The sequence below is a fragment of the Pseudophryne corroboree genome, chromosome 4 (assembly GCF_028390025.1).
Source record: "Pseudophryne corroboree isolate aPseCor3 chromosome 4, aPseCor3.hap2, whole genome shotgun sequence".
In the NCBI taxonomy this organism is placed as follows: domain Eukaryota; kingdom Metazoa; phylum Chordata; class Amphibia; order Anura; family Myobatrachidae; genus Pseudophryne; species Pseudophryne corroboree.
In genome coordinates, this window is record NC_086447.1 from 27,304,082 (window position 1) to 27,592,439 (window position 288,358).

At 51.4% G+C, this 288,358-nt stretch overlaps 1 protein-coding gene across 7 annotated transcripts; it reads right to left on the reverse strand.

The window, feature by feature from the left end:
* Nucleotides 1–47,904: 47,904 nt before the first annotated feature.
* MAPRE3 (microtubule associated protein RP/EB family member 3) lies at nucleotides 47,905–221,646 on the reverse strand. Of its 7 annotated transcripts, none has more exons than XM_063914948.1 (9): nucleotides 221,519–221,646; nucleotides 138,710–138,758; nucleotides 128,336–128,472; nucleotides 100,261–100,388; nucleotides 91,672–91,817; nucleotides 72,030–72,231; nucleotides 64,788–64,936; nucleotides 61,370–61,522; nucleotides 47,905–48,787 (listed from the first exon to the last, which is right to left on the reverse strand). In XM_063914948.1, exons 3-9 carry the CDS (start codon nucleotides 128,416–128,418, stop codon nucleotides 48,719–48,721), a joined length of 930 nt encoding a protein of 309 aa, XP_063771018.1. In that variant the 5' UTR covers nucleotides 128,419–128,472; nucleotides 138,710–138,758; nucleotides 221,519–221,646; the 3' UTR covers nucleotides 47,905–48,718. The 7 variants fall into 7 exon arrangements, with proteins under 7 accessions (XP_063771018.1, XP_063771019.1, XP_063771020.1 ...); XM_063914949.1 differs by lacking the exon at nucleotides 221,519–221,646 and adding an exon at nucleotides 204,577–204,618; XM_063914950.1 differs by lacking the exon at nucleotides 138,710–138,758.
* Between the last annotated feature and the right edge of the window lie 66,712 nt (nucleotides 221,647–288,358).

The following is a 288,358-nucleotide window of genomic DNA, read 5'->3' on the forward strand; positions in this document are numbered from 1 at the left end:
AATGTAGATGTCTGCAGAATGCTTCTGGACTTCCTGTCTCCTCAATAAACTAAAAGCATATCGTTCCTATGGGCCAAATGTAATAGAGTGAGAGTTTCCGAAAGTGAGAGATTTGGTAAGGTTTTTGAAGTTTTTTTTTTAAGTGGCAATCATTTACACCGCAATATGAACCTGGTTTTGCAGTGTAAATGATTGCCACTTTAAAAAAAAAAAGAAAAACCTTACCAAATCTCTAATTTTCTGAAACTCTCACTCTATTACATTTGGCCCTATGACATGTTACCAGGCTCGAACTGTGCTCATGGACCTTTCACCCCACCATATCCTTCCAGGATGTCATGAAGAAGTTGACACAGCGAGTGACGAATGTGGTACCCATCACTGTCTCCACATTTTGAATATATCATCCATTGAAACTAAAATAATTGTTGGTTACAATTAAATCAGTGCCATCCATGATGAGGTTTCCATATAACAAATGAACATTATCATTGGTGAGGACCAGCTTGGATAGCTGCCAAGCCATACTCGAGTTGCATGGTTATGTATAGTGAGTGGTTGTCAGGAGGAGTGACACAATTGTTATCACGCTAATCTGTGTGAGTTTGCTAAGTACATCTTTGTTGTCTTTTTTGTAGGATCTATGTTGGATCACTAGAGGTTGCAGATTTAAATCTATATACTCAGATACATTTGATGTGGCTTAATAGATGCCAGCCGCTATAGGTCTATCAGGCGGATGGACTGATCTTCCTACATACAACATAGAGACTACGGGTGAACTAATACTGATCTATTTGCTATCTGGTCTTGAATTATCCCAGGATCTGTTTAGCGGTCTCTTTGTTCAGTTATTGGTAAATCTATTTCTCAGTCACATTGATTTATTGCCGCAGCCCCCCCCCCCCCCCCATCCCATCGTATCCACAGGCTAAACAATGATGTATTATTTATCTCTGCAGCTGTAAGATTTCTCTCTGATTTAAGTTTCAGACTTTTTTCTAAAGATATTTTAAGCCATGACCAGGGTATGATAGATTTTCCTCTGACGTTGTGCTCTCTGTTTATATACAACTGCTGACACACAGCGCAGCCACTTTTGTTGTTTTTCATTGGTGGGATGGAAACAGGATTTAGCTTTCCTACATTCGACAATGGGCGTGACTCAGTGGTGGGTGCATTTGAAAACGGCAAGTGCCAGATGTTTTAAATCTAAACGTGTCTGAGATGCACTGCACGTGTCCGAAAAGCACTCACGTGTCTGAGATGCACTGCACATGTGTCTGAGATGCACTGCACGTGTCCGAAAAGCCCTCACGTGTCTGAGATGCACTGCACGTGTCCGAAAAGCACTCACGTGTCTGAGATGCACTGCACATGTCTGAAAAGCACTCACGTGTCTGAGATGCACTGCACATGTGTCTGAGATGCACTGCACATGTGTCTGAGATGCACTGCCTATGTGCCTGAGATGTACTGCACATTCGACTGAGATGCTCTGCACATGTCTGAGATGCACTGCACATTCATCTGAGATGCACTGCACATTCATCTAAGATGCACTACACATTTGTCTGAGATGCACTACGTATGTGCTTGAGACGCACTGCACATTCATCTGAGATGCACTGCACATTCGTCTGAGATGCACTGCGTATGTGCCTGAGAAGTAATGCACATGTGTCTAAGATGCACTGTATATGTGCCTGAGAAGCACTGCACATTTGTGTGAGATACACTGCACATTCTTCTGAGATGCACTGCACATATGTCTAAGATACACTGGGGGTCATTCCGAGTTGATCGCTAGCTGCCGTTGTTTGCAGCGCAGCGATCAGGCTAGAAATCAGCATTTCTGCGCATGCGTATGGGCCGCAGTGCGCACGCGCGATGTACTTTCACAAAAAACTATGCAGTTTCACACAAGGTCGACCGACTCTTTTCCGCCGCTGTGTTGATCGGTGAGTGATTGACAGGAATGGGGCGTTTCTGGGACGTAACTGACCGTTTTCCGGGAGTGTGCTAAAAAACGCAGGCGTGTCAGGTAAAAACGCAGGCGTGGCTGGGGAAACGAGGGAGTGGCTGGCCGAATGCAGGGCGTGTTTGTGACGTCAAAACAGGAACTAAACAGACTGAAGTGATCGCAATCTAGGAGTAGGTCTGAAGCTACACAGAAACTGCTTAAAAAAAATTAACCCCGTTCTGCGATCCTTTCGTTCGCACTTCTGCTAAGCTAATATACTCTCCCAGAGGGCGGCGGCTTAGCATATGAACTGCTGCTAAAAGCAGCTAGCGAGCGATCAACTCGGAATGAGGGCCACTGCACATTCATCTGAGATGCACTGAGAAACAAAGCACATTTGTTTGAGATGCACTGCGTATGTGCCTGAGAAGCAATGCATTTATCTGAGATGCACTGCACATTCATCTGAGGTGCACTGCACATAGGCCCTCATTCCGAGTTGTTCGCTCGCAAGCTGCTTTTAGCAGCATTGCACACGCTAAGCCACCGCCTACTGGGAGTGAATCTTAGCTTAGCAAAATTGTGAACGAAAGATTCTCAAAATTGCGATTAGAAATTTCTAAGCAGTTTCTGAGTAGCTCGACACTTACTCTGCCACTGCGATCAGTTCAGTCAGTTTCGTTCCTGGTTTGACGTCACAAACACACCCAGCGTTCGCCCAGGCACTCCCCCGTTTCTCCAGCCACTCCCGCGTTTTTCCCATAAACGGCAGCGTTTTTTCACACACTCCCATAAAACGGCCAGTTTCCGCCCAGAAACACCCACTTCCTGTCAATCACACTCCGATCACCAGAACGAAGAAAAAACCTCGTAATGCCGTGAGTAAAATACCTAACTGCATAGCAAATTTACTTGGCGCAGTCGCAGTGCGAACATTGCGCATGCGCAATTAGTGGAAAATCGCTGCGATGCGAAGAAAATTACCGAGCGAACAACTCGGAATGAGGGCCATACTTCCAATATGAACTGTGCATGCATCCTAATGGGAACTGCTAGGGGTTGGAAATCGGAACTGCATGGATATATATGCATTTCCAATAGGCATCTCTGAGCAGTTTCCATTAATCGGCAGGTGTGTCGACATTGGAGACTGTGTCGAGAGATGCAGATCCACTTGAACTGATGGTCATATACTGTCAGACTTTCTGATAAACCGTAGGGTTGTGTCACAAGTCACGGATGGGTAATGGATGCATACCCATACAAGGGATTGGCAAAGACCCAAAACAGAAAGCAGAGAGTCTAACATGCCAGTGGAATTCCCCAGGGACCCGAGCAAGGAGGTGTGGTGTTAGTTGCACCCGACACACAGGTGTCGGGTGCACCCTCTGCCCATGTTCCCTTGTACAGGTGCTGGCGAACTCAGGAGTGCAGCTGGAAGTACACAGACAGGCAGGGCCAGCTCGAGACATGTTCCATAGGAGCGGCCACACAGGGCGCCCGACTACTAAGGGTGGCCATCAGCCGGCCCATCAGTTATGTAAACAATGGCACCGGTTTGTCATCCAATCAGCTCTCGGACCGGCAGCGACTCCTGATTGGCTGCCGGACTGCAAGCTATGATTGGCTCATGAACTGGTGCCTTACTTGACTAACCCACCGGAGACCGGACCCTCACGGCGCACCAGGACCAGTGGAGGCAGTGGCGGCCGGGACAAGTGGAGGCAGCAGTAGTGAGTATCTGGAGCTGGGGGCATAGTAGTACATGGTGCTGGGGGCATATGTGTAACTGGCACTGCAGCTATACAGTATGTTTAACTGGCACTGGGAGTATATGTGTAACTGGCACTGGGAGTATATGTGTATCTTGCACTGGAGGCATATGTGTAACTCACACTGGAAGTATATGTGTAACTGGCACTGGGGCATATGTGTAAAGGCAACTGGAAGTATATGTGTATCTTGCACTGGAGGCATATGTGTAACTCGCACTGGGAGTATATGTGTATCTGGTACTGAGGGCATATGTGTAACTGGCACTGGGAGTATATGTTTATCTGGTACTGGGGGCATATGTGTAAATGGCACTGGGGGTATATGTGTATCTGGCACTGGAAGCATATGTGTATCTGGCGCTGGGGACATATGTGTAACTGGCACTGGGGGCATATGTGTATATGGCACTGGGAGCATGTGTATCTGGCACATATATGTATCTGGCATTGGGGGCATATGGGCATATGTGTAAATGGCACTGGGAGTATATGTGTATCTTGCACTGGGGGCATGTGTATCGCACTGGGGGCATATGTGTAACTGGCACTGGGAGTATATGTGTCTCTGGTACTGGGGGCATATGTGTAAATGGCCCTGGGGGTATATTAGTATCTAGCACTATCGTGGCATATGTATATCAGGCGCTGGAAATATATGTATATCTGGAACTGGGGGCATATGTGTAACTTGCACTGGAGCATATCTGTATCTGGTGCTTGGGACATATGTGTATCTGGCACTTGGGGCATATGTGTAACTTGCACTGGGAGCATATGTCTAACTGGCACTGGGGTATATGTGTAACTGGCACTGGGGGCATGTGTATCTGGCGCTGGGGACATATGTGTATCTGGCACTGGGGGCTTATTTGTAAATGGTACTGGGAGTATATGTGTATCTGGCACATATGTGTATCTGGCACTGGGGGCATATGTGTAAATGGCACTAGGAGTATATGTGTATCTTGCACTGGGGGCATATGTGTATCTGGCACTGGGGGCATATGTAAATCTGGCACTGAGGGCATATGTGTAACTCGCACTGGGAATATATGTGTATCTGGTACTGGGGGCATATGTGTAACTGTCACTGGCGGCATATGTGTATCTGGCGCTGGGAGCATATGTGTATCTAGCACTGGGGGCATATGTGTAACTTGCACTGGGAGCATATGTCTAACTGGCACTGGGGGTATATGTGTAACTGGCACTGGGGGCATATGTGTATCTGGTGCTGGGGGCATATGTGTATCTGGTGCTGGGGGCATATGTGTATCTGGCACTGTGGTCATATGTGTATCTGGCACTGTGGTCATATGTGTATCTAGCGCTGTTGGCATATGTGTATCTGGCACTGTGGTGGTAACTGAGACTGGGGCATGTGTATCTGATGCGGGGGCATATGTGTATCTGGCACTGGGGGCATATGTGTACCTGGCGCAGTGGGCATGTGTATTTGGTGCTGGGGCATATGTGAATCTGGTACTGGGGGTATATGTGTAACTGCCACTGGGACCATATGTTTATCTGTTGCTGGAGACATATGTGTATCTGGCACTGGTGACATATGTGTAACTGGCACTGGTGGCATGTGTAACTGGCACTGAGGGTATATGTGTAACTGGCACTGGGGTCATATGTGTATCTGGCACTGAAGGCATATATGTATCTGGCACAGTGGGGCATATGTGTATCTGGCACTGTGGAGTTTTATCTGGCACTGGGAGCATACAGTACCAGTCAAAAGTTAGGACACATTTTCTCATTCATTTGAATGAGAAAGTGTGTCCAAACTTTTGAAAAAATAAGTGAAGGCGCACAGATATATAGAATCTATATATCTGTGCACCTTCACTTATTTTTTCTTGGTTGCATTTGCATGTTGGGTGGATCTCCAGGTCCACATTGGGAAGGCAGCCGAATATAGGTTGTCCTCTCTCTTTTTATAGAGATTTAGTACATATTAATCTAGCGCCAGACACTTTGGCTTTGTTGTCCAAACTTTTGACTGGTACTGTATGTGTATCTGGCGATGGGGGCATATGTGTATCTGGCACTGGGGACATATGTGTATCTGGCACTAGAGGCATATGTGTAAATGGCACAGGGAGTATTTGTGTATCTGGCACATGTGTATCTGGCACTGTGGGCTTATGTGTAAATGGCACTGGGAGTATATGTGTATCTTGCACTGGGGGCATGTGTATCTGGCACTGGGGGCATATGTGTAACTGGCACTGGGAGTATATGTGTATCTGGTACTGGGGGCATATGTGTAACTGGCACTGGGGGTATATGTGTATCTGGCACTGAGAGCATATGTGTATCTAGCACTATCGGGGCATATGTATATCTGGTGCTGGAAATATATGTATATCTAGAACTGGGGGCATATGTGTAACTTGCACTGGGAGCATATGTGTAACTGGCACTAGGGGCATATGCGTATCTGGCACTGGGGGCATATGTGTATCTGGCACTGTGAGCATGTGTATCTTGCACTGGGGGCATGTGTATCTGGCACTGGGGGCATATGTGTAACTGGCACTGGGAGTATATGCGTATCTGGTACTGGGGGCATATGTGTAACTGGCACTGGGGGTATATGTGTATCTGGCACTGAGAGCATATGTGTATCTAGCACTATCGGGGCATATGTATATCTGGTGCTGGAAATATATGTATATCTAGAACTGGGGGCATATGTGTAACTTGCACTGGGAGCATATGTGTAACTGGCACTAGGGGCATATGCGTATCTGGCACTGGGGGCATATGTGTATCTGGCACTGCGAGCATGTGTATCTGGCACTGTTGGGGTAACAGACTGGGGGCATATGTGTATTTGGCACTGTGGGCATGTGTATCTGGCACTGTGGGGGTAACAGACTGTGGGTATATGTGTATCTGGCACTGGGGCATATGTGTAAATGGCACTGGGAGTATATGTGTATCTGGCACTGGTGGCATGTGTATCGGGTACTGGGGGCATATGTGTAACTGGCACTGGGGGCATATGCATATCTAGCACTATCGGGGCATATGTATATCTGGTGCTGGAAATATATATCTGGAACTGGGGGTATATGTGTAACTGGCACTGGGGGCATATGTGTAACTGGCACTGGGGGCATATGTGTATCTGGTGTTGGGGGCATATGTGTATCTGGCACTGTGGGCATGTGTATCTGGCACTGTGGGGGCAACAGACTGGGGGCATATGTGTATCTGGTAAAGAAAAAGAACTCCAGACCACAGTGCGCAATAAACCTAAAGAGCTGCTAGCTGATGATCATACATGTGCATCCAATTACACAATAAAAGACAATGTGACCCAGAAAAAATGTACATCAATATTAGCGCTAATTAGGAACCATGAATAGTATATGATTACATCAGTGTGTGCAGTATAGGCCGAAAGACTGATTCACCATATGCGGAGGGAGACGTCCTCAAGATTATCTCTCCTAGATCATCAGTCTTCCTCCTTCTGTGAATTCAGGAATCAGATCTATATGGCTTTAAGCCTGCAAAAAGAAGTGTCACCTCTCCCTATTTGTGTAGGAGGATAGCTCAAGGGACACTTTAGACAAAACTGATCATGCTGACGAAGGACGATCATCGTCCGAAACGCGTTAAGCGTGGCTACTACACTTGGACTTCATCTGCTACCTTGAGGGGTGTCTCTGCGGTAACGTGGTGGTTGAGCATCTGGAGCTCATACTTCCACTCAGCTATTACCATCTGACGCTTCAGGACTCCCCCATTCAAGGACTGCTACTGCTGGTGATATGCCAAAGGAAATTCTTTGTTACATGCTGTCTTTTATCTTTTTAGGTGTAAGTGCATCTTGTTAAAAATAAATTGTGTCAATTTTAAAAGATACTGCACCATGATCAGTTTTGTCTAAAGTATCCCTTGAGCTATCCTCCTACACAAATAGGGAGAGGTGACACTTCTTTTTGCAGGCTTAAAGCCATGTAGATCTGATTCCTGAATTCACAGAAGGAGAAAAACTGATGATCTAGGAGAGATAATCTTGAGGACGTCTCCCTCCGCATATGGTGAATCAGTCTTTCTGCCTATACTGCACACACTGGTGTAATCATATACTATTCATGGTTCCTAATTAGCGCTAATATTGATGTACATTTTTTCTGGGGCATATGTGTATCTGGCACTGGAGACTTATGTGTATCTGTCACTGGGGGCATATATGTAACTTGCACTGGGTGCATATGTCTAATTGGCACTGGGGGTATATGTGTAGCTGGCACTGGGGGCATATGTGTAACTGGCACTGGGGCATATTTGTATCTGGCGCTGGAGGCATATGTGTATCTGGCACCGTGGGCATGTGTATCTGGCACTGTGGGAGTAACAAACTGGGGGCATATGTGTATCTGGCACTGGGGCATATGTGTATCTGGCACTGGGGGCATATGTGTATCTGGTGCTTGGTGCACATGTGTATCTGGCACTGTGGTCATATGTGTAACTGGCGCTGGGAGTATATGTGTATCTGGTACTGGGGGCATATGTGTAACTGGCACTGGGGGTATATATGTATCTGGCACTGGGAGCATATGTGTATGTAGCACTATCGGGGCATATGTATATCTGGCACTGGATATATATGTATATCTGGAACTGGGGGCATATGTGTAACTTGCACTGCGAGCATATGTGTATCTGGCACTGGGGACATATGTGTATCTGGCACTGGGGGCATATGTGTAACTTGCACTGGGAGCATATGTTTAATTGGCACTGGGGGTATATGTGTAACTGGCACTGGGGGGCATATGTGTATCTGGCACTGGGGGCATATTAGTGATGAGCGGGTTCGGTTCGTCGGAATCCGAACCCGCCCGAACTTCACTTATTTTTTGCACGGGTACGAGCAGCTCGGATCCTCCCGCCTTGCTCGGTTAACCCGAGCGCGCCCGAACGTCATCATCCCGCGGTCGGATTCTCGCGAGATTCGGATTCTATATAAAGCCGCGCGTCGCCGCCATTTTTCACTCGTGCATTGGAGATGATTGTGAGAGGACGTGGCTGGCGTCCTCTCAGTTTCTATGTTCAGTGGGCTGCAAATATCTGTGCTCAGTGTGCTGCAAATATCTGTGCTCAGTGTGCTGCAAGTGCAAATATCTACGTTCTCTGCCTGAAAAATGCTCCATATCTGACTGTGCTCAGTGTGCTGCAAATATCTGTGCTCAGTGTGCTAATTGCTTTATTGTGGGGACTGGGGACCAGCAGTATTATATAGTAGGAGGACAGTGCAGAGTTTTGCTGACCAGTGACCATCAGTATTATACGTTCTCTGCCTGAAAAACGCTCCATATCTGTGCTCAGTGTGCTGCATATATCTGTGCTCACACTGCTTTATTGTGGGGACCACCAGTATTATATAGGAGGAGTACAGTGCAGAGTTTTGCGAACCAGTGACCACCAGTATTATACGTTCTCTGCCTGAAAAACGCTCCATATCTGTGCTCAGTGTGCTGCAAATATCTATGCTCACACTGCTTTATTGTGGGGACTGGGGAGCGCCAGTATTATATAGGAGGAGTACAGTGCAGAGTTTTGCTGACCAGTGACCACCAGTTTTACACATTCTCTGCCTGAAAAACGCTCCATATCTGTGCTGCATTGTACTATATATAGTAGGAGTACAGTGCATCATTTTGCTGACCAACAGTATATAATATATAGCAGTACGGTACAGTAGGCCACTGCTCTACCTACCTTTGTGTCGTCAAGTATATTATCCATCCATACCTGTGGTGCATTTCAGTTTTGCACAGTTTGCTGACCACCAGTATATAATATATAGCAGTACGGTACAGTAGGCCACTGCTCTACCTACCTCTGTGTCGTCAAGTATACTATCCATCCATACCTGTGGTGCATTTCAGTTTTGCACAGTTTGCTGACAAGTATATAATATATAGCAGTACAGTACAGTAGGCCACTGCTCTACCTACCTCTGTGTCGTCAAGTATACTATCCATCCATAACTGTGGTGCATTTAAGTTGTGCGCAGTATATATATATATATAGTAGTAGGACAGTGCATTGCCATTCCTAGATGGGCCAGGTGTTTGTGTCGGCCACTTGGGTCGCTTAGCTTAGTCACACAGCTACCTCATTGCACCTCTTTTTTCTTTGCATCATGTGCTGTTTGGTGACTATTTTTTAAATCTGCCATCCTGTCTGACACTGCAGTGCCACTCCTAGATGGGCCAGGTGTCTGTGTCGGCCACTTGGGTCGCTTAGCTTAGCCATCCAGCGACCTTGGTGTACCTCTTTTTTTCTTTGCATCATGTGCTGTTTGGGGACTATTTTTTAAATCTGCCATCCTGTCTGACACTGCAGTGCCACTCCTAGATGGGCCAGGTGTTTGTGTCGGCCACTTGGGTCGCTTAGCTTAGCCATCCAGCGACCTCTGTGCAAATTTTAGGACTAAAAATAATATTGTGAGGTGTGAGGTGTTCAGAATAGACTGGAAATGAGTGGAAATTATGGTTATTGAGGTTAATAATACTATGGGATCAAAATGACCCCCAAATTCTATGATTTAAGCTGTTTTTGAGGGTTTTTTGTAAAAAAACACCAGAATCCAAAACACACACGAATCCGACAAAAAATTTTCAGGGAGGTATTGCCAAAACGCGTCCGAATCCAAAACACGGCCGCGGAACCGAATCCAAAACCAAAACACAAAACCCGAAAAATTTCCGGTGCACATCACTGGTGGCATATGTGTAACTTGCACTGGAAGCATATGTGTATCTGGCACTGGGGACATATGTGTATCTGGCACTGGGGGCATATGTCTAACTTGCACCGGGGGCATATGTCTAATTGGCACTGGGGGTATATGTGTATCTGGCACTGGGGGCATATGTGTATCTGGCACTGTGGGCATGTGTATCTGGCACTGTGGGGGTAACAGACTGGGGGCATATGTGTATCTGGCACTGGGGGCATATGTGTATCTGGCACTGGGGGCATATGTGTATCTGGTGCTGGGTACATTTGTGTATCTGGCACTGTGGGCATATGTGTAACTGGCACTGGGAGTATATGTGTATCTGGTCCTGGGGGCATATGTGTAATTGGCACTGGGGGTATATGTGCATCTAGCACAGGGAGCATATGTGTATCTAGCACTATCGGAGCATATGTATATCTGGCGCTGGAAATATATGTATATCTGGAACTTGGGGCATATGTGTAACTTGCACTGTGAGCATATGTGTATCTGGCACGGGGGGCATATGTGTAACTTGCACTGGGAGCATATGTCTAATTGGCACTGGGGGTATATGTGTTACTGGCATTGGGGGCATATGTGTATCTGGTGCTGGGGGCATAGGTGTATCTGGCAGTGTGGGCATGTGTGTATCTGGCACTGTAGGGGTATATGTGTAACTGGCACTGGGGCATATGTGTATCTGGTGCTGTAGTCATATGTGTATTTGGTGCTGGGGGCATATGTGTAACTGCCACTGGGGGCATATGTGTATCTGGTGCTGGGGGCATTTGTATCTGGCGCTGGGGGCATAGGTGTAACTGGGGCTGGCGGCATATGTGTATCTGGTGCTGGGTGCATATGTGTATCTGGCACTGTGGGCATATGTGTAACTGGCGCTGGGGGCATATGTGTAACTGCCACTGGGGGCATATGTGTATCTGGTGCTGGGGGCATTTGTATCTGGCGCTGGGGGCATAGGTGTAACTGGGGCTGGCGGCATATGTGTATCTGGTGCTGGGTGCATATGTGTATCTGGTGCTGGGTACATTTGTGTATCTGGCACTGTGGGCATATGTGTAACTGGCACTGGGAGTATATGTGTATCTGGTCCTGGGGGCATATGTGTAATTGGCACTGGGGGTATATGTGCATCTAGCACAGGGAGCATATGTGTATCTAGCACTATCGGAGCATATGTATATCTGGCGCTGGAAATATATGTATATCTGGAACTTGGGGCATATGTGTAACTTGCACTGTGAGCATATGTGTATCTGGCATGGGGGGCATATGTGTAACTTGCACTGGGAGCATATGTCTAATTGGCACTGGGGGTATATGTGTTACTGGCGTTGGGGGCATATGTGTATCTGGTGCTGGGGGCATAGGTGTATCTGGCAGTGTGGGCATGTGTGTATCTGGCACTGTAGGGGTATATGTGTAACTGGCACTGGGGCATATGTGTATCTGGTGCTGTAGTCATATGTGTATTTGGTGCTGGGGGCATATGTGTAACTGCCACTGGGGGCATATGTGTATCTGGTGCTGGGGGCATTTGTATCTGGCGCTGGGGGCATAGGTGTAACTGGGGCTGGCGGCATATGTGTATCTGGTGCTGGGTGCATATGTGTATCTGGCACTGTGGGCATATGTGTAACTGGCGCTGGGGGCATATGTGTAACTGCCACTGGGGGCATATGTGTATCTGGTGCTGGGGGCATTTGTATCTGGCGCTGGGGGCATAGGTGTAACTGGGGCTGGCGGCATATGTGTATCTGGTGCTGGGTGCATATGTGTATCTGGCACTGGGGGTATATGTGTAACTGGCGCTGGGGGCATATGTGTATCTGTCGCTTGGGGCAAATGTGTATATGGTGCTGTGGGCATATATTGTATATCTGGTGCTGTGGGCATATATTGTGTACCTGGCGCTGGGAGCATGTGTATTTGGCACTGTGGAGCATATATGTATCTGGCACTGGGAACATACAGTACCAGTCAAAAGTTTGGACACACTTTCTAATTCATTTGAATGAGAAAGTGTGTCCAAACTTTTGACTGGTACTGTATGTGTATCTGGCACTGGGGGCATATGTGTATCTGGCACTGGGGACATATGTGTATCTGGCACTAGGGGCATATGTGTAAATGGCACAGGGAGTATTTGTGTATCTGGCACATGTGTATCTGGCACTGGGGGCATATGTGTAAATGGCACTGGGAGTATATGTGTATCTTGCACTGGGGGCATGTGTATCTGACACTGGGGGCATATGTGTAACTGGCACTGGGAGTATATGTGTATCTGGTACTGGGGGCATATGTGTAACTGGCACTGGGGGTATATGTGTATCTGGCACTGAGAGCATATGTGTATCTAGCACAATCGGGCACATGTATTTCTGGTGCTGGAAATATATATCTGGAACTGGTGGCATATGTGTAACTGGCACTCGGGGTATATGTGTATCTGGCACTGGGGGCATATGTGTATCTGGCACTGGGGCATATGTGTAACTGCCACTGGGAGTATATGTGTATCTGGCACTGGGGACATATGTGTATCTGGCACTGTGGGCATATGTGTAACTTGCACTGGGAGCATATGTCTAATTGGCACTGGGGGTATATGTGTAACTGGCACTGGGGGTATATGTGTAACTGGCACTGGGGGCATATGTGTATATGGCATTGGGGGCATATGTGTATCTGGCACTGTGGGCATGTGTATCTGGCACTGTGGGGGTAACAGACTGGGGGCATATGTGTATCTGGCACTGGGGGCATATGTGTATCTGGCACTGTAGGGGTATATGTGTAACTGGCACTGGGGGCATGTGTGTATCTGGCGCTGTGGTCATATGTGCATTTGGTGGTGGGGGCATATGTGTATCTGGTACTGGGTGTATATGTGTAACTGCCACTGAGAGCATATGTTTATCTGGCGCTTTGGGGTATATGTGTATCTGGCGCTGGGGGCATATGTGTATCTGGTGCTGGGTGCATATGTGTATCTGGCACTGTGGGCATATGTGTAACTGGCGCTGGGGGCATATGTGTATCTTGCACTGGGGTCATATATGTATCTGGTGCTGTGGGCATATATTGTATATGTGGCGCTGTGGGCATATGTGTACCTGGCACTGGGAGCATGTGTATCTGGCGCTCGGGCATATGTGTAACTGATGCTGGGGGCATATGTGCATCTGTCGCTGGGGGCATAAAATGCATATCTGGCGCTGTGGGCATATTGGCCGTCATTCCGAGTTGTTCGCTCGCTAGCTGATTTTAGCAGCATTGCAGACGTTAGGCCGCCGCCCTCTGGGAGTGTATCTTAGTATAGCAGAATCGCAAACGAAAGATGAGCAGAATTGCAATTAGAAATTTCTTAGCAGTTTCTGAGTAGCTCGAGACGTACTCCTACACTGTGATCAGTTCAGTCAGTTTCGTTCCTGGTTTGACGTCACAAACACACCCAGCGTTCGCCCAGCCACTCCCCCATTTCTCCAGACACTCCCGCGTTTTCCCCTGACACGCATGCGTTTTTCCGCACACTCCCAGAAAACGGTCAGTTTCCGCCCAGAAACACCCACTTCCTGTCAATCACACTACGATCAACAGAACGATGAAAAAACCTTGTTATGCCGTGAGTAAAATACCAAACTTTTGTGCAAATTTACTTGGCGCAGGCGCACTGCGAACATTGCTCATGCAGCTTGCGACTAATCGCTCCGTAGCGAAAAAAAATAACAACGAGCGAACAACTCGGAATGACCCCCATAATGTGTATCTGGGGCTGTGGGAGCATATGTGTATCTGGAGCTAAGGGGGCATATAATGTGTATATGGCGCTGTGAGGGCATATAATGTGTATCTGGCATTGCACTGTGGGGGCATATAATTTGTATCTGGCACTGTGGGGGCATGTAATGTGTATTTGGCACTGTGGGGAATATTATGTGTATCTGGCATTGCACTACTGGGGGCATATTTGTATCTGGCACTGCTTGGGGCATATTATGTGTATCTGGCATTGTACTACTGGGGGTGTCACGATCCGGGTAACTGGACGCTATTACTTACCATCCAGATGTCTCCTGAGGCTGGCTCAGCGTTCCAGGGCTGGATCTCAACGGCGTTGCTGAGATCCACACTCTACACCTTCCTCCTGTCATCCAGCAGCGCTGTCACAGCGGCCTCATGTTAACCTCAGACTGGCGTATCCAGTTCGCAGATTCTTCAGAGTAACGTCTCCTGCCTGCTGCGGCTTCTGGTGTCATTCATGTGTTTCCAGTGGGCAGGCTGTCTGTGTGGCGTCTCCTGCCCTCTGCGGCATCCGCTGCCATTATTGCTGAATTCCCACATGGTATTTCCAAACTAACTTTTCCTCCAATCACTACATGGGTGCAGCCATGTTGGTTTTAGTCACATGTCTCAGTTTACACCAATCCGCTGCTCCACTGGAACCTGCTTAATTGTTTGGCCAATGCCTGCCTCCCTGCAGGTATAAGTATCCTGTGCCTGAACAAGGAACTTGTCAGTGCTTTGGTTGTCAAACTTTGTGTTACCAGTGTAACGGACGCAGCCCCAGCTGGGTCATGAGGAGTACTTTTTGCCAGCCTGTTTCTGGATTCAGTGCATTAGTGTAAAGAGACAGGACAGAACTGTGTTATCACCTATATAGCATGCTGCCTGGATTCCCAATAGAACTGTATAACTGGACATCACATATTATTGTGAAACATTATCCCTCTGTTATATGTGTTTGTGTTTATCAGGGAATAATATCTCTAGCCTGATGTTTTGTACAGAATGCATATGACGATGTATATATATGAATGTATTGGCAGTGATCGCAAAAACGCGCTATAGCGCGTATTTTACCCGATTTTGAGTGAAGGTGACTCACTTTTCTGAAATGGGCGAGTCCCCGGTGATGCGCTCTGCTGCAGCAGCCAATCACTTCCTGTTAAGTGACTGATTGATGCCTGTGAATGTGGGGGGAGGTGAGCACCGCGGAGGCGCCAATTCATCACAGACTTGGCGCTGCTGTTGCCTGAACCCTCAGCTCCGGCGCCCGTGCTCATAGACTGAGCGCACCGCCTCTCCGCAGGTCAGTTTCCCCGCCGCTCCTGACAGCCGCTCTGAGCGCCGGCCAGTGTGTGTGTGTGTGCGGTGTACATCTCCCGCCATCCTGGTCTCCTTGCTGCTGTAAACGGACTTCTGGCTGCCGGCTCTCGCCGTGCCTGCCATATGGGCTCTGCCAGCGAGGAGGTGCTTGCACTGTTGCGGTGTGTAAGTGGAGGGGGCAAGTTAGTGTGTGTGTGCCTGGGGTACAAGGGGAGAGGGTCAATTACTGCTTGTGTGTCCGGGTTGTTTTGGGAGGGGGAACAATTACTGGGTATGTGCACAGGGTATAAGAGGGGGGGATTATGAGGTGGGCAGATGTGTGTGTGTGAGTGCCCCGGGTATGAGGTGGGCAGCTGCTGAGTGTGCCCCGGGTATGAGGTGGTCAGCTGCTGAGTGTGCCCGGGGTATGAGGTGGTCAGATGCTCTGTGTGTGCCCCGAGTATGAGGTGGTCAGATACTGTGTGTGTGTGTGCGTGCGGGGTATAAGGTGGGCAGATGCTGTGTGTGTGCGTCCGGGGTATAAGGTGGGCAGATGCTGTGTGCGTGTGTGCGTCCGGGGTATAAGGTGGGCAGATGCTGTGTGTGTGCGTCCGGGGTATAAGGTGGGCAGATGCTGTGTGTGTGTGCGTCCAGGGTATAAGGTGGGCAGATGCTGTGTGTGTGCGTCCGGGGTATAAGGTGGGCAGATGCTGTGTGTGCGTCCGCGTCCGGGGTATAAGGGGTGGGCAGATGCTGTGTGTGTGCGTCCGGGGTATAAGGTGGGCAGATGCTGTGTGTGTGCGTCCAGGGTATAAGGTGGGCAGATGCTGTGTGTGTGTGTGCATGCGTCCGGGGTGTGTGGTGGGTAGCTGCTGTGTGTGTGCCCGGGGTATGATGCAATGTGTCTCGGCACTCTACCTGGTGCAATGTGTCTCGGTGCTCCACCTGGTGCAATGTGTCTCGGTGCTCTACCTGGTGCAATGTGTTTCTGCGCTCTACCTGGCGCAATGTGTATAACGTGCTCTGCCTGGCGCATTGTGTGTAACGTGCTCTACCTGGCGCAATGTGTGTAATGTGCTCTACCTGGCGCAATGTGTGTAACGTGCTCTACCTGGCGCAATGTGTGTAATGTGCTCTGCCTGGGCGCAATGTGTGTAATGTGCTCTGCCTGCTGCAATGTGTATAACGTGCTCTACCTTGTGCAATGTTTATATTTGATTTACCTGGTGCAATGTGTCTTAAGTGTTCTACCTGGTGCAATGTTTATATGTGCTCTACCTGGTGCAATGTATATAACGTGCTCTACCGGGTGCATTGTGTATAACGAGCTCTACTGGGCGCAATATGTATAATAATGCGCTTTAACTGGCGCAATGTGTATAAAGTGCTCTACATGGCGTAATGTGTATAACGTGCTCTGCCTGGCGCAATGTGTATAAAGTGCTCTACCTGGTGCAATGTGTATAACGTGTTCTACCTGGCGCAATGTGTATAATGTGCTCTACTTGGAGCAAAGTGTATAACATGCTGTACCTGGTGCAATATGTATAATGTGCTTTTCCTGGTGCAATATGTATAACATGCTCTACCTGGCGCAGTGTGTATAGGAGGTTCTACCTGGTGCAATCTGTATAAACGGCACTACTGTGTGGTGTAATGTGAATTGGCACTATTATGTGGTCACGCCCCTTCCGCATGAAGCCACGCCCCTCAAATTTTGTGGTGCACCTTCAGTGCGCACTACCTATACCTAGTTACAGCTCTGGTGCAGTGTGTCCTGCATGCTACACAGCCCAGCAGCACTGTCACCCCATCCCCCCACCTTGCAACACTTTTGTAGTGTACAAACAAAATCAAGATTAATAAGAACCTTCATTCCAATGGGACCCAGAAAAAGACCGGTAGGACCCCAATTTTTGAAAGTGAGGGGTCCCTGGGACCAACTTTTTTTTTGGATCAGCGCGATCACTGATTGGTTATTGTGTTATAGTTTGTCAAATAATGTTCCCCCCATGTGACTGCTCAGATAACCTGTGTGTTTGCTGTTGGAGATACAGCCAGTCTCAGATGTCAGTCCATACACCCCCCACTCATTCTTCCCCACACAATGGATTCCAGGCTACACAATCAGATTAATTAAGGTTAATTTAGTTAACATCTATTGTGTGCTAGAGGACATGCCTGGACATGTGAAAGTAGGTCTATCTGAAAGTGTTCTGTAGTCAGCCCCTTTAATGTAACCAACCCAATACAGAGCCAGAAGGTGTCGCCTTATGGTAGGACAGACAAAGATTTGAGGATAACAAACAGGGGCTATTGGGACAGAGAGAGTGGAGTTTTTGACCTGAGAGGAATGAGGTGGATTGCTTCTGAAAGCTACTGGTAGGATAGCGCTTCTAGTGTGCTGAGTAAGGATTGTGTCTGGATGCATTATGGACACAGAACTACTGCTGGCATGTGACATCAGGAGACTGTAATCCTAAACTACTGTGGGGACTTAGTAAGTAAGATACCATCCTGGCTTGTAATTAATAATGTTATTGTGTACTGTGTGTGTATATTTACAATAAAGGGCAGTTGCCACTTTACTAAACTGTTTACCTGAGTGATCAGAGAATCCGTATCTTCACAATTGGTGGCAAGCAGTGGGGTCACTCAGTCCCAGTTTACCCTGGGTAAGGCTGCGAGAGGTGTCAGCGGAGCGCACCTAAGAGCCTTGTAAACAGTTTGGCACACAGTAGCCAGGTATCTTGCTGAAAAGTTGGTGGCACGTTTGGAAAGTCAGCAGCATGGAGGCAGAAACAGAGGTGTACAAAAACCTCAACAAGAGATTCCTGCATATGGTCTGTCAAGCGCGAGGTATTAAGGTGACCGCAACAGATGGAAAGGAATCCCTAATTGTGAAATTGCTGCAATGGGATCAAGAACACCCTTGTGATGAGGAGGAGGATTCTGAGGAGTCAGATGAGGAGGAACAAGTGACGGAATGGTTGAGACCTTCAGCAGGGACATTTGATGCCAGTGACCGCAGGGAGAGCGGAGGATCGGATGTGGGATCCCAATGGTTAGTACAACCCCGTCTGAAAGCCCTTGGAGAGGGGAAGGTTGGAGAAAAGTTTGATAGGACACCAGAGGTATTACAGGCCCGTCTAGAAGCGCTGGGAGATGGCGCGACACCCGAGAAGCGGATGTGGGTAATAAAGGAGATGCTGGGATTACCAGACAACAGTCCTACAGTGTCCAATACTCTACAGACTCCCCTGTCCTATCAGGATGTGCCCCAGGAAATGGGCCAGCAACGCAACCTGGTGTCTGAAGTTTTGCATGGAGATTTGCCAAGCCAGCGACTGGGTCAGAGGATGGAGAGCTCGAGCAGTCGGCTGATGGAATCCACTCTAAGGTGGCGTGAACAGACTGATATCGTTGCTGTCTAGGTAGCGCCGGTTCGGTCCTTCAATTATCATGTCACCTCTGGATATCAGGTCGTAATGTATTGCTGAGAGAACTCAATAAGACACACACAGCCGCATGTCTCATAAGTAATCTGTTTACTGTATTTTCTTCAGAGCATATATAAGGCACATTGGGGCAGATGTATTAACCTGGAGAAGGCATAAGGAAGTGATAAACCAGTGATATGTGTAAGGTGATAAAGGCACCAGCCAATCAGATCATACTGTTAATTTACATATTGGAGCTGATTGGCTGCAGCCTTTATCACCTTGCACATATCACTGGTTTATCACTTCCTTATGCCGTCTCCAGGTTAATACATCTGCCCCATTGTACACATTGGTCATGGTGGTCAGCTCACATTACTATCCCCGAAGGTGGGGGTACTTCAGAATAACATATGTTCTTTCCATCTTTGGTAATCAGCAAATGTACAGTGTACAGTTAATTTTACAGCATGGTTACATCATACACTTTTTCAGTGCAACTATTCTCAGCTCGTTCTCCCTATCAACAGTCTATATTCTTAACTTGTACTATAAGCTGCAGCTGTCCCTTAGTTCTTATAGACAAATATGGTACAGACAAGTTTGCTGACTATCTCTGAAGCTCAATACAGTTTATTAATACACTTTCATATAGTGAGGCTTGTAATATGTTCAGCCCTTATTTGGAACTCACTTCTTTATTAAACACAAAATCTCCTATATGTGTATACATCCATTTGATTATTATAACACAATATGGCAACAAAACATTAATCTATCATTTCCCTCCTTTTATAATAAATCAAACATTACAGGTTTATCTAGCACATTCCTAACAAGTTTATGCAACAACAGTCTACTCTAATGATACTGATGGCTACCTATCTGCCTACAGGTAGGAAGCTACACCCTATTTGTCACAGAATTGGTGTCTTTGTCTTTGCTTTGGTTGGTAGACCTTTGATTCATATCCATTAGGGCAGACTGTTGTTGGACCCGCTTTGCTAGACTGTTCTGTATTGACTTATATTTGGAGGTGTCCAAAGCATCCTTTACTCGTTTCTGGCAAACTGAAAAACAACAAAGCAGTATCTTAAAACACAAATATAATATAATTGCAATTCCAACTGCTTTCAACAAAAACATTAGGATTCCTGCAATCCATGCTTTAATTCCACTGAACCATGTAACTGGATTCAGCCATGACAGCCAATTCCATTCACCCTCTAGTGTATCAGGGATGTTATGTTTGTTGGCATAAGTCAGTTTTGCATCTTCTATCTCTTGTATATGTCTTTCCACTACTTCTTGAGCATTATCTGTTTCATTGGTAATAAATGTACAACACAACTTTCCTGTCTGTGTATACAATGTCATGCAATAACCCCCTGTCTGAGCTGTTAAATAATCCAACAAAAGCCTGTGTTGTAACTGTTCTTTCTTTATTTCTTGGATTTCTTTAACTACATATCTGAAGGTACTATCATACATTTCAGTAATGTCATCTAAGAGTCCTGCAAGAGATTCAACTCTGTAATATGCGTTTGACCCAAAGAGGTCCAGAAATCCCATACTCTCATGCCAGGGTGCATAGATTAGTTTCTTTGCATTTCTCCCTGCTTGCTTTACCTCTCTCCTACCTCTGTGCATAGGACTATACTTTCCCACTTGACCTTTTTGGTTTTTAATCATTTCTTTCAGTTCCTCGTGATCTATTGCTCTTGCTGATGGTACTATGCGCCCTAGGGTGCAATTCCAATAATCACCATAGTTGAGCCACTTATAGGCATATTTTCCACATAGAAAATACAAATCTCTTGGAAGCCATGGGGGTATATAGTCCCACATTCTTTTTAGGTTCTCCAGTGCTATTCTGGCATCTCCATGTACTACTAATTGAGCAGGGGTGCTTCCTGTCTCATTCATCAAGTTAGGGAAATCTGGCCCTGGCCATACTCCAATGTTTATCATTGATCTCCCTTCAAGTGGTGTCCCTCTATAGGTTGTAAGGGTTATGGAGCTTCTCCTGGCTTTGTATCCCCCTTTACACCACCCACTCTGAATGGGGCTGTAGTACAAGGGTAAAATGTCCCTAAGTAGACATTTGATGGATAATGTTGAACCTGTCTGTGGTCAATCACACTTTCCCTTTCCCTTTTTTCCAAATTCAATGCAAAAGAATACCTCTGGGGCAACTAGATGTGCCAGTAACTTAGGTGGTTTCTGGTTTAAATATCTATCTGATCTTGCCTTAAATAATGCTTCATCTGTGTAATCTTCTTGAAATTCCTCCCATTCCTCAAATGTGATGGGAAGGAATGTCCACTCTCCCCCTCCTGCTGAGGTGGGACCATGAGAGCAGACCCAACAATTTGTGGTGTCAAGGGCATTCCCTACTAACTGATGCAACTGTAACAACATGTTTTGGTCTGATCCACTAGGGGCCTTACACCATTCTGTACATGACTCCTTCGGTGGATGTCCACAGTGCTCACAAATACATTTTGGGGTGAGTGACAGATTTCTGCATTCATGGATAGGGTTTTCTACTTCCCTTTCCTGGCGTGTTACGTTCACTTCACTGCCTCCTCCTTTCTCAAAAATGTCATGTAATTCTCTTTTGTGTCGCCCTATTTCATCACTTATGTTTTTCTTGTATGTGTGATGTTGACATGTCAGTTTCTTGTTACACGGACAATCTTTTTCCCCAACTACAACGTATATGGCAAGAATAGTGCCTACTGTTACCAGTGGGGCACCCAATATTATTCCCCAAAGTGCTTTATCTGGCTTGGGGCCTAGTAATTTGTACATTTTTGTTTCTTATCCAAACTTAACTTTCAAAAGTTTGCAATGTGATACATGCACCCAAGCCTCTCTGTCTTTCAGCTTCACAGATGTCGGGGTGGTTAGTAACACCTGGAATGGGCCATCATATCTGGGCTCCAGAGATTTCCTCACGTGTCTTTTCAGGTACACCCAATCTCCTGGCTGAAGATGATGTGGATTCTGATCTGCTGTAGAGTCTGGAAGGGAAGCATGTGCTACAACATGAAGATGGGTTAGTCTCTCAGTTAGACTTTTCACATAAGCAGTTAAATCGCCATGTTTATGCTGCAATTCCTGTGGATAATAACATCCTATCTTAGGTATACTACCAAACAAGATTTCATATGGTGAATATCCTGACTTTTTGTTAGGTGCAGTTCTAAGACTAAATAGTGCCAAAGGCAAACAGTCAACCCATCCCTTCCCTGTGTCTTGCATTGCCTTCATGATCTTTGCCTTGATGCTATAGTTCGTTCTATCCACTAGTCCGCTTGCCTGCGGCTGGTAGGCTGTGTGGAAGGCCTGTTGTATGCCCAGGTCTTCCATGATATGAGTCATGACTGCTCCTGTGAAGTGACTTCCTCTATCTGATTCAATCACTTCTGGTACTCCGTGCCTGCATACTATTTCAGTCAATATTTTCTTTGCTGTGGCTTTGGCTACTGGGAAGGCCTCTACCCATTTGGAGAAGGTGTCGACACAAACCAGTACAAACTGGAACGGGCCTTGAGTTGGCATCTGAATATTTTCTATCTGTAGTCTCTGAAATGGCATATTGACTTTTGGAATGGCTCCTGCTGGAGTCTTGGTTCTACTTCCTGGATTTGAAATTCCACATATCCAACATGCTTGTGTGTGCTTCTCTGCTGCCCCTTGGAATCCTGGGGCTATCCATTTTTGGTTGACTTGTCTTGTCATTTGATCTTTTCCTGCATGGGTAATTCCATGGCTTACTTGGCACATAGCTGAATATAGTACTCTTGGCAAACATGTCTTATCTTCTGTTTTCCAGAGTCCTGTATCTTGGTCTTGTATAGCTCCCTTCTTTTGCCATGTGGCTTTTTCTAAGGGACCTGCTTGATTCTGGAAAATGATGAGTTGTTGTAGATCAGCCATGTGTGCTGGGTTCTGAGTTTCATTTTCAGCTAGCATTATTTGTACTTCTGATTTGTCAGAGCTTTTGGCTGCTCTTTTTGCTTCGGCATCCACCAAGTTATTTCCTCTTGTTTCTTTAGTTTGGTTCTTGGTGTGTGCTTGGATTTTTATGATGGCTACTTTGGTTGGCTTGTCCAAAGCTTCAAATAGTTTCTTTATCAGATCTGCATGTTGTATCTGTTTTCCTGTAACTGTATTGAAGTCTCTGCTTTTCCAAATCTGGCCATAATCTTGCGTAATTCCCCAAGCATATCTGGAGTCTGTGTATATATTAGCAGTTGTGTTTTCTGCATACTCCAGAGCTTTAGTGAGAGCTATTAGCTCTGCAGCTTGTGCTGATAGCTGTGCTGGTAAGCATACTGATTCAATGATATCAGTCTCTGTTGTAACAGCATACCCTGTATATGGGGTTCCATTATCATAATATCTTGATCCATCCACATAGAGATTGTGCTGTGCATCAGGAAGGGTTGTGTCTGTGACATGAGGTAGTGATTGAGTCTCTTGTTCCATCAGAGCCATGCAGTCATGGGAAAACATTTTATTGTGAATATTTTTATCACTTTCTGCATTCCCATAGTTCACGTGGTCCTCATCATCCTGGTTATTCTGGGTACCATTGCTAGAGATATTATATGTCTCTCTTCTCCCTCCTTTTGAATCTAGAGCTTCATACTCTGCTCCTTCTTCCTGCAATAGGGCTGGTAGTAGAGTTGCTGGGTTGAGGGTGGTGCATCTTTTGATGGTGACATTTGTGGCACTTAGTAGAGCTACTTCATACTTGGTGAGTCTTGCAGCTGATAAGTGCTTAGTTCTGGCTTGCTGTAGTATTTCAGTCACCGCATGTGGTACCTGAATGATCAGTTCATGATTGAGCACAATGTCTATGCATTTCTGTTTGAGGACTGCTGTTGCTGCAACTGCTCTGATGCAGGTGGGTGCTCCTTGGATAATGTTGTCCAGTTTGCTTGAAAGATAAGCCACTGGGCGTTGCTTGCTTCCATGCGTCTGTGTAATGACTCCAAGTTCATGGCCTCTTTCCTCATGGCAATAAAGAGTAAATGGCTTGGTGTAGTCTGGCAGACCCAATGCTGGTGGAGATGCTATGGCAGCCTTGAGGTTCTGAACTGCTTCTTCAACTTGTTCTGTGGTGTAGATTGGAGCATCTTTCTTTGTGCTGTCATACAAAACTTGCATGTAAATAGAAGCATGTGGTATCCACTCTCTGCAGTACCCAACAAGACCTAGGAATGATCTGGTCTGTTTAATAGTCTTTGGTACTTTGGTTTGTAGAATAAGCCATTTCCGTTCTTCAGTAAGGTGTCTGGCTCCTTGTGAGATACAGTGACCAAGGAAGATGACCTTCTTCTGGCATAGTTGAAGCTTTCCTTTGGAAGCTCTGCAGTTTTGTTCTTCCAGAAATTTCAACAGTGATATAGTCTCTTGTTTACATCGGTCTTCTGTGCTTGTGGATAGCAGTAGATCATCTACATACTGTATGAGCTGGGTGTTTTCTGGAAACACTGGTCTCCAAGCTTGTAAGATGAGTGACATTGCTTCAGTGTAGTCTGACGGACTGGTTGCTCCTCCTTGTGGAAGTCTGGTCCAACAGTACTGTCTTCCATCATGGGTGAAGGCTAGCATTGCCTGTGATTCCTCAGTGATCGGAACGGAAAAATATGCGTTGGCCAGATCGATTACCGTGAACCAGGACCTTGAAGGTGGGATCTGGTTTAGCAAGGTATGAGGATTTGGCACAATAGGAGAATTGATCACCAGTCTCTTGTTGACTTCTCTTAGATCATGAACAAGTCTGTATTGTACTTCTTGTGCTCCATCTTGACCTTGACCACCTCTCTTTTTCATAGGAAACAATTAAGTGTTCCGTGGGGATCTACACTGGACAATGATCCCATTTTCTTGAAAGGCTTGGATTTGATTTGTAATAGCTTCAGTTTGTACTGGGGTGAGAGGGTACTGCCTGATTGAGACAGGTATGGTTCCAGGCTTGAGCTGTAGGTGGACAGGTTGAACTCGTAGCTGTCCAGTATCCATCTTTCCTTTTGACCATAGTCTGTCAGGAACTTGTGAAGTAACCCATTCTGGGAGGGTTGGTTCTGAGCTGGACTTGGCAGTTTCTTGTAGTAGGTAAACTTCAATTGCTGCTTCAATGTCAGGCTTCATGATAGCTGGAATATTGCTGGTATACTTGATTCCTTGTGGGGTATACTGAATAGTAGCTTGCATGATGTTAAGGATATCAGCTCCCAACAAATTCACTGGGCATGTAGGTGAAGTCAGAAATTCAATGGGTACAGGTGTAAGTTTATCATTTATAAGGAGAGAAGTTGGCTTACTTCTTTGAAGAGGGAGGGGCTGTCCTCCCAGTCCTGTCCCATCAATATAGTGGTTGGTTAAAAGTTATTTTGGGACATCAGTTTTCTTAAGTACAGTGACTGCTGCCAAAGTGTCCAAAAGGCATTCCAGGGTGTTTCCTGTAGGTAGAGTAAGCATAACAGTACCTTTAATGGGGTCAGTGTAGGTGTTGCTTGAGCAGGTTGACCCCGGAGCAGGATTCTGTCATTCCTGTTGTACCGTGAAAGCTGGAACAGCATTCTTAGATTTCAGCCACGCCAGGTATTTTCTGCATTCCTTCTTCTTATGACCTGAAACCTTGCACCAAAAACATTTACCAGTCATGCCTTCACCTTGTGCATCCATTGTAGTGTAGGGCCCGGAGTTATTAACACCTCTACCTTGGTTTTGGACCTTATGGTTCTTGGTGTTCGACTGGGCAGCCTGTACCACATGTATAGTAACAGCTGGTGTTTTGGATGTTTTTCTATCCTGTTTTCCCTTTTCATTATCTTCAATTCCTTCTAGGACTTCTACTAGTGAGGTAATGTTCATCAAATTTGCTTCTGGTCTGACAGCATACAACTGCTGCCTGTATTCAGGTCTAAGTCCATTAAGGAATCTAGTCTTGAACAGTCTGGCATTATTAGGCTCTGCAATGGGAAAACCTTCATTTTCTTGTTTGACAGACAGTTTGTCATAATATTCCCGTATGCTGAGGCTTTTCTGTATCAGATCAGGCTCAGCTGGTGTAGTGTCTCTGATTTGCTTACATCTGACTTGTACTCTTTACAACAGTTGTGAGCCTGAAGCCATAGTATAGCGGTTGGCTTCAAGGGGAGCATCCTCAATTTTCCCTCTATCGCCATCTGCCTCCTGGGCAGCTATGGCAAGAAGCATATTATATTCACCTATTCCTATGGAAGCTCTAAGAATCTGTTCTAAATCAACCCAACATGGTCTATACACAAGATACACTTGTTTAATCTTTTTTTTCAAATTCTGCTGGGCTTTTTCTGATATTTGGTAACTCATTTACAATACGCATAATGTCTGAGGGGAACCACGGTATGTACTGTTCCTGTTCCACATATTCTGCAATGTAACCATCAGCACCAGGTAACCTGTCAGTTGTATGTCTGGGATTTTCATGACTACTAACTCTAATAGGCATTGCATTGTAATTTTTACGAGACATTCCTCTTGGATCTCTGTTAGGACTACTAGCAAAATTCCACAACCTCGTAAATATCCCTGGAGTTTTTGGTTTAACATTTCCCCCTTCATTAACATATTGTGATTCACATGGTCCTGAATTTGTCTCTACCCAGTTACCACAAAAGAAAAAAATTTCACTGCCCTCCGGGACACATCTCCCACAATAAAGACACTTTCTTTCAGGGTAGTGGATAACATCCCTAAGAACCAGTGTACCTTCTGGATTTTTTTCATAACTTAAAGTATTTACATAACGTTTTTCAGGTGTCATTTGTTCTGCATATGTTGCTGAAGGAGTTAAAACTCCTGCTATATCATGTGTCCTTGATTCTGCATGCACTGGTATTAGTGAGGGATATAAGCTCCTTGTAACAGCTGATGATTTTAGTTCTGCATGCATTGATACTGCTGAGGGGGCTGACCCCCCTTCCACATTCCCATCATTATAAATAGCATTACGTGTTATAGGAACATAGGGTGGTGGTGTTACATCAGACATACAATCTTCCTGTCTAATCTTTTTCTCATCTTCCAGTTCTTGTGAAACAATAAGCCATATATTTACAGTGTCCAAATAACCATTCTTTTGTAACCAGTGACCATCCGTGGCCTGAAACCTTTTCCAAGCCTGTGTATCTAAGATTCCTTCCTTAGGAAAATTAGCTCTTTTAAGAATAGCATTAATACGCTTAATTCCTCTCCTTCCTTCAAGTTCTGCTACAATGTCTATAGGTGAGCGCTCCTTTATCTTACTCCCTTTCCCTCCCATTGGGGTAATTAAGCCCTCTGGGTGTGGCCGAATCCACCTGCGGTGAAGAGGGATATGTCCTTGAGTGAGAAGTATCTGTATATCACTGGCTATAAGCTTTGTTTGGACACAAACCTTTCTCTGCCTATTTTGTTTCTACTGAAAATTAACTTAACTTGTCTGGCTTTAACCTACCACATCTACAATGCATGTAATCTAAAACACCATATTCAACCTTTACTAATGTCTGAGAACTTGCTGTGCACACTGCCAGTATGCTTCAATGATCAATAGGTCAATCATTCAACTATAAAGGATAAGATTCATTTCTATGCACTGATAACAATTGAGCATTTAAATGATATCCCACAATACTAGCAAATTCTGTTAAAACGCCTTTCCTTTTCTGAGATGGTTATGTTGCAAAAAACACTGGGTAAATCTTGCATAATAATTAACCTTGGTACGCCTTTGTACCGCACACAATTTGAAACTAGGTACGCCTTTGTACACAATTCCAATTGTTCTGTGGGCGCATGCGCTAATAGGACATAGACAAAGATTCAGTCATTCAGCCACATTGGACTTGCACAACATGTAGCAATGATTGTTATCAATGGTGCAGGCGAGGTTAGTTTTGTGTCTCATACGACCACCCAGGGGCTTCCATTGACAGGTGACAGGACAAGCCTATAATAGCACGTGCCAAGGGCCGTCTTTGATTACGTTATGGACTAACCACTTTTATACACTTTACACCGTTTCTTGTTATCTTAAAACAGAGTTTACATGACACAGACAAGACAGTAAGCTGTTCATTGTAGCGTCAACCGTGGATCGGCATACTACAAATTCCACCTAGCAATCAGGTCCCGTAAATGGCTGACCCAAACTTTCATACACATAGAACATACAAACATATAACAACAACAGCAATATGCCTTACGCCTTAGCTTTATACTGTAGCTGCAACAAGCAATGCACCTTAGCTAAGCAATACAAGCAATACACCTGTACCTGCCTTAGATTACAACAAGCAATAAACTTTAGCTGCGCAAGCAATACACCTGTATCTGCCTTAGATTATAACAAGCAATACTTTTTAGCTGCGCAATACAACATGGGCCCTCATTCCGAGTTGATCGGTCGCAATGCGAATGTAGCAGAGTTACACACGCTAAGCCGCCGCCTACTGGGAGTGTATCTTAGCTTCTTAAAAGTGCGACCGAAGTAATCGCAATATTGCGATCACAAACCTCGTAGCAGTTTTGGAGTAGCTTCAGACTTACTCTGCCTGTGCGATCAGTTCAGTGCTTGTCGTTCCTGGTTGACGTCACAAACACACCCAGCGTTCGCCCAGGCACTCCCACCGTTTCTCCGGCCACTCCTGTGTTTTTTCCGGAAACGGTAGCGTTTTCAGCCACACGCCCCTGAAACGCCGTGTTTCCGCCCAGTAACACCCATTTCCTGTCAATCACATTACGATCGCCGGAGCGATGAAAAAGTCGTGAGTAAAATTACTTTCTACATAGCAAAGTTACTTGGCGCAGTCGCAGTGCGAACATTGCGCATGCGTACTAAGCGGATTTTCATTGCGATGCGATGAAAAATACCGAGCGAACAACTCGGAATGAGGGCCATAATTCAAGTAATCTAGGCTGTGTGACAAGATAATTGGGTTTCTTTATAATGACAGTCAAGGAAGGACATAAATGCACATTGTTTCTATAATGTACTAAATTACACTCAAGGAGTCTGATTTTGAGTAAAATATGACTGCATTACAATCGTTTTACTCACCCAATGTGAAATCAGAGTCCGTGAGAACAATTCGCTTCGAACATAGAAAATATCATTAGATGCCTTTCCTTGCGTTAGTCATCCCGGACGAGCCCCCATTAATGATATCGTTGCTGTCTAGGTAGCGCCGGTTCGGTCCTTCAATTATCATGTCACCTCTGGATATCAGGTCGTAATGTATTGCTGAGACAACTCAATAAGACACACACAGCCGCATGTCTCATAAGTAATCTGTTTACTGTATTTTCTTCAGAGCATATATAAGGCACATTGTACACATTGGTCATGGTGGTCAGCTCACATTACTGTCTCCGAAGGTGGGGGTACTTCAGAATAACATATGTTCTTTCCATCTTTGGTAATCAGCAAATGTACAGTGTACAGTTAATTTTACAGCATGGTTACATCATACACTTTTTCTGTGCTACTATTCTCAGCTCGTTCTCCCTATCAACAGTCTATATTCTTAACTTGTACTATAAGCTGCAGCTGTCCCTTAGTTCTTATAGACAAATATGGTACAGACAAGTTTGCTGACTATCTCTGAAGCTCAATACAGTTTATTAATACACTTTCATATAGTGAGGCTTGTAATATGTTCAGCCCTTATTTGGAACTCACTTCTTTATTAATCACAAAATCTCCTATATGTGTAAACATCCATTTGATTATTATAACACAATATGCCAACAAAACATTAATCTATCAAGACCAGGGAGCAAGGTGTGTTGGATCTCTTCAGGAGGCAGTTATCCCCAGAAAGGCATACATGGAGTCTAGACCATACAGTGCGGGTAAGTGCAGTGAATGCTACCCTGTGCTACCCTATGTAAGGAATATATCAGGAACAGCTGAGTTGTAGCATTCCTTTACAAAGGACTAACAAGTCAGCTAAGGTGCCTGTGGTGGGAGGGCTCAATGCACCACACACAGAGGACAAGACCCAAAGTCATGATCTGCTTGATACAGCAATAGACCTGGGAGAAGTGCAGCTTCCAGGCTTTCCATTTTCAGAGATGGAAGATGAGGAACTGGTGAATGAATGCCATTTCCAAGGAGATGTTGGTGTCAAGGGTACCAAGGAGCTGATAAGGACTGAGGACTCACCGCTGCAGGTGAGGTCTAGTCAGCCAGTGGCACCTGAACCAGCTGTCCAGTTTGCTATGCTAGGGGAGGCCCAGAAACTATCTATTGAGGCCGTAGAAGACATTTCAGACCCAAGGGAGGGGGTAGAGGCTTTTGAGGGGGGAGCCCTTAGAGAAGAATTAGATACTCACTGCTCCCCTGCAGCCAAATTCAGCCCAGTGGTTAATTGCAGAAGAGCCCCAGCCACTGACTATCCCTGCCTGGTTTCCTGATGCAAGCCCGGTGATGCAGATTGTGCTACCCTGTGATACCTCAGAAGTAGAGGGAGTAATGTCACTCAAAATGGGGGAGGGGGAGGCAAGCCACTGTCCAGATGCACCAGAGGTGATGGAGGTGGAGTTCTCAGGGAATATAGTGTTGGGGAGGGAGAGGGAGGACCCCAAAGACCAGATCTTGTTGATGCAGATCACTCTCCTCTCTGATGCACCATAGATAAAGGGAGTGTTGTCACCCAAAAAGGAGAGTGGTGAGGGAAGCACCTCTGATGAGAGGGGTTACCCACCATCAATCCAGCTGTTTAAACCCAATGCCTGGGATACTGGAGGGGGTCTTAAAAACTGTGAACTGCTGAGCCCAGACCCTCCACCGCCAGATGGAAACGTAAGCCCACACTTGTTTGACCAAGGCTGTCCAGATGTTATGTCTGCCCATCCCAAATGGGTTACTCTTGTCACTGAATCGCATCGGCTGAAAAAGTAGGGGAGGTTTGTAACGGACGCAGCCCCAGCTGGCTCATGAGGAGTACTTTTTGCCAGCCTGTTTCTGGATTCAGTGCATTAGTGTAAAGAGACAGGACAGAACTGTGTTATCACCTATACAGCATGCTGCCTGGATTCCCAATAGAACTGTATAAATGGACATCACATATTATTGTGAAACATTATCCCTGTTATATGTGTTTGTGTTTATCAGGGAAGAATATCTCTAGCCTAATGTTTTGTACAGAATGCATATGAAGATGTATATCTATGAATGTATTGGTTATTGTGTTATAGTTTGTAAAATAATGTTCCCCCCATGTGACTGCTCTGATAACCTGTTTGTTTGCTGTTGGAGATACAGCCGCCCAATACAGAGCCAGAAGGTGTCGCCTTATGGTAGGACAGGCAAAGGTTTGAGGATAACAAACAGGGGCTATTGGGACAGAGAGAGTGGAGTTTTTGACCTGAGAGGAATGAGGTGGATTGCTTCTGAAAGCTACTGGTAGGATAGCGCTTCCAGTGTGCTGAGTAAGGGTTGTGTCTGGATGCATTATGGACACAGAACTACTGCTGGCATGTGACATCAGGAGACTGTAATCCTAAACTACTGTGGGGACTTAGTAAGTAAGATACCATCCTGGCTTGTAATTATTAATGTTATTGTGTACTGTGTGTGTATATTTACAATAAAGGGCAGTTGCCACTTTACTAAACTGTTAACCTGAGTGATCAGAGAATCCGTATCTTCACAACCAGTCTCTCCTTCCTGTGGTCATTTCTGCTTCAGAATACCAGCACCTGCTTCCAAACTCCACTAGAGACCCGCACCAGCCTACCATCTTGCAGTGCAGCCTGACTCCACAGTGCTCTGTGATTACATCTCACTCCTGGCTATTATTACACCAGCTTCCAGCGCTTAGCTTCCAGTGGTGTTCAGCTTCTAAGCATATCGGTGCTTCGCCACCGATTTTCTACAAACCATCGATCTCCATGTTCATCGAACTCAAGCATCATTTAAGCACAGTATTCTATGGTTCATCACCCAGCTGGTTCCGTCCAGCATACTCAGCAGTCTACCACTTTGTACAGTGTTGCCAGCTTCCAGTGAACACCTGCTGCTCTGTTCCTCATCTTTATTCTAATAATCTGCATACGGGTTTCTGGTTAAGGACATTCCAACTCCTGGTCAATTAGAACTGTACCTGATAATACCAGTACCCTGAGGCATCTGCCAACCTGCAGTTTACCAAGGAACTGTTACTGTATTACTTGCTTAATTCATTCCTGAAAAGTACTGCTGTTGTTTATAAGAACTGTGCTTAATAAAAACCATAGACTTTTATTCCAATTGTCGTGGTCACGCCTTCGGGCATTTGTACTGCATTCCACCTGCATGTCTAAGGGTCTGATCCAACCCTCTAAGTGTATCTACATCTCAGCCCCTACAACTGAGGCTTCCTCTCGTCAGCTCCAGCCCTCAGTTGTGACAGTAAGCACTTACCTAATGGATCCAGTTGGAGACCAAGTCCAAGCGAACAGGCCAATGCAAGAACTGGCAGCCCATGTTGAACATTAGGAGGCTGCACAAGGCCATGTTATTCTTTGTCTCCAGGATCTCTCCTCTTGGCTGGATGGAATCCAAACAACCCTCCGTGGTTCAGGGGCGGCCAGTCTGCCAACTGCAGTACCTACGGTGGTAATCCCACCCACCATACCCATTTCTGCTCCACGACTTCATTTGCCGACACCCGCTAAATTTGATGGGTCCCCAAAGGCCTGTAGAGGATTTCTCAATCAGTGTGAGATCCATTTCGAGTTGCAACCTGGCAGTTTTCCAACTGAACGCACCAAAATTGCCTATATCATCTACCTCCTCAGTGGCTCCATCCTTGATTGGGCATCACCCCTTTGGGAGAGATTGGATGCTCTGTTATCCTCATATATAAACTTTATGGCAACATTTAGGCGCATCTTCGATGAGCCAGGCCGTGTAATCTCGGCCTCTTCTGAAATCCTCTGGTTACGTCAAGGGACACGAACTGTCGGTCAATATTTGATACAATTCCAAATTCTGGCTTCAGAACTTTCCAGGAACGATGACGCTCTTTATGCAGCCTTTTGGCATGGCTTATCTGAATGTATTAAAGATGAGCTCGCTACTAGAGACTTACCTTCAAAGTTAAACAAGCTCATATCCCTCTGCACTAAAGTTGACCTCCGGTTCCGTGAAAGGGCAATTGAGCGAGGAAGGTCAACTTTTCCTAAGACTACCACTACTCCTCCTTCTCGTCAGCCATCTCCACCCAAAGAGGAACCTATGCAAATTGGTCATTCTCGTCTATCATGAGCAGAGCGTAGAAGACGCCTATCCGAATGTCTCTGTTTGTATTGTGCTGCACCCTCTCATGTCATCAACGCTTGTCCCAAGCGTCCGGGAAACTCCAAGTCCTAGCCTGCCAGGGAGAGGGCCAGCTAGGAGTAATGAAATCCTCGCCTTCTTCAAGTGATTGTAACCTCCCAGTCTCGCTTCTAGTGGCACAGTGCACCAGGAACCTTATTGCCCTGCTGGACTCAGCGGCAGCTGGGAACTTTATGACTGAGGAATACGTTAAGCGGTGAACCTAAGAGCCTTGTAAACAGTTTGGCACACAGTAGCCAGGTATCTTGCTGAAAAGTTGTTAGTACGTTTGGAAAGTCAGCAGCATGGAGGCAGAAACAGAAATGTACATAAACCTCAACAAGAGATTCCTGCATATGGTCTGTCGAGCGCCCGGTATTAAGGTGACTGCAACAGATGGAAAGGAATCCCTAATTGTGAAATTGCTGAAATGGGATCAAGAACACCCTTGTGATGAGGAGGAGGACTCTGAGGAGTCAGATGAGGAGGAACAAGTGACGGAATGGTTGAGATCTACAGCCGGGACATTCGATGCCAGTAACCGCAGGGAGAGCGGAGGATCGGAGGTGGGATCCCGAGGGTTAGTACAACCCCGTCTGAAAGCCCTTAGAGAGGGGAAGGCTGGAGAAAAGTTTGAAAAGACACCGGAGGTATTACAGGCCCGTCTAGAAGCACTGGGAGATGGCGCAACACCCGAGGATCGGATGCGGGTAATAAAGGAGGTGCTGGAATTACCAGACAACAGTCCTACAGTGCGGACTCTTGCACCAGCAGCCACCGTTCTACAGACTGCCCTGTCCCGTCAGGATGAGCCCCAGGGCAGGTGCCAGCGGCGCAACATGGCGTCTGACGTTTCATACAGAGGAGATTCGCAGAGCCAGCGACTGGGTCAGAGGATGGATAGCTCGAGCAGTCGGCTGATGGAATCCACACTGAGATGGCGTGAACAGACCAGGGAGCAGGTCGTGCTGGACTACCCCAGGAGACAGTGGTGTCTGGGTCATACGGAGCAGGTAAGTGCAGTGAATGCTACCCTGCACTACCCTATACCAGGAAATTACGAGGAAATTATGAGTTTTGTATCTGCTGGGCTTTTAGCTGTCCCATGTGCTATACTGGGGGAGGCTACTGAAAATGAGAAGGAAGTGGGGTCTGTCATTCAGATACCCCAGGAGGAGATGCACTGTGCCTTCCCATTTTCAGAGGTGGAAAACGAAGAAATGGTGAATGAATGCCAGTACCAAGAAGATGTTGGTGTCAAGGGTACCAAGGAGCTGATAAGGGTCGAGGACTCACTGCTGCAGGTGAGGTCTAGTCTGCCAGTGGCACCTGAACCAGCTGTCCAGTTTGCTATGCTAGGGGAGGCCCAGCAATTATCATTTGAGGGTGTAGAAGACATTTCAGCCCCAAGGGAGGGGGTAGAGGCTTTTGAGGGGGGAGCACGTGGAGAATTACAGATACTCGCTGCTCCCCTGCAGCCAAATTCATCCCAGTGGTTAAGTGCGGAAGAAGAGCCCCAGCCACTGACTATCCCTGCCAGGTTTCCTGATGCAAGGCTGGTGATGCAGATTGTGCTGCTCTGTGATACCTCAGAAGTAGAGGGAGTAACGTCACTCAAAATGGGGGAGGGGGAGGCAAACCACTGTCCAGATGCACCAGAGGTGATGGAGGTGGAGTTCCCAGGGAATATAGTGTTGGGGAGGGAGAGTGAGGACCCGAGACCAGATTTTGTTGATGCAGCTCACTCTCCTCTCTGATGCACCAAAGATAAAGGGAGTGTTGGCACCCAAAAAGGAGGGTGGTGAGGGACGCACCTCTGATGATAGGGGTTACCCACCACCAATCAGGCTGTTTAAACACAGTGCCTGGGATACTGGAGGGGGTCTTATAAACTGTGAACTGCTGAGCCCAGACCCTCCACCGCCAGATGGAAACGTAAGCCCACACTTGTTTGACCCAGGCGGTCCAGATGTGATGTCTGCCCATCCCAAATGGGTTACTCTTGTCACTGAATCGCAGCGGCTGGAAAAAGTAGGGGAGGTTTGTAACGGACGCAGCCCAGCTGGCTCTTGAGGAGTACTTTTTGCCAGCCTGTTTCTAGATTCAGTGCGTTAGGGTAAAGAGACAAGACAGAACTTGGTTATCACTTATACTGCATGCTGCCTGGATTCCCAATAGAAATGGACATCACATATTATTGGGAAACATTATCCCCCTGTTATATGTGTTTGTGTTTATCAGGGAATATTATCTCTAGCCTGATGTTTTGTACAGAATGCATATGAAGATATATATATATATATATATGATTGTATGGTGTTGTGTTATTATATTGTACAGTTATATTTTATATGTTATATTTGGACTATGCGGTTTATTTGGTTATACTGTGTTCAATGTGCGTAGTTGTTTATAGGAATAGTTATCTGCCAGAGGATTTCACAGACGAATAGCAGCTGGAATACCTTGTCTGCTATAAAGGGGATCAATCTGGTGGTGAGAGGAGGGATAACCTAATTAGCATCCATTGTTCTTTTAGTAGGCATGTATAGACATGTTACAGGACAACAGCAGGTGTTACTCTGCAATGAACCTGGCCTTTTCCCAGCCATATCCACCCCTTACTCTGCAGCTCCAATAAGCAGAGAGCACCACGTCTTGGACAGCTCTGGAAGGCAGGTCTACACCTGGAGGAATTGGTGGGATTTTTAAAAGAGAGAGTGGAGTTCTTGACCTGAGAGGAATAAGGTGTATGGCTTCTGAAAGCTACTGGTAGGATAGCACTTCCAGTGTGCTGAGGCCTAGAAGTATTGTTGTTATCCTCTCGTTTCAAAAAGGCTACTGGACGTGCACTGAGGACGAGGCTGCCAGTGTGCTGAGTGAGGATTGTGTCTGAATGCATTGTGGACACTGGATGACAAGCTTTTCCTGGGAGTGCAGACTTGTTGGCTCTACTATACAGATACTCCCTCACACATCTGTAATCCTATACTATTGTGGGAACCTAGTAGGTAAGATACCATCCTGGCATGTAATAGTTACTGTTTTAGTGTACTGTGTGTGTATATTTACAATAAAGGGCATTTGCCACTTTACTAAACTGTTTACCTGAGTGATCTGAGAATCCGTATCTTCACAGTCCCTACCCACTGAGAGACATCCATTTTCCATATCCTTGACTGCCGTGAACGGCAGTAGGATTTCCGATGCAGTCATTTCTTTCAAGACCCTGCCTATCCATCTGAAGGTAGGAGCCCTTCATTCTGAACTGATTTCCTTCCTGGTGATTCCAAAGGCCACTCATCCTGTGGTTCTAGGCCTTCCATGGCTCCGTCTTCATAACCCTCAAGTTGATTGGAGGACTACCCATATCCTAGCATGGAGTCCCTCCTGTTCAGAGACTTGTCTTTCTAAAGTATTACCAGTTTGCTCATCCTCCTCCAAATCTTCTGATGTTTCACCTTCTCCATACCGAGACTTCACAGATGTGTTCAGTAAATCCTCTGCAAATATTCTTCCCCCTCATAGGTAATGGGATTGCCCTATCGACTTCATTCCAGGGAAGATTCCACCTCGAGGTCGAATATATCCATTGTCGTTACCAGAGACTCATTCTATGGAAGAATGTATTAAAGAAAATCTAGCAAAAGGATTTATCCAGCCTTCTTCCTCTCCAGCTGGCGCAGGAGAAGGATGGGGGCCTGCGGCCATGTATAGATTACCGTGGTTTGAATGACATTACCGTGAAAAATTGGTATCATCTACCTATCACTACCGAATTATTTGACCGCGTTAGTGGAGCTACAATCTTCACAAAGTTAGACCTCAGGGGTGCCTACAACCTCATCCAGATCCAAAACGGTGATGAGTGGAAAGCCGCGTCTAACACCCGTGACGGACATTATGAGTACCTCGTCATGCCTTTCGGACTCAGTAATGCTCAAGCCGTGTTCCAACACTTTGTGAACGAGATATTCAGAGATATCCTTTATCGTCACGTTGTGGTCTACCTCGATGACATCCTCATCTTCGCTAATGACTTGGTTGAACATCGTTTCTGGGTGAAGGAGGTTCTGTCCCGTCTCCGTGCCAACCATCTTTATTTCAAGCTGGAAAAGTGTGTCTTTGAAGTAAAATCCATTCCGTTTTTGGGTTACATTGTGTCCGGTTCTGGGCTAGAGATGGACCCAGAGAAACTTCGAGCTGTTCGAGATTACCTGATACCTACAACCCTTAAGGGTATCCAAAGGTTCCTAGGATTCGCCAATTATTATAGGAAATTTATTCAAGACTTTTCCACCATTGTGATGCCTGTCACTGCCCTTACCAAAAAGGGTGCTAACCCTTCCAAGTTGTTGGAGGAAGCCACTCAAGCTTTCCATCTGTTGAAACAAAGATCCGTCTCAGCTCCAGTGTTGAAACAGCAAGACACCAGCTCGCCTTTAACTCTGGAGGTAGATGCCTCTTCTGTTGGAGTGGGCGCAGTCCTGTCTCAGAAAGCCAATGACGGTCATCTACATCCTTGTGGCTTCTTTTCACGGCGTTCTCCCCTGCTGAACGCAATGACGCCATAGGCGATCAAGAACTTTTGGCTATCAAACTCACTCTGGAGGAGTGGAGATATTTGTTAGAAGGAGCTTCACATACTATTACCATTCTGACAGACCACAAAAATCTCCTGTACTTAAAAGGCGCTCGATGTCTCAACCCTCATCAAGCAAGGTGGGCACTCTTCTTTTCAAGATTTGACTTCAAACTTCAGTTTTGTCCAGGGTCACAGAATCACAAGGCCGATGCCCCTTCCCGCTCCTGGGAGCAAGAAAATGAGTCTGAGTCTACTGACAAGCATTATATTATTGATCCAGTGGCATTCTCCACAGTGAGGTTGGACTCTATGCCCCTGCCAGGGAAAAGCTTTGTAAAACCGGCCCTCAGAAGGAAGGTCTTGCATTGGGCTCATTCCTCTCACTTCGCCGGACAAAGACCGTAAAATTTGTCTCCAGATCTTACTGGTGGCCGACCCTAAAGAAGGACATCACCAAATTTATTGCATCTTGTCCAAAATGTGCCCAACACAAAGTACCCGCCAGTCACCCGCGGGGCAACTGGTTCCTTTATCCATTCCTCATCGTCCATGGACTCATCTATCAATGGACTTTGTTACAGATCTCCCTCTGTGTAATAAGTTTAATACCATCTGGGTGGTAGTTGACCGGTTCACCAAGATGGCTCATTTCATTCCGCTCACCGGTCTTCTGTCAGCTTCCAAGTTGGCTCAAGTCTTCATTCAGGAAATCTTCAGACTACATGGTCTCCCTGAGGAGATAATTTCTGACAGAGGTGTTCAATTTGTAGTTAAGTTCTGGCGAAATTTGTGTCTGGCCCTCCAAGTCAAATTGAAATTCTCCACAGCTTATCACCCTCAAACCAAAAGGTCAAATAGAGCGGGTGAATGAAGACTTGGAGGCCTGCCTCTGTATATATGTATCTTCATCTCAAGATGACTGGGTTCAACTTCTCCCATGGGCCGAATTTTGTCACAACAACCAGTATCATTACTCATCTTCTTCCACGCCATTCTTCACCAACTACGGGTTTCACCCAAAAGTTCCTGAATTCCAACTGATTCCAGCAACATCGGTGCCTGCAGCTGATATCACCCTTCGTCAGTTTTCAAATAACTGGAAGAATGTCCGTGCAGCTCTTTTAAAAGCATCATCAAGGTACAAGAAGTTTGCGGATAAGAAATGTAGAGCAATTCCTGCCATTAAAGTGGGTGATCGTGTCTGGTTGGCCACGAAGAATTTGAGATTGAGGGTTCCAAGCATGAAATTTGCTCCTAGATATATTGGCCCTTTTCAAATTGAACAAGTCATTAACCCAGTGGCTTACAAACTTCTGCTACCTCCATTTCTGAAGATTCCCAGAACTTTTCATGTTTCACTCCTTAAACCGGTTATCTTGAACCAAATTCATTCAGCTCTCCCCTCTACACCTAGAATCCAAACTCAACAAGGTGTTGACTATGAGGTTGCCAAGATCCTGGATTCACGCTTCCAATATGGTGGTCTTCAATACCTGATCGACTGGAAAGGCTATGTTCCTGAAGAACGCTCTTGGACTAACACTTCAGCTGTTCATGCTCCTAAGTTGGTCCGAGAATTCTATACCAGATTTCCTCGGAAGCCTAAGAAGTGTCCTGGGGTCACTCCTAAAGGGGAGAGGGGGTGCTGTCACGATCCGGTTAACTGGACGCCATTACTTACCATCCAGATGTCTCCTGAAGCTGGCTCAGCGTTCCAGGGCTGGATCTCAATGGCGTTGCTGAGATCCACACTCTACATCTCCCTCCTGTCAGCTAGCAGCGCTGTCACAGCGGCATCATGTTAACCTCAGACTGGCATCCCTGGCCCGCCGCCGCTCCTATGTTTTCTGTTCGCAGATTCTTTAGAGTAACGTCTCCTGCCTGCTGCGGCTTCTGATGTCATTCATGTGTTTCCAGTGGGCAGGCTGTCAGTGTGGCGTCTCCTGCCCTCCGCGGCATCCGCTGCCATTATTGCTGAAATCCCACATGGTTTTTCTAAACTAACTTTCCCTCCAAGCACTACATGGGCGCAGCCATGTTGGTTTTAGTCACATGTCTCAGTTTACACCAATCCGCTGCTCCACTGGAACCTGCTTAATTGTTTGGCCAATGCCTGCCTCCCTGCAGGTATAAGTATCCTGTGCCTGAACCATGAAATTGTCAGTACTTTGGTTGTCAAACCTTGTGTCACCAGTCTCTCCTTCCTGTGGTCGTTTCTGCTTCAGGATTCCAGCTCCTGCTTCCAAACTCCACTAGAGACCCGCACCAGCCTACCATCTTGCGGTGCAGCCTGACTCCACAGTGCTCTGTGATTACATCTCACTCCTGGCTATTATTACACCAGCTTCCAGCGCTTAGATTCCAGTGGTGTTCAGCTTCAAAGCATATCGGTGCTTCGCCACTGATTTTCTACAAACCATCGATCTCCATATTCATCGAACTCAAGCATCATTTAAGCACAGTATTCTATGGTTTATCACCCGGCTGGTTCCGTCCAGCATACTCAGCAGTCTACCACTTTGTACAGTGTTGCCAGCTTCCAGGGAACACCTGCTGCTCTGTTCCTCATCTTTATTCTAATACTCTGCATATGGGTTTCTGGTTAAGGACATTCCAACTCCTGGTCAATTAGTACCGTACCTGATAATACCAGTACCCAGAGGCATCTGCCAACCTGCAGCTTACCAAGGAACTGTTACTGTATTACTTGCTTAATTCATTCCTGAAAAGTACTGCTGTTGTTTATAAGAACTGTGCTTAATAAAAACCATAGACTTTTATTCCAGTTGTTGTGGTCACGCCTTCGGGCATTTGTACTGCATTCCACCTGCATGTCTAAGGGTCTGATCCAACCCTCTAAGTTTAACTACATCTCAGCCCCTACAACTGAGGCTTCCTCTCGTCAGCTCCATCCCTCAATTATGACAGGGGGCATATGTGTATCTGGCACTGCTGGGGGCATATGTGTATCTGGCACTGCTGGGGGCATATGTGTATCTGCCACTGCTGGGGGCATGTGTATCTGACACTGCACTATTGGGGGCATATGTGCATCTGACACTGCTCTACTGGGGGCATATGTGTACCTGGTACTGCACTTCTGGGGGCATATGTGTATCTGGCACTATTGTGGGCATATGTGTATCTGGCACTGCACTACTGAGGGTGTATGTGTATCTGCCACTGTTGGGGGCACATGTGTATCTGGAACTACACTAGTGGAGTCATTATGTGTATCTGGCACTCTACTGGGATCATTATGTGTATCTGGCACTATACTGGGATCATTATGTGTATCTGACACTATACTGGGATCATTATGTGTATCTGGCACTATACTTTGATCATTATGTGTATCTGGCACTATACTGGGATCATTATGTGTATCTGGCACTATACTGGAGACATTATGTGTATCTGGCACTATACTGGGATCATTATGTGTATCTGACACTATACTGGGATCATTATGTGTATCTGGTACTATACTGAGATCATTATGTGTATCTGACACTATACTGAGATCATTATGTGTATCTGGCACTATACTGAGATCATTATGTGTATCTGACACAATACTGGAGACATTATGTGTATCTGACACTATACTGAGAACATTATGTGTAAGGAAAACTACTGTGGGCGTTATATGTAAGTCTACTTATTGTGTGTGTAGAAAGGGGTGTGAAAATATATTGATAGTTTGATAATAAAAAGTTGCGTGGCCACGCCCACTTTCCCAGGAGCGCATTAGGGGGTAGGGGGCGCATCAAAATTTCTCACTCAGGGTGCTAGTAGGCCTGGAGCTGGCCATGCAGACAGGCATACAAGGTGTAGTCAACAAGCCTGGTCAGAACCAAACAGACTTCGAAGTACCAGGGTGAAGGCAGAATCAGATAGCAAGGAAAAAGCCAAATTCGAGCCAGGAATCACCAACGTGGCACCAAGGAATCAGGCGGAGACGGGTTACAAGGAATAGCAGAGGTCAGGAACAGGTAGACAATAGCACAAGGTCAGGTATGCTGGAGCAAGGTATGAGCCTACGCTCTGGCACTGCATAGTGCTCAGAGATACCCATTTATAAGGGGCAACTTGAATTTGGCACCCAGTGACATCACTCCAGCGCACCTGGCCCTTTAAATTATATTTAGAGTGGTGCATGCTAACCTATGTGAGCTGCGGTCCACCCATCAGAGAAGCCAGTCAGTCACCCTGCCGTTGGTCACAGACAGATCACAATGCAATGATGGACTTCCACCCATCAGCCCATCGGTTTACGACATTATCATAAATTCGCAGTAGGGTAATGCTCGTTGTTAAGGGTAATACTCGTTGCCAAGTGGTGTATATGCCTGCCAGCACTGCTATCCTGCTCATGATGTCATGACGCAACCATGCCATTCCGCAAACTCCGCCCCCCCGAGTGGAGTACTGTGTAAGAGGAAGGAGGGGGAGCAGGATAAGGTACACAAAATGGCACGGTGGGAACCCATCGCCAGAAACGGCACTGATATAATCCAATGAGATTGGCAAAACATGTGTGACCAGATTTAAGTCCCTTCTCCAGAAGTCTTCCCTGCCGATGTTATCTTACGGGAACTGAGACTAAGGGCTAGATGAAATTCAGCTTCAAATGCAGAAGTGCTGAAATTACTATTCAGCGATTTCAGCACATCTGTGCACGCATGTGCAAGGTCTTAAACTGCGACTGCAGGATGTCGCCGTCTAAGTCCTGTTGGGGGCGGTGACGGGGTGTCGACACTGCATTTTGTGGACGTCGACACACGGTTTGGGGGGCGCGGTCTGGACAACGCAGGCGTGTCTGGTTTATTTGTGGGGCGGGCCATGAGACGTGACATGCAGCTGCTATGACCCAAAAGATGGATGCCCTCTGTGTTCCTTTGCAGCTAGGCTGCGTAGACAGGGGGAAGCCCCTCGCATGTTAGAAAAGCGAGTTGTAGTTTTGCGATTTTTCTGAAAAACTTAAACTCAAGCTGAATTAGGCCCATAATACTGTAATTAGCCCCCTTGTTTTGGAGGGATCCTCAGACCCCCATTTGTCATTCATTTTATTGGTAGTAATCAATGTTTCCTATTTGCTAGCTTGCCTGACTTCCAGCTGCAAAAGTGATATCTGTGAGATCCTGAAAACCTGCACTGTGGAGTCTTGTGTGAAAAACGTTGACGATAAAACATCGATATAATCAATTGTGAGTCACAGTTGCAACATAAATACACAGTAAGCCAATGCAGTTATATTTATTACACACCAATTTATTGGAAATGAAAGGTTAACACAGATGCAAGTAGTGTGCAGCAGCCACAGGGCGGACTGACAGATGGACTGAGGGCTCTGTGCGTAGTTTCGGGTTTGGATAGAAGGCAAGTCCCCCATTTTTCGTGCATCGTCCATGTTGCATACAAAAGTGTGCAGGAAAATGAAGGCAGTAGTGCAAACAGCGTGTTCACCTTTACCGCGTTCAGCTATTCAATTAAATTAGGAAATGACAGCAACAAAAGCATGAACAACGGAATCAGGAATCAGGGTGAGTTGAAACTTTCCAATCAATGATTCTGCAGAGTAACAACCGAGATCAATCTGTTTGTATTCTTCAATCACAAATCCGCCAGGTGAATTTACCTAGAACAGCGATCGTCTGGGAACATTTCCTACACACATTACAACATTCAATGACGCTTATAGTTTAAAAACCAAAACAAACAAAAGAAAACTTTTCCTTACCTAAAAGAAAACCTTTCCTTAGCTTTCATTTATTTACCCACACAAAAAGATAAGAATCGCACCATGTGTGGGCCCCATGAGACTTTCAGAAACGAGTAAATAAGAACTTCTATAAGGTCACAGAGGACGCCATTACGGCGTACAATCCCTTTCCACAGGACTGCACGTTGTGCCATATGGGGGTTACTCTGACACTGAGAAGTGGGTTATTTAAATAACTTTGAACAGAAAGTATTGGTCACTGGACACTGGTACTTATCTGCAAACTGTGTGGTAGGGACCATCGATGGTTTATGGTCAATTTTGAATACTTTTGACATCGATGGGGGGAACCAGATGGATTCCTGCCATTGATGGTTTGGTCCCCCCCTACAGAGTGCAGAGATACGGAGCACAGCTCAGCACCCCCAACTTCCGCAAAGTCTCGTCCCAAGTTTCTGATTGGCCCTTGGACCAGTCAGTGAAAGTACAGGGATGACCATCGGGTTGTGTAACCATCGATGGCCATCTATTGCATAGTATGCGACCATTGATGGACACATGCCGTTTCTCCATCAATGGGGACCATCGACGGTAGGCACGCCGATGGCCATCCCTACTGTGTGGTAAAGTTGAAATGCAGGCGGAATCATTTCCTGTAGCGCCCTCTAGTGGGCAAATGGCTATGGAGCACACAATTTTCAATATGTATGAACCTGCGCTTCCAAGTTGTCAGACTTGAGGGAAACTTATACGGATATCTGTAGCATGAAGGAATGGCATAACGTATAACTGAAGGGTTAACGCCATGCTGCTAACATCCAACTACTTAGGGGCAAAGTTATTCAAGTATATTTACGGCATATCCCCCCAAATACTTGTTTCTGAGCTGTATCCGCAAATAATAAGCATCGCCCGGATGTAACAAGGATGGGCCGCACCAGGTATCTCCGCTATCTGCCATGGTCCCTCCATTTCCTACAGAAGTAGCCCTCATGGGTTTTTATCGGGTTTGCCAGGCTGTCGGATTTACTAAGCCCTGGAACGAAAAACAAATGAGTCTGTTGTTGCCTATGGGCTACAGATTGCAGAATTTACCAGAAGAGGAATCCCTCCCTGCTGCCGCCCACTCGCAGATACCACCAGATGTAGATGCATGCCCACTAGCCGGCCGTAGCAGGGATTAAAGTGACAGCAGACATAGGCAAACACAGGAGGGGGGCTTCCAGTTGCCTGGAAACCCCCCTTCCCCACAGCCTGGACAGTGGCCACTACATGCAGTATTAAGAGTGGATTGGTGCTGCCTGTGGCTGTAGATTTTCCTACCAAGTCCGCTGTGTGTGTTTGTGGGTCTGAGCGTTCAGTCATTGCACCAGAGAGAGAATCCGGTAAGTGGATCACTGGGCCTGCACATGTCTGGCATTCTGTATTACATACACTGCACTGTGCTTGGGACAGACTATAGCTTGTTACATGGTAATTGTGCGTCCTTCATGGGCTGGCGACAATTGCTCTAATCTCCAACATTTGGAAACCCCCCCCCCCTCCAGAAATCCTGCGTTTGCCACTGGCAGATGCGATACGTTTACTTTAACTGAACGCCGGCTCATTAACAACACAGACAAATAAGGATTCTATATTGAAACAAACTGCGGCAATAAGGAATGCTTAATGTTAACGTCATGTGCAGACGGCAAATATTAGTAAATATGCCGCATACAGTATTACAATTCAGTGCTGTGTCACTGGGTCACTCTATTCAGTACATGCATCTCCTTCTTCTTAAAGCATTGGGGACCGCAGCGCCGCCCTCACGACTGTGTTATGGTACACAATGGATATATCTGTTTGTATCATATGTGTGTTCATAGCTCTCACAAAGACAGAGACTTAGTTCCAAAATAATGCAAAACGTTCCGTGATGTTTTTTGTTTTTCAAGATACCAAACCCTGTGGCATTCCTTAATCCACTGCTAATTCAGCATACACAGATCAAACCCAGAAAATCACTAACCCTCTGTGCCGGCACGCCATTCCGCCATCGCAAGTTGCCACGGTAGCACAAAGAATTCATTGACAAGAAATGCATCAAAATAGTCAAAAATAAATATATAAAAGTCAGCGTTAGTACTGTAGTATTCTCACGTGAGCGACGGATTACACCCCAAAGATCCCCAACCCTCTTGAACATACAAAACAAATGAAACACATCTGAGCTCTGATACTTCCTCCACTCCCCTCCTAGGCCGCCAGGTCCGAAAAGTACAGCCCAAAAATCAGCGCCAGCAAATAAATATATTACAACGAACCTGGCAGCGGGGAGATGGAGGAAACACGGAAGACAATAATGGAAGAGGACAGCACAGGAGAGTAGAATCAGCGTATTTACTCTGCATATTCCTCTACATGCTGGAGATTCATTACCGGTTGGTGAAGGCTCTAGGATTATACTCAGATGCTGGAACATCTGATTGTGTATGTAGCGTAAGAAGAGAAATGAAAGCACTGGACACCTAGAACATCGTCTTGTTCTAGCATACTGAGAGGATCTGGAGACCCCGCTTCCACGGTCTGGATTGATACCGAGGTGAAATGACGGGGGCAGCAGGTCAGACTCTTCTGAGGAGTTTGTGGTCAACAGATCTGTACAGTCTCAAAATATGGTCTTCAACATTCTGGCGTTATTCTGAAAGTCAAACTTCTCAAGCAAACATGAGACCAGTCCACATGAGACCAGTCCACATGTTTGTGTAAACTTTTGGGGAAGAGGGAGATTTTCACGTGCAAACTGAGATATGTGAAGCGCTCCACCTTGGCACAAAGAGAACATTAGGATAAAGCCCACATACGAAAGATGATGCTGCAGTCATACATTCCTCAATGGCATCTGACAAATGTAGTATAAGATTATCACACTTGTGCAAATATATAACAATCTGGAGAGCAAGTGTGCTCTTAGTTATTCTCAGCGGAGGGTTGCCTAATTTGTAACATGCTTTTAAATGTACTTTTCTTATTTATACATTTGATTTTCTATGTAGATTTTTGTGAGGCAGTCCGAGGCAGCTGTTTGTCATCTGTTCCATAATGTGTATGGCTCTGGGCTATACAGGTCCAGGACAGATTACTAGAGGGAGGAACAGGGTATAGAGCGACAAGACTGTAAGGGGTGCCTTTTACATTCCCATTACTGTACCCATATTTCTTATTTATACATTTGATTTTCTATGTAGATTTTTATGAGGCAGTCCGAGGCAGCCGTTTGTCATCTGTTCCATAATGTGTATGGCTCTGGGCTATACAGGTCCAGGACAGATTACTAGAGGGAGGACCAGGGTATAGGGCGACAAAACTGTAAGGGGTGCCTGATACGTTCCCATTACTGTATCCATATTTCTTATTTTATATGTATCTGTACGGTCACCAAGGGCCTGATTCAGACCTAATCGCACCTCTGCAAATTTGCACAGGTTTGCGATCGGATAGTCGCCGCCCAGACAGAATGAAAATCTGCCCAGGGCAAGACTGCGCACGCCGTGTGAAAAGCTTTGCAAATGCCAGTCAGCTGCAAATCTTTTGACAACTCTCTCACCATTGAATGATGTTTCTATATTGTGCAGTGTGTGCGTAGCCCAGGATTTACTCCTACAGTGCGATAGAATCGCACTGATTGGGGTCGGAGCTGACGTCACACAACTGCCCTGAAACGCTTGGGAATGCCTGCATTTGTCCTGACCTCACAGAAAATGGCCAGTTACCACCCCCAAACGTCCGCTTCCTGTCAATCAGCCTGCGTTCACCTAGCGATCAAAAAGGACGCTGGAGTTTTTCGCAGTTTGGCCTCACACCTGTGCATTATGATCTGTACGCATGCACAGTTTTTAGATAATTGTCCGGCTTGCGATTTTGCACAACGACGATCAGCCCGGGGCATTGTGCAATGATTTTGAATCATTATGGATGTCTTTCTTTTATACCTCACGTGCTGGAGGTTTTCAGTGTAGCCAACTAAACGATGCTTTATACTGCACACAGAAGCAATGTTCAAGCAACTTGCTACAGGTTTCTCAGTGCTTTCATTATCTGTATTAAAGGAGTACATAGAACATTTGTATTCTACGTCTGGCTGAGGCTCGCCAATGCGGTATTTTTACTTATAAATACATAATAGCAAGAAAATTTTAGCAGCCACCCCCCCCCCCCCCCCCCCACTTTAAATACGCAATTTCAGAAGTAGAATAATTACACCCTATCTAATTACATCCTCTCTGTACAGTATGCACAACATCACATATCTTGTCTTTCTTTACTCTCACACCTTCCTGACACTTGGCCAACATTGCGGGGTGATCATTATGAACCTAGCAGCCTGGTGGACCATTATGCAATAGGTAGCATCTATCCTTGTGTATCAATGCCTATTTCCCTATAGAGTGTAAGCTTGCGAGCAGGGCCCTCCTACCTCTATGTCTGTCTGTTTGTACCCAGTTTTGTTCTATTACTGTTGTTCTAATTGTAAAGCGCAATGGAATATGCTGCGCTATATAAGAAACTGCTAATAAATAAGTAATAAATAAAAGACACATGAAGTGATACCGTGACAGGAAGACAGGTAGAGATTAGTAGAAACATAACAAGCAGTTCTCACATGTACAACGATGTGATAAACAATCAGAGATCTTGGTAAAAAAAAAAAAAAGGATGAAGGGGAAGGAAGGCGAATGAAAGCAGCTATACATCTCCCCGCCGGAGGGTGATCACAATCTCTCGCTAAATAAATGAAGTGCTATGTTCAACAAAGCAAAGAAAAGTCCATGCTCCAAGAGACACCAATCTCACACGGCACTGCAGAATGCCCATTCCGTGGATTGGTCGCCCGTTTGAGTCACTGTGATGGATGATCCCAACCTCTGATGTTCATATTGCAAAATGGCTGATGGGTAATGGGCAACAAGGAGCATCGCTGTACGATGCAAAGGGTCCGCCGGGACAAGAAGGGGCAGAAGTGTGGTCAGTATTCATCCTGATCCTCCGGCTGAAGGTCCTCCTTCTCATCATCTTCTGGGGGTGCAAATCCGTCCTGCAGGAGAAAGAGAGCGGAGATAAATGGCCCAGGTCTCCTGATGAAGAGGGCAGTCATAAGGCTGATAATAACGGTAATTGGGCAGACCTTCATAAAATAAGATTTTACTTACCGGTAAATCTATTTCTCGTAGTCCGTAGTGGATGCTGGGGACTCCGTAAGGACCATGGGGATAGACGGGCTCCGCAGGAGACATGGGCACTTTAAGAAAGAATTTAGATTCTGGTGTGCTCTGGCTCCTCCCTCTATGTCCCTCCTCCAGACCTCAGTTAGAGAAACTGTGCCCAGAGGAGCTGACAGTACAAGGAAAGGATTTTGGTAATCCAGGGCAAGATTCCATACCAGCCACACCAATCACACCGTATAACATGTGATAACAACCAGTTAACAGTATGACAAATAACAGAGCATCAGGTCCAACCCTGATGCAACCATAACTTAACCCTTATTGAAGCAATAACTATATACAAGTATTGCAGAAGAAGTCCGCACTTGGGACGGGCGCCCAGCATCCACTACGCACTACGAGAAATACCGGTAAGTAAAATCTTGTTTTCTCTAACGTCCTAGTGGATGCTGGGGACTCCGTAAGGACCATGGAGATTATAACAAAGCTCCCAAACGGGCGGGAGAGTGCGGATGACTCTGCAGCACCGATTGAGCAAACAAGAGGTCCTCCTCAGCCAGGGTATCAAACTTGTAAAACTTTGCAAAAGTGTTTGAACCTGACCAAGTAGCCGCTCGGCAAAGTTGTAATGCAGAGACCCCTCGGGCAGCCACCCAAGAAGAGCCCACCTTCCTAGTGGAATGGGCCTTAACTGATTTTGGCAGCGGCAATCCAGCCGCAGAATGAGCCTGCTGAATCGTGTTACAGATCAAGCGAGCAATAGTTTGCTTTGAAGCAGGAGCACCAAGCTTGTTGGATGCATACAGGATAAACAACGACTGTTTTCCTGACCCTAGCCGTTCTGGCTACATAAACCTTCAAAGCCTGACCACATCAAGCAACTCATAATCCTCCAAGTCACGAGTAGCCACAGGTACCACAATAGGCTGGTTCATATGAAAAGATGAAACCACTTTCGGCAGAAATTGTGGACGGATCCGCAATTCTGCTCTATCCATATGGAAAACCAGATAGGGGCTTTTATGTGACAAAGCCGCCAACTCTGACACACGCCTAGCCGAAGCCAAGGCTAATAGCATGACCACCTTCCACGTGAGATATTTCAACTCCACCGTTTTAAGTGGTTCAAACCAGTGGGATTTCAGGAAACTTAACACCACGTTAAGATCCCAAGGTGCCACTGGAGGCACAAAAGGAGGATGAATATGCAGCACTCCCTTTACAAACGTCTGAACTTCTGGTAGAGAAGCCAACTCCTTTTGAAAGAAAATGGATAGGGCCGAAATCTGGACCTTAATGGAGCCCAATTATAGGCACAAATTCACTACGGACTGTAGGAAGTGAAGGAAACGGCCCAGCTGGAATTCCTCCGTAGGAGAATTCCTGTCTTCAAACAAAGAAACATATTTTCGCCATATACGGTGATAATGTTTAGCTGTCACGTCCTTCCTAGCCTTTATCAGCGTAGGAATGACCTCATCCGGAATGCCCTTCTCTGCTAGGATCCGGCGTTCAACCGCCACGCCGTCAAACGCAGCCGCGGTAAGTCTTGGAACAGACAGGGCCCCTGTTGCAACAGGTCCTGTCTTAGAGGAAGAGGCCACGGGTCATCTGTGAGCATTTCTTGCAGATCTGGATACCAAGTCCTTCGTGGCCAATCTGGAACAATGAGGATTGTTCTCACTCCTCTTTTTCTTATTATCCTCAGCACCTTGGGTATGAGAGGAAGAGGAGGAAATACATAGACCGACTGGAACACCCACGGTGTCACCAGGGCGTCCACAGCTACTGCCTGAGGGTCTTTTGACCTGGCGCAATATCTGCTGAGGAAGTCTGCTTCCCAGTTGTCCACTCCCGGGATGAACACTGCTGACAGTGCGCTTACGTGATTCTCCGCCCAGCGAAGAATTCTGGTGGCTTCCGCCATCGCCACTCTGCTCCTTGTGCCGCCTTGGCGGTTTACATGAGCGACTGCGGTGATGTTGTCTGACTGAATCAGAACCGGTTGGTCGCGAAGCAAGTTCTCCGCTTGACGCAGGGCGTTGTATATGGCCCTTAGTTCCAGGATGTTGATGTGAAGGCAAGTCCCTTGACTTGACCACAGACCTTGGAAATTTCTTCCCTGTGTGACTACTCCCCAACCTCGGAGGCTTGCGTCCGTGGTCACCAGGACCCAGTCCTGAATGCCGAATCTGCGGCTCTCGAGAAGGTGAGCACTCTGCAGCCACCACAGGAGCGACACCCTGGCTCTGGCGGACAGGGTGATTAACCGATGCATCTGAAGATGTGATCCGGACCACTTGTCCAGTAAGTCCCATTGAAAGGTCCTCGCATGGAACCTGCCGAAGGGAATGGCCTTGTATGATGCCACCATCTTTCCCAGGACTCGAGTGCAGTGATGCACTGACACCTGTTTGGTTTTAATAGGTTCCTGACCAGGGTCACGAGTTCCTGAGCTTTCTCTATCGAGAGATAAACCCTTTTCTGGTCTGTGTCCAGAATCATGCCCAGGAAAGGCAGACGAGTCGTAGGAACCAACTGCGACTTTGGAATATTTAGAATCCAGCCGTGTTGCCATAACACTTCCAGAGAAAGTGATACGCTGTTCAGCAACTGCTCTCCTGATCTCGCTTTTATGAGGAGATCGTCCAAGTACGGGATAATTGTGACCCCTTGCTTCCGCAGGAGCACCATCATTTCCGCCATTACCGTGGTAAATATTCTCGGTGCCGTGGAGAGACCAAACGGCAACGTCTGATATTGGTAATGACAATCCTGTACCACAAATCTGAGGTACGCCTGATGAGGTGGATAAATGGGGACATGAAGGTATGCATCCTTTATGTCCAGAGACACCATAAAATCCCCCCCTTCCAGGCTTGCGATGACCGCTCTCAGCGATTCCATCCTGAACTTGAACCTTTTCAGGTATATGTTCAGGGATTTTAAATTCAATATGGGTCTGACCGAACCGTCCGGTTTCGGGACTACAAACATGGTCGAATAATAACCCCTTCCCTGTTGAAGGAGGGGAACCTTGACCACCACCTGTTGAAGATACAATTTGTGAATTGCAGTTAACATTATTTCCCTCTCGTGGGGGGAAGCTGGTAGGGCCGATTTGAGGTATCGGTGAGGGGGCATCTCTTCGAATTCCAGCTTGTATCCCTGAGACACAATTTCTATTGCCCAGGGATCCACCTGGGAGTGAAGCCACTTGTGGCTGAAATTTCGAAGACGTGCTCCCACCGGGCCTAGCTCCGCCTGTGGAGCCCCAGCGTCATGCGGTGGATTTTGTAGAGGCTGGGGAGGACTTCTGTTCCTGGGAACTAGCTGTGTTGTGCAGCTTCTTTCCTCTGCCCCTGCCTCTGGCAAGAAAGGACGCACCTCGGACTTTCTTGTTTCTTCGTGATCGAAAGGACTGCATTTGATAATACGGTGCTCTCTTAGGCTGTGAGGGAATATAAGGCAAAAAATTTGACTTTCCAGCTGTAGCTGTGGAGACCAGGTCCGAGAGACTCTCCCCAAACAATTCCTCACCCTTGTAAGGTAAAACCTCCATATGCCTTTTTGAGTCGGCATCACCTGTCCATTGCCGAGTCCACAGGACCCTTCAGGCAGAAATCGACATTGCATTTCTCTTTGAGCATCTCTCAAATATAGGACAGCGTCTTTAATATGCCCCAGGGTCAACAATATAGTATCCTTGTCTAAGGTATCAATTTCCTCAGATAAGGTATCCGTCCATGCTGCTACAGCACTACACACCCAGGCCGACGCGATTGCCGGCCTTAGTAAGGTACCTGAATGTGTATAAATGAACTTCAGGGTAACCTCCTGTTTGCGATCCGCAGCATCTTTGAGGGTAGCCGTATCCTGTGACGGCAGGGCTACCTTCTTGGATAAGCGTGTTAAAGCTTTGTCCACCCTAGGGGAGGATTCCCAGCGTAACCTGTCCGTTGGCGGGAAAGGATACGCCATAAGAATCCTTGTGGAAATCTGCAGTTTTTTATCCGGAGATTCCCAAGCCTTTTCACATAACTCATTCAGCTCATGAGAGGGGGGAAAGGTTACCTCCGGCTTCTTTCCCTTATACATATGCACCCTCTTATCAGGGACTGGGGTTTCATGTGCAAAACATCCTTTATTGCTACAATAATATAACGGATGGATTTAGCCAATTTTGGCTGTAACTTTGCATCATCGTAATCAACACTGGAGTCAGAATCCATGTCGGTATCTGTGTCAACAATTTGGGATAGTGGGCGCTTCTGAGACCCTGACGGCCTCTGCGACATAGGATCAGGCACGGGTTGAGATCCTGACTGTCCCGAGGCTTCAGCTTTGTCTAACCTTTTATGTAAGGAATTAACATTATCATTTAAAACCTTCCACATATCCATCCAATTAGGTGTCGGCGCCGTCGGCGGAGACACCATATTCATTTGCTCCCGCTCTGCTTCCACATAGCCTTCATCAGACATGTCGACACAAGCGTACCGACACACCACACACACAGGGAATGCCCTTTCTGAAGACAGTTCCCCCACAAGTGTCACAACTGAGGGCCTGAGCTGACGGGAGGCAGCCTCAGTTGTAGGGGCTGAGATGTACCGGAACCTGGGAGGTTGTATCAGACCCCTGGACATGTAAGTAACATGAATAATAACTGCCCGAAGGCGTGACCACGACAACTTAGATAAAAGTCAATGATGTTTATTATGACAACTCCGCATCACAGCAGCAATAAAAGAAAACGTAAAAGTCAGCAAAGAATAAATACAGTTCCTGAGTACTACAGCATGGCAGGAGCCACAGGGCACTGGTAGTGTGAGATAGTTCTTATAATCTTCTAGATGGAAAGTCCTTACCAGGCCCGGCTGTAGCAATGGAGATAACCCAGGATTATACCAGCTGGTGTTCCAGGAAGAGCTGGGTTGCTGAAGGTAAAACAGCTGCTGTGGATACTGGCTGGAACCAGACTGTTGTTAGCACGGAGTGGATACTGGCTGGAACCAGTTAAATAATAAATGAACTTTGGGAGCGATGAAATGTGAACTGAAATGTAGAACTTGAGAGCGGAGAAATAATAATTCCGGTGGAGAGTGGTAAAGTGTAGAAAGGACACCGGCCCTTTAAGGGAAGCTGTACTCTGCTGGAAGCTGAGGCTGGAAGCAGGTAGTGTTGTAGCTGGAAACAGATGAATCCACAATGGATTGGAGAGTCAGGCTACACCGCAGGTGGAATGCTGGTGCGGGTCTCTATGGTGGAAGTCTTGAGACAGGAGCTGGAACCTGGAAGACAGTCATAGAAGAGAGACAAACAGGAACTAGGTTTGACAACCAAAGCACTGACGTCTTCCTTGCTCAGGTACAGCTTACTTATACCTGCAGCAAGGAAGGGGTTGGCTAGGCAATTATGCAAATCAACAACACAGACAGCAGATTGGTGGAAATGATCAGATGACAGAATCCAAGATGGCTGCGCCCATGCAGACACTTGGAGGGAAGTTTGGTTTGTAATCCATGTGGTCTGGGAAACAGTAATGGCGGCGCCGGCCACCGGAGACAGGAGACGCCAGGCTGATAGATGCACATTTAACCACGCGGGCACAGCGGAGGCCGCGGCTGATGAAAAGACCACTCTGTATGTGGAAACTCAGGAACAGCGGAATCCGGTCCTGGAACGCTGAGCCCGCCTTAGGAGGCATCTGAAGGGTAAGTAATGGCGTCCAGATACCCGGATCGTGACAGCACCCCCCCCTTTAGGAGTGGCCCCAGGACACTTCTTAGGCTTTAAAGGAAACTTTGCGTGGAAATTTCGGACCAAGGCAGGAGCATGGACGTCAGAGGCATTGGTCCAAGAGCGTTCTTCAGGACCATAGCCCTTCCAGTCAATGAGATACTGAAGTTGACCGTAACGGTGACGTGAGTCCAGGATTTTGGCCACTTCATACTCAACGCCTCGTTGAGTTTGGACTTTCGGAGTTGGTGGAAGTGAGGAATGAAACCGATTCAAGATTAGCGGTTTCAACAGGGAAACATGGAATGTCCTGGGTATTTTTAAGAAGGGAGGTAACTGGAGTCTGTAAGCAACAGGATTGATGACTTGATCAATTTTGAAAGGACCGATGTAGCGAGGTGCAAACTTCATACTGGGAACTCTTAACCTCAAATTCTTCGTGGATAACCATACCCGATCACCCACCTTGAGAGCAGGAACTGCTCGACGCTTCTTATCCGCAAACTTCTTGTACCTGAACGATGCCTTGAGCAGAGCTGATCGTACGCTCTTCCAGATATTGGCAAACTGATGCAAGGTGATATCCACTGCGGGAACAGAAGTTGCTGGAAGCGGTTGGAACTCAGGGACTTTAGGGTGGAATCCAAAGTTGGTGAAGAATGGTGTTGAAGAAGATGAAGAATGATACTGATTGTTATGACAGAACTCGGCCCAGGGAAGTAATTGAACCCAGTCATCTTGAGAGGAGGACACATAGATGCGGAGGAAGGCCTCCAAGTCCTGATTCACCCTCTCAGTTTGACCATTGGTCTGAGGATGGTAAGCCGTAGAAAACTTTAACTTGACTTGGAGGACTTGACATAAACTTCGCCAGAATTTGGCTGTGAATTGAACTCCTCGATCTGAGATAATTTCTTCTGGAAGACCGTGGAGTCGGAAGATCTCTTGTATGAATACTTGAGCCAACTTGGAAGCTGACGGAAGACCGGTGAGAGGAATGAAGTGTGCCATCTTGGTGAACCGGTCAACTACCACCCAGATGGTATTGAACTTGTTGCACATGGGCAAATCTGTAATAAAATCCATCGACAAATGGGTCCATGGTCGACGGGGAACAGATAGTGGAACCAGTTGCCCCGCAGGCGACTGGCGGGATACTTTATGTTGAGCACACTTTGGGCAAGATGCAATAAACTCCAAAACGTCCTTTTTCAGAGTTGGCCACCAATAGGACCTAGAGATAAACTCCAGGGTTTTTTGGATACCTGTATGTCCGGCAAAACGGGAAGCATGGGCCCAATGCATGAGCTTCTTCCTTAGTGTCGGCTTCACAAAACTTTTCCCTGATGGGGGCGTAGAGTCCATCCCTACCGTGGAGAATGCCAACGGATTTATAATAGGATGCTTGTCTGAAGACTCTGACTCATTTTCTTGCTCCCATGAGCGGGAAAGGGCATCGGCCTTGCGATTCTGAGAGCCCGGACAGAACTGGAGTTTAAAGTCGAACCTAGAAAAGAAAAGTGCCCATCTGGCCTGACGAGGGTTGAGACATTGTGCGCCTTTTAGATATAGAAGGTTCTTGTGGTCTGTAAGGATGGTGATTGAATGAGAAGCTCCCTCCAACAGATATCTCCACTCCTCTAGAGCGAGCTTGATGGCTAGCAACTCCTGGTCGCCAATGGCATAGTTGCGCTCCGCTGGGGAGAACTTCCGTGAGAAGAAACTGCAAGGATGTAAATGACCATCTTTAGCCCTCTGAGATAACACCGCTCCTACTCCAACGGAGGAGGCATCCACCTCTAAGATGAAAGGAGAGTCGATGTCAGGCTGTTTCAGGACAGGTGCAGAGATGAACCTCTGTTTTAAAAGATGAAAAGCTTGCATGGCTTCTTCAGACCACTTGGACGGGTTAGCACCCTTCTTGGTGAAAGCAGTAATAGGCGCCACAATGGTGGAAAAGTCTCGTATAAACTTTCGGTAATAATTGGCGAACCCTAAGAACCTCTGGACCCCTTTGAGGGTTAAGGGTACCGGCCAATTCTGGATTGCTTGTAGTTTCTCAGGATCCATCTCTAGTCCGGAACCGGACACAATGTACCCTAGAAACGGAATGGACTTGACTTCAAAGACGCATTTCTCTAATTTGCAGTAGAGATGATTGACACGGAGACGGGACAGAACCTCCTTTACCCAGAAACGATGTTCCTCTAAATCGTTGGCAAAAATGAGGATATCATCTAGATAGACCACGACATGACGGTATAGAATGTCTCTGAAGATCTCATTGACGAAATGCTGGAAGACAGCTGGAGCATTGCTCAATCCGAAGGGCATGACGAGGTACTCATAATGTCCGTCACGGGTGTTAAATGCGGTCTTCCACTCGTCACCCTCACGGATCCGGATGAGATTGTATGCACCTCTCAGGTCCAGCTTTGTAAAGATGGTAGCTCCGCTAACTCTGTCAAAGAGCTCAGTAATCAGGGGTAAAGGATAGCGGTTCTTGATGGTAATGTCGTTCAAACCTCTGTAGTCGATGCACGGCCGCAGACCACCATCTTTCTTCTTTACAAAAAAGAAGCCTGCGCCGGCTGGAGAAGAAGAAGGTCGAATGAACCCCTTTGCTAGGTTCTCTTTAATGTATTCCTCCATAGAATGTGTCTCGGGGAGAGACAACGGATAAGTTCGGCCTCGAGGTGGAACCTTCCCTGGAACGAGATCAATCGGGCAGTCCCATTCTCTATGAGGAGGAAGGATATCAGCAGAAGCTTTACTGAACACATCCGTGAAATCTTGATATGGAGGAGGTGGAACATCAGACGACCTGGGGGAGGAAGAACAGACAGGCAACACTTTAAACAAACATGTCTTAGTACAGGAGGAACCCCATGCCAGGATTTGCGTAGTCGTCCAATCAATTGTAGGATTGTGAAGACGGAGCCATGGAAGGCCCAGGACCACAGGATGTGTGGCTCTTGGAATAACTAAAAATGAAATAAGTTCGGAATGAAGAACTCCCACTCTCAGACGAACTGGTAGAGTCCTTAGAGAAATAACTGTATCAAAAATTTTACTGCCATCCACAGCAGTTAAGGAAAAGGACGAAGGAAGTCTCTCGGTGGGTAGGGACCACCGTTTAACATAGGCTTCAGTAATAAAGTTCCCAGCTGCTCCGGAATCCAGGAGGGCAATGACGTTCTGATAACGTTGAGCAACTTGAAGCGAGACTGGGAGGTTACAATCTTGAGGAGATGGAGAGGAGATCATTACTCCTAGCCGGCCCTCTCCTTGGCGAGCTAGGATTTGGAGTTTCCCGGACGTTTGGGACAGGCATTAATGGTGTGAGACGGAGCTGCACAATACAGACAGAGAAACTCGGAGAGACGTCTTCGGCGCTCAGCAGGAGTTAAACGGGAACGGCCAATTTGCATGGGTTCATCTGTAGTTGGTGACAGTTGGCGAGGAGGAGGAGTAGAAGATTTTGGAGCAGATGATCTTCCACGCTCAGTTGCTCTCTCTCTGAAACGCAAGTCAACTTTCGTACAAAGTGAGATTAGCTCATCTAACTTGGAGGGTAAGTCTCTGGTAGCTAACTCATCTTTAATACGCTCGGATAAACCATGCCAGAATGCAGCATACAGGGCCTCGTCGTTCCATGCCAGTTCGGATGCCAGGATCTGGAACTGTATAAGATATTGTCCTACAGTACGTGATTCCTGGCGTAAACGGAGAATCTCAGACGAAGCTGAAGTTACCCGGCCTGGCTCGTCGAAGATGCGCCTGAATGTTGACACAAATGCAGTGTAAGAAGATAGCAGGGTGTCGGACCTCTCCCATAACGGTGATGCCCAATCAAGGGCTGAGCCACTGAGAAGAGAAATAATGTAGGCAATTTTTGTACGGTCACTGGGAAAATTGCCAGGTTGTAGCTCAAACTGAATCTCACACTGGTTGAGAAATCCCCTGCAGAATCTTGGAGATCCGTCAAATTTTGCTGGCGTTGGAAGATGAAGACGTGGAGCAGAAATGGGTAAGGTGGGTGGGGTTATAGCTGGAGTCACTGTGGTTGACGCACCAGACGCGCCTGATCCACGGAGAGTTGTCTGAATCCCATCCAGCCGAGTAGAGAGATCCTGGAGACAGCGGATGATGTGGCCCTGTGCAGCCTCCTGATGTTCTAGTCGGGCTGCCAGTTCTTGCATCGGCCTGGCCGCTTGATCCTGGTCTCCGGCTGGATTCATTAGGTCAGTGCTTACTGTCACAACTGAGGGCCTGAGCTGACGGGAGGCAGCCTCAGTTGTAGGGGCTGAGATGTACCGGAACCTGGGAGGTTGTATCAGACCCCTGGACATGTAAGTAACATGAATAATAACTGCCCGAAGGCGTGACCACGACAACTTAGATAAAAGTCAAGGATGTTTATTATGACAACTCCGCATCACAGCAGCAATAAAAGAAAACGTAAAAGTCAGCAAAGAATAAATACAGTTCCTGAGTACTACAGCATGGCAGGAGCCACAGGGCACTGGTAGTGTGAGATAGTTCTTATAATCTTCTAGATGGAAAGTCCTTACCAGGCCCGGCTGTAGCAATGGAGATAACCCAGGATTATACCAGCTGGTGTTCCAGGAAGAGCTGGGTTGCTGAAGGTAAAACAGCTGCTGTGGATACTGGCTGGAACCAGACTGTTGTTAGCACGGAGTGGATACTGGCTGGAACCAGTTAAATAATAAATGAACTTTGGGAGCGATGAAATGTGAACTGAAATGTAGAACTTGAGAGCGGAGAAATAATAATTCCGGTGGAGAGTGGTAAAGTGTAGAAAGGACACCGGCCCTTTAAGGGAAGCTGTACTCTGCTGGAAGCTGAGGCTGGAAGCAGGTAGTGTTGTAGCTGGAAACAGATGAATCCACAATGGATTGGAGAGTCAGGCTACACCGCAGGTGGAATGCTGGTGCGGGTCTCTATGGTGGAAGTCTTGAGACAGGAGCTGGAACCTGGAAGACAGTCATAGAAGAGAGACAAACAGGAACTAGGTTTGACAACCAAAGCACTGACGTCTTCCTTGCTCAGGTACAGCTTACTTATACCTGCAGCAAGGAAGGGGTTGGCTAGGCAATTATGCAAATCAACAACACAGACAGCAGATTGGTGGAAATGATCAGATGACAGAATCCAAGATGGCTGCGCCCATGCAGACACTTGGAGGGAAGTTTGGTTTGTAATCCATGTGGTCTGGGAAACAGTAATGGCGGCGCCGGCCACCGGAGACAGGAGACGCCAGGCTGATAGATGCACATTTAACCACGCGGGCACAGCGGAGGCCGCGGCTGATGAAAAGACCACTCTGTATGTGGAAACTCAGGAACAGCGGAATCCGGTCCTGGAACGCTGAGCCCGCCTTAGGAGGCATCTGAAGGGTAAGTAATGGCGTCCAGATACCCGGATCGTGACAACAAGGCCCTTTGGAGAGACAGAGAGTATGCCAGCACACACCCCAGCGCTATAAACCCAGGAATAACACAGTAACAATGTTAACCCAGTAGCTGCTGTTATATTGTTTTTTGCGCCTAATTATGTGCCCCCCCTCTCTTTTTAACCCTCTTCTACCGTGTATCTGTACGGGAGAGCCTGTGGAGCTTCCTCTCAGCGGAGCTGTGGAGAAAAAATGGCACTGGTGAGTGCTGAGGAAGAAGCCCCGCCCCCTCGGCGGCGGGCTTCTGTCCCGCTTAAATATGCAATTCTTGGCGGGGGCTCATACATATATACAGTGCCCAGCTGTATATATGTTTAACTTTGCCAAAAGAGGTCCCAAATGCTGCCCAGGGCGCCCCCCCCCCCCCTGCGCCCTGCACCCTTACAGTGACCGAAGTATGTGCGGTGTGTGGGAGCAATGGCGCACAGCTGCAGTGCTGTGCGTTACCTCAGTGAAGATCACGGAGTCTTCTGCCGCCTGTGAAGTCTTCTTTGCTTCTCATACTCACCCGGCTTCTGTCTTCCGGCCCTGCGAGTGGGACGGCGGCACGGCTCTGGGACCGGATGGCGAGGGTGAGATCCTGCGTACCGATCCCTCTGGAGCTAATGGTGTCCAGTAGCCTAAGAAGCAGGACCTAGCTTCAGAGAGTAGGGCTGCTTCTCTCCCCTCTGTCCCACGATGCAGGGAGTCTGTTGCCAGCAGATCTCCCTGAAAATAAAAAACCTAACAAAATACTTTCTATCAGTAAACTCAGGAGAGCTCACTGAAAAGCACCCAGCTCGTCTGGGCACAGTCTCAAACTGAGGTCTGGAGGAGGGGCACAGAGGGAGGAGCCAGTGCACACCAGGAACTAAATTCTTTCTTAAAGTGCCCATGTCTCCTGCGGAGCCCGTCTATCCCCATGGTCCTTACGGAGTCCCCAGCAGCCAATAGGACGTTAGAGAAATTATTATATAGATAACAATAATGTGGTCCACCTTCAGTTCTATTTAATTGTTTGCATGTGCCACTTTACTACTACTTTATATTGTTGTCTATCTACACTATGAATAAGACTATTTTCCACCGGCATGGTCTCATACACAGTACACATCCGGTCCCTGCTGTACAAGGACTTCCCAGAAGGAGCCTTGAGCAATATAACAGGGTGGGGTAAAGGCAAATTACCCCCTTTAATGCTGAGTTATGACTGCAGTGCTATAGAGGCAGGGTTCCCCTGGGGGGCTGGACGCACCTCTGTGGCGTACAAGATGTCGATGATTTTGGAGAGGACGGCCGGGTTCTCGCTCTCGTGCTCCTGGCAGATAAGTTCAATATCTCGCAGTTTGGTGAAGTAGAAATCTCGCTCTTTCTCCAGCCCATCGACGGTCAACTTCAGCTCCATTAACTAGACATGGGGAGGGGAGACAGCGGATTAAGAATAGCGCAGCGAGAGGAGGCAGCCATTGTGTGGAATGAAAGAAGACAAGCAACTCACTAGGAATCGGAACTCCATGGATTTACATTGGAATGAACGCAAGATCTGCTCTGTAAGATGGTGTATGGGTTACGTACATTATACTCAGACATTATGCAAAACTTTAGTTATTTGAAATAGTGCACACTTCCCACAGATACTTCAGGTCACTGCTGGATCTACAAAACATGAGCCTCCTGCACTCTAAAGGTCTCACGTACATTCACATGTATATGTTGCACGTGAAAATGGCGGCATGCGTTGGCGTGAAACCTTTTTCGTGATCTGATGGGAGGGGCTGAGCAGATTAGGGAGGTCCTGAGTGCAGGATTGTGCCAGGTTATGCACCGACTCACCCAAAAAAAATGACATTTAGAGGAATTAACTAAAGTGCGGTTTCTGTGGCGTTATGACACTGCCTCACGTCCCACGCCGCTATGACCTCCACACAGCTGGCAATGTTATTTACCAGTTTGGAACGTGTGTCATTTAGGGACGGCCACAACACAGGAGGTTTCACCAAAAATGTCACAAAAGTGCCGGAAAGCTGTCTGGCCAATGAGATGACGAGGGGGGAACATCATCCCCTCAGTTATTATGTATTAGAAAATGTGGAAATAACCTTAATAATTATGTTATGGGGCAATATTATTTAATGAATAGGGAACCAGATTAATGATGAATTACTGTGGGGGACATGTTTCACGCTTTGGAGAAAGATAAAGTACCAACCAATCAGCTTTGGTGATTTTACAGGATGCGTTTGAAAAATGAAAGTCAGGAGCTGATCGGTTGGTACTTAATCTCTCTTCAAGGTTTGATACAGCTCCCCCTATAAACTTATAGAATACAGTATATTAAGCTGCCAATATTAATGTGAGGAACCATAGGGCTAAGGGGGTGATTCCGAGTTGTTCGCTCGCTAGCTGCTTTTAGCAGCCGTGCAAACGCTATGCCGCCGCCCTCTGGGAGTGTATCTTAGCTTAGCAGAAGTGCGACAGAAAGGATCGCAGAGCGACACCAAAATATTTTTGAGCAGTTTCTGAGTAGCTCCAGACCTACTCTTAGCTAGCGATCACTTCAGACTATTTAGTTCCTGTTTTGACGTCACGAACACACCCTGCGTTTGGCCAGCCACACCTGCGTTTTCCCAGGCACGCCTGCGTTTGTCCCTGACACGCCTGCGTTTTTTCAGCACACTCCCTGAAAACGGGCAGTTACCTCCCAGAAACGCCCCTTTCCTGTCAATAACTCTGCGGCCAGCAGTGCGACTGAAAAGCTTCGCTAGACCTTGTGTGAAAAAGCATCGGCTGTTGTGAAAGTACGTTGTGCATGCGCATTGCGCCGCATACGCATGCGCAGAAGTGCCGCTTTTTTTGCAGAATCGCTGCGCTGCGAATGAAAACAGCTGGCGAACAACTCGGAATGACCCCCTAAAGCAAGGATCTGTGAAGCCTCTAGCGGGAAGCTGCTCCGGCCACTCTTTTTCCGCCCATAGCCGGTAATGGCATCATTAGTGTTGGCACTTGCACCAATGTGTCTCATTATCTACATATATCACTCAGAATAGCACGGAACCCTGGCCACATGGCCACCACACTCCACACTCCCAGAAGAAACAACAGTTTTGTGCAGTCACAGTGTTGTCGCCCAGTTCCCACCTGAAATCGCCCATTTTACTGAACTACAGATCAAGTAAAGATCCGGCCAACTCAGATTCATCCGGAGAGGATGTGTAAATTGGTCTCTGCGCAGCCTGACACTCGTTGTTGTGTATGTAAAGAGAGGTGCATCCAACTCAACACCTGCCCCTATATTTGGAGCTTATGGGTGAATGGGTAATGTGTAGGGTGTAATGGGTGTTTAGGACAAGTACGGGGTGTGACTGGCTGGTGGTGATATTTGAAGAATGTTTTAGAGCGGGATTTACAGTATTCTAAGGGCATGTTCTGGATTTGAACTCATTACTGAGACAGAGAATAATGGGAGTCATTCCGACCCGATCGCACGCTGCACTTCCTCGTAGCGATGCGATTGGGTCGGAACTGTGCATGTGGGGCGTGCGCATTGCGCAGGAGCGTCGTTGCCCGGTGACCCCTGTTGCCGGGTTACGACGCTGGAAACTAAGAAAGCGGTCGCAGCGGCGAGCGTAAGAAGATTGACAGAAGGAAGGCGTTCCGGGGCGTCACGTGTCCGTTGGCGGCCGTTTTCGGGGAGTGGTAAGGAAAATGCAGGCGTGTCCAGGAGAACTGAGGGCGGATGTCTGACGTCAAAGCCGGCCCCATCATCGCTGGATCCGTTGCACAGGGTAAGTATGTCCAGGGCTGCTCTTATTTAACGTGAAACTTTTTTTAGAATAGCGGGGCTGCACAAGCGTTCGCATCCCGGCTATGCTAAAATACACTCCCCCATAGGCGGGGATTAGTTGATCGCACCAGCAGTCAAAAGTTGCTTGGTGCGATCAACTCGGAATGACCCCCAATATACAATGGGGTCAATGCAGAGCTGAACGCAAGGTGGCTGCAATTGGTCAATCATTGTGTGCACAGAACTATATGCCTGTAATCATAGGTGTGCTGAGAGGTGAGTATCTCTGCTGCGGTACGCAAATCTCTGCAAACCCCGCAGTTCCACAGACTTGATCTCACTGCAATCACACGACATGGAGGCAAGGGGGGTCATTCCGAATTGTTCGCTAGCAGATTTCAGTCGCAGTGCAGCGATCAGGCAAAAAAACGGCACTTCTGCGCATGCAGCGCAATGCGCACGAGCATCGTACTATTACAACGAACGGTGTAGTTTCACACAAGGTCTAGTGAAGCTTTTCAGTCGCACTGCTGGCCGCAGATTGATTGACATGAAGTGGGCGTTTCTGGGTGTCAACTGACCGTTTTCAGGGAGTGTTGGAAAAAACGCAGGTGTGCCAGGAAAAACGCAGGCGTGGCTGGGCGAACGCAGGGCGTGTTTGTGACGTCAAAACAGGAACTGAACAGTCTGTAGTGATCGCAAGCGCTGAGTGGGTCTGGAGCTGCTCAGAAACTGCACAAAAAACGTCGTAGCCGCTCTGCGATCCTTTCATTCGCACTTCTGCTAAGCTAAAATACAGCGTTTGCACGGCTGCTAAAATCAGCTAGCGAGTGATCAACTCGGAATGACCCCCAAGATGGGACCTGTTATCTGCATTCTCCCCACTAACCTCCTGGTTAAGCTCCATTATTTGTGTGTCCAGCTCATTGCCACCGTTCCTGGTTATGGGTGGGTTTTTTCTTACAGGCTGAGATGTGGTCTGCAGTCGTGGCAAGGGCTGCAGAGTCTTGGGACCTGTTGGAGACGTTCGTTGTGCGACTGTGGACAACAAAATTAAGACACAGTTACCTTGATGCCCAAAAAAATGCCCATGGAACACAAGAGATGGCGACGGTGGAAATCTGCATTACTACCTGCACAGGTCTCTGCCTCAATTCTAACAACTACAAGACTTCTGCTGATCCTAAAACTTGGACTTCCATGTAGACGTCATCAGTATGAAGAACATAATCAAGAGAAGTATTCCTCATGGAGAAGGGGGGCAGTCTGAGGGCTGCGCTTAATCACTAGCAAAGAGAACTAGCAGCAGGTAGTGACAGTAGGAGGGGTACACACTCCCTCTAAGTACACAAAAGGAAAAATAGAAGATGCGTCACACTGCGCTTATTCTCTTGTTAAAAATATGGAGTGATTATGTGTGTAATTAAATTAATGTATATATTTCTCACAATAAAAGTCAACAAAAAAGAAAACGATTCTCCTTGGTATAGGGGGTCATTCTGACCCGTTCGCTCACTGCTTTTTGTCGCAGGCGAGCAAACGGGTCCATATTGTGCATGCCAGACGGCCGAAAGCCGTAGCAGGGCTGCAATCGCCTCTGCCTGATTGACAGGTAGAGGCGATCGCTGGGCGGGAGGGGGCAGAATGGTGGCGTTTGGCAGCCGTTTCGTTGGAGCGGTCCGGCCAACACAGGCGTGGCCGGACCGAACGCGGGGCTGGCCGCAGCGGCTGCATGACGTCACGTGCAGCCGCTGCGGGGCGGGGAGCGATGAGTAGCTCCCGGCCAGCACGCTAAAGCTGCGCTAGCCGGGAGCTACTCTTGAAGTGCAAAGGCATCACCGCTGTGCAATGCCTTTGCACTTCTGCGGAGGGCCGGCACTGACATGCGGGGCGGGCTAGCCCTGTGCTGGGCGTCCCACCGCATGTCAGTGTGAATGATCGTAGCTGTGCTAAATTTAGCACAGCTACGATCAACTCGGAATGACCCACTTAGTTTGGCAAGCACCATTGGGCTAAATCAAACAGATGGTGAAGTCCCCAAATTGCTGTAGTGAACAAAGAGACTCCCAGTGCTTTTATGCAGACAGGCTGTCTATGCAAGTTCCTCAGGTAAAATCCAAAAGTCCCAAAGGTCTGCCGGCAGACTGGAAGAATGCTGGATCGACCGGTTTCGCCTAATAATAGGCTTCATCAGGCAAGAAGAATCGTTGACGATATTACTCCATATTGAGGGACGAGTAAACCGCCCTCCAGGTGTTTCTACCCCACAGATGTGTTTATTTGTGTTACATGTTTGTAATGTCTAGTGTTAGTGTGTGTATACCGGTATTAGGCCCTTAGCCATACAGTTTTAATACAATCTTATTAGGCTTTGGTTTTATAAAATTGTCCACCTATATATATTACTAATAAACAGTTTTTTCTTGACTTTTATTGTGAGAGAGATATATACATTAATATAATTACACACATAATCACTCCATATTTTTAACAAGAGAATAAGCGCAGTGTGACGCATCTTCTATTTATTCTTTCAGGTATTCCTCATGGACTGCTCCACCTTTTCCACACTCGCCTCAAACCACAGTATAGCGAATGTACATGGGGAGGTAAAAGGCCCAGAAACAAAGCAATACTGAGAAAGGGCCTGTTTCCTGCAGAGTTTGTCATCATTGTATAGTGACACAGATGCAGTTATCCACCTATATTCAGAGCTGGCCATGTCTGTGCGGCTCTACCGTGCCTATCTATCCCCTTGTACATACAGCCAGCATCACTGTCAGTGCACATCTGCAGCAGTACAGTCCCCGCTACAAGAGATCCATCCACATTCTGCCTGATTACTCTATATGATCGTCTCAGAGTAGCCTGCGGCTACTTGTCCAATGTGCTAATGTCTCATTTCTGGCAAGTTACACACATTTACCTCTGAAGATACAGCTCATTTCTAATTTCAGCAGTAAACACAGGAGTATACAGGTGTACTCTGATGTCATCCTCTCTCCCAAGGACTACAGGTGTACTCTGATGTCATCCTCTCTCCCAAGGACTACAGGTGTACTCTGATGTCATCCTCTCTCCCAAGGACTACAGGCGTACTCTGATGTCATCCTCTCTCCCAAGGACTACAGGTGTACTCTGATGTCATCCTCTCTCCCAAGGACTACAGGTGTACTCTGATGTCATCCTCTCTCCCAAGGACTACAGGCGTACTCTGATGTCATCCTCTCTCCAAAGGACTATAGGTGTACTCTGATGTCATCCTCTCTCCCAAAGACTACAGGTGTACTCTGATGTCATCCTCTCTCCCAAGGACTACAGGTGTACTCTGATGTCATCCTCTCTCCCAAGGACTACAGGTGTACTCTGATGTCATACTCTCTCCCAAGGACTACAGGTGTACTCTGATGTCATCCTCTCTCCCAAGGACTACAGGTATACTCTGATGTCATCCTCTCTCCCAAGGAGGACTACATGTGTACTCCGATGTCATCCTCTCTCCCAAGCACTACAGGTGTACACTGATGTCATACTCTCTCCCAAGGACTACAGGTGTACTCTGATGTCATACTCTCATCCAAGGACTACAGGTGTACACTGATGTCATACTCTCTCCCAAGGACTACAGGTGTACACTGATGTCATACTCTCTCCCAAGGACTACAGGTGAACTCTGATGTCATCCTCTCTCCCAAGGACTACAGGTGTACTCTGATGTCATCCTCTCTCCCAAGGACTACAGGTGTACTCTGATGTCATACTCTCTCCCAAGGACTACAGGTGTACTCTGATGTCATCCTCTCTCCCAAGGACTACAGGTATACTCTGATGTCATCCTCTCTCCCAAGGAGGACTACATGTGTACTCCGATGTCATCCTCTCTCCCAAGCACTACAGGTGTACACTGATGTCATACTCTCTCCCAAGGACTACAGGTGTACTCTGATGTCATACTCTCATCCAAGGACTACAGGTGTACACTGATGTCATACTCTCTCCCAAGGACTACAGGTGTACACTGATGTCATACTCTCTCCCAAGGACTACAGGTGTACTCTGATGTCATACTCTCTCCCAAGGACTACAGGTGTACACTGATGTCATACTCTCTCCCAAGGACTACAGGTGTACTCTGATGTCATCCTCTCTTCCAAGGACTACAGGTGTACTCTGATGTCATCCTCTCTTCCAAGCACTACAGGTGTACTCTGATGTCATCCTCTCTCCAAAGGACTACAGGTGTACACTGATGTCATACTCTCTCCCAAGGACTACAGGTGTACACTGATGTCATACTCTCTCCCAAGGACTACAGGTGTACTCTGATGTCATACTCTCTCCCAAGGACTACAGGTGTACTCTGATGTCATCCTCTCTTTCAAGCACTACAGGTGTACTCTGATGTCATCCTCTCTCCCAAGGACTACAGGTGTACACTGATGTCATACTCTCTCCCAACGACTACAGGTGTACACTGATGTCATACTCTCTCCCAAGGACTACAGGTGTACACTGATGTCATACTCTCTCCCAAGGACTACAGGTGTACTCTGATGTCATACTCTCTCCCAAGGACTACAGGTGTACACTGATGTCATACTCTCTCCCAAGGACTACAGGTGTACTCTGATGTCATCCTCTCTTCCAAGGACTACAGGTGTACTCTGATGTCATCCTCTACCAAGGACTACATGTGTACTCTGATGTCATCCTCTCTCCGAAGGACTACAGGTATACTCTGATGTCATCCTCTACCAAGGTCTACATGTGTACTCTGATGTCATCCTCTCTCCCAAGGACTACACGTATACTCTGATGTCATCCTCTACCAAGGTCTACATGTGTACTCTGATGTCATCCTCTCTCCCAAGGACTACAGGTATACTCTGATGTCATCCTCTACCAAGGACTACATGTGTACTCTGATGTCATCCTCTCTCCCAAGGACTACATGTGTACTCTGATGTCAGCCTCTCTCTCAAGGACTACAGGTGTACTCTGATGTCAGCCTCTCTCCCAAGGACTACAGGTGTATTCTGATGTCAGCCTCTCTCCCAAGGACTACATATGTACTATGTCAGCCTCTCTCCCAAGGACTACAGGTGTACTCTGATGTCAGCCTCCCTCCCAAGGACTACAGGTGAACTCTGATGTCAGCCTCTCTCCCAAGGACTACAGGTGTACTCTGATGTCATCCTCTCTCCCAAGTACTACAGGTGTACTCTGATGTCAGCCTCCCTCCCAAGGACTACAGGTGTACTCTGATGTCATCCTCTCTCTCAAGGACTACAGGTGTATTCTGATGTCAGCCTCTCTCCTAAGAAAGACTACATATGTACTCTGTCAACCTCTCTCCCAAGAACTACAGGTGTACTCTGATGTCATCCTCTCTCCCAAGGACTACAGGTATACTCTGATGCCATCCTCTCTCCCAAGGACTACAGGTGTACTCTGATGTCAGCCTTTCTCCTAGGGACTACAGGTGTACTCTGCTGTCAGCCTTTCTCCTAGGGACTACAGGTGTAGTCTGATGTCAGCCTCTCTCCCAAGGACTACAGGTGTACTCTGATGTCAGCCTCTTTCCCAAGGACTACAGGTGTACTCTGATGTTATCCTCTCTCCCAAGGACTACAGGTGTACTCTGATGTCAGCCTCTCTCCCTAGGACTACAGGTGTTTTCTTATGTCAGTCTCTCTCCCAAGGACTACAGGTGTATTCTGATGTCAGCCTATCTCCCAAGAACTACAGGTATACTCAGATGTCAGCCTCTCTCTCAAGGAGGATTACAGGTGTACTCTGATGTCATCGTCTCTTCCGAGGAGGACTACAGGTGTACTCTGATGTCAGCCTCTCTCCCAAGGACTACAGGTGTACTGTGATGTCAGCCTCTCTCCCAAGGACTACAGGTGTACTCTGATGTCAGCCTCTCTCCCAAGGAGGACTACAGTATGTACTCTGATATCAGCCTCTTTTTCAAGGGCTACAGGTATACTCTGCCAGACTCTCTCCCAAGGACTACAGGTATACACTGATGTCAGTGTCTCTCCGAAGGACTACAGATATACTCTGATGTCAGCCTCTCTCCCAAGGGCTACAGGTATACTCTGATGTCAGCCTCTCTCCCAAGAACTACAGGTATACTCAGATGTCAGCCTATTTCCCAAGATCTACAGGTGTACTCTGATATCAGACTCTCTCCCAAGGACTGAAGGTATACACTGATGTCAGTCTCTCTCCCAAGGAGGACTACAGGTGTACTCTGATGTCAGCTTCTCTCCCAAGGAGGACAACAGGTGTACTCTGATGTCAGCCTCTCTCCCAAGGACTAAAGGTGTACTCGGATGTCAGCCTCTCTCCCAAGGATTGCAAGTGTACTCTGATGTCAGCTTCTCTCCCAAATACTACAGGTGTACACTGTTGTCAGCCTCTCTCTCACAAGGACTACAGGTGTAATCTGATGTTAGCCCTTCTCAAAGACTACAGGTATACTCTGTCAGCCTCTTTCCCAATGTCTACTGGTATACTATGCCAGACTCTCTCCCAAGGACTATAGGTATACTCTAATGTCAGCCTTTATCCCAAGGTCTCCAGGTATACTCTGATTTAAGCCTCTATCAAAAGGTCTACAGCTATACTTTTTCAGACTCTCTCCCAAGGACTACAGATGTACTTTGATGTCAACCTCTCTCCCAAGGTTTACAGGCATACTCTGATATCAGCCTCTATCCAAAGGTCTACAGGTACACTCTGATGTCAGCTTCTATCTCCCTGGACACTCTGAAGTGATCTTGTCTTGTCCTGATGCATTCTTGGTTTTATGCTCTGAGCTGCTCAGCAAACTTTATATGCCTGCATCATTTGGAAAGCATGTTACCTGATATTTCTCTAAGGTGATGCTAACCTGAGCTCTGTGAAAGATTAGCTAAGTATCTTTCTGCATTGATATGATTTGTGCATATTGAAAAGAACTGTGTGGCAGTTCATTATAGTGAAATATATCTGGAGTATGCTGAAGATCTACTCACTACTGTAGCTTGCTGCTATGCCATACTGTATACTTTATTGGAAAGAATTGTGCGATATTTCTCTACAAGGCATTTACTAATGTATGCAGAAATCAATGCATATCTCTACTGTGAAATATAATTGTGCTATTGGAAAGAACTGTGCAACTTTTATATACAAGGCATCTACCTATATTGTACATGCAAAAATCTGTTACCTCTGATAAATCTTCTATTGTGGAAAAGACTTAGTATTTTAGGGCAAAACATTTCTCTTTTGGCAAAAAAATGCTCACCAGCACCACTTGCAGTTCACACTGCACAACTGTTAAACACATCCAGGTTCTCACAAGTGATCTCCAGTATTATAAGCAGTTAACTGCTTAGCATCAAGTGCCCACGCACTCACCACAACCCAGTCTGGCGATCCCTACTGCATTCGGTCTTCTATTCCAGGTTGAATCTCAGCAGGTTCGATTCCTCATTTACTGTACTTGCAAACTTTACTAACTTCTTTGATCACTTCACTGCCCAGACCGTCTGCATGAGGGAGTACTGTCATCCGTAAGCCTAGTTTCATTCACACCAGCAATTGTCAGTCTAGCTCAGAGATCCCAGTTCTGGCTCAATAAATTCCATAAATCTGACAGGAACCACCGGCCGTACCACCAAACTTGCCCCAGCCCCCTAGAAAGGGCAGATTTCTGTCTAAGTATGCCCTCCAAAGTAAACATTTGCAAACATGCTCATAAGTTTGACCACCATCTGTGCACTAAGCCACCTCCCAGTCCCATGTAAAGCATCAGTTTCAATGTAAATCACCATTGCTAGTCTTATGCATAAACATTGATCAGTCTTAATGCTCTTCACTTACTTTTGCAAATATTCTAACTTTTTACTAATTTTATCTAATTTATTCGAATAGACACAATTTTCTGGCATATTTAATGTAGACAAACTGGAGTATTCTAAGAGTACTTGCTCACTAGGAACGGCCGATAAAATGGTGCGCTAATGCAGGCATCACTGTGGCGCGAGATAGAGGGTCATAGGTGCAATTTTAGTAATTTCTTAGTAAGGACACATCTGTAGTTGCTTCCAGTCAGCTGAGCTGTCTTTTACATTACCTGCTGTGCCAATGGCCTTCTTGGGCTTGTAGTAGACCTGTTCTCCAGGGTTGGGAGCCGGAGCTAAGTCCTGCCCTTGTCTCGCCAGGAAGGGCTCATAGTCCTTCCCATCATAGTTTGCATCAAATAATTTCTTGAACCACTGGACGAATTCAAAGTTGTCTTGGAATCTCCCTTTCACTAGTCTTTCTACTGGGATAATCTGGAAAGAGAAGAGAAGGTGCTTTATATATATATATATATATATATATATATATATATATATATATATACATACATACATACAGTGCACCTGGAAAGTATTCACATCGCTCACTTTTTCCACATTTTGTAATGTTACAGCCTTATTCCAAACTGGAATAAATTAATTTTTCCCCCTCAAAATTCTACACACAATGGGGGTCATTCCGAGTTGTTCGCTCGTTGCCGATTTTCGCAATGCAGCGATTAGGTGGAAAATGCGCATGCGCATGGTACGCAGAGCGCATGCGCTTAGTTATTTAACTAAGAACTAGTAGATTTACACAAGCTCGAGCGAAGTTTTTTCAACGCTCGAGTGATCGTAGTGTGATTGACAGGAAGTGGGCGTTTCTGGGCGTCAACTCCGTGTTTTCACGGCGTATGCTAAAAAACGCAGGCGTGCCAAGGAAAAACGCGGGAGCGGCTGGAGAAACGGGGGAGTGGCTGGCCGAACGCAGGGCGTGTTTGTGACCTGGAACTAAACGGACTGAGCTGATCGCAATCTGTGAGTAGGTCCGGAGCTACTCAGAAACTGCAAAGAAATATGTAATAGCAAATCTGCTATCCTTTTGTTCGCTATTCTGCTAAGCTAAGATACACTCGCAGAGGGCGGCGGCCTAGCGTGTGCAATGCTGCTAAAAGCATTTAGCGAGCGAACAACTCGGAATGACCCCCAATATCCCATAATGACAACGTGAGATTTTTGCTAATTTATTAAAAATAAAAAACTAAGAAATCACATACATAAGTATTCACAGCCTTTGCTCAATAGTTTGTTGATGCACCTTTGGCAGCAATTACAGCCTCAAGTCTTTTTGAATATGATGCCACAAGCTTGGAACAACTATCTTTGGGCAGTTTCGCCCATTCCTCTTTGCAGCACCTCTCAAGCTCCATCAGGTTGGATAGGAAGCGTCGGTGCACAGCCATTTTAAGATCTCTCCAGAGATGTTCCATTGGATTCAAGTCTTGGCTCTGGCTGGGCCACTCAAGGACATTCACAGAGTTGTCCTGAAGCCACTCCTTTGATATATTGGCTGTGTGCTTAGGGTCATTGTCCTGCTGAAAGATGAACCGTCGCCCCAGTCTGAGGTCAAGAGCGATCTGGAGCAGGTTTTCATCCAGGATAGATCTGTACATTGCTGCATTCATCTTTCCCTCTAACCTAACTAGTCTCCCAGTTACTGCCGCTGAAAAACATCCCCACAGCATGATGCTGCCACCACCATGCTTCACTGTAGGGATGGTATTGGCCTGGTGATGATCGGTGCCGGGTTTCCTCCAAACATGATGCCTGGCATTCACGCCAAAGAGTTTAATGTTTGTCTCATCAGACCAGATCATTTTGTTTCTCATAGTCTGAGAGTCCTTCAGGTGCACTGTGGCAAACTCCAGGCAGGCTGCCATGAGCTTTTTACTAAGGAGTGGCTTCCGTCTGGCCATTCTACCATACAGGCCTGACTGGTGGATTGCTGTAGAGATGGTTGTCCTTTTGGAAGGATCTCCTCTCTCCACAGAGGAATGCTGTAGCTCTGACAGAGTGACTATTGGGTTCTTGGTCACCTCCATGACTAGGGCCCTTCTCCCCCCATCGCTCAGTTTAGACGGCTGGCCAGCTCTAGTAAGAGTCTTGGTGGTTCCGAAGTTCTTCCATTTACGGATGATGGAGGCCACTGTGCTCATTGGGACCTTCAAAGCAGCAGATATTTTTCTGTACCCTTCCCAAGATTTGTGCCTTGAGACAATCCTGTCTCAGAGGTCTACAGACAATTCCTTTGACTTCATGCTTGGTTTGTGCTCAGACATGCACTGTCAAGTGTGGGACCTTATATAGACAGGTGTGTGCCATTTCAAATCATGTCCAATCAACTGAATTTACCACAGGTGGACTCCAATTAAGCTGTAGGAATATCTCAAGGATGATCAGTGGAAACAGGATGCACCTGAGCTCAATTTTGAGCTTCATGGCAAAAGCTGTGAACACATATGTACATGTGATTTCTTAGTTTTTTATTTTGTAATACATTTTCAAAAATCACAAAAAAACTTTTTTCACGTTTTCATTATGGGGTATTGTGTGTAGAATTTTGAGGGAACAAATGAATTTATTCCATTTCGGAATAAGGCTGTAACATAACAAAATGTGGAAAAAGTGAAGCGCTGTGAACACTTTTCCGGATGCACTGTATGTATATATATATATATATATATATATACACACATACATACAGGTTGAGTATCCCATATCCAAATATTCCGAAATACGGAATATTCCGAAATACGGAATGTTCCGAAATACGGAATGTTTTGAGTGAGAGTGAGATAGTGAAACCTTTGTCTTCTGATGGCTCAATGTACAAACACTTTGTTTAATACACAAAGTTATAAAAAAATATTGTATTAAATGACCTTCAGGCTGTGTGTATAAGGTGTATATGAAACATAAATGCATTCTGTGCTCAGACTTAGGTCCCATCGCCATGATATCTCATTATGTATGCAATTATTCCAAAATATGGAAAAATCCGATATCCAAAATACTTCTGGTCCCAAGCATTTTGGATATCGGAGACTCAACCTGTATATATACAGAGGGGATCGAAAGTTTGGGCACCCCAGGTAAAAATTCATTTTAATGTGCAAAAAGAAGCCAAGGAAAGATGGAAAAATCTCCAAAAGGCATCAAATTACAGATTAGACATTCCTCTAACATGTCAAAAAAAGTTTGATTTTATTTCCATCATTTATACTTTCAAAAGAACAGAAAAAAAAAATGGCATCTGCAAAAGTTTGGGCACCCTGCAGAGTTAATACCTTGTACTGCACCCATTGGACAGCTGAGACCTGGCAGTGTCATGGATTGTTCTCAATCATCGTCTGGAAAGACCAGGTGATGTCAATCTCAAAGGTTTTAAAAGCCCAGACTCATCTGACCTTGCTCCAACAATCAGCACCATGGGTTCCTCTAAGCAGTTGTGTAGAACACTGAAACTGAGAATAGTTGACGCTCACAAAGCAGGAGAAGGCTATAAGAAGATAGCAAAGCGCTATCAGATGCCCATATCCTCTGCTCGGAATGTAATTAAGAAATGGTAGTATCAGGAACAGTGGAAGTTAAAGCAAGATCTGGAAGACCAAGAAAAATATCAGACAGAACAGCTCGCAGGATTGTGAGAAAAGCAAGTCAAAATCCACATTTGACTGCACGATCCCTCCAGGAAGATCTGGCAGACACTGGAGTTGTGGTACACTATTCCACTATAAAGAGATACTTGTACAAATATGGTTTTCATGGAAGAGTCATCAGAAGAAAACCTCTTCTACGTCCTCACCACAAAAATCAGCATTTGAAGTTTGCAAATGAACATATAGACAAGCCTGATGCATTTTGGAATAAAGTTCTGTGGACTGATGAGGTTAAAATCGAACTTTTTGGCCGGAATGAGCAAAAGTACCTTTGGAGAAGGAAGGGCACAGAATTTAATGAAAAGAACCTCTGTCCAACTGTTAAGCATGGGGGTGGATCAATCATGCTTTGGGGTTGTATTGCAGCCAGTGGCACAGGGAACATTTCACGAGTACAAGGAAAAATGGATTCAATAAGATTCCAGCAAATTTTGGACGTTAACTTGATGCCATCTGTGAAAAAGCTGAAGTTAAAGAGAGGCTGGCTTCTACAAATGGATAATGATCCTAAACACACCTCAAAATCCACGGTGGATTACATCAAGAGGTGTAAACTGAAGGTTCTGCCATGGCCTTCACAATCTCCTGACCTCAACATAATTGAAAATCTATGGATAGACCTTAAAAGAACAGTGCGTCACAGTCAGCCCAGGAATCTCAAAGAACGGGAAGACTTTTGTAAGGAAGAATGGGCGAAGATACCTCAAACAAGAATTGAAAGACTCTTGGCTGGCTACAAAAAGCGTTTACAAGCTGTGATACTTGCCAAAGGGGGCAGTACAAGGTATTAACTCTGCAGGGTGCCCAAACTTTTGCAGACGCCATTTTTTGTTTTCTGTTCTTTTGAAAGTGTAAATGATGGAAATAAAATCAAACTTTTTTTTGACATGTTATAAGAATGTCTAATCTGTAATTTGATGCCTTTTGGAGATTTTTCCATCTTTCCTTGGCTTCTTTTTGCACATTAAAATTAATTTTTGCCTGGGGTGCCCAAACTTTCAATCCCCACTGTATATTGTACAGGTATACATCACATCTAAGGGTCAGTGCTACTGTGCACCATATGAGGAAATACAGTAATTTGGAATATGCTCCTCACTACTGCTCATGTGAATTTGGATGTTATTGCAATTTGTGCCTTTTCTACCCTGTAAATTACATTTTTTTTCTTCAACTGATCGTGCACACAAAGCATTCTCATGCATCTTAAGCCATGCAAACTGTGACGCATTTCACGGTGTTGACAGCTTTTGTCAAGGAGGCTGGGACAGGTTAAGGTGTAAGCACGGCCAACGGGCCTGATTCACAGATGGACACAAGTGCCTTCGATTCACTGCGCAGTTTCTGTGTGAAAATGTGAAAGTGGGATTTGTACTGAGGGTGCACATTTTCACACAGACACTGGAGTAGGGGCGCCGGAATGGTTTGTGGATGGGGGGGGGCATAGTAAAAAATACATTTTGGTGCTCCCCTTGCCCTGATTCGCAAGCCTGCTCCCCCCTCCCCAATGCGGGGAGCGCTTACCTCCGGATCCCTGCGGAGACTTTCTCTTTAAAAAGGCTGCCGCTGGCGCCGCAGCATGCTGCCCCACCCTGTGTCCTGGTCGGCCCTTCACTCTTCAGGGATGCATTACTGGGAGGAGGTGTGGCCATGCTGGTACAACCCCGCCTCCTCCCAGTAGTGCATCAGTGAAGAACTGGCTAGGACAGGACAGGGGGCAGCACGCTGCTGCGCCGGCGGCAGACTTTTTAAAGTAGGAGTCTCAGCAGGGATCCGGAGCGCTCCCCCTCCCCAGCCTCTTACATGTTTTGGGAGGGGCATGCTGCAACCTTGACCCCCCCCCCATTCCGACACCTCTGCACTGGAGGCATCTCAGATCTGCCGCTTGTGTATAAAGATGCAACCATGGGACACACATCGGTCAATATTTCTGGGTAACCCTATGGCCATGCCGAATGGCCGCTGGAAGAAAGGTGCCAGAGATATTTATAATATTCGGGGTTATTCAGAGACGGACACAAATTTTGCTTCCGCTGCAAGATCTGCATCCATCTCCTCATATGCTGGGGTCCACCCATCACAGGACAAAGCCACCCAGCATGTGTGCGGCGCCGCCCCGTGATGCGTTCACAATTTAATTGCAAATGTATTGATTAGAAGACGATCGTTGACTGTGCAGCCTGGCTCTGGTAGCAGGCGGTCTGGCACCATTTTATTTCTTGGAGCAGCTGCCTGTGTGACGCCCACCAAATGCCACACCATCGCCACCCCCCCTTCCCCACGGTCGCCGGTGTCAATCACCTTGCAGTCGCATCTTTCCAGGATGCTACCGCATGGTGAAGGGTCGCACACACACACACACACACACACTATGGTCAGTGGACGTGCGCAGACCTGACGGACGTGGGCGCTGTATGCGAACGCAGTGACTGTGTCCATCTCTGAATAACCCCGTTTTGCGATCCAACCTGAATTAGGCCCATTGTTTTGAGATAGAAAGCGACTGATGTGATTATTAACTTGCACTTAATAAAAACCTTCATTTTGCCTTTGTGCCTTCTGCTCATCTGCCCCACCTGCAGCGCATCATGGTTTTGCCCAATTGCTAACTTTTTTGGTTTGCTAACACCTCTGAATAACCCCTATGGCCAAGTGAGCAAGCTAAGCAAAACCATAGCTTCTTTTCCGGAGCAAACTATGGGCTTGACAAGTAGAAGCAAATTCTGTCCGACAACAGTAGCGCCTGTGTCACCATGAGACACCTGACCGTGGGACAAATCACAGGACATGGAGGGTCATTCCGACCCATTCGCACGCTTTTTTTTGCGTTGCCGTGCAAACGGGTCCGGAATGCGCATGTGCAGCGGCCGCAATGCGCAGGCGCTGCCCGGCAACGGGGAACGCCGGGCAGCGATGGAATAAAAGAAGAAAACGATCGCTGCCGAGATCGCAACAAGATTGACAAGAGGAAGGCGTTCCGGGGTGGTAACTGACCGTTTTCTGGGAGTGGTGAGGAAAACACAGGCGTGTCCAGGCGTTTGCAGGGCGGATGTCTGAAGTCAATTCCGGGACCGGACAGGCTGAAGTGATCACAGTTGGTAAGTAAGTCCAGAGCTACTCAGAAACTGCACAAAATGTTTTTGCATAGCTCGGCTGCACAAGCGATCGCAGTCTTGCTATGCAAAAATCCACTCCCCCATAGGAGGCGTCTACCTGATCGCACGGGCAGCAAAAAGTTGCTGCGTGCGATCAGGTCAGAATGAGGGCCATGGGACAGATTCTACACTTTTTTGATATTGCTTCTTCAAAAATAATCCTGAAGAAGCAATACAGTATAAAAGTAGACATTAATCTTAATTTTGCTAATTCATTGGACTGAAGCTTTGATTTTTTTCTGTGTTCAACAGAGCTGACAATCTAATTAGTGATGCCTGGAAGAGAGGGAGACAAGGAACCAACACCGGGATTCAAACCCGGGTTTCCAGAGTGGTTCTTGATAATACTATTGTTTTCCCATACAAAACATGTCATTTGATAAATTCCATTTTTATGGTATTATCTTAAGTATTATTTTTTAATGGCCTTTGGTTATTATTATGTTGAGAAGCCTCTTGCTACCAGTGAAGGTGGTCGCAGTTTCGTTTCGCAAATGGCCGATGATTGTGGTCCGCGCATGAATCTGGCTTGTACCGTGCATGTGAAGCGATGGTCTTGCATCGGCGGTCGCAGTGTGGTTTTAGACGCAGTTTCATTGACAGACTGCAACCGTTTGGGGGAGGTGACGGAAGGTGGAGATCAATACGGAGGCATGTTGCAGCCATTTTGGAGAGGTCTTCAAGCCAGGGACTGCATCTTTGGACGCAGTTTGGCTAGCTTAGTTAAGATGGTCATTATGAGAAACTGTATGGTCAGATGGTCCCACCCATGTCCGGGCCTGATTTAGACATGTACGCAATGTCGACGTCGGACGTAGTGGAGCGATTTTTGCCAATGAGCATGTGCCAAATGCTGCACTGCATGCGCACAACGATAGTGTCTAAGCACAAGACGGCGGCTGAGTCATTCGCACATTTTCGCAAGTACATTGTGAACAAAACTGCAACTGCGTTGCCCCTCTGAGTCAGGCCCCATGCTGCGCCTTCGGATGCATGCAGCGGATCGGCGAAGGTTGCGGTCAGCATCATAATACTAAAGACGGCTCCTGCGGCATCTGGATATTTCCTTGGATTCCACTGCAACCGGAGATGCAGCGCCAGCAGTGCTGGATTTCCAACTAGGAACTAGTGGTGGCACCTGCTGTCGGCAGCACGGCAATTCCCCTCCCCCCCCCCCCCATTAGAGAAGCTGATGTTCCCTGGGCCCGGCAGTATAAATAGAAGAGCCGTCCGCCCGCCAAGCGCAGCGTCCATAAGCAGCAGCGGCGCGGGCGCTCCTCCTCACTTCTCCGTCCTCTGTCTTTGTGCGCTCTGTGCTCCGGACTGTTCGCTGGCGTCATGTCATGTGACATGACATCTGAGCGCGACCGTCACCCAGAGAGCCTGCGTGAGTCTGCATGAGGAGCCGGCCAGGAGGACACAGTACGGGAGAGGCTGTGGTCTGGGGCTGTCACTGGCTGAGGTGAGGAGGACACAAAACAGTATGCTATAACAACAACAGGAAAGGATTACATTGTGCAAGTGCAAGCCCTATTGGGGGAGGGGGTGGGTAACATTTGTGGAGTGGGTAACATTTATGGCACATGATCTATGCAAGGCCGTAACTGTTATGATTCCCGTACTCCAGACCAGAGGAGATCTTTATGGCAGAGGTCTGAGTACTGGAAAGATATGCTGGTACGGGAGCAGGAAAGCCTAGTAACCCCTGGCGCCCTAACTCCGTTGTCTCGCCCGTGTTATCAGAAATCCCCTGCGAGACTATGGTTGCTTGAGCCCATGGCAGCCGCGTTCGAAGGGCGGATTATGTCTGCCCAACCCCGATGCCCCCTCAGGTCTTAATGGGAGACAAAGGGAAATCCGAGACAGGGTGATAACAAGGGGCCCTCTGACTAAGCAACCAGGCCAGGGGTTACAAGCTATCTAACTTAAACCAAAAGTATGTGCGGACAAACCGCCAGGGAAAAGGACAACCAAAGATCCACTGATCCGTTACTCCTATCCAGCACCGCTGGATACCAGAGTGGATTTGTGGGAGCGGAATCCTCCGCAAAAGCTCCAGAACACAATAAACTAAATAATAAATAGTAAGCGGTCAAGCCGCAACACACGGCTACGCCGCGACTCACGAACACCACAGGATGTTAAAGGTGCTCGGTCGGACTCCAGGAATAGATGACAAATTCCGAGTACTGGATCACTGAGGACAGGAACAACCGGGTTGAGCAGGACTGGAAACTCTCTGTAACTGACACAGCAAACAGGAAGCTATCACCGGCGTCTGTGAGAAGTCCTGAGAGTGCTTAAATTTGGGAGCCCTCCAATCATGATCCAGACAGGGTAATCACATAATGATGCCGTGCAGCTGCATGCTGCACGGCCAGAATACACAAGCACTGATTAATTAAGACCCAGCAACGGGGAACGCGGTCTGACCGTGGCGTCCCCGTTGCTAGGGTCTGAGCGGCTCCGTGCACCCGGCGTTGCTAGGGAGCCGGCGGCTGTCTGCCTGCGGCGTCCCTAGTTGCTAGGCGCCGGGCCGCACTGACGGGCGGACCCTCGGCGCCTAACAGTACCCCCCCCTTGAGGAGGGGTCAAGGAACCCCTAAGGCCAGGTTTCTGAGGAAATTCTCGAAAAAATGCCCTTTTGAGCCTCGGGGCATGGAGATCCTCATCCAGGACCCAAGACCTTTCTTCTGGACCATAACCTCTCCAATGTACCAAAAAATAAAGCCGAACCCGGGACAACTTGGAATCGAGAACCTTCTCCACTAAGAACTCCTGCTGACCCTGTACATTTATTGGTGATTTCCCCTGAGAGATCTTGCGAGGAAATCTACTGGACGAAACATATGGTTTTAACAAGGAGCAATGGAAGGTATTTCCGATCCGTAAAGTTTTTGGTAAACGTAACCGGAAAGCCACTGGATTGACTTTTTTGATAATATGAAATGGTCCAATAAATTTAGGACCCAATCTGGCTGAGGTTTGTCGAAGTTTAATGTTGCGAGTCGACAACCATACCCTATCTCCAACTTTAAAAGTGCACGGCCGCCGGAGCCTGTCAGAAAAATTTTTCTCCCGAAATGCCGCTTTTCTGAGAGCCAGGTGCACTTTTCTCCAAATGAGTTTGAGATGAGAGGTCAAGGTCAGTGAGGAGACAGAGGAATGTTGAAAAAAGGAATTAGCTCTGGGGTGAAAACCAAAAACTGTAAAAAATGGAGATACATTGGTGGAGGAATGACAGGCATTGTTGTAAGCAAACTCGGCGAACGGAAGAAACTCAGACCAGTCATTTTGGAGTTTGGCCGAGTACAAACGCAAATATTGTTTTAATGATTGATTAACTCGCTCAGTCTGCCCGTTGGATTGGGGATGGTAGCCAGACGTTAAAGATAATTTCATCTTTAATGAGGCACAAAAAGACTTCCAAAATTGTGCAATGAATTGTGGACCCCGATCAGAAACAATATCAGTGGGTAACCCATGGAGTCTGAAAACATGGCGGAGGAACAAGACTGCCAATCCCTGGGCAGATGGCAATCGGGGAAGAGCAATGAAATGGGCCATTTTGCTAAAACGGTCCACTACCACCCATATGACTCGGCATCCGGCTGACAGAGGGAGGTCCACCACAAAATCCATGGAAATATGAGACCATGGCCTAAGAGGAACATTCAAGGGCATAAGTTGACCGATAGGCAAGGAACGGGGAACCTTATGCTGTGCACAGACCTGACAAGAAAAAACAAACTCATTAGTGTCTTTGGAAAGACCAGGCCACCATACCGAGCGGGAAACTAATTCAAAAGTTTTAGCGATCCCCGGATGCCCGGCAACCTTGCTATCATGAAACTCCGTCAAAACCGTTGCTCTCAAAAACTCGGGAACATAAAGACGACCAGCAGGAGTATTTCCAGGAGCTTGATGTTGAAGCTGCTTTAACTGGGTAAATAAATCTTGTGTGAGACCTGCCCGAATGATTGAAGACGGAAGTATGGGAGTAACAGGACTGTTGTCTTGAACTGGAAGAAAACTGCGTGACAGGGCATCTGCCTTGGTATTCTTGGAACCTGGCCTGAAGGTGATAATGAACTTGAAACGAGTAAAAAATAAAGCCCACCGAGCTTGCCGGGCATTCAGCCGTTTAGCTGATTCAATGTATTGAAGATTTTTGTGATCAGTCAAAACTGAAATGGTATGAGTGGCTCCTTCAAGCCAATGCCTCCACTCCTCGAAAGCCCATTTAATAGCCAGTAATTCCCGGTTACCAACATCGTAGTTGGATTCAGCAGATGAGAATTTCCTGGACATAAAGGCACAAGGATGTAATTCCAGGGAATCCGGATCCTTCTGAGATAGGATAGCCCCTACTCCAACCTCCGAGGCATCAACCTCAACAATGAAAGGCAATTCTGGGTTGGGATGTCTGAGGACCGGGGCTGAGACAAAGGCTTGTTTCAAGGCCTGAAAAGATAACTCCGCTTCACGTGACCAGTTGGTTGGATCCGCTCCCTTTTTAGTCAGTGCCACAATGGGAGCAACTAGGTCAGAGAAAGAGTGAATAAATCTTCTATAGTAATTCGCAAACCCTAAAAAGCGCTGAATTGCTTTTAAATTGGTGGGTTGCGCCCAACTAAGGATGGCTTGGAGCTTCTTTGGTTCCATACAGAATCCCCGAGGGGAAATAATGTACCCTAAAAAGGATACCTCCGTGACATGAAATTCACACTTCTCCAGCTTGGCATATAGGTGATTTTCACGTAATTTTTTTAGAACCTGACGCACCTGGGTAACATGTTGTTCAATAGAGTCAGAATATATCAAAATATCGTCTAAGTAGACTACAACGAATCTTCCAAGAAATTCACGGAGCACATCGTTAATGAGATCCTGGAAAACTGCCGGAGCGTTGGACAGGCCGAATGGCATAACCAGATACTCATAGTGGCCTGATTGAGTACTGAATGCCGTTTTCCACTCATCCCCTGACTTGATTCTGATGAGGTTATATGCTCCTCTCAGGTCAATCTTAGAAAAAAATCACAGCCGAACGTAGCTGATCAAAGAGGACAGAAATCAGCGGCAAAGGGTAAGTATTCTTTACTGAGATTTTATTCAAGGCTCTAAAGTCAATGCAAGGTCTGAGTGATCCATCCTTCTTCTCCACGAAGAAGAAGCCTGCACTTAAAGGGGATTTAGATGGCCTGATAAATCCTTTCCCTAGGCTTTCTTTAACATACTCATTCATGGCCACAGTTTCAGGTCCGGACAATGCATATAACCTTCCCTTAGGCAAAGTGGCACCAGGAATTAACTCGATAGCACAATCATAAGGCCTATGGGGAGGCAGAATATCCGCATTGCCCTTGGAAAATACATCAACAAAATCCTGGTATTCCACAGGAATGGGTGCGGGAATGACAGCAGCTATTCTGATGGGAAGCGTAATACATTCCTTATTACAGATGGTACCCCATTGTAAGATCTCCCCCGACTGCCAATCAATGATGGGATTATGAAAGGCCAGCCAAGGGTGACCCAGAACCACAGGAACTGCTGGGCAATGGGTAAGGAAAAACTCAATCTTTTCAGAATGCAGAGCTCCTACCGAAAGTAGAACAGGAGGTGTACAGAGAGAAATAACCCCATTGGACAAGGGACTCCCATCTAAACCATGCATGGTGATACACCTACCCAAGGCTAACTGAGGAATACCTAAGGCCTTAGCCCATGTTAAATCCATAAAGTTCCCTGCAGCTCCACTGTCCACAAAAGCCGAGACCGAGGAACAGAGGCTGCCAAAGGAAACTTTAGCTGGAACCAACAGTGAATTATTTGAGGAGATAAGCTGCAGACCAAAGTGAACCCCCTCACAACTCACTTGGTCGAGGCGTTTCCCGACTTGTTCGGACAACTACGGGCAAAATGTCCCTTACCCCCACAGTATAAACAAAGACCAGAATTTTGCCTTCTGGTTCTTTCTTCAGGAGACAGTTTGGAGAGGCCTATCTGCATGGGCTCCTCTATGTCCACAGGAATGGAAAAAACACAAGGAGAAGACCAGACAGATGCTCCCTTTTCAGCCCTCCGCTCTCTGAGACGACGATCAATCTTAATAGAGAGCTCCATGAGTTTATCGAGAGTCTCAGGAGCGGGATACTGAAGGAGACTGTCCTTTATAGACTCGGATAAGCCGAGGCGAAACTGACTGCGCAGGGCTGGGTCATTCCATCCACAGTCGTTCGACCAACGGCGAAACTCCGTACAATAAATCTCTGCGGGATTCCTACCCTGTCTGAGAGCACGCAACTGACTCTCGGCGGATGCCTCTCTATCAGGGTCGTCATACAATAGCCCTAAAGACCCCAGAAAGGCGTCTACAGACAATAAAGCCGGATCGTCTGTCTTTAAGCCAAAAGCCCAGGTCTGAGGATCCCCCTGTAGCAAAGAAATAATAATTCCTACCCGCTGAGATTCCGTACCTGAGGAGACTGGTCTTAAACGAAAATACAGTTTACAAGACTCTTTAAAATTAAAAAACTGCTTTCTATCCCCAGAAAAACGGTCAGGCAGATGCATTTTTGGTTCAGGAATGACCCTCGGGGAAGTCCGTAACAGATCTTCCTGTGACCTCACCCGAAGGGACAGATCTTGAACCATCTGAGTAAGCTCTTGAATCTGGCTAACTAAAAGCTGGCCAGGATTTGGCCCAACACCGGAGGGATTCATGAGGCTGACAAATCTCCCAACAGAATAAGGGAAAAAATTAACTCCTGTTTAATTTTAAATTTTAGTCTGGCCGGTGATAATGTTATGATTCCCGTACTCCAGACCAGAGGAGATCTTTATGGCAGAGGTCTGAGTACTGGAAAGATATGCTGGTACGGGAGCAGGAAAGCCTAGTAACCCCTGGCGCCCTAACTCCGTTGTCTCGCCCGTGTTATCAGAAATCCCCTGCGAGACTATGGTTGCTTGAGCCCATGGCAGCCGCGTTCGAAGGGCGGATTATGTCTGCCCAACCCCGATGCCCCCTCAGGTCTTAATGGGAGACAAAGGGAAATCCGAGACAGGGTGATAACAAGGGGCCCTCTGACTAAGCAACCAGGCCAGGGGTTACAAGCTATCTAACTTAAACCAAAAGTATGTGCGGACAAACCGCCAGGGAAAAGGACAACCAAAGATCCACTGATCCGTTACTCCTATCCAGCACCGCTGGATACCAGAGTGGATTTGTGGGAGCGGAATCCTCCGCAAAAGCTCCAGAACACAATAAACTAAATAATAAATAGTAAGCGGTCAAGCCGCAACACACGGCTACGCCGCGACTCACGAACACCACAGGATGTTAAAGGTGCTCGGTCGGACTCCAGGAATAGATGACAAATTCCGAGTACTGGATCACTGAGGACAGGAACAACCGGGTTGAGCAGGACTGGAAACTCTCTGTAACTGACACAGCAAACAGGAAGCTATCACCGGCGTCTGTGAGAAGTCCTGAGAGTGCTTAAATTTGGGAGCCCTCCAATCATGATCCAGACAGGGTAATCACATAATGATGCCGTGCAGCTGCATGCTGCACGGCCAGAATACACAAGCACTGATTAATTAAGACCCAGCAACGGGGAACGCGGTCTGACCGTGGCGTCCCCGTTGCTAGGGTCTGAGCGGCTCCGTGCGCCCGGCGTCTAGCGTTGCTAGGGAGCCGGCGGCTGTCTGCCTGCGGCGTCCCTAGTTGCTAGGCGCCGGGCCGCACTGACGGGCGGACCCTCGGCGCCTAACAGTAACTAGGTGTCGTAATGTGTAAAAAGGGGGGCTCTGCCTGCCGTAGTGTGTAAAAAGGGGACTCTACCTGCCGACTGTCATAGTGTGTAAAAAGGGGAACTCTGCTGCCGTAATGTGTAAAAAGGGGGACTCTGCTGCCGTAATGTGTAAAAAAGGGGAACTCTGCTGCCGTAATGTGTAAAAAGAGGAACTCTGCTGCCGTAATGTGTAAAAAAGGGGACTCTGCTGCCGTAATGTGTAAAAATGGGGACTCTGCTGCCGTAGTGTGTAAAAAGGGGACTGTACCTGCTGTAGTGTGTAAAAAGGGGGACTCTACCTGCCGTAGTGTCTAAAAAGGGGACTCTACCTGCCGTAGTGTGTACAAAGGGGACTCTACCTGCCGTAGTGTGTAAAGAGGGGACTCTACCTGCCGTAGTGTGTAAAAAGGGGGACTCTGCCTGCCGTAGTGTCTAAAAAGGGGACTCTACCTGACGTAGTTTGTAAAAAGGGTGATTCAGCCTGCCTAATGTGTAAAAAGGGGGACTCTGCCTGCCGTAGTGTGTAAAAAGTGTGACTCTGCCTGCCGTATTGTGTAAAAAGGGGACTCTACCTGACGTAGTTTGTAAAAAGGGTGATTCAGCCTGCCTAATGTGCAAAAAGGGAGACTCTGCTGCTGTAATGTGTGAAAGGGGACTCTGCCTGCCTAATGTGTGATAGGGGACTCTGCTTGCCGTACTGTGTGATAGGGACTCTACCTGCCGTAATGTGTGATAGGGGCTCTACCTGGCAAAATATGTATAAGGGACTCTTCATGGTGTGTATAAGGGGTACTACTGTGTGGTGTAATGTGACTGACGGACACTACTGTGTGGTGTAATGTGAACTGGTACTATTCTGTGGCCACGCCCCTTCCCGTGGTGCTTGGGGGGGGGCAATATCATTGTGCCTAGTGGCGGCCTGACCCCTAATCCGTCTCTGAGCGCCGGCCCTATTTGCGTTCACCTCTGAATGAGGCCCAGTATTTGCAGTTGAAGCGCTACATAGTGTATTACTGTATATACCTAATTTATGATGAACTCTAGAATTTTCATATATCTTATAATACTAATTAATGACTAATTGTATCCACTACTCATTGAATTAGCAGTGGATAGAGGTGAATACCCACTTAGGGGAATTAAGATTTGTGAGCTGCCCCAATTGATGTGTGTAGGAGCCTAACGTTGGTGGTTGGTGGGCCGACGAGCGACAAGATCACTGTACGAATTGGGCACCCACTAGACACGGCTGTCCGGCACTGGATCACTTCTGGGACGGAGTGGGTCTGCATGACCGGACAGAAGGCTGTGGCACACAGAAGCCGACACCTGTCTACTGAAAACCAGGTATATGGGCACATCTGACAACAGTTCCAGAGCTACCACTATGCGAATCGAGGCATTCACCTAGAGCAGCTGTTCTCAACCCTAGTCCCCACGTACTCCCAACAGGCCATGTTTGTGGATTTCATGAACCGTGCACAGTTGAGTTGATCAATTTTGCTGGGTCTGTAATTTTTCCAACTTGCCTCCACAGCAAGAAATCATCAATGCAAGACGTGTTGGAGGTACTTGTGGGCTGGAGATGACAACCACTGGCCTAGGTCACCAGGGTTTAGGTGTAATCTAAAACACTGTCACTATAATGATATTTATTGAGTGTTCTTATATACCCAGTGAATCTGCCGGCTGCTGACCCCGTATGATGGTAATGGGCAGGGGGTGCGACTATGGGCTACCACCTCACTCCATCTAGTTAGATGATTACAGAGCCACCAACATTTACATGTTCCTAGCGTGACTCAGTTCCTCTGTGACAGGGGTAGCGTGCTTACACTCAGTAGCGGCTCTTGCTACGGGCACGCAGGATTTTTGACCGGGGCGCCACCTTCTGGAGGGCGCCGCCGCCGTGGCAAGATCCGCTACTGGTGCCACCCGGTGCTGTGTAGATGCCCGGTGATGTGTGCGATGAAGTCATCGCGCACCGCACTGCTTTGTGGGCGCAGCACATAGACGCTAGAGGTCATAATTGACCTCTAGTGTATGTGCGGTGCTATGGGAGAGACGTCATGATGTCTCTCCCATAGATCCGAGGAGCTGGGCCGGCGGCCGGAGACAGAGGGCAGCAGCTGTCGGGAAGCAGGAGCGGGGATGGTGAGTATTAATTCATTTTTTTTTTTTTTTTTTTTGTAAGTGGCGCAACTAGGGGGCACAAGTCTACAGGGGGCACAGTACTGGGGGCAATACTACTGTGGGCATAACTCTACAGGGGACACAGTACAGGGGGCACAGCTACAGGGGGCATAACTGACCACGCCCCTTCTCCATTAAGCCACGCCCCTATTTTTCACCCTGGGCGCCACAAGGTCTAGATCTGTCCTTGCTTACACTGAATTTTATGTTCCATAACTGGGCGATTTCCTTAATATTTATTTTTTTAAGGGGGGCCCTAATTGAGAAATACAAATGTATTTTAACTGGTTAGTGAATAAAAAAACATGTTTTAACATCTGAAGATTTAGTCTGGTGTGCACCTTAATATAAGAGCTTACTTTGGGCCTGGTTCAGAGGGGTACACAGCTGTATCCGATGCCGGAGCTGCTGGTGTGATCATTTGCAAATACTAGTTTCAGCCCCTTCCCCTGGTGTACCGGTGTGCGCTGCAATGTCTGCGACACCCCTATATGCAGCAGCACCTCCAGAGGTCCTAGACAGTCCACCATTGCACTTCCACCAGCCTATGGCCTCTGAGGAAGCAGCCCGCATGCAGTGACACCCCCACGACACTCCGATCACACGCCCAGGTCGCAGATTTCTCTGTGCCACCTCTAAGACAATAAGGGTAAAACTGCAAACACCAGCTTCACCTCCAAGGCAATGGCCAGGGACACTCATGGCGCTGTCTTACCATCTCTGACGCCAACGCCTCCGTACGGAACAGCGTGTTTGTGCACACAGGGCCTGATTCAGAGAAGTGCGCTATTGCATCAGGAAGAGCGGTTTTATAAGCAACACAACTGCAGACGTAAGCAAGTGAAGCTGCCACCCAGAAATCAATAGAGACGCCCAGCGGAGCTATTCCGCAGCTGACATCAGACACACGCCCCAAAAACGGGCGCGACACGCCTGCGTTTTAACAGCCACTCCCCACTAGCCCCAAGTTAACACCCCCAAATGGTCACTTCCCGTCAATTTGCATGAGAACACTCACTGCATGTGGGTCCGCAGCGCCACCTTGCCGCACGCACATGCGAAGTCTGCCGATAATCACCGTGGAACATCGGCTTTGCGCATTTCTCTGAATCAGGCCTGCAGTCAGAGGATTCCAGAAAAATACAAGCACAGGCATTATAATTGCTGAACTGCGCAAATGTGAGCATTGCGTCCACCTCTGTTTCGGGCTCTTTGTCTGCATTCCTGTTCCCTAAAAAAGAGCGGGATGTACTAAATGACATCGCCGCCCATCGCCGCCATTCTTCACGATGCTAAGCACATATGTACTTACGTATGCGCTTAGCATTGCGAAGGACAGCTCTTCCGATCAGAGCTGTCAACCGCGACCCCCGGCGCCACCCTGACATCCGGGATTCGCCCGCCAGCGTCACTCTGTGCATGTGCAGAAAGACAGGGTCGGCTGCGGGGCATGCTGGGAGGGATCCGATCAGATCCTTCACACAACCCCCATGGGCTTCTATGGCGAACTCCTCCGCGGCGCTGTCCTGCCGGCCGGGTGTTAGTACATTAGGAAAATGCGGTAAATAGGGGGGTTTACCGCATTTTCCGTTTAGTACATCCCGCCCAAAGTAAAGCGCTAACACAGAGCACAAAGCAGCCGTCAGGGCATTAGCTTCAGGATTAAAATGACGGTGAAGGGCAATAAGATGCTCTCATTATTCTGGGACAGGTGATATAAGCAGGAGTCTGATTGGTTGATTTGGGGAACACCACCAGTACGGGAGAACCACATGCTTCCCAACCGATGACAACCAGCAAGTCCAATGCTCCACTGACTGCTGGTCCGGACTGTTACTGGTGTCTGCTGGTTACATGTCACTCATCCCAGAGACATGATCAGCAACCGTCTGGTGGGTTGGGTACAGGATACCGGCAGTCACGAAGCCGACGTTCAGAATACCGACACACCGTAATCCCAACTGCTTGGAATCCCGACAGGGACGCTGGAGGAAGGTAACCCTAATCTTCCCCCTAACCCTCCCTCCCGCAGCCTAACTCTAACTCTCCCCGTAACCCTCCCTCCCACAGCCTAACTCTAACCCTCCCCGTAACCCTCCCTCCCACAGCCTATCTCTAACCCTCCCCGTAACCCTCCCTCCCACAGCCTAACTCTAACCCTCCCTGTAACCCTCCCTCCCACAGCCTAACTCTAACCCTCCCCGTAACCCTCCCTCCCGCAGCCTAACTCTAATCCTCCCCGTAACCCTCCCTCCCACAGCCTAACTCTAACCCTCCCCGTAACCCTCCCTCCCACAGCCTAACTCTAACCCTCCCTGTAACCCTCCCTCCCACAGCCTAACTCTAACCCTCCCCGTAACCCTCCCTCCCACAGCCTATCTCTAACCCTCCCCGTAACCCTCCCTCCCACAGCCTAACTCTAACCCTCCCTGTAACCCTCCCTCCCACAGCCTAACTCTAACCCTCCCTGTAACCCTCCCTCCCACAGCCTAACTCTAACCCTCCCCGTAACCCTCCCTCCCACAGCCTATCTCTAACCCTCCCCGTAACCCTCCCTCCCACAGCCTAACTCTAACCCTCCCTGTAACCCTCCCTCCCACAGCCTAACTCTAACCCTCCCCGTAACCCTCCCTCCCGCAGCCTAACTCTAATCCTCCCCGTAACCCTCCCTCCCACAGCCTAACTCTAACCCTCCCTGTAACCCTCCCTCCCACAGCCTAACTCTAACCCTCCCTGTAACCCTCCCTCCCACAGCCTAACTCTAACCCTCCCTGTAACCCTCCCTCCCACAGCCTAACTCTAACCCTCCCCGTAACCCTCCCTCCCCGCAGCCTAACTCTAACCCTCCCCGTAACCCTCCCTCCCACAGCCTAACTCTAACCCTCCCTGACACACTTATGTTCGGAATTCTGACTGCCGGGATGCCAGGATGCCAACTACACCCCCCTTTGGCAACTTATTATGCAGGGACTGTACCCAGGAGTAAGCCAACATACAGTACAATACTCAGTGCACACAGACCAATACACACGAGTACACAGACACTTAAAACGGGAACAAAGAACCTACTTTGTCGACGCTCTTTTTCTTGAAGGCCGCCTGTAAGACCTTGAAGTTGTGGATATATTCGTGCTCCAGCTTTGCCTGGAATTTCACTCTCTTCAGCAGGATAGAGCCGGGGAAAAGCATGTCCATAAACTGGCAGTACGCTGCCCCTGCGGAGACAGAAGCTCTGTCACTCAATGGTCAGGATGTGGGGATGAGGGGAGGTGGGGATGCGGGATGTGGGGAGGTTGGGATGCGGGATGTGGGGATGCGGGATGCGGGGAGGTGGGATGTGGGGATGCGGGATGTGGGGAGGTGGGGATGCGGGATGTGGGGAGGTGGGGATACGGGAATGTGGGATGAGGGGATGTGTGATGCGGGATGAGGGGATGTGGGATGCGGGGATGAGGGATGTGGGGATGCGGGATGTGGGGATGCGGGGATATGGGGATGCGGGGAGGTGGGGATACGGGAATGTGGGATGAGGGGATGTGTGATGCGGGATGAGGGGATGTGGGATGCGGGGATGAGGGATGTGGGGATGCGGGATGTGGGGATGCGGGGATATGGGGATGCGGGGAGGTGGTGATATGGGGATGTGGGGATGCGGGGATGTGGGGAAGTGGGGATGGGGGGATGTGGGGATATGGGGATGTGGGGATGAGGGGATATGGGGATGCGGGGATGTGGGGAAGTGGGGATGTGGGGAAGTGGGGAAGTGGGGATGAGGGGATGTGGGAAAGTGGGGATGGGGGATGTGGGATGTAGGGATACGGGGATGTGGGTTGCGGGGATGTGGGGATGAGGGATGTGTGATGTAGGGATGCGGGAATGTGGGATGCGGAGATGTGGGGATGAGGGATGCGGAGATGTGGGATGCGGGGATGGGGGAATATGGGGATGTGGGATGCGGGGATGTGGAAATGGGAGATGTGGGGATGCGGAGATGTGGGGATGTGGGATGCGGAGATGCGGGGAAGTGGGATGCGGGGATGTAGGAATATGGGGATGTGGGATGCGGGGATGGGAGATGTGGGGATGCGGGGATGTAGGATGCGGGCATGTGGGGATGGGGGATGTGGGAATGGGGGATGTGGGGATCTAGGGATACGGGGATGTGGGTTGCGGGGATGTGGGGATGAGGGATGTGGGGATGCGGGGATGTGGGATGCGGAGATGTGGGGATGCAGGATACGGGATGTGGGGATGCAGAGATATGGGGATGTGGGGGTGGGGTATGTGGGGATGCGGGGAAGTGGGGATGGGGCATGTGGGGATGAGGGATGTGGGGATGCGGGAATGTGGGATGTGGAGATGTGGGGATGCGGGGATGTGGGATGCGGGGATGTGGGATGCGGGGATGGGAGATGTGGGGATGGGGGGATGTAGGGATGCGGGGATGTGGGATGCAGGGATGTGGGATGCGGGGATGTGGGGATGAGGGATGTGGGATGCGGGGATGTGGGATGCGGGGATGTGGGGATGAGGGATGCGGGGATGAGGGATGTGGGGATATGGGGATGTGGGATATAGGGATGTGGAATATGGGGATGTAGGATGCAGGCATGTGGGATGAGGGATGTGGGATGAGGGATGTGGGGATGCAGGATGTGGGGATGCGGGGATGTTGGGAAGTGGGGATGGGGTATGCGGGGATGTGGGGAAGTGGGGATGGGGTATGTGGGAATGCGGGGATGTGGGGAAGTGGGGATGGGGTATGTGGGGATGTGGTATGTGGGGATGTGGTATGTGGGGATGTGGGGAAGTGGGGATGGGGTATGTGGGGATGCGGGGAAGTGGGGTATGTGGGGATGTGGGGAAGTGGGGATGGGGTATGTGGGGATGTGGGGAAGTGGGGATGGGGTATGTGGGGATGTGGGGAAGTGGGGATGGGGTATGTGGGGATGTGGGGAAGTGGGGATGGGGTATGTGGGGATGTGGGGAAGTGGGGATGGGGTATGTGGGGAAGTAGGGATGGGGTATGTGGGGAAGTGGGGATGGGGTATGTGGGGATGTGGGGAAGTGGGGATGGGGTATGCGGGGATGTGGGGATGCGGGGAAGTGGGGATGGGGTATGTGGGGATGCGAGGAAGTGGGGATGGGGTATGTGGGGAAGTGGGGATGGGGTATGTGGGGAAGTGGGGATGGGGTATGTGGGGATGTGGGGAAGTGGGGATGGGGTATGTGGGAATGTGGGGAAGTGGGGATGGGGTATGTGGGAATGTGGGGAAGTGGGGATGGGGTATGTGGGGATGCGAGGAAGTGGGGATGGGGTATGTGGGGAAGTGGGGATGTAGGGATGGGGTATGTGGGGAAGTGGGGATGGGGTATGTGGGGATGCGGGGAAGTAGGGATGGGGTATGTGGGAAGTGGGGAAGTGGGGATGGGGTATGCAGGGATGTGGGGATGCGGGGAAGTGGGGATGTGGGATGAGGGATGCAGGGATGTGGGATGCGGGATGTGGGGATGGGGTATGTGGGGATGCGGGGATGTTGGGAAGTGGGGATGGGGTATGCGGGGATGTGGGGAAGTGGGGATGGGGTATGTGGGAATGCGGGGATGTGGGGAAGTGGGGATGGGGTATGTGGGGATGCGGGGAAGTGGGGATGGGGTATGTGGGGAAGTGGGGTATGTGGGGATGCGGGGAAGTGGGGATGGGGTATGTGGGGAAGTGGGGATGGGGTATGTGGGGAAGTGGGGATGGGGTATGTGGGGATGTGGGGAAGTGGGGATGGGGTATGCGGGGATGCGGGGAAGTGGGGATGTGGGATGAGGGATGCAGGGATGTGGGGATGCAGGGATGTGGGATGCGGGATGTGGGGATGGGGTATGTGGGGATGCGGGGATGTTGGGAAGTGGGGATGGGGTATGTGGGAATGCGGGGATGTGGGGAAGTGGGGATGGGGTATGTGGGGATGCGGGGAAGTGGGGATGGGGTATGTGGGGATGCGGGGATATGGGATGTGGGATGTAGGGATATGGGATGCGGGGATGTGGGATGCAGGGATGGGGGAAGTGGGGATGTGGGATTAAAAAAGGCACCTTGGACCATGTTACTTTTTATTTCTGTAGTCTCACCCCTTCAATACTTTACTCAAATTATAACCGCATTCAGAAAAGTTAAAATGTTACCGTGTTATCTTCCCTAACTAAAGACGGTATGCTGGGTGACAGAACTTACTGGAAAACCTCCTAGAACTTCATATAGGATTCCACCTGAAATCAGCAGCTGAAGACTCAGACATGCCTGCCATCTCTCTGTTGTGCAGCAATCACAGGAGAGAGGATGGAATGATGTCCCAGCTCTTCACTTCTCATATGCAATACATAATAACCCCGCATTATTATCTAGTCTATCCTGAAGGGGCTGCTGCCTTGTGCAGAAGCCCAGCACAGAACATTATCAATTTGCCACCTGTGAAGGAGCAGAGATGAAACTGGAAGCTCCGTACTTCTCTCTGTGCACCCAAGGTAGGTGGTGGCCAAAGAGCATTAGAGAGCACCCACCTCCTGATGGCACCATTCAGCAGGGAAAACGTGAGATTCCTAGAGGAGGGTTTCCAAATGCATGGTATCAGAGTGGGTGTGGCCAGCCTGTGGAGGGGGCATTATTAGCACATAACTAGCTATAGCCTGACTCGATTCATAGTTGTACGCTACGCCGATGTTCACGCAGCTGAGCGATTATCGTGACCTGCACATGTCTCACGAGCAGCAGTTGAATTTTGTTTCCGGTCGCTGTGAGACTTCATCCGCAAGTGATTGACGGGTAGCGGCATATCAGCCCAGACTGTGATCCTGTACGCGGGAATCACGTCTCCAGCCTCTCAGTTGTGGCGGCCATTCTGCGTGACCACCGGTGCTGCAAATGTGTACGCAGCGGCGAGGGCCCCGGTGCGCATCTCTATACAAATCCCAGCGGCTGGTACACCGGCAGATTTTCACACATCATCAAAAATTGCACTTGCAGCTGCATTTTCATACAACTATGAATCAGACCCATAGGGCAGTGTATGTAATACATCAGACATATACAGGGACGGAGACCCCAGTAACCCGTTATACAGGGTGGAATCACATTATTATCACCACCAGCTAATAGCCAGAGTAACCGCCATGTGCAGCGCGGGCAGCAGCTAGACGGGCTAAACTATCTGGTGGCCCCCAGGTACACTGTGACGGTGAGCTGCTCCACTGCAGCGTGTCGGTCGGTCGGCCCTCACACACCTTCATAGCCGACGGTCACCTCTCACATCAGTGACACGTGGTGCTCTGCAGTTTCCACGTCTGTTATTGGCAGTGGCGCCATTTGTCCAGTCACGATACACCTTCACCGCAGCAGCACGCGGACAGGTCACACACTGTGCTGTGTCAGGGGTACTGCCGCCCTTGGCCAGATAGCTGATAATCGTCAACTCGTATAAATCGCCCTTTTTACCCCTGACAGCACTGAGTGATATGTGTGGAAAGATAATGGGGGTAACCAGATTCTGGTATTGACCCCACACCTCTGGACCTGACCCCTCCCCCAGAAATGGAAATAGGAGGGTAGGTTTTGATCCTGACAGGGAGGATTCTTGATTAGTAGAATCCAAGGACTCATGTGGTGGGACAGTAGCCTGTGTTTCTGGTGGTGGGTGTGGGGTGGATGAGGGTGCGGTGGAGGAAATTATTTTATCAGATGAGGATTCTCTGGGCTCGAAGATCTTGATTCCTCTTTTGATGCTTTGGGGGATGACGTGACGGTGTAGGAAGTCAAGAATGCTATAGAGAACTTGTCTATTAAAAAAGTCTTCAGGCCCAAATGGGTTAACATCTGAGTATTTTAAAGCTTTCGTTGACATCTTGGCTCCTCATCTCTTATAGGCCCTACACACTGGCCGATTTTCTGAAAGATATGAACGATCTCGTTCATAAATGAACGAGAACTCGTTCATATCTTTCAGTGTGGAGACTCCAGCGATGAACGATGCGCGTCCCCGTGCTCGTTCAGCGCTGGTCCCCCGTCGGCTGTGCATGCAGGCCAATATGGACGATCTCGTCCATATTTGCCTGCACTTCAATGCAGCCGCGTGACGGGGGGAGTGAAGAAACTTCACTCCCCCCGTCACTGCCCCCCCGCCGCCGGGTCGCTCGTCGGCCGTATCGGCCGTCGGGCACCTCGGTGGCGCATCAGGAAATGTGTAGGGCCCCTTAGAGGTATTTAATGAAAGCCTGGATGAGGGGTCGCTTCCTCCCTCTTTAAGATCTTATATTATTGTCTAAAGGTAAGGACCCAGCCCATATTGACAACTGGTGCCCCACTGCTCTTCTCAATACAAACAGAAAGATTATGGCAACAGAAAAATTGGCTGATGGAAGTTTCCGGGCTGTTGCTTTCTTCACCTAGGAGCATTGCACAGTGAAGGGCCACTGGTGTCCGGGAGGCCATGGAACAATGTAGTGCTGGAAAGTGGGGGGACTACTTGCTGGCATTGGATCAGTACAAAGCTTTTGACCAAGTGAATCATCAGTACCTGTTGTTATAAGCCACGGAAGTGGCTCATTTCTGTTTTGCATTTTGATTATGTAATTTATGTTATACTTCTGTTTCTGTTCCCCTTGGGTGTCATGGGGTGTCAGGTGTCCACCCTTAAGGAGGGGCTACTGTTATGAACCACAAGCAGTGGTTCATTCCTGTTCTCTTTCTGTTCATGTATTTTATGTTATAGTTCTCTTGCAGGCCAGGATTTCCTTTGCTCTGGTTTAAAAGACTCTTGTTGGCCGCCGGTGGTGAGTCTGTGTAATTGCAACTTGTTTCCATGTGTTTAGCCTCACCTGTCTGTTAATTACACCTGTCTACCCTGAGTCGTGCAGCAGGGCAGCTGTACGACATCACTAATTAGGTTCTCTGTAGCCATTGAAGGGCTCCCTGTTATATTCTGTCTCAGTGCATTACACAGACGTTGGTGATAGACATTTGCAAAAGATACCTGAATGTTCCTGGTTTGTTTCATGTCCTATGTAGTATCGGTGTCCAGGCCCTGTTTCATAGTGGAATCCTGCATAATCAGTGCTGGCAGAATCTGGAGAATTACTACAGTCCACCTGCATTCCTACCCTCAGTGAGAACCTGTCAGCTTCCTGTGAGCTGTTCCTGCTCCGGATAAATTCCCTGCCCGGTGTTCTGTGGTCCAGTCAATCCTGTTCCTAGTGGTCCTCAGTCTTGGTGTTCGGAAGCCGGACGTGGGAGTCTTTCCAGCCCTCCAGTCGATTGGAACCAGTGCCTGTCATCTCGGGGTTCCCGTTCACTTCCGGTTACTCTCCCGGTGTTGTGAGTAGCGGCTTCTGCCACAGGATTCTTTGCCTTAATTTGTTGCTGGTGTTTTTGCGGAAGTTTCCGCCCTGGCTGTCTTCCCCGGTACACGACGGTGCCGTGTAGGGTGTGGACAGTATCACCTTTGTTGTCCTTTTTCATCCCGTATCCGTCTACGCCTTGTCTCATACTAAGACCTGGGGGCATCGGAGTTGGGCAGACCTAATCCGCCCTTCAAACTCGGCTGCCGTGGGCCCAAGAACACATAGTCTAGCAGGCGTAGACTGACCACGCGGGTGAAACAACGGAGTTAGGTTGCTAGAGGTTACAACTAGACTCCGTCATCATTTCAGCATCACGTTCTTGTGCTCTGGACTTGCCACGTTATTTCTTCCGTTCGGAGCACCAAGAACGTAACACCTGTGGGCTGTAGTAGGCTGTACTACAAAGGTATGGTCTTCCAGAGCGGGTGGTAGATTGGCTGCTTGTCATTTACAGTCAGTCTGAGAGCTTCCCACTGGTCAATGGCTATGGAGGCCCTGCTTTCACAGTCAACTCGGGGTGTCCATCAGGGATTTCAAGAGTAAACCAGGACAAGTGTGAAGCTTTCTGGATGGGGGAGGTAGGTGATGAGATTGGCCTTCCAGACAGCCACCCCCGGGTCAGCCAAGATATAAAAATTCTAGGCATTGTATTTGGCTGTGGTGATTATGTCACTCAAAATTGGGAGTAACACTTGGAGGATGCTACCAAGAAGGTACAATCCTGGAGAAATTGTCTATTCTCTAACAGGCAGAGGGTTGACTTGTGCAAAACTTATGTGATCCCAGTGTTTCTTTGTCAGCTATGTGTGTTTTTTTTACACAATCTTTGTGGACCAGGATGAATTCCTTATTATTATTATTATTATTGAATATAATAATTCCACTCAAAAGGAAGATCACATGCATGTCGAGTGATGGCCTTAGTATGGTGGAGTTTTTTACTATCACCTTAATAAAACCTTGGGAGTTTGTTTTCAAGAACTCCCCCTCAATTGTTAGAGAGCTTTAGGGCCTGGTTGCTGCCTTTCCTTGGGCTCTGGTTAGATGGTGGCTAAGTGAAAGCTTTCAGGTCCAGCATGGCTACCTCACGATCTATGTCATCTTGTTCTTGAGGATGACAAGGCGTTGGGGGCTGGATGTGAGTGAAGTAATAAACATCTCCAGAAGAGAATTGGAGGGAAGAAATCCGCAGACCCATTTATTTGTTCCGCTGTCGCTAAGGGACTGCACGGGCAGTGTCTCTTCAGATAGGTTGTCTGTGATTACTTCTCAGAGGATCCTAATGGAGCTTAGGGATATTGCCTGGCTCTCCTTTCGTGGAAAGCTTTACATGTGGGGTAATCTCAAGTGCCGATGATCATGGTTGTCCACTTGAGGAGTGTCTAGGGGAAGAGGAGACAATGGACCACTTCTTCCTTGAGCGACCCTTTAACCTAAAAGTTTATGAAGACGTCTCAAGGACTCACCTTTGGGGGCTTAGTTACCCTGAGTGGGCTTACAAGGAATATAATGTTTGATTTGACATCAATTTGTATAGCTGGTTTAGCATTTAGTGCATGGTGTCATGTTCCCCATAGATGTAAAGTTCTCCCTTGCGCAGTGGTGGCGGGAAATATTCTACAAGTTCGGGAGTCTAGAGGAGCTATAGAAAAATCTACCACCGGCCCAGGAAATGTATGAACACATTGGTCTCCTTACACACTGGATACTGTATGTAATACTCTGTTCATAATTAGCACTACACATAAAGGCTGTAGGAGACAGTGTCTAAAGATCTATTTTCTGTACAAAATATATTTCTTTCCTATAAATAACATAAGTGGTCATGAAAATGTAAAACAACCCCAATATAAATATCTATACAAAGAATAATCAGTAGGAGACAAAGCTGAGCTTCCTAAGCACACATTCTCCCACCTCATGGTAAGACACCTGGCTTTTCTTAATAGTAGCTGCTCTCTGGTCTCTTGTTTGGTGCGCTGATTAATTGCTCAGTCCCACACACACAGCAGACTAAGGGCAGCTGATTGGCTGGTACTTTTCCTTTCTCCGTTTTATCACTCTCCAAGCGATGATGCATCTAGCCCTTAGTAGGAGACGCTGCTGTCATTGGGCATGTGCAGAGCTCGTCTCTGTCCCTTATACTTCATATTGTGACTGAAGCTCTAGTAAATCCGCATTATATAGTACTGCAATTGTGGTCATGATTTTAGCTGCTGGCTGTGACCAATTGGGGGACTGGGAAGATGGTGGGAAATAGGGTGTTCCACTTACCTGAGCACAGCTGCTCAATTTTGGTGTAGTTAAGTTGTAAGGCGTCATTGACCCATGCCAGCATGTCGTGTCGACTCATATTTTCGATTGTCACGGATGTTGAGTAAACATTAACCGCCATCCCCCAGCTGAAACACAGAGAGGTCATCATTAATGGTGGCGCAGTCCTCTCACCAATCGCACAGCGCGGCTCAGCACTAGGACATGTCACCGGAAGTGACACCGGATCGTTACCTGTCCATAGTGACAGCTAATACACAGATCAGCAGCGGAATAACGGCGAGTAGGTGACTCCAACTCACATCCAATATAACAATGACTACTTATACTCTATGTCCTCTGACTATGTATAATATGAAATAGCGTTTCTCCATCTAATAGATCCCAGCCCAAAACTACCCAGAAGTACAGACCACATATCCAATATCTGCAACACATGACCAACCATCACACAGTACAGCACTGACCATCACTACATCATCACAGAGTACAGCACTGACCATCACTACATTATCACATAGTACAGCGCTGACCATCACTGCATTATCACACAGTACAGCACTGACCATCACTACATCACCAGCTGATATACCAGTCACCATCACACAGTACAGCACTGACCATCACTGCATCACCAGCTAATACACCAGTCACCATCACACAGTACAGCACTGACCATCACTGCATCATCACACAGTACAGCACTGACCATCACTACATCACCAGCTGATATACCAGTCACCATCACACAGTACAGCACTGACCATCACTACATCACCAGCTGATATACCAGTCACCATCACACAGTACAGCACTGACCATCACTGCATCACCAGCTGATATACCAGTCACCATCACACAGTACAGCGCTGACCATCACTGCATCACCAGCTAATACACCAGTCACCCACCATCATACAGTACAGCGCTGACCATCACTACATCACCAGCTGATATACCAGTCACCATCACACAGTACAGCACTGACCATCTCTACATCATCACACAGTACAGCACTGACCATCTCTACATCACATCCAGTACAGCACTGACCATCACTATATCATCACACAGTACAGCACTGACCATCACTACATTATCACACAGTACAGCACTGACCATCTCTACATCACCAGCTGATATACCAGTCACCGTCACACAGTACAGCACTGACCATCACTACATCACCAGCTGATATACCAGTCACCATCACACAGTACAGCACTGACCATCACTACATCACCAGCTGATATACCAGTCACCATCACACAGTACAGCACTGACCATCACTACATCACCAGCTGATATACCAGTCACCATCACACAGTACAGCACTGACCATCACTACATCACCAGCTGATATACCAGTCACCATCACACAGTACAGCACTGACCATCACTACATCACCAGCTGATATACCAGTCACCATCACACAGTACAGCACTGACCATCACTACATCACCAGCTGATATACCAGTCACCATCACACAGTACAGCACTGACCATCACTACATCACCAGCTGATATACCAGTCACCATCACACAGTACAGTACTGACCATCACTACATCACCAGCTGATATACCAGTCACCATCACACAGTACAGCACTGACCCATCACTACATCACCAGCTGATATACCAGTCACCATCACACAGTACAGCACTGACCATCACTACATCACCAGCTGATATACCAGTCACCATCACACAGTACAGCACTGACCATCACTACATCACCCGCTGATATACCAGTCACCATCACACAGTACAGCACTGACCATCACTACATCACCAGCTGATATACCAGTCACCATCACACAGTACAGCACTGACCATCACTACATCACCAGCTGATATACCAGTCACCATCACACAGTACAGCACTGACCATCACTACATCACCAGCTGATATACCAGTCACCATCACACAGTACAGCGCTGACCACACTGTCTTGTCTGTAAAAGAATAATTGAAGAAGGGGGTATCCTGGGAGATTCTCCTTGTCAGACCCAGGAGGGCATTAGGGCATTTATAGGAAACGTAGGGAATAATCTGAAATAAATGTATAGTTGAGGGAGTAGCCTGATGTTACGTGCAGCCGGCCGCCCTAGCCTGGGGACTTCATAGGATAACCAATACAATTACTGGTCAAACGGGATCCGGTCTGAAGATCGACAGTGTCTAGGTCGACAATGTTTAGGTCGACCACTATAGGTCGACAGTCACTAGGTCGACATGGATGGAAGGTCGACAGGGTTTCTAGGTCGACATGTGCTAGGTCGACAGGTCTAAAGGTCGACATGAGTTTTTCACATTTCACATATCGGGAAGTGAGAGAATTAGGGGGTCATTCCGAGTTGATCGTAGCGGTGATAAATTTAGCACAGCTACGATCATTTACACTGACATGCGGGGGACGCCCAGAACAGGGTTAGTCTGCCCCGCATGTCAGTGCCACACCCCCCCCCTTCCCCCGCAGAAGGGCAAAGGCACCGCACAGCGGCGATGCCTTTGCACTTCAAGAGTAGCTCCCAACCAGCGCAGCTTAGCGTGCTGGCTGGGAGCTACTCCTCGCTCCCCGGCCCGCAGCGGCTGCGTGTGACGTCACGCAGCCGCTGTGGCCCGCCACCCGTTTGGCCTGGCCACGCCTGCGTTGGCCGGACCGCTCCCACGAAACGGCGGCCGAACGCTGCCATTCCGTCCCCTCCAGCCCAGCGACCGCCTCTGACTGTCAATCAGGCAAGGGCGATCGCAGCCCTGCTACGGCCTTCGGCCGTCTGGCATGCACTAGCGCATGCGCAGTTGGGACCTGTTCACTCAGCTGCGACAAAAAGCAGCGAGCGAACGGGTCAGAATGACCCCCTTAGTGATGAGTGATATATAGATTGTGAGTTCACAAGACAAATGTACGGTATTGCCGGCTCAGTCACGGTACATGAGGCTGTAGTGACGGTGTACTTCCCTTGCTGAGCGTGAGGCTATAAATGCACTATTATTACTCAGCGGCTCTTACACAGGAATCAGTAATACTCTCCTACAATGAGTCTATGAGGTCTTATCCACTGCTAGATACTTAGGTGCTGCTCCCAGGGAGTATTCTGTATTCATGTGATGACAAGGTTCTTTCTGTATCTACCGATAATGTTACACTGTGTGCACACCCTCCAACATATTACACATAAAGGAGGTCATTCCGAGGTCATCGCTCGCCAGCAGCTTTTTGCAGCACAGCACTCAGGTTAAAACTCGGCAAAACTGCGCATGTTTATGCACCGCAATGCGCAGGCGCGTCGCACGGGTACAAAGCGGATCGTTGCTGAGCGATGGGTTTTACAAAGAATCCATTCACACAGCCAATACGTAAAGGATAACGCCATCCAGACGTAGGCTCCTGCCCGTCTCCTGGTGTCACACTGTAACAGATGTATGTCTGTGTCCTGGATACGTAAAGGATAACGCCATCCAGACGTAGGCTCCTGCCCGTCTCCTGGCGTCACACTGTAACAGATGTATGTCTGTGTCCTGGATACGTAAAGGATAACGCCATCCAGACGTAGGCTCCTGCCCGTCTCCTGGCGTCACACTGTAACAGATGTATGTCTGCGTCCTGGATACGTAAAGGATAACGCCATCCAGACGTAGGCTCCTGCCCGTCTCCTGGTGTCACACTGTATCAGATGTATGTCTGTGTCCTGGATACGTAAAGGATAACGCCATCCAGACGTAGGCTCCTGCCCGTCTCCTGGCGTCACACTGTAACAGATGTATGTCTGCGTCCTGGATACGTAAAGGATAACGCCATCCAGACGTAGGCTCCTGCCCGTCTCCTGGCGTCACACTGTAACAGATGTATGTCTGCGTCCTGGATACGTAAAGGATAACGCCATCCAGACGTAGGCTCCTGCCCGTCTCCTGGTGTCACACTGTAACAGATGTATGTCTGCGTCCTGGATACGTAAAGGATAACGCCATCCAGACGTAGGCTCCTGCCCGTCTCCTGGTGTCACACTGTAACAGATGTATGTCTGCGTCCTGGATACATAAAGGATAACGCCATCCAGACGTAGGCTCCTGCCCGTCTCCCGGTGTCACACTGTAACAGATGTCTGTCTGCCTCCTGGATACATAAAGGATAACGCCATCCAGACGTAGGCTCCTGCCCGTCTCCTGGCGTCACACTGTAACAGATGTATGTCTGCGTCCTGGATACGTAAAGAATAACGCCATCCAGACGTAGGCTCCTGCCCGTCTCCTGGCGCCACACTGTGACAGATGTATGTCTGCGTCCTGGATACGTAAAGGATAACGCCATCCAGACGTAGGCTCCTGCCCGTCTCCTGGCGTCACACTGTAACAGATGTATGTCTGCGTCCTGGATACGTAAAGGATAACGCCATCCAGACGTAGGCTCCTGCCCGTCTCCTGGTGTCACACTGTAACAGATGTATGTCTGCGTCCTGGATACATAAAGGATAACGCCATCCAGACGTAGGCTCCTGCCCGTCTCCCGGTGTCACACTGTAATAGATGTATGTCTGCGTCCTGGATACGTAAAGGATAACGCCATCCAGATGTAGGCTCCTGCCCGTCTCCTGGTGTCACACTGTAACAGATGTATGTCTGTGTCCTGGATACATAAAGGATAACGCCATCCAGACGTAGGCTCCTGCCCGTCTCCTGGCGTCACACTGTGACAGATGTATGTCTGCGTCCTGGATACGTAAAGGATAACGCCATCCAGACATAGGCTCCTGCCCGTCTCCTGGCGTCACACTGTGACAGATGTATGTCTGCGTCCTGGATACGTAAAGGATAACTCCATCCAGACGTAGGCTCCTGCCCGTCTCCCGGTGTCACACTGTAACAGATGTATGTCTGTGTCCTGGATACGTAAAGGATAACGCCATCCAGACGTAGGCTCCTGCCCGTCTCCTGGTGTCACACTGTAACAGATGTATGTCTGCGTCCTGGATACATTAAGGATAACGCCATCCAGACGTAGGCTCCTGCCCGTCTCCTGGTGTCACACTGTAACAGATGTATGTCTGCGTCCTGGTACGTAAATGATAACACCATCCAGACGTAGGCTCCTGCCCGTCTCCCGGTGTCACACTGTAACAGATGTATGTCTGCGTCCTGGATACGTAAAGGATAACGCCATCCAGACGTAGGCTCCTGCCCGTCTCCTGGTGTCACACTGTAACAGATGTATGTCTGCGTCCTGGTACGTAAAGGATAACACCATCCAGACGTAGGCTCCTGCCCGTCTCCTGGTGTCACACTGTAACAGATGTATGTCTGCGTCCTGGATACGTAAAGGATAACGCCATCCAGACGTAGGCTCCTGCCCGTCTCCTGACGTCACACTGTAACAGATGTATGTCTGCGTCCTGGATACGTAAAGGATAACGCCATCCAGACGTAGGCTCCTGCCCGTCTCCTGGCGTCACACTGTAACAGATGTATGTCTGCGTCCTTGATACATAAAGGAAAACGCCATCCAGACGTAGGCTCCTGCCCGTCTCCTGGCGTCACACTGTAACAGATGTATGTCTGCGTCCTGGATACGTAAAGGATAACGCCATCCAGACGTAGGCTCCTGCCCGTCTCCTGGTGTCACACTGTAACAGATGTATGTCTGCGTCCTGGATACGTAAAGGATAACGCCATCCAGACGTAGGCTCCTGCCCGTCTCCTGGTGTCACACTGTAACAGATGTATGTCTGCGTCCTGGATACGTAAAGGATAACGCCATCCAGACGTAAGCTCCTGCCCGTCTCCTGGTGTCACACTGTAACAGATGTATGTCTGCGTCCTGGATACGTAAAGGATAACGCCATCCAGACGTAGGCTCCTGCCCGTCTCCTGGTGTCACACTGTAACAGATGTATGTCTGCGTCCTGGATACGTAAAGGATAACGCCATCCAGACGTAGGCTCCTGCCCGTCTCCTGGTGTCACACTGTAACAGATGTATGTCTGCGTCCTGGATACGTAAAGGATAACGCCATCCAGACGTAAGCTCCTGCCCGTCTCCTGGTGTCACACTGTAACAGATGTATGTCTGCGTCCTGGATACGTAAAGGATAACGCCATCCAGACGTAAGCTCCTGCCCGTCTCTTGGCGTCACATGCAGGATAATTGCAGCTCGGGAAATATTTCTGCCGCTGTGTCCGTCACGTTACTGGCATCTGATGTAGGGATCTCGATGTGTCCTAGCACACAGGTCACTCGTACTGATGGGGTGTGGATCATAGGGCCGACCACTATAGGTCAACACTAACTAGGTCGACACCTGAAATAGGTCGAAACAAGCATTATGTTGACACGATCAAGGCCGACATGAAAGAGGGTCGTCATGAGTGTTAAAAAAAGTAAATAATTGGTGTAGTTTTCTCCGTACAGTGACCGGGAACCCCAGTTAGTGCACCACTTTGCTCACAGTGCTTTGGGCGAGGTGCCACGATGCTCTACCGCTGCGCTCGGCACAGGTTACCGTTGCCAATTGAAAAAGTTCAGTATGAACAAGTTCGAAAAATGAAACTCTAGTCATGCTATGTAGCTGTCTGACCCCCTCGCTCTGACTGGTTACAGGGTCCGGCAACTGAGGACTCCCCCCCCCCCCCCTCTTGCTCCCCCCTATCTCTCTCCCCCCTCTCTCTCCCCCTATCTCTCTCCCCCCTCTCTCTCTCTCCCCCCTATCTCTCCCCTATCTCTCTCTTCCCCACTCTCTATCCCCTCTCTCTCTCTCTCCTCTCTCTCCCTCCTCTCACTCCCCTATCTGTCTCTCTTCCCCCCTCTCTCTTTCTCCCCCCCTATCTGTCTCTCCCCCCCCCCCTCTCTCTCTCTCTCTCTCTCTCCCCCCCTCTTCCCCTTCTCTCTATATCTCTCTCCCCTATCTCTCTCCACCCCCCCTCCCCCCTATCTCTCTCTCACCTATATGTCTCTCTCTTCCCCCCTCTCTCTCTATCTCTCTCTCCCCCCCTCTCTCTCAATCTCTCGCTCTCCTCCCTCTCTCTCTCCCCTGTCTCTCTCTCCCCCCTCTCTCTCTATCTCTCTCTCTCCCCTATCTCTCTCTTCCCCCTCTCTCTCTTCCCCCTCTCCCCCTTTTTCCCCCCTATCTCTCTCTTCCCCCTCTCTCTCTTCCCCCTCTCCCCCTTTTCCCCCCCTATCTCTCTCTTCCCCCCTCTCTATCTCTCTCTCTCCTCCCCCCCTCCCCCCCTCTACCCCTATCTCCCTCTCCCCCTCTCTCTCCCCCATATCTCTCTCTCTTCCCCCCTCTCTCTCTATCTCTCCCCCCCTCTCTCTCTCCCCCCCTCTCTCTATATCTCTCCCCCTATCTCTCCCATCTCTCTCCACCCCCTCTCTATCCCCCCTATCTCTCTCTCCCCTATCTGTCTATCTCTTCCCCCCCCTCTCTCTCTCCCCTATCTCTCTCTCCCCCTCTCTCTCCCCCATCTTCTCTCTCTTCCCCCCTCTCTCTATATATCTCTCCCCTATCTCTCTCCACCCCCCTATCTCTCTCCCCTATCTGTCTCTCTCTTCCCCCTCTCTATCTCTCTCCCCTATCTCTCTGTCTTCCCCCCTCTCTCTCTCCCCCTCTCCCCCCTATCTCTCTCTCCCCTATCTGTCTCTCTCTTCCCCCTCTCTCTCTCCGCCCTCTCTCTCCCCCTATCTCTCTCTTCCCCCCTCTCTCTCTCCCTTATCTCTCTCTCTCCCCCCCTCTCTCTCCCCTATCTCTCTCTCTTCCCCCCTCTCTCCCCCCTATCTCTCTCTTCCCCTCTCCCCCCATCTCTCTCTCCCCCTATCTCTCTCTGTCTTCCCCCCTATGTCTCTATCTCTCTCCTCCCTCTCTCTCTCCCACCCCTCCCCCTATCTCTCACCCCCTATCTATCTCTCTCCCTCTCCCCCTATCTCTCACCCCCTATCTATCTCTCTCCCTCTCCCCCTATCTCTCCCCCCTCTCTCTCCCTCCCCCCACCCCCTATCTCTCTCCCCCCTATCTCTCTCTCTCTTCCCCTCTTCCCCTATCTCTCTTCCCCCCTCTCTCTCTCTTCCCCCCTATCTCTTTATCTCTCTCCTCCCTCTCTCCCCCCCTCCCCCTATCTCTCTCTCCCTATTTTTCTCTCCCCCCTCTCTCTCTCTCTCCCTCCCCCCTATCTCTCCCTCTCCCCCTATCTCTCCCCACCCCTCTCTCTCTCTCCCTCTCCCCCTATCTCTCCCCCTCTCTCTTTCCTCCCTCTCTCCCCCTATCTCTTTCTCTCTCCCCCCTCTCTCTACCCCCTCTCGCTCTCTCCCTTCTCTCTCCCCCTATCTCTCTCTCCTCCCTCTCTCTCTCCCACCCCTCCCCCTATCTCTCTCTCCATATCTTTCTCTCCCCCTCTCTCTCTTCCCCCTCTCTCTCTCCCCTATCTCTCTTCCCCCCTCTCTCTCTATCCCCCTATCTTTCTCTCTTCCCCCCTATGTCTCTATCTCTCTCCTCCCTCTCTCTCTCCCACCTCTCCCCTCTCTCTCTCCCCCTCTCTTTCTCTCCCCCCCCCCCTCTCTACCCCCTCTCGCTCTCTCCCCTCTCTCTCCCCCTATCTCTCTCTCCTCCCTCTCTCCCCCTCTTTCTCTCTTCCCCCCTCTCTCCCCCCTCTCTCTCTCTTCCCCCCTCTCCCCCCTCTCTCTCTCTCCCCCTCTCCCCCCTCTCTCTCTCTCCCCCCTCTATCTCTCCTCCCCCCCTCTCTCTCTCTCCCCCTATCTCCCCCCCCCCCCCTCTCTCTCTCTCTCTTTCTCTCTCCCGGTGACCATCTGTCACTCTCTGCTCCCGTTACTTAATCCAGATCACAATTCCATTTTATTTCTCTATAATCATTTCCTGAGCTGGATAAATCCCCAGAGGCGGCTGCACTGATCCCAGACCACCGGCTGCATTACTGGGAGTACAGGCGGACATGTCATATATATGTATAGCTACTAAAGGTTATTTTTTATCGATCTCAAAGAGATGAAAGTCCATCTAAATCGATGTTACGTTTTAGGGGCCAAAAACAAACAAACAAAAAAAACACATTTACTAACAGACATTTTCTTTAATTCATTTTTTAAATGTGAGTGCGTGCAGCACGTCAATAAAATCCTTCCTTTAGTAAATATACCCATAGGTGTGACAGAGGAAAGGGATAATGGTGGTCATTCCGAGTTGTTGTCTCATTGCCGATTTTTGCAACGGAGCGATTAAGGCGAGCATGCGCATGGTTCGCAGTGCGCATGCGCTAAGTATTTTTGAACAAAACTTAGTAGATTTACTCACGGCAGAATGAAGAATTTTCATCGTTGAAGTGATCGGAGTGTAATTGACAGGAAGTGGGTGTTTCTGGGCGGAAACTGACCGTTTTCTGGGAGTGTGCGGGAAAACACAGGCATGTCAGGATAAAACGCGGGAGTGTCTTGAGAAACGGGGGGAGTGGCTGGCCGAACGCTGGGCGTGTGTGTGACGTCAAACCAGGAACTAAACAGACTGAGCTGATCGCTATTTGTGAGTAGGTCTGGAGCTACTCAGAAACTGCAAAGAATTTTCTATTCGCACTTCTGCTAAGCTAAGATTCACTCCCAGAGGGCGGCGGCCTAGCGTGTGCAATGCTGCTAAAATCTGCTAGCGAGCCAACAACTCGGAATGAGGGACATTGAACACTTGGGTCAGAAGAAATTTGAAGTCTGGAATGTAGACGCACCAGAAAGACTGTTCCACTTAACCTATTAATTGTATCACTGCTGTAGCCCAGTGGAGAGTATTACATTCATCTATTTATACTCAAGGGATATGTTGTTTGGGGTTTTGCTAACACAGGAGTCACTGAGAGGAGCTGCCGGCGGTGTCCGGACCATAGATCTGCACTGAAAAGGTCTACAGGTCATCAGGCCTACCACTAATGGTCGACAGGCAATAGGGTGACAGAGTCAAAAGGCCGACATGTAAATGGTCGACACAAGGTTTTTTTTATCATTATTTTTCCAGCTTTTTCATACTCTACCATCCATGAGGACTACGATTGGGAATAGTAACCTGGGCCGAGTGCAGCGAAGGGGACGCAGTGAAGTAATGGGGCTTGTTTGTGGAAGTAAAATGACAAAAAAAAAAAAAACCCACCAAAAAATTGTGTCTTCCTTTTTTTTGTCGACCAATTCCATGTTGACCTTTTTCCGAAGTATATATACTGTATAAATATTTTGAACAAGGCATGGAAGAAGTGGTTACTGGGCGCTATGTATGCCCCAGGTTTCTGGCTCCTGTGTGGAGACCGGCAGACCTGATCGCCAGAGCACCTGTGGGGTCAGGTATGACGGGTGTGGCCTGGCCGCCTCGCCCTGTGATGACCTGGGGAACAGGTGGCAGGTTGCTGTGAGATACTGCTGTTACTGGATGTAAGTATTGTATGTTATATGCTGATGTCCTCCCTCTGTGTCTGTCTCTCATTACACCATTTTGTTTTATCACTGTTGTTTCCGATTGTCAATCACAACGTAATCTGCTGCGCTATGTAACACACATGTATAGTGACACACAACCGTCTCTGCGGGAGAAGCGCACGTGACAAGGGTCGTGGGGCAATATGACAAAAATCCTACAGCTGAGCCTAAAGGGGACAAATCCTAATTTACTTTTTATAAAAACTGTTAGTGGCACTGAGAGCACAAATCCCGGTGTAACACCGCCCGCCCGCACACGTGTGTCACCACACAGTCACCTCTCACATTGCCGCAAACACCGCACGCACACGTGTCACCATACAGTCACCTCTCACATTGCCGCAAACACCGCCCGCACACGTGTCACCACACAGTCACCTCTCACACTGCCGCAAACACCGGATGCCTGCACACGTGTCACCACACAGTCACCTCTCACATTGCCGCACACACCGCACGCACACGTGTCACCACACAGTCACCTCTCACATTGCCGCAAACACCGCCCGCACACGTGTCACCACACAGTCACCTCTCACATTGCCGCAAACACCGGCCGCCCGCACACGTGTCACCACACAGTCACCTCTCACACTGCCGCAAACACCGGATGCCTGCACACGTGTCACCACACAGTCACCTCTCACATTGCCGCAAACACCGCACGCACACGTGTCACCATACAGTCACCTCTCACATTGCCGCAAACACCGGCCGCCTGCACACGTGTGTCACCACACAGTCACCTCTCACATTGCAGCAAACACCGCACGCACACGTGTCACCATACAGTCACCTCTCACATTGCCGCAAACACCGGCCGCCTGCACACGTGTCACCACGCGGTCACCTCTCACATTGCCGCAAACACCAGCCGCCCGCACACGTGTCACCACACAGTCACCTCTCACATTGCCGCAAACACCGCCCGCACACGTGTCACCACACAGTCACCTCTCACATTGCCGCAAACACCGGCCGCCCGCACACGCGTGTCACCACACAGTCACCTCCTACATTGCCACAAACACCGGCCGCCCGCACACGTGTGCCACCACACAGTCACCTCTCACATTGCCGCAAACACCGCCCGCACACGTGTGTCACCACACAGTCACCTCTCACATTGCCGCAAACACCACCCGCACACACGTGTCACCACACAGTCACCTCTCACACTGCCGCAAACACCGGCCGCCCGCACACGTGTTACCACACAGTCACCTCTCACATTGCCGCAAACACCGCACGCACACGTGTGTCACCACACAGTTATCTCTCACACTGCCGCAAACACTGGCCGCCCGCACACGTGTGCCACCACACAGTCACCTCTCACATTGCCGCAAACACCGGCCGCCCGCACACGTGTCACCACACAGTCACCTCTCACATTGCCGCAAACACCGGCCGCCCGCACACGTGTCACCACACAGTCACCTCTCACACTGCCGCAAACACCGGATGCCCGCACACGTGTCACCACACAGTCACCTCTCACATTGCCGCAAACACCGGCCGCCCGCACACGTGTCCCCACACAGTCACCTCTCACATTGCCGCAAACACCGGCCGCCCGCACACGTGTCACCACACAGTCACCTCTCACATTGCCGCAAACACCGGCCGCCCGCACACGTGTCCCCACACAGTCACCTCTCACATTGCCGCAAACACCGGCCGCCCGCACACGTGTCACCACACAGTCACCTCTCACACTGCCGCAAACACCGGATGCCCACACACGTGTCCCCACACAGTCACCTCTCACACTGCAGTGACACGTGGTGACAACAAATTCTGTACATATCATTGCAATTGCAGAATTGTTAGCGCACAGGCCGAGCTGTGACACCGGAATCCTCTGACACACACGCTGCGCTGTAACAGGATTGGGGAAGTGGAGATAGGTGACTTGTCATTTATTTATGATCTACACACACAGCTCAGTGACACACAACTGCCGGGGAGTCTGATGTCCTGATCTAGTATCACAGGAAACAAGGAGACACCGGGGTCTAGAGATTACAGGGGCAGCATTAGGGGGTGTATACTGATCATCAGGACGCAGTACAGAGATTACAGGGGCAGTGTTAGGGGGTGTATACTGATCATCAGGACGCAGTACAGAGATTACAGGGGCAGCGTTAGGGGGTGTATACTGATCATCAGGCCACAGTACAGAGATTACAGGGGCAGCGTTAGGGGGTGTATACTGATCATCAGGACGCAGTACAGAGATTACAGGGGCAGTGTTAGGGGGTGTATACTGATCATCAGGACGCAGTACAGAGATTACAGGGGCAGCGTTAGGGGGTGTATACTGATCATCAGGCCGCAGTACAGAGATTACAGGGGCAGCGTTAGGGGGTGTATACTGATCATCAGGACGCAGTACAGAGATTACAGGGGCAGCGTTAGGGGGTGTATACTGATCATCAGGACGCAGTACAGAGATTACAGGGGCAGCATTAGGGGGTGTATACTGATCATCAGGCCGCAGTACAGAGATTACAGGGGCAGCGTTAGGGGGTGTATACTGATCACCGGGCCGCAGTACAGAGATTACAGGGGCAGCGTTAGGGGGTGTATACTGATCATCAGGACGCAGTACAGAGATTACAGGGGCAGCGTTAGGGGGTGTATACTGATCATCAGGACGCAGTACAGAGATTACAGGGGCAGCGTTAGGGGGTGTATACTGATCATCAGGCCGCAGTACAGAGATTACAGGGGCAGCATTAGGGGGTGTATACTGATCATCAGGCCGCAGTACAGAGATTACAGGGGCAGCGTTAGGGGGTGTATACTGATCACCGGGCCGCAGTACAGAGATTACAGGGGCAGCGTTAGGGGGTGTATACTGATCATCAGGACGCAGTACAGAGATTACAGGGGCAGCATTAGGGGGTGTATACTGATCATCAGGCCGCAGTACAGAGATTACAGGGGCAGTGTTAGGGGGTGTATACTGATCATCAGGCCGCAGTACAGAGATTACAGGGGCAGTGTTAGGGGGTGTATACTGATCATCAGGACGCAGTACAGAGATTACAGGGGCAGCGTTAGAGGGTGTATACTGATCATCAGGACGCAGTACAGAGATTACAGGGGCAGCGTTAGGGGGTGTATACTGATCATCAGGCCGCAGTACAGAGATTACAGGGGCAGTGTTAGGGGGTGTATACTGATCATCAGGACGCAGTACAGAGATTACAGGGGCAGCATTAGGGGGTGAATACTGATCATCAGGCCGCAGTACAGAGATTACAGGGGCAGCGTTAGGGGGTGTATACTGATCATCAGGCCGCAGTACAGAGATTACAGGGGCAGCGTTAGGGGGGTGTATACTGATCATCAGGCCGCAGTACAGAGATTACAGGGGCAGCGTTAGAGGGTGTATACTGATCATCAGGCCGCAGTACAGAGATTACAGGGGCAGCGTTAGGGGGTGTATATCATCAGGCCGCAGTACAGAGATTACAGGGGCAGCGTTAGGGGGTGTATACTGATCATCAGGACGCAGTACAGAGATTACAGGGGCAGTGTTAGGGGGTGTATACTGATCATCAGGCCGCAGTACAGAGATTACAGGGGCAGCATTAGGGGGTGTATACTGATCATCAGGACGCAGTACAGAGATTACAGGGGCAGCGTTAGGGGGTGTATACTGATCATCAGGCCGCAGTACAGAGATTACAGGGGCAGTGTTAGGGGGTGTATACTGATCATCAGGACGCAGTACAGAGATTACAGGGGCAGTGTTAGAGGGTGTATACTGATCATCAGGCCGCAGTACAGAGATTACAGGGGCAGTGTTAGGGGGTGTATACTGATCATCAGGACGCAGTACAGAGATTACAGGGGCAGCGTTAGAGGGTGTATACTGATCATCAGGACGCAGTACAGAGATTACAGGGGCAGCGTTAGGGGGTGTATACTGATCATCAGGCCGCAGTACAGAGATTACAGGGGCAGCGTTAGGGGGTGTATACTGATCATCAGGCCGCAGTACAGAGATTACAGGGGCAGTGTTAGGGGGTGTATACTGATCATCAGGACGCAGTACAGAGATTACAGGGGCAGCGTTAGGGGGTGTATACTGTTCATCAGGGCGCGGTACAGAGATTACAGGGGCAGCGTTAGGGGGTGTATACTGATCATCAGGCCGCAGTACAGAGATTACAGGGGCAGTGTTAGGGGGTGTATACTGATCATCAGGGCGCGGTACAGAGATTACAGGGGCAGCGTTAGGGGGTGTATACTGATCATCAGGGCGCGGTACAGAGATTACAGGGGCAGCGTTACGGGGTGTATACTGATCACCAGGCCGCAGTACAGAGATTACAGGGGCAGCATTAGGGGGTGTATACTGATCATCAGGCCGCAGTACAGAGATTACAGGGGCAGCATTAGGGGGTGTATACTGATCATCAGGCCGCAGTACAGAGATTACAGGGGCAGCATTAGGGGGTGTATACTGATCATCAGGCCGCAGTACAGAGATTACAGGGGCAGCGTTAGGGGGTGTATACTGATCACCGGGCCGCAGTACAGAGATTACAGGGGCAGCATTAGGGGGTGTATACTGATCATCAGGCCGCAGTACAGAGATTACAGGGGCAGCATTAGGGGGTGTATACTGATCATCAGGCCGCAGTACAGAGATTACAGGGGCAGCGTTAGGGGGTGTATACTGATCATCAGGCCGCAGTACAGAGATTACAGGGGCAGCGTTAGGGGGTGTATACTGATCATCAGGCCGCAGTACAGAGATTACAGGGGCAGCGTTAGGGGGTGTATACTGATCATCAGGCCGCAGTACAGAGATTACAGGGGCAGCGTTAGGGGGTGTATACTGATCATCAGGCCGCAGTACAGAGATTACAGGGGCAGCGTTAGGGGGTGTATACTGATCATCAGGCCGCAGTACAGAGATTACAGGGGCAGCGTTAGGGGGTGTATACTGATCATCAGGCCGCAGTACAGAGATTACAGGGGCAGTGTTAGGGGGTGTATACTGATCATCAGGCCGCAGTACAGAGATTACAGGGGCAGCGTTAGGGGGTGTATACTGATCACCGGGCCGCAGTACAGAGATTACAGGGGCAGCATTAGGGGGTGTATACTGATCATCAGGCCGCAGTACAGAGATTACAGGGGCAGTGTTAGGGGGTGTATACTGATCATCAGGCCGCAGTACAGAGATTACAGGGGCAGTGTTAGGGGGTGTATACTGATCACCAGGGCGCGGTACAGAGATTACAGGGGCAGTGTTAGGGGGTGTATACTGATCATCAGGCCGCAGTACAGAGATTACAGGGGCAGTGTTAGGGGGTGTATACTGATCACCGGGCCGCAGTACAGAGATTACAGGGGCAGCGTTAGAGGGTGTATATCATCAGGCCGCAGTACAGAGATTACAGGGGTAGTGTTAGGGGGTGTATATCATCAGGCCGCAGTACAGAGATTACAGGGGCAGTGTTAGGGGGGTGTATACTGATCATCAGGACGCAGTACAGAGATTACAGGGGCAGCGTTAGGGGGTGTATACTGATCATCAGGACGCAGTACAGAGATTACAGGGGCAGTGTTAGGGGGTGTATACTGATCATCAGGCCGCAGTACAGAGATTACAGGGGCATTGTTAAGGGGTGTATACTGATCATCAGGCCGCAGTACAGAGATTACAGGGGCAGCGTTAGGGGGTGTATACTGATCATCAGGCCGCAGTACAGAGATTACAGGGGCAGCGTTAGAGGGTGTATACTGATCATCAGGCCGCAGTACAGAGATTACAGGGGTAGTGTTAGGGGGTGTATACTGATCATCAGGCCGCAGTACAGAGATTACAGGGGCATTGTTAGGGGGTGTATACTGATCATCAGGCCGCAGTACAGAGATTACAGGGGTAGTGTTAGGGGGTGTATACTGATCATCAGGCCGCAGTACAGAGATTACAGGGGCATTGTTAGGGGGTGTATACTGATCATCAGGCCGCAGTACAGAGATTACAGGGGCAGCGTTAGAGGGTGTATATCATCAGGCCGCAGTACAGAGATTACAGGGGCAGCGTTAGAGGGTGTATACTGATAATCAGGCCGCCGTACAGAGATTACAGGGGCAGCGTTAGAGGGTGTATACTGATCATCAGGCCGCAGTACAGAGATTACAGGGGCAGCGTTAGGGGGTGTATACTGATCATCAGGCCGCAGTACAGAGATTACAGGGGCAGCGTTAGGGGGTGTATACTGATCATCAGGACGCAGTACAGAGATTACAGGGGCAGTGTTGGGGGGTGTATATCATCAGGCCGCAGTACAGAGATTACAGGGGCAGCGTTAGAGGGTGTATACTGATCATCAGGCCGCAGTACAGAGATTACAGGGGCAGCGTTAGAGTGTGTATACTGATCATCAGGACGCAGTACAGAGATTACAGGGGCAGCGTTAGGGGGTGTATACTGATCATCAGGACGCAGTACAGAGATTACAGGGGCAGCGTTAGGGGGTGTATACTGATCATCAGGACGCAGTACAGAGATTACAGGGGTAGTGTTAGGGGGTGTATACTGATCATCAGGCCGCAGTACAGAGATTACAGGGGCAGCGTTAGGGGGTGTATACTGATCATCAGGACGCAGTACAGAGATTACAGGGGCAGTGTTGGGGGGTGTATACTGATCATCAGGCCGCAGTACAGAGATTACAGGGGTAGTGTTAGGGGGTGTATATCATCAGGCCGCAGTACAGAGATTACAGGGGCAGCGTTAGAGGGTGTATACTGATCATCAGGCCGCAGTACAGAGATTACAGGGGCAGCGTTAGATGGTGTATACTGATCATCAGGCCGCAGTACAGAGATTACAGGGGCAGCGTTAGAGGGTGTATACTGATCATCAGGCCGCAGTACAGAGATTACAGGGGCAGTGTTAGGGGGTGTATACTGATCATCAGGCCGCAGTACAGAGATTACAGGGGCAGTGTTAGGGGGTGTATATCATCAGGCCGCAGTACAGAGATTACAGGGGCAGCGTTAGGGGGTGTATACTGATCATCAGGCCGCAGTACAGAGATTACAGGGGCAGCGTTAGGGGGTGTATACTGATCATCAGGCCGCAGTACAGAGATTACAGGGGCAGTGTTAGGGGGTGTATATCATCAGGCCGCAGTACAGAGATTACAGGGGCAGTGTTAGGGGGTGTATATCATCAGGCCGCAGTACAGAGATTACAGGGGCAGCATTAGGGGGTGTATACTGATCACCGGGCCGCAGTACAGAGATTACAGGGGTAGTGTTAGGGGGTGTATACTGATCACCGGGCCGCAGTACAGAGATTACAGGGGCAGCGTTAGGGGGTGTATACTGATCACCGGGCCGCAGTACAGAGATTACAGATGTGTGATGGAGAAGAGATAGGATATAAGGACGGGATGAGAAAGCTGAATCACGGGAACATCAGCAGCTGTGTATTACTCCTCTGTAATAGTAGGAGGTATAGGAATATACAGTGACAGACACAACAAGTCCACCCTGTGCACAATACGTGGAGCCCCAGCTGCCCTGCACCAGCGCTGTGTATCAGTCACCTGCAGAGTGCTGCCAGGAGGACGGGCACAGAGACAGCACCCCTGCCCGCACCCTGACATCCTACCTGTGCCATCGCTCCTCCCTGACCACGTACTTCCTGAAGGGGATGATAGGATCTGTCTCAGGGCTGCAGCGGCCGCGGGAGGACCGGAGCTGGGAGGGCATGAGGTGTGGAAGTGCCTGAGATGCAGAGGAGTAGCTGACTCAGTGCAAAGACGTCTGACAGAAGAGCCCAGAGCACGGCAGCAGGGGATTAATGATGGGAGGATCCGTGCCTCATACATACACACTATACCCAGCACATCACACAGCCCACACCGTGCCTCATACATACACACTATACCCAGCACATCACACAGCCCACACCGTGCCTCATACATACACTACCCAGCACATCACACAGCCCACACCGTGCCTCATACATACACACTATACCCAGCACATCACACAGCCCACAATGTGCCTCACACACACACACTATACCCAGCACATCACACAGCCCACACCGTGCCTCATACATACACACTATACCCAGCACATCACACAGCCCACACCGTGCCTCATACATACACACTATACCCAGCACATCACACAGCCCACAATGTGCCTCACACACACACACTATACCCAGCACATCACACAGCCCACACCGTGCCTCATACATACACACTATACCCAGCACATCACACAGCCCACACCGTGCCTCATACATACACACTATACCCAGCACATCACACAGCCCACACCGTGCCTCATACACACACACTATACCCAGCACATCACACAGCCCACACCGTGCCTCATACATACACACTATACCCAGCACATCACACAGCCCACACCGTGCCTCATACATACACACTATACCAAGCACATCACACAGCCCACACCGTGCCTCATACATACACACTATACCCAGCACATCACACAGCCCACACCGTGCCTCATACATACACACTATACCCAGCACATCACACAGCCCACACCGTGCCTCATACATACACACTATACCCAGCACATCACACAGCCCACACCGTGCCTCATACATACACACTATACCCAGCACATCACACAGCCCACACCGTGTCTCATACATACACACTATACCCAGCACATCACACAGCCCACACCGTGCCTCATACATACACACTATACCCAACACAGCCCACACCGTGCCTCATACATACACACTACACCCAGCACATCACACAGCCCACACCGTGCCTCATACATACACACTATACCCAGCACATCACACAGCCCACACCGTGCCTCATACACACACACTATACCCAGCACATCACACAGCCCACACCGTGCCTCATACATACACACTATACCCAGCACATCACACAGCCCACACCGTGCCTCATACACACACACTATACCCAGCACATCACACAGCCCACACCGTGCCTCATACACACACACTATACCCAGCACATCACACAGCCCACACCGTGCCTCATACATACACACTATACCCAACACAGCCCACACCGTGCCTCATACATACACACTACACCCAGCACATCACACAGCCCACACCGTGCCTCATACATACACACTATACCCAGCACATCACACAGCCCACACCGTGCCTCATACACACACACTATACCCAGCACATCACACAGCCCACACCGTGCCTCATACATACACACTATACCCAGCACATCACACAGCCCACACCGTGCCTCATACACACACACTATACCCAGCACATCACACAGCCCACACCGTGCCTCATACACACACACTATACCCAGCACATCACACAGCCCACACCGTGCCTCATACATACACACTATACCCAGCACATCACACAGCCCACACCGTGTCTCATACATACACACTATACCAAGCACATCACACAGCCCACACCGTGCCTCATACATACACACTATACCCAGCACATCACACAGCCCACACCGTGCCTCATACATACACACTACACCCAGCACATCACACAGCCCACACCGTGCCTCATACATACACACTACACCCAGCACATCACACAGCCCACACCGTGCCTCATACATACACACTATACCCAGCACATCACACAGCCCACATCGTGCCTCATACATACACACTATACCCAGCACATCACACAGCCCACACCGTGCCTCATACATACACACTATACCCAGTACATCACACAGCCCACACCGTACCTCATACATACACACTATACCCAGCACATCACACAGCCCACACCGTGCCTCATACATACACACTATACTCAGCACATCACACAGCCCACACCGTGCCTCATACACACACACACTATACCCAGCACATCACACAGCCCACACCGTGCCTCATACATACACACTATACCCAGCATATCACACAGCCCACACCGTGCCTCATACATACACACTATACCCAGCACATCACACAGCCCACACCGTGCCTCATACATACACACTATACCCAGCACATCTCACAGCCCACACTGTGCCTCATACACACACACTATACCCAGCACATCACACAGCCCACACCGTGCCTCATACATACACACTATACCCAGCACATCACACAGCCCACACCGTGCCTCATACATACACACTATACCCAGCACATCACACAGCCCACACCGTGCCTCATACATACACACTATACCCAGCACATCACACAGCCCACACCGTGCCTCATACATACACACTATACCCAGCACATCACACAGCCCACACCGTGCCTCATACATACACACTATAACCAGCACATCACACAGCCCGCACTCTGCCCTGACACCGTGCCTCATACATACACACTATACCCAGCACATCACACAGCCCGCACTCTGCCCTGACACCGTGCCTCATACGTACACAGTACCTATGCCCAGCACATCACACAGCCCGCACTCTACCCTGACACCGTGCCTCATACGTACACAGTACCTATACCCAGCACATCACACAGCCCGCACTCTGCCCTGACACCGTGCCTCATACACACTATACCCAGCACATCACACAGCCCGCACTCTGCCCTGACACCGTGCCTCATACACACTATACCCAGCACATCACACAGCCCGCACTCTGCCCTGACACCGTGCCTCATACATACACAGTACCTATACCCAGCACGTCACACAGCCCGCACTCTTCCCTGACACTGTGCCTCATACATACACAGTACCTATACCCAGCACATCACACAGCCTGCACTCTACCCTGACACTGTGCCTCATACTTACACACTATACCCAGCACATCACACAGCCCGCACCGTGCCTCATACATACACACTATAACCAGCACATCACACAGCCCGCACTCTGCCCTGACACCGTGCCTCATACATACACACTATACCCAGCACATCACACAGCCCACACCGTGCCTCATACACACACACTATACCCAGCACATCACACAGCCCACACCGTGCCTCATACATACACACTATACCCAGCACATCACACAGCCCGCACCGTGCCTCATACATACACACTATACCCAGCACATCACACAGCCCACACCGTGCCTCATACATACACACTATACCCAGCACATCACACAGCCCTCATTGTGCCTCATACATACACACTATACTCAGCACATCACACAGCCCACACCGTGCCTCATACATACACACTATACCCAGCACATCACACAGCCCACACTCTTCCCTGACACTGTGCCTGAGCCTCATATATGTATTTATCTGATTGACTGGGCGAGCCATGCAATTAAGTGCACGCCTTCAGCCAGTGTCTGCACAGTATTCCATGAAAATGTATCTCCCAAAATTGCAGACGCCACATAGGAGACAGTTATGAAGGATTCTAGCGGATGTGGTGGCCATTTTGGGAGGGGCATTCAGTAGAAGCAAGGCCGAGTGCTGTGAACAAAGGACCGCTGAATTGTAGGGGGGCAACCAGTAGCAACAGTAGTATGAAACCCCTGACAACGAGCAGGTAGTAGTTGGGCATTAATTATTATGTGAGGGAAAGATATATTAAGGTGGCAGGGCATGAGTGTGGGGCATAATATGATGAACGGGGAATTATTGTGTGGGGCAGAATATGCTGGAATGTTTGTTTCTCCCTGTGGCGGCCGAGGTCTGGGGGTGCAGGTCTATTCCTGCAAGGCTATGCACACGCTTGGGCGCACACGCTAATGATCACATTTTAGAATGTCTTTGTGGGGGGTGGGGGACCACCATTTTTTTACTGTTGGCACCGTGAGACAAATTGTCAAGAAACCGCCCTGGCCTAGACTGCAGACACCGTTGAATGCATGCAGAAGTGCAGTCTGTTGCCAGGCTGATACACTGTAGACACTAGGGGGCAGCACACACATAGTGACACAGAGCTGTACCACTGTAACATGGAGCAGAACAGATGAGAAGGGTGACAGGCATTGCTCTGGTAATGGGAAACTTCATTGTTTTCATCTTCCTACAGTATCATTGTAAAGAGACTCTTTTTCTGTCTGTATATCCCAGTCATATAGTAAAAAGTGTGAAATATGAAGTTACTCTGACCCTAATAAAGCATGTGCTGTATATCCACTGTACTGTCCTGGCTGTATATGTGGAGGGGGTTCCCTAAAGCACAGTACAGCAGAACAGACAAACAGATGTGAGGAATGTCCAGGTACCTAATGTGCAGGCCCCATTGTAACCTGTATTCTGCACTGGCTGATGGCCACTGATCCCGCCCCTGACCTATGGAAGATAACTGGGACACTATGACTTTGCAGTTTCTGCTTTTTGGGCCTAATTCAGATCTGATCAAAGCAGCAAAATTTTTCTCTAATGGGCATATCCATGCTGCACTACATCTCACCATCTCCTGCACCACAGCCCACTACATGCTGCACCATAGTCCACTGCACCACAGCCCACTACATGCTGCACCATAGTCCACTGCACCACAGCCCACTACATGCTGCACCATAGTCCACTGCACCACAGCCCACTACATGCTGCACCATAGTCCACTGCACCACAGCCCACTACATGCTGCACCATAGTCCACTGCACCACAGCCCACTACATGCTGCACCATAGTCCACTGCACCACAGCCCACTACATGCTGCACCATAGTCCACTGCACCACAGCCCACTACATGCTGCACCATAGTCCACTGCACCACAGCCCACTACATGCTGCACCATAGTCCACTGCACCACAGCCCACTACATGCTGCACTACAGTCCACTGCACCACAGCCCACTACATGCTGCACTACAGTTCACTACACCACAGCCCACTACATGCTGCACTACAGTCCACTGCACCACAGCCCACTACATGCTGCACTACAGTCCACTGCACCACAGCCCACTACATGCTGCACTACAGTTCACTACACCACAGCCCACTACATGCTGCACCATAGTCCACTGCACCACAGCCCACTACATGCTGCACTACAGTCCACTGCACCACAGCCCACTACATGCTGCACTACAGTTCACTACACCACAGCCCACTACATGCTGCACTACAGTCCACTGCACCACAGCCCACTACATGCTGCACTACAGTTCACTACACCACAGCCCACTACATGCTGCACCACAGTCCACTGCACCACAGCCCACTACATGCTGCACCACATCCCATTACATGCTGCACCATATCCCATTACATGCTGCACTACAGTTCACTACACCACAGCCCACTACATGCTGCACCACATCCCATTACATGCTGCACTACAGTCCACTGCACCACAGCCCACTACATGCTGCACTACAATCCACTGCACCACAGCCCACTACATGCTGCACTACAGTCCACTGCACCACAGCCCACTACATGCTGCACCATAGTCCACTGCACCACAGCCCACTACATGCTGCACCATAGTCCACTGCACCACAGCCCACTACATGCTGCACCATAGTCCACTGCACCACAGCCCACTACATGCTGCACCATAGTCCACTGCACCACAGCCCACTACATGCTGCACCATAGTCCACTGCACCACAGCCCACTACATGCTGCACCATAGTCCACTGCACCACAGCCCACTACATGCTGCACTACAGTCCACTGCACCACAGCCCACTACATGCTGCACTACAGTTCACTACACCACAGCCCACTACATGCTGCACTACAGTCCACTGCACCACAGCCCACTACATGCTGCACTACAGTCCACTGCACCACAGCCCACTACATGCTGCACTACAGTTCACTACACCACAGCCCACTACATGCTGCACCATAGTCCACTGCACCACAGCCCACTACATGCTGCACTACAGTCCACTGCACCACAGCCCACTACATGCTGCACCATAGTCCACTGCACCACAGCCCACTACATGCTGCACTACAGTTCACTACACCACAGCCCACTACATGCTGCACTACAGTCCACTGCACCACAGCCCACTACATGCTGCACCACATCCCATTACATGCTGCACTACAGTCCACTGCACCACAGCCCACTACATGCTGCACCATATCCCATTACATGCTGCACTACAGTTCACTACACCACAGCCCACTACATGCTGCACCACATCCCATTACATGCTGCACTACAGTCCACTGCACCACAGCCCACTACATGCTGCACTACAATCCACTGCACCACAGCCCACTACATGCTGCACTACAGTCCACTGCACCACAGCCCACTACATGCTGCACTACAGTTCACTACACCACAGCCCACTACATGCTGCACCACAGTCCACTGCACCATATCGCACTACATGCTGCACCACAGCCCACTACGTGCTGCACCACATCCCACTACATGCTGCACTACAGTACACTGCACCACAGCCCACTACATGCTGCACCATAGTCCACTGCACCACAGCTCACTACATGCTGCACCACATCCCATTACATGCTGCACTACAGTACACTGCACCACAGCCCACTACATGCTGCACTACAGTCCACTGCACCACAGCCCACTACATGCTGCACCACAGTCCACTGCACCATATCCCACTACATGCTGCACCACAGCCCACTACGTGCTGCACCACATCCCACTACATGCTGCACTACAGTCCACTGCACCACAGCCCACTACATGCTGCACCATAGTCCACTGCACCACAGCTCACTACATGCTGCACCACATCCCATTACATGCTGCACTACAGTCCACTGCACCACAGCCCACTACATGCTGCACCATAGTCCACTGCACCACAGCCCACTACATGCTGCACCATAGTCCACTGCACCACAGCCCACTACATGCTGCACTACAGTCCACTGCACCACAGCCCACTACATGCTGCACTACAGTTCACTACACCACAGCCCACTACATGCTGCACTACAGTCCACTGCACCACAGCCCACTACATGCTGCACTACAGTCCACTGCACCACAGCCCACTACATGCTGCACTACAGTTCACTACACCACAGCCCACTACATGCTGCACCATAGTCCACTGCACCACAGCCCACTACATGCTGCACTACAGTCCACTGCACCACAGCCCACTACATGCTGCACTACAGTTCACTACACCACAGCCCACTACATGCTGCACTACAGTCCACTGCACCACAGCCCACTACATGCTGCACCATAGTCCACTGCACCACAGCCCACTACATGCTGCACCATATCCCATTACATGCTGCACTACAGTTCACTACACCACAGCCCACTACATGCTGCACCACATCCCATTACATGCTGCACTACAGTCCACTGCACCACAGCCCACTACATGCTGCACTACAATCCACTGCACCACAGCCCACTACATGCTGCACTACAGTCCACTGCACCACAGCCCACTACATGCTGCACTACAGTTCACTACACCACAGCCCACTACATGCTGCACCACAGTCCACTGCACCATATCGCACTACATGCTGCACCACAGCCCACTACGTGCTGCACCACATCCCACTACATGCTGCACTACAGTACACTGCACCACAGCCCACTACATGCTGCACCATAGTCCACTGCACCACAGCTCACTACATGCTGCACCACATCCCATTACATGCTGCACTACAGTACACTGCACCACAGCCCACTACATGCTGCACTACAGTCCACTGCACCACAGCCCACTACATGCTGCACTACAGTCCACTGCACCACAGCCCACTACATGCTGCACTACAGTTCACTACACCACAGCCCACTACATGCTGCACCACAGTCCACTGCACCATATCCCACTACATGCTGCACCACAGCCCACTACGTGCTGCACCACATCCCACTACATGCTGCACTACAGTACACTGCACCACAGCCCACTACATGCTGCACCATAGTCCACTGCACCACAGCCCACTACATGCTGCACCATAGTCCACTGCACCACAGCCCACTACATGCTGCACCATAGTCCACTGCACCACAGCCCACTACATGCTGCACTACAGTCCACTGCACCACAGCCCACTACATGCTGCACCACATCCCATTACATGCTGCACTACAGTTCACTACACCACAGCCCACTACATGCTGCACCACATCCCATTACATGCTGCACTACAGTCCACTGCACCACAGCCCACTACATGCTGCACTACAATCCACTGCACCACAGCCCACTACATGCTGCACTACAGTCCACTGCACCACAGCCCACTACATGCTGCACTACAGTTCACTACACCACAGCCCACTACATGCTGCACCACAGTCCACTGCACCATATCGCACTACATGCTGCACCACAGCCCACTACGTGCTGCACCACATCCCACTACATGCTGCACTACAGTACACTGCACCACAGCCCACTACATGCTGCACCATAGTCCACTGCACCACAGCTCACTACATGCTGCACCACATCCCATTACATGCTGCACTACAGTACACTGCACCACAGCCCACTACATGCTGCACTACAGTCCACTGCACCACAGCCCACTACATGCTGCACTACAGTTCACTACACCACAGCCCACTACATGCTGCACCACAGTCCACTGCACCATATCCCACTACATGCTGCACCACAGCCCACTACGTGCTGCACCACATCCCACTACATGCTGCACTACAGTACACTGCACCACAGCCCACTACATGCTGCACCATAGTCCACTGCACCACAGCTCACTACATGCTGCACCACATCCCATTACATGCTGCACTACAGTCCACTGCACCACAGCCCACTACATGCTGCACCACATCCTGTGATTACAGTTTATGCAGCCTGAGTGGGCGGGCGCTGCCTTATGTGGGGCATATCTGGCAGCATGAGGGCATATCTGGCACTGTGGGGCATATCTGGCAGCATGAGGGCATATCTGGCACCGTGGGGGCATATCTGGCACTATGAGGGCTGTGTACGGCTAGAGCTGCATTTCCCACCCTAGGCTTATACTGGAGTCAATAAGTTTTCCCAGGTTTTTGTGGTAAAATTAGGTGCCTCGGCTTATATTCGGGTCGACTTATACTCGAGTATATACGGTATATATATATATATATATATATATATATATAATGTTTATTGAAATTGTCAGCAGAAAAATCTATTTCTTATGGTTTTGCAGCACCAGGGGGCGCTATATCCTAGCTATAGCCTAGCCTGTCAATAATCCCATTTCAACACAGTGTGGGCAGTCCCTCATAATCATGGCATGGCTGCAAACAGGACAATAGCTTCTTCTCAGATTTCCAGTAAATGTGCTGTCAATGTATGCCAAGCTTTACATATACAGTTGTATGTAGGGTAATATATCACCAGGCACCGACGGCACCAGTATCGGATCTACTGATCACAGTGATATACAGGCCACAGCCACGTTAGTGTAGGACTTGCTGAACACATAACTATAAGTCAGTCTGGGGTTTATCAAACACATGAATATCAGGACACAGCCCGGGCAATCCTGAAAGCGCCCAATAAGGTCAGCCCTGGTAGCATGGGTGCTGCTGACACTAGAACAACACTCTGCAATGACTGAACCAGCGAGGGTACACCCGAATACACAAAGTAAGCAGCAGGCCTAGAGAACATCAGCACGGATTACACAGGAGCTGCCCGCTGGTCGGCCTGCCCCCCAGGAGAGAGCACCTGACAGGTGGTCCAGGAGAATTCCTCCACTTGGGCACTGTGGATGCAGCTGAGAGATGGCCAGAGGAAGAATGGGAGCTCATGATGGCACGAGACTGGTGGATCCCAGGTCGCTTAATGTCACCACACAGAGGACTCTAGGGAGTTAGAACAAAAACAAAAGATGACCTGATGTACTCTGAAGATGAAGCTCCTGCAGGAAGCCCTGACCTCTCCTGCACTGTCTGGATACGGGAAGCCCTGACCTCTCCTGCACTGTCTGGATAAAGGAAGCCCTGACCTCTCCTGCACTGTCTGGATACGGGAAGCCCTGACCTCTCCTGCACTGTCTGGATACGGGAAGCCCTGACCTCTCCTGCACTGTCTGGATACGGGAAGCCCTGACCTCTCCTGCACTGTCTGGATACGGGAAGCCCTGACCTCTCCTGCACTGTCTGGATACGGGAAGCCCTGACCTCTCCTGCACTGTCTGGATACGGGAAGCTGTAACCTCTCCTGTACTGTCTGGATACGGGAAGCCCTGACCTCTCCTGTACTGTCTGGATACGGGAAGCTCTGACATCTCCTGTACTGTCTGGATATGGGAAGCCCTGACCTCTCCTGCACTGTCTGATTACGGGAAGCCCTGACCTCTCCTGCACTGTCTGGATACGGGAAGCTGTGACCTCTCCTGTACTGTCTGGATACGGGAAGCTCTGACCTCTCCTGTACTGTCTGGATATGGGAAGCACTGATCTCTCCTGCACTGTCTGGATACGGGAAGCCCTGACCTCTCCTGCACTGTCTGGGAGATAACAGCTGCTGTATACAAGGCACTGATTGCTCTATATACCATTACCATGCAGGTACTGTAATGGCGACACTTGTGCTGGACTGTCCTATCAGTAGGCGAGCTCTATAACCTGTAAGTGTAACTATATATAAGAGATATTTAGAAAGTAAATAAATGAGTGAGTAGATGAATATTAAACGTAATTGGATTATACTATGAGGAATATTCTATCAGCTGCAAGGTAAGTGCTGCAAGGTAAGTGCCTGGTGCTGTTCAATTCTATTCCATAGCAAGCCCAATATCCCACTGTAAGCCCCGCGGTTAAGGTACAGATTCCAGGATAAGGGTGGGATGTAATAAAGTGAACCTGCAATAAACCCCCCGTTTTCTGGGTTTTTACCGCATTTTCATATGTACTTCGCTCCGTCCGCCAGATCTCCGCCGTGCAGGGTAATGCCAGTTTTTTAGGACGGCTCTTATCTGGAAAGCTGTCCTGTGTGATACTAATTGCATAGGTTAGTACATATATGATTAGGGTCCTTGCGATGTGAGGCGGGGTGTACGGCAGCAGGTTGGTACATCCCAACCTAAGTGTAGTAAATCCGTGTTAAAATCCAGAGGATGCACTTAACGTGGATTTATGTTTGCACCCTCCTACTGTAAGTGCAGTTACTTGATCAGGTCTGTGCATGTAACCCAGATACTAAAAGGACACAGTAAGTCCAGCGGCCTCTATAAGTTACACAAGTCATTTATAAGTCTGAGTGTTCCACTGAGAACTGAGGTTCCACTGAATCATTGTGCACTGAGTGCACCTGGACAGTTTGGGCCTGATTCAGCGTAGGGGCTTTCTGCACATGCCCAGTAGCAGATAATCGCTGATCTGCGCAAACATTGGCGCTGCGCCCGCCTCTGACTCACTACTGCGCCGGAGCGACGAGAGCGGAGCGTAACGTCATTCCTCTATCAGCGACGGGGCTACCTTATTGGCTGATGACAAAATGTCACCCATCAATAAATCGGAAGAGATTTAGGGGTGCATTTACTACAGTGCGTGTTTTTAGAAATGGAGACGTTGCCCGTGGCGACCAATCTGATTTTACTTATCATGTATCTAGCACCTTCCAGAAGATAATAGCTAGAATATGGTTGCTATGGGTAACTAAAACCCTGCACTTTAGTAAATATAACCATATACTCTTATACTGGCTACTCGCTGAAGACTAGTCCTAGCACGTAGGTCGTACACCCCTGTCTGGGCGGAGCTTCGTAATGCTGGATCCTGGACATGAGACCCCTAGTACCACCGGGTGGCCCCCCAGGGAGAATGCAGGGCGTAGGGACAGACATTAGATAGGAGGTCGGGCTTCCGAAAATCAAATCATGTGACACGATAGTAACTAACCATCGCATTAAATCGTTAGCTGGAGGAACCATCGCGCTGATTCACATATGCGCCGGAATCGCTGCTCGTACATGTGCAACAGAGACCATTGGGCCTCATTCACACGCGGAATCGAAGGCAGCTGTGTCTATGGGCGATCACCGGCCTGCGGCTTTATGGAAATGGCGCTGCAAACTCCGTCCTTCGTGTAAGTCTGTGCGGCTAAATGTGTGAGGAGTCGACTACCGTCGGCGCCTGTGCACGCGGTAATAACGATCGGTGCATTCTTATACGCCGCCATCCACTGCAACATCAGAACGTCCACCGGCGCTATGGCAGGTACAGCGCGTCTGTCTGACCGCGGCCCCTTTTCCGCCACGTTTCTGTGTAACGCATGCGCCGTACGGAGTTCTCTCAAGCTGTCACACGTGCGCACCTGATAATCATCGCTCGGAACCAGGCCCATTGCATCCAGACCATTCCGCGGTGGAGGACACCTGAAAGCTGCCGGCGGACAGACATCCGCATTGGGAAAAACACACACTGGGCCTGATTGTGAATTGGACTCTATTCCGATATTCACACAAAATGGCCGATGTTCATTCGTCTGCACACACGCCTGAGCCGCACCGCGCATGCACCCTCATTATGGGGGTAATTCAGATCTGATCGCAGCAGCAAATTTGTTAGCAGATGGGCAAAACCATGGGGGTGATTCCGAGTTGATCGCTCGCTAGCTGCTTTTAGCAGTATTGCACACGCTAGGCCGCCGCCCTCTGGGAGTCAATCTTAGTTTAGCAGAATTGCGAATAGAAATTTCTTAGCAGTTTCTGAGTAGCTCCAGACCAACCCACAAATAGCGATCAGTTCAGTCAGTTTCGTTCCTGGTTTGACGTCACAAACACACCCAGCGTCCGGCCAGCCACTCCCCCGTTTCTCCAGACACTCCCGCGTTTTTTTCCCTGACACGCCTGCGTTTTTCCGCACACTCCCAGAAAACGGACAGTTTCCGCCCAGAAACACCCACTTCCTGTCAATCACACTACAATCAGCAGAACGATGAAAAAACTTTGTTAGGCCGTGAGTAAAATACCAAACTTTTGTGCTAATTTACTTGGCGCAGGCGCGCTGCGTACATTGCACATGCGCAGTTTGCGACTAATCGCTCCGTAGCGGAAAAAAATAACAACGAGTGAACAACTCGGAATGACCCCCCATGTGCACTGCAGGGGGGACAGATGTGACATGTGCAGAGAGAGTTAGATTTGGGTGGGGTGTGTTCAAAGTGAAATCTAAATTGCAGTGTAAAATAAAGCATCCAGTATTTACCCTGCACAGAAACAATATAACCCACCCAAATCTAACTCTCTCTGCACATGTTACATCTGCCTCCCCTGCAATGCACATGGTTTTGCCCATTAGCAAACAAATTTGCTGCTGCCATCAGGTCTGAATTAGGCCCTTAGTTACTGAGTCAGGGATTTCTTTTAGTTACTGAGGTCTGAAATCTGATCCAATACTTTCAGCCCTGAAGACACGGTTTCTTTTTCCTGCACTGTATCAGCTGCAGCTCCCGATACTATCTCAGGTGACACTTTGTTGTGTCTCCATTCAGTAGCAACAGTTTCCTCCCTAGGTTCCTCCAGAAGGTCTCTGAGCTCAATATTACTCTTGGAGGCTGCTGAATAAACAGTCCTCAGTACGTTCCTGTCGCTGCCTCTTGGTTGGAAGTCACACTCGGTTATACTGGATACTCTATCTGTTTCTTCCCCCTACTTAGTGCTGGCACTGACAGTCTGGGAGGGGCTGCCTCTGTAATTGTTACCTGTACTGCTCGCTAAGTGTTAACAAGTGCTGAGGCTGGAAATTAGTATACAGATGGAGCCCTGCTCATCTATCCCTTTATCCCCTGCTGTATTGTTCTCTCTTATTGTATTGCTGCTGAGAACAATAGATGAAAGGCTTATGCTAATACGCCTTGGTGCACCTAGGTGCAGCAGAGAAGGCTAGGTGAGTGAGGCTCCATCTGTAAGTATTGGGCTGTGCTGGGCGATTTGCTACCAACATCTCCAGTAGTCTTATAGAGGTCCGCTCAGCTGTCTGGCTGCACTGCAAAGGGCTCTCTGTCTAAGCTCGGCCCCCATCTAGCACCACCTTCACACATTCACAGGAAGCCGAGGAGACACACGAGATGTGGCCGTGATGACCAGGCTGCTGATTCACCAGGACCATGGAAAGCTGTGAGACATCTCTCTCAACTCCCTCCGTTCCAAAAACGGCTGCTACAACCACTGCCAACTGTCACACTAGCCAGCATGAGCCGCGTGTGACCTCCAACTGTCACACTAGCCAGCATGAGCCAGCCTCTTCCTGGAGCCGCATGTGACCTCCAACTGTCACACTAGCCAGCATGAGCCAGCCTCTCCCTGGAGCCGCATGTGACCTCCAACTGTCACACTACCCAGCATGAGACAGCCTCAACCTGGAGCCGTGTGTGACCTCCAACTGTCACACTAGCCAGCATGAGCCAGCCTCTCCCTGGAGCCGCATGTGACCTCCAACTGTCACACTAGCCAGCATGAGCCAGCCTCTTCCTGGAGCCGCGTGTGACCTCCAACTGTCACACTAGCCAGCATGAGCAAGCCTCTCCCTGGAGCAGCGCGTGATCTCCAACTGTCACACTAGCCAGCATGAGTCAGCCTCTCCCTGGAGCCGCATGTGACCTCCAACCGTCACACTAGCCAGCATGAGTCAGCCTCTCCCTGGATCACTTTTCCCTCTCCGAAGTTTAACCTTTCCTTTCTTACATAGAGCTGCACCAGGTCAGTCTGGTTTACTGTAAGACGCTGAATGGCGCCATTCCTTCTTCCTCGCACTTTCATTTAGCGGCCATGGCCTGACGGCATGTGACGTACTGAGAGGCTCTGCACGTCCAGTCTTTCAGGAACACCCATTTATAGTGCAGTGCCCGCCCCCCTGCGCAGCCATCTTCCACCAGCCTGTACATTATACCTGCAACTGTGCCACTTTCAGCAGGACTGTCCCGCACAGGAAAACAGTTGGTGGGAGCGCTGTCACCGCAGCTCTGCAGCAGCGTGTGAATAGATGGCATGCAATGAGCATGGCATCTAATCACAGCACAGGGAGAGCCTGGGTGCAGTCCAACATCTAGGAAAGTGATGTGCGCAACTCCGCATGTATGGATACCGGGGTGTGCTGCGAGGCCCTGACCCCTTTTCGGACGCATGGGCTGTAAGTACACTATCTTATACACAGGACTGTTGGGAGGTATGTGTACACAGAGGGAGAGCCCCCTGCAGCCATAAAGGTCTCCTCCACAGATTATGTGAAGGGAATTACAGGAGGACATCCTAGAAAGAGTGCTCAGTACTGCGCAGAGAATACTTAGTTGGGGCTGTGGAGGTGGAAGAAATGCCCTGAATTTGATTCCAGCTCCAGAAAAATACAAATGGCAGTATTACATAAATATTAGCTGATGTGAAGGTGTGCTGGGCGGAACATTTTACCCCTTTTCACCCCTTCAGGAGTGGAATTTCCAGACCATCCGGTAAGGTGCACCGGGAGAATTCACCGACTGTCACATTTTCCAGAGCACAGTGGTGATGCATTGTAAATGGCAGGCGGGCATTTCCCCGCATAACTCCGAAACTAAGCAATCAACTACCAGCAGAATTTGCCCTCTGTAGTTAATGTGCTGCAGCCACTGAGACGCGTTCCGGTGGCTTCTGCACATAATTACATCCTGCCCCATATATGATACTGTTGGTAGTGGAGCAGTATCAGACAGGTATAAGGGGGGGTCATTCTGAGTTGTTCGCTCGCTAGCAGTTTTCAGCAGCCGTGCAAACGCTATGCCGCCGCCCTCTGGGAGTGTATTTTAGCTTAGCAGAAGTGCGAACGAAAGGATCGCAGAGCGGCTACAAAATAATTTTGTGCAGTTTCAGAGTGGCTTCAAACCTACTCAGCGCTTGCGATCACTTCAGACTGTTCAGTTACGGATTTGACGTCACAAACACGCCCTGCGTTCTTCCAGCCACGCCTGCGTTTCCCCAGGCACGCCTGCGTTTTTCCGAACACACCCTGAAAACGGTCAGTTGACACCCAGAAACAACCTCTTCCTGTCAATCACTCTGCGGCTGCCTGTGCAGCTGAAATGCTTTGCTAGACCCTGTGTTAAAACGACATCATTCATTGTAATAGTATGCCGCGCGTGCGCATTGCGCCGCATACGCATGCGCAGAAGTGCCGTTTTTTTTGCCTGATCGCTGCACAGCGAACGAATGCAGCTAGCGATCAACTCTGAATGACCCCCAATGTTGGTACAGCAGGGGGGGGGAGTAGCATTACTGTGTATTAGTTACTGGAGAAGACATGACAGTGTAATTATGTAATGACTGTATTTACTTACCCTGCTGTTATACTTTAGAGCACAGGTTCTCAAACTCGGTCCTCAGGACCCCACACGGTGTTTTGCAAGTCTCCTCACAAAATCACAAGTGAAATAATTAACTCCACCTGTATACCTTTTAAAATGTGTCATTAATACACCTGTGCACCTGCTGGGTTACCTGCAAAACATGCACCGTGTGGGGTCCTGAGGACCGAGTTTGAGAACCTGTGCTTTAGAGTGATTAATGTTAATTCAGTTATTGCCCTATTTATTATTTCTGTCCCCAAACAAACAAAAAAAAAGTATGGTGAATTAATATAATATGGCATCATAATGACCCCATTGAATGATGGAATATATCTGGACAAATAGTAAATGTTTAAAGGTTTAATAATCAACAACTAATTGTAATCATACATTGTGACTAATCCAGATAAAATAGTAGACACTAAAAGCCGGTGAGCAACGTATGGAACAATGGGACAGACAAGGTCGGTGCAGACGGACAACAGTAGGGATGGGGGGGGGGGGGGGTATTGCAGGTGAGTTAGAATGGGGAGTCACTCAGGGGGTAATTCAGACCTGATTGCTAGGGCGCGTTTTGTGCAGCCCTGCGATCAGGTAGTCACCACCTACAGGGGGAGGGTATGGAGTGTGTGCAGGTGTGCATTCACAGTTGTAGCAGAGCTGCACAAATATCAGTGTGTGCAGTTGCTGATGTCAGACACCTTCCCTCCAAACGCCTGCTCCCTCCTGCGTTTTCCTGGACACTCCTTCAAAACGTCAGTTGTCACCCAGAAACGGCCTCTTCCTGTCAGTCACCTTGCGATCGCCCGTGCAATCGTTTTTCTTGCACAATCCCGTCGCTATGCACCGATGCCCGGTGCAGTCGTCCGACGCGCCGAAGCATTGTGGTGCATGCGTAGTACAGACCTTACTGCCCACTGTGCGACAATGCACCTTAGCGATCAGATGAATTACCCCCTCTGATTGATGAAGCCCCAATGTTAGCAAGTCTCAGGTACGTCCCATAGTAAATCCTCCTCCGAAATATTCCAAGTACAACTGGCTACCTGTGTGTGTCTGCTGCATCCCGCACGGACCCCTCTGCACTCTCGGTGCTCACAAATTGCCAGGTTATGCTGCCCCCCCCCCCCCCACCCTCCACACACACACAGGTATATTTGGTGAGATGTAACGTGAATGTCCCCAAGCCAAATACTAGAGTCTGAAGATGGCAAGTAATTACAAGCAATGTGCACTGCAGAGCTCTACCCAATCCCCTGCACCCACCTCCCAGCAAAACAGCTGTATGCTTATCGCCCACTGCAATTTGCAGATTAAACTACAATGAGATCTTAAACCTCCTGGGAGCAGGTGAATGACAAGTCAAAGAATGCAGTAATAAATGCAGAATGAGGTTTATTGAGTGAAAATACAATGGCAGGGGGAGTGCAGGTAAGATTGATAATGCAGGAATACTAGGAACAAAAGAAGAAAACAGCAGGAGGATATTCTGGTGAATGGCAGACGTGACAGGCACAGAACATAGGAGCAACAAGAACACAAGTCCAGTAACATTAGTGGATGGCAGAAACATTAATGACCCAGCACTGAATGCTGGGACCAGGCAGACTTAAATAGCCAAGTATCAGGTGTAATCCATGCTGATAACCGAGTCACCAATTACCTAACACCTGGCAGCAGAACAGAGTCAGAAGAGCAGCACCTCTGGTAAGGACCAGTACTGCAGCTCACATAACCAAAGGCCTGACGACCCCTAGTGACCTATCACTATGTCCTTGTTTGTATAAAATATTAATATTATAAATATAAAAAATATTATAAATAGTATTATTATAAATATAAAAAATAATACAGTATGTGGCTTACATCATAAAATAAGGTGGAGAGCTGCATTTGAGTATGTATGGTGCAGGAAACTATCCTGCCTAATTTTGGAAGTTCCCCACAATTACATCAAGAAAATGCCGGGCTTTCTGTGAAGGACGCTGAATCTAGATGTACATGTCCGATACTGAACACTGACAAATGCACCAATGCCGTATGGGTACAGACAGAACACGCAAAGAGCTGACGGGAAAGGAGATGTAACACTGGGAATAACTGGGTGAGGGGGCCTCACATAATCTCAGCGCTGTGACTGGCTCCCCAGGAACAGACGGGCTTGTCAGATGGGGTCCTGGCGGGGTTCCTCCTCCTGCATAGTTTATATTAGGGTAAACTGGGGTAATCTGAGGACAAAAATAAAACTTTGGGGTAATTTTAGATAGGTGTTTCATGGGCAATTTAAAGTGCTTTCAATTACCCCTGAGGTTCCCTGTCTCAAAATGTCCCCAGTCCCTCCTAATCCTCCAGCCTATAACACCAATGACATAAATATCATATAGGAAAACCACAGACTGTGGATATAAATTGTGTGGTCTAGATCAGTGTCAGAGTGGGGAATGAAGGGCTCACCGGGGGGGAGGGATGCTGTCAGGCTGCACAGTATGACCTCTGACATCACGTCACGCTGCTCAGTGCTAACAGCCGGAGCAGAGCAGGCGGAGCCAGGCAGCGTCTGTGCCTCCGGAGGACGCTCAACGCTGACCGGCACAATTAAGGGGCAGGCTAATCCCGAAATCCCCGGGATTGGCCACCATAGTGCCATGAACGGACTTGCAACTTATCTCTGATTCCGACGTCTGATTACCTCACTCCGCTTCCCCAGCTCAGTTACCTACAGAGACACACACACAATGGCACTCTGGGTAAACCTGCCGAAAAGCATGCCATCAGAAATATTAATGCACGGGCTCCATGTATAAGGGGAACTTAATAAAAAAGGTAGTGGCGTAACTCTCACATGATCGGTAAGAGATAAATTGAAGTAATACCCATAGGGGGTCATTCCGAGTTGTTCGCTCGCTAGCAGTTTTTAGCAGCCATGTAAACGCTATGCCGCCTCCCTCTGGGAGTGTATTTTAGCTTAGCAGAAGTGCGAACGAAAGGATCGCAGAGCGGCTACAAAGTTTTTTTGTGCAGTTTTAGAGTAGCTCAAAACCTACTCAGTGCTTGCGATCACTTCAGACCATTCAGATCCTGTTTTGACGTCACGGACACGCCCAGCCACGTCTGCATTTTTCCTGGCACGCCTGCGTCTTTCCGAACACTCCCTGAAAACGGTCAGTTGACACCCAGAAACGCCCACTTCCTGTCAATCACTCTGCGGCCAGCAGTGCGACTGAAAAGCTTCGCTAGACCCTGTGTGACACTACATCGTTCGTTGCATTAGTACGACGTGCGTGCGCATTGCGTCACATACGCATGCGCAGAAGTGCCGATTTTTTTGCCTGATCGCTACGCAGCGAACGAAAGCAGCTAGCGATCAACTCGGAATGACCCCCATACACTCTAATAGAATGGCGCCACCCAGTGACCCCTTTTGTATGAAATCTAGTAGAAGATGACAGTGGCTCCCAGACCTGGAGCAGCCGTGATGAGCCCAGGGTATATACTGTATGTCCCGGTAAGGAGTCACATATACAGCCTGTATAGCAGTCGGCATACACCTATCAGTGTGACGGTGCTCGTTACTATAGCTGGGCGTGCACTCACTATTAATCAGCAGGAATCATCCCCCACTCCCGTTCACTCTACACCGCAGCAGAGGGCGGCCATTATTCAGCGCCGTACTGTGGCAGCTGCTGGATGAGAGTGGCGGTAATACAACACTCAGTACAGAAACACAATATACACAGTACAGTGTGACCAGTGATCTGTATAACACACGCCGGCTCTTACCTTGCTGCATATAGATGTCTCCAGTCACCGGGCAGCTCAGCGGGATCTCCTGCGGGGAGAAGACAGCGGTTACAGGTCGCTCCCTCCTTCTTCATCCCACACAGGACAGTCACGGGTAACCTCACGTAATAACGATGATGCCTCGTGATGCCTCGGGATACCCGTAACTGACACGCTCTCACCTATGATCCCACTGACTGATACTGGACAAGATGTACTAACCTTGTGGTGTACATCCCGCACACATCACTACTAATTCCATGTTAGTACAGGTTGAGTATCCCATATCCAAATATTCCGAAATACGGACTTTTTTGAGTGAGAGTGAGATAGTGAAACCTTTGTTTTTTGATGGCTCAATGTACACACACTTTGTTTAAAACACAAAGTTATTAAAAATATTGTATTAAATGACCTTCAGGCTGTGTGTATAAGGTGTATATGAAACATAAATGCATTCTGTGCTTAGATTTAGGTCCCATCACCATGATATCTCATTATTCCAAAATACGGAAAAATCCCATATCCAAAACACCTCTGGTCCCAAGCATTTTGGATAAGGGATACTCAACCTGTATTGCAAAGAACAGCTCCCCCGCAGAAGGACGCGGCGGCCGCAGAGCATGCTGGGAAGGATCCGATCGGATCCTCACACTGGGGGGTCATTCCGAGTTGTTCGCTCGTTGCCGATTTTCGCAACAGAGCTATTAAGGCAAAAATGCGCATGCGCATGGTTCGCAGTGCGCATGCAGTTAGTATTTTAACACAAAACTTAGTAGATTTACTCACGGCCGAACGAAGATTTTTCATCGTTGAAGTGATCGTAGTGTGATTGACAGGAAGTGGATGTTTCTGGGCGGAAACTGGCCATTTTATGGGAGTGTGCGGAAAAACGCAGGCGTGTCAGGGAAAAACGCGGGAGTGTCTGGAGAAACAGGGGAGTGGCTGGCCGAACGCAGGGCGTGTTTGTGACGTCAAACCAGGAACGAAACGGGCTGAACTGATCGCAGTGTAGGAGTAAGTCTGGAGCTACTCAGAAACTGCTAAGAAATTTCTATTCGCAATTCTGCTAATCTTTCGTTCGCAATTCTGCTAAGCCAAGATATACTCCCAGAGGGCGGCGGCCTAGCGTGTGCAAAGCTGCTAAAATCTGTTAGCGAGCCAACAACTCGGAATGACCCCCACAGTGCAATGCGGTAAGAAGTCCATAAGCTTCTATAGGGTAACAGCAGCTAGAAGCCCCAGCGCCGGGGCTTTAGTACATTTGGAAATGCGATAAAAATCCTGAAAACTGTTTTTTTTTTTACCCCATTTCTGATTTAGAACATCAGGTCCATTGTCTTACCAATGATCCCTTCCTGTCTCACCTGTGGTTCCCATCCTGTCTCACCTGTGGTTCCCATCCTGTCTCACCTGTGGTCTCCATCCTGTCTCACCTGTGGTCTCCATTCTTTCTCACCCGTGGTCCCCATCCGGGATTCGGATTGAAAGTCGACAGTAACTAGGTCGACAATGTCTAGGTCGACCACTATTGGTCGACAGTAACTAGGTCGACAGGGTGTCTAGGTCGACAGGGTCTTTAGGTCGACATGTTCTAGGTCGACAGGTCAAAAGGTCGACATGAGTTTTTCACAATTTTTTTCTTTTTTTGAACCTTTTCATACTTTTCATACTTAACGATCCACGTGGACTACGATTGGAACGGTAACCTGTACCGAGCGAAGCGGTAGCGGAGCGAAGGCACCATGCCCGAAGCATGCCATGCGAGGGGACGCGGTGCACTAATTGGGGTTCCCGGTCACTCTACGAAGAAAACGACAGCAAAATGACATTAAAAACTCATGTCGACCTTTTGACCTGTCGACCTAGAACATGTCGACCTAGACACCAATAGTGGTCGACCTAGACATCCTGCCTCACCTGTGGTCCCCATCCTGCCTCACCTGTGGTCTCTATCCTTTCTCACCCGTGGTCCCCATCCTGTCTCACCTGTGGTCTCCATCCTTTCTCACCCGTGGTCCCCATCCTGCCTCACCTGTGGTTCCCATCCTGTCTCACCTGTGGTCCCCATCCTATCTCACCCATAGTCCCCATCCTGTCTCACACGTGGTCCCCACCCAGTCTCACCTGTGGTCCACACCCTGCCTCACACATTGTCTCATCCTGCCTCACCTGTGGACCCCATCCTGTCTCACCTGTGGTCCCCATCCTGTCTCACCCGTGGTCCCCATCCTGTCTCACCCGTGGTCCCCATCCTGTCTCACCCGTGGTCCCCATCCTGTCTCACCCGTGGTCCCCATCCTGTCTCACCCGTGGTCCCCATCCTGTCTCACCTGTGGCCCCCATCCTGTCTCACTTGTGATCCCCATCCTGTCTCACCTGTGGTCCCAATCCTGTCTCACCTGTGGTCCCCATCCTGTCTCACCCGTGGTCCCCATCCTGTCTCACCCGTGGTCCCCATCCTGTCTCACCCGTGGTCCCCATCCTGTCTCACCCGTGGTCCCCATCCTGTCTCACCCGTGGTCCCCATCCTGTCTCACCCGTGGTCCCCATCCTGTCTCACCTGTGGCCCACATCCTGTCTCACCCGTGACCCCCATCCTGTCTCACCTGTGGTCCCCATCCTGTCTCACCCGTGGTCCCCATCCTGTTTCACCATGGTCTCCATACTGTCTCACCTGTGGCCCCCATCCTGCCTCACCTGTGGCCCCCATCCTGCCTCACCTGTGGCCCCCATCCTGTCTCACCTGTGGCCCCCATCCTGTCTCACTTGTGATCCCCATCCTGTCTCACCCGTGGTCCCCATCCTGTCTCACCCGTGGTCCCCATCCTGTCTCACCCGTGGTCCCCATCCTGTCTCACCCGTGGTCCCCATCCTGTCTCACCCGTGGTCCCCATCCTGTCTCACCTGTGGCCCACATCCTGTCTCACCCGTGACCCCCATCCTGTCTCACCCATGGTCACCATCCTGTCTCACCCGTGGCCCCCATCCTGTCTCACCCGTGGCCCCCATCCTGTCTCACCTGTGACCCCCATCCTGTCTCACCTGTGACCCCCATTCTGTCTCACCTGTGGCCCCCATCCTGTCTCACCCGTGGTCCCCATCCTGTCTCACCCGTGGTCCCCATCCTGTCTCACCTGTGGCCCCCATCCTGTCTCACCTGTGGCCCCCATCCTGTCTCACCCGTGGCCCCCATCCTGTCTCACCCGTGGTCCCCATCCTGTCTCACCCGTTGTCCCCATCCTGTCTCACCTGTGGACCCCATCCTGTCTCACCCGTGGTCCCCATCCTGTCTCACCTGTGACCCCCATCCTGCCTCACCCATGGTCACCATCCTGTCTCACCCGTGGTCCCCATCCTGTCTCATATGTGGTCCCCATCCTGTCTTACCCATGGTCCCCATCCTGTCTCACCTGTGGTCACCATCCTGTCTCACCCGTGGTCCCCATCCTGTCTCATATGTGGTCCCCATCCTGTCTCACCCGTGGTCCCCATCCTGTCTCACCTGTGGTCCCCATCCTGTCTCACCCGTGGTCCCCATACTGTCTCACCTGTGGCCCCCATCCTGTCTCACCCATGGTCACCATCCTGGCTCACTTGTGATCCCCATCCTGTCTCACCTGTGGTCCCCATCCTGTCTCACCCATGGTCACCATCCTGGCTCACCTGTGGCCCCCATCCTGCATCACCTATGGCCCCCATCCTGCATCACCTATGGCCCCCATCCTGCATCACCTGTGGCCCCCATCCTGTCTTACCTGTGGTCCCCATCCTGTCTCACCTGTGGCCCCCATGCTGTCTCACCTGTGGTCACCATCCTATCTCACCTGTGGCCCCCATCCTGCATCACCTGTGGCCCCCATCCTGTCTTACCTGTGGTTCCCATCCTGTCTCACCTGTGACCCCCATCCTGTCTCACCCATGGTCACCATCCTGGCTCACCTATGGCACCCATCCTGCATCACCTGTGGCCCCCATCCTGTCTTACTTGTGGTCCCCATCCTGTCTCACCTGTGGCCCCCATCCTGTCTCACCTGTGGTCACCATCCTATCTCACCTGTGGCCCCCATCCTGCATCACCTGTGGCCCCCATCCTGTCTTACCCGTGGTTCCCATCCTGTCTCACCTGTGACCCCCATCCTGTCTCACCTGTGGTCACCATCCTGTCTCACCCATGGTACCCATCCTGTCTCACCTGTGACCCCCATCCTGTCTCACCTGTGATCCCCATCCTCTCACACCCGTGGTCCCCATTCTGTCTCACCTGTGGTCCCAAATCTGTCTCACCCGTGGTCCCCATACTGTCTCACCTGTGGCCCCCATCCTGCCTCACCTGTGGCCCCCATCCTGCCTCACCTGTGGCCCCCATCCTGCCTCACCTGTGGCCCCCATCCTGTCTCACCTGCGGTCACCATCCTGCATCACCTGTGACCCCCATCCTGTCTCACGTGTGACCCCCATCCTGTCTCACCTGTGACCCCCATCCTGTCTCACCTGTGATCCCCATCCTGTCTCACCCGTGGTCCGTCTCACCTGTGGCCCCCATCCTGTCTCACCTGTGGCCCCCATCCTATCTCACCCATGCTCGGAGTGTAGTGGGATTGTACGCCACGCTGCGGTCACATTATCTATATGACTGTGCTTTACATCAGTATGATGAGGAGGATGTGGCCTCCATGGATTTATATAAACGTTTCCCCCGCAGTGCACAGAGTGTTGGGATTACACTTGTCACATTCCACGCACCCAGACCAGACCTGACCGGCACCAGCACAGAGCACACGTCAGCCCCTCCACATAGCCGCCATATTACCCCCAGAGCCATGACGCTCTGCGATCTATCAGTCACCCTCAATGTGTTCATGTGTGTGTGTGTGTGTGTGTGTGTGTGTGTGTGTGTGTGTGTGGTGTGTTACATACATGTCCCTGTGTGTATACTGTGATACACTGTGTGTTACATACAGGTGGCTGTGCACACAGTAACACTCCCCCTGTGTGTATACACAGCACTGTATCAGACCGCAGTTACATTCCTCACTGCACAGCCCGGTCTAGCTAATAAGTTATTACTGGGAGAATGTGTAACTGCACTCAGTGCACACAGCGACCTGTCACTCTCCTCACACCCAGGGGCTTATTACTGGGAGAATGTGTAACCGCACTCACTGCACACAGCGGCCTGTCACTCTCCTCACACCCAGGGGCTTATTACTGGGAGAATATGTAACCGCACTCACTGCACACAGCGGCCTGTCACTCTCCTCACACCCAGGGGCTTATTACTGGGAGAATGTGTAACCACACTCACTGCACACAGCGGCCTGTCACTCTCCTCACACCCAGGGGCTTATTACTGGGAGAATGTGTAACCGCACTCACTGCACACAGCGGCCTGTCACTCTCCTCACACCCAGGGGCTTATTACTGGGAGAATGTGTAACCGCACTCACTGCACACAGCGGCCTGTCACTCTCCTCACACCCAGGGGCTTATTACTGGGAGAATGTGTAACCGCACTCACTGCACACAGCGGCTGTCACTCTCCTCACACCCAGGGGCTTATTACTGGGAGAATGTGTAACCGCACTCACTGCACACAGCGGCCTGTCACTCTCCTCACACCCAGGGGCTTATTACTGGGAGAATATGTAACCGCACTCACTGCACACAGCGGCCTGTCACTCTCCTCACACCCAGGGGCTTATTACTGGGAGAATGTGTAACCGCACTCACTGCACACAGCGGCCTGTCACTCTCCTCACACCCAGGGGCTTATTACTGGGAGAATGTGTAACCGCACTCACTGCACACAGCGGCCTGTCACTCTCCTCACACCCAGGGGCTTATTACTGGGAGAATGTGTAACCGCACTCACTGCACACAGCGGCCTGTCACTCTCCTCACACCCAGGGGCTTATTACTGGGAGAAAGTGTAACCGCACTCACTGCACACAGCGGCCTGTCACTCTCCTCACACCCAGGGGCTTATTACTGGGAGAATGTGTAACCGCACTCACTGCACACAGCGGCCTGTCACTCTTCTCACACCCAGGGGCTTATTACTGGGAGAATGTGTAACCGCACTCACTGCACACAGCGGCCTGTCACTCTTCTCACACCCAGGGGCTTATTACTGGGAGAATGTGTAACCGCACTCACTGCACACAGCGGCCTGTCACTCTCATCACACCCAGGGGCTTATTACTGGGAGAATGTGAAACCGCACTCACTGCACACAGCGGCTGTCACTCTCCTCACACCCAGGGGCTTATTACTGGGAGAATGTGTAACCGCACTCACTGCACACAGCGGCCTGTCACTCTACTCACACCCAGGGGCTTATTACTAGGAGAATGTGTAACCGCACTCACTGCACACAGCGGCCTGTCATTCTCCTCACACCCAGGGGCTTATTACTAGGAGAATGTGTAACCGCACTCACTGCACACAGCGGCCTGTCACTCCCCTCACACCCAGGGGCTTATTACTGGGAGAATGTGTAACCGCACTCACTGCACACAGCGGCTGTCACTCTCCTCACACCCAGGGGCTTATTACTGGGAGAATGTGTAACCGCACTCCCTGCACACAGCGGCTGTCACTCTCCTCACACCCAGGGGCTTATTACTGGGAGAATGTGTAACCGCACTTACTGCACACAGCGGCCTGTCACTCTCCTCACACCCAGGGGCTTATTACTGGGAGAATGTGTAACCGCACTCACTGCACACAGCGGCCTGTCACTCCCCTCACACCCAGGGGCTTATTACTGGGAGAATGTGTAACCGCACTCACTGCACACAGCGGCCTGTCACTCTCCTCACACCCAGGGGCTTATTACTGGGAGAATGTGTAACCGCACTCACTGCACACAGCGGCCTGTCACTCTCCTCACACCCAGGGGCTTATTACTGGGAGAATGTGTAACCGCACTCACTGCACACAGCGGCCTGTCACTCTCCTCACACCCAGGGGCTTATTACTGGGAGAACGTGTAACCGCACTCACTGCACACAGCGGCCTGTCACTCTCCTCACACCCAGGGGCTTATTACTGGGAGAACGTGTAACCGCACTCACTGCACACAGCGGCCTGTCATTCTCCTCACACCCAGGGGCTTATTACTGGGAGAATGTGTAACCGCACTCACTGCACACAGCGGCCTGTCACTCTCCTCACACCCAGGGGCTTATTACTGGGAGAATGTGTAACCGCACTCACTGCACACAGCGGCCTGTCACTCTCCTCACACCCAGGGGCTTATTACTGGGAGAATGTGTAACCGCACTCACTGCACACAGCGGCCTGTCACTCTCCTCACACCCAGGGGCTTATTACTGGGAGAATGTGTAACAGCACTCACTGCACACAGCGGCCTGTCACTCTCCTCACACCCAGGGGCTTATTACTGGGAGAATGTGTAACCGCACTCACTGCACACAGCGGCTTGTCACTCTCCTCACACCCAGGGGCTTATTACTGGGAGAATGTGTAACCGCACTCACTGCACACAGCGGCCTGTCACTCTCCTCACACCCAGGGGCTTATTACTGGGAGAATGTGTAACCGCACTCACTGCACACAGCGGCCTGTCACTCTCCTCACACCCAGGGGCTTATTACTGGGAGAATGTGTAACCGCACTCACTGCACACAGCGGCCTGTTACTCTCCTCACACCCAGGGGCTTATTACTGGGAGAATGTGTAACCGCACTCACTGCACACAGCTGCCTGTCACTCTCCTCACACCCAGGGGCTTATTACTGGGAGAACGTGTAACCGCACTCACTGCACACAGCGGCCTGTCACTCTCCTCACACCCAGGGGCTTATTACTGGGAGAACGTGTAACCGCACTCACTGCACACAGCGGCCTGTCACTCTCCTCACACCCAGGGGCTTATTACTGGGAGAATGTGTAACCGCACTCACTGCACACAGCGGCCTGTCACTCTCCTCACACCCAGGGGCTTATTACTGGGAGAATGTGTAACCGCACTCACTGCACACAGCGGCCTGTCACTCTCCTCACACCCAGGGGCTTATTACTGGGAGAATGTGTAACCGCACTCACTGCACACAGCGGCCTGTCACTCTCCTCACACCCAGGGGCTTATTACTGGGAGAACGTGTAACCGCACTCACTGCACACGGCGGCCTGTCACTCTCCTCACACCCAGGGGCTTATTACTGGGAGAATGTGAAACCGCACTCACTGCACACGGCGGCCTGTCACTCTCCTCACACCCAGGGGCTTATTACTGGGAGAACGTGTAACCGCACTCACTGCACACAGCGGCCTGTCACTCTCCTCACACCCAGGGGCTTATTACTGGGAGAATGTGTAACCACACTCACTGCACTCGGCGGCCTGTCACTCTCCTCACACCCAGGGGCTCATTACTGGGAGAATGTGTAACCGCACTCACTGCACACAGCGGCCTGTCACTCTCCTCACACCCAGGGGCTCATTACTGGGAGAATGTGTAACCGCACTCACTGCACACAGCGGCCTGTCACTCTCCTCACACCCAGGGGCTTATTATTGGGAGAACGTGTAACCGCACTCAGTGCACACAGTGGCCTGTCACTCTCCTCACACCCAGGGGCTTATTACTGGGAGAATGTGTAACCGCACTCACTGCACACAGCGGCCTGTCACTCTCCTCACAACCAGGGGCTTATTACTGGGAGAATGTGTAACCGCACTCACTGCACACAGCGGCCTGTCACTCTCCTCACACCCAGGGGCTTATTACAGGGAGAATGTGTAACCGCACTCAGTGCACACAGTGGCCTGTCACTCTCCTCACACCCAGGAGCTTATTACTGGGAGAATGTGTAACCGCACTCACTGCACACAGCGGCCTGTCACTCTCCTCACACCCAGGGGCTTATTACTGGTAGAATGTGTAACCGCACTCACTGCACACAGCGGCCTGTCACTCTCCTCACACCCAGGGGCTTATTACTGGGAGAATGTGTAACCGCACTCAGTGCACACAGCGGCCTGTCACTCTCCTCACACCCAGGGGCTTATTACTGGGAGAACGTGTAACCGCACTCACTGCACACAGCGGCCTGTCACTCTCCTCACACCCAGGGGCTTATTACTGGGAGAATGTGTACCCGCACTCACTGCACACAGCGGCCTGTTACTCTCCTCACACCCAGGGGCTTATTACTGGGAGAATGTGTAACCACACTCACTGCACTCGGCGGCCTGTCACTCTCCTCACACCCAGGGGCTCATTACTGGGAGAATGTGTAACCGCACTCACTGCACTCGGCGGCCTGTCACTCTCCTCACACCCAGGGGCTTATTACTGGGAGAATGTGTAACCGCACTCACTGCACACAGCGGCCAGTCACTCTCCTCACACCCAGGGGCTTATTACTGGGAGAATGTGTAACCGCACTCACTGCACACAGCGGCCTGTCACTCTCCTCACACCCAGGGGCTTATTACTGGGAGAATGTGAAACCGTACTCACTGCACACAGCGGCCTGTCACTCTCCTCACACCCAGGGGCTTATTACTGGGAGAATGTGTAACCGCACTCACTGCACACAGCGGCCTGTCACTCTCCTCACACCCAGGGGCTTATTACTGGGAGAATGTGTAACCGCACTCACTGCACACAGCGGCCTGTCACTCTCCTCACACCCAGGGGCTTATTACTGGGAGATTGTGTAACCGCACTCACTGCACACAGCGGCCTGTCACTCTCCTCACACCTAGGGGCTTATTACTGGGAGAACGTGTAACCGCACTCACTGCACACGGCGGCCTGTCACTCTCCTCACACCCAGGGGCTTATTACTGGGAGAATGTGAAACCGCACTCACTGCACACGGCGGCCTGTCACTCTCCTCACACCCAGGGGCTTATTACTGGGAGAACGTGTAACCGCACTCACTGCACACAGCGGCCTGTCACTCTCCTCACACCCAGGGGCTTATTACTGGGAGAATGTGTAACCACACTCACTGCACTCGGCGGCCTGTCACTCTCCTCACACCCAGGGGCTCATTACTGGGAGAATGTGTAACCGCACTCACTGCACTCGGCGGCCTGTCACTCTCCTCACACCCAGGGGCTTATTATTGGGAGAATGTGTAACCGCACTCACTGCACACAGCGGCCTGTCACTCTCCTCACACCCAGGGGCTTATTATTGGGAGAATGTGTAACCGCACTCACTGCACACAGCGGCCTGTCACTCTCCTCACACCCAGGGGCTTATTACTGGGAGAATGTGAAACCGCACTCACTGCACACAGCGGCCTGTCACTCTCCTCACACCCAGGTGCTTATTACTGGGAGAATGTGTAACCGCACTCACTGCACACAGCGGCCTGTCACTCTCCTCACACCCAGGGGCTTATTACTGGGAGAACGTGTAACCACACTCACTGCACACAGCGGCCTGTCACTCTCCTCACACCCAGGGGCTTATTACTGGGAGAATGTGTAACCGCACTCACTGCACACAGCGGCCTGTCACTCTCCTCACACCCAGGGGCTTATTACTGGGAGATTGTGTAACCGCACTCACTGCACACAGCGGCCTGTCACTCTCCTCACACCCAGGGGCTTATTACTGGGAGAATGTGTAACCGCACTCAGTGCACACAGCGGCCTGTCACTCTCCTCACACCCAGGGGCTTATTACTGGGAGATTGTGTAACCGCACTCACTGCACACAGCGGCCTGTCACTCTCCTCACACCCAGGGGCTTATTACTGGGAGAACGTGGAACCGCACTCAGTGCACACGGCGGCCTGTCACTCTCCTCACACCCAGGGGCTTATTACTGGGAGAATGTGAAACCGCACTCACTGCACACGGCGGCCTGTCACTCTCCTCACACCCAGGGGCTTATTACTGGGAGAATGTGAAACCGCACTCACTGCACACGGCGGCCTGTCACTCTCCTCACACCCAGGGGCTTATTACTGGGAGAATGTGTAACCGCACTCACTGCACACAGCGGCCTGTCACTCTCCTCACACCCAGGGGCTTATTACTGGGAGAACGTGGAACCGCACTCAGTGCACACGGCGGCCTGTCACTCTCCTCACACCCAGGGGCTTATTACTGGGAGAATGTGAAACCGCACTCACTGCACACGGCGGCCTGTCACTCTCCTCACACCCAGGGGCTTATTACTGGGAGAATGTGAAACCGCACTCACTGCACACAGCGGCCTGTCACTCTCCTCACACCCAGGGGCTTATTACTGGGAGAACATGTAACCGCACTCACTGCACACAGCGGCATGTCACTCTCCACACACCCAGGGGCTTATTACTGGGAGAATGTGAAACCGCACTCACTGCACACGGCGGCCTGTCACTCTCCTCACACCCAGGGGCTTATTACTGGGAGAATGTGTAACCGCACTCACTGCACACAGCGGCCTGTCACTCTCCTCACACCCAGGGGCTTATTACTGGGAGATTGTGTAACCGCACTCACTGCACACAGCGGCCTGTCACTCTCCTCACACCCAGGGGCTTATTACTGGGAGAATGTGTAACCGCACTCACTGCACACAGCGGCCTGTCACTCTCCTCACACCCAGGGGCTTATTACTGGGAGAATGTGTAACCGCACTCAGTGCACACAGCGGCCTGTCACTTTCCTCACACCCAGGGCCTTATTACTGGGAGAATGTGTAACCGCACTCACTGCACACAGCGGCCTGTCACTTTCCTCACACCCAGGTGCTTATTCCTGGGAGAATGTGTAACCGCACTCACTGCACACAGCGGCCTGTCACTCTCCTAACACCCAGGGCCTTATTACTGGGAGAATGTGTAACCGCACTCACTGCACACAGCGGCCTGTCACTCTCCTCACACCCAGGGGCTTATTACTGGGAGAACGTGGAACCGCACTCACTGCACACAGCGGCCTGTCACTCTCCTCACACCCAGGGGCTTATTACTGGGAGAACGTGGAACCGCACTCACTGCACACAGCGGCCTGTCCCTCTCCTCACACCCAGGTGCTTATTACTGGGAGAATGTGTAACCGCACTCACTGCACACAGCGGCCTGTCACTCTCCTCACACCCAGGGGCTTATTACTGGGAGAATGTGTAACCGCACTCACTGCACACAGCGGCCTGTCACTCTCCTCACACCCAGGGGCTCATCCTGACAGACGGGTCACTGTCCCTTCCAGGGCTCTCCCAGCAGAGACTGCGCAGCTCTCAGAGAGGACGCTACTCATTTTTTATATATATATATATATATATATATATATATATGTGTATGTATATATATATATATATATATATATATAGCCAGCAAATCCAAAGATACAAAAACAGCTACACCAATATTTCATCAATAAGATGCAGGGAGGACATATTACATTTTATTACTTATTGTGTAACACGGAGCAACATCATACGCAACATGCAGCAGCCGTTTCCGTGTCCAACACCTACTGACAGTGCATGTTTTCCATATCTCCTAGCTGGGCACAGGTGTATACATTACTGACACACTGACAGTGCATGTTTTCCATATCTCCTAGTTAGCCACAGGTGTATACATTACTGACACAGTTGGGTCGATTCAATTCGGCAACTTAAGAATAGCGCCGGGAATTAGCTCCCGACGCTATTCAATTCAGCTGCTAGTGACCCGCAATTGTCGGGAATTCTTCTCTCATCCCCGGGGGATGAGAGAAGAAACCCGACAAAAGTGCTGCCTCGCGGCCGGTGCGAGGCTGATTCTGTCGGGAATCAGCCTCGCGCCGGGGAGTTACGTTGGAGAATGCCCGTTCTCCCGACAATTCAACCTGTTTAGTCGGCGAGAATGGGACATCGCCGACTTAACTGGAGCTGAATTGAATAGCGTCGGGAGCTAATTCCCGGCGCTATTCTTAAGTTGCCGAATAGAATCGACCCCAGTAACCACTGACAGTACATGTTTTCCATATCTCATAGCTGCGCACTGACACACTGACACCATTGGCAGTGCATGTTTTCCATACCTCCTAGCTGGGCACAGGTGTATATATTACTGACACAGTGACCACTGACAGTGCATGTTTTCCATATCTCCTAGCTGCGCACAGGTGTATACATCACTGACACACTGACACCATTGGCAGTGCATGTTTTCCCTATCTCCTAGCTGGGCACATGTGTATACATTACTGACACAGTGACCACTGACAGTGCATGTTTTCCATATCTCCTAACTGCGCACAGGTGTATACATTACTGACACACTGACACCATTGACAGTGCCTGTTTTCCATATCTCCTAGCTGGGCACACGTGCATTCATTACTGACACACTGACAGTGCATGTTTTCCTTATCTCCTAGTTAGCCACAGGTGTATACAATACTGACACAGTGACCACTGACAGTGCATGTTTTCCATATCTCTTAGGTGGGCACAGGTGTATACATTACTGAGTGACACATTTTAAAACGTCCACACTGGTTATGTCATTCTACGATGAGACCTTGAAAACATGCACTGCAGGGCCTCCGTAAAACATGCCCCCTCATTCAGCACACAGGGAGCTGGGTCGCACACAAAGAAAGCAAGTGATTTGGGTGATCTCTCTCTGGCCACCCTGATAAACGGGCTCACCCACAAAGCAAGTGCGGGTGCTCCTAGCCGTGTCTGACACTACGTACATGGGAGGGGGTACAGGGGGCAGAGCTCCTGCTTTGGGGACTTAGGGCCTGATTCAGCGTGGATCGCAAAAGCAAAATCTTTCTCTAATGGGCAAAACCATGTGCACTGCAGGTGGGGCAGATGTAACATGTGCAGAGAGAGTTAGATTTGGGTGCGGTGTGTTCAAACTGAAATCTAAATTGCAGTGTAAAAATAAAGCAGCCAGTATTTACCCTGCACAGAAACAATAGAACCCACCCAAATCTTACTCTCTCTCTGCACATGTTACATCTGCCCTGCACATGGTTTTGCCCATTAGAGAAAGATATTGCTTTGCATTCCTTGACCCTTCTACCTAACGGGGCACATTTTGGGCCTGCCTCAGGGCAGTGGTGCAGGTTCATCCGCAGATGCAGTCACCTGTACACGGGAACACCAGAGGCCGCACACGCAGTGACACAAGGAGGAAGCAGGTGACAATGTGACAGCGAGAGCCCCGGTTGTCGGTGTTTGCAGGATGCCGTCCTCGGTAGCCTGGATACTGTGCACATTCCCCAGGAGAGGCGCAGACACCTCGCTCAGAGGCATTTATAGAAAGGGGAAGACCTGCCTGATAGAAACGCACCGGACCCGGGGGTAGCGAGACACCGTTATATCTGCTGGTCTGTCTGACCCAATAGCGCACGCTACGCCCACTGCACGCTGTAACACTCTCTCTACAGGTTGCTGTTTAGATTTCCTCAGCTGACAAGACGTGAGTAGCACAGTGGTACAGTGGTTAGCATCGCTGCCCTACCGCAATGAGGCCATGGTTTCAATTCTAACCAGTGTGCTCTCAGTGTGGTCTAATTCAGACCTGATCGCAGCAGCAAAATTGTTCTCTAATTGTCAAAACCATGTGCACTGCAGGTGGGGCAGATGTAACATGTGCAGAGAGAGTTAGGTTTGGGTGGGTTATATTGTTTCTGTGCAGGGTAAATACTGGCTGCTTTATTTTTACCCTACAGTTTAGATTTAAGTTTGAACACACCCCACCCAAATCTAACTCTCTCTGCACATGATATATCTGCCCCACCTGCAGTGCACATGGTTTTGCCCATTAGAGAAAGATTTTGCTGTTGCGATCAGGTCTGAATTAGGCCCTGAGTGTGGGCCGCAGCGTGAGCGATGGAGCGCCTGTGTGGGCAGTGACAGAGGTGGGCTGTGGATGCAGCAGTTACAGCAGGTGAAGGGTAGGGGGCGCTGTGACAGGACGGTCCCGTACGAAAGCACTCGCCGCTTTCGCGTCCCTTCTCCTACGCTCAGATTGGAAGGTTAGGTCACACGAGGCCTGACCACATAGGGGATTCCCGCTTACCGTCAGTAACCACCTGTTACTAACTCCACCCACTGCGCTGTGGGCGGGTTTATGCTGCCACTACCAAACTCCTAACCTGCCGTGGCGTTTGGAACCACGGTTCTGCTCTGTATGTGCCGACGCACTGCCTAACCACACCTGTGTGGTGTTGACGAATCCCCACTAGCCACTTGCTAGGCCTCTACCGATAGCTGGCGGAAGGCGGAACTTGGAGACGTTAGGTGCTTCCCTGGACAGCCGGAGGACGGGGCTATGGTTGGCATAACCCTGTAGGTCACAAGATGAAGCAGTCTTCTTGAGGCAATGATGTTTTATTTGCTCAATAGTTCTAAAGAGAACTCTTCCCTATTGCTAGGGGCAACAGCATACAGCAAGATGTTCCAGCAGAATAAGATGGTACAACTACAACTCTGGAGGCACGCAGGCCTCCTTTTTATGTCAATTTTCCACACAGTACCACAGGGGGGTAAGCCCTCCCTGTCTTCTCCAACCAATCAGGTTATTTTACAAAATACCAATAAATAAATTACATTTCAAAAGGGGATAAGTGCGATAAAACAATATCCTCCTTCCTGTCACCCAGACAACGTTTGGTATCAGATTAACATTCACTATTGATAAATTTATCACATAGCTTCAAAATTGAAATGTTTCTGTCTCATTCACATCTCCAGGCAAACCCAGTGTTTGAGATTACAACAGGAAAGGCTACAATACAAACAAACAGTCTTCCTTCCTGCATCTGCCATTCAGGGTTCGTATATCAATTAAATCAGGTACATGAAACAGGTTCCAAGTCCATAGACCCCGTGATTAGCATCTTTACACATCAAAAGGTTTTGTCATTCACACCTCTCTGCTAGGACAGGGCCATTAGCATGCCACTTCCTACAGACAGGAGATGATTATTCAGACATCTATAGTAAGTGCATTTTAAAACCAACACAGCTTACACATTCCTTCTAAGTGGCATTTGCATTAAATATAACATTGGTGAAAACACAGTAGTAAATATATTTTTAAATACCCGGTGCCTAGCATCCACACTACATTTAAAGATGGCGTTTAGCACCAGTGCACAGTTTAAAAGTGGCGCCAAGCGCCCATTGTCCTTGAATATGGCGCCGGGCACTGAGGGTTAACCCCTTCAGTGCCGCGCCGCCATTGTCCATGTGGGCTGGGGTCTCTCCGGCCACAGGCGCTATCTCCCCCGACTTTAATGAGGGCAGACAGCAAGTTCAGGAAAAGTTCAGTTTGGCCAGGAGAATGCAGAAGACACAACGTAGGCCTGATTGCTTTACCTCAGCGCTGCTCCATAGACAGGGACAGCACCGGGGACACAGTGTGGACATAGGATTGGATCCTGTCAGCGCAGACAGAACATCCCGTATCTCCCGGCCGCAGTCACTGAAGCCGCGGGCACACCTATATATTATATCGGCGTAGCGTGTATATAGCACCCAGGGGCGTTGCGCTGACGCTCAGCCGCTGCGATACAGTTGGTGAGTGTCTGGACATAGCACACGTGAGAAATGACGCGTCGCCGCACATGTCCGTCCTATTCTGATACGGACGCAGCTGGGGCGTGAAATGGAGCGTTTCAGCGCTTGAGCTGGGCGGCGTCAATGCGAGCGCACGTAGCCATCCTGACTTGTGGGCGTGTATCGAAGGGGCCATGCGTCCGGGGATGGGAAGCCTGTCTCTGGCAGATCTCCCGCGCCGAGCATGGAGCCGGTGCCAGCGGCGACACAGCAGCCGACGTATCGCCAATGGGTGGTGTGGGTTACTGCTTACACAAGCGGCCCCCCGCGTCGGCATAAGGCGGTAAATCAGGGTATCCCCGCTCCTGCATGACAGTCAATGTCAACATGATCAAAAGGTCGACAATATAAAAGGTCACATGTTCAAATGGTCGACATTTTTTTTTTTATATTTTAGGTATTTTTTTCTTCATTTTTTTAACCTTTTTCATACTGTACAAGTCACATGGACCGCGCCTGGGACCGGTAACCTCGGCCGCAGCTGCGGGGGGACGCGGTGCAGTAATCGGGAACCCCAGTACACTTAAGAGAAAAAGGACGCCAAAAAAATACTGTGTTGACCTCTTGTGTGTCAACCATTTGTCATAACGACCTTTCCAAGTGTCAACCTTTTGCGCTGTTGACCTTTCATGCGTTGACCTAATCCACATGTCGACATTTCATCCATGTCGACCTTTGCCATGTTGCTCATGTTGTTAGTGGTCAACCTAATGACTGCGGATCTACTAAGGGTCACCCCAGAGACCCATATCCCTGCCCCCAACAACAGCCACACTGTGTATGACCAGCGGGGTCTGCTCCAGTGCCCCGGGCGCCTGCGCGGCACGTGTCGGTGCCCGTCGGCAATTACCTAGCGCAGTTCCCAGTGCGTACATGATCCTTACCACACAGCTGATAGTACAACAATGAGCTTTATCGCACATCATACAGCAACACACACACACACACGTCACACACACGTCACACACATACACATCACACAAACATCACACACACACATCACACACACACACACACGTCACACACATACACATCACACAAACATCACACACACACACACATCATATACACACACACACACACACACACACATCATACACACATCACACGTCACACACACACACACATGTCACACACATACACATCACACACACACAAATGTCACACACATACACATCACACACACACATCACACACACATACACATCACACACACACATCACACACATACTCATCACACACACATCACACACACACATCACAGACACATCACACATGTCACACACATACACATCACACACACACACGTCACACACGTCTCTCACACACACACTTCACACACACACATGTCACACACACACATAGTGTTCATTCTAGGAGTGAAAAGGGGTAGGGCGCCGGACTCCGGGGGCACATGTGCGTGCGTCCGCAATGGGGGCGTGATCACGCAAATTAGGGGGCGTGACCACGCCTCCGTCATTTTAGGGGGCGGTGCGGCCCACAGACGCTACTATAGAGAGCGTCTGTGGCCGGCGACGTCACTGTTGGGGGCGTGCCCAGCACCTCCGTCTCTGCTGGGCTTCCCCCAGCCCTCTCCCAATGCGTGAATGGATGCCGCGCGCATGCGCACGGCATCTATACACGCCGGGAGGGCAGGGAGCGGGCGGCTGTTCTAGCAGGGCGCCGCAAAAGGGGCAGGGCGGGTTTTGCCTGTTAAAAAACGGGCAGGGCGCGGCGCCCTGCTAAAACAGCCTAGAGTGAACACTACACACACATCACATACACATGTCACACACACACACACACACACACACACACACATCACACATACACATGTCTCTCACACACACATCACACACACATCACACACACACACACACATCACACACACATCACACACATCACACGTCACACAGATGCAACAAACACAGCACACCCACATCACACACCATACACATTACACACGTCACACACAGATCACACACATACACATCACACACACATCGCACATGTCACACACACACACACACATCACACAGATGCATCACACACATCACACGTCACACAGGTGCATCACACACAGCACACACACATCACACACATGTCACACACATCATACACACATGTCACACACACACACACACACACACGTCTCTCACACACACACATCACACACACAGATGCATCACACACATCACACGTCACACAGATGCAACAAACACAGCACACCCACATCACACACCATACACATTACACACGTCACACACAGATCACACACATACACATCACACACACATCGCACATGTCACACACACACACACACATCACACAGATGCATCACACACATCACACGTCACACAGGTGCATCACACAGCACACACACACATCACACACATGTCACACACATCATACACACATGTCACACACACACACACATCACACAGATGCATCATACACAGCACACGTCCCACATACACAAAAAAAGTCACACAGATGCATCACACACAGCACACACCCTACACATTACACACACGTCACACACACATCACACATGACACACAGATGCACCACACAGCACACACACATCACACACGATATACATTGCACACGTCACACACATCACACATCACATATGTCACACAGATGCATCACACACAGTACACACAAAATACACACATCACACACGATACACATTGCACACGTCACACACATCACATATGTCACACAGATGCATCACACACAGTACACACAAAATACACACATCACACACGATACACATTACACATGTCACAAACATCACACAACACACACACACGTCACACAGATGCATCACACACAGCACACACAACACACACGTCACACAGATGCATCACACACAACACACACATGTCACACAGATGCATAACACACAGCACACATCACACTCCATACACATTAAACACATCACACACACATCACACACAAAACACGTCACACACACATCACACAAGTTGCACATAGCACACAACAAACACACATCACACACCACACACACACACAGCACATCACATACACATCACACAGACACAGAGAATTCTCAGGACCCATTCACCTCTCAGAAGAAGAAAAGAGTAAATAGTGTGATCACCTCTCAGCTTTATTACCTGCCGGTAATCAGCGGAGTGACGGCTGCTGCAACCGCAGTGCCCTACCGCACTCCCTCCTCTGGTGATGCAGTCGCTACAAACAAGACACTGCTCAGCACACACATTCCTATTGTACAATGGTTACCCTCCCGGCTCTTGGCTGTTACCTGTGCACACCTAGCTACACAGAGAGTGACAGGCCGAGCCTGAGACACACACATAGACCTGTGCACACCTAGCTACACAGAGAGTGACAGGCCGAGCCTGAGACACACATAGACCTGTGCACACCTAGCTACACAGAGAGTGCGACAGGCTGAGCCTGAGAGACACACATAGACCTGTGCACACCTAGCTACACAGAGAGTGCGACAGGCCGAGCCTGAGACACACATAGACCTGTGCACACCTAGCTACACAGAGAGTGACAGGCCGAGCCTGAGACACACACATAGACCTGTGCACACCTAGCTACACAGAGAGTACGACAGGCCGAGCCTGAGACACACACATAGACCTGTGCACACCTAGCTACACAGAGAGTGCGACAGGCCGAGCCTGAGACACACATAGACCTGTGCTCACCTAGCTACACAGAGAGTGCGACAGGCCGAGCCTGAGACACACATAGACCTGTGCACACCTAGCTACACAGAGAGAGCGACAGGCCGAGCCTGAGACACACATAGACCTGTGCACACCTAGCTACACAGAGAGCGCGACATGCTGAGCCTGAGACACACACATAGACCTGTGCACACCTAGCTACACAGAGAGCGCGACATGCTGAGCCTGAGAGACACACATAGACCTGTGCACACCTAGCTACACAGAGAGTGCGACAGGCCGAGCCTGAGAGACACATAGACCTGTGTACACCTAGCTACACAGAGAGTGCGACAGGCTGAGCCTGAGACACACATAGACCTGTGCACACCTAGCTACACAGAGAGCGACAGGCTGAGCCTGAGACACACATAGACCTGTGCACACCTAGCTACACAGAGAGTGACAGGCCGAGCCTGAGACACACATAGACCTGTGCACACCTAGCTACACAGAGAGCGCGACAGGCTGAGCCTGAGACACACATAGACCTGTGCACACCTAGCTACACAGAGAGTGCGACAGGCTGAGCCTGAGACACACATAGACCTGTGCACACCTAGCTACACAGAGAGCGACAGGCTGAGCCTGAGACACACATAGACCTGTGCACACCTAGCTACACAGAGAGTGCGACAGGCTGAGCCTGAGACACACATAGACCTGTGCACACCTAGCTACACAGAGAGCGACAGGCTGAGCCTGAGACACACATAGACCTGTGCACACCTAGCTACACAGAGAGTACGACAGGCCGAGCCTGAGACACACATAGACCTGTGCACACCTAGCTACACAGAGAGTACGACAGGCCGAGCCTGAGACACACATAGACCTGTGCACACCTAGCTACACAGAGAGTGACAGGCCGAGCCTGAGAGACACACATAGACCTGTGCACACCTAGCTACACAGAGAGTACGACAGGCAGAGCCTGAGACACACACATAGACCTGTGCACACCTAGCTACACAGAGAGTGACAGGCCGAGCCTGAGAGACACACATAGACCTGTGCACACCTAGCTACACAGAGAGTGTGACAGGCCGAGCCTGAGACACACATAGACCTGTGCACACCTAGCTACACAGAGAGTGACAGGACGAGCCTGAGAGACACACATAGACCTGTGCACACCTAGCTACACAGAGAGTGCGACAGGCCGAGCCTGAGACACACACATAGACCTGTGCACACCTAGCTACACAGAGAGTGACAGGCCGAGCCTGAGACACACATAGACCTGTGCACACCTAGCTACACAGAGAGCGCGACAGGACGAGCCTGAGAGACACACATAGACCTGTGCACACCTAGCTACACAGAGAGAGCGACAGGCCGAGCCTGAGACACACATAGACCTGTGCACACCTAGCTACACAGAGAGTGCGACAGGCCGAGCCTGAGACACACACATAGACCTGTGCACACCTAGCTACACAGAGAGAGTGACAGGACGAGCCTGAGACACACATAGACCTGTGCACACCTAGCAACACAGAGAGTGCGACAGGACGAGCCTGAGACACACACATAGACCTGTGCACACCTAGCTACACAGAGAGAGCGACAGGCCGAGCCTGAGACACACATAGACCTGTGCACACCTAGCTACACAGAGAGTGCGACAGGCCGAGCCTGAGACACACACATAGACCTGTGCACACCTAGCTACACAGAGAGAGTGACAGGACGAGCCTGAGACACACATAGACCTGTGCACACCTAGCTACACAGAGAGTGCGACAGGACGAGCCTGAGACACACACATAGACCTGTGCACACCTAGCTACACAGAGAGTGCGACAGGACGAGCCTGAGACACACACATAGACCTGTGCACACCTAGCTACACAGAGAGTGCGACAGGCCGAGCCTGAGACACACACATAGACCTGTGCACACCTAGCTACACAGAGAGTGCGACAGGCTGAGCCTGAGACACACATAGACCTGTGCACACCTAGCTACACAGAGAGTGCGACAGGCCGAGCCTGAGACACACACATAGACCTGTGCACACCTAGCTACACAGAGAGTGCGACAGGACGAGCCTGAGACACACACATAGACCTGTGCACACCTAGCTACACAGAGAGTGCGACAGGCCGAGCCTGAGACACACACATAGACCTGTGCACACCTAGCTACACAGAGAGTGCGACAGGCTGAGCCTGAGACACACATAGACCTGTGCACACCTAGCTACACAGAGAGTGCGACAGGCCGAGCCTGAGACACACACATAGACCTGTGCACACCTAGCTACACAGAGAGAGCGACAGGCCGAGCCTGAGACACACACATAGACCTGTGCACACCTAGCTACACAGAGAGTGCGACAGGACGAGCCTGAGACACACACATAGACCTGTGCACACCTAGCTACACAGAGAGTGCGACAGGCCGAGCCTGAGAGACACATAGACCTGTGCACACCTAGCTACACAGAGAGTGCGACAGGCTGAGCCTGAGACACACATAGACCTGTGCTCACCTAGCTACACAGAGAGTGCGACAGGCTGAGCCTGAGACACACATAGACCTGTGCACACCTAGCTACACAGAGAGAGCGACAGGCCGAGCCTGAGACACACACATAGACCTGTGCACACCTAGCTACACAGAGAGAGTGACAGGACGAGCCTGAGACACACATAGACCTGTGCACACCTAGCTACACAGAGAGCGACAGGCTGAGCCTGAGACACACATAGACAAGTGCACACCTAGCTACACAGAGAGTGACAGGCCGAGCCTGAGACACACACATAGACCTGTGCACACCTAGCTACACAGAGAGAGTGACAGGACGAGCCTGAGACACACACATAGACCTGTGCACACCTAGCTACACAGAGAGCGACAGGCTGAGCCTGAGACACACATAGACCTGTGCACACCTAGCTACACAGAGAGTGACAGGCCGAGCCTGAGACACACACATAGACCTGTGCACACCTAGCTACACAGAGAGTGCGACAGGCCGAGCCTGAGACACACACATAGACCTGTGCACACCTAGCTACACAGAGAGAGCGACAGGCCGAGCCTGAGACACACACATAGACCTGTGCACACCTAGCTACACAGAGAGTGCGACAGGCTGAGCCTGAGACACACATAGACCTGTGCACACCTAGCTACACAGAGAGAGTGACAGGACGAGCCTGAGACACACATAGACCTGTGCACACCTAGCTACACAGAGAGCGACAGGCTGAGCCTGAGACACACATAGACCTGTGCACACCTAGCTACACAGAGAGTGACAGGCCGAGCCTGAGACACACATAGACCTGTGCACACCTAGCTACACAGAGAGCGACAGGACGAGCCTGAGAGACACACATAGACCTGTGCACACCTAGCTACACAGAGAGTGCGACAGGCTGAGCCTGAGACACACATAGACCTGTTAACACCTAGCTACACAGAGAGAGTGACAGGACGAGCCTGAGACACACACATAGACCTGTGCATACCTAGCTACACAGAGAGAGTGACAGGACGAGCCTGAGAGACACACATAGACCTGTGCACACCTAGCTACACAGAGAGCGACAGGACGAGCCTGAGACACACATAGACCTGTGCACACCTAGCTACACAGAGAGTGCGACAGGCCGAGCCTGAGACACACACATAGACCTGTGCACACCTAGCTACACAGAGAGTGCGACAGGCCGAGCCTGAGACACACACATAGACCTGTGCACACCTAGCTACACAGAGAGAGCGACAGGCCGAGCCTGAGACACACACATAGACCTGTGCACACCTACCTACACAGAGAGTGCGACAGGCCGAGCCTGAGACACACACATAGACCTGTGCACACCTAGCTACACAGAGAGCGACAGGACGAGCCTGAGACACACATAGACCTGTGCACACCTAGCTACACAGAGAGTGCGACAGGCCGAGCCTGAGACACACACATAGACCTGTGCACACCTAGCTACACAGAGAGTGCGACAGGCCGAGCCTGAGACACACATATAGACCTGTGCACACCTAGCTACACAGAGAGAGCGACAGGCCGAGCCTGAGACACACACATAGACCTGTGCACACCTAGCTACACAGAGAGTGCGACATGCCGAGCCTGAGACACACATAGATCTGTGCTCACCTAGCTACACAGAGAGCGCGACAGGACGAGCCTGAGACACACACACATAGACCTGTGCACACCTAGCTACACAGAGAGCGCGACAGGCCGAGCCTGAGACACACATAGACCTGTGCACACCTAGCTACACAGAGAGCGCGACAGGCCGAGCCTGAGACACACATAGACCTGTGCACACCTAGCTACACAGAGAGCGCGACAGGCCGAGCCTGAGACACACATAGACCTGTGCACACCTAGCTACACAGAGTGTGACAGGCCGAGCCTGAGACACACACACATAGACATGTGCACACCTAGCTACACAGAGAGTGACAGGCCGAGCCGGAGACACACACATAGACCTGTGCACACCTAGCTACACAGAGAGCGCGACAGGCTGAGCCTGAGACACACACACAGACCTGTGCACACCTAGCTACACAGAGAGCGCGACAGGCTGAGCCTGAGACGCACACATAGACCTGTGCACACCTAGCTACACAGAGAGAGCGACAGGCTGAGCCTGAGAGACACACATAGACCTGTGCACACCTAGCTACACAGAGAGTGCGACAGGCTGAGCCTGAGTCACACATAGACCTGTGCACACCTAGCTACACAGAGAGTGCGACAGGCTGAGCCTGAGACACACATAGACCTGTGCACACCTAGCTACACAGAGAGCGCGACAGGCTGAGCCTGAGACACACATAGACCTGTGCACACCTAGCTACACAGAGAGTGCGACAGGCCGAGCTTGAGACACACACATAGACCTGTGCACACCTAGCTACACAGAGAGTGCGACAGGCCGAGCCTGAGACACACACACATAGACCTGTGCACACCTAGCTACACAGAGAGTGCGACAGGCCGAGCCTGAGACACACACATAGACCTGTGCACACCTAGCTACACAGAGAGTGCGACAGGTTGAGCCTGAGAGACACACATAGACCTGTGCACACCTAGCTACACAGAGAGTGCGACAGGCAGAGCCTGAGACACACACATAGACCTGTGCTCACCTAGCTACACAGAGAGTGCGACAGGCTGAGCCTGAGACACACATAGACCTGTGCTCACCTAGCTACACAGAGAGTGCGACATGCCGAGCCTGAGAGACACACATAGACCTGTGCACACCTAGCTACACAGAGAGTGCGATAGGCCGTGCCTGAGACACACACACATAGACCTGTGCACACCTAGCTACACAGAGAGAGCAACAGGACGAGCCTGAGACACACACACATAGACCTGTGCACACCTAGCTACACAGAGAGTGCGACAGGCTGAGCCTGAGACACACATAGACCTGTGCACACCTAGCTACACAGAGAGTGTGACAGGCTGAGCCTGAGACACACATAGACCTGTGCACACCTAGCTACACAGAGAGTGACAGGCCGAGCCTGAGACACACATAGACCTGTGCACACCTAGCTACACAGAGAGCGCGACAGGACGAGCCTGAGAGACACACATAGACCTGTGCACACCTAGCTACACAGAGAGAGCGACAGGCCGAGCCTGAGACACACATAGATCTGTGCACACCTAGCTACACAGAGAGTGCGACAGGCCGAGCCTGAGACACACACATAGACCTGTGCACACCTAGCTACACAGAGAGAGTGACAGGACGAGCCTGAGACACACATAGACCTGTGCACACCTAGCAACACAGAGAGTGCGACAGGACGAGCCTGAGACACACACATAGACCTGTGCACACCTAGCTACACAGAGAGAGCGACAGGCCGAGCCTGAGACACACATAGACCTGTGCACACCTAGCTACACAGAGAGTGCGACAGGCCGAGCCTGAGACACACACATAGACCTGTGCACACCTAGCTACACAGAGAGAGTGACAGGACGAGCCTGAGACACACATAGACCTGTGCACACCTAGCTACACAGAGAGTGCGACAGGACGAGCCTGAGACACACACATAGACCTGTGCACACCTAGCTACACAGAGAGTGCGACAGGACGAGCCTGAGACACACACATAGACCTGTGCACACCTAGCTACACAGAGAGTGCGACAGGCCGAGCCTGAGACACACACATAGACCTGTGCACACCTAGCTACACAGAGAGTGCGACAGGCTGAGCCTGAGACACACATAGACCTGTGCACACCTAGCTACACAGAGAGTGCGACAGGCCGAGCCTGAGACACACACATAGACCTGTGCACACCTAGCTACACAGAGAGTGCGACAGGACGAGCCTGAGACACACACATAGACCTGTGCACACCTAGCTACACAGAGAGTGCGACAGGCCGAGCCTGAGACACACACATAGACCTGTGCACACCTAGCTACACAGAGAGAGCGACAGGCCGAGCCTGAGACACACACATAGACCTGTGCACACCTAGCTACACAGAGAGTGCGACAGGACGAGCCTGAGACACACACATAGACCTGTGCACACCTAGCTACACAGAGAGTGCGACAGGCCGAGCCTGAGAGACACATAGACCTGTGCACACCTAGCTACACAGAGAGTGCGACAGGCTGAGCCTGAGACACACATAGACCTGTGCTCACCTAGCTACACAGAGAGTGCGACAGGCTGAGCCTGAGACACACATAGACCTGTGCACACCTAGCTACACAGAGAGAGCGACAGGCCGAGCCTGAGACACACACATAGACCTGTGCACACCTAGCTACACAGAGAGTGTGACAGGACGAGCCTGAGACACACATAGACCTGTGCACACCTAGCTACACAGAGAGAGTGACAGGACGAGCCTGAGACACACATAGACCTGTGCACACCTAGCTACACAGAGAGCGACAGGCTGAGCCTGAGACACACATAGACAAGTGCACACCTAGCTACACAGAGAGTGACAGGCCGAGCCTGAGACACACACATAGACCTGTGCACACCTAGCTACACAGAGAGAGTGACAGGACGAGCCTGAGACACACACATAGACCTGTGCACACCTAGCTACACAGAGAGCGACAGGCTGAGCCTGAGACACACATAGACCTGTGCACACCTAGCTACACAGAGAGTGACAGGCCGAGCCTGAGACACACACATAGACCTGTGCACACCTAGCTACACAGAGAGTGCGACAGGCCGAGCCTGAGACACACACATAGACCTGTGCACACCTAGCTACACAGAGAGTGCGACAGGCTGAGCCTGAGACACACATAGACCTGTGCACACCTAGCTACACAGAGAGAGTGACAGGACGAGCCTGAGACACACATAGACCTGTGCACACCTAGCTACACAGAGAGCGACAGGCTGAGCCTGAGACACACATAGACCTGTGCACACCTAGCTACACAGAGAGTGACAGGCCGAGCCTGAGACACACATAGACCTGTGCACACCTAGCTACACAGAGAGCGACAGGACGAGCCTGAGAGACACACATAGACCTGTGCACACCTAGCTACACAGAGAGTGCGACAGGCTGAGCCTGAGACACACATAGACCTGTTAACACCTAGCTACACAGAGAGAGTGACAGGACGAGCCTGAGACACACACATAGACCTGTGCATACCTAGCTACACAGAGAGAGTGACAGGACGAGCCTGAGAGACACACATAGACCTGTGCACACCTAGCTACACAGAGAGCGACAGGACGAGCCTGAGACACACATAGACCTGTGCACACCTAGCTACACAGAGAGTGCGACAGGCCGAGCCTGAGACACACACATAGACCTGTGCACACCTAGCTACACAGAGAGTGCGACAGGCCGAGCCTGAGACACACACATAGACCTGTGCACACCTAGCTACACAGAGAGAGCGACAGGCCGAGCCTGAGACACACACATAGACCTGTGCACACCTACCTACACAGAGAGTGCGACAGGCCGAGCCTGAGACACACACATAGACCTGTGCACACCTAGCTACACAGAGAGCGACAGGACGAGCCTGAGACACACATAGACCTGTGCACACCTAGCTACACAGAGAGTGCGACAGGCCGAGCCTGAGACACACACATAGACCTGTGCACACCTAGCTACACAGAGAGTGCGACAGGCCGAGCCTGAGACACACATATAGACCTGTGCACACCTAGCTACACAGAGAGAGCGACAGGCCGAGCCTGAGACACACACATAGACCTGTGCACACCTAGCTACACAGAGAGTGCGACATGCCGAGCCTGAGACACACATAGATCTGTGCTCACCTAGCTACACAGAGAGCGCGACAGGACGAGCCTGAGACACACACACATAGACCTGTGCACACCTAGCTACACAGAGAGCGCGACAGGCCGAGCCTGAGACACACATAGACCTGTGCACACCTAGCTACACAGAGAGCGCGACAGGCCGAGCCTGAGACACACATAGACCTGTGCACACCTAGCTACACAGAGAGCGCGACAGGCCGAGCCTGAGACACACATAGACCTGTGCACACCTAGCTACACAGAGAGAGCGACAGGCTGAGCCTGAGACACACACATAGACCTGTGCACACCTAGCTACACAGAGAGAGCGACAGGCCGAGCCTGAGACACACACACATAGACATGTGCACACCTAGCTACACAGAGAGTGACAGGCCGAGCCGGAGACACACACATAGACCTGTGCACACCTAGCTACACAGAGAGCGCGACAGGCTGAGCCTGAGACACACACACAGACCTGTGCACACCTAGCTACACAGAGAGCGCGACAGGCTGAGCCTGAGACGCACACATAGACCTGTGCACACCTAGCTACACAGAGAGAGCGACAGGCTGAGCCTGAGAGACACACATAGACCTGTGCACACCTAGCTACACAGAGAGTGCGACAGGCTGAGCCTGAGTCACACATAGACCTGTGCACACCTAGCTACACAGAGAGTGCGACAGGCTGAGCCTGAGACACACACATAGACCTGTGCACACCTAGCTACACAGAGAGCGCGACAGGCTGAGCCTGAGACACACATAGACCTGTGCACACCTAGCTACACAGAGAGTGCGACAGGCCGAGCTTGAGACACACACATAGACCTGTGCACACCTAGCTACACAGAGAGTGCGACAGGCCGAGCCTGAGACACACACACATAGACCTGTGCACACCTAGCTACACAGAGAGTGCGACAGGCCGAGCCTGAGACACACACATAGACCTGTGCACACCTAGCTACACAGAGAGTGCGACAGGTTGAGCCTGAGAGACACACATAGACCTGTGCACACCTAGCTACACAGAGAGTGCGACAGGCAGAGCCTGAGACACACACATAGACCTGTGCTCACCTAGCTACACAGAGAGTGCGACAGGCTGAGCCTGAGACACACATAGACCTGTGCTCACCTAGCTACACAGAGAGTGCGACATGCCGAGCCTGAGAGACACACATAGACCTGTGCACACCTAGCTACACAGAGAGTGCGATAGGCCGTGCCTGAGACACACACACATAGACCTGTGCACACCTAGCTACACAGAGAGAGCAACAGGACGAGCCTGAGACACACACATAGACCTGTGCACACCTAGCTACACAGAGAGTGCGACAGGCTGAGCCTGAGACACACATAGACCTGTGCACACCTAGCTACACAGAGAGTGTGACAGGCTGAGCCTGAGACACACATAGACCTGTGCACACCTAGCTACACAGAGAGAGCAACAGGACGAGCCTGAGACACACACATAGACCTGTGCACACCTAGCTACACAGAGAGTGCGACAGGCTGAGCCTGAGACACACATAGACCTGTGCACACCTAGCTACACAGAGAGTGCGACAGGCCGAGCCTGAGAGACACACATAGACCTGTGCACACCTAGCTACACAGAGAGTGCGACAGGCCGAGCCTGAGACACACACATAGACCTGTGCACACCTAGCTACACAGAGAGTGCGACAGGCCGAGCCTGAGACACACACATAGACCTGTGCACACCTAGCTACACAGAGAGTGCGACAGGCCGAGCCTGAGACACACACATAGACCTGTGCACACCTAGCTACACAGAGAGTGCGACAGGACGAGCCTGAGACACACACAGACCTGTGCACACCTAGCTACACAGAGAGTGCGACAGGCCGAGCCTGAGACACACATAGACCTGTGCACACCTAGCTACACAGAGAGCGCGACAGGCTGAGCCTGAGACACACATAGACCTGTGCACACCTAGCTACACAGAGAGCGCGACAGGCTGAGCCTGAGACACACATAGACCTGTGCACACCTAGCTACACAGAGAGCGCGACAGGCTGAGCCTGAGACATACATAGACCTGTGCACACCTAGCTACACAGAGAGAGCGACAGGCCGAGCCTGAGAGACACATAGACCTGTGCACACCTAGCTACACAGAGAGCGACAGGACGAGCCTGAGACACACATAGACCTGTGCACACCTTGCTACACAGAGAGTGCGACAGGCCGAGCCTGAGACACACACACAGACCTGTGCACACCTAGCTACACAGAGAGTGCGACAGGCCGAGCCTGAGAGACACATAGACCTGTGCACACCTAGCTACACAGAGAGAGCGACAGGCCGAGCCTGAGACACACATAGACCTGTGCACACCTTGCTACACAGAGAGTGCGACAGGCTGAGCCTGAGACACACATAGACCTGTGCACACCTAGCTACACAGAGAGTGTGACAGGACGAGCCTGAGACACACACAGACCTGTGCACACCTAGCTACACAGAGAGCGCGACAGGCCGAGCCTGAGACACACACATAGACCTGTGCACACCTAGCTACACAGAGAGTGCGACAGGCTGAGCCTGAGACACACACATAGACCTGTGCACACCTAGCTACACAGAGAGTGCGACAGGCCGAGCCTGAGACACACACATAGACCTGTGCACACCTAGCTACACAGAGAGCGCGACAGGCCGAGCCGGAGATACACATAGACCTGTGCACACCTAGCTACACAGAGAGTGCGACAGGCTGAGCCTGAGACACACATAGCTACACAGAGAGTGCGACATGCCGAGCCTGAAACACACATAGACCTGTGCACACCTAGCTACACAGAGAGTGCGACAGGCCGAGCCTGAGATACACATAAACCTGTGCACACCTAGCTACACAGAGAGTGCGACAGGCTGAGCCTGAGACACACACATAGACCTGTGCACACCTAGCTACACAGAGAGTGCGACATGCCGAGCCTGAGACACACACATAGACCTGTGCACACCTAGCTACACAGAGAGTGCGACATGCCGAGCCTGAGACACACACATAGACCTGTGTACACCTAGCTACACAGAGAGTGCGACAGGCTGAGCCTGAGACACACATAGACCTGTGCACACCTAGCTACACAGAGAGAGCGACAGGCCGAGCCTGAGACACACACACATAGACCTGTGCACACCTAGCTACACAGAGAGTGCGACAGGCTGAGCCTGAGACACACATAGACCTGTGCACACCTAGCTACACAGAGAGAGCGACAGGCCGAGCCTGAGACACACACACATAGACCTGTGCACACCTAGCTACACAGAGAGTGCGACAGGCTGAGCCTGAGACACACATAGACCTGTGCACACCTAGCTACACAGAGAGTGCGACAGGCCGAGCCTGAGACACACACACATAGACCTGTGCACACCTAGCTACACAGAGAGAGCGACAGGCCGAGCCTGAGAGTCACACATAGACCTGTGCACACCTAGCTACACAGAGAGCGACAGGCCGAGCCTGAGAGACACACATAGACCTGTGCACACCTAGCTACACAGAGAGTGCGACAGGCCGAGACTGAGACACACACATAGACCTGTGTACACCTAGCTACACAGAGAGTGACAGGCCGAGCCTGAGAGACACACATAGACCTGTGCACACCTAGCTACACAGAGAGTGCGACAAGCCGAGCCTGAGACACACACATAGACCTGCGCACACAAAGCTACACAGAGAGAGCGACAGGCCGAGCCTGAGAGACACACATAGACCTGTGCACACCTAGCTACACAGAGAGTGACAGGCCGAGCCTGAGAGACACACATAGACCTGTGCACACCTAGCTACACAGAGTGCGACAGGCTGAGCCTGAGAGACACACATAGACCTGTGCACACCTAGCTACACAGAGAGCGCGACAGGCTGAGCCTGAGAGACACACATAGACCTGTGCACACCTAGTTACACAGAGAGTGCGACAGGCTGAGCCTGAGACACACATAGACCTGTGCACACCTAGCTACACAGAGAGTGCGACAGGCTGAGCCTGAGAGACACACATAGACCTGCGCACACAAAGCTACACAGAGAGTGCGACAAGCGGAGCCTGAGAGACACACATAGACCTGTGCACACCTAGCTACACAGAGAGTGTGACAGGCCGAGCCTGAGAGACACACATAGACCTGTGCACACCTAGTTACACAGAGAGTGCGACAGGCTGAGGCTGAGACACACATAGACCTGTGCACACCTAGCTACACAGAGAGTGCGACAAGCCGAGCCTGAGACACACACATAGACCTGCGCACACAAAGCTACACAGAGAGTGCGACAAGCCGAGCCTGAGAGACACACATAGACCTGTGCACACCTAGCTACACAGAGAGAGCGACAGGCCGAGCCTGAGACACACACATAGACCTGTGTACACCTAGCTACACAGAGAGTGCGACAGGCTGAGCCTGAGACACACACATAGACCTGTGCACACCTAGCTACACAGAGAGTGTGACAGGCCGAGCCTGAGAGACACACATAGACCTGTGCACACCTAGCTACACAGAGAGTGTGACAGGCCGAGCCTGAGACACACACATAGACCTGTGCACACCTAGCTACACAGAGAGTGCGACAGGCCGAGCCTGAGACACACACATAGACCTGTGCACACCTAGCTACACAGAGAGTGCGACAGGCCGAGCCTGAGACACACATAGACCTGTGCACACCTAGCTACACAGAGAGTGCGACAGGCCGAGCCTGAGAGACACACATAGACCTGTGCACACCTAGCTACACAGAGAGAGCGACAGGCCGAGCCTGAGACACACACATAGACCTGTGCACACCTAGCTACACAGAGAGTGCGACAGGCTGAGCCTGAGACACACATAGACCTGTGCACACCTAGCTACACAGAGAGAGCGACAGGCCGAGCCTGAGACACACACATAGACCTGTGCACACCTAGCTACACAGAGAGAGTGACAGGACGAGCCTGAGACACACATAGACCTGTGCACACCTAGCTACACAGAGAGCGACAGGCTGAGCCTGAGACACACACATAGACAAGTGCACACCTAGCTACACAGAGAGTGACAGGCCGAGCCTGAGACACACACATAGACCTGTGCACACCTAGCTACACAGAGAGAGTGACAGGACGAGCCTGAGACACACACATAGACCTGTGCACACCTAGCTACACAGAGAGCGACAGGCTGAGCCTGAGACACACATAGACCTGTGCACACCTAGCTACACAGAGAGTGACAGGCCGAGCCTGAGACACACACATAGACCTGTGCACACCTAGCTACACAGAGAGAGTGACAGGACGAGCCTGAGACACACATAGACCTGTGCACACCTAGCTACACAGAGAGAGCGACAGGACGAGCCTGAGAGACACACATAGACCTGTGCACACCTAGCTACACAGAGAGTGCGACAGGCTGAGCCTGAGACACACATAGACCTGTTAACACCTAGCTACACAGAGAGAGTGACAGGACGAGCCTGAGACACACACATAGACCTGTGCATACCTAGCTACACAGAGAGAGTGACAGGACGAGCCTGAGAGACACACATAGACCTGTGCACACCTAGCTACACAGAGAGCGACAGGACGAGCCTGAGACACACATAGACCTGTGCACACCTAGCTACACAGAGAGTGCGACAGGCCGAGCCTGAGACACACACATAGACCTGTGCACACCTAGCTACACAGAGAGTGCGACAGGCCGAGCCTGAGACACACACATAGACCTGTGCACACCTAGCTACACAGAGAGAGCGACAGGCCGAGCCTGAGACACACACATAGACCTGTGCACACCTACCTACACAGAGAGTGCGACAGGCCGAGCCTGAGACACACACATAGACCTGTGCACACCTAGCTACACAGAGAGCGACAGGACGAGCCTGAGACACACATAGACCTGTGCACACCTAGCTACACAGAGAGTGCGACAGGCCGAGCCTGAGACACACACATAGACCTGTGCACACCTAGCTACACAGAGAGTGCGACAGGCCGAGCCTGAGACACACACATAGACCTGTGCACACCTAGCTACACAGAGAGAGCGACAGGCCGAGCCTGAGACACACACATAGACCTGTGCACACCTAGCTACACAGAGAGTGCGACATGCCGAGCCTGAGACACACATAGATCTGTGCTCACCTAGCTACACAGAGAGCGCGACAGGACGAGCCTGAGACACACACATAGACCGGTGTACACCTAGCTACAAAGAGAGTGCGACAGGACGAGCCTGAGACACACACATAGACCTGTGCACACCTAGCTACACAGAGAGCGCGACAGGCCGAGCCTGAGACACACATAGACCTGTGCACACCTAGCTACACAGAGAGAGCGACAGGCCGAGCCTGAGACACACACATAGACCTGTGCACACCTAGCTACACAGAGAGCGCGACAGGCCGAGCCTGAGACACACATAGACCTGTGCACACCTAGCTACACAGAGAGCGCGACAGGACGAGCCTGAGACACACACATAGACCGGTGTACACCTAGCTACAAAGAGAGTGCGACAGGACGAGCCTGAGACACACACATAGACCTGTGCACACCTAGCTACACAGAGAGCGCGACAGGCCGAGCCTGAGACACACATAGACCTGTGCACACCTAGCTACACAGAGAGCGCGACAGGCCGAGCCTGAGACACACATAGACCTGTGCACACCTAGCTACACAGAGTGTGACAGGCCGAGCCTGAGACACACACACATAGACATGTGCACACCTAGCTACACAGAGAGTGACAGGCCGAGCCTGAGACACACACATAGACCTGTGCACACCTAGCTACACAGAGAGCGCGACAGGCTGAGCCTGAGACACACACACAGACCTGTGCACACCTAGCTACACAGAGAGCGCGACAGGCTGAGCCTGAGACGCACACATAGACCTGTGCACACCTAGCTACACAGAGAGAGCGACAGGCTGAGCCTGAGAGACACACATAGACCTGTGCACACCTAGCTACACAGAGAGTGCGACAGGCTGAGCCTGAGTCACACATAGACCTGTGCACACCTAGCTACACAGAGAGTGCGACAGGCTGAGCCTGAGACACACATAGACCTGTGCACACCTAGCTACACAGAGAGCGCGACAGGCTGAGCCTGAGACACACATAGACCTGTGCACACCTAGCTACACAGAGAGTGCGACAGGCCGAGCTTGAGACACACACATAGACCTGTGCACACCTAGCTACACAGAGAGTGCGACAGGCCGAGCCTGAGACACACACACATAGACCTGTGCACACCTAGCTACACAGAGAGTGCGACAGGCCGAGCCTGAGACACACACATAGACCTGTGCACACCTAGCTACACAGAGAGTGCGACAGGTTGAGCCTGAGAGACACACATAGACCTGTGCACACCTAGCTACACAGAGAGTGCGACAGGCAGAGCCTGAGACACACACATAGACCTGTGCTCACCTAGCTACACAGAGAGTGCGACAGGTTGAGCCTGAGAGACACACATAGACCTGTGCACACCTAGCTACACAGAGAGTGCGACAGGCAGAGCCTGAGACACACACATAGACCTGTGCTCACCTAGCTACACAGAGAGTGCGACATGCCGAGCCTGAGAGACACACATAGACCTGTGCACACCTAGCTACACAGAGAGTGCGATAGGCCGTGCCTGAGACACACACACATAGACCTGTGCACACCTAGCTACACAGAGAGAGCAACAGGACGAGCCTGAGACACACACACATAGACCTGTGCACACCTAGCTACACAGAGAGTGCGACAGGCTGAGCCTGAGACACACATAGACCTGTGCACACCTAGCTACACAGAGAGTGTGACAGGCTGAGCCTGAGACACACATAGACCTGTGCACACCTAGCTACACAGAGAGAGCAACAGGACGAGCCTGAGACACACACATAGACCTGTGCACACCTAGCTACACAGAGAGTGCGACAGGCTGAGCCTGAGACACACATAGACCTGTGCACACCTAGCTACACAGAGAGTGCGACAGGCCGAGCCTGAGAGACACACATAGACCTGTGCACACCTAGCTACACAGAGAGTGCGACAGGCCGAGCCTGAGACACACACATAGACCTGTGCACACCTAGCTACACAGAGAGTGCGACAGGCCGAGCCTGAGACACACACATAGACCTGTGCACACCTAGCTACACAGAGAGTGCGACAGGACGAGCCTGAGACACACACAGACCTGTGCACACCTAGCTACACAGAGAGTGCGACAGGCCGAGCCTGAGACACACATAGACCTGTGCACACCTAGCTACACAGAGAGCGCGACAGGCTGAGCCTGAGACACACATAGACCTGTGCACACCTAGCTACACAGAGAGCGCGACAGGCTGAGCCTGAGACACACATAGACCTGTGCACACCTAGCTACACAGAGAGCGCGACAGGCTGAGCCTGAGACATACATAGACCTGTGCACACCTAGCTACACAGAGAGAGCGACAGGCCGAGCCTGAGAGACACATAGACCTGTGCACACCTAGCTACACAGAGAGCGACAGGACGAGCCTGAGACACACATAGACCTGTGCACACCTTGCTACACAGAGAGTGCGACAGGCCGAGCCTGAGACACACACACAGACCTGTGCACACCTAGCTACACAGAGAGTGCGACAGGCCGAGCCTGAGAGACACATAGACCTGTGCACACCTAGCTACACAGAGAGAGCGACAGGCCGAGCCTGAGACACACATAGACCTGTGCACACCTTGCTACACAGAGAGTGCGACAGGCTGAGCCTGAGACACACATAGACCTGTGCACACCTAGCTACACAGAGAGTGCGACAGGCTGAGCCTGAGACACACACATAGACCTGTGCACACCTAGCTACACAGAGAGTGCGACAGGCCGAGCCTGAGACACACACATAGACCTGTGCACACCTAGCTACACAGAGAGCGCGACAGGCCGAGCCGGAGATACACATAGACCTGTGCACACCTAGCTACACAGAGAGTGCGACAGGCTGAGCCTGAGACACACATAGACCTGTGCACACCTAGCTACACAGAGAGTGCGACATGCCGAGCCTGAAACACACATAGACCTGTGCACACCTAGCTACACAGAGAGTGCGACAGGCCGAGCCTGAGATACACATAAACCTGTGCACACCTAGCTACACAGAGAGTGCGACAGGCTGAGCCTGAGACACACACATAGACCTGTGCACACCTAGCTACACAGAGAGTGCGACATGCCGAGCCTGAAACACACATAGACCTGTGCACACCTAGCTACACAGAGAGTGCGACAGGCCGAGCCTGAGATACACATAAACCTGTGCACACCTAGCTACACAGAGAGAGCGACAGGCCGAGCCTGAGACACACACATAGACCTGTGCACACCTAGCTACACAGAGAGTGCGACAGGCCGAGCCTGAGAACACACATAGACCTGTGCACACCTAGCTACACAGAGAGTGCGACAGGCCGAGCCTGAGACACACACATAGACCTGTGCACACCTAGCTACACAGAGAGTGCGACAGGCCGAGCCTGAGACACACACATAGACCTGTGCACACCTAGCTACACAGAGAGTGTGACAGGACGAGCCTGAGACACACACATAGACCTGTGCACACCTAGCTACACAGAGAGTGCGACAGGCCGAGCCTGAGACACACACATAGACCTGTGCACACCTAGCTACACAGAGAGTGTGACAGGCCGAGCCTGAGACACACACATAGACCTGTGCACACCTAGCTACACAGAGAGTGCGACAGGCTGAGCCTGAGACACACATAGACCTGTGCACACCTAGCTACACAGAGAGAGCGACAGGCCGAGCCTGAGACACACATAGACCTGTGCACACCTAGCTACACAGAGAGTGCGACAGGCCGAGCCTGAGACACACATAGACCTGTGCACACCTAGCTACACAGAGAGTGCGACAGGCCGAGCCTGAGACACACATAGACCTGTGCACACCTAGCTACACAGAGAGAGCGACAGGCCGAGCCTGAGACACACACATAGACCTGTGCTCACCTAGCTACACAGAGAGCGCGACAGGCCGAGCCTGAGAGACACACATAGACCTGTGCACACCTAGTTACACAGAGAGTGCGACAGGCTGAGCCTGAGACACACATAGACCTGTGCACACCTAGCTACACAGAGAGTGCGACAGGCTGAGCCTGAGAGACACACATAGACCTGCGCACACAAAGCTACACAGAGAGTGCGAATAGCCGAGCCTGAGAGACACACATAGACCTGTGCACACCTAGCTACACAGAGAGTGTGACAGGCCGAGCCTGAGAGACACACATAGACCTGTGCACACCTAGTTACACAGAGAGTGCGACAGGCTGAGCCTGAGACACACATAGACCTGTGCACACCTAGCTACACAGAGAGTGCTACAGGCCGAGCCAGAGAGACACACATAGACCTGTGCACACCTAGCTACACAGAGAGTGCGACAGGACGAGCCTGAGAGACACATAGACCTGTGCACACCTAGCTACACAGAGAGCGCGACAGGCTGAGCCTGAGACACACATAGACCTGTGCACACCTAGCTACACAGAGAGCGCGACAGGCTGAGCCTGAGACACACACATAGACCTGTGCACACCTAGCTACACAGAGAGTGCGACAAGCCGAGCCTGAGACACACACATAGACCTGCGCACACAAAGCTACACAGAGAGAGCGACAGGACGAGCCTGAGACACACATAGACCTGTGCACACCTAGCTACACAGAGAGTGCGACAGGCCGAGCCTGAGACACACACATAGACCTGTGCACACCTACCTACACAGAGAGTGCGACATGCCGAGCCTGAGACACACATAGACCTGTGCACACCTAGCTACACAGAGAGTGACAGGCCGAGCCTGAGAGACACACATAGACCTGTGCACACCTAGCTACACAGAGTGCGACAGGCTGAGCCTGAGAGACACACATAGACCTGTGCACACCTAGCTACACAGAGAGCGCGACAGGCTGAGCCTGAGAGACACACATAGACCTGTGCACACCTAGTTACACAGAGAGTGCGACAGGCTGAGCCTGAGACACACATAGACCTGTGCACACCTAGCTACACAGAGAGTGCGACAGGCTGAGCCTGAGAGACACACATAGACCTGCGCACACAAAGCTACACAGAGAGTGCGACAAGCGGAGCCTGAGAGACACACATAGACCTGTGCACACCTAGCTACACAGAGAGTGTGACAGGCCGAGCCTGAGAGACACACATAGACCTGTGCACACCTAGTTACACAGAGAGTGCGACAGGCTGAGCCTGAGACACACATAGACCTGTGCACACCTAGCTACACAGAGAGCGCGACAGGCTGAGCCTGAGACACACACATAGACCTGTGTACACCTAGCTACACAGAGAGTGCGACAGGCTGAGCCTGAGACACACACATAGACCTGTGCACACCTAGCTACACAGAGAGTGTGACAGGCCGAGCCTGAGACACACACATAGACCTGTGCACACCTAGCTACACAGAGAGTGCGACAGGCCGAGCGTGAGAGACACACATAGACCTGTGCACACCTAGCTACACAGAGAGTGTGACAGGCCGAGCCTGAGACACACACATAGACCTGTGCACACCTAGCTACACAGAGAGTGCGACAGGCCGAGCCTGAGACACACACATAGACCTGTGCACACCTAGCTACACAGAGAGTGCGACAAGCCGAGCCTGAGACACACACATAGACCTGTGCACACCTAGCTACACAGAGAGTGCGACAGGCCGAGCCTGAGACACACATAGACCTGTGCACACCTAGCTACACAGAGAGTGCGACAGGCCGAGCCTGAGAGACACACATAGACCTGTGCACACCTAGCTACACAGAGAGTGCGACAGGCCGAGCCTGAGACACACACATAGACCTGTGCACACCTAGCTACACAGAGAGTGCGACAGGCCGAGCCTGAGAACACACATAGACCTGTGCACACCTAGCTACACAGAGAGTGCGACAGGCCGAGCCTGAGACACACACATAGACCTGTGCACACCTAGCTACACAGAGAGTGCGACAGGCCGAGCCTGAGACACACACATAGACCTGTGCACACCTAGCTACACAGAGAGTGTGACAGGACGAGCCTGAGACACACACATAGACCTGTGCACACCTAGCTACACAGAGAGTGCGACAGGCCGAGCCTGAGACACACACATAGACCTGTGCACACCTAGCTACACAGAGAGTGCGACAGGCCGAGCCTGAGAACACACATAGACCTGTGCACACCTAGCTACACAGAGAGTGCGACAGGCCGAGCCTGAGACACACACATAGACCTGTGCACACCTAGCTACACAGAGAGTGCGACAGGCCGAGCCTGAGACACACACATAGACCTGTGCACACCTAGCTACACAGAGAGTGTGACAGGACGAGCCTGAGACACACACATAGACCTGTGCACACCTAGCTACACAGAGAGTGCGACAGGCCGAGCCTGAGACACACACATAGACCTGTGCACACCTAGCTACACAGAGAGTGCGACAGGCTGAGCCTGAGACACACATAGACCTGTGCACACCTAGCTACACAGAGAGAGCGACAGGCCGAGCCTGAGACACACATAGACCTGTGCACACCTAGCTACACAGAGAGTGCGACAGGCCGAGCCTGAGACACACATAGACCTGTGCACACCTAGCTACACAGAGAGTGCGACAGGCCGAGCCTGAGACACACATAGACCTGTGCACACCTAGCTACACAGAGAGAGCGACAGGCCGAGCCTGAGACACACACATAGACCTGTGCACACCTAGCTACACAGAGAGTGCGACAGGCCGAGCCTGAGAGACACACATAGACCTGTGCACACCTAGTTACACAGAGAGTGCGACAGGCTGAGCCTGAGACACACATAGACCTGTGCACACCTAGCTACACAGAGAGTGCGACAGGCTGAGCCTGAGAGACACACATAGACCTGCGCACACAAAGCTACACAGAGAGTGCGACAAGCCGAGCCTGAGAGACACACATAGACCTGTGCACACCTAGCTACACAGAGAGTGTGACAGGCCGAGCCTGAGAGACACACATAGACCTGTGCACACCTAGTTACACAGAGAGTGCGACAGGCTGAGCCTGAGACACACATAGACCTGTGCACACCTAGCTACACAGAGAGTGCGACAAGCCGAGCCTGAGACACACACATAGACCTGCGCACACAAAGCTACACAGAGAGTGCGACAAGCCGAGCCTGAGAGACACACATAGACCTGTGCACACCTAGCTACACAGAGAGAGCGACAGGCCGAGCCTGAGACACACACATAGACCTGTGTACACCTAGCTACACAGAGTGCGACAGGCTGAGCCTGAGACACACACATAGACCTGTGCACACCTAGCTACACAGAGAGTGTGACAGGCCGAGCCTGAGAGACACACATAGACCTGTGCACACCTAGCTACACAGAGAGTGTGACAGGCCGAGCCTGAGACACACACATAGACCTGTGCACACCTAGCTACACAGAGAGTGCGACAGGCCGAGCCTGAGACACACACATAGACCTGTGCACACCTAGCTACACAGAGAGTGCGACAAGCCGAGCCTGAGACACACACATAGACCTGTGCACACCTAGCTACACAGAGAGTGCGACAGGCCGAGCCTGAGACACACATAGACCTGTGCACACCTAGCTACACAGAGAGTGCGACAGGCCGAGCCTGAGACACACATAGACCTGTGCACACCTAGCTACACAGAGAGTGCGACAGGCCGAGCCTGAGACACACATAGACCTGTGCACACCTAGCTACACAGAGAGTGCGACAGGCCGAGCCTGAGACACACATAGACCTGTGCACACCTAGCTACACAGAGAGTGCGACAAGCCGAGCCTGAGACACACACATAGACCTGTGCACACCTAGCTACACAGAGAGCGCGACAGGCTGAGCCTGAGACACACATAGACCTGTGCACACCTAGCTACACAGAGAGTGCGACAGGCCGAGCCTGAGACACACACATAGACCTGTGCACACCTAGCTACACAGAGAGTGCGACAGGCCGAGCCTGAGACACACATAGACCTGTGCACACCTAGCTACACAGAGAGCGCGACAGGCCGAGCCTGAGACACACATAGACCTGTGCACACCTAGCTACACAGAGAGTGCGACAGGCCGAGCCTGAGACACACATAGACCTGTGCACACCTAGCTACACAGAGAGCGCGACAGGCCGAGCCTGAGACACACATAGACCTGTGCACACCTAGCTACACAGAGAGCGCGACAGGCTGAGCCTGAGACACACACATAGACCTGTGCACACCTAGCTACACAGAGAGAGCGACAGGCTGAGCCTGAGACATACATAGACCTGTGCACACCTAGCTACACAGAGAGCGCGACAGGCTGAGCCTGAGACACACACATAGACCTGTTCACACCTAGCTACACAGAGAGTGCGACAGGCCGAGCCTGAGACACACACATACACCTGTGCACACATAGCTACACAGAGAGAGCGACAGGCTGAGCCTGAGACACACACATAGACCTGTGCACACCTAGCTACACAGAGAGTGCGACAGGCCGAGCCTGAGACACACACATAGACCTGTGCACAACTAGCTACACAGAGAGTACGACAGGCCGAGCCTGAGACACACATAGACCTGTGCACACCTAGCTACACAGAGAGTGCGACAGACCGAGCCTGAGACACACATAGACCTGTGCACACCTAGCTACACAGAGAGTGCGACAGGCCGAGCCTGAGACACACACATAGACCTGTGCACACCTAGCTACACAGAGAGTGCGATAGGCCGAGCCTGAGACACACACATAGACCTGTGCACACCTAGCTACAAGAGAAAGTGCGACAGGCTGAGCCTGAGACACACATAGACCTGTGCACACTTAGCTACACAGAGAGTGCGACAGGCCGAGCCTGAGACACACATAGACCTGTGCACACCTAGCTACACAGAGAGCGCGACAGGCTGAGCCTGAGACACACACATAGACCTGTGCACACCTAGCTACACAGAGAGCGCGACAGGCTGAGCCTGAGACATACATAGACCTGTGCACACCTAGCTACACAGAGAGCGCGACAGGCTGAGCCTGAGACACACACATAGACCTGTGCACACCTAGCTACACAGAGAGCGCGACAGGCTGAGCCTGAGACACACACACAGACCTGTGCACACCTAGCTACACAGAGAGTGCGACAGGCCGAGCCTGAGACACACACACATAGACCTGTGCACACCTAGCTACACAGAGAGCGCGACAGGCTGAGCCTGAGACACACACATAGACCTGTGCACACCTAGCTACACAGAGAGTGCGACAGGCCGAGCCTGAGACACACACACATAGACCTGTGCACACCTAGCTACACAGAGAGCGCGACAGGCTGAGCCTGAGACACACACATAGACCTGTGCACACTTAGCTACACAGAGAGCGCGACAGGACGAGCCTGAGACACACACATAGACCTGTGCACACCTAGCTACACAGAGAGTGCGACAGGCCGAGCCTGAGACACACATAGACCTGTGCACACCTAGCTACACAGAGAGTGCGACAGGCCGAGCCTGAGACACACACATAGACCTGTGCACACCTAGCTACACAGAGAGTGCGACAGGCCGAGCCTGAGAGACACATAGACCTGTGCACACCTAGCTACACAGAGAGTGCGACAGGCCGAGCCTGAGACACACACATAGACCTGTGCACACCTAGCTACACAGAGAGAGCGACAGGCTGAGCCTGAGACACACATATAGACCTGTGCACACCTAGCTACACAGAGAGTGCGACAGGCCGAGCCTGAGACACACACATAGACCTGTGCACATCTAGCTACACAGAGAGTACGACAGGCCGAGCCTGAGACACACATAGACCTGTGCACACCTAGCTACACAGAGAGTGTGACAGGCCGAGCCTGAGACACACATAGACCTGTGCACACCTAGCTACACAGAGAGTGCGACAAGCCGAGCCTGAGACACACACATAGACCTGTGCACACCTAGCTACACAGAGAGCGCGACAGGCTGAGCCTGAGACACACACATAGACCTGTGCACACCTAGCTACACAGAGAGTGCGACAGGCTGAGCCTGAGACACACACATAGACCTGTGCACACCTAGCTACACAGAGAGCGCGACAGGCTGAGCCTGAGACACACATAGACCCGTGCACACCTAGCTACACAGAGAGCGCGACAGGCTGAGCCTGAGACACACACATAGACCTGTGCACACCTAGCTACACAGAGAGTGCGACAGGCTGAGCCTGAGACACACACATAGACCTGTGCACACCTAGCTACACAGAGAGCGCGACAGGCTGAGCCTGAGACATACATAGACCTGTGCACACCTAGCTACACAGAGAGAGCGACAGGCCGAGCCTGAGACACACACATAGACCTGTGCACACCTAGCTACACAGAGAGCGCGACAGGCTGAGCCTGAGACACACACATAGACCTGTGCACACCTAGCTACACAGAGAGCGCGACAGGCTGAGCCTGAGACACACGCATAGACCTGTGCACACCTAGCTACACAGAGAGCGCGACAGGCTGAGCCTGAGACACACACATAGACCTGTGCACACCTAGCTACACAGAGAGTGCGACAGGCTGAGCCTGAGACACACACATAGACCTGTGCACACCTAGCTACACAGAGAGTGACAGGCCGAGCCTGAGAGACACACATAGACCTGTGCACACCTAGCTACACAGAGTGCGACAGGCTGAGCCTGAGAGACACACATAGACCTGTGCACACCTAGCTACACAGAGAGCGCGACAGGCTGAGCCTGAGAGACACACATAGACCTGTGCACACCTAGTTACACAGAGAGTGCGACAGGCTGAGCCTGAGACACACATAGACCTGTGCACACCTAGCTACACAGAGAGTGCGACAGGCTGAGCCTGAGAGACACACATAGACCTGCGCACACAAAGCTACACAGAGAGTGCGACAAGCGGAGCCTGAGAGACACACATAGACCTGTGCACACCTAGCTACACAGAGAGTGTGACAGGCCGAGCCTGAGAGACACACATAGACCTGTGCACACCTAGTTACACAGAGAGTGCGACAGGCTGAGCCTGAGACACACATAGACCTGTGCACACCTAGCTACACAGAGAGCGCGACAGGCTGAGCCTGAGACACACACATAGACCTGTGTACACCTAGCTACACAGAGAGTGCGACAGGCTGAGCCTGAGACACACACATAGACCTGTGCACACCTAGCTACACAGAGAGTGTGACAGGCCGAGCCTGAGAAACACACATAGACCTGTGCACACCTAGCTACACAGAGAGTGTGACAGGCCGAGCCTGAGACACACACATAGACCTGTGCACACCTAGCTACACAGAGAGTGCGACAGGCCGAGCCTGAGACACACACATAGACCTGTGCACACCTAGCTACACAGAGAGTGCGACAAGCCGAGCCTGAGACACACACATAGACCTGTGCACACCTAGCTACACAGAGAGTGCGACAGGCCGAGCCTGAGACACACATAGACCTGTGCACACCTAGCTACACAGAGAGTGCGACAGGCCGAGCCTGAGAGACACACATAGACCTGTGCACACCTAGCTAAACAGAGAGTGCGACAGGCCGAGCCTGAGACACACACATAGACCTGTGCACACCTAGCTACACAGAGAGTGCGACAGGCCGAGCCTGAGAACACACATAGACCTGTGCACACCTAGCTACACAGAGAGTGCGACAGGCCGAGCCTGAGACACACACATAGACCTGTGCACACCTAGCTACACAGAGAGTGCGACAGGCCGAGCCTGAGACACACACATAGACCTGTGCACACCTAGCTACACAGAGAGTGTGACAGGACGAGCCTGAGACACACACATAGACCTGTGCACACCTAGCTACACAGAGAGTGCGACAGGCCGAGCCTGAGACACACACATAGACCTGTGCAGACCTAGCTACACAGAGAGTGCGACAGGCCGAGCCTGAGAACACACATAGACCTGTGCACACCTAGCTACACAGAGAGTGCGACAGGCCGAGCCTGAGACACACACATAGACCTGTGCACACCTAGCTACACAGAGAGTGCGACAGGCCGAGCCTGAGACACACACATAGACCTGTGCACACCTAGCTACACAGAGAGTGTGACAGGACGAGCCAGAGACACACACATAGACCTGTGCACACCTAGCTACACAGAGAGTGCGACAGGCCGAGCCTGAGACACACACATAGACCTGTGCACACCTAGCTACACAGAGAGTGCGACAGGCTGAGCCTGAGACACACATAGACCTGTGCACACCTAGCTACACAGAGAGAGCGACAGGCCGAGCCTGAGACACACATAGACCTGTGCACACCTAGCTACACAGAGAGTGCGACAGGCCGAGCCTGAGACACACATAGACCTGTGCACACCTAGCTACACAGAGAGAGCGACAGGCCGAGCCTGAGACACACATAGACCTGTGCACACCTAGCTACACAGAGAGCGACAGGCCGAGCCTGAGAGACACACATAGACCTGTGCACACCTAGCTACACAGAGAGTGCGACAGGCCGAGACTGAGACACACACATAGACCTGTGTACACCTAGCTACACAGAGAGTGACAGGCCGAGCCTGAGAGACACACATAGACCTGTGCACACCTAGCTACACAGAGAGTGCGACAAGCCGAGCCTGAGACACACACATAGACCTGCGCACACAAAGCTACACAGAGAGAGCGACAGGCCGAGCCTGAGAGACACACATAGACCTGTGCACACCTAGCTACACAGAGTGCGACAGGCTGAGCCTGAGAGACACACATAGACCTGTGCACACCTAGCTACACAGAGAGAGCAACAGGCTGAGCCTGAGAGACACACATAGACCTGTGCACACCTAGTTACACAGAGAGTGCGACAGGCTGAGCCTGAGACACACATAGACCTGTGCACACCTAGCTACACAGAGAGTGCGACAGGCTGAGCCTGAGAGACACACATAGACCTGCGCACACAAAGCTACACAGAGAGTGCGACAAGCGGAGCCTGAGAGACACACATAGACCTGTGCACACCTAGCTACACAGAGAGTGTGACAGGCCGAGCCTGAGAGACACACATAGACCTGTGCACACCTAGTTACACAGAGAGTGCGACAGGCTGAGGCTGAGACACACATAGACCTGTGCACACCTAGCTACACAGAGAGTGCGACAAGCCGAGCCTGAGACACACACATAGACCTGCGCACACAAAGCTACACAGAGAGTGCGACAAGCCGAGCCTGAGACACACATAGACCTGTGCACACCTAGCTACACAGAGAGAGCGACAGGCCGAGCCTGAGACACACACATAGACCTGTGTACACCTAGCTACACAGAGAGTGCGACAGGCTGAGCCTGAGACACACACATAGACCTGTGCACACCTAGCTACACAGAGAGTGTGACAGGCCGAGCCTGAGAGACACACATAGACCTGTGCACACCTAGCTACACAGAGAGTGTGACAGGCCGAGCCTGAGACACACACATAGACCTGTGCACACCTAGCTACACAGAGAGTGCGACAGGCCGAGCCTGAGACACACACATAGACCTGTGCACACCTAGCTACACAGAGAGTGCGACAAGCCGAGCCTGAGACACACACATAGACCTGTGCACACCTAGCTACACAGAGAGTGCGACAGGCCGAGCCTGAGACACACATAGACCTGTGCACACCTAGCTACACAGAGAGTGCGACAGGCCGAGCCTGAGAGACACACATAGACCTGTGCACACCTAGCTACACAGAGAGAGCGACAGGCCGAGCCTGAGACACACACATAGACCTGTGCACACCTAGCTACACAGAGAGTGCGACAGGCCGAGCCTGAGAACACACATAGACCTGTGCACACCTAGCTACACAGAGAGTGCGACAGGCCGAGCCTGAGACACACACATAGACCTGTGCACACCTAGCTACACAGAGAGTGCGACAGGCCGAGCCTGAGACACACACATAGACCTGTGCACACCTAGCTACACAGAGAGTGTGACAGGACGAGCCTGAGACACACACATAGACCTGTGCACACCTAGCTACACAGAGAGTGCGACAGGCCGAGCCTGAGACACACACATAGACCTGTGCACACCTAGCTACACAGAGAGTGTGACAGGCCGAGCCTGAGACACACACATAGACCTGTGCACACCTAGCTACACAGAGAGTGCGACAGGCTGAGCCTGAGACACACATAGACCTGTGCACACCTAGCTACACAGAGAGAGCGACAGGCCGAGCCTGAGACACACATAGACCTGTGCACACCTAGCTACACAGAGAGTGCGACAGGCCGAGCCTGAGACACACATAGACCTGTGCACACCTAGCTACACAGAGAGTGCGACAGGCCGAGCCTGAGACACACATAGACCTGTGCACACCTAGCTACACAGAGAGAGCGACAGGCCGAGCCTGAGACACACACATAGACCTGTGCACACCTAGCTACACAGAGAGCGCGACAGGCCGAGCCTGAGAGACACACATAGACCTGTGCACACCTAGTTACACAGAGAGTGCGACAGGCTGAGCCTGAGACACACATAGACCTGTGCACACCTAGCTACACAGAGAGTGCGACAGGCTGAGCCTGAGAGACACACATAGACCTGCGCACACAAAGCTACACAGAGAGTGCGACAAGCCGAGCCTGAGAGACACACATAGACCTGTGCACACCTAGCTACACAGAGAGTGTGACAGGCCGAGCCTGAGAGACACACATAGACCTGTGCACACCTAGTTACACAGAGAGTGCGACAGGCTGAGCCTGAGACACACATAGACCTGTGCACACCTAGCTACACAGAGAGTGCTACAGGCCGAGCCAGAGAGACACACATAGACCTGTGCACACCTAGCTACACAGAGAGTGCGACAGGACGAGCCTGAGAGACACATAGACCTGTGCACACCTAGCTACACAGAGAGCGCGACAGGCTGAGCCTGAGACACACATAGACCTGTGCACACCTAGCTACACAGAGAGCGCGACAGGCTGAGCCTGAGACACACACATAGACCTGTGCACACCTAGCTACACAGAGAGTGCGACAAGCCGAGCCTGAGACACACACATAGACCTGCGCACACAAAGCTACACAGAGAGAGCGACAGGACGAGCCTGAGACACACATAGACCTGTGCACACCTAGCTACACAGAGAGTGCGACAGGCCGAGCCTGAGACACACACATAGACCTGTGCACACCTAGCTACACAGAGAGTGCGACATGCCGAGCCTGAGACACACATAGACCTGTGCACACCTAGCTACACAGAGAGTGACAGGCCGAGCCTGAGAGACACACATAGACCTGTGCACACCTAGCTACACAGAGTGCGACAGGCTGAGCCTGAGAGACACACATAGACCTGTGCACACCTAGCTACACAGAGAGCGCGACAGGCTGAGCCTGAGAGACACACATAGACCTGTGCACACCTAGTTACACAGAGAGTGCGACAGGCTGAGCCTGAGACACACATAGACCTGTGCACACCTAGCTACACAGAGAGTGCGACAGGCTGAGCCTGAGAGACACACATAGACCTGCGCACACAAAGCTACACAGAGAGTGCGACAAGCGGAGCCTGAGAGACACACATAGACCTGTGCACACCTAGCTACACAGAGAGTGTGACAGGCCGAGCCTGAGACACACACATAGACCTGTGCACACCTAGCTACACAGAGAGTGCGACAGGCCGAGCCTGAGAACACACATAGACCTGTGCACACCTAGCTACACAGAGAGTGCGACAGGCCGAGCCTGAGACACACACATAGACCTGTGCACACCTAGCTACACAGAGAGTGCGACAGGCCGAGCCTGAGACACACACATAGACCTGTGCACACCTAGCTACACAGAGAGTGTGACAGGACGAGCCTGAGACACACACATAGACCTGTGCACACCTAGCTACACAGAGAGTGCGACAGGCCGAGCCTGAGACACACACATAGACCTGTGCACACCTAGCTACACAGAGAGTGCGACAGGCTGAGCCTGAGACACACATAGACCTGTGCACACCTAGCTACACAGAGAGAGCGACAGGCCGAGCCTGAGACACACATAGACCTGTGCACACCTAGCTACACAGAGAGTGCGACAGGCCGAGCCTGAGACACACATAGACCTGTGCACACCTAGCTACACAGAGAGTGCGACAGGCCGAGCCTGAGACACACATAGACCTGTGCACACCTAGCTACACAGAGAGAGCGACAGGCCGAGCCTGAGACACACACATAGACCTGTGCACACCTAGCTACACAGAGAGTGCGACAGGCCGAGCCTGAGAGACACACATAGACCTGTGCACACCTAGTTACACAGAGAGTGCGACAGGCTGAGCCTGAGACACACATAGACCTGTGCACACCTAGCTACACAGAGAGTGCGACAGGCTGAGCCTGAGAGACACACATAGACCTGCGCACACAAAGCTACACAGAGAGTGCGACAAGCCGAGCCTGAGAGACACACATAGACCTGTGCACACCTAGCTACACAGAGAGTGTGACAGGCCGAGCCTGAGAGACACACATAGACCTGTGCACACCTAGTTACACAGAGAGTGCGACAGGCTGAGCCTGAGACACACATAGACCTGTGCACACCTAGCTACACAGAGAGTGTGACAGGCCGAGCCTGAGAGACACACATAGACCTGTGTACACCTAGCTACACAGAGTGCGACAGGCTGAGCCTGAGACACACACATAGACCTGTGCACACCTAGCTACACAGAGAGTGTGACAGGCCGAGCCTGAGAGACACACATAGACCTGTGCACACCTAGCTACACAGAGAGTGTGACAGGCCGAGCCTGAGACACACACATAGACCTGTGCACACCTAGCTACACAGAGAGTGCGACAGGCCGAGCCTGAGACACACACATAGACCTGTGCACACCTAGCTACACAGAGAGTGCGACAAGCCGAGCCTGAGACACACACATAGACCTGTGCACACCTAGCTACACAGAGAGTGCGACAGGCCGAGCCTGAGACACACATAGACCTGTGCACACCTAGCTACACAGAGAGTGCGACAGGCCGAGCCTGAGACACACATAGACCTGTGCACACCTAGCTACACAGAGAGTGCGACAGGCCGAGCCTGAGACACACATAGACCTGTGCACACCTAGCTACACAGAGAGTGCGACAGGCCGAGCCTGAGACACACATAGACCTGTGCACACCTAGCTACACAGAGAGTGCGACAAGCCGAGCCTGAGACACACACATAGACCTGTGCACACCTAGCTACACAGAGAGCGCGACAGGCTGAGCCTGAGACACACATAGACCTGTGCACACCTAGCTACACAGAGAGTGCGACAGGCCGAGCCTGAGACACACACATAGACCTGTGCACACCTAGCTACACAGAGAGTGCGACAGGCCGAGCCTGAGACACACATAGACCTGTGCACACCTAGCTACACAGAGAGCGCGACAGGCCGAGCCTGAGACACACATAGACCTGTGCACACCTAGCTACACAGAGAGTGCGACAGGCCGAGCCTGAGACACACATAGACCTGTGCACACCTAGCTACACAGAGAGCGCGACAGGCCGAGCCTGAGACACACATAGACCTGTGCACACCTAGCTACACAGAGAGCGCGACAGGCTGAGCCTGAGACACACACATAGACCTGTGCACACCTAGCTACACAGAGAGAGCGACAGGCTGAGCCTGAGACATACATAGACCTGTGCACACCTAGCTACACAGAGAGCGCGACAGGCTGAGCCTGAGACACACACATAGACCTGTTCACACCTAGCTACACAGAGAGTGCGACAGGCCGAGCCTGAGACACACACATACACCTGTGCACACATAGCTACACAGAGAGAGCGACAGGCTGAGCCTGAGACACACACATAGACCTGTGCACACCTAGCTACACAGAGAGTGCGACAGGCCGAGCCTGAGACACACACATAGACCTGTGCACACCTAGCTACACAGAGAGTGCGACAGGCCGAGCCTGAGACACACATAGACCTGTGCACACCTAGCTACACAGAGAGTGCGACAGACCGAGCCTGAGACACACATAGACCTGTGCACACCTAGCTACACAGAGAGTGCGACAGGCCGAGCCTGAGACACACACATAGACCTGTGCACACCTAGCTACACAGAGAGTGCGACAGGCCGAGCCTGAGACACACACATAGACCTGTGCACACCTAGCTACAAGAGAAAGTGCGACAGGCTGAGCCTGAGACACACATAGACCTGTGCACACTTAGCTACACAGAGAGTGCGACAGGCCGAGCCTGAGACACACATAGACCTGTGCACACCTAGCTACACAGAGAGCGCGACAGGCTGAGCCTGAGACACACACATAGACCTGTGCACACCTAGCTACACAGAGAGCGCGACAGGCTGAGCCTGAGACATACATAGACCTGTGCACACCTAGCTACACAGAGAGCGCGACAGGCTGAGCCTGAGACACACACATAGACCTGTGCACACCTAGCTACACAGAGAGCGCGACAGGCTGAGCCTGAGACACACACACAGACCTGTGCACACCTAGCTACACAGAGAGTGCGACAGGCCGAGCCTGAGACACACACACATAGACCTGTGCACACCTAGCTACACAGAGAGCGCGACAGGCTGAGCCTGAGACACACACATAGACCTGTGCACACCTAGCTACACAGAGAGTGCGACAGGCCGAGCCTGAGACACACACACATAGACCTGTGCACACCTAGCTACACAGAGAGCGCGACAGGCTGAGCCTGAGACACACACATAGACCTGTGCACACTTAGCTACACAGAGAGCGCGACAGGACGAGCCTGAGACACACACATAGACCTGTGCACACCTAGCTACACAGAGAGTGCGACAGGCCGAGCCTGAGACACACATAGACCTGTGCACACCTAGCTACACAGAGAGAGCGACAGGCTGAGCCTGAGACACACATATAGACCTGTGCACACCTAGCTACACAGAGAGTGCGACAGGCCGAGCCTGAGACACACACATAGACCTGTGCACATCTAGCTACACAGAGAGTACGACAGGCCGAGCCTGAGACACACATAGACCTGTGCACACCTAGCTACACAGAGAGTGCGACAGGCCGAGCCTGAGACACACATAGACCTGTGCACACCTAGCTACACAGAGAGCGCGACAGGCTGAGCCTGAGACACACACATAGACCTGTGCACACCTAGCTACACAGAGAGTGCGACAGGCTGAGCCTGAGACACACACATAGACCTGTGCACACCTAGCTACACAGAGAGCGCGACAGGCTGAGCCTGAGACATACATAGACCTGTGCACACCTAGCTACACAGAGAGAGCGACAGGCCGAGCCTGAGACACACACATAGACCTGTGCACACCTAGCTACACAGAGAGCGCGACAGGCTGAGCCTGAGACACACACATAGACCTGTGCACACCTAGCTACACAGAGAGCGCGACAGGCTGAGCCTGAGACACACACATAGACCTGTGCACACCTAGCTACACAGAGAGCGCGACAGGCTGAGCCTGAGACACACACATAGACCTGTGCACACCTAGCTACACAGAGAGTGCGACAGGCTGAGCCTGAGACACACACATAGACCTGTGCACACCTAGCTACACAGAGAGTGTGACAGGCCGAGCCTGAGAGACACACATAGACCTGTGCACACCTAGTTACACAGAGAGTGCGACAGGCCGAGCCTGAGAGACACACATAGACCTGTGCACACCTAGCTACACAGAGTGCGACAGGCTGAGCCTGAGAGACACACATAGACCTGTGCACACCTAGCTACACAGAGTGCGACAGGCTGAGCCTGAGAGACACACATAGACCTGTGCACACCTAGCTACACAGAGTGCGACAGGCTGAGCCTGAGAGACACACATAGACCTGTGCACACCTAGCTACACAGAGAGCGCGACAGGCTGAGCCTGAGAGACACACATAGACCTGTGCACACCTAGTTACACAGAGAGTGCGACAGGCTGAGCCTGAGACACACATAGACCTGTGCACACCTAGCTACACAGAGAGTGCGACAGGCTGAGCCTGAGAGACACACATAGACCTGTGCACACCTAGTTACACAGAGAGTGCGACAGGCTGAGCCTGAGACACACATAGACCTGTGCACACCTAGCTACACAGAGAGAGCGACAGGCCGAGCCTGAGAGACACACATAGACCTGTGCACACCTAGCTACACAGAGTGCGACAGGCTGAGCCTGAGAGACACACATAGACCTGTGCACACCTAGCTACACAGAGAGCGCGACAGGCTGAGCCTGAGAGACACACATAGACCTGTGCACACCTAGTTACACAGAGAGTGCGACAGGCTGAGCCTGAGACACACATAGACCTGTGCACACCTAGCTACACAGAGAGTGCGACAGGCTGAGCCTGAGAGACACACATAGACCTGCGCACACAAAGCTACACAGAGAGTGCGACAAGCGGAGCCTGAGAGACACACATAGACCTGTGTACACCTAGCTACACAGAGAGTGCGACAGGCCGAGCCTGAGAGACACACATAGACCTGTGCACACCTAGTTACACAGAGAGTGCGACAGGCTGAGCCTGAGACACACATAGACCTGTGCACACCTAGCTACACAGAGAGCGCGACAGGCTGAGCCTGAGACACACACATAGACCTGTGTACACCTAGCTACACAGAGAGTGCGACAGGCTGAGCCTGAGACACACACATAGACCTGTGCACACCTAGCTACACAGAGAGTGTGACAGGCCGAGCCTGAGAAACACACATAGACCTGTGCACACCTAGCTACACAGAGAGTGTGACAGGCCGAGCCTGAGACACACACATAGACCTGTGCACACCTAGCTACACAGAGAGTGCGACAGGCCGAGCCTGAGACACACACATAGACCTGTGCACACCTAGCTACACAGAGAGTGCGACAAGCCGAGCCTGAGACACACACATAGACCTGTGCACACCTAGCTACACAGAGAGTGCGACAGGCCGAGCCTGAGACACACATAGACCTGTGCACACCTAGCTACACAGAGAGTGCGACAGGCCGAGCCTGAGAGACACACATAGACCTGTGCACACCTAGCTAAACAGAGAGTGCGACAGGCCGAGCCTGAGACACACACATAGACCTGTGCACACCTAGCTACACAGAGAGTGCGACAGGCCGAGCCTGAGAACACACATAGACCTGTGCACACCTAGCTACACAGAGAGTGCGACAGGCCGAGCCTGAGACACACACATAGACCTGTGCACACCTAGCTACACAGAGAGTGCGACAGGCCGAGCCTGAGACACACACATAGACCTGTGCACACCTAGCTACACAGAGAGTGTGACAGGACGAGCCTGAGACACACACATAGACCTGTGCACACCTAGCTACACAGAGAGTGCGACAGGCCGAGCCTGAGACACACACATAGACCTGTGCACACCTAGCTACACAGAGAGTGCGACAGGCCGAGCCTGAGAACACACATAGACCTGTGCACACCTAGCTACACAGAGAGTGCGACAGGCCGAGCCTGAGACACACACATAGACCTGTGCACACCTAGCTACACAGAGAGTGCGACAGGCCGAGCCTGAGACACACACATAGACCTGTGCACACCTAGCTACACAGAGAGTGTGACAGGACGAGCCAGAGACACACACATAGACCTGTGCACACCTAGCTACACAGAGAGTGCGACAGGCCGAGCCTGAGACACACACATAGACCTGTGCACACCTAGCTACACAGAGAGTGCGACAGGCTGAGCCTGAGACACACATAGACCTGTGCACACCTAGCTACACAGAGAGAGCGACAGGCCGAGCCTGAGACACACATAGACCTGTGCACACCTAGCTACACAGAGAGTGCGACAGGCCGAGCCTGAGACACACATAGACCTGTGCACACCTAGCTACACAGAGAGAGCGACAGGCCGAGCCTGAGACACACATAGACCTGTGCACACCTAGCTACACAGAGAGAGCGACAGGCCGAGCCTGAGACACACACATAGACCTGTGCACACCTAGCTACACAGAGAGCGCGACTGGCCGAGCCTGAGAGACACACATAGACCTGTGCACACCTAGTTACACAGAGAGTGCGACAGGCTGAGCCTGAGACACACATAGACCTGTGCACACCTAGCTACACAGAGAGTGCGACAGGCTGAGCCTGAGAGACACACATAGACCTGCGCACACAAAGCTACACAGAGAGTGCGACAAGCCGAGCCTGAGAGACACACATAGACCTGTGCACACCTAGCTACACAGAGAGTGTGACAGGCCGAGCCTGAGAGACACACATAGACCTGTGCACACCTAGTTACACAGAGAGTGCGACAGGCTGAGCCTGAGACACACATAGACCTGTGCACACCTAGCTACACAGAGAGTGCGACAAGCCGAGCCTGAGACACACACATAGACCTGCGCACACAAAGCTACACAGAGAGTGCGACAAGCCGAGCCTGAGAGACACACATAGACCTGTGCACACCTAGCTACACAGAGAGAGCGACAGGCCGAGCCTGAGACACACACATAGACCTGTGTACACCTAGCTACACAGAGTGCGACAGGCTGAGCCTGAGACACACACATAGACCTGTGCACACCTAGCTACACAGAGAGTGTGACAGGCCGAGCCTGAGAGACACACATAGACCTGTGCACACCTAGCTACACAGAGAGTGTGACAGGCCGAGCCTGAGACACACACATAGACCTGTGCACACCTAGCTACACAGAGAGTGCGACAGGCCGAGCCTGAGACACACACATAGACCTGTGCACACCTAGCTACACAGAGAGTGCGACAAGCCGAGCCTGAGACACACACATAGACCTGTGCACACCTAGCTACACAGAGAGTGCGACAGGCCGAGCCTGAGACACACATAGACCTGTGCACACCTAGCTACACAGAGAGTGCGACAGGCTGAGCCTGAGACACACATAGACCTGTGCACACCTAGCTACACAGAGAGTGCGACAGGCCGAGCCTGAGACACATATAGACCTGTGCACACCTAGCTACACAGAGAGTGCGACAGGCCGAGCCTGAGACACACATAGACCTGTGCACACCTAGCTACACAGAGAGTGCGACAGGCTGAGCCTGAGACATACATAGACCTGTGCACACCTAGCTACACAGAGAGTGCGACAAGCCGAGCCTGAGACACACACATAGACCTGTGCACACCTAGCTACACAGAGAGCGCGACAGGCTGAGCCTGAGACACACATAGACCTGTGCACACCTAGCTACACAGAGAGTGCGACAGGCCGAGCCTGAGACACACACATAGACCTGTGCACACCTAGCTACACAGAGAGTGCGACAGGCCGAGCCTGAGACACACATAGACCTGTGCACACCTAGCTACACAGAGAGCGCGACAGGCCGAGCCTGAGACACACATAGACCTGTGCACACCTAGCTACACAGAGAGTGCGACAGGCCGAGCCTGAGACACACATAGACCTGTGCACACCTAGCTACACAGAGAGCGCGACAGGCCGAGCCTGAGACACACATAGACCTGTGCACACCTAGCTACACAGAGAGCGCGACAGGCTGAGCCTGAGACACACACATAGACCTGTGCACACCTAGCTACACAGAGAGAGCGACAGGCTGAGCCTGAGACATACATAGACCTGTGCACACCTAGCTACACAGAGAGCGCGACAGGCTGAGCCTGAGACACACACATAGACCTGTTCACACCTAGCTACACAGAGAGTGCGACAGGCCGAGCCTGAGACACACACATACACCTGTGTACACCTAGCTACACAGAGAGAGCGACAGGCTGAGCCTGAGACACACACATAGACCTGTGCACACCTAGCTACACAGAGAGTGCGACAGGCCGAGCCTGAGACACACACATAGACCTGTGCACACCTAGCTACAAGAGAAAGTGCGACAGGCTGAGCCTGAGACACACATAGACCTGTGCACACTTAGCTACACAGAGAGTGCGACAGGCCGAGCCTGAGACACACATAGACCTGTGCACACCTAGCTACACAGAGAGCGCGACAGGCTGAGCCTGAGACACACACATAGACCTGTGCACACCTAGCTACACAGAGAGCGCGACAGGCTGAGCCTGAGACATACATAGACCTGTGCACACCTAGCTACACAGAGAGCGCGACAGGCTGAGCCTGAGACACACACATAGACCTGTGCACACCTAGCTACACAGAGAGCGCGACAGGCTGAGCCTGAGACACACACACACAGACCTGTGCACACCTAGCTACACAGAGAGTGCGACAGGCCGAGCCTGAGACACACACACATAGACCTGTGCACACCTAGCTACACAGAGAGCGCGACAGGCTGAGCCTGAGACACACACATAGACCTGTGCACACCTAGCTACACAGAGAGTGCGACAGGCCGAGCCTGAGACACACACACATAGACCTGTGCACACCTAGCTACACAGAGAGCGCGACAGGCTGAGCCTGAGACACACACATAGACCTGTGCACACTTAGCTACACAGAGAGCGCGACAGGACGAGCCTGAGACACACACATAGACCTGTGCACACCTAGCTACACAGAGAGTGCGACAGGCCGAGCCTGAGACACACATAGACCTGTGCACACCTAGCTACACAGAGAGAGCGACAGGCTGAGACTGAGACACACACATAGACCTGTGCACACCTAGCTACACAGAGAGTGCGACAGGCCGAGCCTGAGACACACACATAGACCTGTGCACATCTAGCTACACAGAGAGTACGACAGGCCGAGCCTGAGACACACATAGACCTGTGCACACCTAGCTACACAGAGAGTGCGACAGGCCGAGCCTGAGACACACATAGACCTGTGCACACCTAGCTACACAGAGAGTGCGACAGGCCGAGCCTGAGACACACACATAGACCTGTGCACACCTAGCTACACAGAGAGTGCGACAGGCCGAGCCTGAGACACACACATATACCTGTGCACACCTAGCTATACAGAGAGTGCGACAGGCCGAGCCTGAGACACACACATAGACCTGTGCACACCTAGCTACACAGAGAGAGCGACAGGCTGAGCCTGAGACACACACATAGACCTGTGCACACCTAGCTACAAGAGAAAGTGCGACAGGCTGAGCCTGAGACACACATAGACCTGTGCACACTTAGCTACACAGAGAGTACGACAGGCCGAGCCTGAGACACACATAGACCTGTGCACACCTAGCTACACAGAGAGCGCGACAGGCTGAGCCTGAGACACACACATAGACCTGTGCACACCTAGCTACACAGAGAGTGCGACAGGCTGAGCCTGAGACACACACATAGACCTGTGCACACCTAGCTACACAGAGAGCGCGACAGGCTGAGCCTGAGACATACATAGACCTGTGCACACCTAGCTACACAGAGAGAGCGACAGGCCGAGCCTGAGACACACACATAGACCTGTGCACACCTAGCTACACAGAGAGCGCGACAGGCTGAGCCTGAGACACACACATAGACCTGTGCACACCTAGCTACACAGAGAGTGCGACAGGCTGAGCCTGAGACACACACATAGACCTGTGCACACCTAGCTACACAGAGAGCGCGACAGGCTGAGCCTGAGACATACATAGACCGGTGCACACCTAGCTACACAGAGAGTGCGACAGGCCGAGCCTGAGACACACACACATAGACCTGTGCACACCTAGCTACACAGAGAGAGCGACAGGCTGAGCCTGAGACACACATAGACCTGTGCACACCTAGCTACACAGAGAGTGAGACAGGCCGAGCCTGAGACACACACATAGACCTGTGCACACCTAGCTACACAGAGAGTGCGACAGGCCGAGCCTGAGACACACACACATAGACCTGTGCACACCTAGCTACACAGAGAGCGCGACAGGCTGAGCCTGAGACACACACATAGACCTGTGCACACCTAGCTACACAGAGAGCGCGACAGGCTGAGCCTGAGACACACACATAGACCTGTGCACACCTAGCTACACAGAGAGTGTGACAGGCCGAGCCTGAGACACACACATAGACCTGTGCACACCTAGCTACACAGAGAGTGCGACATGCCGAGCCTGAGACACACACATAGACCTGTGCACACCTAGCTACACAGAGAGAGCGACAGGCCGAGCCTGAGACACACACATAGACCTGTGCACACCTAGCTACACAGAGAGCGCGACAGGACGAGCCTGAGACACACACATAGACCTGTGCACACCTAGCTACACAGAGAGTGCGACATGCCGAGCCTGAGACACACACATAGACCTGTGCACACCTAGCTACACAGAGAGCGCGACAGGCTGAGCCTGAGACACACACATAGGCCCTCATTCCGAGTCGTTCGCTCTGTATTTTTCATCGCATCGCAGTGAAATTCCGCTTAGTGCGCATGCGCAATATTCGCACTGCGACTGCGCCAAGTATCTTTGCTATGAAGAAAGTATTTTTACTCACGCCTTTTTCTTCGCTCCGGCGATCGTAATGTGATTGACAGGAAATGGGTGTTACTGGGCGGAAACACGGCGTTCTATGGGCGTGTGGCTGAAAACGCTACCGTTTCCGGAAAAAACGCAGGAGTGGCCGGAGAAACGGAGGAGTGTCTGGGCGAACGCTGGGTGTGTTTGTGACGTCAAACCAGGAACGAAAAGCACTGAACTGATCGCAGATGCCGAGTAAGTCTGGAGCTACTCTAAAACTGCTAAGTAGTTTGTGATCGCAATATTGCGAATACATCGGTCGCAATTTTAAGATGCTAAGATACACTCCCAGTAGGCGGCGGCTCAGCGTGTGTAACTCTGCTAAATTCGCCTTGCGACCGATCAACTCGGAATGAGGGCCATAGACCTGTGCACACCTAGCTACACAGAGAGCGCGACAGGCTGAGCCTGAGACACACACATAGACCTGTGCACACTTAGCTACACAGAGAGCGCGACAGGACGAGCCTGAGACACACACATAGACCTGTGCACACCTAGCTACACAGAGAGCGCGACAGGCTGAGCCTGAGACACACACATAGACCTGTGCACACCTAGCTACACAGAGAGTGCGACAGGCCGAGCCTGAGATACACATAGACCTGTGCACACCTAGCTACACAGAGAGTGCGACAGGCTGAGCCTGAGACACACACATAGACCTGTGCACACTTAGCTACACAGAGAGCGCGACAGGACGAGCCTGAGACACACACATAGACCTGTGCACACCTAGCTACACAGAGAGTGCGACATGCCGAGCCTGAGACACACACATAGACCTGTGTACACCTAGCTACACAGAGAGAGCGACAGGCCGAGCCTGAGACACACACATAGACCTGTGCACACCTAGCTACACAGAGAGTGCGACAGGCCGAGCCTGAGACACACACATAGACCTGTGTACACCTAGCTACACAGAGAGTGCGACAGGCCGAGCCTGAGACACACATAGACCTGTGCACACCTAGCTACACAGAGAGTGCGACATGCCGAGCCTGAGACACACACATAGACCTGTGCACACCTAGCTACACAGAGAGTGTGACAGGACGAGCCTGAGACACACACATAGACCTGTGCACACCTAGCTACACAGAGAGTGCGACAGGCCGAGCAGGAGACACACACATAGACCTGTGCACACCTAGCTACACAGAGAGTGCGACATGCCGAGCCTGAGACACACACATAGACCTGTGCACACCTAGCTACACAGAGAGTGCGACAGGCCGAGCCTGAGACACACACATAGACCTGTGTACACCTAGCTACACAGAGAGTGCGACAGGCCGAGCCTGAGACACACATAGACCTGTGCACACCTAGCTACACAGAGAGTGCGACAGGCTGAGCCTGAGACACACATAGACCTGTGCACACCTAGCTACACAGAGAGTGCGACAGGCCGAGCCTGAGACACACACATAGACCTGTGCACACCTAGCTACACAGAGAGTGCGACAGGCCGAGCCTGAGACACACATAGACCTGTGCACACCTAGCTACACAGAGAGTGCGACAGGCCGAGCCTGAGACACACACATAGACCTGTGCACACCTAGCTACACAGAGAGTGTGACAGGCCGAGCCTGAGAGACACACATAGACCTGTGCACACCTAGTTACACAGAGAGTGCGACAGGCTGAGCCTGAGACACACATAGACCTGTGCACACCTAGCTACACAGAGAGTGCGACAAGCCGAGCCTGAGACACACACATAGACCTGCGCACACAAAGCTACACAGAGAGTGCGACAAGCCGAGCCTGAGAGACACACATAGACCTGTGCACACCTAGCTACACAGAGAGAGCGACAGGCCGAGCCTGAGACACACACATAGACCTGTGTACACCTAGCTACACAGAGTGCGACAGGCTGAGCCTGAGACACACACATAGACCTGTGCACACCTAGCTACACAGAGAGTGTGACAGGCCGAGCCTGAGAGACACACATAGACCTGTGCACACCTAGCTACACAGAGAGCGCGACAGGACGAGCCTGAGACACACACATAGACCTGTGCACACTTAGCTACACAGAGAGCGCGACAGGACGAGCCTGAGACACACACATAGACCTGTGCACACCTAGCTACACAGAGAGTGCGACATGCCGAGCCTGAGACACACACATAGACCTGTGTACACCTAGCTACACAGAGAGAGCAACAGGCCGAGCCTGAGACACACATAGACCTGTGCACACCTAGCTACACAGAGAGTGCGACAGGCCGAGCCTGAGACACACACATAGACCTGTGCACACCTAGCTACACAGAGAGTGCGACAGGCCGAGCCTGAGAGACACACATAGACCTGTGCACACCTAGCTACACAGAGAGTGCGACAGGCCGAGCCTGAGACACACACATAGACCTGTGCACACCTAGCTACACAGAGAGAGCGACAGGCCGAGCCTGAGACACACACATAGACCTGTGTACACCTAGCTACACAGAGAGTGCGACAGGCCGAGCCTGAGACACACATAGACCTGTGCACACCTAGCTACACAGAGTGTGCGACATGCCGAGCCTGAGACACACACATAGACCTGTGCACACCTAGCTACACAGAGAGTGTGACAGGACGAGCCTGAGACACACACATAGACCTGTGCACACCTAGCTACACAGAGAGTGCGACAGGCCGAGCCTGAGACACACACATAGACCTGTGCACACCTAGCTACACAGAGAGTGTGACATGCCGAGCCTGAGACACACACATAGACCTGTGCACACCTAGCTACACAGAGAGTGCGACAGGCCGAGCCTGAGACACACACATAGACCCGTGCACACCTAGCTACACAGAGAGTGCGACAGGCTGAGCCTGAGACACACATAGACCTGTGTACACCTAGCTACACAGAGAGTGCGACAGGCCGAGCCTGAGACACACACATAGACCTGTGCACACCTAGCTACACAGAGAGTGTGACAGGACGAGCCTGAGACACACACATAGACCTGTGCACACCTAGCTACACAGAGAGTGTGACAGGACGAGCCTGAGACACACACATAGACCTGTGCACACCTAGCTACACAGAGAGTGCGACAGGCCGAGCCTGAGACACACACACAGACCTGTGCACACCTAGCTACACAGAGAGTGCGACATGCCGAGCCTGAGACACACACATAGACCCGTGCACACCTAGCTACACAGAGAGTGCGACAGGCTGAGCCTGAGACACACATAGACCTGTGTACACCTAGCTACACAGAGAGTGCGACAGGCCGAGCCTGAGACACACACATAGACCTGTGCACACCTAGCTACACAGAGAGTGTGACAGGACGAGCCTGAGACACACACATAGACCTGTGCACACCTAGCTACACAGAGAGTGTGACAGGACGAGCCTGAGACACACACATAGACCTGTGCACACCTAGCTACACAGAGAGTGCGACAGGCCGAGCCTGAGACACACACACAGACCTGTGCACACCTAGCTACACAGAGAGTGCGACAGGCCGAGCCTGAGACACACACATAGACCTGTGTACACCTAGCTACACAGAGAGAGCGACAGGCTGAGCCTGAGACACACACACAGACCTGTGCACACCTAGCTACACAGAGAGTGCGACAGGCCGAGCCTGAGACACACACACAGACCTGTGCACACCTAGCTACACAGAGAGTGCGACAGGCCGAGCCTGAGACACACACACAGACCTGTGCACACCTAGCTACACAGAGAGTGCGACAGGCCGAGCCTGAGACACACACACAGACCTGTGCACACCTAGCTACACAGAGAGTGCGACAGGCCGAGCCTGAGACACACACACAGACCTGTGCACACCTAGCTACACAGAGAGTGCGACAGGCCGAGCCTGAGACACACACATAGACCTGTGCACACCTAGCTACACAGAGAGAGCGACAGGCTGAGCCTGAGACACACACATAGACCGGTGCACACCTAGCTACACAGAGAGTGCGACATGCCGAGCCTGAGACACACACATAGACCTGTGCACACCTAGCTACACAGAGAGAGCGACAGGACGAGCCTGAGACACACACATAGACCTGTGCACACCTAGCTACACAGAGAGCGCGACAGGCTGAGCCTGAGACACACACATAGACCTGTGCACACCTAGCTACACAGAGAGTGCGACATGCCGAGCCTGAGACACACACATAGACCTGTGCACACCTAGCTACACAGAGAGTGCGACATGCCGAGCCTGAGAGACACACATAGACCTGTGCACACCTAGCTACACAGAGAGTGCGACAGGCCGAGCCTGAGAGACACACATAGACCTGTGCACACCTAGCTACACAGAGAGTGCGACAGGCCGAGCCTGAGAGACACACATAGACCTGTGCACACCTAGCTACACAGAGAGCGCGACAGGCCGAGCCTGAGACACACATAGACAGGCATGCAGGAGACCGTCAGTCCCCCCCCCCCCCCCCTCCCTATCACTCACCCTGCCGGCCCCCGGGGGATGATTACAGGAACCTCTGGCAGACACTGGCACTCATAAGATAACAGGAGACAGAGCAGCACGTGCCTGTGGGAGTGGCTGGCACCTTTGCTGCCAGGTTGTGTTGCCACATACGTCACAGATCACCGGAGAGCTGGCACAGTATCACTGAGGCAATGAGACAGCCGCATAGACAGTGACAGCAGATGGGACACTTTCTACCACCTGCCTGCGGCCCAGTGTAGCACCCATGCTATGAGTCCCGTTCCATGCGTCGGTATTAGACTGCGGTCACATAACCGCTTCCCCAGTGTACAATCTATTCTACCTATAGGAAGAATCCAATCATTATCCCATCGTTTCTTCCTCATTAGGCGGCACGCAGGAATGTGCGCAAACTCTGACTCTCCTCACATTTCCCTGTCACAGGAGTTTGGTTGGGTTCAGCCACTTTACTCCTTTATACCATACGCAAAACGCAACGGGCGCCCGGTGTCGGAGCAAATAACTGAATATCGGCATCTCTAAAGTGACCGGCGATCCGGTGTCAGAGGGCACGCTATAACAATTGAATTGCACCCCCTCCCCCCCAATATCTTATCAAACATGTAGGCGAGTGCTGGTATCCTTGGACTTTTGGTTCTATAAAAGCCAGACAGGTGGACGGGATTATTACACATTTATTGGTGAGTCTGAAAACCTAAAAAAAAAAACTACAAATTGCTGTATACCGAGAAACAACATCCACCAATATACAGGCAGTCTGGGTTTCTATGCCACTCCGGTAGCGAGCTGTTGTTCTCTGTTATCATGAAAGTTTGGCCGGCCACAAAAAAATTAAATTTGATATATATATATATATATATATATATATATATATCTCCTGAAACAGTTGGAAGTATGAGTATAGCGGAAGTGTAAGATGTACTGTAAGTGACATTGGGGGTGATTCAGACCTGATTGTTAGGCTGCTACATTTGTTGTCCTGCGATCAGATAGTCGCCGCCCAAGGAGAGTGTAAATTTGTCTCGTGCAAGTGTACAATCGTATGTGTTTGCCGAGCTGCAAAAAAACCAGTGTGTGCGCAGCCCAGGACTTACTCCTGCAGTGCGATGAGAACGGATAATCGGGGCCGGAGCGGACGTCACACCCCCTCCCTGAAAACGCTTGGGAACGCCTGCTTTTTTCTGGACACTCCCTGTTACCTCCCACAAACGCCCTCTACCTGTCAATCAGCATGCGAATGACTGTGCAATGGAAATTTTCGCACCAGCTTGTCGCTGTCTGGCGATGCCGCAGATGAGTGTGCGGAAACGCACAGCAGCGCCCAGGTCGGAATCCCCCCCATATTGCAGAAGTCATTATACTTTATTGGTTTCTCCTGCAGTCTCCATACTTCCACCGCGCATGGTGCCCTTAGGGTGACATTTACTAAAGGCTGATTTAATCGCTGGTGCGTTTCAGGGGGTAAAATGCACATTTACTAACACACCTCTCTATATCGATCTGTAATGTGAGTAAACGAGCGATTTAGCCCCCGAGACACAACATCGATTTAGAGTGATTTAAAATTGTCCTTTAGTAAGTTTACCCCTGAGTGTCTGGGTAATGTTCTCACGATACCCCTAGGCCAAATAAATACCTACCAGGGGCAGTTATTAGACACAATTCGGGCTATAGCAGTTCGCCATGGTCTGGCAGCACGACACAGATCTCGCAGCAGAGTCCTGGGTCGCTATTAATGACCCCCACAGGATTCTGGAGTGGAATTCAGACTGGGAACTACGGGGTTAAACCCATAATAACAAATAAAGTACACAGACAATATATCACATATCAGTGCAGGAACACATAATATAATATAATATAATATAATATCATTGCAGGAACACAGGCAGCTTCCAGCCACTCATTCCTGTCATACCCACACCACCTGCCCACTCATTCCTGTCACGCCCACACCACCTGCCCACTCATTCCTGTCACGCCCACACCACCTGCCCACTCATTCCTGTCACACCCACACCACCTGCCCACTCATTCCTGTCATGCCCACACCACCTGCCCACTCATTACTGTCACGCCCACACCACCTGCCCACTCATTACTGTCACAGCCACACCACCTGCCCACTCATTCCTGTCACATCCACACCACCTGCCCACTCATTCCTGTCACACCCACACCACCTGCCCACTCATTCCTGTCACACCCACACCACCTGCCCACTCATTCCGGTCACACCCACACCACCTGCCCACTCATTCCTGTCACACCCACACCACCTGCCCACTCATTCCTGTCACACCCACACCACCTGCCCACTCATTCCTGTCACACCCACACCACCTGCCCACTCATTCCTGTCACACCCACACCACCTGCCCACTCATTCCTGTCACACCCACACCACCTGCCCACTCATTCCTGTCACACCCACACCACCTGCCCACTCATTCCTGTCACACCCACACCACCTGCCCACTCATTCCTGTCACATCCACACCACCTGCCCACTCATTCCTGTCACACCCACACCACCTGCCCACTCATTCCTGTCACACCCACACCACCTGCCCACTCATTCCTGTCACATCCACACCACCTGCCCACTCATTCCCGGTATCCGTTCACATGGTCGACCATGTTATGGTCGACAGTCATTAGGTCGACCACTATTGGTCGACATTGACATGGTCGACATGGACACATGGTCGACACATGAAAGGTCGACACATGAAAAGGTCGACATGAGTTTTTTTAACTTTTTTGGGGGGGAAGGGGGGGGACTTTTCCATACTTTACGATCCACATGGACTACGATTGGAACGGTAAAGTGTGCCGAGCGATGCGATAGCGGAGCGAAGGCACCATGCCCGAAGCATGGCGAGCGAAGCGAGCCATGCGAGGGGACGCGGTGCACTAATTGGGGTTCCCAGTCACTTTACGCAAAAAACGACACCAAAAAAAGTTAAAAAACTCATGTCGACCTTTTCATATGTCGACCTTTCATGTGTCGACCATGTGTCCATGTCGACCATGTCAATGTCGACCAATAGTGGTCGACCTAATGACTGTCGACCATAACATGGTCAACCATTCATACCGGAACCCTCATTCCCCTCCTCACATCATGTCACTGACCCTGTCACATGCAGCCCTGTCCTCACTGACACATCACTCATCTCCTGCTATACTCTGTGCTGCTGGGGACCCTGCTCCTCCCACTATATAACTCTCAGTCTGTGGCTTCCTGCTGCCTCCATTCCCCTCCTCACATCATGTCACTGCCCCTGTCACATGCAGCCCTGTCCTCACTGACACATCACTCATCTCCTGCTATACTCTGTGCTGCTGGGGACCCTGCTCCTCCCACTATATAACTCTCAGTCTGTGGATTCCTGCTGCCTCCATTCCCCTCCTCACGTCATGTCACTGCCCCTGTCACATGCAGCCCTGTCCTCACTGACACATCACTCATCTCCTGATATACTCTGTGCTGCTGGGGACCCTGCTCCTCCCACTATATAACTCTCAGTCTGTGGCTTCCTGCTGCCTCCATTCCCCTCCTCACATCATGTCACTGCCCCTGTCACATGCAGCCCTGTCCTCACTGACATATCACTCAGCTCCTGATTTACTCTGTGCTGTCGGAGGGCTGTGTGTCGGCACATGTTGCCTGGTGAAGGGAAGTGTGTCGGCACAAGAAAGTGTCTGACTACGGTCTAGTGTTCCAGCTGCGCTGTCACAGCAGGGTACCCTGCACTTTATTGGAATGACAGACAGCACTGCAGGGTGTGTGTAAATAATACAGGAGTCAGATGTTCCCTCTGTTATCCCAGTAATCCCGGCACAATGCCGACGGCTGCTGTCACAATAAAGAGGATCTGTCCTGCGTTGGGCAGGGGATCAGCGCTGATGCAGCTGGAAGCTTCTCACAGGTCCGCCGACACCCCAGATGTGTAAACAACAAGAGAATGTAAGCTCTTCAGCCAAGAACCTGTGACAGGGATTCAGTCAAGATCCCGTTGGTCGGGATCCGGCAGTCAAAATACCGACGCCGGGATTCCGACATTAATCGGAAACGTGATATCACACCAGTCAGTCAGCGCCTGTCATTTCTCAAACCCAGCCTGTAACCTGACAGTTAGATGATTGGCCGGTGTGCTGTCACCTTCCACTATCACGTCTCCAGGCTTCATACAGCTGCCCCAGGGTCACAAGGCCCGCGCCGGGATCCCGAACGAACATACGCCGCCCGCCGGGACAGGTAAGCCGCGCGCGGGGGGTGGGGGGGTAGGTTTAGACTGCGTGGGGGGGTAGGTTTAGGCTGCGTGGGGGGTTGGGTTAGGCCGTGGTGGGGGGGGATTTGGTTTAGGCTGCGGGTAGGGAGACGTAGGGGGCCACTGGAGGAGGGTAAGTATACATATCTTTCCATGTCAGGATTCAGACTATAGGGATGCAGCAGTCGGTATTCTGACCGCCGACATCCCGAGCGCCTGTCACACAACGCAGCACTGCCATGTTCCCCTGTATTGATGTCACACAGAGCACTGGAGGTAAATAGGCAGAGACGTGACATTCTCCATCGTACAGCAGATATCGCCATAGGCCAGAGTCAGGGGTGTCGGCAGATGTCGGCATTCCTTGTGTACATCCAACCATGCCATGCCCTCTGTGCCTATCTGAGCCATGCTGTAGCCGATCTATCCACCATCACCGCACCATAAGTAGCAGCACTGACTGCTCCAAGTGACCCTGCCTGGCGTACAGCCACCGGCCCGTATTCTCACAGTACTGCCCATGACAGCCGTGCTGGGAAAGAGATTGCCTCCACATGCCCATATCACTCCCATCACGCCCCCATATCACTCCCATCTCACGCCCACATCACTTCCATCACACGCCCACATCACCCCCATCACACGCCCATATCACTCCCATCACACGCCCATATCACTCCCATCACACACCCATATCACTCCCATCACACACCCATATCACTCCCATCACACACCCATGACACGCCCATATAACTCCCATCACACGCCCATATCACTCCCATCACACACTCATCACATGCCCATATCACTCCAATCACACGCCCATATCACTTCCATCACACGCCCATATCACTTCCATCACACGCCCATATCACGCCTATATCACTCATCAAACGCCCATATCACTCCCATCACACGCCTATATCACTCCCATCACACGCCTATATCACTCCTCCCATCACACGCGCTTATCACTCCCATCACATGCCTATATCACTCCCATCACACGCCCACATCACTCCCATCACACGCCCACATCACTCCCATCACACGCCCACATCACTCCCATCACACGCCTATATCACTCCCATCACACGCGCTTATCACTCCCATCACATGCCCATATCACTCCCATCACATGCCCATATTACTTCCATTACACGCCCATATCACTCCCATCACATGCCCATATTACTTCCATTACACGCCCATATCACTCCCATCACACGCGCTTATCACTCCCATCACATGCCCATATCACTCCCATCACATGCCCATATTACTTCCATTACACGCCCATATCACTCCCATCACACACCCATATCACTCCCATCACATGCCCATATCACTCCCATCACATGCCCATACTACTTCCATTACACGCCCATATCACTCCCATCACACACCCATATCACTCCCATCACACGCCCATATCACTCCCATCACATGCCCATATCACTCCTATCACACGCCAATATCACTCCTATCACACGCCCATATCACTCCCATCACACACCAATCTCATGCCCATATCTCTCCCATCACACGCCCATATCACTCACACCCCCATATCACTCCCATCACACGTCTATATTACTCCCATCACACGTCTATATCACTCCCATCAGACGTCTATATCACTCCCATCACACACCTATATCACTCCCATCACACGCCCATATCACTCCCATCACACGCCCATATCACTCCCATCACACGCCCATATCACTCACACCCCCATATCACTCCCATCACACGTCTATATTACTCCCATCACACGCCCATATCACTCCCATCACACGCCCATGACACGCCCATATAACTCCCATCACACGCCCATATCACTCCCATCACACACTCATCACATGCCCATATCACTTCCATCACACGCCCATATCACTTCCATCACACGCCCATATCACGCCTATATCACTCATCAAACGCCCATATCACTCCCATCACACGCCTATATCACTCCCATCACACGCCTATATCACTCCTCCCATCACACGCGCTTATCACTCCCATCACATGCCTATATCACTCCCATCACACGCCCACATCACTCCCATCACACGCCCACATCACTCCCATCACACGCCCACATCACTCCCATCACACGCCTATATCACTCCCATCACACGCGCTTATCACTCCCATCACATGCCCATATCACTCCCATCACATGCCCATATTACTTCCATTACACGCCCATATCACTCCCATCACATGCCCATATTACTTCCATTACACGCCCATATCACTCCCATCACACGCGCTTATCACTCCCATCACATGCCCATATCACTCCCATCACATGCCCATATTACTTCCATTACACGCCCATATCACTCCCATCACACACCCATATCACTCCCATCACATGCCCATATCACTCCCATCACATGCCCATACTACTTCCATTACACGCCCATATCACTCCCATCACACACCCATATCACTCCCATCACACGCCCATATCACTCCCATCACATGCCCATATCACTCCTATCACACGCCCATATCACTCCTATCACACGCCCATATCACTCCCATCACACACCAATCTCATGCCCATATCTCTCCCATCACACGCCCATATCACTCACACCCCCATATCACTCCCATCACACGTCTATATTACTCCCATCACACGTCTATATCACTCCCATCAGACGTCTATATCACTCCCATCACACACCTATATCACTCCCATCACACGCCCATATCACTCCCATCACACGCCCACATCACTCCCATCACACGCCTATATCACTCCCATCACACGCGCTTATCACTCCCATCACATGCCCATATCACTCCCATCACATGCCCATATTACTTCCATTACACGCCCATATCACTCCCATCACATGCCCATATTACTTCCATTACACGCCCATATCACTCCCATCACACGCGCTTATCACTCCCATCACATGCCCATATCACTCCCATCACATGCCCATATTACTTCCATTACACGCCCATATCACTCCCATCACACACCCATATCACTCCCATCACATGCCCATATCACTCCCATCACATGCCCATACTACTTCCATTACACGCCCATATCACTCCCATCACACACCCATATCACTCCCATCACACGCCCATATCACTCCCATCACATGCCCATATCACTCCTATCACACGCCCATATCACTCCTATCACACGCCCATATCACTCCCATCACACACCAATCTCATGCCCATATCTCTCCCATCACACGCCCATATCATTCACACCCCCATATCACTCCCATCACACGTCTATATTACTCCCATCACACGTCTATATCACTCCCATCAGACGTCTATATCACTCCCATCACACACCTATATCACTCCCATCACACGCCCATATCACTCCCATCACACGCCCATATCACTCCCATCACACGCCCATATCACTCACACCCCCATATCACTCCCATCACACGTCTATATTACTCCCATCACACGCCCATATCACTCCCATCACACGCCCATGACACGCCCATATAACTCCCATCACACGCCCATATCACTCCCATCACACACTCATCACATGCCCATATCACTTCCATCACACGCCCATATCACTTCCATCACACGCCCATATCACGCCTATATCACTCATCAAACGCCCATATCACTCCCATCACACGCCTATATCACTCCCATCACACGCCTATATCACTCCTCCCATCACACGCGCTTATCACTCCCATCACATGCCTATATCACTCCCATCACACGCCCACATCACTCCCATCACACGCCCACATCACTCCCATCACACGCCCACATCACTCCCATCACACGCCTATATCACTCCCATCACACGCGCTTATCACTCCCATCACATGCCCATATCACTCCCATCACATGCCCATATTACTTCCATTACACGCCCATATCACTCCCATCACATGCCAATATTACTTCCATTACACGCCCATATCACTCCCATCACACGCGCTTATCACTCCCATCACATGCCCATATCACTCCCATCACATGCCCATATTACTTCCATTACACGCCCATATCACTCCCATCACACACCCATATCACTCCCATCACATGCCCATATCACTCCCATCACATGCCCATACTACTTCCATTACACGCCCATATCACTCCCATCACACACCCATATCACTCCCATCACACGCCCATATCACTCCCATCACATGCCCATATCACTCCTATCACACGCCCATATCACTCCTATCACACGCCCATATCACTCCCATCACACACCAATATCATGCCCATATCTCTCCCATCACACGCCCATATCACTCACACCCCCATATCACTCCCATCACACGTCTATATTACTCCCATCACACGTCTATATCACTCCCATCAGACGTCTATATCACTCCCATCACACACCTATATCACTCCCATCACACGCCCATATCACTCCCATCACACGCCCATATCACTCCCATCACACGCCCATATCACTCACACCCCCATATCACTCCCATCACACGTCTATATTACTCCCATCACACGCCCATATCACTCCCATCACACGCCCATATCACTCCCATCACACGTCTATATTACTCCCATCACACGCCCATATCACTCCCATCACACGCCCATATCACTCCCATCACACGCCCATATCACTCCCATCACACGCCTATATCACTCCCATCACACACCCATGACACGCTCATATCACTCTCATCACACGCCCATATCACTCCCATCACACACCAATCACATGCCCATATCTCTCCCATAACACGCCAATATCACTCCCATCACACGCCCATATCACTCCCATCACACGCCCATATCACTCCCATCACACGCCTATATCACACCCATCACACGCCCATATCACTCCCATCACACGCCCATATCACTCCCATCACATGCCCATATCACTCCCATCACACGCCCATATCACTCCCATCACACGCCCATATCACTCCCATCACACGCCCATGACACTCCCATTACACACCCATGACACTCCCATCACACGCCCATATCACTCCCATCACATGCCCATATCAATCCCATCACACGCCCATGATACGCCCATATCACTCCCATCACATGCCCATATTATCACTCCCATCACACGCCCATGATACGCCTATATCACTCCCATCACACGCCTGTATCACTCCCATCACACGGCCATATCACTCCCATCACACGGCCATATCACTCCCATCACACGCCTATATCACTCCCATCACACACCCATCACACGCCTATATCACTCCCATCACACACCCATGCCACGCCCATATCACTCCCATCACACTCCCATCACACGGCCATATCACTCCAATCGCACGTCCATATCACTCCCATCACACACCCATATCACTCCCATCACACGCCCATATCACTCCCATCACACGCCCATATCACTCCCATCACACGCCCATATAACTCCCATCACACGCCCATATCACTTCCATAACACGCCCATATCACTCCCATCACGCGCCCATATCACTCCCATCACACGCCCATATCACTCCCATCACGCGCCCATATCACTCCCATCACACGCCCATATCACTCCAATCACGTGCCCATATCACTCCCATCGCACACCAATATCACTCCCATCACACGCACATATCTCCCATCACACGCCCATATCACTCCAATCACGTGCCCATATCACTCCCATCACACGCCCATATCACTCCCATCACATGCCCATATCCCACCCATCACACGCCCATATCACTCCCATCACACGCCCATATCACTCCCATCACACGCCAATATCACTCCCATCACATGCCCATGATGCGCCATATCACTCCCATCACACGCCTGTATCACTCCCATCACACGGCCATATCACTCCCATCACACGCCTGTATCACTCCCATCACACGGCCATATCACTCCCATCACACGCCTGTATCACTCCCATCACACGGCCATATCACTCCCATCACACTGCCATATCACTGCCATCACACCCCAAATCACACCCATCACACCCCAAATCACACCCCCATATCACTCCCATCACACGCCCATATCACTCCCATCACACGCCCATATAACTCCCATCACACGCCCATATCACTCCCATCACACGCCCACATCACTCCCATCACACGCCCACATCACTCCCATCACACGCCCACATCACTCCCATCACACGCCCACATCACTCCCATCACACGCCCATATCACTCCCATCACACACCAATCTCATGCCCATATCACTCCCATGACACGCACATATCTCTCCCATCACACCCCCATATCACTCCCATCATACGTCTATGGCCCTCATTCTGAGTTGTTCGCTCGTTATTTTCCTTTGCATCGGTGCGATTTTCCGCTAACTGCGCATGCGCAATGTTCGCACTGCGGCTGCGCCAAGTAAATTTGCTAAGAAGTTTGGTATTTTACTCACGGCATTACAAGGTTTTTTCTTCGTTCTGGTGATCGGAGTGTTATTGACAGGAAGTGGGTGTTTCTGGGCGGAAACTGGCCGTTTTATGGGAGTGTGTGAAAAAACGCTGCCGTTTCTGGGAAAAATGCGGGAGTGACTGGAGAAACGGGGGAGTGGCTGGGCGAACGCTGGGTGTGTTTGTGACGTCAAACAAGGAACGACAAGCACTGAACTGATCGCACTGGAAGAGTAAGTCTCGAGCTACTCAGAAACTGCAAAGAAAAATCTTTTCGCTATATTGCGAATACTTCGTTCGCAATTCTGCTAAGCTAAGATACACTCCCAGAGGGCGGCGGCTTGGCGTGTGCACTGCTGCGAAAAGCGGCTAGCGAGCGAACAACTCGGAATGAGGGCCTAGATCACTCCCATCACACGCCTATATCACTCCCATCACACGCCTATATCACTCCCATCACACGCCCATATCACTCCCACCAAACGCCCATATCACTCCCACCAAACGCCCATATCACTCCCACCAAACGCCTATATCACTCTCACCACACACCCATATAACTCCCATCACACACCCATATAACTCCCACCACACGCCTATATCACTCCCACCACACGTCTATATCACTCCAATCACACGCCTATATCACTCCCATCACACACCCATATCATTCCCATCACACACCTATATCACTATCAAACTCTTCTGTCCATTTAAGCGTACAGTGTGTACATATCTCTCTCTCTGACATCCTCATGCAGTCTAAGAACAGAATGCAACCAATTTTTATGTAAGAAAATCAGTTGTTAAATCATGATTTACTTGCGCCTGTAAATACCTGGGTTTGCAATTTTTTCTCAGTTACAGTATGTATAGTTAATGAAGGCATGCTGGCCTGCTGTTTGCATACTCATATACAGTGTCATTTTTCACCTACAGTATAACCAACTAAACATTTGGCTCACTGGTAGCAGTTATTAATTTGCCAAGTATTCCTTTAGATACAACCTAGGGTCAGCTGTGCTGATCAATTTATGCCCACATATGCAAATAGTTCTTAATACCAAGTGTTTGTAATTGAACAGCTGAACAACACTAGTGAACTGGTATTTGAACATTTAAATTTAAATATTGCAAATTCTTTACACTGCAAGCCTAAAGAACTGTACTTTTATCTCAAATGAACCATGTACCACAAATTTATTTTCTTCATTGCACTCCATAGTTTTTTTTCTAAAACAATAACATGCTTCATTCTCCTTGCTACTCACCCCTCTGTACACATTGCCGCCTCAATTATTCACTCCCATCGTATTAACGCTCATGAGATTTTTGCTTATCTTTCTACTTTGACAAGAACATCCCAACTAGTCACCAAAAAAAAACTTTCACAAACCTCCAACTTCATTTATCTCTCTCCTGCTTCTATTAGCTGGTGATATTTCACGAAATCCGGGACCCAAGCAAAGACTGATATGTGTACAGACAGCCTATCACACCCCTTATATACCCACCAAGCCAGCAATGAGTGATATGTGTGCCGACGTCCTATCACACACCTTATATACCCACCCAGCAACGAGTGATATGTGTGCAGACGTCCTATCACACACCTTATATACCCACCAAGCCAGCAAAGACTGATATGTGTACAGACAGCCTATCACACCCCTTATATACCCACCAAGCCAGCAATGAGTGATATGTGTGCAGACGGACTATCGCACCCCTTATATACTCACCAAGCCAGCAATGACTGATATGTGTAGACAGCCTATCACACCCCTTATATACCCACCAAGCCAGCAATGAGTGATATGTGTGCAGACGTCCTATCACACACCTTATATACCCACCAATCCAGCAACGACTGATATGTGTAGACAGCCTATCACACCCCTTATATACCCACCAAGCCAGCAAAGACTGATAAGTGTACAGCCTATCACACCCCTTATATACCCACCTAGCCAGCAATGAGTGATATGTGTGCAGACGGCCGATCACACACCTTATATACCCACCAAGCCAGCAACGAGTGATATGTGTACAGACAGCCTATCACACACCTTATATACCCACCAAGCCAGCACCGAGTGATATGTGTACAGACAGCCTATCACACACCTTATATACCCACCAAGCCAGCAACGAGTGATGTGTGTGCAGACGGCCTATTACACACCTTATATACCCACCAAACCAGCAACTAGTGATATGTGTGCAGACAGCCTATCACACCCCTTATATACCCACCAAGCCAGCACCGAGTGATATGTGTACAGACAGCCTATCACACACCTTATATACCCACCAAGCCAGCAACAAGTGATATGTGTACAGACAGCCTATCACACACCTTATATACCCACCAATCCAGCAACGACTGATATGTGTAAAGACGGCGTATCACACACCTTATATACCCACCAATCCAGCAACGACTGATATGTGTAGACAGCCTATCACACCCCTTATATACCCACCAAGCCAGCAATGAGTGATATGTGTGCAGACAGCGTATCACACCCCTTATATACCCACCAAGCCAGCAATGAGTGATATGTGTGCAGACGGCCGATCACACACCTTATATACCCACCAAGCCAGCAACGAGTGATATGTGTACAGACAGCCTATCACACACCTTATATACCCACCAAGCCAGCACCGAGTGATATGTGTACAGACAGCCTATCACACACCTTATATACCCACCAAGCCAGCAACGAGTGATGTGTGTGCAGACGGCCTATTACACACCTTATATACCCACCAAGCCAGCAACTAGTGATATGTGTGCAGACGGCCTATCACACCCCTTATATACCCACCAAGCCAGCACCGAGTGATATGTGTACAGACAGCCTATCACACACCTTATATACCCACCAAGCCAGCAACAAGTGATATGTGTACAGACAGCCTATCACACACCTTATATACCCACCAAGCCAGCAACGAGTGATGTGTGCAGACGGCCTATCACACCCCTTATATACACACCAAGCCAGCAACGTGTGATATGTGTGCAGACGGATTATCACACACCTTATACTATGCCCACTAAGCCAGCAACGAGTGATGTGTGCAGACAGCCTATCACACACCTTATATACCCACCAAGCCAGCAACGAGTGATATGTGTGCAGACAGCCTATCACACATTATATACCCACCAAGCCAGCAATGAGTGATATGTGTGCAGACGTCCTATCACACCCCTTATATACCCACCAAGCCAGCAACGAGTGATATGTGTAAAGACGGCGTATCACACACCTTATATACCCACCAAGCCAGCAACGAGTGATGTGTGTGCAAACGCCGATCACACACCTTATATACCCACCAAGCCAGCAACGAGTGATATGTGTGCAGACAGCCTATCACACACCTTATATACCCACCAAGCCAGCAACGAGTGATATGTGTGCAGACGGCCTATCACACCCCTTATATACACACCAAGCCAGCAACGTGTGATATGTGTGCAGACGGAGTATCACACACCTTATACTATGCCCACTAAGCCAGCAACGAGTGATATGTGTGCAGACAGCCTATCACACACCTTATATACCCACCAAGCCAGCAACGAGTGATATGTATGCAGACAGCCTATCACACATTATATACCCACCAAGCCAGCAATGAGTGATATGTGTGCAGACGTCCTATCACACCCCTTATATACCCACCAAGCCAGCAACGAGTGATATGTGTAAAGACGGCGTATCACACACCTTATATACCCACCAAGCCAGCAACGAGTGATGTGTGTGCAAACGCCGATCACACACCTTATATACCCACCGAGCCAGCAACGAGTGATGTGTGTGCAGACGGCCTATCACACATTATATACCCACCAAGCCAGCAGCGAGTGATATGGGATACGCACTGTCGACATCACGTGTATGAGGTGTCATAATAATGTGACTCGACCATATATATAGTATATGGCAATGCTGTATACAGTATATAATGTACTGTACCAGGCAGTATATCAGTGATGCTGTGAATGGTGTATACAGTATATGATATATATGGCAGTGGGGTATATATACAGTGGTGTGTCAGGCTGAGCAGTGTATATACAGTATATATAATATATATGGTAGTGGGGTATATATACAGCGGTGTGTCAGGCTGAGCAGTGTATATACAGTATATATAATATATATGGCAGTGGGGAATATATACAGTGGTGTGTCAGGCTGAGCTGTGTATATACAGTATATATAATATATATGGCAGTGGGGTATATATACAGGGATGGTCTTCAGTATGCCGGCGGTCGGGCTCCCGGCGACCAGCATACCGGCGCCGGGAGCCCGACAGCCGGCATACCGACACTTATTCTCCCTCGTGGGGGTCCACGACCCCCCTGGAGGGAGAATAAAATAGTGTAGCGCGCCACCGTGCACGTAGCGTGGCGAGTGCAGCGAGCCCGCAAGGGGCTCATTTGCGCTCGCCACACTGTCGGTAAGCCGGCGGCCGGCCTCCCGGCACCGGTATGCTGGTCGCCGGGAGGTCGGCCGCCGGCAGATCGTAGTGAACCCATATACAGTGGTGTGTCAGGCTGAGCAGTGTATATACAGTATATGTAATATATATGGCAGTGTGGTATATATACAGTGGTGTATCAGGCTGAGCTGGGTATATACAGTATATAGAATATATACAGTATGGCAGTGGTGTATATATACAGTGGTGTGCCAGGCTGAGCAGTGTATATACATTGTATATAGTATATATGGCAAAAGGGTATATACAGTATATATAATATATATGGTAGTGGGGTATATATACAGCGGTGTGTCAGGCTGAGCTGTCTATATACAGTATATATAATATATATGGCAGTGGGGTATATATACAGCAGTGTGTCAGGCTGAGCTGGGTATATACAGTATATATAATATATATGGCAGTGGTATATATATATATATACAGGGGTGTGTCAGGCTGAGCAGTGTATATACAGTATATATAATATATATGGCAGTGTGGTATATATACAGTGGTGTGTCAGGCTGAGCTTTGTATATACAGTATATATAATACAGTATATATAATATATATGCCAGTGGAGTATATATACAGTGGTGTGTCAGGCTGAGCTGTGTATATACAGTATATATAATATATATGGCAGTGGGGTATATATACAGTGGTGTGTCAGGCTGAGCAGTGTATATACAGTATATATTATATATGGCAGCCTGACACACCACTGTATATATACCACACTGCCATATATAATATATACTGTATATACACTGCTCAGCCTGACACACCACTGTATATATACCCCACTGCCATATATATTATATATACTGTATATACACAGCTCAGCCTGACACACCACTGTATATATACCACACTGAGCTGTGTATATACAGTATATATAATATATACAGTATGGCAGTGGTGTATATATGCAGTGGTGTGTCAGGCTGAGCAGTGTATATACAGTATATATAGTATATATGGCAGAGGGGTATATACAGTATATATAATAAATATGGTAGTGGGGTATATATACAGCGGTGTGTCAGGCTGAGCTGTCTATATACAGTATATATAATATATATGGCAGTGGGGTATATATACAGTGGTGTGTCAGGCTGAGCTGGGTATATATAGTATATATGGCAGAGGGGTATATACAGTATATATAATATATATGGTAGTGGGGTATATATACAGGGATTCTGTGTCAGGCTGAGCAGTGTATATACAGTATATATAATATATATGGTAGTGGGGTATATATACAGCGGTGTGTCAGGCTGAGCAGTGTATATACAGTATATATAATATATATGGTAGTGGGGTATATATACAGCGGTGTGTCAGGCTGAGCTGTCTATATACAGTATATATAATATATATGGCAGTGGGGTATATATACAGTGGTGTGTCAGGCTGAGCTGGGTATATATAGTATATATAGCAGAGGGGTATATACAGTATATATAATATATATGGTAGTGGGGTATATATACAGGGATTCTGTGTCAGGCTGAGCAGTGTATATACAGTATATATAATATATATGGCAGTGGGGGTATATATACAGGGATGCTGTGTCAGGCTGAGCAGTGGATACATAGTATATAAAATACAGGGCAGTGGATACATAGTATATAGAATACAGGGCAGGGTGTATACAATATATAGAATACAGGGCAGGGTATATACAGGATATATAGAATACAATGTATCAGGCTGTGTCCGGCTCACCTTGCCGCTGTGTCACTGTCTCCGGTGTCCGCTGCGTCTCCTCCCCGCCCCTGTGTCACCGTATCCCGGGATCAGGCCCCTGCAATGTGCGGCTGCGATACCCGCCGATATGCGCATGTGCGAGACAGGAAGGGAGGAGGCACAGGAGAGAGCCGGGCGGGAGGGAGCACAGGCTTGCCGGGAGAGAGCAGAGGGGAGGGGAAGGTGCGGGCACAGGAAAGAGGAGGGGGCACAGGGGAGTGGCAGGAATGGGCACAGGGGAGTGGCAGGTGGAAAGCAGGAGGGTACAGGGGCATGGCAGAAGTGGGCACAGGAGAGTGGCAGGGGGGGAGCAAGATGGCACAGGGGCATTGCAGGAGTGGGCACAGGAGAGTGGCAGGTGGGGAACAAGAGGGCGCAGGGGCATGGCAGGAGGAAGCACAAGAGAGTGGTGGCACGTGAGGGGGCACAGAATAGTGACAGGTGGGGATCAAGAGGGCACATTGGCATAGCAGGAGGGCACAGGGGCATGGCAGAAGTGGGCACAGGGGAGTGACTTGTGGGGACCAAGAGGGCACAGGGGCATGGCAGAAGTGGGCACAGGAGAATGGCAGGTGGGGGGCAAGATGGCACAGGGGCATGGCACAAGTGGGCACTGGAGAGTGGCAGGTGGGGAGAAGGAGGGCACAGGGGCATGGCAGAAGGGGGGCAATGGAAAGGTTGCACAGGAGAGTGAAAGGAGGGAGAACAGAAGAGGGGCCAGAGGGAGAGCACAGGGGCATGGCAGGAGGGGGCACAGAGGAGAGTGACCAGTGGGGGTATAGGAGAGTGGGAGGAGGGAGAACACTAGAGTGACATTATGGGAGGAAGAGAGCACAGGGGCATGGCAGGAGGGGGCACAGGAGAGTGGGAGGAGGAAGAGCACAGGGGCATGGCAGGAGGGGGCACAGGAGAGTGGGAGGAGGAAGAGAGCACAGGGGCATGGCAGGAGGTGACACAGGAGAGTGGGAGGAGGAAGAGAGCACAGGGGCGTGGCAGGAGGTAACACAGGAGAGTGGGAGGAGGAAGAGAGTACAGGGGCGTGGCAGGAGGTGACACAGGAGAGTGGGAGGAGGAAGAGAGCACAGGGGCATGGCAGGAGGGGGCACAGGAGAGTGGGAGGAGGAAGAGAGCACAGGGGCGTGGCAGGAGGTGACACAGGAGAGTGGGAGGAGGAAGAGAGCACAGGGGCATGGCAGGAGGTGACACAGGAGAGTGGGAGGGAGGAAGAGAGCACAGGGGCATGGCAGGAGGGGGCACAGGAGAGTGGGAGGAGGAAGAGAGCACAGGAGCGTGGCAGGAGGTGACACAGGAGAGTGGGAGGAGGAAGAGAGCACAGGGGCATGGCAGGAGGGGGCACAGGAGAGTGGGAGGAGGAAGAGAGCACAAGGGCGTGGCAGGAGGGGGCACAGGAGAGTGGGAGGAGGAAGAGAGCACAGGGGCATGGAAGGAGGGGGCACAGGAGAGTGGGAGGAGGAAGAGAGCACAGGGGCGTGGCATGAGGTGACACAGGAGAGTGGGAGGAGGAAGAGAGCACAAGGGCATGGCAGGAGGGGGCACAGGAGAGTGGGAGGAGGAAGAGAGCACAGGGGCGTGGCAGGAGGTGATACAGGAGAGTGGGAGGAGGAAGAGAGCACAGGGGCGTGGCAGGAGGTGACAGGAGAGTGGGAGGAGGAAGAGAGCACAGGGGCGTGGCAGGAGGTGACACAGGAGAGTGGGAGGAGGAAGAGAGCACAGGGGCGTGGCAGGAGGTGACACAGGAGAGTGGGAGGAGGAAGAGAGCACAGGGGCGTGGCAGGAGGGGGCACAGGAGAGTGGGAGGAGGAAGAGAGCACAGGGGCATGGCAGGAGGGGGCACAGGAGAGTGGGAGGAGGAAGAGAGCACAGGGGCATGGCAGGAGGTGACACAGGAGAGTGGGAGGAGGAAGAGAGCACAGGGGCGTGGCAGGAGGTGACACAGGAGTGTGGGAGGAAGAGAGCACAGGGGCATGGCAGGAGGTGACACTGGAGAGTGGGAGGAGGAAGAGAGCACAGGGGCATGGCAGGAGGTGACACAGGAGAGTGGGAGGAGGAAGAGAGCACAGGGGCATGGCAGGAGGGGGCACAGGAGAGTGGGAGGAGGAAGAGAGCACAGGGGCATGGCAGGAGGTGGCACAGGAGAGTGGGAGGAGGAAGAGAGCACAGGGGCATGGCAGGAGGGGGCACAGGAGAGTGGGAGGAGGAAGAGAGCACAAGGGCATGGCAGGAGGGGGCACAGGAGAGTGGGAGGAGGAAGAGCACAGGGGCGTGGCAGGAGGTGACACAGGAAAGTGGGAGGAGGAAGAGAGCACAGGGGCATGGCAGGAGGGGGCACAGGAGAGTGGGAGGAGGAAGAGAGCACAGGGGCATGGCAGGAGGGGGCACAGGAAAGTGGGAGGAGAAAGAGAGCACAGGGGCGTGGCAGGAGGTGACACAGGAGAGTGGGAGGAGGAAGAGAGCACAGGGGCATGGCAGGAAGTGACACAGGAGAGTGGGAGGAGGAAGAGAGCACAGGGGCATGGCAGGAGGGGGCACAGGAAAGTGGGAGGAGGAAGAGAGCACAGGGATGTGGCAGGAGGTGACACAGGAGAGTGGGAGGAGGAAGAGAGCACAGGGGCGTGGCAGGAGGTGACACAGGAGAGTGGGAGGAGGAAGAGAGCACAGGGGCATGGCAGGAGGGGGCACAGGAAAGTGGGAGGAGAAAGAGAGCACAGGGGCGTGGCAGGAGGTGACACAGGAGAGTGGGAGGAGGAAGAGAGCACAGGGGCATGGCAGGAAGTGACACAGGAGAGTGGGAGGAGGAAGAGAGCACAGGGGCATGGCAGGAGGGGGCACAGGAAAGTGGGAGGAGGAAGAGAGCACAGGGATGTGGCAGGAGGTGACACAGGAGAGTGGGAGGAGGAAGAGAGCACAGGGGCGTGGCAGGAGGTGACACAGGAGAGTGGGAGGAGGAAGAGAGCACAGGGGCATGGCAGGAGGGGGCACAGGAGAGTGGGAGGAGGAAGAGAGCACCGGCGTGGCAGGAGGTGACACAGGAGAGTGGGAGGAGGAAGAGAGCACAGGGGCATGGCAGGAGGGGGCACATGAGAGTGGGAGGAGGAAGAGAGCACAGGGGCATGGCAGGAGGGGGCACAGGAAAGTGGGAGGAGGAAGAGCACAGGGGCGTGGCAGGAGGTGACACAGGAGAGTGGGAGGAGGAAGAGAGCACAGGGGCGTGGCAGGAGGTGACACAGGAGAGTGGGAGGAGGAAGAGAGCACAGGGGCATGGCAGGAGGGGGCACAGGAGAGTGGGAGGAGGAAGAGAGCACAGGGGCATGGCAGGAGGGGGCACAGGAGAGTGGGAGGAGGAAGAGAGCACAGGGGCGTGGCAGGAGGTGACACAGGAGAGTGGGAGGAGGAAGAGAGCACAGGGGCATGGCAGGAGGGGGCACAGTAGAGTGGGAGGAGGAAGAGAGCACAGGGGCGTGGCAGGAGGTGACACAGGAGAGTGGGAGGAGGAAGAGAGCACAGGGGCATGGCAGGAGGGGGCACAGGAGAGTGGGAGGAGGAAGAGAGCACAGGGGCATGGCATGAGGGGGCACAGTAGAATGAGAGAATGTGGCAGAGGAGAGTGACCGGAAGGGCAGAGGAGAGTAACAGGAGGGGATCAAAAGGGCACAGGGATTTGGTAGTAAGGGCCATGAAAGAGTAGCAGGAGGGGGCACAGGAGGTGGCAGAGGAGAGTGGATGGACAAGGCACAGGAGAAGGAGGAGGAACAGGACTGATAGGATGGGAGCAAGAGGACACAGTGGCATGACATGAGGGGGAACAGGAGCGTGTCAGGAGAGGGCACAGGAGGTGGCAGAGGAGAGTGACAGGAGCAGAGCAAAAGAGTACAGGGACAGGACAATGACAGGAGGTGGCAGATTAGAGGGGGCACAGGAGCGGGACAGGTGGGGATCAAGATGGCACAGGAACATGGCAGGATGGAGCACAAGAGAGTGGCAGGAGGGGGCAAAGGAGTGTGCCAGGAGGTGGCAGAGGAGATTGGCTGGACGAAGTACAGGAAAGTAGGAGGAGGAAGAGCAGTAGAGGAGCAAGAGAGCACAGGGGCATGGCAGGAGGGGGCACAGGAGAGTTTGAGGAGGAAGAGCACAGGGGCATGGCAGGAGGGGGCACAGGAGAGTGGGAGGAGGAAGAGAGCACAGGGGCGTGGCAGGAGGTGACACAGGAGAGTGGGAGGAGGAAGAGAGCACAGGGGCGTGGCAGGAGGTGACACAGGAGAGTGGGAGGAGGAAGAGAGCACAGGGGCATGGCAGGAGGTGACACAGGAGAGTGGGAGGAGGAAGAGAGCACAGGGGCGTGGCAGGAGGGTGCACAGGAGAGTGGGAGGAGGAAGAGAGCACAGGGGCGTGGCAGGAGGTGACACAGGAGAGTGGGAGGAGGAAGAGAGCACAGGGGCATGGCAGGAGGTGACACAGGAGAGTGGGAGGAGGAAGAGAGCACAGGGGCATGGCAGGAGGGGGCACAGGAGAGTGGAAGGAGGAAGAGAGCACAGGGGCGTAGCAGGAGGTGACACAGGAGAGTGGGAGGAAGAGAGCACAGGGGCATGGCAGGAGGTGACACAGGAGAGTGGGAGGAGGAAGAGAGCACAGGGGCATGGCAGGAGGGGGCACAGGAGAGTGGGAGGAGGAAGAGAGCACAGGGGCGTGGCAGGAGGTGACACAGGAGAGTGGGAGGAGGAAGAGAACACAGGGGCATGGCAGGAGGGGGCACAGGAGAGTGGGAGGAGGAAGAGAGCACAGGGGCATGGCAGGAGGGGGCACAGGAGAGTGGGAGGAGGAAGAGAGCACAGGGGCATGGCAGGAGGGGGCACAGGAGAGTGGGAGGAGGAAGAGAGCACAGGGGCGTGGCAGGAGGTGACACAGGAGAGTGGGAGGAGGAAGAGAGCACAGGGGCATGGCAGGAGGTGACACAGGAAAGTGGGAGGAGGAAGAGAGCACAGGGGCGTGGCAGGAGGGGGCACAGGAGAGTGGGAGGAGGAAGAGAGCACAGGGGCATGGCAGGAGGGGGCACAGGAGAGTGGGAGGAGGAAGAGAGCACAGGGGCATGGCAGGAGGGGGCACAGGAGAGTGGGAGGAGGAAGAGAGCACAGGGGCATGGCAGGATAGGGCACAGGAGAGTGGGAGGAGGAAGAGCACAGGGGCATGGCAGGAGGGGGCACAGGAGAGTGGGAGGAGGAAGAGAGCACAGGGGCGTGGCAGGAGGTGACACAGGAGAGTGGGAGGAGGAAGAGAGCACAGGGGCATGGCAGGAGGGGGCACAGGAGAGTGGGAGGAGGAAGAGAGCACAGGGGCGTGGCAGGAGGTGACACAGGAGAGTGGAAGGAGGAAGAGAGCACAGGGGCGTGGCAGGAGGTGACACAGGAGAGAGGGTGGAGGAAGAGAGCACATGGGCATGGCAGGAGGGGGCACAGGAGAGTGGGAGGAGGAAGAGAGCACAGGGGCATGGCAGGAGAGGGCACAGGAGAGTGGGAGGAGGAAGAGAGCACAGGGGCATGGCAGGAGGGGGCACAGGAGAGTGGGAGGAGGAAGAGAGCACAGGGGCATGGCAGGAGGGGGCACAGGAGAGTGGGAGGAGGAAGAGAGCACAGGGGCATGGCAGGAGGGGGCACAGGAGAGTGGGAGGAGGAAGAGAGCACAGGGGCATGGCAGGAGGTGAAACAGGAGAGTGGGAGGAGGAAGAGAGCACAGGGGCATGGCAGGAGGTGACACAGGAGAGTGGGAGGAGGAAGAGAGCACAGGGGCATGGCAGGAGGGGGCACAGGAGAGTGGGAGGAGGAAGAGAGCACAGGGGCATGGCAGGAGGTGACACAGGAGAGTGGGAGGAGGAAGAGAACACAGGGGCATGGCAGGAGGTGACACAGGAGAGTGGGAGGAGGAAGAGAGCACAGGGGCATGGCAGGAGGGGGCACAGGAGAGTGGGAGGAGGAAGAGAGCACAGGGGCATGGCAGGAGGGGGCACAGGAGAGTGGGAGGAGGAAGAGAGCACAGGGGCATGGCAGGAGGGGGCACAGGAGAGTGGGAGGAGGAAGAGAGCACAGGGGCATGGCAGGAGGTGACACAGGAGAGTGGGAGGAGGAAGAGAGCACAGGGGCATGGCAGGAGGTGACACAGGAGAGTGGGAGGAGGAAGAGAGCACAGGGGCATGGCAGGAGGTGACACAGGAGAGTGGGAGGAGGAAGAGCACAGGGGCATGGCAGGAGGGGGCACAGGAGAGTGGGAGGAGGAAGAGAGCACAGGGACATGGCAGGAGGGGGCACAGGAGAGTGGGAGGAGGAAGAGAACAGGGACATGGCAGGAGGGGGCACAGGAGAGTGGGAGGAGGAAGAGAGCACAGGGGCGTGGCAGGAGGTGACACAGGAGAGTGGGAGGAGGAAGAGAGCACAGGGGCATGGCAGGAGGGGGCACAGGAGAGTGGGAGGAGGAAGAGAGCACAGGGGCGTGGCAGGAGGTGACACAGGAGAGTGGGAGGAGGAAGAGAGCACAGGGGCGTGGCAGGAGGTGACACAGGAGAGTGGGAGGAGGAAGAGAGCACATGGGCATGGCAGGAGGGGGCACAGGAGAGTGGGAGGAGGAAGAGATCACAGGGGCATGGCAGGAGGGGGCACAGGAGAGTGGGAGGAGGAAGAGAGCACAGTGGCATGGCAGGAGGGGGCACAGGAGAGTGGGAGTAGGAAGAGAGCACAGGGGCATGGCAGGAGGGGGCACAGGAGAGTGGGAGGAGGAAGAGTGCACAGGGGCATGGCAGGAGGGGGCACAGGAGAGTGGGAGGAGGAAGAGAGCACAGGGGCATGGCAGGAGGTGACACAGGAGAGTGGGAGGAGGAAGAGAGCACAGGGGCATGGCAGGAGGTGACACAGGAGAGTGGGAGGAGGAAGAGAGCACAGGGGCATGGCAGGAGGTGACACAGGAGAGTGGGAGGAGGAAGAGCACAGGGGCGTAGCAGGAGGGGGCACAGGAGAGTGGGAGGAGGAAGAGAGCACAGGGACATGGCAGGAGGGGGCACAGGAGAGTGGGAGGAGGAAGAGCACAGGGACATGGCAGGAGGGGGCACAGGAGAGTGGGAGGAGGAAGAGAGCACATGGGCATGGCAGGAGGGGGCACAGGAGAGTGGGAGGAGGAAGAGATCACAGGGGCATGGCAGGAGGGGGCACAGGAGAGTGGGAGGAGGAAGAGAGCACAGTGGCATGGCAGGAGGGGGCACAGGAGAGTGGGAGTAGGAAGAGAGCACAGGGGCATGGCAGGAGGGGGCACAGGAGAGTGGGAGGAGGAAGAGTGCACAGGGGCATGGCAGGAGGGGGCACAGGAGAGTGGGAGGAGGAAGAGAGCACAGGGGCATGGCAGGAGGTGACACAGGAGAGTGGGAGGAGGAAGAGAGCACAGGGGCATGGCAGGAGGTGACACAGGAGAGTGGGAGGAGGAAGAGAGCACAGGGGCATGGCAGGAGGTGACACAGGAGAGTGGGAGGAGGAAGAGCACAGGGGCATGGCAGGAGGGGGCACAGGAGAGTGGGAGGAGGAAGAGAGCACAGGGACATGGCAGGAGGGGGCACAGGAGAGTGGGAGGAGGAAGAGCACAGGGACATGGCAGGAGGGGGCACAGGAGAGTGGGAGGAGGAAGAGAGCACAGGGGCGTGGCAGGAGGTGACACAGGAGAGTGGAAGGAGGAAGAGAGCACAGGGGCATGGCAGGAGGGGGCACAGGAGTGTGGGAGGAGGAAGAGAGCACAGGGGCGTGGCAGGAGGTGACACAGGAGAGTGGGAGGAGGAAAAGAGCACAGGGGCGTGGCAGGAGGTGACACAGGAGAGTGGGAGGAGGAAGAGAGCACATGGGCATGGCAGGAGGGGGCACAGGAGAGTGGGAGGAGGAAGAGCACAGGGACATGGCAGGAGGGGGCACAGGAGAGTGGGAGGAGGAAGAGAGCACAGGGGCATGGCAGGAGGTGACACAGGAGAGTGGAAGGAGGAAGAGAGCACAGGGGCATGGCAGGAGGGGGCACAGGAGAGTGGGAGGAGGAAGAGAGCACAGGGGCGTGGCAGGAGGTGACACAGGAGAGTGGGAGGAGGAAAAGAGCACAGGGGCGTGGCAGGAGGTGACACAGGAGAGTGGGAGGAGGAAGAGAGCACATGGGCATGGCAGGAGGGGGTACAGGAGAGTGGGAGGAGGAAGAGAGCACAGGGTCATGGCAGGAGGGGGCACAGGAGAGTGGGAGGAGGAAGAGAGCACAGGGGCGTGGCAGGAGGTGACACAGGAGAGTGGGAGGAGGAAGAGAGCACAGGGGCGTGGCAGGAGGTGACACAGGAGAGTGGGAGGAGGAAGAGAGCACATGGGCATGGCAGGAGGGGGCACAGGAGAGTGGGAGGAGGAAGAGAGCACAGGGGCATGGCAGGAGGGGGCACAGGAGAGTGGGAGGAGGAAGAGAGCACAGTGGCATGGCAGGAGGGGGCACAGGAGAGTGGGAGTAGGAAGAGAGCACAGGGGCATGGCAGGAGGGGGCACAGGAGAGTGGGAGGAGGAAGAGTGCACAGGGGCATGGCAGGAGGGGGCACAGGAGAGTGGGAGGAGGAAGAGAGCACAGGGGCATGGCAGGAGGTGACACAGGAGAGTGGGAGGAGGAAGAGAGCACAGGGGCATGGCAGGAGGTGACACAGGAGAGTGGGAGGAGGAAGAGAGCACAGGGGCATGGCAGGAGGGGGCACAGGAGAGTGGGAGGAGGAAGAGCACAGGGGCGTGGCAGGAGGTGACACAGGAAAGTGGGAGGAGGAAGAGAGCACAGGGGCATGGCAGGAGGGGGCACAGGAGAGTGGGAGGAGGAAGAGAGCACAGGGGCGTGGCATGAGGTGACACAGGAGAGTGGGAGGAGGAAGAGAGCACAAGGGCATGGCAGGAGGGGGCACAGGAGAGTGGGAGGAGGAAGAGAGCACAGGGGCGTGGCAGGAGGTGATACAGGAGAGTGGGAGGAGGAAGAGAGCACAGGGGCGTGGCAGGAGGTGACAGGAGAGTGGAAGGAGGAAGAGAGCACAGGGGCGTGGCAGGAGGTGACACAGGAGAGTGGGAGGAGGAAGAGAGCACAGGGGCGTGGCAGGAGGTGACACAGGAGAGTGGGAGGAGGAAGAGAGCACAGGGGCGTGGCAGGATGGGGCACAGGAGAGTGGGAGGAGGAAGAGAGCACAGGGGCATGGCAGGAGGGGGCACAGGAGAGTGGGAGGAGGAAGAGAGCACAGGGGCATGGCAGGAGGTGACACAGGAGAGTGGGAGGAGGAAGAGAGCACAGGGGCGTGGCAGGAGGTGACACAGGAGTGTGGGAGGAAGAGAGCACAGGGGCATGGCAGGAGGTGACACAGGAGAGTGGGAGGAGGAAGAGAGCACAGGGGCATGGCAGGAGGTGACACAGGAGAGTGGGAGGAGGAAGAGAGCACAGGGGCATGGCAGGAGGGGGCACAGGAGAGTGGGAGGAGGAAGAGAGCACAGGGGCATGGCAGGAGGTGGCACAGGAGAGTGGGAGGAGGAAGAGAGCACAGGGGCATGGCAGGAGGGGGCACAGGAGAGTGGGAGGAGGAAGAGAGCACAAGGGCATGGCAGGAGGGGGCACAGGAGAGTGGGAGGAGGAAGAGCACAGGGGCGTGGCAGGAGGTGACACAGGAAAGTGGGAGGAGGAAGAGAGCACAGGGGCATGGCAGGAGGGGGCACAGGAGAGTGGGAGGAGGAAGAGAGCACAGGGGCATGGCAGGAGGGGGCACAGGAAAGTGGGAGGAGAAAGAGAGCACAGGGGCGTGGCAGGAGGTGACACAGGAGAGTGGGAGGAGGAAGAGAGCACAGGGGCATGGCAGGAAGTGACACAGGAGAGTGGGAGGAGGAAGAGAGCACAGGGGCATGGCAGGAGGGGGCACAGGAAAGTGGGAGGAGGAAGAGAGCACAGGGATGTGGCAGGAGGTGACACAGGAGAGTGGGAGGAGGAAGAGAGCACAGGGGCGTGGCAGGAGGTGACACAGGAGAGTGGGAGGAGGAAGAGAGCACAGGGGCATGGCAGGAGGGGGCACAGGAAAGTGGGAGGAGAAAGAGAGCACAGGGGCGTGGCAGGAGGTGACACAGGAGAGTGGGAGGAGGAAGAGAGCACAGGGGCATGGCAGGAAGTGACACAGGAGAGTGGGAGGAGGAAGAGAGCACAGGGGCATGGCAGGAGGGGGCACAGGAAAGTGGGAGGAGGAAGAGAGCACAGGGATGTGGCAGGAGGTGACACAGGAGAGTGGGAGGAGGAAGAGAGCACAGGGGCGTGGCAGGAGGTGACACAGGAGAGTGGGAGGAGGAAGAGAGCACAGGGGCATGGCAGGAGGGGGCACAGGAGAGTGGGAGGAGGAAGAGAGCACCGGCGTGGCAGGAGGTGACACAGGAGAGTGGGAGGAGGAAGAGAGCACAGGGGCATGGCAGGAGGGGGCACATGAGAGTGGGAGGAGGAAGAGAGCACAGGGGCATGGCAGGAGGGGGCACAGGAAAGTGGGAGGAGGAAGAGCACAGGGGCGTGGCAGGAGGTGACACAGGAGAGTGGGAGGAGGAAGAGAGCACAGGGGCGTGGCAGGAGGTGACACAGGAGAGTGGGAGGAGGAAGAGAGCACAGGGGCATGGCAGGAGGGGGCACAGGAGAGTGGGAGGAGGAAGAGAGCACAGGGGCATGGCAGGAGGGGGCACAGGAGAGTGGGAGGAGGAAGAGAGCACAGGGGCGTGGCAGGAGGTGACACAGGAGAGTGGGAGGAGGAAGAGAGCACAGGGGCATGGCAGGAGGGGGCACAGTAGAGTGGGAGGAGGAAGAGAGCACAGGGGCGTGGCAGGAGGTGACACAGGAGAGTGGGAGGAGGAAGAGAGCACAGGGGCATGGCAGGAGGGGGCACAGGAGAGTGGGAGGAGGAAGAGAGCACAGGGGCATGGCATGAGGGGGCACAGTAGAATGAGAGAATGTGGCAGAGGAGAGTGACCGGAAGGGCAGAGGAGAGTAACAGGAGGGGATCAAAAGGGCACAGGGATTTGGCAGTAAGGGCCATGAAAGAGTAGCAGGAGGGGGCACAGGAGGTGGCAGAGGAGAGTGGATGGACAAGGCACAGGAGAAGGAGGAGGAACAGGACTGATAGGATGGGAGCAAGAGGACACAGTGGCATGACATGAGGGGGAACAGGAGCGTGTCAGGAGAGGGCACAGGAGGTGGCAGAGGAGAGTGACAGGAGCAGAGCAAAAGAGTACAGGGACAGGACAATGACAGGAGGTGGCAGATTAGAGGGGGCACAGGAGCGGGACAGGTGGGGATCAAGATGGCACAGGAACATGGCAGGATGGAGCACAAGAGAGTGGCAGGAGGGGGCAAAGGAGTGTGCCAGGAGGTGGCAGAGGAGATTGGCTGGACGAAGTACAGGAAAGTAGGAGGAGGAAGAGCAGTAGAGGAGCAAGAGAGCACAGGGGCATGGCAGGAGGGGGCACAGGAGAGTTTGAGGAGGAAGAGCACAGGGGCATGGCAGGAGAGGGCACAGGAGAGTGGGAGGAGGAAGAGAGCACAGGGGCGTGGCAGGAGGTGACACAGGAGAGTGGGAGGAGGAAGAGAGCACAGGGGCGTGGCAGGAGGTGACACAGGAGAGTGGGAGGAGGAAGAGAGCACAGGGGCATGGCAGGAGGTGACACAGGAGAGTGGGAGGAGGAAGAGAGCTCAGGGGCGTGGCAGGAGGGTGCACAGGAGAGTGGGAGGAGGAAGAGAGCACAGGGGCGTGGCAGGAGGTGACACAGGAGAGTGGGAGGAGGAAGAGAGCACAGGGGCATGGCAGGAGGTGACACAGGAGAGTGGGAGGAGGAAGAGAGCACAGGGGCATGGCAGGAGGGGGCACAGGAGAGTGGAAGGAGGAAGAGAGCACAGGGGCGTAGCAGGAGGTGACACAGGAGAGTGGGAGGAAGAGAGCACAGGGGCATGGCAGGAGGTGACACAGGAGAGTGGGAGGAGGAAGAGAGCACAGGGGCATGGCAGGAGGGGGCACAGGAGAGTGGGAGGAGGAAGAGAGCACAGGGGCGTGGCAGGAGGTGACACAGGAGAGTGGGAGGAGGAAGAGAACACAGGGGCATGGCAGGAGGGGGCACAGGAGAGTGGGAGGAGGAAGAGAGCACAGGGGCATGGCAGGAGGGGGCACAGGAGAGTGGGAGGAGGAAGAGAGCACAGGGGCATGGCAGGAGGGGGCACAGGAGAGTGGGAGGAGGAAGAGAGCACAGGGGCGTGGCAGGAGGTGACACAGGAGAGTGGGAGGAGGAAGAGAGCACAGGGGCATGGCAGGAGGTGACACAGGAAAGTGGGAGGAGGAAGAGAGCACAGGGGCGTGGCAGGAGGGGGCACAGGAGAGTGGGAGGAGGAAGAGAGCACAGGGGCATGGCAGGAGGGGGCACAGGAGAGTGGGAGGAGGAAGAGAGCACAGGGGCATGGCAGGAGGGGGCACAGGAGAGTGGGAGGAGGAAGAGAGCACAGGGGCATGGCAGGATAGGGCACAGGAGAGTGGGAGGAGGAAGAGCACAGGGGCATGGCAGGAGGGGGCACAGGAGAGTGGGAGGAGGAAGAGAGCACAGGGGCGTGGCAGGAGGTGACACAGGAGAGTGGGAGGAGGAAGAGAGCACAGGGGCATGGCAGGAGGGGGCACAGGAGAGTGGGAGGAGGAAGAGAGCACAGGGGCGTGGCAGGAGGTGACACAGGAGAGTGGGAGGAGGAAGAGAGCACAGGGGCGTGGCAGGAGGTGACACAGGAGAGAGGGTGGAGGAAGAGAGCACATGGGCATGGCAGGAGGGGGCACAGGAGAGTGGGAGGAGGAAGAGAGCACAGGGGCATGGCAGGAGAGGGCACAGGAGAGTGGGAGGAGGAAGAGAGCACAGGGGCATGGCAGGAGGGGGCACAGGAGAGTGGGAGGAGGAAGAGAGCACAGGGGCATGGCAGGAGGGGGCACAGGAGAGTGGGAGGAGGAAGAGAGCACAGGGGCATGGCAGGAGGGGGCACAGGAGAGTGGGAGGAGGAAGAGAGCACAGGGGCATGGCAGGAGGTGACACAGGAGAGTGGGAGGAGGAAGAGAGCACAGGGGCATGGCAGGAGGTGACACAGGAGAGTGGGAGGAGGAAGAGAGCACAGGGGCATGGCAGGAGGGGGCACAGGAGAGTGGGAGGAGGAAGAGAGCACAGGGGCATGGCAGGAGGTGACACAGGAGAGTGGGAGGAGGAAGAGAACACAGGGGCATGGCAGGAGGTGACACAGGAGAGTGGGAGGAGGAAGAGAGCACAGGGGCATGGCAGGAGGGGGCACAGGAGAGTGGGAGGAGGAAGAGAGCACAGGGGCATGGCAGGAGGGGGCACAGGAGAGTGGGAGGAGGAAGAGAGCACAGGGGCATGGCAGGAGGGGGCACAGGAGAGTGGGAGGAGGAAGAGAGCACAGGGGCATGGCAGGAGGTGACACAGGAGAGTGGGAGGAGGAAGAGAGCACAGGGGCATGGCAGGAGGTGACACAGGAGAGTGGGAGGAGGAAGAGAGCACAGGGGCATGGCAGGAGGTGACACAGGAGAGTGGGAGGAGGAAGAGCACAGGGGCATGGCAGGAGGGGGCACAGGAGAGTGGGAGGAGGAAGAGAGCACAGGGACATGGCAGGAGGGGGCACAGGAGAGTGGGAGGAGGAAGAGCACAGGGACATGGCAGGAGGGGGCACAGGAGAGTGGGAGGAGGAAGAGAGCACAGGGGCGTGACAGGAGGTGACACAGGAGAGTGGGAGGAGGAAGAGAGCACAGGGGCATGGCAGGAGGGGGCACAGGAGAGTGGGAGGAGGAAGAGAGCACAGGGGCGTGGCAGGAGGTGACACAGGAGAGTGGGAGGAGGAAGAGAGCACAGGGGCGTGGCAGGAGGTGACACAGGAGAGTGGGAGGAGGAAGAGAGCACATGGGCATGGCAGGAGGGGGCACAGGAGAGTGGGAGGAGGAAGAGATCACAGGGGCATGGCAGGAGGGGGCACAGGAGAGTGGGAGGAGGAAGAGAGCACAGTGGCATGGCAGGAGGGGGCACAGGAGAGTGGGAGTAGGAAGAGAGCACAGGGGCATGGCAGGAGGGGGCACAGGAGAGTGGGAGGAGGAAGAGTGCACAGGGGCATGGCAGGAGGGGGCACAGGAGAGTGGGAGGAGGAAGAGAGCACAGGGGCATGGCAGGAGGTGACACAGGAGAGTGGGAGGAGGAAGAGAGCACAGGGGCATGGCAGGAGGTGACACAGGAGAGTGGGAGGAGGAAGAGAGCACAGGGGCATGGCAGGAGGTGACACAGGAGAGTGGGAGGAGGAAGAGCACAGGGGCGTAGCAGGAGGGGGCACAGGAGAGTGGGAGGAGGAAGAGAGCACAGGGACATGGCAGGAGGGGGCACAGGAGAGTGGGAGGAGGAAGAGCACAGGGACATGGCAGGAGGGGGCACAGGAGAGTGGGAGGAGGAAGAGAGCACATGGGCATGGCAGGAGGGGGCACAGGAGAGTGGGAGGAGGAAGAGATCACAGGGGCATGGCAGGAGGGGGCACAGGAGAGTGGGAGGAGGAAGAGAGCACAGTGGCATGGCAGGAGGGGGCACAGGAGAGTGGGAGTAGGAAGAGAGCACAGGGGCATGGCAGGAGGGGGCACAGGAGAGTGGGAGGAGGAAGAGTGCACAGGGGCATGGCAGGAGGGGGCACAGGAGAGTGGGAGGAGGAAGAGAGCACAGGGGCATGGCAGGAGGTGACACAGGAGAGTGGGAGGAGGAAGAGAGCACAGGGGCATGGCAGGTGGTGACACAGGAGAGTGGGAGGAGGAAGAGAGCACAGGGGCATGGCAGGAGGTGACACAGGAGAGTGGGAGGAGGAAGAGCACAGGGGCATGGCAGGAGGGGGCACAGGAGAGTGGGAGGAGGAAGAGAGCACAGGGACATGGCAGGAGGGGGCACAGGAGAGTGGGAGGAGGAAGAGCACAGGGACATGGCAGGAGGGGGCACAGGAGAGTGGGAGGAGGAAGAGAGCACAGGGGCGTGGCAGGAGGTGACACAGGAGAGTGGAAGGAGGAAGAGAGCACAGGGGCATGGCAGGAGGGGGCACAGGAGTGTGGGAGGAGGAAGAGAGCACAGGGGCGTGGCAGGAGGTGACACAGGAGAGTGGGAGGAGGAAAAGAGCACAGGGGCGTGGCAGGAGGTGACACAGGAGAGTGGGAGGAGGAAGAGAGCACAGGGGCATGGCAGGTGGTGACACAGGAGAGTGGGAGGAGGAAGAGAGCACAGGGGCATGGCAGGAGGTGACACAGGAGAGTGGGAGGAGGAAGAGCACAGGGGCATGGCAGGAGGGGGCACAGGAGAGTGGGAGGAGGAAGAGAGCACAGGGACATGGCAGGAGGGGGCACAGGAGAGTGGGAGGAGGAAGAGCACAGGGACATGGCAGGAGGGGGCACAGGAGAGTGGGAGGAGGAAGAGAGCACAGGGGCGTGGCAGGAGGTGACACAGGAGAGTGGAAGGAGGAAGAGAGCACAGGGGCATGGCAGGAGGGGGCACAGGAGAGTGGGAGGAGGAAGAGAGCACAGGGGCGTGGCAGGAGGTGACACAGGAGAGTGGGAGGAGGAAAAGAGCACAGGGGCGTGGCAGGAGGTGACACAGGAGAGTGGGAGGAGGAAGAGAGCACAGGGGCGTGGCAGGAGGTGACACAGGAGAGTGGGAGGAGGAAAAGAGCACAGGGGCGTGGCAGGAGGTGACACAGGAGAGTGGGAGGAGGAAGAGAGCACATGGGCATGGCAGGAGGGGGAACAGGAGAGTGGGAGGAGGAAGAGCACATGGACATGGCAGGAGGGGGCACAGGAGAGTGGGAGGAGGAAGAGAGCACAGGGGCGTGGCAGGAGGTGACACAGGAGAGTGGAAGGAGGAAGAGAGCACAGGGGCATGGCAGGAGGGGGCACAGGAGAGTGGGAGGAGGAAGAGAGCACAGGGGCGTGGCAGGAGGTGACACAGGAGAGTGGGAGGAGGAAAAGAGCACAGGGGCGTGGCAGGAGGTGACACAGGAGAGTGGGAGGAGGAAGAGAGCACATGGGCATGGCAGGAGGGGGTACAGGAGAGTGGGAGGAGGAAGAGAGCACAGGGTCATGGCAGGAGGGGGCACAGGAGAGTGGGAGGAGGAAGAGAGCACAGTGGCATGGGAGGAGGGGGCACAGGAGAGTGGGAGGAGGAAGAGAGCACAGGGCATGGCAGGAGGGGGCACAGGAGAGTGGGAGGAGGAAGAGAGCACAGGGGCATGGCAGGAGGGGGCACAGGAGAGTGGGAGGAGGAAGAGAGCACAGGGGCATGGCAGGAGGTGACACAGGAGAGTGGGAGGAGGAAGAGAGCACAGGGGCGTGGCAGGAGGTGACACAGGAGAGTGGGAGGAGGAAGAGAGCACAGGGGCATGGCAGGACGGGGCACAGGAGAGTGGGAGGAGGAAGAGAGCACAGGGGCATGGCAGGAGGTGACACAGGAGAGCGGGAGGAGGAAGAGAGCACAGGGGCATGGCAGGAGGGGGCACAGGAGAGTGGGAGGAGGAAGAGAGCACAGGGGCATGGCAGGAGGTGACACAGGAGAGTGGGAGGAGGAAGAGAGCACAGGGCATGGCAGGAGGTGACACAGGAGAGTGGGAGGAGGAAGAGAGCACAGGGGCATGGCAGGAGGGGGCACAGGAGAGTGGGAGGAGGAAGAGCAGCAGAGGAGGAAGAGAGCACAGGGGCATGGCAGGAGGGGGCACAGGAGAGTGGGAGGAGGAAGAGAGCACAAGGGCATGGCAGGAGGGGGCACAGGAGAGTGGGAGGAGGAAGAGAGCACAGGGGCATGGCAGGAGGGGGCACAGGAGAGTGGGAGGAGGAAGAGAGCACAGGGGCATGGCAGGAGGGGGCACAGGAGAGTGGGAGGAGGAAGAGAGCACTGGGGCATGGCAGAAGGGGGCACAGGAGAGTGGGAGGAGGAAGAGAGCACAGGGGCATGGCAGGAGGGGGCACAGGAGAGTGGGAGGAGGAAGAGAGCACAGGGGCATGGCAGGAAGGGGCACAGGAGAGTGGGAGGAGGAAGTTCTGGAGAGTGACAGGAGGGAAGCAAGAGAGCACATGGACTAAATTGCAGTGTAAAAATAAAGCAGCCAGTATTTAACCTGCACAGAAACAATATAACCCACCCAAATCTAACTCTCTCTGCACATGTTACATCGGCCCCACCTGCAGTGCAGCATGGTTTTGCCCAATTGCTTATTTTTGGGGGTTTGCTAACTGAATAACCCCCAGAGTCTGGTTGAGAACTAATTTCCCTTTACATTTTTAGCCAAGACAAAATATCTTCAGCCATTAGCCTGGTGACTCTCCAGCTGGATCTACCTACATCCTGGCAAATGTTGTGGGTGTGCCATGTTTAATTAAAGCCTATGGCTTATCAACCACTATTCTTCCTCTCATTCTCTAACATTTCTTTATCAAGTACAGCAACTAGAGCAATAGGAGGAAACCAACTTCCCGTAGGTCCTGATTGTCCGGAGGGGTTTCTGCCATGGTCGGGATGTCTGATTGTCCTACTTCATGGCTCTTTAAGAAATTCCAAAAGGAATTCCTCAACAAAGCATTCGGTCCCAACACCTAATAGCAATTGTACACATGGCATTGCCTTACCGGACCTAATAGCGGGTTCTAAGTCTCTATTGTGTCCCGCTAGATCTCCGGTGCCTTCTACTTATTGATTACTGCCCTACCTTGCTGTCTCTGAGCTTTAATCCATCCGATTTCTGGTGCCTTCCACCAGCTTGGTTACGCAGCAGTGCTAGTGATTTCTACCTGTGGTTCCATGACAGTGGTGTCAAATTCAAAGGTACATTTGTTTATATAAACCGCACTCTTTTCACTATTCGGCGCCAGAGCATTAGGTCTGTTCCTTACCTAACCAGATACTTTCCTGTATTCCTGACAATAGAAACATAGAATGTGACGGCAGATAATAACCACTTGGCCCATCTAGTCTGCCCCTTTTTTTTACCATATTTTTATCTCAAACATTATTTGATCCTTATTTCTTTGTAAGGATATCCTTATGTCTATCCCTTGCGTGCTTACATTGCTCTACTGTCTTATCCTCTACCACCTCTGATGGGAGGCCATTCCACTTGTCCACTACCCTTTCTGTGAAGTAATTTTTCCTCAAATTTCCCCTGAACCTCCCCCCCTCCAGTCTCAGTGCATGTCCTCGTGGTCTAATACTTCTCTTCATGTGAACCTTGGTAAAACCCTCGATATATGTGACAGTCTCTATCATGTCCCCCCTTTCCCTTCTCTGCTCCACACTATACATATTGAGATTTCTTAGTCTTTCTGGGTATGTTGTGTGATATAGGCCATGCACCATTTTAGTTGCCCTTCCTTGTACAGTCTCTGAGATGTGCGGCGGGCACTTTTCGTGTTTTGGTTTTGGTTCTAATTCAATAGTGTTCTGGTTTTGGGTTTTGGTTTTGGATCTGGATGATTTTTTTTTAAAAACATAAAAACAGCTAAAATCACAGAATTTGGGGGTAATTTTGATTCTACGGTATTACTAACCTCAATAACATTCATTTCCACTCATTTCCAGTCTATTCTGAACACCTCACACCTCACAATATTGTTTTTAGGCCAAAAAGTTGCACCGAGGTGGTTGTATGACTAAGCTAAGCGACACAAGTGTGCAGCACAATCACCTGGCCCATCTAGGAGTGGCACTGCAGTGGCAGACAGGATGGCAGATTTAAAAAATAGGTCCCAAAAAGCACATGATGCAAAGAAGAAAAAGAGGTACAATGAGGTAGCTGTATAACTAAGCGACACAACCACCTGGCCCATCTAGTAGTGGCAGGCAGTGGCTGAATGTCGAAAGTGGCCCGCAATTTTTCAGTCCACTGACAGCATCTCCTGCACGCCCCTGTCATTTTTAAAAAATTCTGCAATTGATGGATTTATACGGCAGTACCCCTGTACTAAGACAGCAGTACCCCTGGACTTATATGGCAGTGTCAGACAGGATGGCACTTTAAAAAACCATGCCCAAAACAGCACATGATGCAAAGATGAAAAAGAGGTGCACCAAGGTTGTTGTATGACTTAGCTAAGCGACACAAGTGTGCGGCACAAACACCTGGCCCATCTAGGGGGGTGGTCTTCTGTTTGCCGGCGGCCGGGCTCCCGACGACCAGCATACCGGCGCCGGAATCCCGACCGCCGGCATACGACATCTTTTTTCCCTCTTGGGGGTCCACGACCCCCCTGAAGGGAGAATAGATAGCTTGGTGCGTGTAGCGCACCACCGTGCCCGCAGTGTGGGGAGCGCAGTGAGCCCGCAAGGGGCTCATTTGCGCTCGGCCAGCTGTCAGTATGCCGACGGTCGGGATTCCGGCGCCAGTATGCTAGTCACCGGGAGCCCGGCCGCCGGCATACCCTACTACACCCATCTAGGGTTGGCACTGCAGTCCCACTGCACTAGTATCACTGTAATTATACGGCAGGATCACTGGACTTACATGGCAGTACTGCTGGACATATAAGGCAGTATCAATGGACATATACAATGGACATATACGGCAGTATCACTGGACATATACGGCAGTACCACTGTAATTATATGGTAAGATCACTGGATTTATACGGCAGCATCACTGTAATTATACAGCAGGATCACTGGATTTATATGGCAGTACCGCTGGACATATACGGCAGTATCACTGGGCTAGACTTATACGCAAGTACCCCTGGAATTATACGGCAGGATCTCAGGATTTATACCTCAGGATCACTGGACTTACACACCAGTACCAATGGACATATATACGGCAGTATCACTGGACTGGACTTATACGCCAGTACCATGGCAGGATCACTGGAATTATACGGCAGGATCACTGGAATTATACGGCAGGATCACTGGATTTATACGGCAGTACCGCTGGACATATATGGCAGTATCAATGGACATACAGTATACGGCAGTATCACTGGACTGGACTCATACGCCAGTACCACTGTAATTATACGGCAGGATCATAGGAATTATACGGCAGGATCACAGGAATTATACGGCAATATCACTGTAATTATACAGCAATATCACGGTAATTATACACCAGTAACACTGGATATATGGCAGCAGAGGACACCACCATTGTGACTGGTCACTGGACTGATGCTGCACAAGACACTACCCCTGATCTGATGCAAGACAACACAGCAAACCCCACTTTCCTGCCCCCACACAGACACTGAGAATGGAGACATGTCCTCTAACTAGACTGGAGTGAAAATGGCCGCGACGCGCGGCTCCTTATATGGCATCCAAACCACGTGAGAATCCAACAGGATGACGTTTTGCATCGTTCTGGTTTCTGAGTCAGGCGGGAAAACCCAAGCCGGGCTCAGAACCGGGCTCGTGACATGAAGTCCGGTAGGATTCGGTTCTCTGAGATCCGAACCCGCTCATCTCTATAATGTATTAATATCTTTCTGAGGATTTGGCCTCCAGAACTGAACACAGTATTCTAGATGAGGCCGTGCCAATGACCTATACAGTGGTATTATTACTTCTTTCTGCTGCTGCTGATTCCTCTCCCAATGCAGCCAAGCATCTGACTAGCCTTCCTCATTGCTGTATTACATTGCTTACCTGCCTTTATGTCACCTGAAATAGTGACTCCTAGATCCCTTTCCTCCTCAGTTGTCCCCAGTATAGCACCATTAATACTATATTTATCCTTTATGTCACCTGAAATAGTGACTCCTAGATCCCTTTCCTCCTCAGTAGTTTCCAGTATAGTGCCATTAATACTATATTTATCCTTTATGTCACCTGAAATAGTGACTCCTAGATCCCTTTCCTCCTCAGTAGTCCCCAGTATAGCACCATTAATACTATATTTATCCTTTATGTCACCTGAAATAGTGACTCCTAGATCCCTTTCCTCCTCAGTAGTTTCCAGTATAGTGCCATTAATACTATATTTATCCTTTATGTCACCTGAGATAGTGACTCCTAGATCCCTTTCCTCCTCAGTAGTTTCCTGTATAGTACCATTAATACTATATTTATCCTTTATGTCACCTGAAATAGTGACTCCTAGATCCTTTTCCTCCTCAGTAGTTTCCAGTATAGCGCCATTAATACTATATTTATCCTTTATGTCACCTGAAATAGTGACTCCTAGATCCCTTTCCTCCTCAGTAGTTTCCAGTATAGTGCCATTAATACTATATTTATCCTTTGTCACCTGAAATAGTGACTCCTAGATCCCTTTCCTCCTCAGTAGTTTCCAGTATAGCACCATTAATACTATATTTATCCTTTGTCACCTGAAATAGTGACTCCTAGATCCCTTTCCTCCTCAGTAGTTTCCAGTATAGCACCATTAATACTATATTTATCCTTTATGTCACCTGAAATAGTGACTCCTAGATCCCTTTCCTCCTCAGTCGTCTCCAGTATAGCACCATTAATACTATATTTATCCTTTGTCACCTGAGATAGTGACTCCTAGATCTCTTTCCTCCTCAGTAGTCTCCAGTAAAGTGCCATTAATACTATATTTATCCTTTGTCACCTGAAATAGTGACTCCTAGATCACTTTCCTCCTCAGCAGTTCACAGTATAGTGCCATTAATACTATATTTATACTTTATGTTACCTGAAATAGTGACTCCTAGATGTCATGACTGTGGTTTAGTGAACCCGGTGTTAGTGAAGTCTGTGCGGGCGACAGGAGGACTATGTGAATACTTTCACTGACCTGGTTTGGGAGTGTTGTGGGCTCGGGGTTTCTTCCAATGACCGGGAAGAGGAACCGCAGCAGAGATGGGCGAATCTAGGTTTTCCTCATGCAGGATTTGGACGGCAGACAGGAAGCACGTATGGATGCTGGAGGTCTCCTGAAAGACAGAACTTGAAAAGGTGCTGAGGAATGAATTAAGGAGAACCGGATGCTGGAGACACCAACTACGCTTGAGAGCACTGGGTGTTTGGAGGCACTGAGGTGCAGAGGTGTTTGGAGGCACTGAGGTGCAGAAGTGCCTGGAGACACTGAGGTGCTTGGAGGCACGGAAGTGCTGAGGCGCGGAGGTGCTGAGGCGTGCTGAGGCACGGAGATGCTGAGGCATGGAGATGCTGAGGCACGGAGGTGCTTGGAGGCACGGAAGCCACAGGGATACGGGAGCTCTGGAGATCACAACTACAACAGCAGTAAAGATGAAACACGGCAGCTGTGGTTTTCAGTTGAGACTATGGAATACAGTACTGTGCCTTTACGATGAACCACTGCAGCTGTGCCTTTACATTGAGACTCGTGGAAATAGTGACTATCAGTGGCAACACAAAAATAAACCAAAACAGGGTAACAAGGGAACAGAGTTTCCACAGGAACTAAAGTACAAAGGTTACCTTTAGGGAGCTCAGCTTTAAGACTCACACAGAGCTGTGTGTGACACGAGGAACTGGCCCAGTTTCCAACTCAGTCTCCCAACTTATACTTCCTGGTCCTTGGTGATTGGTGAGCAGGATTAGGTGATGCAGAGAGTCTCAGGCTGGCAGAGGATTGGATAACTCTGGGTCAGGTGAACAGTCACTGTCATGTGAGTACTCTAGACTAGGCTGTGATGTAGAATGAGGCCTAGCAGGCCGAGAGAACACTGAAGCCTGAACTTCTGCAAAACACAGGATGCTGGCTTTTAGGCCTAAACTTCAGATTACTGAATTCAGCCTCGCACAGAAGATCACCACAGGTGGAGCTAATTAACTATTACCTTTCAGGCAGAGAACTCAGGAAAACTCATAGTGCTGACAAGCTGTTTAACTCAGTGAGTAAAAAGACACAGAATCCGGGATAGATGGCAGGGGTAAGTCACCAAATACGAGAACTACAGTCAGGATCGTGACAGTACCCCCCTCTTCAAGGGTGGACTCCGAACACCCATCTTTGGTCTTAGAGGAACTTGATGAAATTCATATAGAAGAACTTAGGACCTTTGTTGATGCCTCTTCTTCTAACGGGAACATTTGGTTTTGACCAGGGAGAGCGGAATCTCCTGTAAAGAAAAAACTTCCTTAGAAAACATGGGACCTCCCCTGAAAGAAGTAGCATCATCAACTGGATCAAATTTAGAGTCTGAGTCCAAGTCTATTGGAAGATACCAGTCTTCTTTGGGAGTAACTACATCCGTTTTGTAAGCTGCATTAACAAGTTCTGAACAACACAAGGAATTTGGAGTGGAATCAATGGAAACATAACCAATTCTTAAATCCACAGGCTGTTGTCTTTGTACTGTTTTCCAATTCTTGGCATCACTGAAATTCTTAAGGTATTGGTTCATCAAGGCATTATCTTGCTCAGAAAGCGATGGGTCAAAAAACGGAGCATTGGCTGAATGTTCTGAAGACTGAGTGGAGGATGAAATTGGACTCATGGAAACAGATGCCACTGAAACATTAGACTGAGGTACACATTCAGACATAAGGTCAATAGCCTTGGTATTTTTCTTGACTTTGGTGGCTACAGCAGAATTAGTTTTCCCTGCAGAAGCTGTGGACTCAATGCTGGAAGACGAGGAAACAGAATCAGAGACAGACTGAAGTCTAATTTTAGAACTAGATGGTGGAAGTCCTTTACTGTGACCAACTGTCAAAAGTTCTTTACTCGAGCCAATGCTTGGAATCGGTTTGAGTCCAGATGAGCTTGAACAGACTGAAACTGGAGAAATCTTTGGCTGGACGAGTAGGACTGGATTGGATCCGAGGATACTTGAATTGGCTGGAGCCAAAGGAGACTGACCAGGCTGGTCCTGGAGTATCGCTGGACCGGATGGAACCGGGACGGACTGACCAGGCAGGGCCTGAGGTATTGCTGGACCGGCTGGAACCGGGACAGACTGACCAGGTGGAGCCTGGAATATTGCTGGACCGGCAGGAGCCCCCTCTTCACGGGGCTGGGCTGAGGCAAGAGCCCCCTCTTCATGGGGCTGGGCTGAGGCAAGAGCCCCCTCTTCACGGGGCTGGGCTGAGGCAAGAGCCCCCTCTTCACGGGGCTGGGCTGAGGCAAGAGCCCCCTCTTCACGCGGCTGGGCTGAGGCAAGAGCCCCCTCTTCACGCGGCTGGGCTGAGGCAAGAGCCCCCACTTCACGGGGCTGGGCTGAGGCAAGAGCCCCCACTTCACGGGGCCGGGCTGAGGCAAGAGCCCCCACTTCACGGGGCCGGGCTGAGGCAAGAGCCCCCACTTCACGGGGCGGGGCTGAGGCAAGAGCCCCCACTTCACGGGGCCGGGCTGAGGCAAGAACCCCCACTTCACGGGGCTGGGCTGCACTTTGTAGACTCTCTGGCTGGGCAGCGCTCTGTAGACTCTCTGGCTGGGCAGCGCTCTGTAGACTCTCTGGCTGGGCAGCGCTCTGTAGACTCTCTGGCTGGGCAGCGCTCTGTAGACTCTCTGGCTGGGCAGCGCTCTGTAGACTCTCTGGCTGGGCAGCGCTCTGAAGACTCTCTGGCTGGGCAGCGCTCTGAAGACTCTCTGGTTTTGGATCATCTGAAGAACCCCCTCCTGGCGCTGGACACTCTGAAGAACCCCCTCCTGGGGCTGGACACTCTGAAGAACCCCCTCCTGGGGCTGGACACTCTGAAGAACCCCCTCCTGGGGCTGGACACTCTGAACCCCTCACTGGGGCTGAAGACACGGATGCCCCTCCTTGGGCTGTAGACACGGACGCCCCTCCTTGGGCTGTAGACACGGACGCCCCTCCTTGGGCTGTAGACACGGACGCCCCTCCTTGGGCTGTAGACACGGACGCCCCTCCTTGGGCTGTAGACACGGACGCTCCTCCTTGGGCTGTAGACACGGACGCTCCTCCTTGGGCTGTAGACACGGACGCTCCTCCTTGGGCTGTAGACACGGACGCTCCTCCTTGGGCTGTAGACACGGACTCCTCTGTGACTCTAAATGGCTTGAACATTCTTCTCTGGACACCCAACTTGGGATAAGGTCTTTTAATCACCGGACCCCAGTCATAAATTTGAGTCTCTTTCAGAGTAGCCTTCTTGATACCCCCCGTCAGCAGTAGCAGGATCGGCTACTGTGAACGACTTGTAGACATGAGCACCATGATACTGAGATTTGTCACCATTCCCTGGCTTGCGAAGAATGCAGTCTTTAACAAAATGACCGGAATTTCCACAGTAAAGACAGAGGTGTAGCTCCCTACGCCGCCGACGTTCAGCTTCAGAGAGCTTGGGCCGTGGATAGCTCTGATGAACAACTTTTCCTTGCACAGAGAAAGAGACTTTATTAACTGGATGGGACAAAACAGGTTCAACAACGTTGGTAGTATTCCTGAAGAAATCAGGCATCACAGAAAGAATACTAGACAAAAGCTCTTGTAACTGTAATAACATCTGGTAGAAAATCTGCAGTTGGTCAGGAGTCTTAGTGCAGAAGGTCTGAGAATCTCTGGAGAAAGAATTCCGCTGCAGACACTGATGCTGAGTCGACTACAAACCCTCCAAGCGTCCTGCAATATTGCTTAGGAGGTCCTGCGTCAGACAAACACTTTCGGCCGGGTCCATGTGGCCAGTTCCTACTGTCATGACTGTGGTTTAGTGAACCCGGTGTTAGTGAAGTCTGTGCGGGTGACAGGAGGACTATGTGAATACTTTCACTGACCTGGTTTGGGAGTGTTGTGGGCTTGGCGTTTCTTCCAGTGACCGGGAAGAAGAACCGCAGCAGAGATGGGCGAATCTAGGTTTTCCTCATGCAGGATTTGGTCGCCAGACAGGAAGCACGTATGGATGCTGGAGGCAGTGCCGTAACTAGGCATTTTAGCGCTGTGTGCAAAAAACGACAGTGGCGCCCCCCCCTCCATGCAAGATAGGGGCAGTGCGCGTCGCAGGCGCGCGGAAAATTTATAGGGGCGTGGCTTCACGGGGAAGGGGCATGGCCACAAAATAATAGCAATTCATACTACGGTGCACAGTAGTCTACATTATTCAAATTACGCTGCACAGTAGCGCCACTACACCAGGTAGAGCCCCTTTTATACATTACAGCAGACAGCGTCCCCCTTTTTACACATTGCGGCAGCCAGTCCCCCTTTTTACACATTGCAGCAGCCAGGCCCCCTTTTTACACATTGCGGCAGCCAGGCCCCCTTTTTACACATTGCGGCAGCCAGGCCCCCTTTTTACACATTGCGGCAGCCAGGCCCCCTCTTTACACATTGCGGCAGCCAGGCCCCCTCTTTACACATTGCGGCAGCCAGGCCCCCTCTTTACACATTGCGGCAGCCAGGCCCCCTCTTTGCACATTGCGGCAGCCAGTCCCCCTTTCTACACATTGCGGCAGCCAGTCCCCCTTTTTACACATTGCGGCAGCCAGGCCCCCTTTTTACACATTGCGGCAGCCAGGCCCCCTTTTTACACATTGCGGCAGCCAGGACCCCTTTTTACACATTGCGGCAATCATGCCCCCTTTTTACACATTGCGGCAGCCAGGCCCCCTTTTTACAGCCAGTCCCCCTTTTTACACATTGCGGCAGCCAGGCCCCCTTTTTACAGCCAGTCCCCCTTTTTACACATTGCGGCAGCCATCCCCCTTTTTACACATTGCGGCAGCCATCCCCCTTTTTACACATTGCGGCAGACGGTGACCCGCTGAGAGAGAGAGAGAAAGAGAAAGAGAGATATACTTACCATCTCCCTGCTGGCATTCAGGCTCCTCGTGCAGCTCCCTCGGTGCAGGCAGTGAGGGGAGAAGGAGGAGGAGGGAGGGGGAGCAGGGAGCCGCAGCAGCGCTATGTCATTGGTAGTAAGCGCCGCTGCAGCATCCCCCTCTCCTTCCGTATTGACTGCCCGGCGCTGCTGTGGATGCTGGGATGGAGGAACCGCATCCCAGCATCCACAGCAGCGCCAGGCAGCCAATACAGAAGGAGAGGGGGATGCTGCAGCGGCGCTTACTACCAATGACATAGCGCTGCTGCGGCTCCCTGCTCTCCCTCCCTCCTCCTCCTTCTCCGCTGCCCGGCGCTGGTCCTCTTCTCCCTCCACAGTGCGGCGCACGGCGCACACAGCAGAGGCGGCATGTAATGAGTCAATTTGACTCATTACATGCCGCTGGCCGTGCGCCCTCAGGGCAACTGCGCTGTGTGCCAAGCCCACTTGGCACACACGTAGTTACGGCCCTGGCTAAAGGTCTCCTGAAAGACAGAACTTGAAAAGGTGCTGAGGAATGAATTAAGGAGAACCGGATGCTGGAGACACCAACTACGCTTGTGAGCACTGGGTGCTTGGAGGCACTGAGGTGCTTGGAGGCACTGAGGTGCAGAGGTGCCTGGAGGCACTGAGGTCCTTGGAGGCACTGAGGTGCAGAGGTGCCTGGTGGCACTGAGGTGTTTGGAGGCACTGAGGTGCAGAAGTGCCTGGAGACACTGAGGTGCTTGGAGGCACAGAAGTGCTGAGGCGCGGGGGTGCTGAGGCACGGAGATGCTGAGGCACGGAGATGCTGAGGCGCGGAGGTGCTTGGAGGCACGGAAGCCACAGGGATACGGGAGCTCTGGAGATCACAACTACAACAGCAGTAAAGATGAAACACGGCAGCTGTGGTTTTCAGTTGAGACTATGGAATACAGTAACGTGCCTTTAAGATGAACCACTGCAGCTGTGCCTTTACATTGAGACTCGTGGAAATAGTGAATATCAATGGCAACACAAAAATAAACCAAAACGGGGTAACAAGGGAACAGAGTTTCCACAGGAACTAAAGTACAAAGGTTACCTTTAGAGAGCTCAGCTTTAAGACTCACACAGAGCTGTGTGTGACACGAGGAACTGGCCCAGTTTCCAACTCAGTCTCCCAACTTATACTTCCTTGTCCTTGGTGATTGGTGAGCAGGATTAGGTGATGCAGAGAGTCTCAGGCTGGCAGAGGATTGGACAACTCTGGGTCAGGTGAACAGTCACTGTCATGTGAGTACTCTAGACTAGGCTGTGATGTAGAATGAGGCCTAGCAGGCCGAGAGAACACTGAAGCCTGAACTTCTGCAAAACACAGGATGCTGGCTTTTAGGCCTAAACTTCAGATTACTGAATTCAGCCTCACACAGGAGGAGATCACCACAGGTGGAGCTAATTAACTCTTACCTTTCAGGCAGAGAACTCAGGAAAACTCAAAGTGCTGACACGCTGTTTAACTCAGTGAGTAAAAAGACACAGGGTCCGGGACAGATGGCAGGGGTAAGTCACCAAATACGAGAACTACAGTCAGGATCGTGACACTAGATCCCTTTCCTCCTCAGTAGTTTCCAGTATAGTGCCATTAATACTATATTTATCCTTTATGTCACCTGAGATAGTGACTCCTAGATCCCTTTCCTCCTCAGTAGTTTCCAGTATAGTGCCATTAATACTATATCTATCCTTTATGTCACCTGAAATAGTGACTCCTAGATCCCTTTCCTCCTCAGTAGTTTCCAGTATAGTGCCATTAATACTATATCTATCCTTTATGTCACCTGAAATAGTGACTCCTAGATCCCTTTCCTCCTCAGTAGTTTCCAGTATAGCGCCATTAATACTATGGGGTACATTTACTAACATTCGTAATTTCCGAAAATAGGTCAAAGTTCAATCACGAATGACATCGACAGTGTAAAACTGCAACTTTTTGAATTGATTACGATGGATTTACTAAGCTGTCGTATTCGTATTTTTCTTTTCTTCCGATGTCGATGTCATTCGTGTTTTTTTACCTAATTTGATGGCAGTGATTAGCAAAACACTGCCGTTTTTTTTTACAATCAATCTCGGCCGGATCTGTGTGATCCGTGCTGGGGTTCGTATTTTTTTTTTTTTTAAATTAAACAAAGTAAAATCCTAAAAAAAATTGCGTGGGGTCCCCCCTCCTAAGCATAACCAGCCTCGGGCTCTTTGAGCCGATCCTGGTTGCAGAAATATGGGAAAAAAAATGACAGGGGTTCCCCCATATTTAAGCAACCAGCATCGGGCTCTGCGCCTGGTCCTGGTCCCAAAAATACGGGGGACAAAAAGAGTAGGGGTCCCCCGTATTTTTAAAACCAGCACCGGGCTCCACTAGCTGGACAGATAATGCCACAGCCGGGGGTCACTTTTATATAGCGCCCTGCGGCCGTGGCATCAAAAATCCAACTAGTCACCCCTGGCCGGGGTACCCTGGGGGAGTGGGGACCCCTTCAATCAAGGGGTCCCCCCCCCCCAGCCACCCAAGGGCCAGGGGTGAAGCCCGAGGCTGTCCCCCCCCATCCAATGGGCTGCGGATGGGAGGGCTGATAGCCTTTGTTGTAAAATAAAAGATATTGTTTTTAGTAGCAGTACTACAAGTCCCAGCAAGCCTCCCCCGCATGCTTGTACTTGGAGAACCACAAGTACCAGCATGCGGCGGAAAAACGGGCCCGCTGGTACCTGTAGTACTACCACTAAAAAAATACCCAAAAAAACACAAGACACACACACCGTGAAAGTATAATTTTATTACATACATACACACATACATACATACTTACCTTATGTTCCCACGCAGGTCGGTCCTCTTCTCCAGTAGAATCCAAGGGGTACCTGTTGAAGAAATTCTACTCACCAGATCCAGTGGTCCAGGCTCCTCGGCAAATCCAGGGATAATCCACGTACTTGAATAAAACAAAAAAAACGGTTGCCCGACCACGAACTGAAAGGTGACCCATGTTTGCACATGGGTCACCTTTCCACGAATGCCAGAAACCCACTTTGCCTTCTGGCTAAGTGGGTTTCTTCAGCCAATCAGGGAGTGCCACGTTGTAGCACTCTCCTGATCAGCTGTGTGCTGCTGTCCTCACTGACAGGCAGCACGCGGCAGTGTTACAATGTAGCGCCTATGCGCTACATTGTAACCAATGATGGGAACTTTCTGCCCTGCGGTTGACCTAAAGTGACGTCACCGCTGAGCAGAAAGTTCCCATCATTGGTTACAATGTAGCGCATAGGCGCTACATTGTAACACTGCCGCGTGCTGCCTGTCAGTGAGGACAGCAGCACACAGCTGATCAGGAGAGTGCTACAACGTGGCACTCCCTGATTGGCTGAAGAAACCCACTTAGCCAGAAGGCAAAGTGGGTTTCTGGCATTCGTGGAAAGGTGACCCATGTGCAAACATGGGTCACCTTTCAGTTCGTGGTCGGGCAACCGTTTTTTTGTTTTATTCAAGTACGTGGATTATCCCTGGATTTGCCGAGGAGCCTGGACCACTGGATCTGGTGAGTAGAATTTCTTCAACAGGTACCCCTTGGATTCTACTGGAGAAGAGGACCGACCTGCGTGGGAACATAAGGTAAGTATGTATGTATGTGTGTATGTATGTAATAAAATTATACTTTCACGGTGTGTGTGTCTTGTGTTTTTTTGGGTATTTTTTTAGTGGTAGTACTACAGGTACCAGCGGGCCCGTTTTTCCACCGCATGCTGGTACTTGTGGTTCTCCAAGTACAAGCATGCGGGGGAGGCTTGCTGGGACTTGTAGTACTGCTACTAAAAACAATATCTTTTATTTTACAACAAAGGCTATCAGCCCTCCCATCCGCAGCCCATTGGATGGGGGGGGACAGCCTCGGGCTTCACCCCTGGCCCTTGGGTGGCTGGGGGGGGGGACCCCTTGATTGAAGGGGTCCCCACTCCCCCAGGGTACCCCGGCCAGGGGTGACTAGTTGGATTTTTGATGCCACGGCCGCAGGGCGCTATATAAAAGTGACCCCCGGCTGTGGCATTATCTGTCCAGCTAGTGGAGCCCGATGCTGGTTGCTTAAATATGGGGGAACCCCTGTCATTTTTTTCCCCCATATTTCTGCAACCAGGATCGGCTCAAAGAGCCCGAGGCTGGTTATGCTTAGGAGGGGGGACCCCACGCAATTTTTTTTGGCAAAAAAAAACACTTTCCAACCCCTTCCCACTGATATACATGCACGGATCTCATGGATCCCTGCATGCATCTCAAATCACGAATAAAAAAAGCAGGTCTGTTTTTTTTTTAGGACTTTTTTACGAATTGTAATTTTTCACGGCAGTGTTTTGGGGTTTTTTGCTTTGCACTTCTTAGTAAATGACCGAGATTCATACTTAAACAGGCGTAATTTGACCGATGGTGTATTCATTCGTAATTTTTTACCTGAACTAGAAAAAAATTACGAATGCCCTCATCACTGCCGTGATTAGTGTTTAGTAAATGACCGAGATTGACCGAGATGACACTTTGATGAAAAAACGGCATCTCGGTCAAAATCGGGAGCTTAGTAAATATACCCCTATATTTATCCTTTATGTCACCTGAGATAGTGACTCCTAGATCCCTTTCCTCCTCAGTAGTTTCCAGTATAGTGCCATTAATACTATATTTATCCTTTATGTCACCTGAAATAGTGACTCCTAGTTCTCTTTCCTCCTCAGTAGTTTCCAGTATAGTGCCATTAATACTATATTTATCCTTTATGTCACCTGAGATAGTGACTCCTAGATCCCTTTCCTCCTCAGTAGTGTCCAGTATAGTGCCATTAATACTATATTTATCCTTTATGTCACCTGAAATAGTGACTCCTAGATCCCTTTCCTCCTCAGTAGTTTCCAGTATAGTGCCATTAATACTATATTTATCCTTTATGTCACCTGAAATAGTGACTCCTAGATCCCTTTCCTCCTCAGTAGTTCCCAGTATAGTGCCATTAATACTATATTTATCCTTTGTCACCTGAAAAAGTGACTCCTAGATCCCTTTCCCCCTCAGTAGTTCCCAGTATAGTGCCATTAATACTATATTTATCCTTTATGTCACCTGAAATAGTGACTCCTAGATCCCTTTCCTCCTCAGTAGTTCCCAGTATAGTGCCATTAATACTATATCTATCCTTTATGTCACCTGAAATAGTGACTCCTAGATCCCTTTCCTCCTCAGTAGTTCCCAGTATACTGCCATTAATACTATATTTTTCCTTTATATCACCTGAAATAGTGACTCCTAGATCCCTTTCCTCCTCAGTAGTTCCCAGTATAGTGCCATTAATACTATATTTATCCTTTATGTCACCTGAAATAGTGACTCCTAGATCCCTTTCCTCCTCAGTAGTCCCCAGTATAGTGCCATTAATACTATATCTATCATTTATGTCACCTGAAATAGTGACTCCTAGATCCCTTTCCTCCTCAGTAGTTTCCAGTATAGCGCCATTAATACTATATTTATCCTTTATGTCACCAGAAATAGTGACTCCTAGATCTCTTTCCTCCTCAGTAGTTTCCAGTATAGTGCCATTAATACTATATTTATCCTTTATGTCACCTGAAATAGTGACTCCTAGATCCCTTTCCTCCTCAGTAGTTTCCAGTATAGTGCCATTAATACTGTATTTATCCTTTATGTCACCTGAAATAGTGACTCCTAGACCCCTTTCCTCCTCAGTAGTCTCCAGTATAGCGCCATTAATACTATATTTATCCTTTGTCACCTGAAATAGTGACTCCTAGATCCCTTTCCTCCTCAGTAGTCCCCAGTATAGTGCCATTAATACTATATTTAGCCTTTATGTCACCTGAAATAGTGACTCCTAGATCCCTTTCCTCCTCAGTAGTCCCCAGTATAGTGCCATTAATACTATATTTAGCCTTTATGTCACCTGAAATAGTGACTCCTAGATCCCTTTCCTCCTCAGTAGTCCCCAGTATAGTGCCATTAATACTATATTTATCCTTTATGTCACCTGAGATAGTGACTCCTAGATCCCTTTCCTCCTCAGTAGTTTCCAGTATAGCGCCATTAATACTATATACTTTATATCAACTGAAATAGTGACTCCTAGATCTCTTTCCTCCTCAGTAGTTTCCAGTATAGTGCCATTAATACTATATATATCCTTTATGTCACCTGAAATAGTGACTCCTAGATCTCTTTCCTCCTCAGTAGTTTCCAGTATAGTGCCATTAATACTATATTTATCCTTTATGTCACCTGAAATAGTGTCTCCTAGATCCCTTTCCTCCTCAGTAGTTCCCAGTATAGTGCCATTAATACTATATTTATCCTTTATGTCACCTGAAATAGTGACTCCTAGATCCCTTTCCTCCTCAGTAGTTCCCAGTATAGTGCCATTAATACTATATTTATCCTTTATGTCACCTGAGATAGTGACTCCTAGATCCCTTTCCTCCTCAGTAGTTCCCAGTATAGCGCCATTAATACTATATTTATCCTTTATGTTACCTGAGATAGTGACTCCTAGATCCCTTTCCTCCTCAGTAGTTTCCAGTATAGTGCCATTAATACTATATTTATCCTTTGTCACCTGAAATAGTGACTCCTAGATCCCTTTCCTCCTCAGTAGTTCCCAGTATAGTGCCATTAATACTATATTTATCCTTTATTTTACCTGAGATAGTGACTCCTAGATCCCTTTCCTCCTCAGTAGTTTCCAGTATAGTGCCATTAATACTATATTTATCCTTTGTCACCTGAGATAGTGACTCCTAGATCCCTTTCCTCCTCAGTAGTCCCCAGTATAGCGCCATTAATACTATATTTATCCTTTATGTCACCTGAAATAGTGACTCCTAGATCCCTTTCCTCCTCAGTAGTTTCCAGTATAGTGCCATTAATACTATATTTATCCTTTATGTCACCTGAAATAGTGACTCCTAGATCCCTTTCCTCCTCAGTAGTTTCCAGTATAGTGCCATTAATATTATATTTATCCTTTATGTCACCTGAGATAGTGACTCCTAGATCCCTTTCCTCCTCAGTAGTTTCCAGTATAGCACCATTAATATTATATTTATCCTTTATGTCACCTGAGATAGTGACTCCTAGATCCCTTTCCTCCTCAGTAGTTTCCAGTATAATGTCATTAATACTATATTTATCCTTTATGTCACCTGAGATAGTGACTCCTAGATCCCTTTCCTCCTCAGTAGTTTCCAGTATAGTGCCATTAATACTATATTTAGCCTTTATGTCACCTGAGATAGTGACTCCTAGATCCCTTTCCTCCTCAGTAGTTTCCAGTATAGTGCCATTAATACTATTTATCTTACGTCCTAGATGATGGGGTACACATTAGTACCATGGGTTATAGACGGGTCCACCAGGAGCCATTGGCACTTTAACAGTTTGAGAGTGTGGGCTGGCTCCTCCCTCTATGCCCCTCCTATCAGACTCAGTTTAGTAAATGTGCCTGGTGGAGCCGGTCACAGCTAGGGGAGCTCTACTGAGCTTTTTCCTAGTTGAAGTTAGTTTTTAGAGTTTATTTTTTTACAGGAGGCTGTTGGCAACAGCCTCCCTGCAGCGAGGGACTGAGAGCGGGGAGCAGTGTCCGCCCTGCGGGGTCTGAGCCACTGACTCTACTGACTGGACACTGAGCTCCAGAAGGGTCGGATCGTTCTCCGCCACAGGGGACGCTCACCCCAGCACAGAGCCGGCCCTAACCAATATGATGCCCTAGGCAAGATTTTGGCTGGTGCCCCCTAGCACCGCCGCTAGTTCTGCAGGAGATGCCTGGCATGAGTCAGCTGGCAGCTCTGCTAACGTCGGGCGCCTTTTGGTTATGAAAATGCATCTTATTTGCATTACTATTACTAGGATGCACAAGCAGCTTCTGCTGATTACAATGATATGCAGCATGCCTATATTCTGTGTGTGACTATGGCTGTATCTGCATACGAAATGCTACATTACCGTGATATCCAGGAATACACTGCAACGTAGCATTTCGTATGCAGATACAGCCGTAGTCCCACACAGAATATAGGCATGCCGCATATCATTTTAATCAGCAGAAGCTGCTGGTGCCCCTAAGCATACCAAATGCCCTAGGCAATTGCCTAGTTTGCCTATGGCTAAGGCCGGCTCTGCCCCAGCAGCATGCCGCCAACCCTTTACAGAGCTGAAGAGTGGTGAGTGAGACACCGACCCCCTAGCATGCGGGGGGCCGGTGTGAAGATGGCGGCAAAGGGGAGGGAGCACAGTTTTAACTGCGCTCCTGTGAAGGTTCAGAGGCACATGGTGCGGCGATGTGAGGGGCGCCCTGGTCCAGCGCTTACCCCCACACTGGTCCAGAAGCCTGTCGGGGTTCTCGGATCTCAGCCAGCATATTTCTCCTCAGGCCAGTATAATCCATGAAGAGCGGGAAGACAGCGCCATTTGGGAGGCGGAGCTTCTCCTCAGAGCGGACCCAGCAGCGTTCCAGCTCCATTTTCCTGCCTGCACAGCGCTGGATGGAAGAACTGGTCCCTCCGTAGCAGCTCCAACTGTCAGCTCCAACTGTCAGTACACGGTACCAGGGGGCTGTAGAAGGGTGGGGAGGCTGTAATTAGACTGGTTGTCCTATTAAGGTGCACAGTCAGCGCTGGTAAGGGGTCTCCCTTTGCTGAAAGCGATGTGGTGTGGGTTGGCTCCAATCTCTGTCTCTCTCTTGCCAATCTTGGGGTGGAAACTCTGTCTGCCCCCACGTGTGTGTGTGTGTGTGTGTGTGTGTGTGTGTGTGTGTGGGGGGGGGGGGTGTTTGGTGGTCTCCTTTAGCTATGTCCAGGGACACTGTGTCATATGCTGCAGAGGATTTATCCTCCCAGGATGATCCCATGTCATGTAAACTGGTTTAGCACAGATACCAGCATGGGAACCAGAGTTGTTTTCCTCTATCAAATCTTGGATTTCTCAGATTTCTGACAGGGTTGCTAGTAATGAATCTGCAACCCAGGTATTACAGAGCTCTATGGCAGTATGGCCTGTGTCTGGTACCTCAGGACGCCCCGCTATATACCCCCACAAATGTGCGCTTGTGCATGTCACACAAGATGACACGGATACCGATTCTGACACTACAGATGGTGATGGGGATGTGTTACAGGGGTCCGCATCTCTTGCAAAGGGGGTGCAATTGTTGATAGAGGCTATCAGGGATGTGTTACGGGGGTCCGCATCTCTTGCAAAGGGGGGTGCCATCTCTTGCAAAGGGGGGTGCAATTGTTGATAGAGGCTATCAGGGATGTGTTAAATGTTAATGATACCTGACCTGAGCAGGTTGAGGCTTTTTTCACTGAAAATAAAAAAGCCTCGCTAACCTTCCCTGCGTCATAGGAATTGAATACTATATTTGAAAAAGCATGGGTAAACCCTGAGAAAAAATTCCAGATCCCTAAAAGCATCCAGGTGGCATCTCCTTTCCCTGAGGAGGATAGGAAAAAAATAGTTAAACCCCCGATTGTTGACGCCTCTGTGTCCAGACTCTCAAAGAAGGTGGTTTTGCCTGTTCCAAGATCTACCGCCTTAAAGGAGCCGGCTGATAGGAAAATTGATAACAATCTTACATCAATGTACACTGGGGCCATATTACGTCCCACTATTGCTACTGCATGGATTGCAAAGGCAATAGTAAAGTGATCGGCTACGTTACTAGAGGATTTGGATACTATGGACAGGGATGACGTAGCATTGTATTTACGCAACATACATGATTCTGCAGGATTTCTGGTAGAATCCATGAAAGACCTGGGTTCCATGGCTGCGGGAATTTCTTCCATGTTTGTTTCAGCTCGCCGGGGACTTTGGTTGCGCCAGTGGTCGGCCGACGCGGAATCCAGAAGAAGTGTGGAGTCCCTACCCTATACAGGTCAGGCTCTCTTTGGGGAAGCTCTAGACACGTGGATATCCACCCAGTGGCGTAACTAGAAATTTTTCTCCCCCAAGCCAAAAAATCCTTTGGCGCCCCCCCCCCCCCAATTGGCAATAGTACAGGGCAAAACATGCGTGCGCCGTCAAAAAGGGGGCGTGGTTTTGTTTAAATGGGCGTGGCTTCACATAAAGGGGCGTGGTATTGCAGGAAAAGACTACCTTATACCCCAGTTTTGCAACCTGCACGCCCAGACGTTGGCCACCACAGGAAAGAAAAATAATCCTGATTCATGCCCCTTACATTATTTGTCATTTTTCCTCCTTATAGTAATGCCCAGTATACATTATGCCACATACTGCAAAGGCCCTCAGACATTATGCCGCACACAATAATGCACATGACACAATATGCACACATTATGCCACACACCGTAATGCCTGTGACACATTATGACAGGAATCGCAATGCCCATTATACATTATGCTACACACTGCAATGCCCCTGATACATTATAGCACATACAATGTCTGTGACACAGTTTGACACACACCGCAATGATCCTGAGACATTATACCACATACCACAATGCCTGTGATATAGGCCCTCATTCCGAGTTGATCGGTCGCAAGGCGAATTTAGCAGAGTTACACACGCTAAGCCGCCGCCTACTGGGAGTGAATCTTAGCTTCTTAAAATTGCGACCGATGTATTCGCAATATTGCGATTACTAACTACTTAGCAGTTTCAGAGTAGCTCCAGACTTACTCTGCCTGTGCGATCAGTTCAGTGCTTGTCGTTCCTGGTTGACGTCACAAACACACCCAGCGTTCGCCCAGGCACTCCCACCGTTTCTCCGGCCACTCCTGCGTTTTTTCCGGAAACGGTAGCGTTTTCAGCCACACGCCCCTGAAACGCCGTGTTTCCGCCCAGTAACACCCATTTCCTGTCAATCACATTACGATCGCCGGAGCGAAGAAAAAGCCGTGAGTAAAAATACTTTCTTCATAGTAAAGTTACTTGGCACAGTCGCAGTGCGAACTTTGCGCATGCGTACTAAGCGGATTTTCACTGCGATGCGATGAAAAAGAACGAGCGAACAACTCGGAATGAGGGCCATAGTATACAACACACCGTAATGCCTGATACATTATGACACACACCGCAATGTCCGTGATACATTATGCCACACACCGTAATGCCCATTACACATTAAGTTCTACAGTAAGGCTTCTAATTACTTTTAAATTACCTGCTCGTTGCCAGGGGTTTCATGCACTTGGTTCCATGCACGGTGCCAGGGATTTTCATGCTCAGGGTATCATGCTCGTTGCCAGGGGTTTCATGCACTGGGTGTCATGCTCGTTGCTAGGGGGTAGTGCTTGTTGCTAGGGCCGTGCTCCCAGTGCCACATATGCCCCCAGTGCCAGATATTCCCCCACAGTGCCAGGTATATGCCCCCAGTACCAGATATTCCACCACAGTGCTACATATGCCGCCTCAGCGCCTGCTCCCCTCAGTGCCAGATATTCCCCCCCAGTGCCAGGTATATGCCCCCAGTGCCAGATATTCCCCCACAGTGCCACATATGCCCCCTCAGTGCCAGATATTCCCCCTCAGTGCCAGGTATATGCCCCCAGTGCCAGATATTCCTGCACAGTGCCAGGTATATGCCCCCAGTGCCAGATATTCCCCCACAGTGCCAGGTATATGCCCCCAGTGCCAGATATTCCCCCACAGTGCCAGGTATATGCCCCCAGTGGCAGATATTCACCCACAGTGCCACATATGCCCCCTCAGTGCCTGCTCCCCCCAGTGCCAGATATTCCCCCACAGTGCCAGGTATATGCCCCCAGTGCCAGATATTCCCCCACAGTGCCAGGTATATGCCCCCAGTGGCAGATATTCACCCACAGTGCCACATATGCCCCCTCAGTGCCTGCTCCCCTCAGTGCCAGATATTCCCCCACAGTGCCAGGTATATGCCCCCAGTGCCAGATATTCCCCCACAGTGCCACATATGCCCTCCTCAGTGCCTGCTCCCCCAAGTGCCAGATATTCCCCCACAGTGCCAGGTATATGCCCCCAGTGCCAGATATTCCCCCACAGTGCCACATATGCCCCCTCATTGCCTGCTCCCCCCAGTGCCAGATATTCCCCTACAGTGCCAGGTATATGCCCCCAGTGCCAGATATTCCCCCACAGTGCCACATATGCCCCCTCAGTGCCTGCTCCCCTCAGTGCCAGATATCCCCCCACATTGCCAGGTATATGCCCCCCGTGCCAGATATTCCCCCACAGTGCCAGATATGCCCCCTCAGTGCCTGCTCCCCCCAGTGCCAGATATTCCCCCACAGTGCCAGGTATATGCCCCCAGTGCCAGATATTCCCCCACAGTGCCAGGTATATGCCCCAAGTGCCAGATATTCACCCACAGTGCCACATATGCCCTCCTCAGTGCCTGCTCCCCCCAGTGCCAGATATTCCCCCACAGTGCCAGGTATATGCCCCCAGTGCCAGATATTCCCCCACAGTGCCACATATGCCCCCTCAGTGCCTGCTCCCCCCAGTGCCAGATATTCCCCCACAGTGCCAGGTATATGCCCCCAGTGCCAGATATTCCCCCACAGTGCCACATATGCCCCCCCAGTGCCTGCTCCCCCCAGTGCCAGATATTCCCCCACAGTGCCAGGTATATGCCCCCAGTGCCAGATATTCCCCCACAGTGCCACATATGCCCTCAGTGCCTGCTCCCCCCAGTGCCAGATATTCCCCCACAGTGCCAGGTATATGCCCCCAGTGCCAGATATTCCCCCACAGTGCCAGGTATATGCCCCCAGTGCCAGATATTCACCCACAGTGCCACATATACCCTCCTCAGTGCCTGCTCCCTCCAGTGCCAGATATTCCCCCACAGTGCCAGGTATATGCCCCCAGTGCCAGATATTCCCCCACAGTGCCACATATGCCCTCCTCAGTGCCTGCTCCCCACAGTGCCAGATATTCCCCCACAGTGCCAGGTATATGCCCCCAGTGCCAGATATTCCCTCACAGTGCCACATATGCCCCCTCAGTGCCTGCTCCCCCCAGTGCCAGATATTTCCCTACAGTGCCAGGTATATGCCCCCAGTGCCAGATATTCCCCCACAGTGCCACATATGCCCCCTCAGTGCCTGCTCCCCTTAGTGCCAGATATTCCCCCACAGTGCCAGGTATATGCCCCCAGTGCCAGATATTCCCCCACAGTGCCACATATGCCCCCTCAGTGCCTGCTCCCCCCAGTGCCAGATATTCCCCCACAGTGCCAGGTATATGCCCCCAGTGCCAGATATTCCCCCACAGTGCCAGGTATATGCCCCCAGTGCCAGATATTCCCCCACAGTGCCACATATGCCCCATCAGTGCCTGCTCCCCTCAGTGCCAGATATTCCCCCACAGTGCCAGGTACATGCCCCCAGTGCCAGATATTCCTCCACATTGCCACATATGCCCGCTCAGTGCCTGCTCCCCCCAGTGCCAGATATTCCCCCATAGTGCCAGGTATATGCCACCAGTGCCAGATATTCCCCCACAGTGCCAGGTATATGCCCCCATTGCCAGATATTCCCCCACAGTGCCACATATGCCCCCTCAGTGCCTGCTCCCCCCAGTGCCAGATATTCCCCCACAGTGCCAGGTATATGCCCCCAGTGCCAGATATTCCCCCCCAGTGCCTGCTCCCCCCAGTGCCAGATATTCCCCCCCAGTGCCAGGTATATGCCCCCAGTGCCAGATATTCCCCCACAGTGCCACATATGCCCCCTCAGTGCCTGCTCCCCCCAGTGCCAGATATTCCCCCACAGTGCCAGGTATATGCCCCCAGTGCCAGGTATATTCCCCCACAGTGCCAGGTATATGCCCCCAGTGCCAGATATTCCCCCACAGTGCCACATATGCCCCCTCAGTGCCTGCTCCCCCCAGTGCCAGATATTCCCCCACAGTGCCAGGTATATGCCCCCAGTGCCAGATATTCCCCGACAGTGCCAGGTATAAGCCCCCAGTGCCAGATATTCACCCACAGGGCCACATATGCCCTCCAGAGATTCCCCCACAGTGCCAGGTATATGCACCCAGTGCCAGATATTCCCCCACAGTGCCACATATGTCCTCCTCAGTGCCTGCTCACCCCAGTGCCAGATATTCCCCCACAGTGCCAGGTATATGCCCCCAGTGCCAGATATTCCCCCACAGTGCCAGGTATATGCCCCCAGTGCCAGATATTCACCCACAGTGCCACATATGCCCCCTCAGTGCCTGCTCCCCTCAGTGCCAGATATTCCCCCACAGTGCCAGGTATATGCCCCCAGTGCCAGATATTCCCCCACAGTGCCACATATGCCCTCCTCAGTGCCTGCTCCCCCCAGTGCCAGATATTCCCCCACAGTGCCAGGTATATGCCCCCAGTGCCAGATATTCCCCCACAGTGCCACATATGCCCCCTCAGTGCCTGCTCCCCCCAGTGCCAGATATTCCCCTACAGTGCCAGGTATATGCCCCCAGTGCCAGATATTCCCCCACAGTGCCACATATGCCCCCCCAGTGCCTGCTCCCCTCAGTGCCAGATATTCTCCCACAGTGCCAGATATTCCCCCACAGTGCCACATATGCCCCCTCAATGCCTGCTCCCCTCAGTGCCAGATATTCCCCCACAGTGCCAGGTATATGCCCCCAGTGCCAGATATTCCCCCACAGTGCCACATATGCCCCCTCAGTGCCTGCTCCCCCCAGTGCCAGATATTCCCCCACAGTGCCAGGTATATGCCCCCAGTGCCAGATATTCCCCCACAGTGCCAGGTATATGCCCCCAGTGCCAGATATTCACCCACAGTGCCACATATGCCCTCCTCAGTGCCTGCTCCCCCCAGTGCCAGATATTCCCCCACAGTGCCAGGTATATGCCCCCAGTGCCAGATATTCCCCCACAGTTCCACATATGCCCCCTCAGTGCCTGCTCCCCCCAGTGCCAGATATTCCCCCACAGTGCCAGGTATATGCCCCCAGTGCCACATATGCCCCCTCAGTGCCTGCTCCCCCCAGTGCCAGATATTCTCCCACAGTGCCAGGTATATGCCCCCAGTGCCAGATATTCCCCCGCAGTGCCACATATGCTTTAGTGCCTGCTCCCCCCAGTGCCAGATATTCCCTTACAGTGCCAGGTATATGCCCCCAGTGCCAGATATTCCCCCACAGTGCCAGGTATATGCCCCAAGTGCCAGATATTCACCCACAGTGCCACATATGCCCTCCTCAGTGCCTACTCCCCCCAGTGCCAGATATTCCCCCACAGTGCCAGGTATATGCCCCCGGTGCCAGATATTCCCCCACAGTGCCACATATGTCCTCCTCAGTGCCTACTCCCCACAGTGCCAGATATTCCCCCACAGTGCCAGGTATATGCCCCCAGTGCCAGATATACCCTCACAGTGCCACATATGCCCCCTCAGTGCCTGCTCCCCCCAGTGCCAGATATTCCTCTACAGTGCCAGGTATATGCCCCCAGTGCCAGATATTCCCCCACAGTGCCACATATGCCCCCTCAGTGCCTGCTCCCCTCAGTGCCAGATATTCCCCCACAGTGCCAGGTACATGCCCCCAGTGCCAGATATTCCCCCACAGTGCCACATATGCCCGCTCAGTGCCTGCTCCCCCCAGTGCCAGATATTCCCCCACAGTGCCAGGTATATGCCCCCCGTGCCAGATATTCCCCCACAGTGCCAGATATGCCCCCTCAGTGCCTGCTCCCCCCAGTGCCAGATATTCCCCCACAGTGCCAGGTATATGCCCCCAGTGCCAGATATTCCCCCACAGTGCCAGGTATATGCCCCAAGTGCCAGATATTCACCCACAGTGCCACATATGCCCTCCTCAGTGCCTGCTCCCCCCAGTGCCAGATATTCCCCCACAGTGCCAGGTATATGCCCCCAGTGCCAGATATTCCCCCACAGTGCCAGGTATATGCCCCCAGTGCCAGATATTCCCCCACAGTGCCAGGTATATGCCCCAAGTGCCAGATATTCACCCACAGTGCCACATATGCCCTCCTCAGTGCCTGCTCCCCCCAGTGCCAGATATTCCCCCACAGTGCCAGGTATATGCCCCCAGTGCCAGATATTCCCCCATAGTGCCACATATGCCCCCTCAGTGCCTGCTCCCCCCAGTGCCAGATATTCCCCCACAGTGCCAGGTATATGCCCCCAGTGCCAGATATTCCCCCACAGTGCCACATATGCCCCCCCAGTGCCTGCTCCCCCCAGTGCCAGATATTCCCCCACAGTGCCAGGTATATGCCCCCAGTGCCAGATATTCCCCCACAGTGCCACATATGCCCTCAGTGCCTGCTCCCCCCAGTGCCAGATATTCCCCCACAGTGCCAGGTATATGCCCCCAGTGCCAGATATTCCCCCACAGTGCCAGGTATATGCCCCCAGTGCCAGATATTCACCCACAGTGCCACATATACCCTCCTCAGTGCCTGCTCCCTCCAGTGCCAGATATTCCCCCACAGTGCCAGGTATATGCCCCCAGTGCCAGATATTCCCCCACAGTGCCACATATGCCCTCCTCAGTGCCTGCTCCCCACAGTGCCAGATATTCCCCCACAGTGCCAGGTATATGCCCCCAGTGCCAGATATTCCCTCACAGTGCCACATATGCCCCCTCAGTGCCTGCTCCCCCCAGTGCCAGATATTTCCCTACAGTGCCAGGTATATGCCCCCAGTGCCAGATATTCCCCCACAGTGCCACATATGCCCCCTCAGTGCCTGCTCCCCTTAGTGCCAGATATTCCCCCACAGTGCCAGGTATATGCCCAAAGTGCCAGATATTCCCCCACAGTGCCACATATGCCCCCTCAGTGCCTGCTCCCCCCAGTGCCAGATATTCCCCCACAGTGCCAGGTATATGCCCCCAGTGCCAGATATTCCCCCACAGTGCCAGGTATATGCCCCCAGTGCCAGATATTCCCCCACAGTGCCACATATGCCCCATCAGTGCCTGCTCCCCTCAGTGCCAGATATTCCCCCACAGTGCCAGGTACATGCCCCCAGTGCCAGATATTCCTCCACAGTGCCACATATGCCCGCTCAGTGCCTGCTCCCCCCAGTGCCAGATATTCCCCCATAGTGCCAGGTATATGCCACCAGTGCCAGATATTCCCCCACAGTGCCAGGTATATGCCCCCATTGCCAGATATTCCCCCACAGTGCCACATATGCCCCCTCAGTGCCTGCTCCCCCCAGTGCCAGATATTCCCCCACAGTGCCAGGAATATGCCCCCAGTGCCAGATATTCCCCCACAGTGCCTGCTCCCCCCAGTGCCAGATATTCCCCCCCAGTGCCAGGTATATGCCCCCAGTGCCAGATATTCCCCCACAGTGCCACATATGCCCCCTCAGTGCCTGCTCCCCCCAGTGCCAGATATTCCCCCACAGTGCCAGGTATATGCCCCCAGTGCCAGGTATATTCCCCCACAGTGCCAGGTATATGCCCCCAGTGCCAGATATTCCCCCACAGTGCCACATATGCCCCCTCAGTGCCTGCTCCCCCCAGTGCCAGATATTCCCCCACAGTGCCAGGTATATGCCCCCAGTGCCAGATATTCCCCGACAGTGCCAGGTATAAGCCCCCAGTGCCAGATATTCACCCACAGGGCCACATATGCCCTCCAGATATTCCCCCACAGTGCCAGGTATATGCACCCAGTGCCAGATATTCCCCCACAGTGCCACATATGTCCTCCTCAGTGCCTGCTCACCCCAGTGCCAGATATTCCCCCACAGTGCCAGGTATATGCCCCCAGTGCCAGATATTCCCCCACAGTGCCAGGTATATGCCCCCAGTGCCAGATATTCACCCACAGTGCCACATATGCCCCCTCAGTGCCTGCTCCCCTCAGTGCCAGATATTCCCCCACAGTGCCAGGTATATGCCCCCAGTGCCAGATATTCCCCCACAGTGCCACATATGCCCTCCTCAGTGCCTGCACCCCCCAGTGCCAGATATTCCCCCACAGTGCCAGGTATATGCCCCCAGTGCCAGATATTCCCCCACAGTGCCACATATGCCCCCTCAGTGCCTGCTCCCCCCAGTGCCAGATATTCCCCTACAGTGCCAGGTATATGCCCCCAGTGCCAGATATTCCCCCACAGTGCCACATATGCCCCCCCAGTGCCTGCTCCCCTCAGTGCCAGATATTCTCCCACAGTGCCAGATATTCCCCCACAGTGCCACATATGCCCCCTCAATGCCTGCTCCCCTCAGTGCCAGATATTCCCCCACAGTGCCAGGTATATGCCCCCAGTGCCAGATATTCCCCCACAGTGCCACATATGCCCCCTCAGTGCCTGCTCCCCCCAGTGCCAGATATTCCCCCACAGTGCCAGGTATATGCCCCCAGTGCCAGATATTCCCCCACAGTGCCAGGTATATGCCCCCAGTGCCAGATATTCACCCACAGTGCCACATATGCCCTCCTCAGTGCCTGCTCCCCCCAGTGCCAGATATTCCCCCACAGTGCCAGGTATATGCCCCCAGTGCCAGATATTCCCCCACAGTTCCACATATGCCCCCTCAGTGCCTGCTCCCCCCAGTGCCAGATATTCCCCCACAGTGCCAGGTATATGCCCCCAGTGCCACATATGCCCCCTCAGTGCCTGCTCCCCCCAGTGCCAGATATTCCCCCACAGTGCCAGGTATATGCCCCCAGTGCCAGATATTCCCCCGCAGTGCCACATATGCTTTAGTGCCTGCTCCCCCCAGTGCCAGATATTCCCTTACAGTGCCAGGTATATGCCCCCAGTGCCAGATATTCCCCCACAGTGCCAGGTATATGCCCCCGGTGCCAGATATTCCCCCACAGTGCCACATATGTCCTCCTCAGTGCCTGCTCCCCACAGTGCCAGATATTCCCCCACAGTGCCAGGTATATGCCCCCAGTGCCAGATATACCCTCACAGTGCCACATATGCCCCCTCAGTGCCTGCTCCCCCCAGTGCCAGATATTCCTCTACAGTGCCAGGTATATGCCCCCAGTGCCAGACAGTGGCGTAAGTTCGCCCCAGTCGCCCGGAGGCATGATAAATGTTGGTGCCCCCCCTACATATCGCCGGCATAACGACAGCATGGTGAGCGCAAATGAGCCCCTTGCGGGCTCGCTACGCGCGCCACGCTATTTATTCTCCCTCCAGGGGGGGTCGTGGACCCCCACGAAGGAGAAAAACTGTCGGTATGCCGGCTGTCGGGATTCCGGCGACGGTATACTGTGCGCCGGGATCCCGACAGTTGGCAACCTGAAGACCACCTATAATGCCCCTGTACAGTGCCACATACATATAAAAATGTCAAAAAATGGGTGCCTCCACACTGCCAGAAACATATGTCCCCACAGTGCCAGATACATATATGCCTCACAGTGCCAGATACACATGACCCCCAGTGCCAGATATACTTGTCCCCCCAGTGCCAGATATGCCCCCAATGCCAGTGTCCCCACAGTGCCAGCTATGCCCCTAGTGCCAGATATATATGTCCCCAAAGTGCCAGCTATGCCCCCAATGCAGTGTCCCCACAGTGCCAGATACACATGTCCCCACATAGTGCCAGCTCTGCACCCAGTGTCAGATATACGTGTCCCCCCAGTGCCAGCTATGCTCCTGTGCCAGATATGCCTCCGGTGCCAGCTATGCCCCTAGTACCAGATATATATGTCCCCAAAGTGCCAGCTATGCCCCCAATGCAGTGTCCCCACAGTGCCATATATGCCCCCCAGTGCCAGATATACATGTCCCCACACAGTGCCAGCTCTGCCCCAGTGCCAGATATATATGTCCCCACAGTGCAAGCTATGCCCCTAATGCCAGTGTCCCCACAGTGCCAGATATGCCCCAGTGCCAGATATACATGTCCCCACACAGTGCCAGCTTTGCCCCCAGTGCCAGATATACGTGTCCCCCCAGTGCCAGCTATGCCCCTGTGCCAGATATATATGTCCCCAAAGTGCCAGCCATGCCCCCAGTGCCAGATATGCCCCCAGTGCCAGATATATATGTACCCAGAGTGCCAGCTATGCCCCCAATGTCAGTGTTCCCAGTGTCAGATATGCCCCCCTGTGCCAGATATATATGTCCCCACAGTGCAAGCTATGCCCCTATTGCCAGTGTCCCCACCGTGCCAGATATGACCCCAGTGCCAGATATATATGTCCCCACAGTGCCAGCTATGCCCCCAATGCCAGTGTCCCCACAGTGCCAGATATGATCCCCAGTGCCAAGTATACAGGTCCCCACAGTGCCAGCTATGCCCCCAATGCCAGTGTCCCCACAGTGCCAGATATGACCCCCAGTGCCAGGTATACAGGTCCCCACAGTGTCAGCTATGCCCCCAATGCCAGTGTCCCCACAGTGCCAGATATGACCCCCAGTGCCAGGTATACAGGTCCCCACAGTGCCAGCTATGCCCCCAATGCCAGTGTCCCCACAGTGCCAGATATGACCCCCAGTGCCAGGTATACAGGTCCCCACAGTGCCAGCTATGCCCCCAATGCCAGTGTCCCCACAGTGCCAGATATGACCCCCAGTGCCAGGTATACAGGTCCCCACAGTGTCAGCTATGCCCCCAATGCCAGTGTCCCCACAGTGCCAGATATGACCCCCAGTGCCAGGTATACAGGTCCCCACAGTGCCAGCTATGCCCCCAATGCCAGTGTCCCCACAGTGCCAGATATGACCCCCAGTGCCAGGTATACAGGTCCCCACAGTGCCAGCTATGCCCCCAATGCCAGTGTCCCCACAGTGCCAGATATGACCCCCAGTGCCAGGTATACAGGTCCCCACAGTGCCAGCTATGCCCCCAATGCCAGTGTCCCCACAGTGCCAGATATGACCCCCAGTGCCAGGTATACAGGTCCCCACAGTGCCAGCAATGCCCCCAGTGCCACATATAGATGACCCTCCCCCCCATCCCTTGTGCTGCTCACCGCGCTGCTGCTGCTGTCTGTGAGGGGAGGAGAGTGCAGCGTGCGCCTCTCCTGCCCCTCACTCTCCGGCGGCTGTGTCCCTCTTCAATTATGCACCGGTCCATGAGCCAATCAAAGCTCGTGGACCAGCAGCCTTAGCTGCCGGTCCGCGAGCTCTGATTGGCTCACGGACCGGCGCTGAATTGAAGCGCGCCGCCGCCGGAGAGTGAGGGGCAGGGGAGGCGCACGCTGCGATCCCCTCCCCTCACAGACAGCAGCAGCAGCGCGGTGAGCGGCACTGGGGACAGTGGAGGAGATGCGCCCCCTTGAGGCCAGGAGCCCGGCGGCAGCCGACTCCACTGCCTCCCAGAGTTCCGCCCCTGGTGCCAGATATTCCCCCACAGTGCCACATATGCCCCCTCAGTGCCTGCTCCCCTCAGTGCCAGATATTCCCCCACAGTGCCAGGTACATGCCCCCAGTGCCAGATATTCCCCCACAGTGCCACATATGCCCGCTCAGTGCCTGCTCCCCCCAGTGCCAGATATTCCCCCACAGTGCCAGGTATATGCCCCCCAGTGCCAGATATTCCCCCTCAGTGCCAGGTATATGCCCCCAGTGCCAGATATTCCCCCACAGTGCCACATATGCCCCCTCAGTGCCTGCTACCCTCAGTGCCAGATATTCCCCCACAGTGCCAGGTACATGCCCCCAGTGCCAGATATTCCCCCACAGTGCCACATATGCCCTCCTCAGTGCCTGCTCCGCCCAGTGCCAGATATTCCCCCACAGTGCCAGGTATATGCCCCCAGTGCCAGATATTCCCCCACAGTGCCAGGTATATGCCCCCAGTGCCAGATATTCCCCCACAGTGCCACATATGCCCCCTTAGTGCCTGCTCCCCCCAGTGCCAGATATTCCCCCACAGTGCCAGGTATATGCCCCCAGTGCCAGGTATATTCCCCCACAGTGCCAGGTATATGCCCGCAGTGCCAGATATTCCCCCACAGTGCCACATATGCCCCCTCAGTGCCTGCTCCCCCCAGTGCCAGATATTCCCCCACAGTGCCAGGTATATGCCTCCAGTGCCAGATATTCCCCCACAGTGCCAGGTATATGCCCCCAGTGCCAGATATTCACCCACAGGGCCACATATGCCCTCCAGATATTCCCCCACAGTGCCAGGTATATGCCCCCAGTGCCAGATATTCCCCCACAGTGCCACATATGCCCCCTCAGTGCCTGCTCCCCCCAGTGCCAGATATTCCCCCACAGTGCCAGGTATATTCCCCCCAGTGCCAGATATTCCCCCACAGTGCCAGGTATATGCCCCCAGTGCCACATATTCACCCACAGTGCCACATATGCCCCCTCAGTGCCTGCTCCCCTAAGTGCCAGATATTCCCCCACAGTGCCAGGTATATGCCCCCAGTGCCAGATATTCCCCCACAGTGCCACATATGCCCCCTCAGTGCCTGCTCCCCTCAGTGCCAGATATTCCCCCACAGTGCCAGGTACATGCCCCCAGTGCCAGATATTCCCCCACAGTGCCACATATGCCCTCCTCAGTGCTTGCTCCGCCCAGTGCCAGATATTCCCCCACAGTGCCAGGTATATGCCCCAGTGCCAGATATTCCCCCACAGTGCCAGGTATATGCCCCCAGTGCCAGATATTCCCCCACAGTGCCACATATGCCCCCTCAGTGCCTGCTCCCCCCAGTGCCAGATATTCCCCCACAGTGCCAGGTATATGCCCCCAGTGCCAGGTATATTCCCCCACAGTGCCAGGTATATGCCCCCAGTGCCAGATATTCCCCCACAGTGCCACATATGCCCCCTCAGTGCCTGCTCCCCCCAGTGCCAGATATTCCCCCACAGTGCCAGGTATATGCCCCCAGTGCCAGATATTCCCCCACAGTACCAGGTATATGCCCCCAGTGCCAGATATTCACCCACAGGGCCACATATGCCCTCCAGATATTCCCCCACAGTGCCAGGTATATGCCCCCAGTGCCAGATATTCCCCCACAGTGCCACATATGCCCCCTCAGTGCCTGCTCCCCCCAGTGCCAGATATTCCCCCACAGTGCCAGGTATATTCCCCCAGTGCCAGATATTCCCCCACAGTGCCAGGTATATGCCCCCAGTGCCAGATTTTCACCCACAGTGCCACATATGCCCCCTCAGTGCCTGCTCCCCTCAGTGCCAGATATTCCCCCCCAGTGCCAGGTATATGCCCCCAGTGCCAGATATTCCCCCACAGTGCCACATATGCCCCCTCAGTGCCTGCTCCCCCCAGTGCCAGGTATATGCCCCCAGTGCCAGATATTCCCCCACAGTGCCACATATGCCCCCTCAGTGCCTGCTCCCCCCAGTGCCAGATATTCCCCCACAGTGCCAGGTATATGCCCCCAGTGCCAGATATTCCCCCACAGTGCCAGGTATATGCCCCCAGTGCCAGATATTCCCCCACAGTGCCACATATGCCCCCTCAGTGCCTGCTCCCCCCAGTGCCAGATACTCCCCCACAGTGCCAGGTATATGCCCCCAGTGCCAGATATTCCCCCACAGTGCCAGGTATATGCCCCCAGTGCCAGATATTCACCCACAGTGCCACATATGCCCTCCTCAGAGCCTGCTCCCCGCCCTCCCCCTCCTTTGTGTTGGAGGAACACGGAGGGCACCGGGCGCGCCTCTCCCGTGTCCCTCCTGGCTCTCCGTCGGGTCTAATAAAGGAAGTGCTGGTTCGTGAGCCAATCAGAGCTCACGAACGGCACTTCCTTTATTAGACCTGCCGGAGAGCCAGTAGGGACACGAGAGAGGCGCGCGCTGTGCCCTCCGTGTCCCTCCAACACAGTAGCGGAGGGAAGGAGACCACAGATTGACATGCGGACGCTCGTCCGCATGTCAATCTGTGCTAAGTCAGTAGCGCCCCCGCAGCCCCTCGCCCCCAAGCCACCGCGAGGACTGCGGGGGCAGTAGTTACGCCACTGTATCCACCGCTACAACGGGTAAGTCTCTGTTTTCTTCCCTCAGCGGCACCTGCTCCAAATAAATCTTTCTCTTCAGCTGCAACGCAGTCCTTTCGGCCTAACAAGCCTAGAAAGGCCAGAACATCCAATACCTTCTTTAGGGGAGGTTGGGTTAAGTCCAAGAAAGCTGACGCTGCAGGCTCACAGGACCAAAAGCCTACTTCGGGTACGCCAAAGTCCTCCGCATGACGGTGAACTGCACGCCCCAGTGGTGGGGCCAGTGGGAGCGAGGCTCAGACACTTCAGTCATGTCTGGGTATCGTCCGGCCTGGATCCCTGGGTGATAGATATTGTGTCTCAAGGATACAGGCTTGAGTTTCAAAGTCTCCCTCCTCATCGCTTTTTCAAGTCAGGCTTGCCAGCTCTGTTGGAGGACAGCACTGTACTACAAGATGCTGTCCAAAAGCTGGTGGAGGCACAAGGCACAGGTCATTGTGCCAGTGCCACCTCACATGCTGACCAAAGGTTACTATTTGAACCTTTTCGTGTTAACGAAACCCGATGGTTCGGTCAGGCCCACTCTGAACCTAAAATCATTGAACCCTTTTCTAAAGGAGTTCAAGTTCAAGATGGAGTCTCTCAGGGCGGTGATATCAGGTGTGGAAGAAGGGGAATTCCTGGTATCGCTGGATATCAAGGATGCGTACCTCCACATTCCAATCTGGCTGCCGCATCAGGCTTATCTCCGCTTCGCATTGCTGGACTGTCATTTCCAGTTCAAGGCCCTGCCATTCGGCATCTCCACAGCACCGAGGGTTTTTACCCAGGTGATGGCGGAAATTATGATTCTCCTCCACAAGTAAGGGGTGAACATCATTCCATATCTGGACAATCTGCTGATAAAGGCATCGTCCAAGGAGAAGCTACTACAGTCCATTGTTCTCACAACACGACTGCTCCAGAATCACGGTTGGATTCTGAATCTTCCAAAGTCACATTTGGAACCAACCCAGAGGTTGTCATTTCTGGGAATGATCCTGGATACGGAAGTGCAGAGGGTGTTTCTTCAGCAGGAAAAAGGGGTTGGTGATACAAGCTATGGTCCGGGATGTCCTGAAGCCACCCTGGGTGTCGGTGCATCAATGCATTTGCCTATTGGGAAAGATGGTGTCCTCTTACGAGTCTCTCCAGTACGGGAGGTTCCACGCTCGGACCTTCCAACTGGATCTCCTGGACAAGTGGTCGGGATCTCACCTCCACATGCACCAGAGAATTCGTCTGTCGTCAAAGGCAAAGATTTCACTCCTCTGGTGGCTCCAATTGCTTCATCTTCTGGAGGGCCGCAGGTTCGGGATTCAGGACTGGGTCCTTCTAATGACGGAAGCGAGCCTCTGGGGCTGGGGAGCAGTCACTCAAGGAGTAACCTTCCAAGGAAGGTGGTCAAGCCTGGAAGCCAGCCTACCCATCAACATCCTTGAACTAAGCCGTCTACAACGGTCTTCTTCAGGCTGCCCCTCTTCTGAGAAATCGGGCCATTCAAGTGCAGTCGGACAGCGTAACAACAGTGGCTTACATAAACCGACAAGGCGGAATGAAGAGCAGAGTGGCAATGTTAGAGGTGACAAGAATACTCCTCTGGACAGAAAGGCATGCGTTGGCGCTGTCAGCCATCTTCATTCCGGGAGTAGACAACTGGGAAGCAGACTTCCTCAGCAGACATAATCTCTATCCAGGAGAATGGGGACTCCATCCGGAAGTGTTCAAGGAAATAACAGATCTTTGGGACTTACCCCAAATAGACATGATGGCCTCTTGTCTCAACAAGAAGCTTCAGGGTTATTGTTTCAGGTCGAGGGACCCGCAGGCAGTGGCAGTGGACACCCTGGTGTCTCCGTGGGTGTTCCAGTCAGTGGACATGTTTCCACCACTCCCACTCATCCCAAGAATCCTAAAGCTCATAATGAGAACAAGGGTTCAAGCGAACCTCATTGCCCCAGACTGGCCAAGAAGGGCTTGGTACAGTACGCAGACCTTCTGAATCTACTGCAAGAAGAGCTGAGGCCTCTTCCTCTTCGGGAGGACCTGCTGCAGCAGGGGCTGTTCGCCTATCAAGACTTACTGCTGCTACGTTTGACGGCATGGAAGTTGAGCGCCTATTTCTTGCTCGGAAGGGTATTCCACAGAAGGTTATTCCTACCCTCATACAGGCTAGGAAAGGGGTAATGTCTAAACATTACCATTGTATTTGGAAGAAATATATCTCTTGGTGTGAGTCCAAGAAGTTTCCTACGGTGAAGTTTCAACTGGGACGTTTCCTCCTTTTCCTGCAAGCAGGAGTGGATATGGGTCTGTGGTTAGGATCTGTGAAGGTCCAGATCTCAGCCCTATCCATTTTATTTCAGAAACAATTGGCTGACCTCCCTGATGTTCAGACCTTTTTGAAGGGATTTCTGCATATCCAACCTCCCTTTGTACCGCCTACGGCGCCTTTGGACCTTAACATGGTGTTGCTGTTCTTCCAGTTGGATTGGTTTGAGGTAGAGGTCAAATTTCTTACATGGAAGGCAGTCAATTTGTTGGCCTTAGCTTCTGCTAGACGTGTGTCCGAGCTGGGGGCTTTATCCTGTAAAAGCCCTTACTTGATCTTCCACGAAGATAGAGCTGAGCTCCGTACTTGTCAGCAGTTTCTTCCGAAGGTTGTGTCGGCATTTCATATCAACCAACCTATTGTGGTGCCAGTGGCTACTGACTCCTCAATTAATTCAAAGTCCTTGGATGTCATAAGGGTTCTGAAGATATATGTGAAGAGAACTTCTCATCACAGAAAGTCGGACTCTCTGTTTGTCCTATATGATCCCAAGAAAATTGGGTGTCCTGCTTCTAAGCAGACGATCTCTCGCTGGATCAGGTTCACTATCCAGCACGCTTATTCTACAGCAGGACTGCCATGTCCAAAATCTGTTAAGACCCACTCTACTCGTAAGGTGGAGTCTTCCTGGGCAGCTGCCCGGGGTGTCTTGGCAGTACAGCTTTGCCGAGCTGCAACTTGGTCTGGGTCGAACGCGTTTGCAAAGTTTTACAAGTTCGATACTTTGGCCTCTGATGATCTGAAGTTCAGTCAATCAGTTCTGCAGGAGCCTCAGCGCTCTCCCTTCCGTTCTGGGAGCTTTGGTACATCCCCATGGTACTAATGTGGACCCCAGCATCCTCTAGGACGTAAGAGAAAATAGGATTTTGGTACCTACCGGTAAATCCTTTTCTCGCAGTCCGTAGAGGATGCTGGGCGCCCGCCCAGCGCTTCGTTTTCCTGCATTGTTACTTGGTAAGTAATGTTCAGCTGTTGCTGAGTAGTTCAAGCTAGTTGGTTTGACATGCCTTGTATGTGTGAGCTGGTATGAGTCTCACCACTATCTGTGTATAATCCTTCTCTTGAAGTATGTCACTGGACTTATACGGCAGTACCACTGGACTGGACTTATATGGCAATAACACTGGACTTATACGGCAGTACCACTGGACTTATACGGCAGTACCCCTGGACTTATGGCAGCACAGGACACCCCCACTGGACTTATGGCAGCACAGGACACCCCCACTGGACTTACGGCAGCGCAGGACACCACCACTGGACTGATGTAGCACAACACAGCACCACTGCACTGGACTTATACAGCAGCACTGGACTTATGGCAGGTAGCACCGGACACACCACTGTGACTGGACTGATGCAGCACAAGACAGCACCAATGGAATGACACATAAGAGCAGGTCGCCTCGCCACACCACTTTCCCGCACAGACAGACACTGAGGAGAGAGACACGTCCTCTCGCTAAACTCTCCAGGACTGGAGTGAAAATGGTGGTGTTGCGCGGCTTCTTATATGGAATCCAAAGCATGCGAGAATCCGACAGCGGCATGATGACATTTTGCCTCGTTCTGGTTTCCGAGTCTGGCAGAAAGTCCCAAGTCGGACTCGGATCCAGGCTCAGGACGTGATGTTCGGGGGGTTTTCAGTTCTCAGAGAACCAAACACGCTCATCTCTAATATACCCTTTGGATTTTTTAGACCCAAGCGCATGATTTTGTATTTTTTGGCATTGAACTGTAATTGCCAGACTCTTGACCATTCCTCTAGTCTACCTAGATCCTCAGTCATTTGTTTTACCCCACCTGGTGTGTCTACCCTGTTGCATACCTTTGTGTCATCTGCAAAAAGACATACTTTCCCTTTAATACAATTTGAAATGTCACCAAGAAAGATATTAAAAAGCACTTGTCCAAGTACAGATCCCTGGGGAACCCCACTGGTAACATTTCCCTCCTGTGAATGCACTCCATTTACCACAACTCTCTGTTTTCTATCCTGCAACCAAGATCTTATCCATTCAGTAATCTTAGGGGTAAATTTACTAAGATGGGAGTTCTATTTCAGATGGGATGTTGCCCATAGCAACCAATCAGATTTCAGGTATTATATTCTAGAAGGTGCTAGATAAATGAGAAGTAGGATTTGATTGGTTGCCATGGGCAACATCCCATCTGAAATAGAACTCCCATTTTAGTAAATTTACCCCTTAGTATCTAATCCCAAGCTTCCAAGTTTTTTTTTAGCAGTCTGCGATGTGGGACAGTGGAACAATGAACAAATGTCTGTATCTCACATCTCATCTAATAGGTTAGACCATAGCAAGTGTATGCGTGTGTCTCTAACCTCTGCTGGCTCAGACGTTTACTGTCTATTGTCTGTGACCTCCCCTGACTCTTCTCAGTAGAACTCCCAAAGGGGAAAGTAATTGAGTTACAGGCACTACAGGTGCACTCACCAGAAACCTCATTGTACCTATGGAGTGAGCCCGTTTAGGTGAAATTAAAAAGGAAAGACCAAAGTTTCCCACCTGTAGTCATGTGGACTCGCCGCCGATATTTCTGCGGGCAAAAGATTTACTTTAACGTAACAGCAATCTTTCATTGCTTGCTTGAATACAGAACCCATTCTTAAGGTATATTGGAGGCCTCTGCACTCTGAGACCAAAAACAGCATTAATATAAACAAAAAGGGGACTTAAAAACGATACTTTCAAAAATGAATTGTAAAGATGGAATCTGGGGTCTAGAGAGTTGATGCGGAGATGGACGCTGTTCAATTCTGTCATAATTTTATGATGTATAAAGATCTGCTCAAGTGTAGAACTGGGGATGCGATGTCACTCAGGGTGCCCCAAATGCCGTAGCGTGACTGACATGGGAGCAGCGTCAGGAAGCATCCCAAACAATGTAGGCGCTTCGGCCCCATTTTCTTGGCGTTCCGCAGTCAGTGGCTGTGTCCGCGAATGCAACTCCATTGGCTTCTGCAGAGTAATTTCACTGGACATCATGTTACTCGGATATCCGATGTTCACGCAGTCGATCCGATGGCGGAGTCATCGGACGCAGTAGTGGATAAGACAAGCTGGCAGTGAGCGTCTTTTTACTTAAGAAACCTTCTTTGGCTTTAGTATAATGCCTCATTCCGAGTTGTTCGCTCGCAATCTGCTTTTAGCAGCTTTGCACACGCTAAGCCGCCGCCTACTGGGAGTGAATCTTAGCTTATCAAAATTGCGAACGAAAGATTAGCAAAATTGCGAATAGACACCTCTTTGCAGTTTCTGAGTAGCTCCAGACTTACTCGGCATCTGCGATCAGTTCAGTCAGTTTCGTTCCTGGTTTGACGTCACAAACACACCCAGCGTTCGCCCAGACACTCCCCCGTTTCTTCAGACACTCCCGCGTTTTTCCCAGAAACGGTAGCGTTTTTTCGCACACACCCATAAAATGGCCAGTTTCCGCCCAGAAACACCCACTTCCTGTCAATCACACTACGATCACCAGAACGAAGAAAAAACCTCGTAATGCCGTGAGTAAAATACCTAACTGCATAGCAAATTTACTTGGCGCAGTCGCACTGCGGACATTGCGCATGCGCATTAGCGACTAATCGCTCCGTTGCGAGAAAAAAATAACGAGCGAACAACTCAGAATGACCCCCAATGTTGCTCAGCCGCTGCGTATAAAACGGGTGATTCAGACCTGATTGCTGCTGTGCGACCAGGTACTAACTGCGCATGCTTATGCACCGAAATGCGCACGCACAACAGACAACAACCACGGGCATCGCCAGTCAGCGACGGGATGGTGCAAAAATCCGAACGCATGGGCATTCACAAGGTCATTGACATGGGGATGCCGTTTGTGGGTGGTAACTGATCGTTTACAGGGAGTGTCCAGAAAAACGCAGGCGTTCCCAAGCGTTTTCAGGGAGGGTGTGTGACATCATCTCCGGCCCCGATCAGCCTGCTCTCATTGCACTGGAGGAGTAAGTCCTGGGCTGCGCAGAGACTGCACACAGTGGATTTTTGCAGCTCGGCGTACACATGGGATCGCACACTTGCACGGTGAATTTACACTCTCCCTGGAGGCGGCGACTATGCAAACACAGGACAGCAAACTTTGCAGCCCAGCAATCAGGTCTGAATCTGCCCCAAAGTCGCTACCTCATCTGCCTCTGAATAAGCCTGAGATTCTCCTGTGCAGAAAAAGAGAAGTCGTCCTGCACTACCGTAAACAGTATGTAAATAAGTGTCAAGATGTATGGATAGAAACCAACAATAAAGAATTAATTAAGTGGAAAAGATCCTTTACATTAAAGAGTAACGCTGTTGGCGGTGCACCCCAGAGGAAAATATAACAATTTAGTCACAAAAAAGGGTATCCCAAGGAAAGGAGCTTGGGATAAAGAAGTTTACCTCTTTGTGGGGGCACTCATTTGAAATATTTCATATTTATTGCTAAAATTTAACTTTTAATAAAACATTTAAGATTGTGTATAGATAATCACAAATCACCCTTAAGAAAGAACTGTATAATACAACATATGGTGAGAAAAAATGTATTCATCAATAATCTAGTAAGAATATTCCTATAATGTTATATTACCTAGGGTGAAAATATCAAAAAAGTCAAAACATACCCGGTATATAATCATTGATCGTATGTGGTTGTGTCCCTTGAACTCCTATAAGGAAAATATTAACCTAGAAGGAGAAAAAGGGGGTAACACATACCCAGAAGGCGCATGGATTGCAATTCTCCTGGTTTAAACAGTTCCTATCGCAATTTATAATATAATTATGCGTTTAGTCATAGCAACTGTAATAGTTCTATCACCACATATCTCAATCGCTAAAGAAGGGAAATCTGAATAATTTAAATAAAACGATTCAGAGATAACAGATATTCACCTTCAAGATCAGTCAGTCATACCAACAATTTGATGGACGCCCCATAATCTCTACTCTCAAATAATTGGAACCGCATAGTTAGTCAAAAGGTGATACTAATTACTTCAATAGCAGAACTATGTATAAAAAATATATTTAAGACAACCATAAATTGCAACAACAAGGTACCCTAGTTCACAAGCAATCGTTGCTGAATTGGTTCACACTATAGCGTTATAGGATCTAGGTCAGTTTGAAGTGCAATTTATAAGTGGAAGAGATCCTAGATAGTGAATATGACCTAATTTATGGATATCACAGTTCTGAGAGAAAATTGACAATCAAAACAATTTGATACAGGGTAAAGGCCCCGTTCCGTTACTCCTGGTAACATCTGCTGCCTTCCCATGTGCGCATTAAAGCGCAGTGAATGGGAGGTGAGAGTATTAACCTGGACGGTACCGGGTAGAAGAAAGAAAGGGTGTTTCTGCTTTCGTGCGCTCTCGTGCTCTGGAGCCCTGATGACTATTAAATCATTGCAGGGCTACGGGCACAGTCGCGACACGATGAGAGAACACTGAAATACCTTGAAAATTCTCAATGTGGTTCCAATGTGTAGTAGATCTGTGTCTCGAACTGGTATTGTATACCGGGCAGCGTCTCTATATATGCCGGGTGTCTGGCTCTGACTACCACACGTTAATAGGGCATACGCCCTGTATAGGAGTCTTGATGGGGTAAAGTTGATACTAGTGCAGCAGCAGTCAGCGTCTCCCCATGTGCACTTGCATCTACTGGAGCAGCATATATGCTGGGGCTCCAGCGGGCAGTATGTCCCCGCGTATCGGGTCTCCGGCTTTTGCTCTGCTTAATTCTTTATAGTGGGTAATCGATATTCTAGTGTAGATGTATAGTCTTCCCCGCAAATACTTGATTAGATTTAAACAGAGCAGTGTCCGTGCTGCGGCTGCAGCAGTCTCCCACGTATCGGGTCTCCGTGTATCTATAATCAATGCCCGTTAATTACGTGTGGTGACGAAGTAGCTGGTATATAAATAATCAAACGGAGCAGTGTCCGTGCTGCGGCTGCAGCAAGCAGCGTCTCCCTCGTATCGGGTCTTCGTATAGTTATAACAGGTAGCCGGTAATTACATGAAGTGACGAGGTTGCTAGGCTGCAGAGAGATGGAAAGAACAGTGTCTTTGCTGCGGCTGCAGCAAGCAGCGTCTCCCTCGTATCGGGTCTTCGTGTGTCTGTAGTAGATAGCCAGTGGTTATGTCTAGTGACAAAATAGCTTAATCTGAACGTACGTTTCACCCTCCTAGGGGCTTGATCACCAAATGCCTGCGGGTGATTCAGACCTGATTGCTGCTGTGCGACCAGGTACTAACTGCGCATGCTTATGCACCGAAATGCGCACGCACAACAGACAACAACCACGGGCATCGCCAGTCAGCGACGGGATGGTGCAAAAATCCGAACGCATGGGCATTCACAAGGTCATTGACATGGGGATGCCGTTTGTGGGTGGTAACTGATCGTTTACAGGGAGTGTCCAGAAAAACGCAGGCGTTCCCAAGCGTTTTCAGGGAGGGTGTGTGACATCATCTCCGGCCCCGATCAGCCTGCTCTCATTGCACTGGAGGAGTAAGTCCTGGGCTGCGCAGAGACTGCACACAGTGGATTTTTGCAGCTCGGCGTACACATGGGATCGCACACTTGCACGGTGAATTTACACTCTCCCTGGAGGCGGCGACTATGCAAACACAGGACAGCAAACTTTGCAGCCCAGCAATCAGGTCTGAATCTGCCCCAAAGTCGCTACCTCATCTGCCTCTGAATAAGCCTGAGATTCTCCTGTGCACCCTATCTATTAACAATGAGCTTTGGGAATTATTCTGGAAAGGATTGCTTGAAGAATTGCGTGAGGAAGAACTGCGGTTGTGTTGTATCAGTGAAAGGTTTCCCAGATCCCCAACAGTGCATGTTTTCCAGGTCTCTTCACATAATCAGTATAATAACTAATATTACCCGTGGATCTCTAGAAACAAGTCAGTGAGCAATGAGTACACCGGTGCTCCAGCAAGGAGTATGGACTCATGCACCCTCATGGTTCCCTGGAGACTGCACTTGTGAGAATCAATGGTTTCCAGGATGATTCTTCCTTTGGCCTTAATATCCATATCCGCTTTCTTATCTTTCAAAAATGATGGATCACTTTGGACAGCTGTGAGAGAATCTTCTACTTCTAGATGATTATATAGAACCTTTTCCATTTATATTTCAACAATCAGTACTGGTTCCAATATCCTCTACCATACATCTCAACTCTCTCCAGGTAACCTACAGGGCTTCTCCTATCCACCACAAGTGGGATATAGCAGAGCAAGTACGTACTGTCCACCTGGTTGTAATGCTGACCACTGGTGGACAGTGAGAGACTAGCAGCAGACTTGGATTTACTGTACATTACCGCTCCCATTTTCCCTGGAGAGATATATACCGCCTCTATGCAGTATGCTGCTATATCACACTTGTGGTGGATAGGAAAAGCCTTGTAGGTTACCTGGAGAAAGACTTCAGATGAGGAAAGGGGGAGGTTGACTAATTGCACCTACCATGACCCCTCCAGAGCCAGTCAGGCTCCGGCATGCTTCTACATGAAGAGATACCTCGTCCCCTCTCTCCACAACACACATCTAGATTATGCAAAAATCTTCCCTTTCGCTCTTCATGCATAATCCAATATATGTATGGTTTTCATCAACTGGCGAGAGGGCACAGTGCTGACGTGGCCAACCTGCGACTCTCATGTCCCAGCATGCCCTGACACTGTTTTTCTATTAGGGAATGCTAAAACGGTGGCAGAGATGCTTGGAAGTGTAGATTCATAACAGCTGGAGCACCACGGGTTGGCCAGGCATATAGCCAGATTAAGGGGGGGGATGCAGGGCATACTGTACCCAGGCCCCCCCTTTGTCAGCCCCCCCCCTCCGTGCCAGAGCACACTGATATCACCAGCTCTCCCTCTTAAGCAACAGCAGAACCAGCAGCCAGAATGCGGGACAGTATGCAGTGCAGGTAAACAGACAGGGGTATCACGTTTCATGAGCTACCGACAGAGCTTTACGACCAGAGGAGAGATAGGAGGGTGGAAAGAGCAGTAAGCGACACAGGGATCCCAGCTTCTCCTCCTCCCCGCCTGGGTGTCTGAGTCTTGTGTGAACTGTTATGCAACTAAACCATTTGGGTCTAGAGATAGAGACACACACAGAGAGTCCTCCTGAGTCCTGTCCCAGTGTGTAAGTAGTACAGAGGCTGCTGCTATTCTTGCATGTGACAAGATAAATTATTTATTTTTCTATGTCTATTTTAAGGTTAAGTTGTCTTTGTTCCAATACAAGAAAACTTTGTAAAATAGTTATCTTTCAATTAGGTGTAGCTACAAACAGTACACAGGTATTATTAAACTATTAGTTAAAACTAATATACACCATTGGGCTAAATTTAATATACACAATCTATACCTCCCACCATGACCCATTCCAGGAGGGACAAAATGCTCTCTACCTGGACTTCCCTCTTAATGTATGATTGCAAACACCTGTGTTGAAGTACCTTTCTTATCAATGAAATAGCTCAACACAGGTGACACCAATCATATATTAAGTTTGAAGTCCAGGTAGAGAGCATTTTATCCCTCCTGGAATGGGACATGTTGGGAGGTATGTACATACACCCCCCACCTTCCACTGGGGACCCCTATCGTAAGTGCCTGGTATAGTGGAACCAGCAGGTGCCAACTTGATCCAAGTTTTCCAGGACTATTAAGGTGCCACCACATGGCACAATATTTGAAACGATATGGGCGTGTACTACCGATCAGAATCATTATGTTTAAAAAGGGCCGTGTACGGACAGTAACGACGGCGATGCGCGAACCCGCAGGTAATTTGTTGCTTCCTCTGATCTACATGCGTAAAAGATGTGAGATGGTGGCAAACTATGCAGCGTGGCCCCACTGTGGCACTTGTCGGCACAGGCAACCCGCCGGGTACCGTCGCCCACGATGTGTCCCTGGAGGACACATCGTACCGTGTGTGGGCACCCTTACTGTTCTTGAGAACTTTCTCTTTATTGGACACATAAGTACATAAGATCACCAAGGGCAGGGGTAATACAGTAGATGCCGGCCTTGGCATAAATTTTCCTCATAACTCCCTACAATTCCAAAGCATCCCTTCTGACCAGAATGGCGTATTGCCCCACAGAAAAGGGACCTTAGGCTTTATTGTTTATTATTTCATTTATTATTTGCTCATATGCATGTGTGAGACTCAAATTTAAAACACCAATAAAATGCATCATATCCGATTCTTACACTCTCTGCTCATGGGTCTGATAAGGGAAATTACTGATTACAGCAATTCATTATTTTTTTTAAAAAGAACAACATTCGCATATTCACAATTTCCCTGCTACTGTTGAATGGCGTGACCGCTCTATCCGCAGATATTTTCCGGTATCTTTTTTTTTTTTTTTTCAGCGTTTCCTTATTTCTCTTCAATAATATATAATAGGAGTGAGGGTCCCTCTAGTGGTGAGTTATGTCTAATGCAGGTTACATCTCTAGATTACTGGGATGGCTTCAGAGAACCCATATACTGTAGAAAGGAACTGGGTCTGGCGCAATGTCTGATGTAAACTGGCGTTCCTGCCGCAGGAGACGCCGACTGACTCAGAACAGACAATATCCATACATAAAGAGGATAAAGTAATGGAGCATTTATAAGTAATACATAGGAGCCCCTGTTGGAAGCAATGCCAGTGTGGTGAGCCAGAAACTAGGCTTCGGGGCAGCTTCTGCACAAACACCCGGCTAGTACTATTCTTTATTTACTATGGGACTAATTCAGCATCACTCGTAGAAGTGCTAAAATCGCTATTTGGCGATTAAAGCACTCCTGCGCATGCACGCACACTGCTGCGCACATGTGCGAGGTCTTAAACTGTGTCTGAACGCAGTCTAAGGTGGTCATTCCGAGTTGATCACTAGCTGCATTTGTTCACAGCGCAGCGATCAGGCTAAAAAATGGCACTTCTGCGCACGCGTATGCAGCGCAATGCGCACGCGCGTCGTTCGGGCACAACAAACTATGTAGTTTTGCACAAGGTCTAGCAAAGCATTTCAGTCGCACTGGTGGCTGCAGTGTGATTGACATGAAGTGGGCGTTTCTGGGTGACAACTGACCGTTTTCAGGGAGTGTGCGGAAAAACGCAGGTGTGCCAGGAAAAACGCAGGCGTGCCAGGAAAAACGCAGGGCGTGGCTGGGCGAACCAGTGGCGGAACAAGCAAGCGGTGGGCCCAGGTGCGACAAAATGCTTTGGGCCCCCCCCCCCCCCCCATCCAAGTCCACCCCAGGGGCAGTGCGCGCCGTAGGCGCGCGCAAAAATACATAGTGGCGTGGCTTCGTGGGGAAGGGGTGTGGCCACAAAATAATACCAACACAGTAGTCTCCATTATTCAAATTACGCCGCACAGTAGCACCACTACACCAGGTAGAGACCCTTTTACCCCTTACAGCGAACAGATTCCTCTTTTTACACATTACAGCAGACAGCGTGCCCTTTTTACACATAACGGCAGACCGCGTGCCCTTGTTACACATAGCGGCAGACAGCGTGCCCTTTTTACACATTACGGCAGACAGCGTGCCCTTGTTACACATTACGGCAGACCGCGTGCCCTTGTTACACATTACGGCAGACAGCGTCCCCATTTTTACACATTACGGCAGACAGCGTGCCCTTGTTACACATTACGGCAGACAGCGTCCCCATTTTTACACATTACGGCAGGCAGATTCCCCATTTTTACACATAGCGTCAGGCAGTCCCCCTGTTTTACACATAGCGTCAGGCAGTCCCCCTTTTTTACACATTACGGCAGGCAGATTCCCCTTTTAACACATTGCGTCGGGCAGATTACCCCTTTTTACACATAGCGGCAGGCAGTCCCCAATTTTTACACATTGCGGCAGGCTGATTCCCCCTTTTTACACATTGCGGCAGGCAGTCCCCCCTTTTTACACATTGCGGCAGGCAATCCCCCCTTTTTACACATTGCTGCAGGCAGTCCCCCCTTTTTACACAGTGCAGCAGGTAGTCCCCCATTTTTACACAGTGCGGCAGGTAGTCCCCCATTTTTACACATTGCGGCAGGCAGGCACAAGAAAGAAGGAAAGAAAGAAGGAAAGAAGGAAAGAAAGAAAGAAAGAAAGAAAGAAAGAAAGAAAGAAAGAAAGAAAGAAAGAAAGAAAGAAAGAAAGAAAGAAAGAAAGAAAGAAAGAAGAATTATACTTACCCTCTCCGCTGGCTCAGGCTCCTCGGTGCAGCGTCAGAGACGATTCCCGGGCTGGAGAGAAGGAGGAGGAGGGAGGCTGAGAAGGGAGCCGCAGCAGCGCTGTGTTACTGGTGGAGGCGCTGCTGCTGCTGCCCCTCTGCTTCCCTATAGGCTGTTCTCGGAAGACAGCCTATAGGGAAGCAGAGGGGCAGCAGCAGCAGCGCCTCCACCAGTAACAAAGCGCTGCTGCGGCTCCCTTCTCAGCCTCCCTCCTCCTCCTTCCCCCGTCTGTAGTACCGCTGCTCCTCTCCTCTCCTCTCTTCGCCGGGCGGCTGTGCGCTGCGGGCAGCGGTTGCCCGCAGCGCACAGCGGCATGTAATGAGTCAGTTTGACTCATTACATGCTTGGGCCCCTGGACAGAGGCGGGCCCCAGTGCAGTGCACTGCCTGCACTGCCGGTAGTTCCGCCTCTGGGGCGAACGCAGGGTGTGTTCGTGACATCAAAACAGGAACTGAACAGTCTGAAGTGATCGCAAGCGCTGAGTAGGTTTTGAGCTACTCTGAAACTGCACAAAAAAACTTTGCAGCCGCTCTGCGATCCTTTTGTTCACACTTCTGCTGAGCTAAGATACACTCCTAGTGGGCGGCGGCATAGCGTTTGCACGGCTGCTAAAAACTGCTAGCGAGCGATCAACTCGGAATGACCCCCTGAGTCCTGTCGGGGTAGCGGCGATGGGGCATCGACACAACGGTTTGTGGTCGCCAATGCACCGTTTGGAGGGGGGGCAGGATCCGGACAATGCAGGCGTGTCTGGACCATTTGCAGGGGGCGGGGCAGCGGTGGCTGCGTGAGTTCACACGCAGCCTCTCTGTTCCAAATCATTGCGGCCCTCCGTCTACCTACGCATAGGCTAGCCCACGTAGGCAGGGGGCTACACTTATCATGTGAGCGCTTCGCTGATTAGCGAAGCGCTCGCATGTTAGCAGGGGGTGGGGCCCGGCATGCGGTGTGGACTTGCACTGTGCTGGGCGTCCCCCCGCATGTTATTGGGTTGTAGTTGTGCAATATTTTACACAACTACAACCAATGCTGAATTGGGCCCTAGCTAGAGAGTTAGCCACAGCGGCGCGGCGTCTACGTGAGGTGTCACAACTGATCTCATCACCTTTCATTTGATCTGATGACATCACTACTACGGGTCCCATCAGAGTTTCCCAAACTCTGCCATTACAGTCCAGGTTTTCAGGATATCCATGCTTGAGTCCAGATAGTTTAATGAAATTGACTGAGTTACTAAGTCACCTGTGCTCATGCATGGCTATCTTTAAAACCTGGACTGGATGACGGAGTATACAAAACTGTGGCCTACAATAAAAAAGCTAGATCCAAATAAAAACACATTGAAAAAGCCAATTCAATGATATATTAGAAAAAATCCACATAATACACTGAAAAAAGCCAGATTCGCTAAAAATACATAAAAGCCAGAGCCACATAAAATGACATTGAAAAAAGCTAGAAACATATAAAATACTTTTGATACAAAATTTGGTCCACTAAAAATACATTGAAAACACCAGATCCACAAAATGCATTGAAAAAAGCCGGATTCACCGAAAATACATAAACAAAAAGCTAGATCCACATAAAAATACATTTAAAAGTATCAGAGGTTGTGGGGTAACAGGCTGGGGGACAGAGGTTGTGGGGTGACGGACTGTTACCAGTGGGCAGATGGTGTTGGGTGACAGGCTGGGGGACAGAGGTTGTGGGGTGACGGACTGTTACCAGTGGGTAGATGGTGTTGGGTGACAGGCTGGGGGACAGAGGTTGTGGAGTGACGGACTGTTACCAGTGGGTAGATTATGTTGGGTGACAGGCCGGGGGACAGAGGTTGTGGGGTGACGGACTGTTACCAGTGGGTAGATGGTGTTGGGTGACAGGCTGGGGGACAGAGGTTGTGGGGTGACGGACTGTTACCAGTGGGTAGATGGTGTTGGGTGACAGGCTGGGGGACAGAGGTTGTGGAGTGACGGACTGTTACCAGTGGGTAGATGGTGTGGGGTAACAGGCTGGGGGACAGAGGTTGTGGGGTGACGGACTGTTACCAGTGGGTAGATGGTGTGGGGTAACAGGCTGGGGGACAGAGGTTGTGGGGTGACGGACTGTTACCAGTGGGTAGATGGTGTTGGGTGACAGGCTGGGGGACAGAGGTTGTGGAGTGATGGACTGTTACCAGTGGGTAGATGGTGTGGGGTGACAGGCTGGGGGACAGAGGTTGTGGAGTGACGGACTGTTACCAGTGGGTAGATGGTGTTGGGTAACAGGCTGGGGGACAGAGGTTGTGGAGTGACGGACTGTTACCAGTGGGTAGATGGTGTGGGGTGACAGGCCGGGGGACAGAGGTTGTGGAGTGACGGACTGTTACCAGTGGGTAGATGGTGTTGGGTGACAGGCTGGGGGACAGAGTTTGTTGAGTGACGGACTGTTACCAGTGGGTAGATGGTGTTGGGTGACAGGCTGGGG

What these genes read in the sequence shown, in the direction of transcription:
- MAPRE3 (XM_063914950.1), bottom strand. Translation starts at nt 128,418, where the DNA reads ATGAGCTCCCATTCTTCCTCTGGCCATCTCTCAGCTGCATCCACAGTG. An exon ending in AGAAAAAGAGCGTCGACAAA is followed by an intron (nt 72,232 to 91,671) that starts GTAGGTTCTTTG and finishes TTCTCTTTCCAG; the next exon opens with ATTATCCCAGTAGAAAGACT. An exon ending in GAAGGCCATTGGCACAGCAG is followed by an intron (nt 64,937 to 72,029) that starts GTAATGTAAAAG and finishes TGTTGTCCACAG; the next exon opens with TCGCACAACGAACGTCTCCA.